The 218,814-nt window shown below is 42.1% G+C and overlaps 4 protein-coding genes and 1 long non-coding RNA gene across 14 annotated transcripts in view; 2 read left to right on the top strand and 3 right to left on the bottom strand.

Annotated features, from left to right (window-relative positions):
• Positions 1-1,513: 1,513 nt before the first annotated feature.
• On the top strand, positions 1,514-5,734 carry LOC122465306. Its single transcript, XR_006290049.1, has 3 exons — positions 1,514-1,745; positions 2,313-2,432; positions 4,186-5,734. It is a non-coding gene; the product is annotated as an uncharacterized LOC122465306 (long non-coding RNA).
• A 20,458-nt stretch (positions 5,735-26,192) lies between these two features.
• SLC22A2 (solute carrier family 22 member 2) lies at positions 26,193-54,185 on the top strand. 2 transcript variants are annotated; one of them, XM_037895101.2, is made up of 11 exons: positions 26,193-26,685; positions 33,692-33,795; positions 35,976-36,130; positions 37,704-37,872; positions 41,284-41,398; positions 41,962-42,068; positions 42,246-42,460; positions 43,486-43,594; positions 45,098-45,210; positions 47,077-47,176; positions 54,085-54,185. In XM_037895101.2, the coding sequence occupies exons 1-11, from the start codon at positions 26,269-26,271 to the stop codon at positions 54,134-54,136; spliced, it is 1,656 nt and encodes a 551-aa protein (XP_037751029.1). In that variant the 5' UTR covers positions 26,193-26,268; the 3' UTR covers positions 54,137-54,185. The 2 variants fall into 2 exon arrangements, with proteins under 2 accessions (XP_037751029.1, XP_007065754.2); XM_007065692.4 differs by lacking the exon at positions 54,085-54,185 and adding an exon at positions 51,404-51,522.
• On the bottom strand, positions 52,045-84,954 carry LOC102936907 (solute carrier family 22 member 2). Of its 5 annotated transcripts, XR_006290048.1 has the most exons (13): positions 84,364-84,954; positions 76,245-76,348; positions 74,027-74,181; positions 71,242-71,410; positions 69,004-69,118; positions 68,255-68,361; positions 62,701-62,915; positions 62,118-62,226; positions 60,123-60,235; positions 58,830-58,929; positions 56,804-56,868; positions 53,336-53,536; positions 52,045-52,836 (listed from the first exon to the last, which is right to left on the bottom strand). XR_006290048.1 is itself a non-coding variant. In XM_037895102.2 (12 exons), exons 1-11 carry the CDS (start codon positions 84,778-84,780, stop codon positions 56,805-56,807), a joined length of 1,668 nt encoding a protein of 555 aa, XP_037751030.1. In that variant the 5' UTR covers positions 84,781-84,954; the 3' UTR covers positions 52,045-53,536; position 56,804. The 5 variants fall into 5 exon arrangements, 4 of the variants coding, with proteins under 4 accessions (XP_037751030.1, XP_043400227.1, XP_043400226.1 ...); XM_037895102.2 differs by having other exon boundaries at positions 52,045-53,536; XM_043544292.1 differs by lacking the exon at positions 56,804-56,868 and having other exon boundaries at positions 52,045-53,536.
• A 3,989-nt stretch (positions 84,955-88,943) lies between these two features.
• Positions 88,944-175,752, bottom strand: IGF2R (insulin like growth factor 2 receptor). 2 transcript variants are annotated; one of them, XM_037895100.2, is made up of 48 exons: positions 175,530-175,750; positions 160,980-161,113; positions 155,942-156,066; positions 153,592-153,690; positions 152,887-153,013; positions 150,262-150,382; positions 146,169-146,283; positions 143,641-143,803; positions 143,242-143,422; positions 141,802-141,905; positions 141,103-141,267; positions 140,581-140,721; positions 139,982-140,128; positions 138,591-138,725; positions 137,863-138,013; positions 136,897-137,074; positions 136,035-136,150; positions 134,880-135,042; positions 132,370-132,549; positions 130,507-130,608; positions 129,452-129,553; positions 128,674-128,848; positions 126,782-126,949; positions 123,975-124,115; positions 123,310-123,488; positions 122,759-122,846; positions 120,969-121,181; positions 119,964-120,094; positions 118,369-118,466; positions 117,035-117,171; positions 116,029-116,219; positions 115,125-115,251; positions 114,446-114,571; positions 111,048-111,310; positions 109,720-109,929; positions 108,492-108,641; positions 104,753-104,914; positions 103,884-104,088; positions 103,256-103,402; positions 102,461-102,695; positions 101,133-101,269; positions 100,026-100,140; positions 97,842-97,988; positions 95,744-95,928; positions 92,328-92,514; positions 90,875-91,021; positions 90,030-90,099; positions 88,944-89,502 (listed from the first exon to the last, which is right to left on the bottom strand). In XM_037895100.2, the coding sequence occupies exons 1-48, from the start codon at positions 175,658-175,660 to the stop codon at positions 89,086-89,088; spliced, it is 7,431 nt and encodes a 2,476-aa protein (XP_037751028.1). In that variant the 5' UTR covers positions 175,661-175,750; the 3' UTR covers positions 88,944-89,085. The 2 variants fall into 2 exon arrangements, with proteins under 2 accessions (XP_037751028.1, XP_043400225.1); XM_043544290.1 differs by lacking the exons at positions 88,944-89,502; positions 90,030-90,099 and having other exon boundaries at positions 90,896-91,263; positions 175,530-175,752.
• Positions 175,753-198,865: 23,113 nt separating this feature from the next.
• PNLDC1 (PARN like ribonuclease domain containing exonuclease 1) overlaps positions 198,866-218,814 on the bottom strand; it is a 23,192-nt gene continuing 3,243 nt past the window's right edge. For 2 of the 4 annotated variants that reach the window (XM_043544287.1, XM_043544288.1), the window contains exons 3-20: positions 218,717-218,790; positions 216,315-216,348; positions 216,036-216,159; positions 214,893-214,976; positions 214,207-214,295; positions 213,823-213,923; positions 213,134-213,213; positions 211,949-212,086; positions 210,826-210,895; positions 210,409-210,494; positions 208,971-209,026; positions 202,882-202,946; positions 202,368-202,421; positions 202,114-202,147; positions 201,223-201,322; positions 200,113-200,288; positions 199,838-199,936; positions 198,866-199,302 (exon numbers count right to left, since the gene is read on the bottom strand). In XM_043544287.1, the coding sequence (XP_043400222.1) occupies positions 199,230-199,302; positions 199,838-199,936; positions 200,113-200,288; positions 201,223-201,322; positions 202,114-202,147; positions 202,368-202,421; positions 202,882-202,946; positions 208,971-209,026; positions 210,409-210,494; positions 210,826-210,895; positions 211,949-212,086; positions 213,134-213,213; positions 213,823-213,923; positions 214,207-214,295; positions 214,893-214,976; positions 216,036-216,159; positions 216,315-216,348; positions 218,717-218,790 (1,537 nt within the window). In that variant the 3' untranslated portion in view covers positions 198,866-199,229. The remainder of the gene's footprint in view (positions 199,303-199,837; positions 199,937-200,112; positions 200,289-201,222; positions 201,323-202,113; positions 202,148-202,367; positions 202,422-202,881; positions 202,947-208,970; positions 209,027-210,408; positions 210,495-210,825; positions 210,896-211,948; positions 212,087-213,133; positions 213,214-213,822; positions 213,924-214,206; positions 214,296-214,892; positions 214,977-216,035; positions 216,160-216,314; positions 216,349-218,716; positions 218,791-218,814) is intronic. The other 2 variants (XM_043544289.1, XM_037895093.2) reach the window with 2 other exon arrangements.

The raw sequence follows: 218,814 nt of genomic DNA, 5'->3' as shown, positions 1-218,814 counted from the left end.
GAATGCACTGCCATGAACTGTTGGGTAAGAACCTGGAGGACACTATGTCTGAAAAGGTTTAGTGCTAGTGAGGACACAGGGCAAACTTGCAGGTATTCTTCACGTTTCAGTGAGGATGCGCTGAACCATTTGTTCTCTATCTGGTTAAATATAATCGGTTCAATACTCTAGCGTAGATGAGGCCCAAGTGATCACAGTTCCTTAATATCTCTCTAGATGTCCATTTAGCCATCTAAAAATGGTGTATTAATACTTGCTTACACCACTGGGTGTTGTGAGATTTAGTGTTGATAAAGGAATTTAAAATAATCAAATTACAGACGCAGGCAGTGTGCATTAGTAGTGTTCTAGAACAAGCGATTCTTAGATTACCTCAGGTTTTCCTGGAACTCCAACGTTAATTTGGATATCCAAGTTTCAAACTGATATTTGATTTCTGGGAGATTGTTTTGGAAGAATTTATTGGCTAGTAATGCTGGTGCTGAGGAGTGCATTTGCTGCTGGAACATTCATCACTGTATAAAGCTGATCTAACTGGTCCAGAGAAAGAGGGAAATCCTTGCTGTGCCAAGTAAAGGAAGGGGATAGGGATGCAGTCAGAGGGGAAAATAAGGCCACCCGAACTAGCTTAATTTTGTAATGGAGACACATGTAGTCAAAGAGCCCCTCTCCAAAATCACACCTAACAGGTAAATATAAGGTCTGTGTCCCTCTTTCAGTGGCTTAAGGACAGGACGGGGAATCAGGCTCACTAACTTTTATTCCTAGCTCTACCACTGACTGACTAATTCAAACAGCTCAATCCAGGTGTGCCATGGTTTCCTTTCCCATAAAATAAAGTAGAGAGATGCTCAGCTGCAAAGTTCATACCTAGATGCAAAGTTTGGGAGGTGTATGGACCCAGGGTTTTGGTTTGGGCCACTTTCTAAAACCTGGGATAATAATCCTTCCCTACCCCTGGTGCTCAGAACTTCTAAAAAAGGGGTGAAGAAATGAAGCTCTGAAATAGCATTTACAGCTCTGAACAGCTCCAATTTAAAACCAGAAACGTATACGTTATTTTTGTTTAGGTGAAAGTAGGGGAAGAAAAGCACTGACTCGAATGAATCAAAGGCTACAGCTACATTTGGAGCTAGGGACGTGAGTCCCAGCTTGTGTGGATATACTCATACTAGGTCTCCTAGAGCTAGTGCAGAGGTGGATTTACTATGAAACATACAGTGCCCTGGCACAGGGCCCCCCCAACTACAGGGGGCCCCAGGGCCAGGCAGCCCAGCAGCATCCAACACTGCTGCCGTGGGGGGACCGCTGCGGGGGCCGAACCTGCGGGAGAGCAGGGAGGGAGCCGTTTAAGAGCCGTGCTGGAGGTGTGGCATGCGGTGTGCTCTCCCAGCCGGTAAGCCGGGCTCCTGCTGGCTCCCAGGCCTCCTGCTGCAGTCACAGCAGGCAGCCAGGTGAGACAGGCAGGTGAGGGGCTGGCTGGGGGCATGCTGCAGGGGAGGCGTGCGTGCTCCTCTGGTGGGGCATCCGTCTGCGCCTGTCCTGCTGCCCTGCTTCTCTGGAAGCCGGGAAGCACAGGTGCAGTCCCTGGTGTGCCCTGCTGCTGGTGGCCCCTGGAAAAAAAGCCAGGGGAAGGGAGTGGCAGGCCACGGGGTCTCAGCTCTCATATGCTGCTGCCACCACAACTCCCTTTGGGAGCGAACAGGAGCAGCGGCGGGGCAAGGATGCACCCACCAGACAGCCAGGTAAGGTAACCCAGGGGCCGTGACTGGGACTGTCCCAGCCCCGAGCTCCCCACACACTGCCACCTACGCACACACACCCCCCTGAACAGGAGCGGCTCAGGGCAGGGGGCTGGGGTGGCCCTCACATACCCGGCCCACCCTCCACACCGCCAGCCCTCACTCCTGCACCCCCTCACACACACCCCTAGCCCCCTAACCTCCCTGATTCCTGCACACCCCCCACACACCCAACCCCCCCACACACCCTCTGCCCTGACTCCTGCACACCCCCATCCCCAAACCCGCCCTGAGCACCAAACGGGAGCTCCTGCACCCCCCCCCCATCCCCACCTGCACCCCTTGCACCAAACAGAAGCAGCCCCAGGTAAGAGCTCTGCACCCCAACCCTCTGCCCCAGCCCCTGAGCCCCCTCCCACACCCGAACTCCTGGCCAGACCCCACACCCCAACCCGCTCCTGCACCCTAATTCCCTCCCAGACCCCACACCCGAGCCTCCTCCCACATCCTAACTCCTGGCCAGACCCCGCACCCCAATGTGTTTTTTTACTTTTTTTTTTTTAAATAAAGCGCTCTAATCCAAAGCACTTCACAAATGGTACAAACAATATTTGGGAAGATCATTAAATGGTCTGCCGAGATTTTCATGTGGTCTGTGAAAATAAACGTTAGACTCCAAAAACAATCAAGGTACCTCACTTTATTTTCATTTACTTCCTATCACTTATAATATGAAGAAAAAAAGAATGAAAAACAGGGATGGGGGAGATAAGAGAGACTGGGTCCCGAGGGGACGGGGGGGGGGGGGGGGGGCAAAAATGAAGCTGAGCACAGGGCTCCACTAACTCTAAATCCGCCACTGAGCTAGTGCACTGAAAACAATAGCATCGCTGCAGTGGAGTAGGCAGTGTCAGCAGCTAACTGCCCCATGTATGTGCCCTTGGGCTGCAGGCAGGTTGTACTCGGGGCAGCTACTCCATGATGCTGCTTGCTGCTGCCCATGCTGCCCTGGCTACACACTGATGTTTTGAGAGCGCCAGTTCGGGTGCATATGTCTACGTGAGCTGGGCATCACCCCCCGCCCCCAGCTCCAAGTGTAGAGGTAGCCATAGCAATGGCAGGCACTGGGCAAGCTCCCTGGCACAGCTCTGCCTTTCCAGGTGAACACTGAACCCACCCCTTCTAATTCAGGTCTGGGATGCTGTCGTGGAGTGCTTGTGAGACCTCAAAACTCATTTTCATTTGGGATTTGTTCGGGGTTTTCAACTGTATCCAGAACTGGAAGGCTAATTCAGGCTACACGTAGTGTCCCCTGGAAAACTTCTTTGCCGGATACGCATGAATGGAAACGCTGCTCAGAACCAAAAAATCCTGGGCATTTATAGTGACCTTACGTCTTCCAGTTCTCTGAAATGGTCTTAGGGCTGGTGCTGGTCCCGAGTCAAACCAGTATTTCAGAACATTAATCGCACGCCCACAGCACAAACTTATGCTCTTTGATATCTGGAAGGAAGTAGCCAAGGTGGGGGCGAGATAGAGAGATAAAAAATGGGCTGAGGGGTAAACAAAGGGGGAGGGGAAGGGACGGCATGGGCCAGGGAAAAGCAAAGGGGGAGGGGAAGGGACGGCATGGGCCAGGGAAAAGCAAAGGGGGAGGAGAAGGAGAGGTGTGGCAGCCGTAGAAGGGGAGGAACAGTGACAGCAGCAGTGATGAAAGGGGGCATATTCAGAATCACGAATTGCAGACATGAGTATTGCAGTGTTTGCAACTCCCTTTAGGAACCCAAATGTCACAGCCAGTTAAGAGGCAGGAGGAAAACTATATTGTTCCAGCAAACTGTCTGTGGGAGCATTTCATGCACAGATCAAACACACTGTGTGCCATCTAATACCATTGTGCAGCTGATAGCACAGATGATCGATTTAGATTTACAACCATTCTTCTTGTATCCTGAAATATTTTCACCCCATTGCTACATCCCAGCAAGATAACAATTGCCTGTACAGTGCAGCCTAGCACGGGGATGAGGGAGGGTTGCATTGTTCAGTTCCCAGAAGCCTAAGGGCATCACCCAATCTGCATAATCATTTATATTGTGAAACTATCTGGCCTGAATAAATAAAATTGTTATTTAGATTGTAAATTCCTCCTGACCAAAAACTATAGGCCTGAGGCTCCATTGCTCTGTACTCTGGGTTGCTATTTACACCTCTGCCAGAGATCTACTACTGATATAAACAAATGGAGAATTCTGACTTGCCGGCACTTTGCACATGTTTAAATGATAAGACAAGTTTCAGGCCCCTTGTTTCCTATAGGCCTGTTAAGCACTGAACTCACTTTCAACTCTATATAACCAGTAATAATACTACTAGTCCACATTTTCTGCATTAAAATTGTCATGTTAAAGTATAATTTATGATTATTTGGTTCTCCTTTCAGTTTCTCTTGCTGCCACCAAAATATTTTTAAAAGCACAGGAACATGACTGCAGCATGTTGCACCCACCTTGATGCTGATCCTAGGGACACTAGACATTTACCAAGCTAATGAGAGTATGCGGAGTTATGATTGTTAATGTCAACAAACCAGTTTTGAAGAGATATAAAACCTCATGCACCAGCGTTAAACCAGTATCTAACTATTAGGGGTGAGGATGAGGTGTACGGATCCAGATTATCCCACATCTACCTATTGCAGGATTTCTTACGCCTTCCCTTGAAGTACCTGGTCTGGCCAGTCTCAGAGATAGGATAATGGCTTCGATGGGCTTCCATCTGACCCAGCCTGGCAAGTCCCATGTTCTGTCTCTTGCTTTCTCTACATTTTTGTTCATTTGTCTTCTTCCTTCCATCTTCGGCTTTCATTTTTGACTTTGATCTTGCTCCATTTTTCTTCCTGCCTTTTTCTCTCTTTTCCAAAAGGTGGCAACACCACTCAATGGAATGGCACATTTCCCATGCCTCAGGGTCAATCTAACAAATCGTAGCTAACTCTGAGACACGGGAAATGTTCCTTCCCATCCACGGGGTTTCCACCTTTTGGTCACAAGAAAAAGCACTACACTGCACTATATTTTCCTCTATAACTTTTCCATGGCCATTAGGCTATTTTTATCCCCATGTTTCCAAATACAGACATAAATAAATGTGAATACTAGGAACCTCTGAGGACAAGAATCAGGGGGATCTGTGCTCATTACTAGGACGGCAGCTGAAAACAGGAGAGGAACATTTAGGGAAGTGGGAGAGAAAAGCCAAAAGAGGAAGGGGAAAGCAGGAGTGGAACAGCAGAGAGGAAAAAGAAAAACAGAAGGGAGTAAAGAAGCAGAACCTAGAGGAGGGAAAAAGAAGAGAACAGTAACCATGTCCTTTAGGATGAAATTTGCTTCCCCTGCATAAAACCCTATAACCTGGGCTTGATGCAGGTGAAATGCATGAGGTATGGGGTGGAATCCATCTCCATCTCGGGGCTAGGGTTGGGATACAGCAAGGCCCTGCCCCCATGGCTGCTCCTCCAGCTAATTTATTGCCCGTGGCCGCTGGGTAGTCATAGGCACAGACTGCCACTTGCCTCCTGCTCCCACTGTCATTTTTACTTCACTCAGTTGGTGTAGAACTTTGCTTATCCCACAGTCTTAGGGATACCTGAAAGCTATGGCTAATCAGGGTTTTGGTTAAACATGGGAGCCAGCTAGCTGACACAGGAACAGGAATTGCCAGAGCTTGCTACCTTCCCAAGGCCAGTGACAGAAGAGGAGCAGGAAGGGGAGAAGAGGAGAGCTCTTTTGAGCTCCTCTCTTAAATCTTGCCTGTAACCTATCAGCTTTGAGAAAACCAAAGGAGAGGCAGCCCTACTCCCTACCTTCCTCTTCAGACAGCTGTGCAGCAAACCGAGGGCACCTGACTTGGGTGTTGGCTAACCAGGAGTTTTGGTCATCTGGAGTTGGGATAATCAAGATTCAACTGGATATTCTAGAACATTGCATATAATGCAGTTACTAGAATCATAGAATATCTAGCCCAACCCCCTGCTCAAAGCAGGACCAATCCCTCACTAAATCATCCCAGCCAGGGCTTTGTCAAGCCTGACCTTAAAAACGTCTAAAGGAAGGAGATTCCACCACCTCCCTAGGTAACACATTCCAGTGTTTCACCACCCTCCTAGTGAAAAAGTTTTTCCTAATATCCAACCTAAACCTCCCCCACTGCAACTTGAAACCATTACTCCTTGTTCTGTCATCAGCTACCACTGAGAACAGTCTAGATCCATCCTCTTTCGAACCTCCTTTCAGGTAGTTGAAAGCAGCTATCAAATCCCCCCTCATTCTTCTCTTCTGCAGACTAAACAATCCCAGTTCCCTCAGCCTTTCCTCATAAGTTATGTGTTCCAGTCCCCTAATCATTTTTGTTGCCCTCCACTGGATGCTTTCCAATTTTTCCACATCCTTCTTGTAGTGTGGGGCCCAAAACTGGACACAGTACTCCAGATGAGGCCTCACGAATGTCAAATAGAGGGGAACGATCACGTCCCTCAATCTGCTGGCAATGCCCCTACTTATACATCCCAAAATGCCATTAGCCTTCTTGGCAACAACGGCACACTGCTGACTCATATCCAGCTTCTCGTCCACTGTAACCCCTAGGTCCTTTTCTGCAGAACTGCTGCCGAGCCATTCGGTCCCTAGTCTGTAGCGGTGCATTAGATTCTTCTGTCCTAAGTGCAGGACTCTGCACTTGTCCTTCTTGAACCTCATCAGATTTCTTTTGGCCCAATCCTCTAATTTGTCTAGGTCCCTCTGTATCATATCCCTACCCTCCAGTGTATCTACCTCTCCTCCCAGTTTGGTGTCATCTGCAAACTTGCTGAGGGTGCAATCCACACCATTCTCCAGACCATTTATGAAGATATTTGAACAAAACCAGCCTGAGGACCGACCCTTGGGGCACTCCACTTGATACCGGCTGCCAACTAGACATGGATCCATTGATCACTACCCGTTGAGCCCGACTATCTAGCCAACTTTCTATCCACCTTATATTCCAGTCATCCAGCCCATACTTCTTTAACTTGCTCACAAGAATCCTGTGGGAGACCGTGTTAAAAGCTTTTCCAAATTCAAGGAACAACACGTCCACTGCTTTCCCCTCATCCACAGAGTCAGTTATCTCATCATAGAAGGCAATTAGATTAGTCAGGCATGACTTGCCCTTGGTGAATCCATGCTGACTGTTCCTGATCACTTTCCTCTCCTCTAAGTGCTTCAGAATTGATTCCTTGAGGACCTGCTCCATGATTTTTCCAGGGTCTGAGGTGAGGCTGGCTGTCCTGTAGTTCCCAGGATCCTCCTTCTTCCCTTTTTTAAAGATGGGCACTACATTAGACTAGGGTTGTTTCTAGGGAGAGGTGAACCAGTTTCCATAAAACAAGTATGGTAACTTCCTCAGCCAGATGTGAATCAACTTTGCCCCCACCACGAGGCTTGAAAAGTTTGGTTAGCATTTTCGTTCATTGATTTTTCCATTTCTGCACTTGTACTTGCATGTCTCAATTCCATTGGATTGGATTGGAAGCAAAAGTGTCAAAGTACCATGGGAGAGGGTGTGGTTGAAAGATTCCAGCCCAATGTTGCAAGCACAAAATATATGTACAATAAAGGAATATCTAAACCATATCAGAGTGGAAACTTTTGAAGCTTACTCATGAGTAGTTGTTTGTTTCCCTAACTATTTAGAGCTTAACACATTGTAAACATATTTGTAGACTGTCTAGTATGTCTTTTCTATTTAATACTGTACCATTTTATTGCTTATGTGGTGCCTGTTGAGCTATTGAATATTCCCATCAAGCCTCCTCTATGGGCTCTCTCTAGAGTATTACCTGATTTCTAGTTCTGAGACACCTTGAAATTTCTGGAGATTACAATAATTAATGGAACAAAAATGGCAAAATCACATGATTTCATACAGATAACAATATGATTCACAAGTATCACCACTGTCCTGCTAACATCAAATAGCTTCCTTCTGTGCTAAAGATCGGAGCTAAAGGAAGGAAGGAGGATGTTTCAATAAATAAAATCTGGTGTCTAAAATAGCCTTAAGAATCCTGATGTAATGAGACCTAGCCAATCAATTTCAAACTGGGGGAAATGCCACACTCTATATATGCAGCTTCCTAACATGGTGGATCCTGATAATCAGTGGAGAAGGAAACCACTTGACGCCTGGAATCAAAAAGCACCACGTCAAGGGATTGCCCTTCCATGCACTGTTAGGCAGACATCACTTCCCCTGGCAGCATGGGACTAGGAGGAGTTGTGGAGTCACTGGCTAAGTCTTTGCAGCTGTGCAGTAACATCCATGGCAGAGGCTCTGTGGGAATTAATGCTGCCTGATCCATGTGGATTATGGGGTCAGATAGGGATTGGTGCCATGGAGAATGGCTGATCCCACTAATCCCTGTGGAGCCCAATCTCTGCAATGCTGGGGCATTTCTGCAAGGTCATGAGAAGCTTGGGACAATGCCTCAGAGATGGCACTTCACTTTCTGTGCCCTTCCCACCAGTCCACCAACTTGTCATTCCATCCACCCCCCGGAAGGGAAGAACTGGCCCCACACATCTTTTATTTTAAGGTCCACATATTTAAATCCCCAAGCTTAGATTTAGAGATGGAGTGGACCACTCTCTGTGAACAAGTAGATACTAGACTCACAGTCATCCTCCTGGAAGAATGAGCCATCTCCCTTTCTCAAAGATGATGACTATTAAAGGGGTATTTGGGGGATTAGTTCATGCTTTATTTTAATTAAAGGATGATTGAAGAAAAACACATTCATTTTGGCTTATTTAATAAATGACAACATACCGTAGTTACTGTATAACTTCAGCCTGAGCACTAGCACCACACATTAATGTTGGCACCAGTCTAACCCTTCAAATATCTATCCCCATAGCTTTTCCTATTATGGGCCAGATTGCGACTGGTCCCAAGTGGGTACACAAAAAGGTAGATGGAACAAAGAATTTCCCCTTCTTTGTGCCCCTGTACCAGGGCTAGGCACAATCAACACTACTGTGCTCTGTATATTCGAGGACTGCTGGAGTGCAGGGCTACTGGCCTTGCCACACTTCTCAAAGGGGTTTGTGGTCAAGGCTATGCTGGCCTGCCCAGCCCCAGCAGTGGGGATGCTCAAGTGTAAGAGCTCTTGGTGTGTGCTCCCAAGTTCCCCACCAAAGGAATTCTGTCTGTCAGGCTCCCACTGCTGCACATCTGTTGCTCATCATTGCATGCTAATCCTCTCCCCAAGATAGACCATAGCTTAAAGATACAATGTAACCCTGTAAATCCAATACCTCTTTACAGATTTTTATTTCATTTATTTATTTATTGAAGACGTAACTTAGAAAATATTGCTGGTAACCCACATTCTGAGGAGTCAGGGAAGAAACAGCCCACAACAAATCTGAATGGTGCAGAGGACAGAATTGTTCTCTTTCTTTAAACTCTAATGTTAAAATGAGCAATTGTTCCAAAACAGTCACTACACCACATTACCTTTTCTCTGGTGGAAGGCACCAAATCACTATGCATTTGCATTGTGATACTGGGATATTAATATTTAATTCATTAAATATTTCGTTTACTCTTCTTAAAGCCTGTAAACTTCCCAGTTGACCCTCTTCTGTATACTTCTATATCAGAGGAGGTTTGTTCCTTTATTTCCCCCTACCCCACAAGGCCCATCACACCATGACACATTCTCAATTTACCCTGGTCTGCCCTAATTTGTCTCTTCTGAGGATGACCCTTTCAATCCACGTTCTGCTGGAAAGATCCAAACATTCAAAAAATATTATGCACAATATTGAGAAATTCTTCCTCTATTACTCCCCTAGTCCAAAAAGTCATCCATCCAGGGAGGACTGACCTTGTGATCTACATAATGAGGCCAAGAAATTAATAGGCAGCAGGTTTAAAACAAACAAAGGGAAGTCAACCTGTGGAACTACTTGCCAGAGGCTGTTGTGAAGGCCAAGACTATAACAGGATTCAAAAAAGAGCTCATGGAGGATAGGTCCATCAATGGCTACTAGCCAAGATGGGCAGGGATGGTGTTTCTAGCCTTTGTTTGACAGAAGCTGGGAATGGGCAACAGAGGATGAATTACTTGATGATTACCTGTTCTATTCATTCCCTCTGGGGCACCTGGCACTGGCCACGGTCGGAAGACAGGATACTGAGCTAGATGGACCTTTGATCTGACCCAGTATGGCCATTCTTATGTCTGTGTTTCTCCAACAGTACAACCCCCAACATTCATTTAGTTTCATTTAGTTTATCAATTTGTTCCAAAACCTCCTCTAATGACACTTCAATCTGGGACAGTTCCTCAGATTTGTCACCTAAAAAGAATGGCTCAGGTGTGGGAATCTCCCTCACATCCTCAATCATGAAGATTGATGCAAAGAATTCACTTAGTTTCCTTGAGTGCTCCTTTAGCATCTTGATCATCCCATGGCACCACTGATTGTTTAGCAGGCTTCCTGCTTCTGATGTACTTAAAAAAAATTTTGCTATTACTTTTTGAGTCTTTGATTAGCTGTTCTTCATATTCTTTTTTGGTCTTACTAATTATGTTTTTACACTTCATTTGCCAGAGTTTATGCTCCTTTCTATTTTCCTCATTAGGATTTAACTTCCACTTTTTAAAGGATGCCTTTTTGCCAGTCACTGCTGCTTTTACTTTGTCGTCTAGCCACTGTGGCTCTTTTTTGGTTTTCTTACTATGTTTTTTAATTTGGGGTATACATTTAAGTTGAGCCTCTGTTACGGTGTCTTTAAAAAGTTTCCATACAGCTTGCAGGGATTTTACTTTTGGTGCTGTACCTTTTAATTTCTGCATCACTAACCTCCTCATTTTTGTGTAGTTCCCCTTTCTGAAATCTGTGGTGTTTTCCCTGCCGCAGGGATGTTAAATTTAATTATATTATGGTCCCTATTACCAAGCAGACCAGCTATATTCACCTCTTGGACCTGATCCTGTGCTCCACTTAGGACTAAATCAAGAATTGCCTCTCCTCTTGTGGGTTTCAGGACTCAATGCTCCAAGAAGCAGTCATGTAAGGTGTCAAGAAACTTTATCTCTGCATCCTGTCCTAAGGTGACATGTACCCAGTCAATATGGGGATAGTTGAAATCCCCCATTATTATTGAGTTTTTTATTTTAATAGCCACTCTAATCTCCCTGAGCATTTCACAGTCAATATTAACATCCTGGTCAGGTGGTTTGTAATATATTCCTACTGCTATATTCTTATTATTAGAGCATGGAATTACTATCCCTAGAGATTCTATGGTACAGTTCGGTTCATTTAAGATTTTTACTTCATTTGATTCTACACTTTCTTTCACATATAATGCCACTCCCCCACCAAGAGGACCTGTTCTGTCCTTCCAATATATTTTGTACTCTGGTATTACTGTGTCCCATTGATTATCCTCATTCCACCAAGTTTCCATGATGCCTATTATATAAGTATCCTCATTTAATATGAGGAACTCTAATTCACCCATCTTATTATTTAGACTTCTAGCATTGGTATATAAGCACTTTAAAAACTTGTCACTTTTTAGCTGTCTGCCATTACATGATGTAATTGAATGGGATGTTTTTTCTTTTGACTGTTTCTCATCAGATCCTACCTGTATTTTATCATCTTCTATCCTCTCCTCATTAGGACATAGGGAATCTCCATTTATAGATCCTCCCCAAGGGATGTCCAAACCACATGCTCTTCTGCACCTGTCGGCTTTCCCCTAGCCCTTAGTTTAAAAACTGCTCTACGACCTTTTTAATTTTAAGCACCAGCAATCTGGTTCCATTTTGGTTTAGGTGGATCCCATCCTTCCTGTATAGGCTCCCCCTTTCCCAAAAGTTTCCCCAGTTCCTAATAAATCTAAACCCCCCTCCCTACACCATTGTCTCATCCTGTAGCATTTAGGCTCTGATTGCTGGAATCCTAGAAGGTCCACCTGGCTTTCCATATGTCCCTTCTGAAATCTTACATGGAGAATCCCTTTTCTGGTCACTCTGCTCCATTACCACCTCCACTCGATATCCAGAGGCAAGAAGAGTATGAAGTCAGGAACATCCTGGACTCCAAGTGAGTTTAAGACAAACTCTATTATCTGGTGGGCTGGGAGGACTATGGACTGGAAGAGTGATCATGAGAGCTGGTAGAAAACTTCCATGCTCTAGAACTCATATACTTTCCATCAGAAATACTCCCTGAAACCTGGTCACATGGCCCCTAGGAGGCACCTTTGAAAAGTGAGGAGGGGAGTGCAGACTACCATCAGGTATCTAGCCTGAAGCAGAGCCGGTCCCCTGGCAACCTAATGAACAATGGCCCTGATAGAAGCTGTCTGAATGAGCCACTGATTGGCTGAAGGAGACAGCAGGCTATACTTACATTCAGCAGCAGCAGTCCAGGGGCTGCTCATGCTCAGCGTATTCCTACAGCACAGCTGTGCTCGGTCCTCTCCCTGCCTCCGCTGTGTCTAGCTTTCTCCAGCCCCAGCCTGTACCTACTCCCACTCCAGCCCCCAGCTTCGTCCTGACTTCTGACTCCTGGCTCAGACCCTCTGTGTTGGATCATATTAAAGAAGTTCTGTATTAAAATCACAAATAAGTTTGATTCCTCATAGTTTAAATTCCAGGGTATTACTAATTAAGAGGTCTCTTGGTTTTTGGTCTCTTGTTTTCACTGTTTCTCTCCCTCTCTGTGTGAAACTTGCAAGCTGCTAATTGTGTTAGTACATCCTAAAGCAGAGTCTGTTCTCAAAGCAATACTTTGTAACAACAACTACTCACACAGAGAGAGACTCAAAGCGATACTTTGTAACAACAGAAACAGCACACAGAGACTTCCCACCCTTTTGTTGTATTTATCTCGCTTTGTTAACAATTGTGATTAAAATAGAGATAGAAGATGTATGTGATGGATGCTTGGCGTGGATAATAAATGAATGACCAGGGAGGTGCCAGCCTAAGAATCCAGTGTCAATCGGCCGAAGAAGGCGTCAAGTGGAAACAACCAGAGGACCCCTGGAGGGCAAACTGGAATCCACCCAACAGCCTCAAGGATGGGCGAACCGAAGAACAAGATAACATCTGGCAGCATGGAGCCGTCAGGAACGTGCCATCTGCTGATTGATTCAGCAACAGCATGATGAAGCAATTCCCATAGACTGGCATAGGAAGAAATTCCTATAAAAATGGACTCTAGAAACTGAGAACTTTGGGGTCTGATTCTGCAAACCAACTTCCAGGAGCATCAGATGTGCATCTAACAAGGCCCTGCTCCCTCCTCGTGTCCAGGCCACCTGGCCAGTGGCTTGGCACAAGCAACTCTCCGGCTGGCAACTATGATAACAACCTTGCAGAACCTGGGGGTGTGTGTGTATGAATGAATGTGTGAATAAACATGAAATTGAATGGAATATTATAGCTATAACTAACTGCTTACTATGATTCTTTCTGTATTCACAATACATGTGGCATTTTGCCTTATTCTCTTTAATAAGATCCTGCTGGTTTTTATTTTATTGGTATAACATCTGACTGTGTCTCTGGTTAAGCCTTCAGCTCAGGTTTTAGTTTATGACTCTCTGCTACACCTTCCGACTGCCACTCCAGTTAACCCTTCAGCTCTGGCTTTGGTTTCTGACACCTGGCTACAACCCTTGGCTTCACTCCAGGACCTCCTTGTCTGAATTCAACTCTAACTTGTAGGCTGGACTCTTGCTCCAACCACTAGGTCAGGCTGCCCACGACTCGGTTGCCAACAGAGACAACATTAATGCATTCACAAATTGTCCATCATGTTCATGTACAGATTATGGGATTCTGTGAATTAGCACTGATACCGGTTTACTAGTGCAGAGGGCAATAAAATAGTTTTAAAGTTACTGACTGCTCAGACTTGAACAGGAATCGGCAAGCATTTTAATTATCTAGATAGCTTCATTTCCCCTTCCAGCTTCTATTCAGATCAGGTCCCCAACTGTACATTTAGCTTCCAGAGTTACTGCCTAGTGTCCACAGAACCTTCTATTTCAGTCCAACATGGTTAAGAGTAATCTCTCAATATTTAGCTCAATAGGGACCCTTTTCAACAATAGAAGCTATGTGGCTAATGGAATTTCTGTCTCTCCGGAACAGTTACAGAGACTAACAGAAGGCCTGGAACAGGAAATTTTCCCTCTTCTACAACCTTTTTAAACAGCTTTTTACTTCAACATCTGTGAGCATGTTTGTTTTCCTATGTGCCTGGTTTATTGGGTAGATTTTGGGTCATTATTTATTTCCCCCTCTTCTTTGAAGGAAATAGCTGATCAGATAGTTCTTTGCTGTACCTGAAAACCAAAAGCAAATCAAAGAAAAGAGGGAAGTTTAAAAGAAATGTTATTTTGCCGACTATCTGACAAGATTTCTTTGCACTTTATATCAGCGCCTAAGAATGGTCTATTTAAATTTATCTTCTTAATTTGTATCCCCTGGAATTATCTGGGAACACACACAATTGTTAACTTTACATTCTTGATAAGATCAGAGCTTAGGGTTCTGGGAAAGAATAATATTGTCTCTGCATTGTACGTGACAGATTTGTTTAGATTTGCACATAGCATTATTGTCAAATTGTTCAGTTGGACCGCACACTTGTATCTGAAAAATAAAGTAGATCTGACTAGACAATGATGCAGGGAGGGGACCCTGGCTGGACTCTTACATGTATCTAGCTGTATCGACCCTGTCCAAACTCAGTGCAACAGATGTTTTCTCCCACTTGATATTACTCTTACCAGATGTTTCCTCTCTTTGTTATTCCTCCTTTGTGTCTAGATTCCAATAAAGTTTGGTTCTCATGGAACCAGGCTTAAAATACAGTTATTATAGTAAAAACAACAGGACTTATACAAATGCTTGTTCTAACAAACTTTGTAGGTTATAAACACAAAAATACATTAAAATAGCATTAAGGTTATGACTCAAATCAACAAGTCAAGAGATTCAAAATTATGGCTTGAGAAACTATGAAGATGCATGGACACAAACATTCCAGACACCACACTCAGCAGCTAAACTGCATATAGAAGATGTATTATCACGATTAGAGCTCATGATTTGGTACTCCAAAATATAAGCCTTTGCTGTCAGAGAACCTCCATCAGCTACCAGTAGCTGTAAATGTTAGAGAAGGAGCCATTAGAATTTCAGTATTCGCCAACTAGATCTCTCCAATTCTAAGCATGGGGGGAAATACTCTCATACTGTCTGGTAAGTGTTGACAAATAGTGAGTTGTTAATGATGATCGGTCTCAGCATTCCTGGTGCCACCTCCTTCCCTGTTCTGAAAGCCCCTGAGCCCAGCTAAAGTATTCAAAGACACTGGTCCACTCCCATCATGAGAATCATTTCCTTAATATCGGTTGAAATTGATTCTCTATTGACTTGAACCCTTAGGCTTGGGGGAAGGAGGTTCTACAGCCACCAGTCTCTGGCAAAATACACATCCCTGCAAAGCAGGGCATGGTTGATGGCAGCTGAAGGGAGCAGCAGGTTTTCTCAGTACCTAGTCCCACTCAGTAAACCAGGGTCTTTCCACATAGGCCTGGCAGCCTCTGGTTCTGACCATCGCCAATTACAGGTGGTCCCGATACCCTGGCCTGCAAGAGAACTTGCTCATTGTCCTTAATCTCTCCTGTGTGTTATGTGTACTAGGAGAATCAGAGCAGCCATTTCTGAAGTGGGCCCTGTCTATAATGCACACTTACACTGTATCTGTAAAAAAAAATCCTCTGTCACCAGTTCTGCAACTTTGGCCCCAGTCTGCTGTAGTTAGGCTCAAAGGGTCACAAGCTACTTGCACCAGATATAGGCATAGGCAGGGCCAGCGCTAGACGTTTTGTCACCCAGATCAGAAAATGTTTTTACCGCCCCCCCCCCCATCAACAGCAGAGAAAAGAAAGAGTCGATTTGTCACCCCCAGAAAGTGGCACCCACTCACCCACCCCGATCGCCCACCCCTGTACATGCACTACTTGGGCACAAGGTAGGTAGCTATTCATTCAACTTGAAGGCTGTGCAGTAGAATAGGTAGCCCCCACACTGAGTCATCTACTGCTGGGCTTCATATTTAAACTGGTCTTTTCCCTTGTGACTGGGTACTCACCTGTGCTAGGTTTTATTTTGATCTGTAACTTAAGAACTAAGCTGTTTTAGTCGTTTATTCATTTAGTTATTTAATTTCACGAACTGCCCTTACTTTAGTCCATGAAGTACTAACTGCCTATGCCTCACAGCCCAGACTCCCTTCTGTTCACTCTCACCTTGAGAATGGACTCTCACTAGCCAGCTCTGTATTGGTATCTCACCAGTACAAAGCACAAAGGCCGCATTCCTCCCACTCATGCTCTTACAATCAGCCAGGCTCACCTCGGACTCTTCCATTTTGAAAACTCAGACTTCAAAAGAGGTAAAAAAAGCTCTACAGCAAGACCCTGGGGACACTACGTTCTCTCCTTTTACACTTCCTGGAATTTCTTCTCGCCAGTTCTGAAATAAAATAAGTCACAATGGGTCATATAACATAGGATGTCCCAGACAGAAAATGTTTGACACTATCTTTTGGGTCATATGCCACCCCTGATATGTCTGCCTTCCGTGCAGCAGAAACTGATTATTAAGGAGTTTCCATGCATACTCGTCCATGGGTTTTTGTAAGAGAAAAATCTTTGACTCTCCATGCCTTTTAAACATGGGGTGGGGAGGGAATGTACAATGTATCAGAACAAAATCTAATCGATTCACTTTATCCACATTCTCAGAATTGTTCTCATTAGCTTTGAAAATTAAAGGCAGAATCCTGAAAACTATTACTCACTTGAGTAGTCCCATTGAAGTCAATGGGATTAAAGGGAGTAAGGACTATATGTGTATGTGAGTAAGGGGTTCGCAGGATCTGGACCAAAATTACCACGGCAATAGTATTTTTGTTTAAAAATGTACAGCCCATCTTTTCCCTCTTGTTTCGTCATTCCCTAAACTACAGCCATCAAAAATTCGGGTACCGGTCACTTGATATTTAAGTTCCCGTGGCATCTCTTATAAGAGCTGGGGTGTTAACCCAAGGTCTTTGCTGAGATTACATCCTCAATTTCTCTCTCCCCTTGTAGTTTCAGTTGGCTTTATGACATAATCTTTCAGTGATGACAGACATGAATACAGGATTATAGCCCCAGACCTACAAACCCTATCCCAGGTGAGTATTCCTTAGTCACCCAAGTAGTTCCATTAGGGTTAGTGGATACTTCTCATAGGAATCCAGGTTTGTAGGCTCCGACTCTATGGTTTCACTATAGGCTGTGAAGAAAGCCCCCCTTACAGCACAGATATCTGGTATAATAATAGTAAAGAGAATGCTGAAAAACACTGACAAAATACAGCTTCTTTTTCATTTCAAGGTCGCTCCAATATGCAAGTCCCCCTTTAAAGAGCAAATTTCACCACTCACATGGTTATGCAGAGTAAATACGTTATTTTTAAGCAACATTAAAATGTATTTTATTAACACAAACCCTCACACTTTGGCATTACACTTCTTGTATTGGCAGTGCTACCCACACAAGCTGCTAAGGGTAAATAAAGGTTGGAAGACAGTTGAGTGGGGAAAACACATAACAAATCATTGAAAAGAAAAGATAATGCTATGAAGGAGCAAACAAAACCAAGTACAGAGAGATGTTCAAAGGTAACATTGAAAGTTTGTTCCTTCCCATAGGCCTGATATTTATTATCTTTTCAAAACAAACCCTCAACTGAAAGCAAAACATTTGGCCTGCTGCTAGCTTTCCAATTAAGCTAATTGCAGAGGGAAATTCTAATTGGAGTTAGGTACCAGCAAACAATTCATCTTGGCAAGCGTCTACAGAATCTGAGCTGCGAGGGCAAAACTACACAAAAAGTTCACAGATGTTTTTGCTTAGTGTGTTGCAAGGGGCTTCACCATACTACCCTTGAAGTCACTGGGAAAACTCCCATTGACCTCAACAGGAATCAGAGCAGACCCTAAGGCCCAGCAGACTGCTGTGTACTTCACTGAGCGTCAAGGACCAAGGACAAAGTTACTGAGACAACAAAAAGAAATAGGGCCTGACCCAAATCCCTTTGAAATCTATGCAAGTCTTCCATGGACTTTAATGAGAGTTGGACCAGGTGTATAAAAGGCAGTTCAATCATGAGAGCTCAGGTCCGTCCCCGACCCCTTCACAGATCATTTTTGCCAAAAATCCTTGAATGTCAATTTACTAAAGGCGGGTCATCTGATTGCTTCTCTGCTGCAGCCTTGCAGTGCAATGATCCTTTGTAACGGGAGCCCGAGTCACAGTCAAACAAAAGCCAGCATCCTCACAGGTGCACTATTGCTACTAACTTGCCCAACAATAAAAAAAATGAATGGAACATACTCAATCAGTTTCTTCAAATTCTTTTGAGTTCAAAAAAAATCATACCAGAAACTTGAAGGGAGGACAGATTTTCTCTGAATTTGCTGCAGGGATTCATTACTAGTTACTGCTCACAAGGCCAAATTTTACCTGCTTCACAATGGCTTTTATTTAAAAAAAAAGAAAAAAGAAAAAAAAAAGACGGCTACTGATTATAAGCCAGCTAAACAAAGCTATCCCCCCTGCCAAATAAAAAAAAAATTAAGATTTGTGAACAAATAAAAATAATTGGGTGCTTTACTGTTTCTGCAGAAGTGCAAAAATTATTCTTACCCTAGAAGCCAAAAGAACTTGTATGAATCATCTGAGTAAAGACATTAAAAGGTGAATTCTCTCATGTTATCATCAAGTGCCATAATGTTAAATAACCTTTTATATGACTCTGGGGAATCTACACTTGCCCCTAACATCTCTGACAGAGACCCTGATTCAAAGTGCTTAAACACGTGATTAACTTTAAGCATGTGATTAAATCCCACTGACTTTAATATAATTTATGCACATGCTCAATGTTAAGCATGTTGTACAGAATATAGCCTTGTGTTCACACCCTGCACACTAACGTAATAATGTTTGTACAAGGTATGCCTTGTGAGGTATCACTTAAAAACCCATAATTTGTTGATCAATAACAGCATGGCAAAATGCACATAACAGTGTTATATGTGAAGTTATAAACCTAATGAGATCATGACTAAAAGTATGTTTTCCAGATAAATCTGGGGAATGGCCAAACCAGTTCCTCAGAGACAAAGGGCAAGCTGATGCCTCAGCCAGGTGTAAACACAGCTGATGGACCATTACTTGCTAAGTGGACATTCTTTGGCAGGAAAGGGGGCAAGGGAAAAAAATCTACATCTATGCAAAGAGCATGGAGTTTCCTTCCACACAGTCTGTTTGTTTCCTTGCTCCCAGCTGGAAATGCTTCTCAAAGGTGGGACAGGACCATAAAAAGAAGGGGCAGACACCCCAAAACATCCTCATCTCTCTCCCTCCCCATTGCATTCTCTGCACTTGAAAAGATAAAGGACACAGCTGTTGGACTTTGGGGCCAGGGACCTGACCTAAAGTTTGGTCACTATGACTGCTGAAAGCATACAGTGAGAAAACTTTGCTCTGAATCTAATACAGTTCATTAAATTAGGCACCAGTAGTGTTTTATGTTTATTTTTCTTGTAATCATTTTTAAATTTTATGCCTCAGTACTTATACTCACTTAAAACCTCTTTGTAGTTAATAAACTTGTTTTACTGCTTTATCTAATCCAATGTATTAGAATCAGAATGTCTGGATTCTCTATTTAAAATAATAAGATGGCATATTATTCCCTTAAAGGAATAATGGATTTAATATATTTGTACTGTCCAGGAAAAGGCTGGGCAGTACAGAACATACAGTTCTGAGGGATGATCCAGGACTGGAGGTGTGTTGGGGTCACCCTGCAGTATAACCGAGGCTGGCAAAAGCCAAGGTGCGGCTGTGTGGCTGAAGCACACACAGACATACCTGGGAGTTACTTAAGTGCCGGAGACTGTTTGTGAGCAGTCCATGTTGGAGACTATAGCAGCAAGGCATTGTTAAGGGCACCCCCAGTTTACAGGGCAGGGGTGACACAGCCCCAACTAGTCTGGTTTGTGCCCCTGGTATGTCACAATGTGCTTACCAGTGCTGCTGAAAAGGGATAGACTTAAGCAGCACTTGCTTAAGTGCTTTGCTGAATCAGGGCCAGAGTGTCTTTTTGCATTCCCCTCATCAGTCCTCTGTGCTGTACCAGTAATGCCAGCCTTGATATCCCTTGTGGCTTTTCTTCTCATTAATATTTCTGTGCCTTCTTCCATGTGGCCCCTTGTTCTTAGTCTACCTGGAATCTGTTTAACAAGCCTCTACCCTCTTCTCTTTCAAAACATACATAAATGCCCTGCGTCTGCAGCATCACCTATGCAAAAAGAGCATCTTTACCCTTATGTCAAAAATAAATAGGTACATTTGAACCATCAAGGTGTAGATTTGCCTAAAATGAGGACCCATGTAACATAGCTTCACCCCACTGCCTACCTTGTCCCTCAATGTCCTGCTATTCATTATATTCTCACTTGCCTATCAAATCAATCTTTTAGGTCCCAGTCCTGTAACTACTCCTGGGTGGGTGATCTGCTGTTCCCACGCAGATTCCCATTGAAGTTAATGGGCCTCAGAACAGGTATAGTAGTCTGCCCCTGCAAATGAAGTTGCAGAATTGAGGTCTTAGACTGTATATACTTTTAGTCTAGGACATATCTTCTGTGTATTTTCTGTGAAGCACCTAAGACACTGTTGGCACTATAAAATAACAGTTCATTATAGCTGATCTCTTTTTCCCCACAACAACTACTTATCAACACTCCTTGATAATAACTGATATACAAACACTTGGATGTTACCAATCCTCCTTCAGACCAGATCTAATTTCCCTTCCTTCTAATATCAGATTTTGTTTTTTTCCGTTACAATATCACACATATAATTACAGTACATATTCATAAATATACAGCTAAAGGTACATTGAAATGTTTATTACTCAATCATAAAGCTATATTTTTCTAACATCCCAATTATTCCCTCCTCTGGGCTTCCCAGTATATTGCAGGCAACTATGTCTGTCATGTTTTAACCGTAAGCTCTTCATAGCAGGGACTGTGTACTGTGACTTTTACAGTACTGGAGAACTTGTTATAATTATGCATTGTGATTCTTGGACTGCACAAAGCCATAGTGTATTTATTATTTAATACCAAGATGAGTTCAAGCTGCACAGATCCAGGGTTTTTGGTTCAGCTGCATCTTCAGCTTAAAATAACTTTTATTTTTATTTTGCAAGGGGAAAAAAGAGTTACTGTTTACTCTTATGAAAATTAATTAATAGAATGTGACCTAACTGCAAAACTTACTCTTTTTTCTGCTATAAAATGCTGTAAATAAATATTGTGTGGACAGTAAAAGAACAAATTTATAAAAAGGCAACTTCTGAGCCTGAACAACATGTTCACAGATCGGCGAATGGAAAACTCTGCATATTGTTATTCTTTGAAGGCTGTGTTCACCTTCAGGCATGCTAAAACCGAATGGGGATTTAAGTGGAATTGTACAAGTGGGATGAGGTCTTAACCAGCCATCCTGTGCTCAGAACTCTCAGTGACTGATATCAGCAGTAGCGTTATTCTTGCAAGCATGACGATAAAGTAGGGCTTATACATATGGAACAGTGTAAGACCAAAATAATTACTAACCTATCTGATTGAAGAACTACGTTACTAGGGGAACCAAAGCGTTATGGTGTCTATCAAGTGAGTTCTGGCATGGGACTCAATATGAGGAGACCAAGGGCTCGATTCACAAAGAAACTTAGGTGTCACAACTCTGAGCACCCCTACACCTCACTTTTAGGCTTGTAGAAAAATCACTGGGATTCACAAAGGCTGAACTCGGTTCCTAGGCAATGAATGGGGAGCGATCGGAGCCTGCAAATGGGATCCACAAAAGCCAGCACACGAGGTGGGGAGATACCAAGCAAAGGGGTGTGTGCTAAATTCTGCCCCTTTCTCAGAGCTACTGTCTATGTCCAGGCTGCAGGGAGGTGCCCATCTCTGTTTGGGATCCTTATCTGCAAACCCGCTCTAAGTGTTAGGCATCTATGCTGTTTTAGCAAGTAGCCCAGGGGGCAAGAGAACAATAATGACACCCTCCCTTCTAGTTCTTAGCCCAGTGGTCAGGGTACTCACCTGAGATGTGGGAGACATCTGGCTCAATTCCCCTCTTCACCTGAGGGGGAGAAGGGAGTTGAACAGGGCTCTGCCACCTCCCAGGTGAGGACACTAGTCACTGGGCTACAGGATATTCTGACGTGGGGCTCCCTCATTCTGTCTTGCTGAAGCTGCTCCACTGTGGATAAATAATTTAAAAAGTCATTGGAACCAGGGGACTGGCCCCTGGGTCTCCCACGGGAGTGTGCTAACCACCAGGCTACAGTGCCAGCCTCACGCTCACTTGCTTGCTCTCTGGCTCAATGACTTTTTCAGTTAGTCACAGTGGAACAGCTTTGACTGGAGAGACTGAGAGAGCCCCCCAGATCAGAATATGCCATAGCCCAGTGGTTAGTGCAGTCATGTGAGAGGTGAGAGATCCTGGTTCAGATCCCTTCCTCTCCCTCCCGGCAATGTGGAATGGAGACTTGAGCAAGGGATCTCCTACATCCCAGGTGAGTGCCTTAATAACTACTGGCCTAAAAGTTATAAGGGAGGTCCTTCTCCCCACCTCACCTGGCCATTTTGTGTCAGCTTGTTTAGAGGGGCCCGATTCAGTAGGTGAGCTCTCAGCATGCTTACCAGATCAGGCCCCCTAAGCGAGTTCGGCAGAGGAATGCCTATCTGCCCCCCATTCGTGCCTTGTCCTGGGGCGGTTAGGTGGGTAAGTCCTTTTGTCAATCTAGCCCCTGGTTTGTATTCCTATCTGTGACACTGGGCAAGTCACTTAAGCTCTTTTTTACTCAGCTCCCATGAGGAGCACTATACTCACCCACTTTTAGAAAATGCTTTGAGATCTATGGATAAAAAGTGCCACTGTTTAACTACAAAACATTATTTTATTATTATTGGCTTCGATCTGTATTGTGAACTACAATCAATTTTCCAGAGCGGGTTGTTAGCTTTAACTTTGTTTATGTATTAAATGAAGATCCCTTAAAAAGACTATAAATGTGTATCAGAGGCTCCAGGAGCTCAGTGTACAGGAACACTTAACTCAGCTTTTGGAGCGTTGACATATGTCATAGCAGGCGTGATAATACATTACTTTCTATAAACTAAAGAGATTACTGATTATACACAGTAACAGTGTCTCAATAGACAACTGCTTTAATTAACCTACTGCAGCAGGGCAATATAGCCTTCTGGAAACAGATATAGTAACTCTCCATTCAAATGGGTGTTCCTGATTCTTTCACCTTTGCCTTATATCCCCTCAGTAAGCACCAGAGGGAACCCAGATCTTGATCTGCACTAGGGGGAGGACAGGCCAGAGCAGTGGATCCCAAACTTGTTCCTCTGCTTGTGCGGGGAAAACCCCTGGTGGGCCGGGCCGGCTTGTTTACCTGCCGCAGCCGCAGGTTCGGCCGATCACGGCTCCCAGTGGCCGCGGTTCGCTGCTCCAGGCCAATGGGGGCTGCGGGAAGCGGCGCAGGCTGAGGGACATACTGGCAAAGAAACCGGCCCGGCCCGCCAGGGGCTTTCCCTGCACAAGCGGCGGAACAAGTTTGGGAACCACTGGGGAGAGCTGTGGGTCAATGACTGAACTGAAAAAACCCAGCTGAAGTACAAGTTACGCCACAAGGAGACAGAACAGAGCTGGCGGATGGGAGCCTGATCAGACTGGGCCAGAACACACAGCGGGGACAGCCAGACCAGACACACAGAAGGGCTTTGTAACAGACTAGTCCCAGGTGTGAATGGGAACCATGGCTTACAGGAAAACTAAGGGCTAACGCAATGCAGCTGTATAATGATGGAAGTGACAGCATTTTCCACCTCCAGCACATGCTTTTGAGTCTATGGGTTAGATGTTCAACAAATAGCTGACCTTCAGGTGACTCCAAATCTGCCTGTTTAATCTTTTAGGCCCAGATTCTGGGCTTCCCTGTGGACCAGTCTTCCAGCATATAGGGACCACAAATCCTGCTGATCTACCCCCAGGGGATACGCCGGGCATAGGGAGGATTCTCCTGTGGCATAGGGGCAGTGGAACAACCCTGTATTGCTCCCCCACTTGCAGTTCCCGGCATGGAGTCATGCTGGGACATACCCAGGAGAGAGAAGGAGGACAGGGTGTATTTCTAAGACACATTCATGCACCTGCCCTTATATTTATTTTGGTTTGGTTTAGTATTATCTTTAAATATAAATAAGTCTGTAACCGGTGTAAATTTAAAGGATGTTTGCTGGTGGATACAGTTACTGAAAAGTGCATGCGTATAGCACTTAAGGTCATCTCTCACTCTCTTACAGGTGGCATCACTCATCTCCTGCCTTTGACATGCAATAGTCTGGGCTATAAATAGTTTAAAAGCTCCCTGTGAATAGGAAAAAAAATCTGATATTTTATTATGCCATATAGAAATTGTTAATTTCAAAATAGTGCCCATATTTGTGACTCTTCGGGTAGTGTCCATGGATGGCAAATGATTACAGGATTAGAAAACATGGCTTATAGTGATAGTCTCAAGAAGCTCAATCTATTTAGCTTAACAAAGAGAAGGTTAAGGGGTGACTTGATTACAATTCTAAGTACCTACAAGGGGAACAAATATTTAACAGACTCTTCAATCTAGCTGAGAAAGGTATAAGATGACCTAATGGATGGAATCTGAACCTAAACAAATTCAGACTTGAAATAAGGGATACATTTTTAACAAAGAGAGTAATTAATGATTGGAACAATTTACCAAGGATTGTGGTGGATTCTCCAACACTGGCAATTTTTAAATCAAGACTGGATGTTTTTCTCTGGGAACTATTTTGGGGAAGTACCATGGCCTGTACTATTTAGAGGTCAGAAGATGATCACAATGGTCCCTTCTGGCCTTAGAATCTCAGCATAGTACAGGAGCACAACATGTACGCTCTCAAAAGACAGAAGAGAGTGAAGGGAACACTGAGATTTCTTTATAGCTGTAGCATAAGCCCAAATGTTAGCATTGTATAATCACGTTACATGACATAAATGGAACGTATACACGAGTCTCTGAGCTAAGCCTCCCAGGAGGTGCAGGAAACAAAGCACAGCCCAGAAGGAAGGGGAGGCAAAGGAGGTTTTAAGGCCAACATTGCATGCCCCAAATTCTGTTCGCTCTGGAGATTAGTGCAGCCCCCAGCATAAGTTAGAACAGCTATAGGTGTTGCTCTAATTTATGGACCTGTAGCCCCTGTGGGCTGCTCTGCAGTCCAGAATGGCTACTTTATGCTGTGGCCCTTCCCCTGCCATCTCTCCCACCGTCAGCACACCCTGTACTGGAGGCTCTGAGGAAGTTTGGGCCAGATTTGTGAAGATATTTAGCCACGTAAAGATGCAGATAGGTGCCTAGTGGGATTTTCCAAAGCACTTAGGCACCACACTCCCAATGGTTAGGCACCTAGGTGCTTTGGAAAACGCTACTTGGCATCTACATGCATCGTTAGCTGGCTAAATACTTTTAAAAATCTGGAAATGTGGTCCATATACACTGCCAGCGCAGCATATAGGGGCTAGAATCTGTTATACTTGAGGGTATAAAAATTTCAGGACCCTATGAACAATGAAGAACACAATAAGAAAAGGAATACTTGTGGCACCTTAGAGACTAACAAATTTATTTGAGCATAAGCTTTCGTGAGCTACAGCCCACTTCATTGGATGCATTCTGAATGCATCTGATGAAGTGAGCTGTAGCTCACGAAAGCTTATGCTCAAATAAATTTGTTAGTCTCTAAGGTGCCACAAGTACTCCTTTTCTTTTTGCATTTACAGACTAACACGGCTGCTACTCTGAAGAATACAATGTGCATTTATAATGCTTATAGACTCAGATAATAGAAAAGTGTTTTACAGTGTTTAAAAGTGTTTAATTGTCAAGCCTATATCATATGCTAACAAATCAACAGATGCTATGTAAAACACCAAGTGTAATCTTCCAAGCCATAACACACAAAACAAGCTAACCACCAACAGCAGAGTTTGCATCACATAAGAATCAAAGCTTGATTTGAAACAACGCTTGAGAAATAAAGGTTGCAACGCATGGTTTGTCAATTTACAAGGTAAATTAACTATTTGACTTTTGGTCAAGCATCCTGCAGTTATTTAAACAGCTCTGCTACCAACTAAATACAGAGCAATGCTGTGAAGAGCAGCCCGGTTACTTATTTTAATTGAGTTGCCATATGCAAAAATGCCAACCTTAGATGACATTCTAGAGCATATTGGGGAATTTGACTTGTTCCAGAAGCGAGCCTTCTTTGTCTTATGCCTGTTGTCTGCCTCCTTCACCCCTATTTATGTGGGTGTCGTCTTCCTCGGGTTCAGTCCAGAACACCGCTGTCTCAGCCCTGGAGTTGCTGAGTTGAGCAGCAGATGTGGCTGGAGTCTAGAAGAGGAGCTGAATTACACCGTTCCAGAGCAGGGGAGACATGGGGAGTCTTTCTCTAGTCAGTGCAGGAGATACAACGTGGACTGGAACACAACCGGCCTCAGCTGCACAAACCCCTTAGAAAACTTCACTGGTTACGGCAACAGGAGCAGTATCCCGCTCACCCCTTGTCAAGATGGCTGGGTTTACGATTCTTCAGGATCATCCATCGTGACTCAGGTAAGACTAACAAACAAGCAGCAACAGCCCATGGTTACTCAGCTATTTGCAAACTGAAAAAATCCCAGATAATAATTTTCTGAAGGAGGACACACTTATGCCAGCTAATAGTCTCATCTCAGCGCGTGCATAGATGGAGTATAACTCCCAGTAACAATGGTAACACTAGACCTGGTTGAAGGGTACAAACAGTGATCTGTGAATATATTTGTGGGGGAAAATGGTAAGTACACTGTGCTGTTATTTGCAGAGTCATATTACTAGTTTTTCAGGAGTAGTCAGAAGACGAAGTTTATTCATAAAATGTCCACAAATCCTGAAAGTTTCATTAATTTCCATACAAATGATTATGCACATTTCATCATTTGCTATTCTCTTGTTTAAATGTTTCGGTCATCTGTGCACGGTTCAGCTTTACAGATAGCATGAAAAGTTAGCAGCATTTAAAGCAAATACAAGTTAGTGAACTACTTTTCATGCTAAAATAGATGAAAACAAAAATCTGTGCCCGACTACATTTCAGAACAAAAATGGGTTTTTAATGTTGTTTTTAATAAACAGGGGGAAAGAGTGATATTTACCCCCAATATTTACTCAGAAAACTGCAAAGCTAATTTTTTGCACCAATTTTCACCCATTTTTTCGACACTGATAAGTTCCAAGGACATTTTAAACAAAATAAAAGCTTTACACATGACCTAGCTGACTGATCTTGCACATGAATAATAAATAATGTCAAAGACACAGTGAAGACAAAATTGGAAATTTTTTACATTGGAAAATATTTACATATAACAAATACAGTAATAGATAATAGGGATAAGTTAAAAAAGAGCTGCAAACAGAGAAAAAGGCTACATTTGTCACATAACTAATTTGCAATAGATAATTCAACTGGCTCTAGTTAACATAGATGCCTCCCCTGCTCCATTCTTCAAGATGAGAATACAACCTGTAAGTGATCATCTGTCTTGAGCAGTTTCCAAAGTGAGCAAGTTGTAAGGGGGAAGGCGCCATGAAGACCTTTTAAGGTGAATTCCCCTCACAATTCCTCAGTTTCCCCAGCTGTAAGACGGAGGATAAATACTTTATCTCCTATGTAAAGCACTTTGAGATCTACTGATGAAAAATGCTACATAAGAGCCTGATATTGTCACTATTAATGTAGACAAATACGTTGAAGCAATATGCTGAGAGTTGAATTTGTGCTGTGAACTCCAGAAAGCCAATCAGACATCAAGTACTATAAAGAAGGAGACTAAGAATAGTCCACACACTATCATAATGCCAGTATACACAGTGAGATAAAGCTTAATCTGCATCGATGCTGCATTCCCTGTAGGCAATCTTCCCTTGAAAGAGGCAAAGATCCAGAGAAATGATTGGGAGCATGTTGGGAGGGTGTATGTCACAGGGCGAGAGGCTAAAGAGATTACAATGATTTAATTTGGAAGGGAGATGAGAAAAAGCAGATGTGATGGATACTATAAAGCAGTGGGGAATGGTAAGAAGTCTTGGTGCATGCTTTATCCCTTCTCTTAAATGAGAATGTGAGAAAATACTGTTGAATTAAACACCAACACACATAAATAAAAGGGCGTGAGTTAAACATTGGGTAAAGTGGAATCTGTGGAACTCATGGCTGTAGGATGTTATTGAGGCAAAGAGCATAAGAATTTAAGAAAAGGTTACACATGGGCAAGAACAATATCTGCTCTTACATTAGCTAGGATAAAATTATATGGACGAAGTGTTCTAAGGATGGGGAGCAGAAAATAAGGACATCCCCCACCTAATACCTGGTCCTTTTCCTGTTTTGCCATTGACTTCAATGAGAGTAAAACTGTGCCTGAAATACAGTATTAAACATTCAAGGTTTTCACTTTCCTTTGAAGCTTCTGGCATTGGCCAAGGCTGGAGACAGCCCCTCAACCTGGAGAGATCATTGATGAGAGACCAGCCTGAGCCGCAATTTAAAAGCTCTGTCTACAAACAACTATTTTTAGAGCATGAGCATGACCCCCACTAGCCCAAGTCTATTGACCCGGTCTGGGAGGCTGTGGGCTGTGTAGACATACCCTATGTTTCTGTTGCTCAGTGAGTCGCAGCAAAGTTACAGAGTACATGCTTGCCGTGAGTAAAAGTGAAGTAGACTCTGCCACTGGGCTTTGTGCCCATACTAATTAAGAGTTTGAGAGCAGGTTGCTCAGCTTCACTCTGGCAGGGCCTGTTGTATCACACCTAAAGACTCTATTAAGCAACAAATATGAACCCACAGCCAGTAGCCCATGGATGATCCCACAACCATTACTGTCTTCACAGCTGCCGGGTTAAAGCTCAGTTCAGGAGCTCAGAGTTTGAAAATATCTTTACCTGCTGCTGAAAACTGCAGTGGACAAGCCTCCTAGTGTCCAGCAGCAGTGCAAACCCCCATGGTGCTGCCTAGCCCTATAAGCCAATCTAAAACTAATGAAAGGCATCAGGGTGATACCACAGAACAGCCCGAAAATGTAATGTACTCCTAAATCAAAGCCATAAATGCTTAACTCCAAGGCAGAACTGATGGACACTTCCTCCATACAGAGTCACTACATATAGATGAGAATGAAGCCGAGTAACACCTCCGCAGCATCACACCATTTCAGTTGCTAGATAATCTGCAGTGAACAAACCACCAAGTCTACAGGTTTGACAAGATAAACCGATAGAGATTCAGACATTTTTCCAAATTTATCCAAAATTACAGGCAGATTAATTTTCTTAAGATTCCCTCCTCTTTCCCCCTACACCCTCACCCTGAGAAGTAATTATGCTATTCAGAGAAATAATAGAAATCATAGAAATTTAGGGCTGGAAGGGACCTTGAGAAGTCATCAAGTCCAGCCCACTGTGCTAAGGCAGGACCAAGTGAACCTAGACCACTCCTGACAGATGTTTGTCTAATCTGTTCTTAAAAACCTTCAATGATGGGAATTCTACAATCTCCTTTGGAAGCTTATTGTAGATCTTAACTACACTTATAGTTAGAAAGTTTTTCCTAATATCTAACCTAAATCTCCCTCGCTGCAGATTAAGTGCATTAACTTCCTGTCCTACCTTCAGTGGACACAGAACAGTTGAGACAGTCTTCTTTTTATAGCCGCCAGTAACAAATTTGAAGACTTGTGTCCTTCCGCCTCAGTTTTCTTTTCTCAAGACTAAACATGACCAATTTTTTTAACCTTTTCCTCATAGGTCAGGTTTTCTAAACCTTTTATCATTTTTGTAGCTCTCCTCTGGACTCTCTCCAATTTATCCACATCTTTCCTAAAGTGTGACACCCAGAACTGGACACAGTACTCCAGCTGAGGCCTCACCAGTGCCAAGTAGAGCAGGACAATTACCTCTGATGTCTAACATGAAACACTCCTCTTAATACACCCCTGAAACGTATTAGCCTTTTTCACAACTGCATCACATTGTTGACTCATATTCAATTTGTGATCCACTATAACCCACAGATCCTTTTCTGCAGTATTACTCCCTAGCCAGTTATTCCCTACTTTGTTGTTGTGCACTTGAGTTTTCCTTCTTAAGTGAAGTACACTGCATTTTCTTTATTGAATTTCATCTTTTTGATTTCTGACCAATTCTATAATTTGTCAAGGCTGTTTTGAATTCTAATCCTGTCCTCCAAATTACTTGCTACTTCTCGCAACTTGATGTCATCTGCAAATATAATAAGTGCACTCTTCCATTATCTAGTCATTAATGAAAATATTGAATAGTACTGGATCCAGGACTGACCCCCCTATGCTGGACCCCACTAGGTACACTTTCCCAGTTTGACAGCAAACCATTGACAACTACTCTTTAAATATGGTCTTTCAACCAGTTGTGCACTGACCTTACAATAATTCCATTGAGGCCACATTTCCCTAGTTTGCTTATGAGAATGTCATGTGGGGTTGCCAAAAGCCTTACTAAAATCAAGATACATCACATCTACTGCTTCCCCCCATCCATTAAGCTAGTAACTCTGTCAAGGAAAGAAATTAGGTTGGTTTGACATGATTTGTTCTGAACAAACCCATTTTGACTATTCCTTATAACTCTATTATCCTCTCAGCGCTTACAAATTGATGGTTTAATAATTTGTTCTGGTATCTTTCCAGGTACCAAAATTCGGATGACTGATCTATTATTCCCCAGGTCCTCTTTGTTCCCCTTTTTAAAGGTAGATACAATGTTTGTCCTTCTCCAGTTCTCTGGGACCTCACCCATCCTCCTGGAGTTCTCAAAGATCATTGCTAACAGTTCCAAGATTGCTTCAAAAAAAGGAGGATTTGTGGCACCTTAGCGACTAACAAATTTATTTGAGCATAAGCTTTCGTGAGCTACAGCTCACTTCATCGGATGCATTCAGTGGAAAATACACAGCTGCTACTCTGAAACCTGAAGATTGCTTCAGCTAGTTCCGGAAGTACCCTTGGATGAATTTCCATCAGGCCATGCTGACTTGAATGTATCTAACTTATCTAAATACTCTTCAACCTGTTCTTTCCCTGTTTTGGCTTGCATTCCTTTCCCACATAATGAATATTAATTGTGCTGAGTATCTGGTCATCATTAGCCTTTTTTAGTGAAGACTGAAGCAAAATAGGCAGTAAACACCTCAGCTTTCTTGATGTCATCAGTTGTTAGCTCTCCTTTCCCACTAAGTAGAGCATCTACACTTTCCTTTGCCTTTCTCTTACTCATAATGTATTTAAAGAACCTCTTTCTTATTGCCTTTTATCTCCCTTGTTAGGTGTAATTCATTTTTTGCTTTAGCCTTTTCTGACTTTGTCTCAACACATTTGTGCTGTTCTTTTGTACTTCTCCTTAGAAATTCATCCATGTTTCCACTTTTTGTAAGATTCCTTTTTGATTTTCAGGTCACTAAAAAGTTCCTGCTGGAGCCATATTAACCTCTTACTATTATTCCAATCTTTCCTTTCCATCAGGATAGCAAGTGTGCCTTTGATATCATCTCCTTGAGAAACTGCCAGCTCTCCTGAATGACTTTATCCCTTAGATTTTCTTTCCATGGGATCTGACCTACCAGTTCTCTGAGTTTGTTAGACTCTGCTGCTCTCACTCCTTCCTTTCTTAGAATCCTGAAATCTATAATTTCACAGTCACCTTCCACCTTCAGATTTCCACCAATTCCTCCCAGGTAGTCAGAATCAAATCTAAAATGGCTGTCCCACTGGTTACCTCCTCAGCTTTCTGAAACAGAAAATTTCCCCCAGTACATTTAAAGAACTTATTAGAAATTTTGCTATATTACTTTTCCAACAGATATCTGCGTAGTTAAAGTCCCCCATTACTACCATATCTTCTGGTTTGGATATTTCTGTTTGTTCTAGAAATGTTGCATCCACCTCCTTTCCCTGATATGGTGGTCTGTAGTAGACCCCTACCATGACATCACCCCTATTTTTTCTCTTTTTATCCCTACCCAGAGATTTTCAATTGGTTTGGCTTTCACCTCCTTCTGGGCCTCAGAACAAGTGTATATATTCTTGATGTATAATGCAACACCTCCACCCTTTTTTCCTTCCAGAACAAGCTATATCACTCTACAAGACCAATATTCCAGTCACAAGGTTTATCCCACCAAGCCTCTGTGATGTCAGTTGTCATAATTTAATTTATGTACTAATATTTCCAGTTCATCCTATGTATTCCCCATGTTCCTTGCATTTGTGTATAGATATCGAAGATGTCGAGCAGATTTTCCCCATTGATTTCTTTCTTGTTGCTCTTCTGACCCTTGTGAAGCTTCCTTCCCCACTCTGAACTCTAGGGTACAGATGTGGGGACCTGCACGAAAGACCCCCTAAGCTTATTCTTACGAACTTAGGTTAAACGCTGCCACCACCAAAGTGTTACACAAAGAACAGGGGAAGTGCCCACTTGGAAACGTCTCCCCCCCAAAAAATATCCCCCCAAGCACTACACCCCCTTTCCTGGGGAAGGCTTGATAAAAATCCTCATCAATTTGCATAGGTGAACACAGACCCAAACGCTTGGATCTTAAGAACAATGAAAAAGCAATCAGGTTCTTAAAAGAGAATTTTAATTAAAGAAAAAGTAAAAGAATCACCACATAGAGAATCCCTCTAGGCAAAACCTTAAGTTACAAAAAGACACAAACGTTCCATTCAGCACAACCTATTTTATCAGCCATTTAAACAAAACAGAATCTAACTAGATTGCTTACTGACTTTTTACAGGAGTTCTGACCTGCATTCCTGCTCTGGTCCCGGCAAAAGCATCACACAGACAGAGAGAACCCTTTGTTCTCCCCCCCCCGCAGCTTTGAAAGTATCTTGTCTCCTCATTGGTCATTTTGGTTAGGTGCCAGTGAGGTTGTCTTAGCTTCTTAACCCTTTACAGGTGAAAGGGTTTTTCCTCTGGCCAGGAGGGATTTAAAGGTGTTTACCCTTCCCTTTATATTTATGACAACCCTATACTAACTTTGTCCTCCCAAACCGCTAGCCCTCTGTTAAGGTCACATTTTTTTATGCTTACCTGTAGACCTTTGTCACCTACCCCCTTTGAACCCTAGTTTAAAGCTCTCCTCACCAGGTTGGCGACACAGTGTGAGGTGGAGTCCATCTCTCCCCAGCACACCTCCTTCCTGGAACAGCCTCCCAAGGGTGCAGGGTGCCAAGCCCTCCGGTCTGTGCAGCCATGCATTCATCTCCAGTATGCACGTGTCCCTGCCTGGGCCCTCACCCTTAACAAGGGCAGTATTTTTCTGGAAATTGATACAAATTGGACAAAATGTATTTCAGCTATGATGGTTAAAAGTATTGGGTCATTTCATTTCTGGACAATTTTCCTAGTTTTGTTTTTGTGTGTGTGTGTGTGTGTGTGTGTGTGTGTGGTGGGTTCATCATATCTCAAAATGTCTGGGCCATGTCTAATGTTAGGGAGTGTCTGTCCTCCCTATTCTAACGCTGATGTGCCTCTGCAGTTTAACCTGGTGTGTGAGGACTCCTGGAAGCTGGATCTCTTTCAGTCTTGCGTGAACATTGGATTTTTTATTGGCTCCCTAAGCATCGGCTACATAGCAGACAGGTACGTGTGGGATGAAACATTCACTTTGGGTATTTAACATTCATATTTTTAAACAGTTATGATTGAAGGGGAAAACGAACGCACTGAAAAACTAATTCAAAAGATCACTCAGTCCCTTAGAATGGAGTCATTTTTGGCAGCTAAAATATTTTATTTCCTAAAATATATGGTTCTGATCAGTGGATCTATATAAATGTCATTTCCCAGAAGCCAGGAGCGGAAGAGAGGGTGGATCACTGCAACTGCCATTTAGAAGCTTCAGTTAATGCAAAATAAGACTTCTTAGAGGTGTTAGTTCAAAGGAGTATATTAGACCTATTCATAGACTCAGCTGGTTTCTGGGCAAAATCCAAGGTGCTCATTTTGATCTATAAAGTTTTGTGTGTTTTGTACCCTGGTTACCATGAAGACCACCTCTCCTCTTATGCAATGTTTGAGATCAGCTATAGTACTCCTCACTTGCCCCTGCAGTTCAGATCTGGAACACTGAAGGCCCCTAGGGCATTCTTAGGAGATGGACCTTGAGTCTGGAATTTCCTGTTGGTCTTGCAAAGCCCTGTTGGCTGACCCTTAGGACATAGTTCAAAATGACCTGCTTACGCAGGATTTGATGGAAGGGGGCATCTGAGTGACTTGAGCTGCTGATGTTATTGAGGGGAAAAGAAATTTACTTTGGCTGTCATTTGTCACTCTGCTGTTTTTGTTAGTGTACATTTATTGGATTGGGATGCGGAGTTTTGACTGATGGTACATTTTTATAAATCAAATAACTAAATAAAGAGTTCTCCATTAAACCAAACCAAAATGTCTTTCCAGCATTGTAATAAGCCTGTTTCTTTTGGAAACATTTGCTTTTGAATATCAGTGGAGCCATTAGGATACCAATGGAGAGACAGCTGCAGGCCCAATATGAAATTTCTGAGCACTATATCTGGGGAAGGATGATCAGAATGAGGCAAAAATTAGCGTCACTGAATAGGTCAATGGAGAAACTACTGTAGCATAGAAGAACTATTACCGATCAATGTAGCGTAAGCCACCACAGGATGTTTCCAGAGCCCATTAGCCCGGTCAGTAAGTGTTTATGGTAAGAAAATGTGCAAACACATGGGTGAAAGCAGTTTGGAAGAACTCACCAAGATCATTGTAAAGGGAAAATCTTGGTGGAGGGGAACCACAAAGCAATTCCTGCCTTCATTAAAAGCAGCGGGGAAATCATGTGGGTAAAAGGAGATATAAGGACAGAGACTCTAGCTGTCGCCTCTCCACAGGCAAAAAAGAGGGCCGAAACTGGCCAGAATTTGCCAGGTGGGGAATCCCCAGCAGGCACAGAGCTGGAATAGATGGCTCCTTTGTGAAACTTCCCCTGCTGCAGCTCTCAGTGTAGAGGGCAAGTGGTGGGCGAGGGGAAGCATGGACGGGGCATTCTGTGCTCTGGCTATGCCCAATTGACAACAGGACTGTTGAAGGCCATAGCCAGCCAGTGTAAACTAGAACAGCCCCCGCCCCAGCAGACAAACCAGCCCCAGGATTAGGTTGTCACAACTGGCTGCCTGGCATTTGCTCACCCAGCTGAGGCCAGCGGAGTTAAACAATGATTGCAGCACATATTTTCCTCCTTTTAAAATCCCCAATTCAGGATTGTACCCCAGAAAAGAGCATCACTTCTGCAAAATTCTTGCTTCCTCTGTGCAACCCAGGGAACTATAGCTGCTGTCTGCTATGTGTCACACAACTTGGACTTTGAGAATATCTAAAAAGGCACAAGAGTGGCTTGGCTTTCTCCCCTCTCGATTATTATGCACATATATGGGCACAGGAGAGGGTACCCTAGAAAATGAGTGGGAAATTAACCACAATGGTTGTGGGTGCTACAGAAACAGGCCAGACAAGCATTTCTCAGTATTCTTTCCCTAGCAAAATGAATGGATGATTCTATCCGCAATTTTCTCTTTAGATGAGGACTCCAGGTGTTACAGTACAACATTAAACCATATGTACCTGAGAAGCTGCTCTGAACAAAACTTGGTAGAAGAAAATAACAGCTCTTTCAATAGAATGAATTCAAAAAGTATTGCTTTGCAACAAGCATGACTCAGCCACGTGAAAGTTTGCTCTTCAGTTGTATTTTGCATGATGTAATGCATATAACGATCACAGATACATTTGTTTCTCCGCAGGTTTGGTCGTAAATTATGCCTTTTAATTACAATCCTTGTCAATTCCATTTCTGGAGTTCTCATGGCCTTTGCACCAAGCTACATGTGGATGCTGATCTATCGTTTCATACAAGGACTGGTCAGCAAGGGAGGCTGGTTAACAGGCTACGTACTGAGTAAGACGGATTGCAATTACCACTTCTGGGAATAAAGCCCCGGGTGTAGAAGTAGGGCTGCACAGATTTGTTCTAACACAGCTGAATGAAAGGAATTATTAGCTCACTGGGTAATACATAGAAAAATTAAGCTCATTTTATTCATTGAAAAACTGCAGTTCTATGCTCAAAACCAAGATTTATGTCAAAAATCACATTTTCTTTTCAGAGGTCACAATAGCAGGGTTTTCAGATCTAAAAACCTGGCATTCTTCCTTAAGCCTTTGAGAAGCCTACGCATATTGGAATAAGACAGTTTTGGAAAATACTGTGCCTTCCCACATTAACAAGCATATGTTCAAATAAATACCCATATAGGGACATGGATTAATTGGAAATGCTGTCAAAGGCAGGTTACATTTTAAGGGTGTGCCTACAGCTGGAAGCAAGGCCAGGAAGACCCAGGGCTAGCCACCTCAGTATGGACTGAAGGGGCTGGGTGGGCGGGCTTCTATTTAGGTGCCTTGCCTGCGTCACTGGCCATGTCATAACGTCCACACTGCTATTTTTAGCACGCTAGCTCAAGCACATCTGTCTACCCAGGCTAGGAGACCTGCTCCCAGCTGCAGCGTACACATAGCCGTACAGGCCGAGCGGGGCTGGCCTCAAAAGGTAGTGAGTAATGTAGTGTCCAAATTGAATTCTTTGTTCACCAGACTTTTTGGGGTTCCATGACTTGAGACCGTATAAAAAACCGTATTTCCAGACAAGGTAAGGTTACTACATGACAATATTGTGCTTCCTCTTTACATTTAGAAAACCAAAGCACTTAAATGCTTTGTCCACATAACATGTTAATGGGTGAAATCCTGGCCCTACTGATGTCAACGGCAAAACCCCCCTTCACTTCAGTGAGGATGGGATTTCACCTGTTGTGCACATCAAGTACAAAGAAACGCAGATTTCGTCACAACCCAACACCCTTAACTCTGACACACAATAAATACTCTTCTTTCATCTGTAATCTCAAAATGAGAACATATCACCAAGCCCTTTCTGAAAAAAAGAAACCTAAAAATTAAATATGCACACAGTAATGATACTAAACAGCTTCTAATACAAGTCCACATAACCATACATCGACATCTATTAAACTACATACACAACATTCTCAAGAAACATCAATTACAAGCTGTCTACCTCCTCCCCTGGCCCCCCTCACCTCTAAATCTACTGCCATTTTCCACTTAGCGGTATTCATTTAAAAAGGTAAATATTTAGATACCAAAATCACGGTTAGAAATTGACTGTGGTTTAGTAACATCCAAATTTTTCAAAGAGTCTATGTAACTGAAGTTCATGAAACATGACCAGTTTGTAGAATTTGATTTTTAAATAGTTATTATACATTATTGAAGAGAACTCAGTTTAAAGTGCTGTTAAGGCTTCTAGATAGGACAGAAATTTTACAACGTCATAAATTCTAGAATCTATTAAATTTTAAATGGTTTTAAATTAGGGGATCTAGGTTCTCCAATCTCTAAATTGATTTATCACTGATTATTTTCTACCTTGATTTGTGTTATCTTTTTAGTCACAGAATTTGTTGGCTTAAGCTATAGAAGGACAGTAGGAATTGTTTACCAAGTAGCCTTTTCTGTCGGACTCCTCGTACTCTCTGCTATTGCTTATATGATTCCTCACTGGAGATGGCTGCAGCTCACTGTTACTCTGCCAAACTTCTTCTTCTTGCTCTATTACTGGTAAGCACATTTATATTTCACCCAAGAGCAAAAATACAAAATGGAGATTTTAGTTTACAGTTTAAGCTCCTTTTGACAACCTTAGTTTATTGTTAGGGCTAGTCAAAAAGGTTCAGCTGTAACATTTTACCATTGAAAAATGGGTTTTCACCAGGATTCAAATTTTTCACAGGAAAGGATCAATTTCTACAGAACTTTCCATTAGAAAAATCTAAATGAAACCTTCTTTTTCATGTCAGGTCGACATTAACTTGTGTGTCTACCAAAGCCACGGTGTTGACTCATGGTATTTGTAGTTTCAGGTCTCTCATTCCCTGGTTCTCCCATGGGCCATTCTTCTCCAACTGGACTACATCTCCCATGATGCATGGCAGTCTTTCTCTGCAGCTGAGCCATTGCAGTATATCATGGGAGTCCCATAAGAATCAATCACAGGAAAAGACCATCTTGCATCATAACAGATGTAGTTCAACCAGGGTGCATGGCCTATAGGAGATAATGAGGGCATGAAGAACCCAGAACAACTCACATAAGGCATCACAGTGGCTAAGGCAGACACATACACACTAATGTCAACCTGAGCCAAAACAAAATGTTTCAACTTTTTTGAATTGAAATTGTTTGGAACCTGTTCTTCAAAAAGTTTTGATATTTTGACTTTTCTTCCTGATTCAGGATGAAAAGAAATGTTGAGATATTGGAGGTTCCCAGGGGATGGAAATTCCATTTTTCCATGAGATCTACTTCTCACCTGATTAGACAGCTAATCTGAAATTTTAGAATATTCCGCACAAAAAATCTACCATATCATGAATGCAGTGTTATGGTCAATCTAGCACTCAATGTAGTTAATGAGTAAAGAGGTTGTTACCTAACAGTGTAAGACACTCTCTTCCATTCTATCATCCATAGCAAGGGTGCTGCATCTCCAGCACCTTCTCCGTACATTCAGCCTCAGAATGGCAATAATAAAACATTAGCTACTAGGTCACTATTCTAGGCTTATTTAGAGATGGGGGCCGGGATTCAAATCCAGGTCTGAATTTTGCATGTCATCCCACTCCTTCCAAACTTGGGGTTTTTTTAATCTGGAGGCCTCCGTTTGATCCATTAGAGAGCTATGGGCCAGCTGCAAAATTCAATAGCACATTTGGGCTTGAACTCCCCACCACCCACTGTTACCCGATGCACAGAGTTCCAGGGTGTTTCTCTAGACCCATCTCTAGCTGTGATGTTTAACATTTGAAACATGGGTGTCTTTAAGCAGTGGGAAAGGTGAGAAAGGGGATTTGTAACTTTTCAAAAGTTACTCATTTAGTTTAAGAGCATATTTTTAGTACTCTTAAATACTAGTACTATTCAATATTTTCATTAATGACTTGGATAATGGAGTGGAGAGTATACTTATAAAATTGGCAGATGACATCAAGCTGGGAGGGGTTGCTATCATTTTGAAGGACAGGATTAGAATTCAAGACAACCTTAATAAATTGGAGCATTTGTCTGAAATCAACAAGACGAAATTCAGTAAAGACAAGTGCAAAGTACTCCACTTAGGAAGGGAAAGTCAAGTGCACAAATGCAAAATGGGGAATCACTGGCTATGCAGTAATAGTACTGAAAAGGATCTGTGGGTTATAGTGAATCACAAATTGAATATATGTCAACAATGTGATGCAGATGAGAAAAAGGCAAATACAATTTTGGGGAGTTACTAACTGGAGTGTCATATATAAGACATAAGAGGTAGTTGTCTCACTTTATTCAGCACTGGTGAGGCCTCAGCTGGAGTACTGTGTCCAGTTTGGGGCCAAACTTTAGGGAAGATGTGGATAAACTGGAGAGTCCAGAGTAGAGCTACAAAAATGAGAAAAAGGTTTAGAAAATCTGAACTATGAGAAAAGATTAAAAAACTGGTCATGTTTAGTCTTGAGAAAAGAAGAGTGACAGGGAAAGGGAGTGGAACCTGATAGCATCCTTCAAACCTAATCATAGAAATGTAGGGCTGGAAGGGATCCCTAGAGTTCATCAAGTCCAGCCCCTTGTGCTGGGGTAGGATCAAGTAAACCTAGACCATCCCTGACTTGTGTTTGTCCAACCAGTTCTTAAACAAATATGTTAGAAGGAGGACGGTGATCAGCTGTTGTCCATGTCCACTAAAGGTAGGGCAAGAAGTAATGGGTTTAATCTGCAGCAAGGGAAATTTAGGTCAGATATTAGGAAAAGCTTCCTAACTATAATGGTAGTTAAGCATTGGAAGAGGCTTCCAAGGGAGGTTGTTGAATCCTCATCACTGGAGGCTTTTATGAACAGGTTAGACATAGACCTGTCCAGGACGGTGTAGGTACACTTGGTCCTGCCTCAGTTCAGGGTTTCATTAGATGACCTGCCGAGGTCCTTTCCAGCCCAACATTTTTATGATTCTGTTGGTTTAAAATGGCAGACAATAAATAAATAAAATAAATAAATAAATGGAACAAATCTGCAAACATTTTGTTGACTATTTCATCAGAATTTCAGCAAAAAAGTTTCATCACAATTTCACAATTTAGAAAAATGGCAACCCCTTATCGTATTTCTGGACAGCATTTTCTTACATTATTTCAAAATATAGCAAATGATTTTTTTCTAAAAGCCAGATGATGTCATCATAAACAGGAGACTCAAGTTAGAATAGAAAGTTTATTTTACCTCCATATTTGGCCTTCGTCTGACCACTGATGGAATATGTGTCTAGTTCTGACGTCCACAATTCAGGAAGAATGTTGATAAATTGGAGAGGGTTCAGAGAAGAGTCACAAGAATGATTAAAGATTTAGAAAACCTGCCTTATATTGACTGAGCTTCTTGAGTCAGTTTAACTTAGCCTTCTCTTTGTTAAGGGGTGACTTGATCACAGTTTATAAGTACCTACATGGGGAACAAATATTTAACAATGGGCTCTTCAATCTATACAGATCCAATGGCTGGAAGTTAAAACTAGACAAATTCAGACTGGAAAAGAGATGCGATTTTTTTTTTTTTTAACAGTGAGATAATTAATCACTGGAACAATTTACCAAGGGTTGTGGGGTATTCTCCATCACTAGCAATTTTTAAATCAAAATTGAACATTTTTATAAAAGATGTGCTCTAGGAATTATTTTGGGGGAGTTCTCTGGCCTATGTTATACAAGAGGACAGAGTAGATGATCACAGTGGCCCCTTGTGACCTTGGAAACAATGAAATGATGAACCTGAGAGTAGCTAAGCATCCTCAACCCCCTTCCCCCCATGGCTTCAGCTGGAGTTATGGGTGTTCTGTACCCCTTAATGTCCTATCAACAGAAACTCAATTTAGTCTGAATACACAGTGTTACAGTGACATATATTTTGTTTCCACGTACCTGTGCCTGGTTGCTTGTGTTGCAGGTGTCTGCCAGAGTCACCCAGGTGGCTGATAGCTCAACAGAGAAATGACAAAGCCATGAAAATTATTAACCGTATTGCCAAGGGAAATGGGAAAAAGGTGCCTCCCTCTTTACAGGTGATCATGTATTTTTTTCCTGGGTGTGTAATTACAAGCAAACAATGCTATATATTTAGGATTGCTCTGAATCCAGACCAGGGAGCAAAATGACAAGCCAAAGTGCTGCAACTCTGCAAAGAGGAGTTGAGTGGTTGTCTTTTTGTGAAAGCCTCGGATATTAAAAGAACATACTCACATGAATGGAGACTCCTATAACTATTCCAATAGCCAAAATGAGTTCTTCCTCTTATAAAGTATCAAGCAGCATTCAACCAACCAGATCACATCTGACTGAACATTCCAAAGTATCTTTTATTCATTTATCATTTTTAAAAATAAATGTTACTTCATTTAATGAGGTGGCTTTGGTACAGACAGACAGCTGGGGGAAAGGGTGGGCTGTTTAAGTGTTCACAATTCCCCTCGGTTTTTGGTTACTTTGCAGACAGACTCTTAATTGGTAGATTTAAAATTCCAGAAACAATGATGTTTATGTTGATTCAATGAAAATAAACAAGGCCAAACTCCCCAGACTCTCACCCCCTAACCTCTTCCTTAATGTCTCTCTGGTTCTTTCCTAGAGTCTCAACCCTGAAGAGGAAGATGGGGAAAAGCTGAGCCCTTCATTTCTAGACCTGGTCAGAACACCTCAGATAAGGAAACATACACTCATTTTGATGTACACTTGGTAAGGGAGGGTAACGCAGTTTTCATTTCAAAGCATTAGACCACCCCCAACCCCTCCCACACATAGTTACTTTGGCTGTTTTCCCCATATGGCCCTTGACTGGCAATGCATCTTAATTCTTTGAATAATCTATCCCTTTGCAAACTTGACTTCAGTTAGGCTCTGCTCTCTGCCTAGGTTCACAAGCTCTGTTCTGTACCAGGGGCTCATCATGCACATGGGGATTGCTGGTGGGAACATTTATCTGGATTTCTTCTATTCTGCACTGGTTGAATTCCCAGCTGCCCTCATACTCATACTCACAGTTGATCGCATTGGCCGTCGCTATCCCTGGGCTGCAGCAAATCTGGTGGCAGGGGCTGCTTGCCTTCTTACAGCTTTCATCCCAGACAGTGAGTTACTCAAGTTTTTGTTAGTCTGTGTCATTCTTACCCCTGAGAGAGAGAGAGAGAGAGAGAGAGAGAGAGAGTGTGTGTGTGTGTTCGTTCTTGTTCTGGAGAACTGAAAAGACCACTTTTGCTACTGTAGTCCACATCAGTGTTGCAATTCAGTGGAAACAAATTATAGGTATTTTCCTCACAAACATCGGTGAAGATAAAAATTACCAATCATTTTTCCCCTCTCTAATTGCTTTTTAATAACGCAACTGCTGAAAAACGGGGCACGTAATGGGCTAAATTTCCCAAATGGCATCAACTCAGCCTGTAAGTTTGCACATGCAAGTTCACAAGCACACTGTTTTGGGCAGCCATGTCTTTGCACACCCCAAAGTTTGGATCTGCACACACACAAAGAACTTGTACAGACCTAATCTGATGGACAAGCCCAGTGAGAGACACCAGGCTCTTACAAGATTTAATATACTCTTTTATATGTATAGTCTCAGGTCTACTAGTCACTTAAGACATAATACATCCTCCCTGAAGTTTTACATACAGCCCAAAAACTGAGCTCAGCTGACAGAACAAACTCATTTTAAAACAGTGATCGGACACTTCATGGTTTATACGAGGAGGGGATGTAGGCTAATCAATTACATTTGTGGCTAGAGCTAGGACATCCTGAGTTCTAATCCTAGGTCCATGTGTGTGACCCTTGGAGAAGTGACTATCTTTGCTGCTTTCATTTTACAAATAGGGAAACTAAGAGATCACTACTTATCCTACCTCCCAGGAGTGTTGTGGGGGTCAGTTACTTTATGATTATACAGCACACTGACAAATCTAAAATGCTTAAGATGCTCTGAAGTACTAGTATTGTAAACTGATATGGGGTGAAAGGAGAACCCATTCATAGCTGCCCCTGTGGGGTTCCTGTGCTGTATGGTTTTCACTAAATGCAATCTTTCATACTCTTTTATGACACGATCAGAAAAAAACAACCACCACTGTAATGCTAACATGTGACTTCCTTCCAGATATCTATTGGCTAAAAATTACTACAGCCTGCTTGGGCAGAATGGGAATTACCATGTGCTATGAAATGGTTTGCCTAGTAAATGCAGAACTGTACCCAACATTTCTCAGGTGGGTGCACCGTCTTCTATGAATCCAGCATACAAGGTGATGGCTAAGAGTGCAAAGTGTCTCTCTTTACTGATTCAAGGGTATCACAGAAACATGTTAGAGCCACAGACTGCACAGCAGAAAAAATAGAATAGTGTGTCTATCAAATGACAGAAGTTTCATTCAAAATTAAACAGTATAGCGGGCCACCTTAACCTATCCAAATACATTGCAAGGCCCGATGGAGCAGAGCTCCATGTAGAACATTCACTGCAAAAGTTGTTTCAAATACCACAAAACACAGGATTGGATTTGAGAATAAACACTCTATAGATGGATATTTAGCATCTAGGCCAGGGACGTGAAACACTTTTGGCACTGGCTGATTTTAAGACTGATTCAGGACTGTAGCTGTGGTGATGCCGAAAGGCTGCCCCCAGAAGATGGCGAAAAAGGAGCCAATGAAGAATGAAAAAGCTGCAGCATCAGAGATCTAGTGGAAGCAAGCCAGGAGAGAATGATTGGGGCCTGAGGATTGCCAATGGAGGCTGGCTGGAGGCTATTGCTACAGGAGGGGAAGCTGCTGGCCATGTAGTGCCCAAACAAAGTGATTTTGTATTTACAAAATACACCAAAAAAAAAATTTCAAACAATGTGAACAGCAGCCCGATAACCAGCAACTAGCACGCCATGGTGCCATAAGACACCCAGGTTCTGTTCTCTGCCCTTGCCTCCTCCTCCCTCAGTTCACACTACTTGGAGGACAGTGCCACAGACTAAAGGTGGCAGGTTTCTGAAGTGTATGTCACAAATCATTTCAACGCCTCCTCTGGCCTCATCGTTTTCCCCTCCCCTCCAAAAAAACCTGATTAAATGAAGGTATTATACAAGGAAGAACAGAAAACCTACAGGACATTTGTCCATCTCTTAGAGTGTTTTTTGTAATGCTTTATCCAGTCTAGATTTATATCTCCACAACCACGGGGCTTCCACTGCACCACCTAAGGAACACTTGCATTTCCTAGTACATCTCACTGGAAGATTTGCCTGACATTTCACCCTTTTTTTTTATTAACTGCATCCTATTACTCTTGGCTATTATTAGCCCAATCAGAGGTGAACTTTTTAAAGTTCCTTTTTATTATTTTATTTCCTCACCAATCTTTGCAACTCTTCCCAATTTATATCCTCTGTGAATTTCATTAAGATATTTATCCCCTCTGCCCAGATCATTAATGAAGATGTTAAATAAGATCAGGTCTCAGACCAATGCCTAGTGCACAAACCGATTCCTAAGTTCTTCTGGACAGCCCACTAGTGCCTACTATGTTCTCATTATATCCCGGTGGGGACATTACCATTGCAATATGCAACAGATTAGGCACATCCCTCCTAGTATTGTTAACAGGAATGGCTTGCCTACTCTTCTGTATGCATTGCTAAAAATGTTTAAGTGAATAGCTGCAGAACGCTTTTTAAACAAATTAATAATGGGGGAACATTTCATGTACATATATTTTCTAGGAACCTGGGAGTACTTGTCTGCTCTTCCATGTGTGATATTGGTGGGATCATAACTCCATTCATTGTCTACAGACTGGCAGAGATCTGGCATGAGCTGCCACTTGTAGTTTTTGGTAAGAGTTCTGTATTGTAGAGTGACTGTATTTACTATATGCAGTGTTGTTGGAGCCGTGTTGGTCCCAGCATATTAAAGAGACAAGGTGGGTGAGATAATATCTTTTATTGGACCAACTTCAGTTTGTGAGAGAGACAAGCTTTCAAGCTTACACAGAGCTCTTCTTCAGGTCTGGGAAAAGTACTCAGAGAGTTACAGCTGCACAATCTGTTCAACCTTTTATATAGCAGTGACACCGAGTTAGTTTCCCAGACCTGAAGAAGAGCTCTGTGTAAGCTTGAAAGCTTGTCTCTCTCACAAACTGAAGTTGGTCCAATAAAAGATATTATCTCACCCACCTTGTTTCTGTATTTACTATGTCCTAGGTAAATTATTCCCATGGTTAGTTGCCCTCAACATAAAAAAAATTGTATCTTATTTCTAGCTGAATTTGTCTAGCTTCAGCTTCCATCCATTGGATCATGGAATGCTTTTGACCGATAAAGAGCACAGTACCATCAGAAATCTCTTCCCCATGTAGGTACTTAGAGACCATGAACCAGTGAGTCGCCTCTTAACCTTTTCCATTAGGCTAAAAGGAGCTGAATTTATTCAGTGTATCTCAGCAGGACAGATTTTTCCAGACCTCAAATCACTCTCGTAGCACTTTTTAGAAGCCGCTCCAATTTATCAACATCCTTTTTAAAGCATGGACAGAAGGGGACACTTCCCCAAGTGATTTACGCAAGGTAGAAAGTCTGTGGCAGAGCAGGGAATTGAATCTTGGTCTCCTAAGTCAGCATCCTAACCATTCGACCATGCTTCCTTACCTCTTGGCCTACTGGGCTGTCCATGAATACTGGCCAGTTGCTTCAATGAGTCCTTAGGTGAGGGAAACAACCAATTCACCCCAGCCTGCTCCCCACAGCAGCCAGTGATGATTCTCCAAAGGACTCCAAGCCCTAGATAAGGCTAAGGAAAGCACTATAGTTCCCTAGCACCCAAGCAACAATGTTGGAGGTGTATCCAGCTCATGAAACCTTTAACAGACAGCGTGTGCAGCAGCAGACGAGACTCTGCAACACTTCATGGAAAGTGGGTGGTCTGAAGGATTTAGGGTGGGTGGTTGTGGGAGGGAAGGAACAGATTGCCTAGGCAAAGGGATGGAGTCGGAGTGAGGTCTCCTCATTCACTAATAGTGTAAGAGAACTTTCCTAGTAGACAATATTGTGCACTAGGAGATATAGTGTATTTTTCCCTATTGTTCTCATGACAGAAAGATTCACTAAATGTCATGGCTTAGAAATGCCCTGATGCACTTAATTTTCTTTCACTGTGGGCTCAGTGTTGGAGTTTTATTTGAGATGATTGCAATATGTTAGATACACCAGCTAAATTAGGTTAGGCCTTCACCACTGGCACATGGTCCCGAAGGGGTCAGACCCCAGTGGAGGACTGATGTAGCAGAGTGCCACCCCTTCCCTTTCCGAGTTCACCTCCTCTGCCAACAAGTGGGGAAGAGGCAGCTGGTGGCACAGGAGCGTCCCCTCACCAGAGGGATTCTCAGCTGGCCTGCTGGAGCCAGAATCTGGCTCCTTTGTGCCCTCTGAGGGGTGCAGGGGCTAAGCCACATCTGAGATAGTGGCCCAGCCTCTCTTTTCTCATCTCAGAAGGGCCTTGGTAATAAGAGCAGTGCCTACTGAAAAAATGGAACTTGGATAAAAACCAGAAGCCATTTGCTTTTCTTTAAAGCCTTCTTACTCATTCAGCAGAGGCAGCTTTGACTCAAATTCATAATCATTGCTACAAATGAATATTAAACCATGTAATGCTCACTTTGTATTTTGTATCAAATTTAATCCTTTTGCATGATCTTTGTTCCAAGCTGTGGTTGGTTTAATCGATGGTGGACTAGTGCTGCTCCTACCTGAGACCAAAGGGAAAACTTTGCCTGAAACCATAGAAGATGCTGAAAACATGCACAGGTACAGTACCATCCAGCCTGAGAGAAATTTGTATCAAACCTTCTTAACAAAATCTGCCTCAAAACAACATTTCATTGTACATCCCTGGAAGGATCTGTTGTTGGTCTTCTTTGCAGCCCCAGAAATGCAGAAGACTGCAGGCACAGTGTAATACCTGAAAAGACTACGCAAAGTTTTTCCACTCGGTTGGCAGGATAGCAGATTTTAAATTATACCATTTTATTTAATCCAGGCTCCCAATGTCATTGCTATTCTTAGGCTTGTTTTAACAAAATGTGGAGAGGGTGGAATCCTTATTCCTAGGTATTCCGATAAATTTGTAGTGGTTTGGCTAGTTTGTGTGTTAAATGTAACATGTCGTACCACACCCACATCAGGAGTCACAGTGATACAGTATTTCACAACTACAAAATATTGGCATCTGTTTTTGTTTTTCCCAATGGTCCACTTTATGGTTCAGATCATTTTGAGTTGCCATCCCCTTCTCTCTACCAAACATTTTGTTATTTTCAGATTGTTTGTTGCTGCAATCGCAAAGCACTACAGTACTTCCTGCCTACCAGGATTCCAAGAACAAATAATAGAGGTCATTAGCTGGCCTTTGGATAGCAGTATCAGGGCTACACTGCATGATCTACTCGAGCTGTACACAAGTATATATCTGAAAGGAAATTTGTTTTACGTGGAATTTGAAACGCTGTGACCTTGACGTTGGCTGTTCAATACAGTGACGTGCGTTACATACTGAGAGGCAGCAAACTTTTGTCTGTAGGCATGTGGAATGAAGTCTTTGCTGTCACAGCAATAGCAGCGGTCATGGATAAAAGGGAACAGTGAAGAGCTAGAGGTGACTTTTGAACCCAGGGCTTAATTCAGTGCCGTGTCTTTGTAGTAGGAAAGGGCCTTGGCAGTGAGTTTTGGCAGCCGATTCACCTTTTCTACCACCAGGAAAAAAGTTACATAAAAGACGCAAAGGCAGCATTCCTAGGGAAAAGCTGGACTAGCGTAAGGTACATTGGCTGTGTTCAGAGTTCACATCTCATTTTGTTCAGTGACAGGGAAACCACACGCAAGCCGAGGTCATAGCTGTGCAAGGTAAAGTCAGGTTCTTGTTTGGCTTATTTAATTGCCCTTATGCAGGGCAAGGAGTTTGGGGGAAACAGTCCCTAATTACATTTGATATAGTTTAGACACTGCTTGACACATCCTTTCCACTCAGAATACTAATGGATGCCAACTTAAAATGTGCCATAAGTGTAGTAGGGCCGGTTTACCATGTGTTTTCCACTTTTTATATGCATTTGTGCAAACAAAATAGTTGCTCAAATGCTCACGGACAGCTCCCATTAAAAAAGAACAAGCAGGGCTGAAGCCAATGTGTTCAAATACTCCTGGAAAACACAGCGTGGTATTCACCCAGCCCATGTTCATACACTCTCTCTTTCTCCCCTACGGGCCAGTTTCTCAGCTGCTGTAAACTGGCATAGCTCCATTGACATCAGCTGAGAATGTGGTGCTATTCACTTTCATTTACGCCCGGCTGTGGCTGATGGGGAAAGAAGAGAATAAGGAGAAGGAACAAGCGGATAGTGGTGAATTTGACCCTCCAAGAAGCTATTCATATGCCATGATGATTAAATGGCAACGTCGGCATATCTCTGAAATAGGAAGCTGGGACTGGCAGGCTGCCTATGATTGGGGTTTCCTGACTCTTTGCACTATAAGACCCTGGTTTTAGTTGTTTGTAACTTGGCCAAATTTCGGGGAGAAATGATTCAGCCATTTCCAAGAATGAAGCTAGTGGGAAACATTTTGCCCATGTTAAAAAATTCTTGTACCCTCTCTTTACAAAGCTCTATCATCCCCATGCTTTGGGGCAAGGAATTTGGTAGTGGTGGCCTTTGTGTCAGGGACAGGCCTTGTGCTGTTCTGAGGAAAATCTGCCCAAATGCGGCCAAATTATAAATCTTTGAAAAACTGCAGTTTGTACATGCTCTGTTGAGACTCTCAAGTAAATTCCCCAAAGATTCGGTTTGCACTGGGCATGCTCCAGCCTGGGGCCAAGCAGGACTTTTGCTGCACTTGCAGCTCTGAGCTGCTGTGGGGCTGGGCCAGGCCCCAGCACCTGAACTGAGAGTAAGGACCCTGACTTTCTGCACTCTCAGTGACCCACTGCTCAAGAAGGTGTTTGATTCAAATGCAACGGGGACAAAAGCCAGACAAAAAAACAGATTCGGAGGGAACAAAAGCAATGGCTGTAGATTAGGACAAGGAACCCTGGCTAGGGAGACTGTCTGAGCAAGAAGACGGGGCTGGAAGTGGGGTCTAGGGGGACTGGGAGCCAGTAGATGGTGGAAGACGGATTGTCTGGGCAGGGCAACTGGGCCTGAGAAACAGTCAGGGTGAAGAGAAGGTGGTGAGGAGAGAGATCTGATGAGTAGCCAGAGGAAAACTGGGACTGGCTGGGCAAAGAGACTGGGACAAGGAAACAAGGGAAGGACTCAGAGATTAGACAAGGAGCCCAAGAGTAGGGAAACAGGGAGTGGGAGTCAGTGTGGATGGGGAATATGTGGAGGCAATTGGAGCTAATATGGGGTAGAGAGGCATATTGGTTTAGAAGTTGGGCGAGGAGACTGGGATTGGCTGGGCAAGGGTGGGGTCAGGAGAGGTGAAACTAGGATATACTGGACACATAGACTGGAACTAGGATGAGAAGCCTAAAGAATGTAAACTCAGATTAGCTAGGTAAGGAGAACGGAACTGGTGCAAGGAGTCGAGGGTGGGAAATATATAGGACTGGCATGGGGCAGGCTGGAGCATGTGAGGCTGAAGGGATCACATGGGGGGTGGGGAAGGGGGTAGAGGGGGAATTGGCAGAAAAGTCTGTGCCCTCTAGAGCCTGGAATGGAACCCAAGATTCCCAAGTCTCACCATTTCTTTGCTCTCAGCAAATACTGTGAAACCCCCTGGCAAAGTGTGTGACTCAATCACCTTCCAGTGATTGTCCACAAAGGATAACTTCTCTAAACAAATTAATATGTGATCATGTAATTAAAGACAGACAATCTCATAATGCATAGGCACAAGGGGCCAAATTAAGGTTCCACAGGCAAATTTCCTAAATTTTGCATGGTTAACTTTGCAACCTGAATGCTCTTTTAACTTTGTGTGTGTGTGTTTGTGTGTATAATATAGCTATATATGTGAAAACAAGTTAGTAGTTTCTCAGTAGCTGGAGCTACTTTTTATCACGTATACATTTTCATAAATTAAGATAAGAAGGGACCATTAGATCATCAAGTCTGAGGCCCTGTGTATCAGAGGCGATGGAATCTCATCCAATTACTTCTGTACTGAGCCCAGTAACTTGTGTTTGGTTAAAGCAGATCTTTCGGAAAGGCATCTAGTCTTGAAGACCTCAAGAGATGGAGAATCCGCCACAACCTTTGGCAGCTTGTTCCAATGTTAAATCACCTTGTTAAAACTTGATGCCATATAATAGACAAAAAAAACCCCAAAAAACCCCAACCTTTCTACTTGCATATATTTTTGCTCAGACAAAACTCTAGATAAAAATCTATGCTTTATAAAACATCCCAGGGAATTATTTCTCTCAGCAACACAAAACACTGCTTAAATTAAACAGTAACACCAGCAAAATGGTTTGGTGGTAACACCAGCAAAATGGAGGAAAAATCAGAAAGTAAAGGCTAACACACTATTGATAGCTCTAGCATTTGTGCTGAATGTCAGTCCTCGGTTGGCATTTCCTGCATTTTGTTAGCTTGATCACAAATCACTGTTAAAACAGTTTTCTCCACCAATCCATATTTAATTGCATACAATGTGTACTCCAAAGCAGTCAGAGGGGAGTGTGAGAAAAGGTGTGTAGCCTAGCTGGGAAGTTTGAATACATTCTTTACGACTTGGTGCAAACTTACGGTCCTTTAAATGAAAAGCACCTGGTTGTTTCTTATAAAGGCCTATATTTTGCTATGAAATAGACAATGCAAGGGGACCTTAGAACAATCTGATTCCTTTGCAGGTTAGTTCCTCTGTTTGTGTCTGGAAAAGAATTCAGAGATTCAGTTTTTTTATTTGCCAACCACAAACTAGTTTTTCGTTTAATTTAATCAGAGTAGAAGATACGCTTCTTTTTGTTCCTTGGGGGAGCACCTGTTCTTTTCCTTATTCCTCCCAATTGCCTTTTCTGTTTTGTTTCCACAGACAAAGAAAGCGCAAAAAAGAAGTGATTTACTTGCATGTTTCAACAACAGAAGTTGCACCTAATTAAATTAAAGAGCTGCTTCTCCCAGGGCCAGCCTTTGATGACACATTAATAGACTGAAAACAGAACATTTATATGACACACACCATCTACTGTCATAATTTCTTTATCTGCTCTAATACTTGCTACACATCCTTAAGACAACAGACCGCTGGTTATCGTCCACAGAGCTGCATCTGTGACGCACATCTGTCTTCCACCACTGATCATTGCTACTATCTGTAGCTCAGTCCAGGACGCTTAGACCATGTCTACACTATCACTTACATTGGCAAAATTTATGTTGCTCAGATGTGTGAAAAAACACACACCCCTCCCCCAAGCAACATACATTTCACCAGCATAAGCGGCAGCGTGAAATCTGCCGCTGCCCTAGCTACTGCTGCCCGTAGGGGTGGTTGTATTATGTCGACAGGAGAGCTCTCTCCCATCGGCATAGAGCGGCTACATGAGTGATCTTACAGCAGCGAAGCTGCATCGGTACTGCTGTAAGCTCCCTAGTGTAGACATGGCCTTACGGTTTCCAGGGGTTATTTGTAGGCCAACTATTTCAAAAATAAACAGTTCTCTGAGTCCTGTATGGTATCTTCAAGGCTTTATTGATAGAAATTCCACCAGAATCAACTATGCAGAGAATACAAAATTTGGAGGGCAAACAAGGAATACACAGAGCCAAAGTGTAAAGTGGAGAGAACAGAGCAGAGAAGGGGCTGCAGTACACCTGGTGAGTCATTACTGACCTTTGTAAAGGCGTTCAGTTCAGGAGAGGAGACAGACACCAAATGGATGTGGGCGGATGGTACCAAGAAGCTGCTCCCATTGCATTAAAGAAAGTTCATGCTCATCTAGCCTCATTACTTTCCTAATATTACTGTTTCACATAATCCTGCTCTATAAGTAACACAGGGGAGCTGTGAGATCAGGACTAGGAGAGAGATGGGCCACAAAAGATCTCCAGGTTTTTGAAATATTGAGAAGTTGGGGAATCATGGCAGTAGGGCTTCTGTGACTGAAGGATCCCCCATACACCGTGGTACTGTAAAGCCAAGCGTAGCTCTCCTCCTGTACATGGTTCTGATCACATCCATCATCTCACATGTGATTTAATCTGTGGCTTTGTGTTTACCTTCTGATCGCTCCCAACTCCGAGCCACAATTCAGGCCCGAAGGAAGAGATGTGTAGAATGGTCTGACGACGCCTCAGACCAAATAAATAAATAAATAAAAATCAGCATTGTTCTTCACCCACACTGTGTGCGGGAACTTATTGTTCTTCAGGAAAAGAGCTATTAGAGAAATATCTCATCAAAAAAGTTTGATCAAGCGAGGCCCCTGCCCAGCACATCCATGTTAAAAGGATTTAAAACATCCCCTGTAGAAAACAAATAGAAAGTTTAAACAAATGCAAGGCCAGTCTTTAGAAGCCGTCTAACGTTGGCTTAGGACTGGAATAGACATGCTGCTAGCGTTCACTTAGTAATTAACTGCCTCTAGACCTGAAGATTCCCCAAGCTGTGACAGAGCGTCCCTGTCTGCATGGGAGATAACTGTTTTTAAGACTATCATCCGTGCCACACCCACCAGTCAAACCCCACTTCTCCTGCCACAGTGAGTTCATATCCACATACAACATCACTAGACAAATGCCTCCAGCATTTAGCTCCAGGATAATCATTAGCTCTCGGATCTGTAGAATTGTTGGATTCTTTGTAGGGGCTGGCCCACAGATGCAATCATACAGCCTTACAGCCACGCTGCATTACACCAGGATTTCACAATCAGGTTTATTTTGTTTCCAGGATTTCCCTGCAGCGCAGCAGAGGTGGGCAAGGTTTGCTTGCCTTCCCTTATGTGCTGAAATGGTCCATTACCTTGGAGCTGAGGGCCTCATCAAGAGAATCCCAACTCCCAAATCTGCAGTGAATTAAGTCTGAACTTCTCCCTGGCTTTCGGTCAGGAGAGGGAATCCAGATGAGTCTAGAATTGGCTTATTCCCTGCTTCTAGAAGAGACCCAAAGAAGGTGCCTAGCACTTCTTCATTCCCCATGTCACCCACAGGGCAGCATCAAAACCTAGAGAACAGAGACAAATTGGAACAAGGAGTACTTGTGGCACCTTAGAGACTAACACATTTATTTGAGCTTAAGCTTTTGTGGGCTAAAGCCCACTTCATCAGATGCATGCAGTGGAAAATCAGTAGGAAGAGATTACACACACACACGCGCACAGAGAGAGAGAGAGCGCATGCGCATGAAAAAAATGGGTGTTGCCATACCAACTAACGAGACTAATCGATTAAGGGGGGCTATTATCAGCAGGAGAAAAAAAACTTTTGTAGTGATAATCAGGAAGGCCCATTTCAAACAGTTGACAAGAAGGTGTGAATAACAGTAGGGGGAAAATTAGCATGGGGGAATAGTTTTTAGTTAGTGTAATGACTCATCCACTCCTAGTCTTTATTCAAGCCTAATTTAATGGTGTCCAGTTCTGCAAATTAATTCCAGTTCTGCAGTTTCTCGTTGAAGTCTGTTTTTGAAGTTTTTTTTTTTTGAATAATTCTGACTTTTAGGTCTGTAATTGAGTGTCCAGGGAGGACAAATTGTTCTGCCTTCTTCTTTAGGAGGGAAACTGAAGAAGCCTGGCCTCTGCTGCCTCCTAGTGCTAGGAGATGACCCAGAGAAGACTTCACACCAGAGCCAGCGCCTGGGGAGGAGATTACAGAGATTCAAACGTCCTCCTTCTTGCTCCTGCACCCAGTTTCCCCAAATCCTGGGATTGGCTATGATAAAAGTCCAGGATTCTGATATGGGGGTGGGGGGAGGGAATACCTGGATTTTAGCCATTGCCTTCCTTTAGCCTAGCTGAAGGGCTGCTTCAACTCAATATGCAGCATGAAGAGATTTACCAGTTCAGATTCAAATGCTTCCTAGGTGCATCTAGTTTTCAGTTAGTCTAGCTGAACAAAAAATAAAAGGGGGCTTATAACTGGAGGTTGGAAGCAGTGAATGAAGCAGCACACATTTATTCTGCTCTCTTCTTTACCCATCTCCATGCCTCTGACCTTCTGCCATCTCCACTTTCCTCCACCCAGCTCTACCCACATTCACTGTGGGTCTCTCCAATATTATCCTACTCCACATTACTTTCTTCTGCAGTTTAGGGCTTTTGATTACCCCCATTCCTTCTCACATTCCAGGCCTATCTCCCAGCCCTTTGAACACACTCCTTTCAAAAGATTATAAACATGTTGGAGGCAAGAGGCTTTAAATGGATTATTAAACTCTTATGTTTAGCAAAACAGTCTGATCAAGTGCAATTAGAAGAGCAGTTATTGAACACTGTTAAACTCCCTCTCTACAAATGTAATCTCTCATCCAAAAAGGGTCATCAAAATTCCTTTTCCTGACTGAAAAACATCTGACACCTTGTATATAAACTAAGGGGCATGCAATATATGAAATAGTCACTCCAATTATTAAACTACTTCTATAGACAGGAATTGCCAGATTGGATCAGGCGGTGATCCATCTAGTCCAATATCCTCTCTTTAACATTGGCTGGCACCAGATGTTGCAGAGGGAAGTGGGAGAAACCTTGCAGCAACAATTATGGAATAACTGGCCTACAGAAGCAGTTTCTTCCTAACTCCCATTTATTAGAGGCTATTTATGCCAGGAACCATGAGAACTTTTATCTCCCTCTCAGACACTGTCTTTATGTTGTGGTTTTGACTAGATAGGGGACTATGAAAAGTTTCTCTTCATTTCCATGAACTGCTGATAACTTGAAGACACCAGTAATTACTAGATGTCTTCCTGCTGACTTTAGCCAGTGGATTGGCTGTGATACCTTGACATGGAGAGACAAGGTGGGTGAGGTAATATCTTTGTTGGTGAGAGAGACAAGCTTTCAAGCTTACACAGAGCTCTTCTTCAGGTCTCTCAGAAACCACCACCACCAATCAGGTTTGCTCCAAGGTGGCAGGTACTAAAGATAATCCTGAGGTAACTGCTGGCTTTGAGAGAATGGAGGTTTCTAACTGCACTGAGGCCATTGACTAACCACTATCCAAGGCCAACACCAGACTGGTTGGCAACAGACTGAAGCAGTCTGGGGTAGCCAACTTCCAGATGATTATAGCAACCTGCTCCTGGACCAACAAGGGTGCCATCATCTACACTGGAGGGTAGGAGTAAGCCAGACCCACTGCTGGTCATTCCAGGTCCCCATAAAGATGTGATCCCACTAGGCTGTATTTGTGGCCCTGTCTCAAAAGCACTAGTATATGTAGGGGGCGTCAACAGCTATGCTGATTGTACTGAGGAGCATTTGCCACTGCAGGTCTGCCAAGCCAGGGTACTCTTCTTCCTCTGCCTGCTCCTGCTCCATCATGAAATCCATCAGGTACCTTTGGTGCGTCAGAAAACACCACTGAAATATCCACCAGCACCTCAGGGAATCTCTGCCCGTTTCTTGACACAGGAACGAAGGCAAAAGGAGAAGCTTGTCAAAAGCCACCTCCTCCATCTTGCTGACTCCAGTAGCTGGGAGCACAAAGATCAAAATGACTGCTGGGCTGGCTGCGTTGATGAGCCGTTTAAACTTTCTGTAGCATGCAGAGTAGGCAGTAAAGTTTGCCCACAGTGCATCATAGGCAAAGGACGAGAGTGGCCACATTTCAGGAGGGCACTAGGGACTTTGGGATATGGTGGTTTGACTTGGGTCAGCATGCTGCAGTGTTCATGCCAGAGCCCAGGTTCAACCCCAGAAAAATCTTAATGTAGGATTAATAATCAACCAGTGTTGACATTCAAGCCCAGAGTTCTCTAACATGGGTCAGCTGATTCAAGTTCTACTAACCCTGGGGTTTCATTGCAGTATAGAGATACCCTAAAGTAATCTCTGTATTAATAAGTACTCAGATACTACAGGGATGATGGCAGTGCAAGTATCTGAATAGATATGTGTGTAGTCTATGTGATTAGCAACCAAGTTTCAAAACTACTGTCCTAAAATGTAAATACACCATAATATGGTAAGAGGGAAGAAGGTACTTGGTAGCTTGCTGTGCCTTTTGGACAATGAAGCAGAAGAAAATCTTAAGCATGTGGAACCAGGGATTAGAGGTGCATAAAAGGAAGCAAGGTTCTACAGTGTGTGTTATTTACAAACTCTTTTTGTATTATTGTGCCAAAGACAGATCACATTTGGAGTGTGCAATAGGGTGACCAGATGTCCCGATTTTATAGGGACAGTCCCGGTTTTTGGGTCTTTTTCTTATATAGGCTCCTATTACCCCCCACCCCCGTGCCGATTTTTCACATTTGCTGTCTAGTCACCCTAGTGTGCAACTTCCTGTGTTTGCACGTGGAGGTAGATAATTTTCTCCCGAGGATTTTCTTGCCTACAAAGATGAAGCAAAAACAAAAAGGGAATCAGAACAATGATGAAGTGAGAAAAGAGCATGCAATATCCAGAAACAAAGAATAACCAGGAACACAGAACACTAGTGATCAGCTAAATAAAATGGTAACATTTTCAGAATGTCTTCATCCCATTTTCAAAAGTGATTTAGGCACTTTGGAGTAACACTAATTGGAATTAGGCTCTTAAGTGCCTACGTCACTTTTGAAAAAATGGGTCTTATGCTCCTAAATCGCTTAGACACTTGAAAATTTTACCCAACAGCCAATATGCTAATTCAACTTCAACATCAGTTTGTAATTCACTTAGGATGAGTATCCTGCAATTTTTTTGTTCTTGTTATTATATGATCAAGCACATACTACCAACTGTCGACTTAATGCTTTGTCTAAAGGTACACAAGCATAAGCTTAACTTTTAGCCTGTGTGTAGCCCCATCCATTGCAATGTGACTACTCATGTACTTAACATTAGGCATGTGCTTAGGTAATTTGGTAAGGTACTTTGCCTATCTGAAGAGACATATTCAGCAATAACATAGCGCATTGAATAGCTTATAGGCTAAACTGCAGATATTAGTTTTACCACATACTATTTGTTACTTCATATAGGTGTCATATATAATCAATTTAATTGGATTCTTAAGATGTCATCATGGATTTAAAGGTCGTCTAACCTCATATGCACTTCTGGTCACTGACTTCTGATGTTGTGAAAATGAGCTGTCTATTCCCAAAGACCTGATGTTTGCTTTCCCTCTCAACAAACATTGCTGCCTCACATCACTGCACTCAGTGGCTGATAACAAGGACTCATCTTTTTTTATTCTATAGGGGGGGAAACCAAAAACCTCCCCGCACCCGCCCAAACAGCGTTTGGTCAGTCAGTCATACAATGAGTCTGAGAGGCTGATGTTGCTATCCAAAGTCCAACTAATGGCCTACGTTTGTTCTTCTCAGTTTCCGGGCAAGTAGTTTTCCCAGTGCAACAAACTGAAGCCGGAAGGTTCCTAAATTAACAAGCTGTGCTCTGAAGGCAGAGAAGGTAGCCAGCCAGCCCAAAAATAGCTCTGGGCAGAAAAGGTTTTGAGTAAAACTATCAGAGTCACAATCTGCCTACCCATTTCCCCCTACTATACCCTGTGCCAGACCCATACCTGACACAACATCCTTCCCCTAGCATGTCAGCATAACTACGCTAGTCAGCAAATTCAAGGGCTAGAGTCATGGCTCCCACTCCCTACTCCATCCTGTCCACTTGCACCAGGTTGGGATGCAACATCCCCATGGAGGCTGCTTTCCTTCCTGTTCTGCTACCCACGATCAGGGTAGCCACTGCAAGGCAGTGAGAGGGTACATAATGCAAATTCCAGGTCACAATCTTGCCATCAGTCATATGTAGATAGATCACACTATTTTAATATTTACAGTATTTATAAACATCAAATATGGGTAGAACTATTATATAAATTCTTATATTTAATAAAAAATTATCAGAAGCAGCATGGAGTTTTCTTTTGGAGAACACAATGTCCATCTACCTGTTTTTCTTCTCAGTCCTAAGAAAAATCACCATTGGAATAAAAGTGCAAAATAATAATTTCATGGGATTTTGTGGTGTGTTGGGAGGAGGGACAGGATCTATGCACCTGCTGGAGATGTCAAAATTGAACATTTTTCATAAGGCCATTAAACACCAGGGATCCAGTGGTCACCATTACACACTACAGTTACCTTCTGAATGCAAAATGAGCTTTGCCATTGTCTACATAGCATTCGTATCCCTAGAACTCAGAAGTATACTGCAGTAACTATGCCACGATACCATGATGATTTCAATGACAACCACTGGATGTACATTTACATTGTAGCTTTTTCTGTTAGTCTTTTCTTTTTCAAAACATGAACAGCTCAAACAATCTGAATGTGCCACCTGACTCACCTATGCAAGTTTTCTACATCTTCAATAGTCTCAGGTAATATTTTCCCTTTGGTTTCAGGCAGCAACACCACCAATCCACCAGCAATTAAACCAACCACAGCTTCAAATTAAACACACACAAGAAGACCAAGTTAGAACCCAACTCACATCATAGGATACATTTGATGCCATCTGGCTGCAATAATAATTGCTGAATTTAATTAAAACAACAAAGTTGGTAGAAGAGATTTTGTTTTTTAACATACAAAAATAAAGGGCCAAATTTTGCTCTATAGCGAGTGTGCGTGCATGTGTATATATATGAGTATATAGAATTTTTTTTTAATCACAAGGGAGGTTCACAGCTTTTCAGGGGTCTCATTGCGGCATTACTGAGATAATTATAGACAGTAAAGTTTAATTGTAAGCTACGTACTGTAATGGTATATTTCAAGTTGGAAAGGCATGTTTGAGGAATGATAGTCGGTATATTTGTACGACATGAAATGTACTGGATTTCTCTGTCACCATGAGAACAAGATTTTAAAAATTACAGTTAATCTCTCACTCACTAAATTGCTGGTTACCAACTTTAATAATACATACATTTTAGAATGGGGCTTATGAAGTACCTTGTAAATAATATAAATATGCTCTTTATTTAAAATAATGTATTGCCTTCAAAGACAGACTTCTAGCGATAATGCACTAGTCCAAAGACTTTGAGATTTTGCCGTACCTGGCCTGAAGTTTAGATTGACTAATCTCCAGGAAATTTCAGCCTGTTTTGAAGAAGGCTGCTTACTAGTCTATAGCCTTTTTTAAAAGATGATTACATGGTTGTCCAATCAAAAAAGAGAATATTGACAAGACTGAAGTATGCAACATCCTTAATAATCCATAAAATATACCCAACAGGCACCATTTGAAATGACAACATCTTGTCTCAACACAGAGACCAAACCACAGAAGTGAGAAAATTACTCGAATGAATACGGTCAACAAATTGACATGTGATCTGAATTTTGGTAAATTTCACAATCCTCTTCGACTTGTCAAAGCAACATTTGTTAGTTTGCAGCTTTTTTTAAAAAAAAAGCACATAAGAAACCATAAATATATATGGAAGCGGACTCTGACTACATACACAACTCAGAAGTGAACTATTAGTTTATTATGATTTGAAGGTTTTGTGAAGGGAAAAATATTCTCTCCTAGATTTGGAATCAGTTTCTCAGATTTGTTGGTCATGATAACTGAGGCATGGTTAATATACCTGAGGAACACTCCACAAGAAGGTAAGAAAATACTTACCAAAAACTATAAGTGGCAGCTCGTGCCAGATCTCTGCCAGCCTGTAGACAATGAATGGGGCTAGTATCCCACCAACATCACACAAGGAAGAGCAGACCATTACACCAAGGTTCCTGATGGAACAGCAAAACAGTCATTGCATTATATTGGTCTGAAAAAGTTCTGTAGCTGGAACAGAATACTTTCTGCCATAAAATTGTGATGATTAACTATTTGCATTACTGCAGTGACTCAAAGCCCAGGCATGAACCTGGACTCCATTACACTAGACACTGTGCAAACAGAACAAACGTCCCTGTCCCAAAGAGCTTACAATCTAAGCAGGAGACAACAGATGGGAAGTACAAGGAAACAATGAGACTATTGGTCAGTATGATAGGCCATGGTCTCAGCAGCCTAACCATAATAAAATACCAAAATAGAATCGTAAGTCCTGATTCTCTCCTGCCTTGCTCCTCATGAAGTCATTCACACTTGTGTAGCATAAGACTATAACCCTACCAAATAGCCATGGGAAGGTTTACACCTCTTTTGCATAAGTGTGAGTAAGTGATTCCCTGAGATTCAGAGAACTTTCTACAGTTTCGTGTGGGCTCTCTCTGCCTTGTGCTGATTGGCTGGCTACACCAACCCTCCTCATCCCTCACTGTCTGTCTCAGTTTCACCCCACACCTGCCCCTCTTTACTCTCTTCCAATCTGTTCTGCCCTCCCTTCCCCACTTCCCTTCCCATTTAGCTGATCCCCCCCCCCCAAATAAAAATATCATGAAGTTACCCCTCCCACCCACCATTTCTATCCTCTCTGTTTAGATGGTAAACTTTTCAGGGCAGGGACCATCTACTACTCTGTTTGTACAGTGCCTAGCACACTGGGGCCCTACTCTTCACTGGCCCTTAAACACTACTGTAATAAACATGATTAATAATAAACTTCAAGGTAGTAGAGAATCAGGCTAGAGTGTCCGATTAGAACCTGCCACCAGATAGAACAGAACTTTGAAAATATTAGCTACATTATTTTAAATGACTGTCAATGTAGGGAGATGTTCAAAGGTCTGCCTAATGTACATGTCCATAAAAAACAAACCAAAGAAAGCCTTCAGTAGCTTCCTAACTAGAGCTTATAGGCAGAATGATCTTTATACAGGTTTCAAATGAGCGTATGGGAATCTAGCAGTTTCTACATAATATGGGCTAAATTTAGATTCTTTCAGGTTTTTGGGGGGGGGGTTGTTTTTGTTTTAAAAAGGTGATGAATGCATGTACCTAAAATCCTCTTATAAAACTGCTATCCAAAGCCAGCTTTCATGGTAGATTAAGTTTCATAGAGTTTAAGGCCAGATGGGATCATTAGATCATCTATTCTGTATATCATTGGCTCTTAAATTTCATCCAGTTACCCCTGTACTGAGCCAAGTAACTTGTGTTTGGCTAAAGAATATCTCCAGAAACGCATCCAGTCTTGACTTAGAATAGAATTGAAGACTTCAAGGGATGGAAAATTCATCACTTCCCTTTAAGACCAAAAGGTGCCCCAATTCACCAACACATTGGGGCTTCCAAAATTTCAACCAGCCCAGATTCTTCCCAGTCCTCCTTAATTCTGCTCCCCCTTCTCAAATAAACTTTTATTCTACTTCCATCTTCCTGCTCTCCCAGACCCCTGACAGACTCTCCATTTCTCACCCATTCATTATTGTCTCTAGCCCCTTTTGACCTCTGGATTTGAAGGACAAGAATCTTGCTTTAATCCAGCTCTGCATGTTCCATTTGCAGCACAATGTATAGGGAGAAGTTGCATGTTCTGTTCCTGCATTAACTTGCCCTTTATTCAACTTTCTACGTGATCCATTTGCATAATGTTCTTTAGACATCAATACATCTATAATTCTGGAGCATTTGTGTACTAATTGTTAAGTCAATATAAAATACAACATATCTGTCAGTTTCAACAGCTGCCTTTCACATCATGCCGTCCCCAGACAATGCACTCACCTCAAAAACGTTGGGTACAGTTCAGTGTTTACAAAGCAAACCATTGCAAAAGACACTGTAATTCCCATTCTCCCAATGCAACCTACAGTCACTTTTAGCCAGTGAATATCTGCAAAGGAAACAGTTATTTCACTTACAATGTTTTCTGGAGGCTTTTTGGGCCAAAGGTGATTGGGTGGGATGGGGTTATCTAATGAAACAATGTTATTTTTAGTAGAATCCAATAATCCTGTATTACTTTAATTTTATTAGTTCGAAAGAACTGCTATTAATTGTATAAAGCAGCATATTAAAACAATCAGCACCACGTGAGTTATTGTTAAATGTGATTTGCAAAGTTATGTACGGTACCCTATTTCCCCAAGATATTTCCTATTAATTCTGATGTCTGCAAAAATGTAGACTTTCATTTACTCCATCTCACTTCTGGGGTGTGGGGGGCTCCAGCACCTGTCAGGAACACAGCTACAATCCCAGACATGCTTTTGTAAACTTTCAAACCTAGACTATAGTGAGACAGATTAATGAGGTCCCAAAGAGGTAACACTGAGAAGGTAAACTACTGAAACCTCTGACAACTCACCTTCGGGGATTAAAGCCATAATGAGACAGGCAGCGCCTGCCACCAAAGTTGCCACAGCCCAAGGATAGCGACGACCAATGCGATTGATTGTGAGAATGATAATGAAGGCAGCTGGAAATTCAACAAGGGCAGAATAGAAGAAATCCAGATACATGTCCCCACCAGCCATTGCCATGTGCATGATGAGCCCCTGGTACAGAAGAGCACTGGTCAACCTAGGCAGAGAACAGAGCCCAAGCTTCTTAAAAGATTTAGTCAAAGAACAGAAAGAAAAGGAGTACTAGTGGCACCTTAGAGACTAACCAATTTATTTGAGCATAAGCTTTCGTGAGCTGCAGCTCACTTCATCAGATGTATAAAAGTGGAAAATGCAGTGAGGATGTTTTTATACATACAGACCATGAAAAAATGGGTGTTTATCACTCCAAAAGGTTTTCTCTCCCCACTCCACTCTCCTGCTGGTAATAGCTTATCTAAAGTGATCACTCTCCTTACAATGTGTATGATAATCAAGGTGGGCCATTTCCAGCACAAATCCAGGGTTTAACAAGAATGTCTGAGGAATGGGGGAGGGGGGTAGGAAAAAACAAGGGGAAATAGGTTACCTTGCATAATGACTTAGCCATTCCCAGTCTCTATTCAGTCTCTTAACCCACCCAGCAATATTGTTAATCTACCCAACTATACTCTTATAGCTGTCCTATCTCGGGGCCTCTCCTTCTGCCCCTCCACCCCCACAAACATGATACAGTTCTGTGGTGACCTAGAATCCTATCTTCGACGTCTCCGACTCAAGGAATATTTCCAGCACTCCTTTGAACAACATACTAATCCACAGAGACCTTCCTACCAACACTACAAAAAGAAGGATTCTAGGTGGACTCCTCCTGAAGGTTGAGACAGCAGACTGGACTTCTACATAGAGTGCTTCCGCCGACGTGCACGGACTGAAATTGTGGAAAAGCAGCATCACTTGCCCCAAAACCTCAGCCGTGCAGAACACAATGCCATCCACAGCCTCAGAAACAACTCTGACATCATAATCAAAAAGGCTGACAAAGGAGGTGCTGTTATCATCATGAATAGGTCGAAATATGAACAAGAGGCTGCTCAGCAGCTCTCCAACACCACTTTCTACAAGCCATTACCCTCTGATCCCACTGAGGGTTACTAAAAGAAACTACAGAATTTGTTCAAGAAACTCCCTGAAAAAGCACAAGATCAAATCCGCACAGACACACCCCTGGAATCCCGACCTGGGATATTCTATCTACTACCCAAGATCCATAAACCTGGAAATCCTGGGCGCCCCATCATCTCAGACATTGGCACCCTGACAGCAGGATTGTCTGGCTATGTAGACTCCCTCCTCAGGCCCTACGCTACCAGCACTCCCAGCTATCTTCGAGACACCAGTGACTTCCTAAGGAAACTACAATCCATCGGTGATCTTCCTGAAAATACCATCCTGGCCACTATGGATGTAGAAGCCCTCTACACCAACATTCCACACAAAGATGGACTACAAGCCATCAGGAATAGTATCCCCGATAATGTCATAGCAAACCTGGTGGCTGAACTTTGTGACTTTGTCCTCATCCATAACTATTTCACATTTGGGGACAATATATACCTTCAAATCAGCGGCATTGCTATGGGTACCCGCAATGCCCCACAGTATGCCAACATTTTTATGGCTGACTTAGAACAACGCTTCCTCGGCTCTCGTCCCCTAACGCCCCTACTCTACTTGCGCTATATTGATGACATCTTCATCATCTGGACCCATGGAAGAGAAGCCCTTGAGGAATTCCACCATGATTTCAACAATTTCCATCCCACCATCAACCTCAGCCTTGTTCAGTCCACACAAGAGATCCACTACCTGGACACTACGGTGCTAATAAGAGATGGTCACATAAACACCACCCTATACCGGAAACCTGACCGACCGCTATTCCTACCTACATGTCTCCAGCTTTCACCCAGACCACACCACACGGTCCACTGTCTACAGCCAAGCTCTACAATACAACCGCATTTGTTCCAACCCCTCAGACAGAGACAAACACCTACAAGATCTCTATCAAGCAGTCTTACAACTACAATACCCACCTGCGGAAGTGAAGAAACAGATTGATAGAGCCAGAAGAGTACCCAGAAGTCACCGACTACAGGACAGGCCCAACAAAGAAAATAACAGAACGCCACTAGCCATCACCTTCAGCCCCCAACTAAAACCTCTCCAACGCATTATCAAGGATCTACAACCTATCCTGAAGGATGACCCATCACTCTCACAGATCTTGGGAGACAGGCCAGTCCTTGCTTACAGACAGCCCCCCAACCTGAAGCAAATACTCACCAGCAACTACATACCACACAACAGAACCACTAACCCAGAAACCTATCCTTGCAACAAAGCCCGTTGCCAACTGTGTCCACATATTTATTCAGGGGACACCATCATAGGGCCTAATCACATCAGCCCCACTATCAGAGGCTCGTTCACCTGTACATCTACCAATGTGATATATGCCATCATGTGCCAGCAATGCCCCTCTGCCATGTACATTGGTCAAACTGGACAGTCTCTACGTAAAAGAATAAATGGACACAACTCAGATGTCAAGAATTATAACATTCATAAACCAGTCGGAGAACACTTCAATCTCTCTGGTCACGCGATTATAGACATGAAAGTTGCGATATTACAACAGAAAAACTTCAAAACCAGAGTCCAGAGAGAAACTGCTGAATTGGAATTCATTTGCAAATTAGATACAATTAACTTAGGCTTGAATAGAGACTGGGAATGGCTAAGTCATTATGCAAGGTAACCTATTTCCCCTTGTTTTTTCCTACCCCCCCCCCCGATTCCTCAGACATTCTTGTTAAACCCTGGATTTGTGCTGGAAATGGCCCACCTTGATTATCATACACATTGTAAGGACAGTGATCACTTAGATAAGCTATTACCAGCAGGAGAGTGGAGTGGGGAGAGAAAACCTTTTGAAGTGATAAACACCCATTTTTTCATGGTCTGTACGTATAAAAACATCCTCACTGCATTTTCCACTTTTATACATCTGATGAAGTGAGCTGTAGCTCACGAAAGCTTATGCTCAAATTGGTTAGTCTCTACGGTGCCACTAGTACTCCTTTTCTTTTTGTGAATACAGACTAACACGGCTGCTACTCTGAAACCTGTCAAAGAACAGAGACCCGTTTCCTCTTGGAGTGCACATAAACAAACCTTCTGAACCACAATTAGGTCAACAAAACCAACTTCAGCTCTAATTTACTCAACAGTGTAGATGAAAGCCTGAGAGAAGAACAGTAGAGATTAATGCTGGAAAGCAGAAACTAGAGGTAGAGTTTACAGCCCATAAAATAATACGGTAGTTCAGGAACTGAGCGTTGAATATAAAATTGGGTAGGAAATATCAACAGTATCATAGACTCAGGCTAAAAAAGCTTTCAGCCTACTCATACTTCTAGCTCTGAGTTACAATTATGGGCTTATGACCACTGAAGGAATCGTCCTTTGTGAAGTGCCCATTCTGCCCTCTGCATCCTCACCATCAGACATAATGGAGACTCAGATGGGCAGTTGGACAAGCAATGCGTTTTCTAAATAACTCCTCTTAACAGCTCAGATGGTTGAAAAAAGAGCTCTTCGTTAAGAGCAAATTGACCATGCAACTGGGGAGCGAGTTCAGAAGGTAGGCAAATTCCCCTAGTCAAATGCTTGTATTAACATTCTCATTTTGCCTCAAGAAATAAATTTACCTGTAATTGTTTCATATAAGGATGACGCTAAGAGCTTGTCCACATGGCAAGTTACTGGATGGAGACCAAGGTGTGACTCTACAGCACAATAGCTTGCCATGCAGTAACATCCCACGGGGAACTACTACAGTGCACTGAAAGGCCGGGAGCGTGGCTTAGTGCAAGTCTTTCACTGCGCTGTAGCTGCGTCCACGTGACAAGTTACTGCATGGAAAGCTGGTACACTGCACGGTTGGGCCGTAGTAGTGGCTTGCTGCACAGTAGCGCACCACATTAACAAGCTCTAAGACTAGGAAATTCTGTCATGGCAACACGGATTTGTTGTAATCATCCGTGGTGGCATATGGTTATTATTTGTGACGTGGCAACATTGAGGTTGGTGCTGTCTTAGACACAGAATACACACAGTTCTTGCCCAGAGGAACTTGCAATCTAAGCAAATGACAAACACTCTGGTCCAGTTCTAGGGGTTAGATATGTGGTGCTATAACTTACACACTGTTAGTTTGGCAGAAGAGTCTACAAAAGGAGAGAGTAAAAAAGGTGCAAACAAAAAGATGGCCTCTTCTACCCAGTTTTACACTTCTTCCTCCCCTTTGGTTGCTTTTGCTAATATAAACCCTGCCCACTCAATCACTGGTTGAACAAACTGGGTATAAGAACTAATGGCTCTATCACAGAGTGATTTCTTTACTGTACACAAGGCCAAAACGACTCCCCGTAGGCCCTGTCCAACCTCATTAATAGCACAGATCTCTGTTAGTGCTATTGGTACAAATTTCTGCTTGCTCTTTTCTATGCTTAGGGGTCAGCACCAGCAGATCTACCGAGATTCCTAGAAGCTAATTGGTGACTATGAGCTATTCCTGAGGGCAGGCAAAGCCGACGGAGTCACTTTGGCTTTGTCTATACTAGAGAAATCAGTATTGCAAATAGATTGCTTTACATCAATAGTTCCACCATCAATTGAATGTGTCCACACCACGGCTGCTTTACGTTGATTCAAGTGAAATGGCTCCTTCAGCCAGTGAATCTCAGTCCTCAGATGAGGGACCCCTCCCGCACGGTATTCCTCAGTTACCTCCCACTTCACAGCAACCCCCTCCATCACACTGTCCCCAATATCTCCCTATTCCCTGGCTAAAGTCAAGCCTGGGATAGGGAGACATTTCTGGGTACGGCAGATACTGTGGGGGGGTCACACTGAGGATGGGGGTGCAACTATCAGACCCGATATTGAGCCCGTTGTGCCAGTGCCTTGCAGCCAACAGTTACTCAACTGATTGAGCCTGCACCAATTTAGGCTACCCCAGTTCTTACCCCTATCAAATTTTGGGGTAACTGATACCAGTTTTTGTCTCCTTACAATTGACTGAAGCACTTGTCTACATAGATGTAACGTGCTCTTAAACTGATGGAGTGGGGAACAAGTTTAACTTCTCTATGTGTAGAGAAGTCCTCATGTGGCCCCATAATTCATCCATTGGTGACCAGACACATGAGGTCATCATGGCAATGGAGTGAAACTAAAACCACAGTTAAGAACTCTAGCTCATACTATTCCAACGATCTCCCCTGACAGGACTGAGAGTAACCGAGAAACCTCCCCAGCAGTACAACGAGGAAGAAAGTCTGGAGCATGAAAAAACTGAGTTCTGAGTACAGGAAACGGGGGTAAGACAAAACTGGAACTTTAATGCTTTGTAATAAAAAGTCTTAAGATGACTTTAATTTTTTTTTTTTATCTTTCTGTTTTTTTTACCAGTTGTACATCAAAATGAATGTGTGTTTCCGCATCTGAGGTGTCCTGACAAGGTCCATGAATGAAGGACTCAGCTTTTCCCCACCTTCCTCTTCAAGGTTAATATTCTACAGAAGAACCAGTGAATTGTTAATTAAGGGCTAAACCAGGTGACAGAAATTTATCATGTTAAACAGGAAGGGAGGTGATATATTGTAATATATATTAGACATGTTACTTAATACAATACATAAGAGCTTCCTGAGAAATGCACCACTCCATTGTAATTATTGCATGGAATATGGAGGAGAAGGATCACAATGATAATGAGGGAATTCTTTAACTTCACTTCAACAGTTTTAGTCATTCCTTATCTTTTTGATCTGGCGTTTCCTAAGTAATTTCTCCAGGATCTCAAGCGTAATTCTAAATAATTTCCTTTTTCTTTAGTCTTAGCTGAACAGGGTCATGAGTCAGCAGCATTGCAATGCAAAATGTTTCGGCTCTGGAATAAATAAGAACCTTGGCACAGCACTGACACCTGGGGTCTATTACTGGCCTTGTTTCAAACCTCCTGCATGACCTGGGGCAAGTGTCTGAATCTCTCCTTGCACCAGCTTTCTCCTATGTACAATGGGGGATAATAGTTATCCAGCTGGGACTGTGCGGTTAACTTTGATATTTACCAGCATGTAGAATTCCTCAGGTGGAAAGCATTATAGAAAGAACTTTTATGTTATTCACCTACAAGCATAAAACCTCAAGCCCACCTGAAAATGGGCAGGCAGCTTTTTCCCATTCTTTTTGGCAATATAGTTCACAATCTTCATGGCCTTGTCATTCTGCTTCTGAGATATCAGCCACCTTGGAGACTCAGGCAGACACCTGTAACACAAGCAAGCAGACGCTGCCATACAGAAAACAAAATGGTGCATCCACACTGAGCCAAGGCTGTGAAGACAGTACTTCAGTTGAACACAGTGACACTACTTCCTGCTTTTCAAGAAAAGAACAGTTTGCCATGCTGCAAGATGAAGTTGGAGGAGCAGCCTTGGCAGTAGCTTGATTTTACTGGAGATGAACACACTCATGATAAAACAATAAATAATATGAAAACCTTGCAATAAGAACATGTGTACCGCTTGCCCAGTCAATGTACTCCTCATGAGGAGCAATTTTTCAGCTACAGTAACTCCTTGCTTAACGTTGTAGTTATGTTACTGAAAAATGCTACTTTAAGGGAAATGATGTTAAGTGAATCCAATTTCACCATAAGAATTAATGCAAATAGGGAAGGTTAGGTTCCAGGAAAAAAAAATTTTCCTGGAACCTAGCCTCCCCTATTTACATTAATGTGTGTATACACACACACACACACACACAGTACAAGTTTTAAATGAAAAATTTAGTACTGGACACAGCAATGATAATTGTGAAGCTTGGCTGAGGGTGAAGTCAGAGGGTGGGATATTTCCCAGGGGATGCCTTACTGCTAAACGATGGACTAGCACTCGGCTGAACCCTCAAGCGTTAACACATTGTTGTTAATGTAGCCTCACACTCTACAAGGCAGCATGAGTGGAGGGAAGAGAGACACAGAATGGCAGAGAGAGAGAGACAGACACACAGCGTGTGTGCGAGAGAGAGAGACAGACACACACCGTGTGTGAGAGACACACATTGCGTCTTTAAATACGCTGACCCCACTCTAAGTACACTGCCTTTTTAAGTAGATCAGCAAGTTGAGACAGCAGCTGCTGCCAGCAAACTCCCTCCCTCCTGAGCGCTGTGGTGTTCCCCCCCAAGTTCTGTGGAAATGAGGTACAGGAGTGGGGGGGGTACACCCTGACATCATCGCCCCTCTTTCCCCTCCCCCACAGCAAGCAAGAGGCTCCCAGGAGCAGCTCCAAGGCAGAGGGCAGGAGCAGCACACGGCAGTGGGGGGAGGGACACCTGAACTGCCCGGCAATTGATAGCCTGCTGGGCGGCTGCCGCACAGGGAACTTAGGGGAGCTGATGGGGGGCTGCTGTCCCACCCAGGTTCCAAGCCCCCACTAGCTGGCTCCAATGGGCTGCTCTCCCTGAAAGCAGTGGACAAAGCAGGTGGCTGCCAAACAACGTTATAAGGGAGCATTGTGCAACTTTAAACAAGCATGTTCTCCCATTGATCAGCAGCATAACAACGAAACAACGTTAACCGGGATGATGTTAAGTGAGGAGTTGCTGTACACCATCACCACCCTCCACACACACCCCGCTAAAAGCACTGGAACTCTCACTCCATTTACTCACGTCAAATAAAATTCACAAAAATAGACAAAGGAAGAAAACAAAAAACTCTATCCCCCTAATCCCCACTCCGGGCAGACAACTCTTCATGACCCAAGTGCTCATACAAAGAAAAGAGTGAAACCAAAAAGATACAAGTTAATTATTTTAAACAATAAATCAAAATGATCTACTAAAAAGGAACCTATATTACTTTTGGTTGTGCCACAAAATATAGTGTCATTTTAAAAAAAATTATGTGCAACAAACCACTTTAAATAAAAATACTTCACCATTGGACAATGACCACTAATTAGCCACTATTTCAAGGTGATGTCAGTCAAATTATGGCCCTAAATTATGTAATAATTTCCCTTTAAACAAATGTTCAATTGATGCATATATAAAATTCAGTTCTATGTGCCAAATTATTTTACATCCAATTTAAAAAAAAAAATCCATTAACAGCATAACGCAACAGAAGTTTGATTCCTAAGAATAATTAGATAAGATGTGCATGCTCTGATAAACCAAGGATTGAACATTAAAGGAGCCTATTCCCATTCTTTATTGGTGTAGATCTGCTATTAACCAGAGTAATGTGCATGCAGATCTGCAGTTAACCAGAGTAATGTGCATGCAAGCAGTATACGACATTCTCCTACAGCTCTTTTGCATCTCTCTTGGATGAAGGGAAATTGCATTTTAAATCTTCTGCTGAGGTATATGAAAGTCCTTACCAGTAACAGAACAAGAGGAGGAAGCACGGTAGAGTAACAGCAAGCTGCAGCCATCTCCAGTGAGGAATAGCATAAGCAACACCATCGAGGAGGAGGAGTCCAACTGTAAAGGCTACTTGATAGAGAATTCCCACAGTCTTCCTATGGCTTGGGCCAACAACTTCTGTGACTGAAATGTATATGATATAAGTGACTGCTCAAAAACAGAAGGAAAACTGATGGATCATTTTAGAGATGGAAAAGCCAAGAAACCCTACTCCACAAACAAGGGGTTTCAAGCATTTTGGGAGGTGTAGGTTTCTTTTCAGGGATTCTGGAGGCAAACACCAATTCCCTGAAGAATGTTCCTTAAAAATTCTAGATTTTTGCATAAAATCTATCACAAATCCTTTGGTACTAGCAGACCAAGCTTAATTTGCTTATGAAAATTTATTTTTATTAGATCATTGAGGTCAGTACTTATGTTCTTATTCCAGATTGTACTGTGCTTAAATCCTATTCTCGGTTATGGCATTCCATGCTTAAGTGAAACACTATCACCAAAATTTACATATGGGATATTTTACTGTACAATACAACACTATCCTAAATAAAGTTCCAATAATGTATAACTGAAGGATCATATTGTGCCAGGAGGTAATTATCCTTTGTTGTAGGACTGATGTGAAGTGGAGGGGGCAGCTGTTCCACTAGTGGATGTAATACTCAAATCACGTGTGTGTGTGTGTGTGTGTGTGTATATAGATATATGTATGGGGGTGGGGGGGGCACAGAATGGACTGGTTGTTACATTAGGTTTTCTGCATCTCAAACTTCTGGATAGCTACATTAGCTAGATGTTTCTGCTACAATGTTTAGCAGTATAATCGTTTAAAATGTTGGCATTTCAGTTTTGTCACCTTCAGAGTTAACACTCCACTGAGGTGAATGAGGCAGTTCACACCACTCAGAGCTATTGTTTAAAAACTGTCCACTTTACAGATTCAGGAAGACATGCAATGCTAAGCCATGTAGCATTTGAAAGATTTTCTTTGCAACTGTAAAGGAGAAACACTTATATTTTAAGAACAAAAACTAAATTCTGCAACACCTAAGGGATCCCTAATGGCACCTTTGGCAACAGTGAACTATATTTAACCGACCATAAAAACAAAAAACAAAACAAAACAAAACTAATGCTGGATCAGTGTAGAGTGACATAATCAGAGTGACACTCTCACTATTTGAGCAGTGCTGGATTAACACATAGGCAAATGAGGCATATGCCCAGAGCCCAGATTGGGCAGGAGGTGATGGGTTTTTTTAACCAATGCAGATTTTCGCACAAACTGAAAAAAACTTCACTGGGCATGTCTACACTACCACTAAAGGTTTCAGAGTAGCAGCCGTGTTAGTCTATATCCACAAAAAGGAAAAGGAGGACTTGTGGCACCTTAGACTAACAAATGTATTTGAGCATAAGCTTTCGTGAGCTACAGCTCACTTCATTGGATGCATGCACTGGAAAATACAGTGGGGAGATTTATATACACAGAGAACATGAAACCATGGGTGTTACCATACAGACTGTAACAACAATGATCAGGAAAGGTGAGCTATTACCAGGAGGAGAGCGGGGGGACGGGGGGGGGGGGGGGACGGGACAGGACGGACGACCGCTAAAGTCAATCTAACTTACGTCACTCAGGAGTGTGAAAAAGATACCCCCCTGAGCAACGCAAGTTATATCGACCTAAGCGCTGTCTACACTGGTGCTATGTTGGCAGGAGACGCTCTCCCACTGACATAGCTTCCGCCTCTCACAGAGGTGGAGTAATTATGCTGCCAGAAGAACGCTCTCCTGTTGGAATACAGCATCTTCCCCAGATGCACTACTGCTACACTGATGCAGCTGCACTGATGTAGCTCTTCTAGCGTCGACCTGCCCACTCATTTGAGTGGGTGGCATTGCAACCTGGTGCATGGGATTGCAGCACTGCTCAGGTTTGACCCATCCACCCCCGTCCTGGTGACTATTGCCACAAGCAGCAGCAGAACAAGCAGCCAGTCCAGCAGATCCACAGCCTGGCCATGGTGAGCGTACCTTACGACTGTTTGCTGTGATTCACATTAGAAGTTGGGGCCCAGGAAGCGTACGTTTGCCTAGGACCCAGAGATGGGTTAATCTGGCTCTGCATGTGATCTCTTTATTGCCTTCCCACCCTCATCCTTCAAATAAGCATGTAATATCAAAGAGCACCAAAACAACTTCTGCCTTTTTCTTGGTAGGTATCTACTGTATTTGAGTTATTGTTTAAGATGTAAAGCCTGGCTTTGCCGTTTACTGCTCCCTTATGTATAAAGATTCCTCAAAGTTGTTTGTTTTCTCTGTTTGTTTCCTTACAGTCCTCCCTCATCACCTCCTCCCTTCCATCTGTTTAAGAGCACAGGAGCCTAAATAGTGATGTCACACCAAGCTGCTGCACCCTTCCCTCTTTTGCATACGGGGGAATGGGAGGCTGAGCTCTGGGGTAAGTGGGACTGCATCTCAGGTAACAGCCTCATTTGACATCACTACTCTGATCTTCCAAAGACATCGGAATCTGAGGGAAGAAAAACTGATCTCTCTAAAGTACACTGATAAGCAGGGGGAAAAACAATCTCTGAGCAAGTCATATATATTCACTTTCAAAAAGCAGCAAAGGGCCCTTTTCTGCTTTCCAGTTCGCATTTAGTCCAATGAATTGCCAGTTTTCCCTTCATGTCCCGTTACCAATATTACTCCCAGGGAAAGCACCAGTCTTACTCAGGATGTAGCCTGCTGTCCAGCTGCCCTTGCTGACCAGTCCTTGTAGGAAGCGAAAGATCACCATCCAAAGGTAGCTTGGGGCAAAGGCCAGAAGAACTCCAGAGATGGCACTTACAAGGATTGTCACTACAAGGCAAAGTTTACGGCCAAATCTGCATGGGAAAAGAATTACATTTATGAGATCAAAATTCAGACACACACTGAAGTAAACTGTTAAAAACTTCATGTAGCATTTAGAAAATCCAAACATTTGTCTATTGGAGGGATAGGCCCACATTAATATTATAAAACTACATTTTTCTGGTGTTAATGGGGGCCTAGTGCTCACCTACCATTTGGGTTAACTTTTCCATCGCTTTGTAATTCCATAAAAGCTTTTGAGCAGTTTGGATGAAACCAAGTATCCCAAATGATAGGTGAGCAACAGGCCCACATTAATATGAACAGACAATAAAGGTATCCCTTCCTGTCTATTTTTGGAATTACAGTCTGTGTTGTTAAGTATGGAGGAAAGATACCTGCGAATGAATATAATTACTCTGCAGTTTCTTTTGAAGTACCTATGTAATGTGAGGATTAGGAGTAACTAATTTACATACAAAGGGCCTGTCATAAATATAAAGGGAAGGGAAACCACCTTTCTGTATACAGTGCTATAAAATCCCTCCTGGCCAGAGGTAAAACCCTTTCACCTGTAAAGGGTTAAGAAGCTAAAGGTAACCTCGCTGGCACCTGACCCAAAATGACCAATGAGGGGACAAGATACTTTCAATTCTGGAGGGGGGTGGGGAAACAAAGGGTCTGTCTGTGTGATGCTTTTGCCAGGAACAGATCAGAAATGCAAGCCTTCCAACTCCTGTTAAGTTAGTAAGTAATCTAGCTAGAAAATGTGTTAGATTTTCTTTTGTTTAATGGCTGGTAAAATAAGCTGTGCTGGAGGGAATGTATATTCCTGTTTTTGTGCCTTTTTGTAACTTAAGGTTTTGCCTTGAGGGATTCTCTATGTTTTGAATCTGATTACCCTGTAAGGTATTTACCATCCTGATTTTACAGAGGTGATTCTTTTACCTTTTCTTCAATTAAAATTCTTCTTTTAAGAGCCTGATTGATTTTTCACTGTTCTTAAGATCCAAGGCTTTGGGTCTGTGTTCACCTGTACCAATTGGTGAGGATTTTTATCAAGCCTTTCCTGGGGAAGGGGGTGTAGGGCTTGGGGGGATATTTTGGAGGAAGATGTCTCCAAGTGGTCTCTTTCCCTGGTCTTTGTTTAAAATGCTTGGTGGTGGCAGCATACTGTTCAAGGACAAGGCAAAGTTTGTACCCTGGGGAAGTTTTTAACCTAAGCTGGTAAAAATAAGCTTAGGGGTCTTTCATGCAGGTCCCCACATCTGTACCCTAGAGTTCAGAGTGGAGAAGGCCTTGACAGGGCCCGATCCTGCAAACCATCCATGGTTAGATCTTCCATTGACATGAAGTGAAGTTTCACACGTAGAGAGAACTTACACGATGAGGCCTGTAGAGCTTGCAATGCAAAGCAATTTGGAGGGGGAGCGGAGGGGAATACGTTATTAGGAACGTGGACAACTTTTCCAGTGACTGGAAAAATGGTTCTAATGGTTTATAACACAACGTGCGCTTCCCTGTGCCCGGAGCCAGTGGTATACCCTTAATCTCAATGGGAGTCTACAATGATTTCATACCCTAGTTCTGAACATGGTGCTGCGGTTACGTAAATCACTTGTGTCTCATATTTGCATTGATATTGTATCTATTTGGCAATCTCCAACTATGATTTCTTGATAAGCAAACCTTTGTCAAAAGGGAACAGGATGTTTTCATATCAAAATTGCAGTTCGTACCCCAGAAAGACAGAATGACAGCTCCAGCTCAGTTTCCTGGCTTTTGTTAACAATCAATATGTTCATATAGGGTGTCTGGGTTTTTTGCACGTATCACCATAAAATATACTGAAGAGCACATGAGCACTGCCGGGAGGAAGCTTGTGGGATCAGGAAAGATCTGCAGCTACAAGTAAGCATAGACATCTCAGAGTCTTTGACATGTTTTTCTAAGACGGAGAGACTTAGAAGTGTTCATTCACTGAAAGGCGCATGAGCACGCTATTAGTCAGATGGATTTGCTTCTACATTTGTTTATTTTTAACTGCTAAACATTGATTAGGGATATCAGCTATGTTTTAATATCCCACACATACCTGTCTGCTATGTAGCCGATGTATACCGATCCCAAAAAAAAGCCAGCATTCACACAGGACTGAAAGAGATCCACCTTCCAGGAGTCCTCACACACCAGGTTAAACTGAAGAGGCACATCACAGTTAGAAGGGAAACTCAGTGAATATATCCACTCCTTAAAACTAGAAGCTGGTTGATACCAACAACCACTTTAGCCTTGCCTTATTAAAACAGCATTCTGTTCCAGGGTTGATCCTGCATTTTAAGAGTACCACCCAAAAGCCCCAACCAGGATTAGGACTCCTTTGTGCTAGGCACTGTATAATCATAGTTCATCACTATGGACTTGAACATCCTTGGACATAGACATGCAGGCAACTCTGGTCCCTTTGGCAGCTTCCACTGGGGGCTGGCAGCTATGGTCCCAGCCGCGATTCCTGCTTCTTCTCCAACTATAAATCAGCAGCCCTGGCTGCTCTAATAGGGGTCTCAAATTTTCTTTGCAATGAAGATTCTAGATGCCTATAACAAACAGCAAACACCATGTGACCTCCACTGGGCCACAGTCCGAGTGCAGCTGCCTTGAAATACTGTGCACTCTGAGCAGGAAGAGTTTGAATTTGCCGTAAGAAGCCCAAGAAGAGAGGTCCTCAGAGCTTGCTGGGCCTGAACACAAGGTCTTCAAGACACTGGGGGGGGGGGCTTTGGAGAGCCAAAGCAGGATTGTCCCTATCCAAGTGTTATCCAGAATCAACCCTGTTAGATATTGGCTACTCATCCTTGGGTTTTGTGCATAGTTTTAGAAAATGTTTCGTAAAGAAATATTCGGGGGGGGGCGTGAATGGGAGGTGTTAAAGGATGTAAACCTGTCTGTATATCCCTTTCCTTCCTGCTGGTGTTAGGTTAATTAAAGCTATGTATTTGTAATCCACACACCAAGATGCGTTTACTCCTGTGCTGGTGTACTTCTGGTTATAGGGGTTACCACAGGACAAAGGCTGGTGCTTCCCCTGTGTTACCTTTACATTCTGTGATTTTTTTCCCGTGTCCATTGCTGGACAGCCAAGTAAGGGCTGAAAGGAAGGAGCTAGGGCCTTTGTTGGAGGCCCACAGTTGCAACCACGCTGGAAGTTGTGGGCAGTGATGGGGATCCTTATCCAAACCCTTTAAACAAAACTTCAGACTTGATCAAAAGATGTCTGCTCAACTGAGGTGCCCATTCTGACTCCACAGCAGGTAGGCTCCCCCAGTGTGGTTGGCAGCAGGCCAGTTACCGAGAACCTACTGTTCTTTTCAAAGATATTTAAATAGAAGAATGTTTAAGGTGAAGAAAGTTACGATTAGCAAAAAAGTAGGTTTTTAAACAAAATTTTTGTCTGTTTCTCCATCTGTGAACAAGTGTTTGACTCAGCGCTGCAGGAGGCAATTAATCTAGTTCTTGCCAGTAGAGGCCATTCCAATGGAATAAAGCAAATATTGACAGTGCATCTTCCCCGGGGACCTCACTTCGCTTTAAAATTGACAGCAGAACTCATATGTGATGCAAGAGAGCTGACTCTGCAATAACATTGAGGCACCTGACTGCTCCAAATACCTAACAGATACATAGGTAATCTGGGACGAAGTCTAACAGACCTATAATAATGATTGACAAGGAGCACAGGATTTTTAACTGAATTTTTGTTTACTTTAAAAAAAAAAAAAAAAAGCCTAGAAGTAAGAACTATAGTTCTATCTGTGGAAATCTTTTATAATGCAGATTTACACAGTTATAGAAATGTTTTGGCAGGCTCCCAAAAGCTATTCAATGCAAGATCTTTAACAAATTTAACGAAAGTAGAAGAGTGTTCCTCGGTCAAGATTTCCAAAAGCGATTGATTGTGGCATCTCAGTTTGAGTCCCATCTTGAAATGCCTCAGAAGAGCCCAATTTTCAAACAGTTGTGAGCACCCACTTTGAAAATGAGACACCTTTTAAGGTACCATTGAGACACCCAGGATCAACAGTGACTTTTGTAAACCTTGGCTCACTGGACTTACATTTTTCCTTTGTCCTTCAGCTGCTGCTATATAGACAATACAAATAATTACAAGTTAACAAAAGGTCTGTTGCAGATGATAGCAAATATGAAGCTAAAATGCTCAGAAATTATTATTCATAAGAAAACGAAGGCAGAGAGAACCTGTCTGTGTGTACAGAGCTCTTCAACACAAGGGACATTTGGGCCAAAATGTTCAGAATTGACTGTTGAACGTCACACACCCAAATCCACGTTTAGACACCTAAATAAGTGGTCTGATTTTCAGAAAACCCAATCACCTGCAATGCCCATTGTCTCCAAACTAGGCATGCTAAGAGGCTTAACATGGGTCATTCCCTCACCAACATTACCTCCTGTCATTTGGATACTCGCTTCCATCTCAATACAAAGATTTATCCTTAGAGCCACTTCATAGGCAATTTCACCTTCAGGTTCTCATGTGCTAAGCCAATGCTGCAATGTTTGGGTTACAAACGCTACAAGGGAACTGCTTTTTAATTATTTTTTTTTAAATAAAATAATGGAAAGCTTTTATTTTAGATGCTTTAAAAAAAGATATTTTGGGCTAAATTTGATCTGACAAGGTCCCTTAAGACAATTTTCTTACTCACTAAAAATTAACAATGAGGCTTCATGTTGAAACATTTATCACTTAGCGTACACCTGTGAATAGGGTATTTTCACAAAACACATAATATTGCCCAATATGCACCTGTTATTTCGAAGACTGTCAAGCAATTAAAAAAATGAATGGCGATTAATTGCGTGATTAAAAAAAATTGTGATTAATCGCACTGTTAAACAATAGAATACCATTTATTTAAATATTTTGGATGTCTTCTACATTTTCAAATATATTGATTTCAATTACAACACAATACAAAGTGTACAGTGTTCACTTTATTTTTGATTACAAGTATTTGCACTCAAAAAAATAGCATTTTTTAATTCACCTAATACAAGTACTGTAGTGCAGTCTCTTTATCATGAAAGTTGAACTTACAAATGTAGAATTATGTACCAAAAAAACTGCATTCAAAAGTAAAACAATAAAATTTTAGAGCCTGCAAGTCCACTCAGTCCTACTTCTTGTTCAGCCAAATCACTCAGACAAACAAGGTTGGTTACATTTGCAGGAGATAATGCTGCCTGCTTCTTGTTTACAATGTCACCTAAAAGTGAGAACAGGCATTCACATGGCACTGTTGTAGCCAGTGTCACAAGATATTTACATGCCACATGTGGTAAAGATTCATATGTTCCTTCATGCTTCAACCACCATTCCAGAAGACATGCTGATGATGGGTTCTGCTTGATAACAATCCAAAGCAGTGCGGACTGATGCATCTTAAATTTTCATCATCTGAGTCAGATCCCACCAGCAGAAGGTTGATTTTCTTTTTTGGTGTTTCAGGTTCTGTAGTTTCCACATCAGAGTGTTGCTCTTTTAAGACTTCTGAAAGCATGCTCCATACCTCATCCCTCTGAGATTTTGGAAGGCACTTCAGATTCTTAAACCCTGGGTCGAGTGCTTTAGCTATCTTTAGAAATCTCACATTGGTACCTTCTTTGTGTTTTGTGAAATCTGCAGTGAATGTGTTCTTAAAATGAATATGTGCTGGGTCATCATCTGAGACTGCTATGACATGAAATATATGGCAGAATGTGGGTAAAACAGAGCAGGGGACATACAATTCTCCCCGAAGGAGTACAGTGGGAAGTCTCAGAGCTCAGGCTGAAGCCTGAGCACAGAGGTCTACGCTGCCATTAAACAGCCTAGCAGCCTGAGCCCTGGGAGCCTGAATCAGCTGGCATGGGACAGCTGCAGGTTTTTATTTGCAGTGTAGACATACCCTGTGTGGTTGGTCAGACCAGCCCCCACATGGTGCTGCTGTGTCTATAGATTCTCTAGGTGCTCAATCTCCTGCAGAGGCACTAGGGGAAAGCTAACCAGGTTTTCCCAGAATGCACCAACGTGAACACGGTTAGACAGTGTGGATACATTACCTTGTTTGGCATGTGGTTATGTTGTGCCAAGAGTTTGTGTGGATACAACTCAGCCATGTTTGTCGTCTGATGAGAATGGCACAAACTGGTTTCTAAAACAGGGTTGCATCTATGTGTGCAGGGCCTTAAATAAAGGATCCTCTCTAGGAACTGCTTCTATATAGGCCCTTGAGTTTGCTAATAGGAATGTGGAGAACCACCAGGGCAGCATGGCCTGACGTGGGTCCCTGGGCCTGGCACCCAGTCAATGGGAATGTACAACAGCACTATCGCTCACTAAAGTCAGTGGCAGTAATTGGGCTGGTTGGTGCCTGCTCCAGAGGAGGAGCGTACAGATGGTGACTTCTGAGGGAAGCATCGTGGAAAAAGACAGCATGAGGAGCCCTGCGCAGCCCTAGCCACACTGAACCCCTGAATCCAAAAATGAGGGGAGCAGCAAAAGCAGGAAGCAGAGAGAAAGGGAGGTGGAAAGGAAAACAGGACGGCACCAGGATGCTAGTGAGAAAGATAAGGGAAGGAGAGGGTCAGAGACTACAAGAAGTGCTGGATTTTGGGTGAAATGTGAAGATGAGGTTGATTCTGCCTGTCCTTGGTGCAAGGGGTGAATGTCTCATAGGCAACAGCGACCTGGATCAACACGCTAGTTTTTGTCAAATTAAAAGCAGTTCCAATGTCCAAGCTGAACTGACGTATTGTACAGCAGTTAAAGTTTCTCTTGGTTGTAATAAGTGACTAGAGTTGTTCTTACAGGCATCTGCCACGAACCAAAACCTTTAATGAACAAGGTTTTAGAACAATTTTACAAGTAGAAAATGGAAATGATGTTTTCTTCAGTAAATTTACAAAATTGTTGTCAATGAAGTGGAATCTGAAGAAAACTTTACACAAAAGTGTGTGTATTCATATGAAGATAATTCCTGTAAGCACAGGAAAATTAGTGTCAGAAATCAAAAAGTATTCACAATTAAGATGTGGAGATTTTCTGAAAATCTAAAGGGAAGGAAGTTTCCAATAAAAAAACAAAGAAACAAAAAAGCCCCACAATGACAACTTTGTTTTCCCCCCTTATGGTTCATATGTTTTGTTGCTACAAAAATTGTATTTTTAAAACATTTTATCCCACTAAATCCAATTCCTCAAGTAGCTCAATCATTAGTCTAATCTAGGCAGTAAATCCTTTTATTTTTTAGTTCGTTCATTCTTATCAATTGCACTTCAACAAGTGACGTTTTTCTTTGTAGCATTGTGCCCGCATCCCACCATCTGATCCCTGCACAGAGTCCCACTGCAGTCATAGGCACGGGAGCCCACTCACAAAGATCAGATTGCCATACTGGGATCAGAGTGAAGGAGGACATATTGGCTGCAGTTACAAGGACTCTAAAGCACCACCTCTTCAATTTCAGCAAAGTAGGACATTTCCCTAACAGCAGTGACGACATGTTCACCTGCCTACCTGATGTAATGGGAATAGATGGCACAGCATTACAATAGCTTCAATTATTCCCCTCTAGCACCACTCAGAGAGGGGTGCTGGGTAACTATTCCTCTTCCCCAAGGGCCCTTACCCATGGGACTCCACAATTCCCCCTTCTACATGAGACCACTTGGAGAGATGGCCATGGAGCCCTAACAATATCCCGATAACTCATTTTCCACTGACACGAACAGTACCACACTACCAAGAGGTCAAAATGCCTATGGAGATCAGTTCCTGGGATGAAGGGCAGCTGCCTCAAACTCAGCCTGGGCAAAAGCAAAGTGTTGCTACTTGGAATGATGAAATGCCCAGAAGAACCATCCAAGGCCTTGTCTCTGACCCACCCAATGGTCAAAGTGGCACAAAGCCTTGGGGTTCCATTTGGCTTATCAATGTGTGGATATGACCAAATAGCATCAGTGACAGAAGAAGCCTTCTTCCACTTCCAGCTCACAAGGACACTCCACCCTCTTTCTCCTGGACAAGGACCTGGCCACAATGATCCATCCATTTGTCACCTGTAAGCGCCATCACTGTATATGATGCTGAATGGGGAAACAATGCACAGGCCAAATTCAGCTGCTTGCCTCCTCCACAGTTTAATGTACTCCAGTCCCTCCACTGACTCTGTCAAGGCTGATCTCCCACTCTGGCACTTCGAGTGCAGAAGGTGCGGGCGCGCAAGGATTCTAAAAATTAATACTGGCCACTCCAGGCTTGTATTAAACTCCCAAGGTTACAGCTTTTTCTGACCTTGGATGGGTAGATGCTGCCACCACCCAAGTGCAAAAACCCCTTTGAGAACCCAGGAAGGCGCACTTGGGAATTCTTTCCTGTGAGATATCCTCAAGCCCTTTCACGACTCCCCTCCAGAGAAGAGCTGAGAAAGAAAAAGGAAATCAGCTGTTGCCACCAGCTAATTAAACAAGATGTGCACAAACCTCTTAGGACACAAAATCCAATCCTGTTCTTAAAAAAGGTAAAATTTTATTAAAACAAAAAAAATACATTTAAAAACTCAGGTTTTGTTAGATTTAAGAAACTCTTATAAAAATTAAACATCAAGAATAACCTTCTTGAGGTCCAGCTTAAATGTTATAAGCAAAACAAAAGTATTTGGGATTAGCTCAGGAGTCCACAAGCCATAAAGAAATAAACAGAGATAAACCTAAACATGTCTTCCTAGACATTTCCTGATCTACTTACATATCTGGGGTTTTAGCTGAGTAGTTTCTAGGTATGATTTGATGATTTTTCATACCTGGTCCAAGCTCTTACAGCATAGCTGATCTGTCCCTTCTCTCCCAGAGAACCACCACAGACCAACAATGTGGAAGTTTTTTCCCCCAATTTTAAAAAGTTCTAGCCTTTTCATTGGCTCTTTTGGCCAGGTGCCCACTCCCTTCTTTTTAACCTATGCAGGAAGACTTTTTAACCCTTTACAGGTAAAGCAAGTAGAGAACAACTACTAAGAGGGATTTTATAGCTAATTGGCTGGCTGGGTGTCCATAAAAGAGAGCTACCCCACCCCTTTCATTTATCACAGACTCCCAAACTGCTTCTGCTGCCAATTTAAAGCCTTGGCCCTGATCTGAAAAGCCACAAACAGATTAGATCCCAATTACATTAGAGACCGCATCTCCATCTAAGAAGTGCCTATGTGTGTTTTTAGGAGAGATCAATTATCCTGTAATTTTTCTTACATCGCCCTTCATGAGGGGGGTGTAAATCTAGTTTCAACAATCTTGAGCTTTTATGATTTTTGTCAAATACTTGTATTGGTTCTTGCAATTGTACAAAATATTTTAGCTTAGTTTCGTCAAACTTAGTTTAATCCTGTTTATACAGGTTTTTCCTACCACTACTGTGAAGTTAGGTTTAAGAGCTGGGATATTACAAGTGGTGTTCAATTTTTTAAATATCCCTTGGAAGTAATGGTTATTTTCCAATATTTGCCTACATTTTAAGCACATTGGAAATCCATGGATTCTTTTCTGTGATTTATTTCCAAATTTGGTTGACTAATAAATGGGGTCTCTTTTAGTAGGATTGTGCATTATCTTTTTCCTATATGTAGCCATTTAATCTCATCATCTTTGATCCAACCTAATGAATTTAAAAGGTGTTTCACATTTGTCAAGGCTAAACCTTAAATTTTTTTTCCCCTCAAAAGCTATAAGATGTAGGCCACGATCCTACAGTGAGCAACATGTGGGTGTAGGAATCCACTTGTGTGGAACTCACTGCACATGTCACATCTTATGTGTTACTCTTGGTTTCCATATCAAGTTTGAGATGCACGTACACACTCTTCCATGGGAGTGCTCATGCAATTAAAGCTTTGCATAAGATTGTGCTCAATTTACACAAGGAACCATTTACCCTGGTTGAATGCAAGAGCCCGTCAACAGTGCAAACAATTCTGTACAGCACTTCAGAACAGAAAATGAAATGCATGTTATGCAATCAAACAGGCCGTAGTAGTCAATATATTTCATTATGAGGAGTCTCCTCTTTAATGAAAGCACTTCTGTTAAATTTAACCTTTGTCTGCCCTCAACTAGTTGATAACCCAGGGGATGGGGAGGAAGAGGAAAATATTCATTTGTACCTCAGTCACAATGGATGATCCTGAAGAACTGTAAACCCAGCCATCTTGACAGGGGGTGAGCGGGATACTGCTCCTGTTGCCATAAACAGTGAAGTTTTCTAAGGGGTTTATGCAGCCGAGGCCAGTTGTGTTCCAGTCCACGTTGTATCTCCTGCACTGACTAGAGAAAGACTCCCCATGTCTCCCCTGCTCTGGAACGGTGTAATTCAGCTCCTCTTCTAAACTCCAGCCACATCGGCTGCTCAACTCAGCAACTCCAGGGCTGAGACAGCGGTGTTTGGGAGTGAACCCCAGGAAAACGACACCCACGTAAATAGGGGTGAAGGCTGCAGACACGAAGCATAAGACAAAAAAGACTTGTTTCTGGAACAAGTCAAATTCCCCAATATGCTCTAGAATATCATCTAAGTTTGGCATTTTTAAATATGGCAACTCACTTACAGTAACTAACCTGGTTTCTCTTCCCAACACTGCTATATATTTTGTTGACAGCGAAGCTGCTTAAGTAGCAATAAAACATTTGACCAAAAGTCAAAGAGCTACTTTATAAATTATTAAGCCGTGTATTGGCAGCTTTATTTTTTAAGTTAAATTTGACATCAAGCCTAGGCTCACCTGTGAACCATGGGGAATTGCTATTTGACCCCCATCAGCTCCCCTAGAATATTCTTCTTCGGATGGGCAGGAAGTGGGGGTAGAGGGGCATGTTGTTTGCCCACAAACAAAGTTAACAGGGCTAATAAAAAGTCACTTACTTGTCATTAATTACCCAAAACCTTAGTAAGGTACTTTGAGAGGTATCCTCCCCTAGCTGGTGCCTTATTACCTTGATTTAGGTAGGGTACTCAACAATATTTCTAGCTAAATACATTTATTAGCATGAGTGTGAGAATGAAAAGTTTAGGGTTGCCATTGCTAGGCAACAAATTCTTTAGTGCCCATCATGAACAGGCTTCGCAGGGGGTATTTAAAATGCAGTTCAATAGAGAGGTGCTTTCAAGAAAAAAACAGCTCCCACCTTTGAAGCTGAGCTTTGTAGTGGGGAAGAAATATATGTTCTAAAAAGCTTTGCAGCCAGATGCCTGTTTGTGTATTTACCCTCATCAGGGGTTTCCCCATTCCTCTCTCACCACTTCCTCACAGGACAGGTGCAGTGGGATTGCTGTCACAGGTGAGGATTTAGAAGGCAGGTATTTGCCTGTGGGCTTGTCCTCCAGCACCTGCACAGGGTGGATCTGGATTGTGGATAGAACTTCTTTGCACAAGGCTTTAAAGATTTCAGGAAAAACCTTTGAAGCATTTTTCCCCCCATGTCCTTCTCAAACCCTAAAGCTGAGAGCTCCCCTTCCTCAGTAGAATAGTTGTTTGAGTCAGAAGACAAAGATCTTAGGTTATTTGTCCCTATTCTCCACCTCTCCCCCCCCCCCGCCCCCCGCTCTAGCTTTTCTCTTTTCGGGGGTTTGGCCTACTTCACAGGCATTGCTGCCCAGCTGTTGTCAGGAGTGGTCTTTTGCAGCTTGCTTTATGCAGAGCCTTGAGCCCTCTGGATAGGTCTCCCTCAGGTCCCACTCCCCCTGCCCCAGGATCATTGCTGGAACTCCTTGATTCAAACCAGGAAGGAGAGCTTGATATGAGCCCTGCCTCTCTCCCCAGGGAACTGGGGACCCATTTTAGGCCTTTGAGGCCCTGAGATGCCACAGGGATATGGTCTTCCTAATCCTGTTCTGTCCTGGGACTAACCCCTGGGGTTGGATGAAGTTCTCTATTTGTGGAGTCTCTCCCCAATCTGCTTTGGGATCTCTTGATCAGGCTTTTCTGTGTTGGAGTCACGACTTCTTGGGGGCAACGGGACACTGAACATGCCTGTCCAACTCAGAGCCCCATGCCCTAGCAGTGCAAGGGTTGGCAGACGGAGAATGAGCAGGGCACACTCAGCCTCTGAAGAGCCCATAAAAGCTGCCTCACAGACAGAACACTGCTTGGATTTAGCTCAGTATTTGTGAAGTTGCTCTGCCATGTCTGCAGGGGTCAGTGGAGTCTCACAGGGAGTAGCTGCAGCATTGGCTCCAGATAGCGGAGACCACTCCACTGCTCTTTACCAGATCTAGGAGAGGGAGAGGAGGAAGAAAGGAAAGCTGCTTGCTACTGCCAAAACCACACAAAAATAAAGGCTGGCAAAGAGGAGTCAGGAGCAAAGTGAACCGTGCTTGACTGTTGCTGTGGACACATACGATCTGGCAGCAAGCTGAACAAGAGAGTGTGGCTAGCACAGGCTGTGCGAGAGCTTTCAGCTGCCTCCAAAAACTGCAGAGAGGAGGGGAACAGACCACATCGATCAGAATTGTGGAAAACGCTGAGCTGCAGAACAGTTGGTTTTTTTAAGTCTACTCTTCTATAAAAAACAAAAACAAAAACAAACACAATATACCTATCCCAGCTAGAGAGTTTTCACCCCCAAAAGGGAGAAGACACTGCACGAAGTGCACTATGCGTTTTACATGGAAGGCGCCCCAACTAAAGTTACAGGCATCAGTGTAAAATCCTAAAACAGAAATGCTCAATCCAGACCCCCCCCCCACCCAAAAAAAAAAAAAAAAAAAAAAAGGCACTCTCTAACTCCACTTCTCCAAGAGGTGGTTTTTGAAGCGATGCACAAGATGGAAGACCAATTCACTGCAGGAACTGTGCAGGGAGGGGCAGCAGCTTCTGGATTCATCATTAACCCAAACCCGTAACTCTTCTTTAGCTATGTGTTTAACAGTGTATTTCTAGAATTGACAGCTTAGAGTCTGAGGGCCTAGTTATTTATGCAGCTTTAAATAGGACTCACTTAATATTCACAGGTAAACTCTGATTAGTAGATTCAGTCAGGTGGGATCATTAAAATGATTTAGTCTGACTTCCTGCATAACAGGCCATCCAGTAATTCATGCAGTCCAGCCCAACAACATGTGGTGGAACTAGAGAATACTTCTTTTAGAAATATCCAGTCTTGAAGACTGAATAATGGAAAATCCACCATATCCCTTGGTAAAATGTTCCAGCAGACTAACTACCTTGGCTGTTGGAAATGTGCATCTTATTTCCAGAATCTATTTCCTCCCAAGAATTGGCCTTACACCAATTTTATTTCTAGATATAAAAGTGTTGTTCAAGTTTGGAATGCTGACACTTTCTTATATTTAACACGGCTTGACAGAATACACCTATGTTATGGTTTTATTTGTTACTCATAGTTCTCCATACAGAATCTAGGGGGAAAACCAAGTCTGAAAAAGAAAATCCATTATTTGAAATTTGCTTATAAATTCAGATGTCTGTGGTGAGACATCTTAAGTTTCATCTTTAGCTTTGCAATCAGAAATGTTAACAGTTTCAAGCAGGAAATTTGGAAAGTGACTTTCAGGTTGTCAAACTACAATTTTTTTAAAAAGTATAAGCAAGAAAAATTTCAGCTCTTATTTTAATACATATGGGAATCATTTGAAACATCCATTTCATTTATTTTATTGAAATTGCTGAATAGTTTATATTACACTAAATTTGATTCAAAATGGAAAACGTTTTATAAAATGAAGAAACCAGTGTTGAAACCAAATAAGCGAACCAAAAAGGTACAAGGAAGAGTTTCAAAAATTCTGACCAACACACACCTGTACATGTATATGAAACCATATTATCGCCCATAAGATAATTCAGAAAACACTGAGAGGAGTAGACTGCTACAGGAAGATTGACACCACCTCCATTAAGTTCTGGCAACACTGTAATTCAGTGACCACTGGCCCACCATATTTTATGCAGTTAGTACCAAAAACGATACCTGTTTTGCGAATTAAGGCTTCTCTAGGTCTTGGGCTTTTTAAGATGACAGGGCTGTGAATATGGCATTCTAGGAATTCTGCACCCATGACCTTGAACAATCCAGTTATATCTGGGCATGCACAAATTCTAGTCCCATCTGCACTCAAGGGAAATATTTGGGTGCTTGTCAGCTGTTTAAGTAAATACCGATGAAATATGTCATGTGACCAGTACCAAAAATATCATGCAAAGAACAACCACCATTTCAGACTAAAGCTAACAGAGTTGTACCTCTCAGTAAATGGTTTTCAATCAATCAAGTGTTTAAATTAGAATGGAATATTCAAATTTACAGGATAAATTAGACCAGTTCCAACATTTACATCAAACCACCCCAAACAAAAAGTTTTTTATTTTCCTTCTCATATGATGGGTGAATCTATAGAATAATACCCTGCCGGCAGGAAGAACACGTTGCTATTATTCAGCAAACCTGAGTAGTGAGAGTCAATAAATACAAGGAGAGAATTAAAATGCTAGCAGTCAAATATCTTGAATCTCAAGTGACGGGAAAAATTCAGATTTAATCCTGTACTTTGAAACAATTTTGTAACATGTCGTGCCTGTACTGAAGGTTTAAAAAGAGAAGATCCTGGGGAGAGGGGGAAAAAGAAGAGAGAGAAAACGAACACCAACATAACTCAGCCAACTGGATGCTGGAAGTCCAGTCATTACTGAACAGATCATTGTAAACAACCAGGATTGATCTTTTTTTCCCCTTCCCTTTTGAATGTTTTCTTGTCAAAGGCAAAATTCAGAAGAAATCTCAGGCTAAAGTCTTCATATTTGGTTGGAAGTGTTTTGTTGTCCCACTATATATATATCTATATTTATTTAATTAGGCACAAGAGGGGCTATTTAAACATTCAACAAGTCCTCATCGCTATCATCGTGGAACGATAGGGTATTCGTAGAATTCTGTGTCTTCTGTTGGCCTGGGTTAGGTTTTGCCTTCCTTTCCTTCACTCCATTCAGCAAGTTGGTCTTGGCATCACTTCCAAGGCTAAATGGCTTCTTTTGCTGGTGTCTGTTCTGGTCTGAGCCTCTGGATTGCACCCCTCTAGTTGACTGAATCTTCACATCTGGAATAGTTAGAACTTCATCCTCACTGTCCAGGTCATCCACGTGGAGAGATGTCAAGGCTTCTGATTTAACAGATGTGGTAGTGATGTGACCATTTTCTTGTCCTCCTTTTCCTGGTCTCTGATTTGGTGCTGCGATTTCCTCCATAAGCCACTCCGTTTCATTCTCGTTAGCTTCTTCTTCAGTGTTTATCTAGCGTATGAAGACGGTAAAGTTACTAAATAATATTCAATAGGCTCTCAAGCACCCTTTATGGTCTCCCGAAATCCATCACCTGAGAACCACCAACAGCCCCATCCTGCACTTTGATTTACCATCTTCCACTGATAAGCAAATAGCACAAAATACAGTGTTAGTGCACTAATACTACTTTGATCTCTCTATGCTGCCTTTTACATTCTGAGCGCACTTCCATTTTAGTCTCATCTTCTCTGGCTCTGTGCTTTCCCAGTCTGCCTTTTATTTGTTGATCACTCCTCAGTATTTCCCTTAAACCTCCTCCTCTCCCCCGATTTGTGGGGACTGAAACTGTTCTGTTCTTTCCCTCCATCTACTTCCAGATTTAGTCTCAGCCAGCCAACTAGCTCACCTATAGTCACAGAGTTAGTTTAAATTCATTTAAAGTAATTGTAAGTAGAAGCAGCTACATATTACTGGTCTGGAAAATCATTTAAAAAACAGAACCTCAGAGTCATCACAACTGTAAGTAGTACAATTACCTTTGTATATTTATAGGAAACGTTTGATGTTCTTCTGCAGCAGTTGGTTATCTTGTGTATCACAGTTTCTCTAAAACAAAAAATGAAAAAAAAGTTTCTTACAGTATTAGATCCCTTTTTATCCTTCTGGAGAAAAACCAGTGATCAGCAATACCAAAACCCTTAATTTTCACTCTCTTCTGCCAGTCTTGGGAAATCTGCTCAGTTTCCAGTCAAGACAAGAGATCTAATACTCTTCTCACATACACCTTTCCAAGTCCATTAATTGAATGGGGTACACTAGTTAATCAGAGAAAGATTTGGTCCAAGACTATTCTAATTGCTAGCACCAAAGACTCAATTCTAGTATCTGTAGTCAATCACACCACTCCCTCTCTACATCTTGTCACCAATAAATGCTCTGGAACTCCTCTGCCTTCTCAAATCTGTAACAAAATTGCTGAACATTCACCTGGGGAAGAGCAAACTACATTTACTGTGCAGTGCTGAACATCATGTTAATCATGATAGCATTAACTTATGTATTTGTTCTCTGCTGTATCTATTGGGTCAAGCTGAACCAGGGGAAACGCTTGAGTTTACGCTTAGACACCATGAACTTCAAAAAAAGTCAATTGCCCGAGTCTTCCATTACCCCATTATTGTTACGTGTAACACTTAAGAGTACAATAACTGAACAGATCAGTCAGCCAATTTCTCCCATTTGTGTGGGTCTTTCATACCTGTAAGTACTTTTAATGCATTCTGAGAAACTGATTAGATTTCAAGTGGATGCCATTCCTTTAACTGAAATCACCTTACATAACACAAGGAAACAATTTTCCCATTAGCCTCCCTTATCTTACCTCCTCTCTTTTTTGTAAAGCAACAAGATCAACAGACACGCTGTGAGAACCACCAGGAGGACACTCAGCACAGCCCCAACAGCTTGGCTTCTTCCCGAAAGGCCTTTGAAAATTTGCACTCCCTGGCCCTCTTGGCTCTCAGAACTTCTGTAGGCAGAATAGGAGACATGGTTAAGAGGACACTGCCTGGTTGTGTATAACAGTCTGAGGAAATGTTGATTAGAAACAGTGGATCAAACAAATTCAGTACAAGATATAACGCCAGCTCTTGTTGGACTCTTATATAGAAGCTGCTTCAAAGGGAGAAGGTTTAGTGCATTTCTGTTTAATACACAAGTGATCTAGTTTATTCTAAACCAAAGAAATAGGAAGAAGAAGGTCACTTGGGTCTGCAACCAAATACAGAATTATTGTTTAAAAGGACAGTTCTGTAAACATTACACATTCGCATGTAGTTATTAACAAGTAGAATTCTCGGTAACAGTTTTAAATATTTAAGGAACAAAAAAGCTGAACCCAAAACCAACGTAGGATCTAGCTATGAATCCACAGCACCCCAATCCTGAGGAACCCCGGAAATTCTACAGAATTGAGCCTGCACCATAGCAAGTTATAAACATAATAATGTGTCTTACAACAAGCTGTAACATAGCACCCAGATGCAGCTACACATCTTACCTTTGAGACCACGACCTATTGTGCCAATCAGTATTGTTTTATTGTTACCTTGTGCTCTCCCATCTGTCTGTATCCACTTGTTGGATCTTGTCTTATACTTAGGTTGTAAGCTCTTTGAGGCATAGACCATCTTTTTGTTGTGTTTGTACAATATCCAGCATAACTAGGCCCTGGTCTGTGACTGGGATTCCTAGGCACTACCGCAATACAAATAAAAGTTGTCCACTCCAGCAGAGAAAGTTCTGGCATAAAGTGGGCAGGTAAAGGTGACAACCATTTGCAGTGTGGAAGAAACCTAGCTATTCATTTGCACATACTGAATAAACGACTATGGAGGAGCTCTCCCCCCCCCCCCGCCCCCCACCTTTTTTTTTTTTTTTTTTAAAGTTAAGACAGTTTCTTAATAGGAGATATGCCTTAGGCTACTCCTCTCAGTAACCAGAAAACAAACTGAGTGAATGGGGAGAAGTACATTTTAATTGAGGTCTCTTCTTTTCAATTTGTTTCACTGCAAATATTAAACAATCTAGACCGAAAATAATCTTAGTACAAGATAAACATTTAGCTGGCAAGTGGAATCAGTGTTCCTCCATTAAGCCTTGAAATTGCATCCACTCACTCCTCTCAAAAGCATTAGATGCTCCTTTTACTAGATTCTTAGCTGTCTCTTCCTTGCCACAACTATTGTGGATAATGCTGGAAGGCAAAAGAACCTTCTAGTAGATAAACTGCTAACAAGAACTGCATGTTACTTTGGGAGAATGAGGTTACTTACCCTAATGGACAGATTGCAGACGTGTACCAGGTAAACAAGTATTGGCAGTCCGCGGTCTCATGAAGGAATTCTGGGATGCCTTCCTTTGCCTGTAAACTGCAGTGGAATAAAATCGTTGAGGAGGCAAACTTTGATTTATCTTTACCACAGGCTGAACCAGATGAAAACACAACATCCAAGTCATCATCTACAAAGAAGAAAAGTGAAAAGATTTTATAAAATACTGCACAGGTACTAGGTCTTTACAAATGGTCTATTAAATGTGCTACATTTTTACTGAGGAGAGAGCAAGAGAAAATGTATTCCTTCAGAATGTCTGTCTAAATTTACCTCTGCAATGTTTAGGTTATGATTACTCATAGCATCCCTTTGAGAAAAAAAGTGTTACACTCAGGCTATCAGGCAGGAATATATATTAGAGAACCCTTCTAGAATTACTAATATTTTGCCTACTTTTTCCCCAAAAACTCCTAACTGGGAGTTAGAAGTTCATTTAGTGTTATACTCCTTATGTTCATCCAACAAATATTAAATCCACTATGCAATTTGATAACGTTTTTCTGAATTCTGGAGAACATGAAACAATTTGCACCAATGACATCCACTGAGTGCTATCTGCTATTAGAGGTTTTGGGAAAGCATGGATGTAAATCTCTGTTGGAATGGAAGGAGGGTTTTTAGTTAGAGGGGGGAGGAGCAAGAGGCAGCGGAGGATCAGCAAATCAGGCCTTATTTTCATGCAGTGATGCACAAGGCCCAATGCTTACTTCAGCAAGCATTTCTTGCTTGTGTGAGCACAAAATCAGGATTTAGGCATGCACATCTAGAGGCACCCAATACTCAAGTATTCTATGGGTATGTCTACACTACAAAATTAGGTCGAATTTATAGAAGTTGGTTTTTTAGAAATCGGTTTTCTATATTCGAGTGTGTGTGTCCCCACAGAAAATGCTCTAAGTGCATTAACTTGGCGGAGTGCTTCCACAGTACCAAGGCTAGAGTCGACTTCTGGAGCATTGCATTGTGGGTAGCTATCCCACAGTTCCCGCAGTCTCCGCTGCCCATTGAAATTCTGGGTTGAGATCCCAATGCCTGATGGGGCTAAAACATTGTCGCAGGTGGTTCTGGGTACATATCGTCAGGCCCCCGTTCCCTCCCTCCCTCCGTGAAAGCAAGGGCAGACAATCGTTTCGCGCCTTTTTTCCTGAGTTACCTGTGCAGACGCCATACCACGGCAAGCATGGAGCCCGCTCAGCTCACTGTCACCGTATGTCTCCTGGGTGCTGGCAGACACGGTACTGCATTGCTACACAGCAGCAGCAACCCATTGCCTTGTGGCAGCAGATGGTGCAATAGGACTGGTAGCCGTCATCGTCATGTCAGAGGTGCTCCTGGTCGCCTGTGTGAGGTCGATCAGGAGCGCCTGGGCAGACATGGGCGCAGGGAATAAATTTGGAGTGACTTGATCAAGTCATTCTCTTTAGTCCTGCAGTCAGTCCTATTGAACCATCTTATGGTGAGCAGGCAGGCGATACGGATTGCTAGCAGTCCTATTGCATCATCTTCTGCCAGGCAGGCAAGAGATGAGGATGGCTAGCAGTCCTATTGTACCATCTTCTGCCGAGCAGCCATGAGATGTGGATGGCATGCAGTCCTTCTGCATCGTCTGCTGCCAGCCAAAGATGTAAAAGATAGATGGGGTGTATCAAAACAAGAAATAGACCAGATTTGTTTTATACTCATTTGCAAACCCCCCCCCCCCCCAGCCCCCCGTCTAGGGGACTCATTCCTCTAGTTCACACTGCAGTCACTCACAGAGAAGGTGCAGCAAGGTAAATCTAGCCATGTATCAGAGGCCAGACGAACCTCCTTGTTCCAATAAGAACAATAACTTAGGTGCACCATTTCTTATTGGAACCCTCCATGAAGTCCTGCCTGAAATACTCCTTGATGTAAAGCCACTCCCTTTGTTGATTTTAGCTCCCTGTAAGCAAACCCTGTAAGCCGTGTCATCAGTCGCCCCTCCCTGCGTCAGAGCAACGGCAAACAATCGTGCATCTGAGTTGAGAGTGCTGTCCAGAGCAGTCACAATGGAGCACTCTGGGATAGCTCCCGGAGGCCAATACCGTCGAACTGTGTCCACAGTACCCCAAATTCGACCCGGCAAGGCCAATTTAAGCGCTAATCCACTTGTCAGGGGTGGAGTAAGGAAATCGATTTTAAGAGCCCTTTAAGTCGAAATAAAGGGCTTCATCGTGTGGACGGGTGCAGGTTTACATTGATTTAAAGCTACTAAATTTGACCTAAAGTCCTAGTGTAGACCAGGGGTGGCGGGGGGGGAAAAAGATCAAGCCCTCAATATCTGTTGTTGTATTCCTTGAATTCCGGTCAGCAAAAGCACTACAGAAAAAAAATGTTGCATAACACTAGGTGTAAAGATGAAGGCCAAGAATTTTTTTAGAGCCAGTTATGATTTTTGGGTGCTCAACTTGACATCTTGAAGGGGAAGGTGATTTTCGTAAAATACTGAGCACATGCCCTCTGAAAAGTCAAGCTCCGTAAAGGTCTTGACCAAAGTATGGGTCACTTTTGAAAATTTTGATCAAAGGCTCTGCTCCCAGTTTCAAACTCCAACGTAAATCCTGAGACTGAGATACTGCAAGGCAACTCCAGCAAGATCTTGAACACCCCTCATGTGTTAAAGATGGATGGATCATTATTCTGTCACCCCTAGTATTCTAAAGCGGAAGTACAGGTTCTCTCTTTTGCGCAGTGTAAGTGGTGGTGCACTCTTGACTGCCAGCAATACACAATGTAAAGAGAGATTTAGTAAGCAGTGATACTAATAACTGTCTCTATGAAAACAGAGAGTCTTTGTATTGGTATTGTGTCCAGCGTGTCATGGCCTGTTTGGCAGTATTGACTAATAGAGGTGGTCTTGTAGCCAGGAGAGAGACATTCACTGGAATACTATTTCAGGCAAGTTTTGTATCTACAGGGGATGTGAAGGGTCCTGCCATAACGAACACTAAGTTTTATATGCAATGCTTTATGCTGCAGAGCTCACTTGAGCTGTATTAAACCCTTTTCTGGGCTCACAGACAGTACAATCTATTGCTTATAGAGCATACATGCAAATGGGGATGGGGAGGAGAAGAGAAGCGTCTTGTTTTCCCCATCACTCCACCAATATTTTTTTCCTATAAGGAAAGTCACTCATTTCTGCCTCCGTTATGCCACTCCTGCACTTAAATTGACGAACAAAAGATGGAAAGATTGAAGCCAGGAAGATAAATTCCAGCAGCCTTAACAGAAATATACTAGTACAAATGATAGTTAAAGCAGAAGTCTCACATTCTAGGAAGTGTCTACACTTGAACCTTTCTGTGAGTTAATTCTAGTCAGTGAGGACTTACCTTGAACATAATATTTAGCTTTAGCAGAAGAGCCAACTTTCCTAACATAGGTACTTGTAGTTTTAATCTGGCATACGTTGGCTCCAGAGCACTGTGGGTGTGCAGAGTCTGTTATACCAGAAAGTTGGATTTTATACACGTATTTGTCACCATTTGTCCGTATATCACCAGATGCGGTGTATAATCTGAAAGCAAAAGCAACTTTACTACGAAGTCCAAATTTCTCAATTATGGGCAAGAACAAATATTGCAACATCAGCAGCAACCGGATTTTAACAGATTTCCAAGCACATTTCTTATATTCTACAGTCAGAAAGGACAGATATTGGAAAGAATGTTCAACCCTTGGTACTTACAAGTTCGCTCCCAAATCCATATGTAGGCACCAAAAGGTAAATAGCCTGATTTTCAAAAGATACTGAACACCTGCAGCTGCCATTGGCTTCAGTGGGATTTATGGGTGATCAGACCACTTATTTTGAGGCCTAACTATGGACTTAGGAGCATAAGTGGGCTGGGCTGAAGTGTTGGTCATAAAATCCTGCATTCTGCCTGATCAGTAACTGGGGCAATATCCTCGCACTACTGACACCAATCCAGCATGTCCAAGAGTAATGGCTACCAACCACTTGTAATACATAAATTTTATAGTTTTATCTACTGACATTACTGGAGAGTGTCCAAGTTTTGAGGTTTTTTAAAAAGGTGTTTGTTCCAGTACTCCTCTCCATTCTCAAGATTGATTTTTGAACAAGCCCACGCCCAGTTACCTTTCCAAGTCTGCTTTGGAATAAAGAACTATTTCCTACCTATCTGTTCCCCGCCCCGCCTTACTCAATGACATTAGGCAGTAGAAAGCACTGAACATGGCAGGGCTGCCATGTGAATAGCTATACCAGTGCTTTTGCATGGCTATACCACTCCTACTCTCTTTAGTGCGTGTTGGTGGTCTGTGACTCGGAGAAACAATGCTTCTTCAACTGCCTTGCTTTCCCAACACACCCTCGAATTATGAGGATATATATCTATATATCCATGCCACACACCCTGCATTGTTTACTTCATTGCCTTTTTTGAGCATGTTGTAAATCTGCTCTAAGCAGTTGCTTCTGTAGTTCTATTTTTTTTTTTTTTTTTTAAGATATATATTGGGGGGAAGGGATAGCTCAGTGGTTTGAGCATTGGCCTGCTAAACCCAGGGTTGTGAGTTCAATCCTTGAGGGGGCCATTTAGGGATCTGGGGCAAAAATTGGGGATTGGTCCTGCTTTGAGCAAGGGGTTGGACTAGATGACCTCCTGAGGTCCCTTCCAACCCTGATATTCTATGACACACACACTCTAGAGTCAGTCTTGGAGGTCTAACATTCCTCCCTTCCCTGAGCCTCCTGTTGCTTTTAAGGTTTCCCATTTCAACCAATGACTCAATATTATACCTCTCCATGGTTAAAGCTTTGCACTATGGCCACCAAACTTCCTGCCTCAGCACTTGCAAGCAATTCTCCCTTACTGGCAATTTTAAAATCAAGTTTGGATGTCTTTCTAAAAAATCCACTGTAGGAATTATTTTGGGGAAATTCTACGGCCTGTGTTCTGCAGGAGGTCAGACCACCATCAGCACAATGGTCTTTTCTGGCCTGGGAAGCTGTGAATGTATCATTACTGGAGTACAAAAGAGGTGCTACATAAAAACCAAAGTCACCATAATGGTTGAGTAAGAGTCTGACACAGTGGCTGAAGAAATAAACACTGGGCAAGATCAGGGGGTTGTCGTCTCTATCTTCTTGAGAGAGAGTTCTGCACACACTAGATGAACTCTTGATATCCGGTTTTAAAAAGGGCCTGACCCTGAGGGGTACTGAACACCTTGAGATGCACAGAACACCCTCAACCCTCATTGACTTCAGCAGAAAGAGAAAGCACTCAGCACGTTCCAGGGTCAGGCCCCGAGTCAGTAGTTCGCGCACAACTGGTGAGTTACAGAAAGTTCATTAGCATGTGTGCTCCAAAGCCAGGTACATCTAAGACAGCCCATAGCAGTCAAAGTGGTGTGGTTTCAGTAGCCAAATTCAGTACACTATAGGAACATGCTTTTACTTACGTGTAATAAAGGTCACCCAGGCTGAAATTGTTCCCCGTTGTAGGATTAATAACCATCCCATTCACTATCTCCACTTCTTGCTGCTTCACAGCACAAGCTGCTCGAGTTCCCCATGTGATGTAGTATGTACAGTTTTCTTCATCAATCCTATCAAACACATAGGAAAGTAGAAACAAGTCATATTTGAGTGATGTGCTTGCTAGTCCGAAAACAATATAACTCACAGGGGGAAAGAAGGAGGAGGGGAAGATACTCATGACTTCCAACATTGTGTAGCCTATTGGTTCAGCAGGTAGAAACTTAATATCTGTGCTTATTTCTTGCATAAACTGATGACCAAGATCAAGATCACTGTTCTACCAGCTTTACTGAACTGCTTCCTAAGTCAATGGATTCAGAAGTCCAACAACAGGTAATTACAGATTTTAAAAAGTGTAAAAAAAATAAATAAAATAAATAAAAATCAGAAAAACAGTTGCGTAAAGTTCCCAATGGCACATGCTGCATTTGAGATTTAAAGAAAAGAACACGTAAAACTAATCAATAGCCTGGTTTGCTTTGGAAGGTTCACATTTTGCATATCACTGATCTTGGACAACAAACATGGCTGGTCAAGTTCCAGTCCCTAGCACCTGTGCTCAGTTTTCCTATCGCTACAGGGGAACATTTAATTCCCAGACAGAGCTGGGCCGTAAAGTTTGGCTCCAAACAAAGTCAGTGCTCAGCGGAGGTGTTCAGAGATTATGGCTCTCACTAAATGAGAGCTTTTATACATAGAGTTTTGTCAGCTTTTACCATTGCACACACAACACACATTTTAAAGTTAAAGTAACAGATTAAAATCATTTAAGAAACCTGCAGTTAGGCAACACTCTCTCCAAAACCTCTTTGGTAACATCAATAGCTAAAAATACTTGAGACGGATATAATTTGAAAAATCTAGAGAAAAAAAACATTGAACAGATAATGGATATATTGTAGCCACACCCACCTCAACAACGGATTCTCTCCTGTTATGCTATCACATCTTTATTAGTTTGAAGGGAATGCCAAGATTTTAGCCCACACAAGCTAAAATAAATACTGAATAGAATTGCTGTTTATGAAAATGAACAAGTGGAAAGAGTCCAAAAGCCTCCAATCTTGTGTAAACAGATTGAGAAGGTGTTCTGCGCAATTACACACATTGAAGTCTGTCCGATTCTTAAATGGCTTTCTAGAGACTAAGGGGAAAAAAAATCAGGCTATACATTTGCTATTCCGGGGCAACCATCCAGTTCCTTTACTTGGAATTTACGGATCGCTGACCAGAAGCACAAAGTCCACGTTTATTAAGAACTTTCTGCATTTACTTTTAAGAACATGTGAGCACAGCAGGCAGCTGTTTGTCCCATTGCTAGCAATTTTTCTGCTAGCACCCTCACATGTGTCACCATTGTTTTTGCTCTCCACAAGGTGTTAATGCCAGAGAACAAATGCGGAGGATCAAGACAATAAGAGGGATGCCAGCTAAGCTTTTCAAGCAGAATAGAAAATGTATAGTTACAGATTGGGAGAGAGGTTTAGTAATTGGGCTGAAAATTGATTTAACTGGCAAAATTTCTAAAACTTGGCACCTAAATCCTTATTTAGGCAAAAAAGTTTGGAAGTCTATTTTGTTCAATTTTTTTTTTTATTTGAGAGTAACTGACACTATTTTGAGGTCTGAACAGAAACTGCAAGTTAGAACCTATGGCTCAGATTCCCAGCACGACCATTGACTCACAGTATTACCTTGGTCAAATAACCTATGCCGAGATTTTTGAAGGTGTGTAGGCACTGTTCCACCTCAATTATACATTGCCAACACTAAGTCACTTTTGAAAATGAGACTTAGGCATTGAAACACTGAGTGAAGTAACACCTGTAAAAATCTGGGTCTTAACCCCTCCATAAAATGGGCACAGTACCAACCTCACTAAAGTGAGGGAGACTATGTTCCTAAAGCACTTTGAGATTCTTGGATGAAAGGTGCTATAGGACAGCAAAGTTAACATTCTAAGTTCTTATGCCAAGAATTTGGTTTTTGTGCATTTAGTATTGCATCCTTACAGCACAACGAAGCTGTTCCCACTACCTCTCTATCCTTCTGATAGACTGAAACAAGGAGGTCTAGTTAATATAATCAGAAGTCTCATTACTCACCTATGTAGCATGGGCTCACCAACTGTTTTTGCACATTTCAGTTCTATAATAGTTGTTGCTTTCTTGTTTTTTCTACATTCATGTCCACCTGAGTAACTAACAAGGACTTTACCATCTGAAAAAACAATCATTGAGACACTCAGTTCTTTGTGTTCTGTAATCCCTTAAATAAAACTTTGCTTGTGACTGTGGTTATAAAAGACTACTGCTATTTTAGGATTACAATCTAAATACCTAATCCCAGTGTTTTGATGGGCCCAGAGGTCAAATTACATCTTGTTACATCAGTACAAAAGCTAAAATTTAAAATCCTTCCAACCGTCCTTACCAAACAGTTTCCACCACACTCCCTCAAAAGAAACACTTCAGGTACAAGTTTGTTCTGTCCTTTAAGGTTACTGATAATTTGCCTAGATAGTTCCATTTTACAATTTTAATATATCCCACATTCTCAAATAACAAATGAAAAACCCACGTTTGCAAGTAAGGCAAAGAGTATACATGCATGAATTTTTCCCCCCTATTGGTTAGATTTCTTCCCAATCTTTAAAAAAATACAAGAGATTTAAAAGTTAGCTGCAGATGCACTTTTGGAAGACAAGAGGAAAGATTCTTCTTTAAACCAAAGCATTGCAGCAGAGTAATTTTTCTTGCATTTTCTAAAACTGTCACTATCTCGTTTCCTTTAACTAGGATTTTAAACAAGAATCCTTGTTTAACAGAATGTATGTAGATGTTGCTTTTTTAAAGTGAGCAAAGCACTTGGACATGTCCCACTGCTGGATTCTTGATAGCAAAGTTGGGATTTCTCCTAAATAAAAAATGGCCTCAGAGAACCTCAGCTATAACTAATTTTACTTCCTTTGGCCACTATCATAGCCTACATGTTACTCTGTTTTCGATGGAATTCTGGAAGAGTTTTTAAAAGCATATGTCATTAATAAACTATTACTGCCATTTAAGATAAAAAGCTTAATTAACATGCAACAGATGTATTTACTGAAGCCTTTATGCAAGAGAGTTTCAGCATCACCACTAGATCCTCCCTATAAAAATACTGATTTTGCAGCTGTCTATTGAAATAAGGATTCAAAAGGATTATTGAACCTGTCACATCCAGCTTCTGCGTATGTACAACTCCCAGAACCCGAACATCTCCATTTCGACTTTTACTGCAAATAGCAGCTCTTTCAGGGCAGCCTGTGGGTCCATTGTTTACTCTCTGACACAGATTCATGTAATACCTATCATATGAGAAAAGAAAAAATATATATTTATGCTGAATGAACAGGCACAAGGAAAGGATAAAGCATCATGAAATATTCTGTATTCAGAAATGTTGATTGTTGCTTAGTTTACATGAGAACTCAGTGGTTATTTTTACACGCTTCATTACCATAAAAGCTATCTGAATCCATTCGGGCAAACACAGAATGAGCCCCAAATGGCAGATTTTTTGCTTGCATTTCCAAATCAACTGATCTGATTCTTATTTTAAGATTTGTGTGCGCATCATTCACCGTTCTCTAATATTAATTTACTAGATCAATTTTTTACTCATGTCAAGCTATATTTAGAAGAAAATTGGAGTTCCATTAAACACACAGAGAGCATTATGAAATTGTTAGTTTAACAGTACCTTAAAAGTGCTGGATTCATAAAGTCACACGTTTATAAAAAAAGTGTTTTGCATTAAAATTGATTAAACAAAAAGTATTAATTGTAGTTAATTGAAAAGATGGTTTCTGGTAATGTTTTTCAACTTTTTAGAACTAGTATATCTCATCCTCTCCACTTTTACTTTATTCATAGAATGGAAAAGCAAAACAAAGTTCCAGCTTTCTCAGCTCAAGCTGGAAAAGTAAACACCAGCATTGACTCCACTGTCAAGACAAAGTAGCAGATGTATGGCCTGCCCTAAATAGATCATATTTATAAAACTTGATTTGATCTCAAAAAGCTAAACAGATTAAGAAAAAAGATATTCCCTTTAACTCATTAAAGGGAGTATTCACCGATGCTATTTTTTATTATTTTAAATATTTTTTAAAATCTGATGTTTATTTTAAAATGCCATCACTTTTAATCCACCCTGTGCAAAGATACCCATTTGCGAAGAATGACTTTTCCCAGTTAGTTGGATGAGCAGCACCTTTCATTACAGTTTTCAATTTCCCAAATGCTAAAATGCACAGGATTACAGCCTTCAGTGAAGTCACAAGTTCCACTAAAAAAATTCATGAAAGGCTGTGATTTGGAAAAAAGCTCTAAGTCAAACCAACTACCAAATGTAGACTATCAAATACTGAAAAACCAACACACACCTCTCCATACAACTCAATCTCAATCCATTGATGCATAAACTGCTGTGTAAAAAGCATCAAAATCATCTGAGAAAAAAAACAAAGAAAAACAAAAAAACAACCATCACTCACGCGATCCCGTTGGAATTAAAGAGCCATGATCCTGTCAGTGAGGAGAGCACTCTTAAATCGTAGGTTTTGTGCTTTTGGATGAACTTGCACTCCATCTTCTTTGGAGGACAAAGAAACTTTGTTTTCCATTCAAAGGTCACAGCACAGCCAAGTGTCTCGCTCAGGAGCTGAGGGTTCCCATTCCCAGCATTGTCATCGCACTTGAAAATAATAGTAGCTTCTCGATTCCCAGTTGCTATGTGGAGATACATTAATGGAGAGAAAAAACTCTTAAGGGGTTGTAACGTATGTGTGGACTGTGCAGTGTAATAATTATGACTCTAGACAGTAGTGGAGAACTGTTCTAAATCAAGCATAGCTTCTCATTAAAGAAATATGAGCTTTTGTTTCCACCCCACCTATGTTAAATTCACATAATAGGCAGAACACAATCACTTTGATGTACCATTACTTTAGTTCATTAGGCTGATTAAAAAAAAAAAAAATAGTGTTTACTTTATCTCCAGCTTAATGGGAAAATCAACTATTAGGTAAAATAGTTTTCACCATTTTTTGACATTAGGGTTTTTGTTTTTTTAAATTGCACACTGTTCTCTCATGTTACAGTTTCTCATCATAAAGGACTTTTACCCACACAGCAAAAGTACTGGAGAGGAGGGAGGGAAAACAACACACACACAAAATGATCCTTGTACTGCAAGAGCCATGTAAAAAGAGCCTTGGTTTAAACTGAGAATCAGGCTCAATAGACACACCCATCATTTCATATCTCCGGTAAATGAAGTTCTTACTAACCATTTCCACAAAATCCCCCTTTTCCATCTTTGTCATAGTCCTTAGTTGTGGCACACCATCGCTGTTTTTCTTCATCCACAATACAGTCCTCATAGCTCTGGCCTTTGTATTTGAAGGGGAATACGCAAAGCTCACCTTTTTCAGTCACTGTAAATGGAGGTGACACCCCTTGAGACATATGCTCTGTAGTTACCATGTGTAATGCCAGGCAATAAATCAACAGCAGTTTATAATTCGACATTTTGTACTCGGTTCTGTTTTAAAAATCCATCAGCCCAGCATTCAGGCACAAATACAGAAACATCAAGTCTAAATGCAATCAAAGATGACCTTGCAAAGAGATACACAGTTTAACTTTCTGGGCAAACAGCTAGGGCCTTCATTGAGCCATTTCAAACTGACATATGTAGCAAAGGCTGTATTGAACATAGGTAAATAACTTCATTGCAGAGGTCAGTAATAGAGCATAATGTTTTATGTTTTTAAGGTAATTAATTATACAAGAGCCAGGATTACATCTTCCTATTGCTAAACTGTTTTTTCCTGGCAGTTTTTCGGCTGCTCCGTGTCCTAATGGGACCAGACCGTTTTTTATGTAAATTACCTACAGCCAGTTACAGGATCTCACCTGGAGGGCACCGATCACCCCCGGTATACTGCAGAATGACCGTTTCATCCTGATGCCTGTAATCCATTTTCATTTCCTTTAGGGTTCCAAATGAAGTGACACTATTTTCAGAGACCAGGCACACTGCCCCATCTCTGCATTTTCCCCGGGGCACATCTGCTTCAGCACACACCCCAACATGGTAACTGTTGGATCCAGAAGATACCTGTAGAGGCATCCACAAGAGAATCGTATGTCACTAAGATAAAACACTCTAGAGCCCAACAGTCAATACTCTGAGAATTACCCACGTCCTTTATATACCTGAAGTCTTTAAAAAATTTAGACGACAGGGATTGGACATTATTTTACAGAAAATCGTTTTAAGACCATAGGGAAGAAATACACCCTACAGTTTAAAGTTTTATTGTACTGAGCCACATTAATAGGTCAGCCTTGCAAAACTCAATAATATTACTGTAGCACCCAGGAGGTTTTATGAAAATTGATTGGCCTGTGCACAAACATCCATTTTTTAAAATTACAATGCCTAATAACGGAAAAGTTAACGATGCTTCCTCACTGGGGGCGGAAAAATACCCCAGACAAGTAGAATTTTGCACATCTAGTAATAAGCATTTTATGAGAGAAGGACTAGAGCTACTAGTACGTAGTTTTGTCTCCATCATAGGGCTGCCGTCTGGAACAGCACCATAACTTAACGCTAGTGGCTCTTGGAGATGGCACAAAAAAGTAATGCACATGCCTCTTCATCTCAATTTCCTCAGTTCACATGACTTATTCAAATGAATATTACTGCTTTGATTTCAACGCAGGCTATTCCCCCACTTCCGATAACAACAATAGCCCCAACACTGTGTCAATGTTACCTTATATGAGCGTCCAGAAAGGCTGGACAAGTTAAAAGTGTAGTTTAACTGCTCATCAGTCACAGAGCAGCCCAGCATGTCCACTTTATCCGGACACACTAGAGGAGTATCCCACTCGAACACGAAACTGCAGTCAGATTTTCGTATCATTTTTGGCTTGCCCTGTTACAAAACACAGCAAAAGCATTACAATGAACTCTGTGTGGGTTTAATTATTTCTAGTTATCTTTTGGGGGGAGGGAGGGGAGCAGGAGGAGAGAAGACTCCTGATGGCAGGGCTGTTTTTATTAACTCCTTGGCTCAGGAGTTAGTACCATCGGTACAAAATGGTAAGATGTCACAGTCACCAGCAACAAATTATTCCATCATATCACCCATTTTCATGCCTTTCTAGAGCTGTGTGGAAGACAGAAATGCTGTTTTGCGAAGTATTTTGAGATTCCAAATTTTAGCTTTGTTTCATATCAGAACAAAAACTGGAAGTTTGAAAATTCTCCAAAGGAAAATTCAGGGTGTTTTTTTAAAGTTTTGTTTAGAGTTTGACTTTTGTTTTATATTCTTCTTCGATTCCTGTCACTTCAATAGCAACAATAGGGCTGAATGAAGTCTTTCCACCACTTTCTGTCGTGTACTAGCTTCACAACTTTGTTCAGAACCTCTGTTCTACATCATTCTTCACCATATCTATCCAGCGCCTTCTTGGTTCCTTGCACTCTGGGGTGGATAGCCATGCATTGCATCCTTTCCGGGTCTATCCTTAACTTGCGTCCAAATCATTATAGTTGTTTTTCTTGACTCGTCTGTAACAGCGTTATTTCTTGCCCTAATCATTTTCTCATATTCTTATCTTCTTGGCCTAATCATTTTTTTTGTTTGTTTGTTTTCCACTGCCTTGAACCTCTCAGTATTTCCCTCAGCCAGTTCATTTCTATAGTCAAAATCTTTCATTCATCAGCCTTCCTCATACTCCAGCATTTCAACCTGTACAGCAGTATCGGCATGATAGTGGTCTCATGTACATGGATTTTTGTATTTATTGAAACGTCTTTAGCCTTCCAGATCTTGCAGAGAGTTTTCTGAATTCTGTAGCAGCAAGTCTGATTCTTCATTTTATGGCATCTTCACAATTCCCATTTTTCAGTACTAGTCCAAGGCACACACATGTTCCCACTTGTTCCAGTTCTGTGTCTCTGAGTTTGATCTTTACCGCTTCCTCTTGTCTTCTAATTGCCATAACTTTATTTATTATATATAATGTATTAGAATTATAAAACAAGAGTTTAAGAGAAAGTAGTTCCAAAAAAAAAAAAAATTAAAAAAAAAAATTGAAATGTTCTGATAATGCTGAAATGTCCCATTTTGACATTTTTGGAACTTTTCACTTTTGGTCCTAAACAAAATTTTGGAGAAAGACAGTTACAAAAAAGCATTTTCACAGAAAAATATCTCCACCAATGTTTTTCTGACCAGCTTTAGTCTTTATTAGGGCTGTGAAGCGATTAAAAAATTAATTGCGATTAATCGCGCTGTTAAACAATAGAATACCATTTATTTTAAATTTTTGGATGTTTACTACATTTTCAAATATATTAATTTCAATTACACAGAATACAAAGTGTACAGTGCTCACTTTATATTTGTTTTTTATTACAAATATTGTACTGTAAAAATAGAATTTCAATTCACCTCATACGAGTACTGCAGTGAAATCTCTATCATGAAAGTGGAACTTACAAATGTAGAATTATGTACAAAAAACCCTGCATTCAAAAATAAAACAATGTAAAACTTTAGAGCCTACAAGTCCACTCAGTCCTACTTCTTGGTCAGCCAATCACTCAGACAAACAAGGTTGGTTACAATTTGCAGGAGTTAATGCTGCCTGCTTCTTGTTTACAGTGTCACCTGAAAGTGAGAACAGGATTTGGATGGCACTGCTGTAGCTGGGGTCGCAAGATATTTTTGTGCCAGATGCACTAAAAATTCATATCTCCCTTCATGCTTCAACCACCATTCCAGAGGACATGCTTCCATGCTGATGATGGGTTCTGTTTGATAACAATCCAAAGCAGTGCAGAGACCTGATGCATGATCATTTTCATCACCTAAGTCAGATGCCACAAGCAGAAGGTTATTTTCTTTTTGGTGGTTTGGGTTCTGTAGTTTCCGCATCAGGGTGTTGCTCTTTTAAGACTTCTGAAAGTATGCTCCACACCTCATCCCTCTCGGATTTTGGGTGGCAGTTCAGATTCTTAAATCTTGGGTCGAGCGCTGTAGCTATTTTTAGAAATTCACATCAGTACCTTTTGCATTTTGTCAAATCTGCTGTGAAAGCGTTCTTAAAAAACAAACGTGCTGGGTCATCATCCGAGACTGCTATAACATGAGATATATGCAGAATGAGGGTAAAACAGAGCAGGAGACGTACAATTCTCCCCCAAAGAGTACAGTCACAAATTTAATTGACGCATTACTTTTTTTTTTTTTAAACAAGCATCATCAGCATGTCCTCTGGAATGGTGGCCAAAGCATAGACGGGGCATACGAATGTTTAGCATAAAACACCTTGCAATGCTGGCTACAAAAGTGCCATGCGAACGCCTGTTCTCACTTTCAGGTGATATTGTAAATAAGAAGCAGGCAGCAGTATCGCTGATCAATGCAAACAAAACTTGTTTGTCTTAACAATTGGCAGAATAAGAAGTAGGACTGAGTGACTTGTAGGCTCTGAAATTTTACACTTTTGTTTTTGAGGGCAGTTATGTGGCCAAAAAAATCCACATTTGTAAGTTACTTTCATAATAAAGAGATTGCACTTCAGAACTTGTATGAGGTGAATTGAAAAATACTGTCTTTTGTTTATCATTTTTACAGTGCATATATTTGTAAACAAAAAATAATATAAAGTAAGCACTGTGCACTTTGTATTCTGTGTTGTAGTTGAAATCAATATTGAAAAAGGAGAAAAACATCCAAAAATATTTAATAAATTTCAATTGGTATTCTATTGTTATAAATGTGATTAATCGCAATTAATTTTTTTTTAGTTAATCGCATGAGTTAACTATGATTGACAGCCCTAGTATTAATATAAAATGTGTATTTTTAAATGTAACCGAACACCTATATTAGAAGAACATTTAAGATGTATTACATTTCCTGTCCTGAGTGCCTAACCAGGCAGCTTTAACATTTCATAACAAGGTATCTTTGGTCTGTAAATCGGGGAAAATGGCACACAGGGTACAAAGGAAACATTCAAATAAATTCTAACGTTTTCCTCCAAGAGGCAAAAAATTCCACTCCTTCCTTTTGGTACAGGGCTAAGGCTGATCAGAGACAGTATTAAGAAGAAGTTTAATGTTAACAATAAGCTACCACTAAACTAATTAACTCAGCAAAGTCTCAGATAGCTTGCAACTTGTGTAACTTGCCGCCTGCCTAAAAATATGTATCTTAAAATAACTGAACAAAGGACTAATTTTCTTTCAGGCCATAAAATGCGAGCTACCTTCTGAAGCAAAACATGCTTGCTGTCTTTTCATGAAGTACTTTTTTCCCCTCCCCCTCCCCTTCTTACTAGTTTTGGTTGGAGTTTAAAATAGAAATTCACTACGGAAGAGCCAAGTTTACACTATCTCATTGGTTACTTCCCATTTTGCAATACACTTCATATTGTTCCTTTTCCTACACTAAACAAATATGTATTTTCACTGTAAAATATAAAAAAGTTTCTTACCAGATTTGTTCCTCTTTTACAGTGGAATACAATAAGAGAGTCGTAGTTGAACATTTTGTTTTCTTCACAAGGAGTTGTGCTGTTAAAAGTGATATAAACTTCATTTACAGCGGGATTTATTTTTGGAGGTTCAGTGATGCGACCAATATCCTAAATGGGAAAAAACATTGATTAATGACAGCATATTAAATACTACAGCCCTAGCTTTCAGATGAGCCAAGTAGCTGCATCTTCCATTGACTTAAGTGAGAACAGAGGTACTGAGCACCTCTGAAAATCATGCCCTATAACAATTGCTCTCCTTGGATGTACTCTGATTAGATCTTAAAACAGAAGATGACCACTCACTATGATAAATGGGTAAGCTTGAAAAAAAATAGCACAAACAAAATTTCACATCTTGTGTGCAAGATGTGTTGTTACGCCAAGAAAGAGTGCTGTTTTCAAAGTAACAAATGGGTTTCTTATAAGCCATCATGGAAGCATCCAAAGTCTCAAGTAAAGAAATTTTGTCATTTAAAATACTAGCTTCATTTGCTCACAGCCTTTACAAAAATGTGCATCAAGAGTCAGTAAGTTAATCTTCACTAAGATTCAGCAAGAGAAAACTTCAACGTCCCTAGCAACCTTCCTTATGGTGGGGCGTTACCATCACCTTCAAATCCGATTTCACCTTCAACTGTTGCTTTGCAAACCATGATATCTGGTAGTCAAGCGTTCACAAGGTTTTGAAGGTAATTCACCTGTAGTTACATTTCACTACACGCTGGGACACACACCACTTCATATTTAGGACACACTATTAATTTAATGGCTAGCATCTTTTCTCCACCATATGCAGGCGGTTACTTAAAAGCTTTCTGCTCACCAATCCAAACACTTAGTAGGTACTGCTAAATATAAACCACGAATGAGACATGTTTGGCTAACATTTTGGGTCTATCCCAGTGTGAGCTGTCGGTATATATCACAGGAGACAGAAGTCTGCAATGCCAGTGGATCTTTCCAACTCAGAGGATAGCCATGGGGACATAAGACATGGACACAGCTTGGGGAGAAGTGACAAATGATGTGATGGGTCAGGATTTTGCGGATGTAGTTTTAATCAACCTTTCCCCCAAAACTCATAATCAGACCAGTTTCACTGGGGTAAGAGGTGTTCTTCAAAGGAGTTTTCAGAGTTACAGGATCTCAAAATATTTCAGTGTGATAGTTACACCGTACTTACTATGGGGGGTCCAGTAACAGGAACCATGCAGACAGCCGCTCCAGGTGGGCAGTTGACATCTGCGATTGGATTCAGAGGCTCACAGATGTTAATATAGAAATCTGGAGTGAGGTCAGTTAAATCATCATCAAATGCCTCATAATAACCAGTTCGATGAATCAGAGGGGAGAGGTCAATAACTGAGCTGCCATTCATCACGGAGCATTTCACCTGTTAGAAAACAAATGTGATGCCTTTATGGGAACTGTTTATTATGCAATGATACTTCCTTTTCTCCCTCTGGCCAGAGTTAATTTCAAGTGGGATTAAATTTCAAATTCAATTTGGAGAGCCTCTGAGTAAAACTGCATTTGTTGCTTTTTGCTTAGCTACTGACAGTAATCTACATAATTTATATTTGTTAGAGGAAATGGGATTTTATTACTTAATGTTTATGACTTAGGGCCCAGGTTTGCCACTAAGAAAAAGAGAAATGAAGCATTGGTGTGTAATTTCTTAGTGAAGATAGCCATAAAAATGTCTCAAAGGGTCAGCAAACTCAGCAGCAATCTCGAAATCAGTCCTGGAAGTACACTTCAAGTACAGTATTTAAGCCATTTAATTCCAATCCAGTAATTTTTTCTTCATTGTACAATCGAGTACACTTGTTCTCGTCGTGTTTATACTTTCTGGCACCAAGAGAATCAGAGTTTCTACGTTTCTCAAATCATATGAACGTTTTGGGGTTTTGAATGGTAGCTAGGAAAAAAGCAACAACTGCAAAATGTGTCAGATTCATGGACTTCTAAGGCCAGAAGGGACCATTATGATCATCTAACCTGATCTGTGTAACAAGCCACAGAGCCTCACCGTGAAATTCCTGCAACAGGCCCATAACTTCTATTTCAGCTATGGCATATCTTTCAAGACAAAGATACTCAATAGTGAAATGAGTTAGCTTACAAGCTATCAAAGTGTGTCACATTAACTCAGAGGTTAACATCTGAAAATGCCTTTTCTGTTCTTGTTAAGAGTACTCTCAGATTGGTCAATAAGCACCAAAACTAGAAATCCTTTGCTTACAAGTACTACCTGGTAGCAGACTTGTACCTTTTACTGTAAACACAAATTATACTCTCTGCACTTATTGCTAAAAAGACACTTCTGCTATGAACTTCTTTATAAGTTAGGGTACTACACAAGAGGAGACCTTTCCCTTGAAATGTAGAATTTTAACCACCACCACTTTTGCCACAGCAGGACAATGCTAACAAGAAGCAAAATGTTTTCCACTGTACTGTGTCTGTGGTTTCTGTATCAAAAAGAGAGATGTTTGTTGCTTCTCTTACCTCCGCCTCACAAGCTAAAGAAGTATGCCAAGAAAAGTAATGGGTGCATGTCCTCTCATCAAAGGACAAAAGCACAGGTTGGCTACCAGCCCCAGCATCAGACTTGCACACAAAGCTAAAATAGCTTGTGTGTTTCAATTCAGAGTTTGCAGGACAGGGATCTCCCCCAGAGTAGACAAGTTTCAACAGCTGATCCTCATAAATCAACATTTTGCTCAGTCTTCCAGCATTAATTGGCTTCTGATCACCAATGATGCAGGCACCTAAATTAAGTAAAATGGGGACAAAAGTTATTGGCTAGGAAAGAAAATGAATAATCTGATCGTACCATGTATTGGTATGGTAAATTACAATTGTTCCTTAAATCTTACAGTGGTCTTAAACTAGGACTAAAAGTTTTGAATTACTACTTTTTTTCCTAAACGAGGCTTACCACTTTTAAATTTTTCCAATTTAAAAAACCCCCCTCTCAATATGGTATCAACTACTTGCACCACTATGTTTAAAAATCGTATCTAAAAATGGAGTGGTGGCTGCAGAACAGGCAAAAGTTTTAGTATAGCTACTCCTAGTGCTCACCACCCACTCCTCATCTCCCCACAAACATTCACAACTAGCCATGTGCCTCTTTTAAACTATAAGGGTGCAAAGAACATTAGCCACTGAAAACCTGGAAACGGACTTTTTGTCTAAGATGAAATAAGGTAGGTTACTTGTCCATTTGATGGGTGTTAAACCCTTCGGGTATTAGTATCTCTTTATATTACAGAGATCACTATAAATTACTCAAAGCAGTTACAGACAGACAACATTTGAAATGATGGTGTAACTGTCCTCCTTTGTGGAATTACACATTTATCTGGCAGACTGCAAGAGCTCTGACGGGGTACTACTGTAGCCACTATGGGTCAGAATATGGAGCCACACAGAGTAGCAGAGGCCATCATACCAGACACGCTCTGATACTTAGCCATAAATGGATCTGTGAAGTGTGGACCATCAGTGTTGGTTCCCTTTTCAATTCTAGGAGAGCGGTTTGTCTCATCGACTAAAGATTGTTTGGGAGAGGAGAGCTTTACCTCCCCGCCCCCCCCCCATAAGAATCCCACAGTTTTCTCTCCTTTTGAAAAGAAACACCCATTTTTTCATGGTCTGTGTGTATAAAACATCCTCACTGCATTTTCCACTTTATGCATCCGATGAAGTGAGCTGTAGCTCACAAAAGCTTATGCTCAAATAAATTTGTCAGTCTCCAAGGTGCCACAAGTACTCCTTTTCTTTTTGCGAATACAGACTAACACGGCTGCTACTCTGAAACGTACATGGTAGATAATTCCTTACCTACTACTGTAGGTGACACTTAATAGGAGAGAAGAACACTGTGTCAGTCTTCTAGACCAGATTAATCTGCTACATAAAGAGTTAAACATCCTCTTATTAGGTCACCACTGGAGGTTTGATTTAGGGATGGGATTAATACCTAGTGTGGATTACATTTATACTAAATGCACTAAATTAGTCCTGGGGGAATTCTGTGTTACTGTGTGCGTGCATATTTAACGCACCCTGCAGATTTCTATTTTTTCATGCAGAAAAAAAGCTTCTGCCAAAATGTTGCTGCAGTTCTGCCTTTTTCCCATCAGAGGGCGCTGTGGCGATAAAACAAAGTTGCTGCTTCCTGCAGCAAGGGAAAAGAGCTGCATTCGCAGTGCTTGTCAGGGCCGGTCAGGAGATGGGGCTATGGCGTGCTGGGGGAGGGGGTCAGACAGGGGCTCATAAGGGCGGAGGGGGGGGGGGGTGCACAGACACATGGGGAAGGGGGGAGGGCACAGAGAACAAGGGGACAGAGGCAGATGTGCCTGACTGAATGGGAGAGGCTAGGTGTCAGCCAGGGTCTGCATGGGGGAAGCTCCCTAACAATCCCTCCCTGCACCTTCCAAAAAACCTGTTCCATACTTTCCCCACCCATACCCAACAGTCCTCCAAGTTCACACCCAGGCTCCTTCCCAGCAATTACTTCCCTCTTCCTCAGCTCCTCTGTTTCCCCCGACTCCCCCAAGCCTTTGCACTGCTTTGGAGGGGTGCGGGAAATACAGTTCTGTATTGCCGTTTAAATCAATTATTACTCAGAGTTCCGTATTAATATGCCTAGTAAGGAATCTATTTGTCAAAAAACGTTTCCCGAATCTTTTTTGTGGTCTGTATTGTTACAGACATACTTGCTGACAGCTATTTTGAAATAAACGACCAAAAATAATTGAAACTGGTATGATTATATTGTGTTATTCTGACAAAATATGCAGAATTTGAAAATATTGTGCGCATATTTTTTAGGCACAGAATTCCCCCAGGTGTAACTAAATGCACCAGCAGAAGTGCTCTTCAATCTAATGATAGCCAATATGCCTTGTAACTGGTTTCCTAACATACAGGAATGTGCATTTATTTCCTTAAATTTGAGTGCAGTTTGAGGTTGTTGGAAGAAGGGTCACAATATATATCTAAGGGGTCTCTTTCTTACAGTTTGGCAGCACTTGTATAACTTGCATGTCAATAAAGTCTCACTGAATTGAAATGAAGGAGTCACAGCTGCTTCTTTAATAGTTTGGCTGAATAAATGTAAATGGATTATATTGGTGACTGTTGCATGTCGCTCCACAACTTAGAACAGTTTAATGGAGTTTCTGCTGTTTATTTTTTGCAGTGTTTCTGGTCAGTTTTGCAATCAGCTGTTTATAAGTGATAGGAAGAGGGGGGAAGGTTTAATTTTCGTAAAGAGAAGCGGATTTCCATCTTCTGGGAACCAAACCATATATTTTGTTCCAAGTGCCAAGTGTTTTGTTTTTTGTTCTTTTAAGACAGAGTGCTCAATGTCAATTCCCAAGTCTTGCCACAAGCAGAGACCCATAGTGTGCTGCCTGCACATGCCCAGAGGCTGAGAACTCTGGAGAATTCCACAAAGGACTGGCCCTATTCCCTGCTTGCAGCCAGATCTACGGGTCTGTCTCCGTGGTCCAGAGAGAAGGGCTTCTGTTCAGATAGGGACTGGGGGATAACCCTCACTTCTCCAAGACAAATGTTGTCCATTTCTAACTCCATTCCTAATGTGTTACATTTCTTAGGATTGTCAAGATTTTTTTTTTTAAACCAGTGAGTCCCAGCCAGGCTACCTCTATCGCCCCCATGTATTAATGCATTATATTCCACTATCTCCTGCCACTTGTATGTTTTGGTGTTTAATACTGTGAGGAAAAATAGGTTTTTCTTTAGGCAGAGAGTTTCACTGACTGATCTATTGTTAGTGATGTGGCATACTATATTCAAGCACAGAAGGCAAATTCAGAAAAAAAGCACAGAAGGCAAATTCAGAAAAAAAGCAAACAAAACAAAAAACTTACCAACCCCACTACCACATGGGCTTTTAGCTTCGTTACAAACACTTAACTTAAGTGTTCTACTTCTCTTGCTGTCATAGATAGTGTAGCCAGACTCTCTCTTTAAAGAATTTAGGTCAAAGAGATGGCCTGCAGGGAGAACAAGGAAGAATTTACTCCTTTTGCAGAAACAAAAATAAATAAAATTGAGTCAAACAAACAATGGCTTTTTAAAGAGATGCTTAAGAATGATAGCGCAGCACTCCCCCAACTCCACAGGATGCCTACCAGTTTTGACAATTATTTGCCTTTTAAGCTACTTAAGAGGAATCCAATACTGGGATTTTCTGAGGCAACAATCTGTTCAGGGTCTGTCAGTAGCATTCATGATCGACCAAGCATCTCCAAGAGGCTGAGATGGTAGTTCCTTTACACAATATTTCTCCCACTCACCTCAAAACAGTTCCCCTTTAGAGAAGGTGAGGGGAAACAACCCTCATCTCCCAGCACTTGAGAGTTCTCATGCCACATCTGGCAGAACGAGGGCAAGCTGACCAGGGTTCAGGGACCTCCCATTCTCCTCATTCGTTGTTACTGGCAATGACAGCTAACAGAGAGTACAAATGCAATACAGTTTCCAGCGGCTCTAACACATCTGGAACACATTGATGCCATGAGCATAAAGTGGTCATGTGTCCCTTACCTGTAGCAGGGTTGGTTACTCTGCAGTCATTTTGCATATTTCTTTTCAGAGGACATGCAGCAGCAGTGAACCATAAGAAAGTATATTCACATTCTTCAATAGCAGTTACTAATTCTGGTTTAGACTCCTGAAACACAGAAGATTTGAAAGAGAAAAAAAATCAAAGTATCTTCACACAGGCACGTCAAACATTTAAATGTGACAGACTATCCTTATAGCATTTACCACTTAGGCCAAATCTGTCTAGTCCCACTCTGGTGGGAAAGCACCTGGACTCCTATATTATGTTCTGGTCATTTCATACTGACAAGGCAGAAGAAGTTCAGAGTAACAGTGACAGAAGTGATGATGGGCAAGAGGAATGGCATGAGGAGATTTAAAGAACACAGCTTGGGGGAGTGGGCTGTGATGACTTAAAGAGGTGGGAGCCAGGTAACAATCTGTAAATACTTTCAGGGTGTGAACACAGAGGGTGGCATATATATATTTGTGCAACAAGATAAATTAAAAAGGAACATTTAGCCCATATATCGGGGCAGGAGGAAAGGGATTCTTCAAGAAGAAAGGTTATTTCAGCTGTGTAATACTTTCCCACAGCAAGTAATGGAAACTCCACTGCTGAATATGTTTGAAAGCTAGAGAAAATTTTGGACTATGTACTACAGAGAATAACTCTGCACTAGCAGGCATATTAGACATGAAAAAGACCTTTCTGGTCAGTCACTCAAATCTTAGGAGTCTCAGATCAGGAGCTCAACTCCTTACTTAGCTCCCACAGCCAGTTCCAATCCAATTGCACAAAAGAGTTTTTGCCCCACCCCCAAAGAGTGGAGAATATTTTTCCTTCTCAGAAAAGTGGATGCATCACAGCAAGATAAAACCCTACTGGTAGTACCATACTTACAACTCTGTTTTCATCACACTTGAGGCGTAATATTGTTGTCCTCTTGCGAATTTTGTCTGGACATGGCTCCCCATTTATGTACTTTAGAACAGAAATGCCATTTTCCCATTGTGGTCCATCAGCAACCTCACCTAGATTTATATATTTGGAACCATCCACTAAGCAGGCAGCCGCATCTGACGGACAAGACCCTAGACATGAGATAAACGCAGAAAAATGACGTTTGCTCTCTGTAACTCCATCACCAGCTGTCCCAACAGTTTAGGATGCATGTTTACGAAACAAGGGATTCTTCCAGCAAATATACCAGCAACTATAGCAGCGAAGTGCTAGGTTACTCACCAACATCACTTTAAAAGAAATGCTTAGCTTGACTGTCACTTTAAATGGCTGACCTCAGTCTCGAAAAGAACTGATTATGTTGCTTTTCAACACTTAGTCACTTCCACTCATCGCCCAGGGCTCTTTGCTTCCTTTATACAGCTTCACCACCCACTCACAGGGTCATGCAGCGGCAAGACGGGCCAGCCACAGCTGTAGCTGCTAGAAGGGAGGTCTGCTACTGCACAGATCAGCTACCAGAATACCTGCCCCTAGACACCCGGCCAAGAATCTAGGATCAGCTTGGTAGGGCTAGATAGAAGCAACCTCCTCAAAAGATCACCCTCCTCCAGTGATGCTCTTCTATGTTATCTTGCCCACCCCCAAGATCTATGGTGGGCTTGGAATAAAAGGGGGAAGAGCTAGATAGTAGTGAAGCAAGACTGAGGCTGTGGAGGGGTGAGGGTAAAGAAGAGAGCTGCTGGAGAACTCCACCACTGGTTAGAAAGAAACTGACCCTCCCCCTGCTGCCCACAAGCCACAGCTGTGCCTGTGTCTACTCTGCACCTGGTGATCTTTTGCTTTGCTGTTGGACCAGTGGGGACAGGAGACAGGGCTGTCTCTCCTCCTGTTTTCATCCCATAACTACCAATGGCATTTAAATATAGATTTCTCTTGCTCTTACCTGCACCTGCATGTAGCACTAAGGACTGGCAGACATTAATATAGTATTTTTGTGTTGAGCCAGACATTGGAATAGCTTCCCAGTTTTCTCTACGCCGTGTCAGAGGTGAAAGATCAAATGAGTTTCCTTTGTTGTCTCTGCATTAAACAAACAGTTTTACATTTAGATGAATCAACGCCACCTCCAAAAGCGGACCACCACGCTAGATCAACAATTCTGCACGGATTCAGGGGAAAATGCCACATGCAGTAAGCATCTGGAACTCCTGCACCAATAGTAGGTTTCTATTAGCAGCATCCCAACTAGGTCTCACACCTCGTAGGTTTGCCAAGAGCAGCCATTAGATAGGGTGGACCAGTGCTACGAGATGTTACGGAGAATCCTCTATCTAGGTCCCTAGCTGGTGTGTCTTACTCACAGTCACAGCGATTGCCAGATTTGGGGTCAGGAAGGAGTTATCCCTGCCCAGGTCAGATGGGCTGGGGCACTGGGGATTTTTTTCCTCCCTTCCTCTGAAGCATGGGGTGCGGTTCACGTGCTAGGACCATCTGGGTTTCTCTCATCTAATCAATTCCCTGCAACTGCAGAGGCCTCTGGCACAGGGGCACCACAGTCTCCCCTGTTCCCTGCCTGTGGCACACAGTTCAGTCTTCTGAGGATTAAATGCTTTAGTCTAACTAAAGTCTCTGGGCTTACTCTAGGTGTGTCTGGGTAGAACTTCATGAATCCTGATATACATTAATTAGATCCTCTAGTCTGAATTCTGGGCTCTTCTGGCCTTAATCTCCATGAAACTATGACCTAGAGAACTATTCAAAAATGTTTTACTGGGAAAGCCTCACGAGTCATCTTGCTTCTAGGAGGGTCAGAGAGCACAAGCTGGTGGTCAGCTATAGTTCAGTACACAGACAGCAAACTCAAACATTAGGTTCCAGTTTCCATCATATGTACCCCTCCTTTTCAATAGCTCAAAAACCCAACACCAACAGCTTCATATTATCTCTGGCCTCTCTTTCTGCTCCTTCCCCCGCCCAGTCTAACATCCATCTTGCCACTAAACTGTTAAACCCTCCCTACTTCCCAAAAGCAGTCTATCCTATATACAAAATTAGTTCATAAGCTTAAGTTTGTTTTCCCCCATCCCAGAGAACTACATTTGCACTTGGGCATTGCTGATATGTGTGACAATTTAACCCATCGCTAATTCACACTGGATCACATTAGAGAGAAATAGTGATTATAGCCACTCATGCTGAATACAATGTCTCCTGAATGGGCACATGTCACCACAAGCACATCACCACCAGTTTAGGTCAGAGGGAAGCACAGCTTACTTGTAGGAGCATTCTATAGATCGGAAGGGTGGACAGGCATATGGGGTGTGCCATTCAAACAGGTAGGTGCAATCGGGAGTTTCTTTTAGAAACACTGGCTGAGAAAAACAGAACCAGAGAAGTTTATATTTCACATATCTAAATACAGCGGTGAACAAAATTTCCCCTACTTCCTTATTTGGCTTTCAAACATTAGTGCAGTTGGACAAGACACCAGAGATCTAACGTTACACAGCTGAATGCAGAGGATACCTTCACACGTTACTAGTCCTAAAGTTGCGTACACGACTGGAGCTCAGAAAAAAGCCATTCGTCAAGGGCATGTAAAAATGTTACCCAAAGGAGAGGATCAAGAACGACTGGCTCTTCTAGAGGATTGTGGGGAGGGAGGAGTAGCAGAGCAGCATAAGGGCCACTGTTTCTTTAACCAGGAAGGAAAAGGAAAATGAGGGATCAGAGTGGACAGAACTGCTAGCTTCTGCCCAGTTCCCTCCAAAATGGGAGTGGGTAAGCAGAGCAACCCCAGAGCCACTGTCCTTTCCGAGTATGGGCTAGGGAAAAAGGAGCAGAGGGATCAGGAGGAGGGCCACCTGCACCTTCACGGTGATACTGAGGGCTACAGAGACAGCCCTGTGAAGATGTAAATTAATTTTATTTACAAGGCAACAGATTTGGTTCATTGGGGATGGCAGAACTGGAAGTGCCGACATGGCCATAAAAAATAAAGCAGGCCTTAGCTTTGGAAAGTTGGGGCTTTTAGGAACAATGCAGTGCAGCAATATATTTCTTCCAGACTAAGAGGCTTAATCCTCAGGCAAATACTGTACATTCCAGGAAGTTATTCACGCTTTGCAATGCAACTCTTCTGGATGCATTTGTTTCCAATTGGTTTCAAGCACACTCTTCACAAACATCGGGCAGCCTTAGAAATGTGGAGTCGACCACAGTCAGTTGGGGCAAGATTAGCATGATCAAGAGGAACATATTTCCCAGAATTCTGTACCTTCTAATAATTCACTTACAAGGTATGTTTGTTATAAAACAAATACTCTCTGTCACCGTGTAACAAAAGAATAATAGAAAGAAAGCCCTGTTCTTCTGTAGGACAAGCTACTCATCCTTACGCCATGCGTTTTACACTTTAAAAGTCAAATTATTCCCTTATAAAAGGAAAGATCCTTTCCCAGTCTCCCTTAAAAGCTAGTTCAGGGCTCATGATTCAGCTATTGTAGTCACGGTAATTCTCTGGAAAGAGGAATGGTGCTAGAGATTTCCCTGGGGTCCCCACATCATGCCAGGCAGACATCCAGATGCCACATCAGGGTGCCCTTCATTTAGCTGCTGATGCGTTTTCTAGCTAGCCACATTATCCCACAACTCAGGAGGAGAACAAAACAATTTAACTCAGTCGGGGGGGGATCGGAGGTGTTGTTGTTAATGGAGGACTACACTTTTCTTGAAACAAGATACATAGCTTCCCTTACACTTGTCTCCCCAACCCTCTGAGTCTGGTAACTCATGAGGATAATTTCAGAAACTATTATTTTTTCTGAAGCTCCTGAAGACTTGTCTCAGTGTACAAAAGATATACTAACCTCCAGAGCGTTGTGATCACAATAAAAAAATATGGCAGTTGAGCGTTCATATATTTTGTGGCATTTCTCTCCACTGGTATAGTTGATTTTTATTAATCCATTTTCAAAAGTCAGCTTCTCAGTATACAAACCTTTTAAATTAGATAGAAGCAAATTACTACTTGAATCCAACTACAGAAAGTTAATCCAGTACATTTGCATAGTTATAGTCAATATTTCTGCCAGCAGGGCCACAAGGATTAAGTAAGCGATAGTAATTTAAAAAATTATACATTTCTGCCAATACTGTCTCAAATCACGACAGACAAGTTACAGGTTTCTGGTGATATTAAATTTTTTAGCTACATCGAATAATTCAGTCTTCGCTTTGAAAGAAAGAATTTCTATATAGCAAGATTGCCATAGTCGGAGGCCTTATGTGCTCTTCTGCAATGTCTTTACCATCATTGCCAGTTAGATGACAGAATGTGCCCAGGTTCTTCTTTCTACTCTGAAATCATCCTGACATTTTTCACTGAAGCCACACTCCTCCATTTGCTAGCCCATGTAGCCACCTCATCTGCCCCTTGTTCATTAGCTAATGAAGACTCATAGAAAGCCGCTCCAGCAAATGCGGTGCTCTCAGTCCCTCCGAGCTCAAAGGGAGGTCTGAACTCCCAACTCGAGCTACTGATTCACTGTGGTCTGTACCCTACAGTTTTGTGGCAGTACAGGACTTATTCAAAGCTGACAACTGGATTTGGAGAATCATTGACTAGAGTCAGAAGAAGAGACGGTAAGGACTGCTTCTAGTTATACAGAAGCCATTTTAGGGAACACGGAAGTAGATGTTGCTCTTTAAATGATGTTTTACTATTTTATATTAGGATCTGCTTGGCAGTGGTTCTTTACCTCCAGGGGATTCATAGTAAAGCATGATGCCACTGAAAAGCTGCACTCACATTTCCAGAGTGATGTAGCAACCCCCTCCCAACTCCTTTTCACTAAATCCAACAACTACTATACCTGCTACTTTTCTAAGAGACGGGTCTTGCTTCTTTACTTGGCATGACGACACATTGTTCTGATGATTCGCCTGAGGGCATGCTTCCGTTATTCTCTCACAGACTCTGAAATAGTAGTCATATTCATCTGTACTCACTTTCTTCTCCTTCCCAGAAAGAGGCCTCAGATCATACACAAAGCTGTACCTTGGATCTTTAACTTGACAGTTATCTCCTTTAAATCAAAGTTAACAGAAGGCTTAAACTGCAAATAAATTAACACAGCTAAACACAAGTTATGTAAGATACGCTCAGAGACAGTCATACATACCCACAGCTGCAGAGTCAAACCTGCACAAAGGACAGTCCTTATTAGGCAGCCTCCTGCCCATCACTCCTAAGAGCCCTAGAGTAAATTTTGCTCCAAACTTTATTGGAAGGCCACTTCAATTAAAGCAACTCATTTCTGTTGATCACGTGAGAAGCCACTTAAGAGTTTTACTCTTATTTAGCTTTTAGTGACAATTTATTAAGAGAAAAGCTCAACAATTCTTAACCCCTTAAACTTGTTAAATAAAAACTTATAATATTCACTGTTTTAAAGCAATATTCAAAAATAGACTCATGAGGCAAAATATGGATCAAAAACGGTCTAGGAAGCAGGACAGAGTAGGATTAAATAGTCAACTTTCATCATGCCAAAAGGTTAAAAGCGGAGTGCTGCCAGGTCCAGGACCTTTACTTATTAATGATCTGCAAATGGAGAGTGAGTAGTGAGGTAGCAAGGAGGAGAGCAGTTTTGGATGGGCAGGCAGCTTATCCCATTTCTGTCTAGTGTAGACCTCTTAAACCTTTCTCTAAGCATCAGATGGCAATACTGGACTAAGACTACCTCAGGTCTGATCTGCAGTGGCAATTCCTGTGTTCAGCTGCCATAATGTACATTTACATATTTTATTTGTCTATCACAACTTTACTTAAATGGAAGACCTAGAGAGTAGTTGTGGGTTAAACTGTAACCTGAAGAGCCAAACCCTCAGCTGGTGTAAGTCAGTATATCTTCACTGCCTTCAATGGATGGAACTACACTGATTTACACCAGCTAAGGTTCTGGTGCCACATTTTAAACAGATTTTAATCAAACCAAGACACCTGTGTGTTGAGAATCACCACTGTGTATTTTGAGCTATTCCCTCCACAGGCCACCAAGCTTACTAGGTCCCAAATAAAGGTAATTCTAATGGGATTGGCCTTTGCAGCAGTACTGATCCTACAGCATTATCAAGAGTAACAATGGCTCAGAGTACTTTCATAACAAAAGTTCTGAATTTTGCTGATACATCATTGACAATTTAAACAGAGAAAAAACTAAGAATTCAGGATCACAATGGCACACAGAAGTTACCAGAAAGCTTCTATGGAAGGCTGGGCATTTAACATTAGACCTTGAAATAAAAAAAAAAAAAAAAATGTACCCAACCGCTACCAGCATGAGGGCTAAGTTTAGGAGTCTGGGTCAGACACCTGTGCTGCCACACCCTACCCTAGGATTACACTTTGTAACTTTCATGAAACACAGTGTACGATAAAAGTACACAACTTGTTTGTCACCATCACAGGTCAGTGGATTTTTCAGATACTAAAAGCTCTCTCTTCATAACCAAGATGAGCCTTTCGTGCTCCGAGATTTTGTTTATGAAGGAGCAATTACACAAGTATGTTCACAAAAGCATTGTGTACAAAAAACTGTTGTAATATTAAAGAATAAGATCACATTTCATATTTAATTCCAGTTTAGAGACTTTTTTTTACCTTCTGCTTTGTGGACAGGACAGGCTGCCAGCGTTCTCCATATAAACACAAATTCACAATCCTCCTCATGCTGAAACACAGGTGACCCCTACAATACAAACACATGGGGAATAATCACCAGTTCTAATATTTAAGGTTTCTCTTTCTAGGTAAGCAGTGAGAGGGGAGAAGATAATGCATTTTATAAACAAACAAACAAACAAACTCAAAGTGTATTTCTAAGTCATGGAGATTGAATTCAAGCAGACTTGCATCTAATGCCAGTACTTTTAACCCTATGAATCAGGTTTCTGAACAAAGCCACTGTTATTGAGTAATAATGGGGAGTCTAGTATTGCACAGCATAAAACTTTATTCAGTAAAGGCCGATGAAAATGATTTTCCCTTTTCTGGCTATTAGAATACATTGAAAAACATTGCTAAGCAAAATTTAGAGGCCTCCAATTCTGTTTTTTTCTGGAATGGAGAAATAAAATACATTTCGTTACGTGCCATAAGACGGAACTATTACCAGGATTTGACTTTTATATAAAATCACCACACACACTTACTAGGGTTTGATCACACTCAAAGAGGATACGTGTAGAATAGCGCTGTTTATCTTTGCATGTGTCACCATTCAAGTAAGTAATACTAAGAGACCCATCGGTAGCAGCTTGAGGACTTATCTGAATAACACCAAGGTTCTGGCCTTTATCAGCAGATTTCACACAAGATCCTATTGCACCACCTGCAGGAATAGGAAATTTTATGTCATGCTGCATTTTCATTACAGAAAAATCCACTTACGGAGACATAATTTAAAAAAAGCAGAGTGGATCAAAAAATGCAGTAGCTCATATCAAAGAGTGAACTTGGATCACTATATAAAAAAGTGTCACCAGTTCATCTGAAACTGACAGCACATTTTATTCAGAACTTTATTTTGTTTTGTTAGACAGACTGAAAATGCACCTTGCTAATCTTATGTATTCATGTTAGTGGTTCCAACAAGTTGTCTTACCAGATTAAGATAAACAGAAGGGGCATTTTTTTTTTAAATGTATTTATGGCTACCACCTTTGCTATAGCCTGTACTAATAACAAACTGGTTCAATCCTAAATTAAACATAACACAGAAAGAGATAAATATCAATTCTTTACTTTATAAAAATTACTCAAGTCATAAAACCACAAGCTAGGAAGAGAGCATTTTAATGCACCACTGTCAGCTTACCAGGGCATCCGGGCACATAAGGAAGAGGCTTGCAAACATTCAAATAGAAAGTTCTTTTTGCATCTTTTGAAGTATCTACAGCAATCCAGGGCTCTCCCTCCTTGCTCAAGTCACTTAGATCATACTCATTGCCAGCTGAGTCTGAAATGTATTTGGGATGTACAATAAATTGAGGGGACATTAAATTGAGGACAATAAATACAAAAACTGACCTTCGTCATGTTCTTGTTACAAGGTTAGATGGCTCCTCGATACATACCGAAGTCTCATTACCAATATGAATTTATTAAGGCAACAGTTCCCAAACTAATCCATAGGACCCCTACCGAAGGTCCATGAAAAGCTAGCTGGCCAGCCAAAAATACTGGCTCTGTTATATCAAACTGCATGCAGTGTTGCTGTAGCCATGTTGGTCCCAAGATATGAGAGAAAGTGGGTGAGCTAATATCTTTTAGTGGACCAACTTCTGTTGGTGAGAGAGACAGGCTTTCCAGCTTACACAGAGCTCTTCTTCAGGTCATCTTTGTGTAAGCTAGAAAGCTTGTCTCTCACCAACAGAAGTTGGTCCAATAGATTATCTCACCCACTTCATCTCTCTAATACCACAGTATGGACAGCTAGAAAATGTATTATATTCCCTTAATTTTCCATGCAAGCATTGAGGTAGTTGTCACAGGAATGTTATGAAATGAACTTCTGGACCTTTCCTCTCCCATTTGTTGTTAATGTGGTACACTATGGAAAGAGACAAGAATCCACTCCCAAATTAAGTACACTTGGTAGAGCATGTTTTTAGCTATCTATACTGAGGTGGCACCCAAATAGGATCAGGGTCTCATTGGGCTCAATGTCATACATACAGTTCTCAATTAAATTGATTTTTTTTCCAAGCAAATTTTTTTCCCTTGGCATAGTCTTCCAAATGAGCAGTACATAGACCTAATACTGCCGCATGTGGTCGCTTTTATCACTGAATCTGGAAGCAACATTGATTTGTTTGTAGACAGATTCTAAAGGCATAATGCTACTGTTCTCACAGCTCTATGGGTATAAGGATATAATGGTCTGTGGGCGTGAAACATGGACCTATTATGAACAGCACATTAAAAATCTTGACAGTTTCTATTTAGAGCTGGACATCAAATGGCAGGTCCAGGTGTCCAACATGGAAGTTTTGTCAAAAGCTGGTTCAGTTGGTATCAAGGGTTATTTGCTTTGCATCCAACTGATATGGACACACTCATGGACTGGTCATGTAAGTTGTATGCCCGAGACCAATCAAAACTAACTCTGTATTCTGAATTAAGCTCTGGTAACTAAGCGTGGAGGGTAGATGAAATGCTTCAAAAGAAACTGAAACAGGGTCTGCACAAAGTGACTATTTCAGACAGACAACCTTTGAGCGACTGGCAACTGACCACATTGCATGGCGCCAAGCCATAAGGGTGGGGTCTACAACTTTGAGAAGAACCACGTTGTGTAGTGGGAAGCAGATCACCAGCTACAGCAATAATGTGCAGCTCAACCAGCACAACCAGGCAAATGGCCCTGTGGTTAGTGTTATTCTTCTCCAACTGGTCTTTGGAGCCATGCTATGACCCATCAGTACAAACTGAGATTGTCGACATCCTCTAATTCAGGGCGACTATTATAATAATAAATAATAAAATAATAATAAATAATAATAATACAGACCTAGCTGCATGACATACAGACACATGCAAATGACCACACAGCTGACTCTTTCTAGTGCAGACTAAAGAATAGAGTGGTTGTCAAAAGTCAGCTATCAAGCTTGGTAGGGTCAAAATTTCATATATATCTATTTGCAAAGTCAATTAGTTCCTAGCTTTCTCCTAAAACTAAGGCTTTAAAAGTCTCGTACCCTAGGAACATGAGATACTATTGGCATGCAACAGATTTTCCGGATTCTAATGGGGTTAACAGTCATGAAGAGAGCTGCTTCCTTTTAGGTACTACTCAGCTACATAAATGAAGTATTTTAGTCAAACTCCTTTTTGAGGACAATCCCAGCTTAGGACACCAAAAACCAAAAAGCTACCACTTGGTTTCCAAGTCCTTCATAATCATAAATCAGGAAACATTTGTAGCTTCACCATACTGAGATAAGGAACAAGTTGTTTTACTTATCTAAATAAGCAGCATCACCAATGTGAGTACTCTGGGCACTTCTAACAAATACTTAAAAATACAAACAGCAACCCCATAATATACCAGATAAAGCACCCCTTGAAGCCCAAATTCTCCACTTTCACTAATAATCATCACAATCAATATTTGCTTCTTTAGCAGCCTCCTAACAAGATGTGCTGCAGGTGCAAAGAAGTTATCAGTAGGGTTTACATGTGAGAAAACAGAGTGGTAAAGAGCCAAGCCACTAGGGAAAACAGTAACATGTGACTCAGATGTGGATTACTGATCAAATATACAACTAATGTTTAAAAACATTAGAAAAAAAGAGTGCTACATTAGCAAACAATTAATATGCACCATTAAATAACTGCAGTTTAGCCCTCCATGAGTCATCTACCCACGTTTTTACATGCTTATTTATAAACTGTAATTACGTTTTTGAGCTCATTTTTATAAAAGAATCAAAACTAGTGCTAGCAAACAAGGGTTAGAAAAGTTCATCTAGACTCTTACCTGAAGATGAGTTTTTAAACATTTCTGATCCTACCTCAAACTTTCACTCGTCTCCATAGAAAGCTTTACCTTTCGTTCAATTACCCTCACCTCCATGATATGTATTTCATGGAACACCCCCACAGTCAAAACGTACTTACCAGTAACCTGGCAGTCTACTGGAGCAGGGGCACAGGCTAAGGCTGTATGAAACTCAAAGAACGTATTATGAATTCCCAGTGCACTGTTTATTTCTTCCTCCACAAATTTAAGTTCTCCAGGGTATGAGTCATTACAGATGAAAGTCACTGTAAAAGTGTCTGATGCTCCTGTGTGAAGATACAGCAAATGATCTACTGTTGCATGCAACTGAGATTTGTTTTCTAATCTCAGATTAAAGAAAAGTGAGCACTCTAAGAATAACAGTCACTCTCCTAACTCAGCATATCCATTTGTTGCTTTAAATCAAACTGTAAACCTTAATATCGGTCAGAAAAATTCGACCTTGTTGTCTGCAGTGTTTCGAACTACAAAACAAAAAACTCCCAAACAGGGAGACTTTAGAGGATCTGGGCCAGAATTATTCAATTGCCAATTAGAGTAAAAAAAAAAAAAAAAAAAAAAAAAACACAAACACACCCCAGTTTAAACAGACTTGTCATTGGAAGCATATCAAATCATGGGCCGCTGAGGCTGATTTCAGAAACAAGTATGCCCAATGAGAACTGTGCTCCTTGAACCCTTGACCACAAAAAAAAGCAGCCCATACAGATACACACCCCCTCACTATTCAGGCATCAGATACTGTTGCCATGGTTGCTGACAAGTTATCCATGACAAAGTGAGCTCTGATTTCTAGGCAAAGTCCAGGATCTTGGCTCAGACATTAAGGAAACAATTACAGCAGCAGAAACTGCAGCACTCTTTTGGCCTATTCCAATGGAATAGCTTCCAAGCAAAAACAGAACAAATGGAGTCTCAAGACCGGCATTGCTGAGTGCAGTAGGTTGGGCATGAAGGGAGAACAGAAGACACCCTAAATCAAACAAATAGAGAGGACTTAAGTTACATAGGGCTTCAAGAAGTAGTGCCAAGAAGCTTGAGCTTTACCTAGTATTTCTGACATTATGATGTTTGATATCAACTTTCCAGTTAGTCTTCATAATTGTAGGTTATCCATTTTATATGGCACCCAGCAACAATAATATGTTTGGTGCCAACTGTTATGGTGACAGATCTTCACCAATCTATGGATATCATTTAAAAATTAAGCATAATGCTTAAGATGGTACATCGACCCTTCCTGCCCAGTGCTCCTTTCTCAAATGGCCACATTCCTTTCCCAATAAACGCCATGTCTCCCAGCTGGGAACCCAGAAACGGAGTACGTTCAGACATACAAGTGAACAGTTTCCTTAGCATGTTTCAGCTTCAGAAAGTCAGTCATATAAGTTAGTCATATAAGAAATAGGAGCAATCATTCAAGGCAGTATGCCACCTAGAGCTAATTAAAAGTTACTGACCAAAGTGTTTGAAAAGGTATTTGTCAAATTGAAAACTTGTGGATAATTCAATTCAGCCACAGTTTTGCCAAAAAAGCCCAAAGTGATCATAAAAATGAAATAGTTTCAATTTGAAACTAAAATCAAGTTGGTTTTCCCCATCCCCCTTCCCACTCTTCTGGGGGGTGGGGGTGGGGGGGCAGAGGGGAGGGGATGTTTCTTCAGATTTTTATTAAGTTAAAAAACAACAGAGAAAAAGAAACTAAACTGAAACCCAAAACATTTTGTTTAACAAAAACTATGAAAATGTTGACATGTGTTTCATAGAAAAATTGAGAGTTTTTACTCAGCTTTTCTGCAGAATGAAAAATTCTCATTTCCTTTGAAGTTTTTGTAGAAATTAATTTGGGTTTTTCCACACAGCTTTAAAACACTGAATTTATCAGATAGATTTTGTTGCACAAAGAACAGGGCCTGGGAATGAAAACACCACCACAGATCTAAAGCAAATGCCAATTCATTGAAACCATAGCACGGGATTTTGAACTCACCTGATTTTACCTCAAAATTGCCTCTGTAGGTAAGAGTTAGAAATCCTTCTGGGGACAGAGAGAGGGTTTTGTCCAATTCCACTATCCTCACCGATTTCAGATCTTCTACTTCACATCCACCAGCTGGTTTTCCGTGAATAGTACCACAATCCGGTGCTGGTCCACAAATATTTAGCTAAAAAAAAATTAAAGTGTGAATAATGTTAACTTGCCTGAAGAATTAACATTGAGAATCATTCCCACATAAAAGCAACATCAGAACATAGCCTCTGCTGTTTCTGGCCCACAGGAGGGCTGTCTATACAGGATAATTAAATCCCGCATTTCTGCACTCACCCTGGTTCTTGCTTACTTCCTTTTTTATGTATGTCGACATCAGTACAGAGAGGGTAGTTGATCTGTTTATGACCCTCCACCACCATCCAAAAGAAAAGGGAGCACACAATGTAGTAAAACCAGAAACACAGCAAAAACCACACCAGTTTTATCATTTTGTCAGCATCAGGAAGATGGCTTTCAAGTTACTTTCGAGGTGTACCAAGTGTCAGTTTGACTTTTTCCTCAAATTTCTTCTCACCAGCCACTGAAAAAAAACTACTTAACTGCCTTCCACTCCTCTCCCGAAGTAAGGCATTGCCTGGCTGACTCATAAGGATACTGGCACAAAGGATAGGATCAGCTGTCAAACTTCCCACTTTACCAACTAAGACCAGAAGGCATGAACCAGCTGCAGTCTGTACATTTAAAAAAATAAAATAAAAATAAAATTAAAAAGTACCATAAATGTCTTCCCAATTCCACTGGTTATATAGCCTTTTTCTGAAGCTAGCGGTTGCACGTTGAACAAAAAGCCACTGTTTGGATCTCTCACAGAGCAGGACTGAAAAAAAAATGGAGGTGGGGTTGAGAGGTGGAGGAAGAGGGTTAGTTATTTTAAGAAGGGACCTGCAGATAAACTTGGAAATTATTATTTGTAAAAAGGAGACGCTATATACATAGCTTTAAAAAACTGCACCTTTACAAATATGCATAATGACCAGGAGGGTCACAATGTAATTTGGGCAAGGGCTAACTGAGATTTAATTTAGACTGACTACTAACAGTAACACCACATTTGTATTCTTTAGTGCAGTGCAAGGACAGCTGCCCATTTACTGTCTGTGAAGTTACCCAAGAAAGCATGCACCACTGGCATACCGGTACAACTGAACATAATCCTCTGTAAAGCAAGTCTGAAAAGTCAAATAAAGAGAACTAAATGAGGGAGAAGAGGACGCATCAATGAAATTATAAAAGGACATGCAGATATTTTGCAACACGGTCACTAGTTTAGAGCCAATCCAGGATGTGCATAAAAATCTGAGGGTTATTCAATTGCCAGTGTGAAATTAGTCTGATCTCCCTACAGATCTTTACAAATTCAGATGCAGCTGTGATGAGCTGAGCATAAATCCCTGGACAGATATAATACAGTTGGTAGTTTGTTGGTAGTCTCAGTAGGGGAGCAAAACAATTCAATGATCATACCAAGTAAGTGACCCTATCTCCAGAAGTGGTTTTTCTAGGTCAACATTCTAATATATTAGTAGAGCCATTTGGGAAAATTGCCTTATTGCTTCTCATGACATACCTGCTCTATTGATCACTTAACAGAGGACTTCACTCTTGAGTATTCTAAGTCTGGCCCCTTTCAGTAGCTCTGGATTAACTTTAAAAACTACTTTGGTAAAACTAGCTTTGCAGGAGACAATAACGTGAGGAAAAAGGGACAACTGGCAGCAGAGCATGAAGAACAATTTTTAATGGCTACAAAATAGCCCTCCCCACTCTCACCTGAGTTTCATCTTTTGTTGTTGTGACTGGACAAGCAGCTTCCGTTTCCCACAGAAAGGTGACAACACATTCTCGATTATCAATAAACCTGGGGCTGCTACTCTGAAAATTCAAATTGCAAAGAGAACACAAAATTAAAAAAAAGACTCATTTAAAGTGCATCTGTTTCATCTGATGTCAAAACTACTATTTCTTGGAAATTTGCTATTTTAATAAGAGTTTAGGGGCAAATTCTCAGTTGATTGAGAATCTGGCTCAAATTAAAAAAACAAAAACAAAACAAAAAAACCTCATTACTGCACATGCACTTTGTGGTACCTTTTCCCCAGCCAAGAGTTCAAGACTTTCAGTATGTAGAGTGCCTACAATAACCAAACAGCTTAGACTAAATAGCTAATTGTATTAAAGACCTGCATTAACAAAACAAAAAAGTTCTACTTATACACTTATCTAATCCAATTAAATATTGGATTTTTCATAAATTTCAGGGCTTGGCACATAGTCCATTATGATAAGCAAGCAATTACTGTTAGGAAATATTGAGTAAACAGGGCCATGAAGCACTAGAAGGTTAGTTTAACTATTTCAAATAAGAAATATTCAGAAGTTTACTGTGATCGAGTGTTATAGGTCCAAACTTACTCTGCACTGCTTTGCTTTTGCAGGTAAGTACTAAAATCCACATACATATATCCTATGTCCCTTGTACTAAGATTCTGAGCATAATAACGTTATGCACTGATCTCAGAGTCATGCAATATTTAGAACACCTAGGATGCAGCAAGAACAAACCTAGAACAAGTATTATTCCAGGCTTTCTACCTTAAATCTGAATTCCCTTGCTTATGTGGAGTTAAGTAATTGTAGTTTTGATATAAACAAAATGGGAAACAGTTATACATTCATGACAAAACAGAGACAGTGAAACTGTTAAGTCTGGTTGCCTTATAAAGTACATAGGTTTCCTCATTTTGGATCTATCCTCTCCCTATGGTCACATTAGAAAACTTACACATTCATATTGTAATTTAAGACTCAGAGTTACGTGTGTAAATCCTCATGCATATCAAGGTCATATGAGAGCCAGCCTCTGGTCACTCAATAACAGACCTAAAAGTGGCAATTCTTCAACAAAAAACCCTTCAAAAACCACACTCCAACGTGAAGGTGCAGAACTGGAATTAATTTGCAAACTGGACATCATCAGATTAGGCCTGAACAGAGACTGGGAGTGGTTGGGTCATTACAAAACCTAAACTTAAATTTCCCCCAATACTAATTTCTCCCTACGGTTACTCTAACCTTCTGGTCAACTGTCTAATGGGCCACTCTCTTACCACTTCAAAAGTTATTTTTTCTCCCTGGGTATCCTGCTGTTAATTGATTTAACTCATTAGACTGACCTCACACTTGGTAAAGCAACCCCCCATCCTTTCTTGTATTTATACCTGCTCCTGTATTTTCACTCCATGCATCCGATGAAGTGGGTTCTAGCCCACGAAAGCTTATGCCCAAATAAATGTTAGTCTAAGGTGCCACAAGGACTCCTCGTTGTTTTTGCCGATACAGACTAACACAGCTACCACTCTGAAACCAATCTTAAATATGGCCTCCAGATCAGACCATTAACTTCTCAATTGCTACAGTCTTGTTGGTCTTTCTTTAAAATTTGGCTAACAATGTAAGTCAACTCTAGATACATCGCTGAAGCACCAGAGTGATGGGGGGGGGGGGGGGGGGCGCGGAGGAAAAAGCACTATTCAGTATTCATCATGTCTCCAGTATGACACTGTTTCTGCACCTCATACAGAGCCTCAGAGAACATTAGTACAATGAGGAGACTAAAAGCATTTCCATCCTTACAAGAGTGCCTTTGGAGCACGTAAAATGAATTATGGTTGTATAGGAGGTCCTCTTCCCATCAGCACTGATGCACACAGAACCATTTGTGTAGGTTAGGAGGACTCGACCATGTCCTTCAATTACTAGGCCTTTGCTAGCAACCCCCAGGTTACTAATGGAAGTGGTTTCAGAAAAGGAATCCTAGAATGAAGAAAAAAGGATGACAATGAAACAGCGCTTGCTTCGCAAAAGTAAAACTAAAATCAAGCTTCCCTCTTTTCAGCTATACCCAGAGTTCTTTGCTGTGCCAAAGCAACATTCCGTAATATCCTTTTTTAAAAGATGCAGGTAATTGTGAAACAGCAACTGAGAGGTTAAGAAATCTACCTTTCCCCTCTCCCTCAAATTATCTTGACATTTAACAGTCCCATCTATCTACAAGTATTGGTTTATAGGAAGGTGTTCAAGAGGCTACCCAAAACCTTTAGAGGCAACAGTCCCTGTCTGTCAGCTAACTACAGCTCAGCAAAAGAATTTAGAGCAGGGGGGTTACCAAACTGTGGTACATGTACCACTTGTCATTTGTGACCTTGATGTGGTAAAGTAAATAGACTGAACAAGCTTTTAAGAAGGTGGTACGTGACTCAGAATTTGGGTGCCACTGATTTAGAGAGAGAGTTTGTAAGTTTTCATCTCACATTTGATGCTTCTGCAGTTTGTACTGCTCTTCTGAGAGACCAAGCAGTCATGGGCATTAGGGCATTTCCAACAAGTGACACATTAGGTTCCCATAGGATAGAGCCAAAGTAGATTTTCGGGTATGCAATGTGTCATCAGGGCCAACAAGAATCCTCTACGGTTCTGATGTCCAGGGAAGTGAATGGCTGATGACAATGGACTATTATGCAGGTTTCCTTACTGTATCTCCATCTTGACACAAAACAGCAAGAGTGTTTCTACTAACCGACTCTCACTGTCTAGAGATTGCCAGTTGTGTATGACAACTGATGGGAACAAACATCCACCAACCAGGGGACAGTAACTACCAAACTCATTTCCATTTGCAAACCAAGGCAAATCCAAATTTGAGGCTCTGGGAATCGATAGATTACTGATTTAGCTGACAGTGTCTATTTCTTACTCTTAGAACTGCAGAGAACTAATGCAGTTCTTGTGAGAAAGTAGTTTTTAAGTCATGAGCTCACAAAAGGAATTCCATCTGTCTCCATCAGTCATAGACAGTGTCTTGCAGAGAAACACTGCTGAAACATTTTTTCCAGATGTACAGCTACACAAAATCTTTCCCCACTCAATCTGGGTACTTATATTGCACCTCACAATCAGTCATGGATTTTATTGTCTGCACCCCTGTGACTTATGAAGTTCTCCCCTTCCCAGGTGGGGAACTGAGACAGACGCTAAGGGTATGTCTACCCAGGAAAAAGCTAACAAACAAAAGACAGCAGTATCAGAGCCCAGGTTGTCGGGAAACAGCTCAGAAGGAGAGGCTGAGGTTTGCTTTTACTCTCACGCCCTTCTCTACCACAGTTCACTCTAATGTACAAAATAAGACAAAACAGAGGATGTTGATGAGCGAATAGCACGTTAAAGTATTTTAATAGGCTCTCAGTTTGTGTAGGATCCGGCCTGAGAACTTGCACCAGAGTGGGTACAAGCTCTGTGGCATGTTAATTGCTTCACAATGCAGAGGTGAAGCAGAAATCTGTTAAATTTGACAGTTTAACAGGAAGCAGGAGGGTGATTGACAAATTTGTGGATGGGGACCTCCCCTCGCTCTTCCTGGTATGTTCCTGCTGTTGCTGTTCATTCCTGCAGTGGATTGCAGGTACACATGCTCAGGAGACTCTTCTGTGACACTGGCTGCACAGTCTCCACACCAACACCAGGCTCCCCATCCTATTTTTTTTAAATTTTTTGGTTAAATAAATTGAAGAGTTTAAAGAGTGGACCAAAATCTCAGAGGCTCCTACTTACAAAAGCTTGTAAGATTTAGATTATGGGGGGGAATTTTGAGATTCTGCCCCCAGGGAAGAGGAAGAAAGAGGCCAGAGTTTCTTGACCGACTGTTCATGCTCTTTAAGGCATATGGCTATCCACCCCCATAATATGCATTGTAGATTTTGGCTGCAAAATCATTACAGTGCACAAGGAAAGAAAAAAGTGACTGAGGAGTGTCATGAATGGGAGACTGACGGTTATAGTATGCTGGCCCTCAGATGACTGTATGGTTTAAAGGAGGGTAGAATTTTGCTCTTAAGTACATTTGGTATTACTCGAGATTTACAGCCTTCTAAGGGTAAGTCTGACCCTTAACTACCAGCGCTATTAAACTACAAATCACGGTCCTACTGAAAGACCTGCTATTCTGCTAGTGATTGTGCCAATGCTTATGGTCCCACAGGTCATTATTTTTACCCTCCTGAAGTCAGAAGACACTTAAAATGGATCTTTGATGTATACATAACAGTTGATGGACTAACTTTTGGTGCTGGGGTGGAAGTGATACTCACATGATCTTTTTCATACTTCATCTGACAGCCTGAGGCATATCGATCACACCCGGGAACAGGAACCAGAGGGCGGCAGACATTTATGTAATACTTCTTGCGCTCATTTGGTTCAGAGTTGTCCATGGCATACCAGTTTTCACCTCGGTCTTCGGATTTTGATAAACTGAATTGCCAAAGTGAAATATTTATATTCTTAAATTATAATACACATTCCTCTTAGAAATGGAGAGGACTGGAGACACTATAATTTGTGAAGTGGCAAGAGGCAAGCAAAATCCATTCTTCAAAAACCTATGCAACAACTATTTCAGAAGCAGCAAATACAGAGTCTCCCTTATTGGATATTATCATTGCAACACTCCGAAGTAAATAAGGGACTAAAGTTTTAAATGTTTGACTGCAGAATGTTTCTTAAAAACACAGCACAGAAAGTGCAGTTGTTTGCAGACTACAAAAAGAGACAACCGTTTTTGCTATCAAAGCCAGCCAAACAACACACAATGCAGGACATTAATCAATTTACTACTATGACAGGCACAGCAATGTGCCCCCTAAAAAATGGGGATATGCTTTTTCCCTCGTTTTTGCTTGTCCTTTACAATTCAAGATTGTCAAGAATCATCATGGGTTTCTGACGCTGTCTACGCAGCAGACACCAAATTTGGAGGGGGGTGAGAGAACCTGGATTTGTGCAGGAAATGGCCCACCTTGATTATCATACACATTGTGAACAGAGTGGTCACTTTGGATGGGCTATTACCAGCAGGAGAGTGAGTTTGTGTGTGGGGGGGTGGAGGGTGAGAAAACCTGGATTTGTGCTGGAAATGGCCCAACTTGATGATCACTTTAGATAAGCTATTACCAGCAGGAGAGTGGGGTGGGAGGAGGTATTGTTTCATGGTCTGTGTATATAATGTCTTCTGCAATTTCCACAGTATGCATCCGATGAAGTGAGCTGTAGCTCACGAAAGCTCATGCTCAAATAAATTGGTTAGTCTCTAAGGTGCCACAAGTACTCCTTTTCTTTTTGCGAATACAGACTAATACGGCTGTTACTCTGAAACCAAATTTACAGTGAGACTTCACTAGATAGGACATTTGTTTTTACATGTGGATTTTGTCCTTCAATTACGAGTCTATTTACTTCTCTCTTACCTTGATAAATCATACTGTTCCATGGTGTTGGGATCAGTCACAACACATTCCAATGGCATCTCTGGACAGGCATATTTAGTGTACCATTTAAAGTTGTATGTGTAATTGTCTTCTACCTAAGTTACCAGAATCATAGGAACACAGTCACAAACAGACTGCAGAATAAATAGGTCACAACAGTATGGCTTCTAAGAATATCAAACTGATAAACCTTTTAACTTGGGTAAAATGGGTCTGTTCCCTTATACATGGGTAATAACCAACCTATGCTCTCTCTTAGGATGCAAAAAACTCAGGATCCACAGCTCGCTGATTTCTGTAGCTCTCCAGTCTGTATTTTTCCCCAGTTCAGTTATCACCAAAACTTAATTTCTTCATTCATTTAGAATTTTTCATGCCATAGGATTGCACAGCACTTTAACAAGTTACTCCTGCATGTAGCTTCAGTCACTGGGATGTAGCCTCAGTTGGCTCCTCAACAGCCAACTATACTTTTATCCAAATGAAACTACAGAAGAATATAAGGCATGGGCATGGCTCCAATAACCACAGTTGTTTGGTGCAGAAACAGAACGTAATTATTCAAGCTGGAAATTAACCAGATCAGGGCAAACACCCTGCTGTTGCTCAGAATGCCAGACAAAACTTTGCAGCTCTCAAGGTTATGACTGTAACCAGAGGCAGATGCTCTGCAATAATAATTCAAAATGCCTTTTATCAGAATCCTCACTGCAGCTGTTGGAAGTTTGGCTCTCCTTGCTTTTACACAGATTTCACACAGACACAATGCAGCTGAGAATCAGAGATCCTTGAAAAGTAGAGGTTTCCGCCCATGCCCTCTTGGTCATTTGGAAGTTCTTACCTGGTATTCAGGCTGACCTATTCCAGCTTCATAATCACAAAGGAAAGTTATAAGGGTAGATCGCTGTGTTTTCTTCTCATTGTTGTAGGCTGTACCATTTTTGTAGGTCAACTGAATCATTCCATCGTAATAGGAAAGTTTGGAACTGGGTTCTCCTAGACTCCAGGTATGTTCCTTGCTAAAAAGGCAAACACACACATAGCTTGAAAAGAATGTATTTAAATCAAATGCTAACTGAACTCATAAGACACCACTTAAAAGCTAGGATGTGTGCACCCGCACACAGTAAATAACCGATGTAAATTTAACAAGCCTTGGAGGGAAACCAAAGTTTTCAAAATGCTAGTTCGGAGCCACATTAGCATTAGTATATCCTTTGAAGTGGAGCTCTTCTTTGAAAGTGACTATATATGGCATGAGGGGAGGGGATCCAGGTTTATTTTATCTTAATGGCTTCCAGAGCAACTCCTCTCCATTTACAAGTAGAGGGGATGATTTTATCCAACTTTTAGCCCTGCAAACTGAACCTGGGGTCTAGCAGCATAACTGGGCTCTCACAAAGACATACATAACTACTCTGCAAGCCAAATTCTGGCTTCAGTCACACCTATTCAACCTAGCCATTTTCAGTGAGGACAGAATTTGGTCCATTGAAACAGTTATTGAATAATAATGCTATTTTTACAATCACCTTTCAGAACAGAACTGCTCTTTAAGTGAAATTTAAAGTATAACTCTCATAACTAAAGTCTCCAAGAGTTCCCCCATCAAGTGGGAGCTGTGAAGTGAGATGTTTTTACATATTGCTTAGAGCTCCTTTACCAGTAAGTTTGAAAGAATTGCAGGACTTCATAACTAACTTCAGCAAGCTAGTTACTAGATGTGGTCATGCAGAGACAGGCACCTAATGCACTATGTACAACAACTGACCAAGTACTAGAGATTACGGAGACTGAAGATACTTGCTTTTTTGATACTTGACATGCTGCTGCTGATTTTGGCTGACAAAGTTCCTCTGACACACTGCCACAAATATTTATGTAGAAATCATAATCGGCTGTGTTAACGATATAGCTGCCACTTTTCTTGGTTAAAGGTGACAAGTCAAAAGAAAACTCTAGCGAGAAGCAAATAAAAAAAAAAGAAGTTCAGTATATTCAGATTTGTTTTCAGTTTTTTTCCTTTTCTCATCTTTCTGAAAGCTCTTGGCCTATAGTCAAGACAACTATACTTTATTTTCTAAACCAAGTAGATAAATACAAGTATATTTGACTAAAGCAGGTGCTCTTTTACATTTTACATGTCTTTTCATCTAATCTGAATACGCTGTTAAGAACTCGTTATTTCTTTTGCACAACTGTCAAGAACATTCTACTACCTTCAAGAATGAATAGGGTTTGATTTTCAAAGTCAGATGCCTGGCTAAATTAAATGTATGATTGCAAAAGCAAGTGGAGTACAGTATTTGCAAATGCATATAGCTAGTCACGCACCTAACAGCCATTTCCACATGCCTAGTTTCATAGATCAAGCTTCAAATGCAAGAGTGACTATAAAACCTCAGAATCATTTTATGTATTTTAAAAGTGCGATTAAGTGTAGAATAGGTTGTCAAATATGAAAGTCCACGTAGCTTGAGATTGCTCCATTAACAAAACCCTCAAATCCAGCCTCTGTGGGAGTTGGGTACATACCTGCCTGAGCATCCGAGACTCTGCAGTTGTCTCCTTCAGTTTTAGACAGGACACAGGCAGCAGCTGTATACCACTCAAACACATACAAACACTCGTCGCTCTCCAAGTTAAAGACAGGAGCACTTTCTAGGTCACCTGGCATAAAAACAAAAAAGAGGGACAGTATGGGGCTGAATTGTCACATGGATTGCCATTTGTTTTCAAGCCCCTTCTGCCAACCTTAGTAGCAAATAGCCTGAAACAGACAAAGCTTTCAGATGGCTGAGCTATCAGTTCCCTTTTCCCATTGAATGCAGAAGCTGGTAAATTAAAAAGGGTACTTTTTTTTTTTGGACAATATATCCCCGACTTACAACACCTCTTCAAAAAACACTGGATTATAAATTCTCCCCCACATAACTGGTTTTAAGTAGTAATGTTATTTCTCCTTTGCTAAAGCTAGGGTACATGGACGTGATACAGGTCTGTTATAGGGAAAAGTAGTAAGAGTCAAAGCTGTGTGTATAAAGGGTGCCCACATTGCAGGGAGTGGGACATTCGCTCTGCAACCCCTCTGCCTGGAGCTTGGAACTTCTGGGGCCAGGAGGATCCCCTCCCACTCCAGACCCTGCTCAGCCTCCATCTCTCCTTTGATTCTCACTAGGCACCTTCCAGCCAGCCTGAGCCCGTCACACCAGGGTCCCCTCCAGAAACAGAAAACCCCTGAGCGGGGAGGGTAAAGGCTGCACTGCACAGCCCATCCTGGACAAATACCCCGCAGCCAACCTCTCGAAGGCTGGCTGCCAAGAGCAGCCCAGCGCTGCCTCTCCACCAGAAGAGCCACTCAGATCCCTCTGAGGGAGCGGGGACCCTCCAGTCAACCTGCACAGAGCCCACTTGCCTGCTGTCCGGGCTCCTTCCACTGCTCCTCCTCCTGCTGACTACAACTCCCTGAGCCCTCTCACCACCAGTTACAGAGCCACCTATTCTTCCCTGACAACCAATATCCCCCTGCCCTCAGTCCCAGTCTCCACCATGGCCCTAGCCCCAATATCCCTCTGCTCTGATCCCCGAAGTCTCCCCTACTCTCCCCCTACCCCAACGCCCATTTGTTCTCTCCCTTGCCCTCCTCCCTGTTTAACCCCAGTCCCTCTTGGCATCTATCTTACTCTCACAGTTAATCGTATTCCTTCCCCACCCCTGCAGCTCTCACCTCCTCACGTCTGTCTTCCATCCAGTGTTGCCAACTTGGCAGTTCTGTCACTAGATCTAGCGAAAGTCGCCAGATTTCATTAAAAGCTGCGTTTTAGCAAAGGTTTTGCCAAAGCGCTTTAATGGTTAAAAAAAAACATTTCTGCTTTTATCTTTCATTATAAAAAGCTTAGAAAACAAATGGGTGTCAACGTTCTCACCTGGCTTGCACACAAGGGTTATGACAGTTTTGATCATCTTGTTTTTCCCACAGCTGTCTCCCTTCGAATAAGTAAGCTGAATCCTCTCTCCAACTTTTTTGGGAGAAGACATGAACGTTCCTAGATTTTTAGGCTTGTTATTTTTATCTGGGGGTAGAAGGAGGGAGAGAAGAGGAAAAAAAAGTAAGCTTACTTTAAGTAGTGACTATTTTGTGATTTCCCTGAGTTGGAAAAAAGCTGAAGCCAGTATCTAAATATTAGGGGGTGGAGGAAGAGAGTAAAAACAGCGCTAAGAAATTTCTGTTTTGCATGATTATTTTATGGCAATTTTTCTGTTTTACACCTTAAAAGCATTGTCAAGGCCTGGAAACAAAGTGAAATGTAAAATTTCTCTTTGATTTCTAGTTAAAGTATGTTTATACTGTTTTTCCTAAGCCTTTTTCTGGCCACAGGGCATCACTTTATCCCCATTCTCTCCTCCAGCCCCATGCACACCCATCCTTTGTGCCCCTCTGAATTATTACAAAACCAGTCACGAAGTGCTGTCTATCTTTATAAGCAATATTCCACACAAACTTGTTTCAAAATTGTGCACTCACCAACAGAGCAAACAGCTGCATCATCTGGGCAGACAACAGCTGCTCCTTTCTGAAGTACTTTATGACAGACATTGATGAAAAAGTGTTTCTTGTCTGCTTCGACGGGACTGCTGTCCACAGCTTCCCAATTCTGCGCTGACTCTGGGAACCAGAGATTATTTTAGATATAACAAACAATCTTGTCTAAGATTAAGTTTGCTTAATATCCCAAACACATCCACAATATGACGAGCGGTTTAAAAACCACAGCTGCAAATAAAGGGACCTTGAGTGGAGACTGATAAAGAATTGAATTCCTTCTAAAAGGTGCAGCCTTTATTAGAGGTTTTTGCATAAAAAGGAAATTGAACGTTAATATCACACACACTCAAAAAGAGAAGATTAAGAACCTATGCAAAAGCTAAAGATGAGGCTAAGAATAGGCTCACAATGGAGAAGTGGCAATTAAGAAAATAGCACATGGTTTCATGATAAATTGAAAATAATAGTCCGTAGAACAGTAGTTTATTTCTGCTGCTGTACCTGAAGTGCGAATCAGAGGTGACAAATCATATAGTTTCTTCTTATCAGCAACTCTGCAAAGGAGGTCTTCCTTTTCCTGAACACAGGCGTATTTAGTATCCCAGGTGAAGAAATATGTGCAGTCCACCTCCCCAGTGAACACTGGGGCCCCTTTTCCTTCGTTACCTTATAGGGTTAGAAAGCCAGGAAGACTATTAGGTTTCAAGTTAAGGGGTATAGGGGAAGTCTGGGAATGGCATTTATGCCTTTCACATCCACATCACAGCAGAAACATTACAAAGCTGTAATTCCAGGGCAGTGAAGTACTGCAGCATCAGTCACAGAATTAACTGCAGACCATGAAAACAACAACAACAACAACAACAACGAAACAACGCACCCTTTGGTGGCTGAACATTAAAAATAAAGTTAGTGCTTTAAAACTAAAGATAAGTGTTCTCTAGCTGGTTGAAAATTTCTTTAGCAGCTACCATAGTAGTCAGGAATGACAGTGCAATTAGTCTCAACCGAAGATAGTTTATGATGCCAAAGTACTTAAACTAGAGAATTACCCCAAACCAACAGATAAGAAACTAGATACAACCATGCTGGCTTATAACCACTTGGCTCTTGGACACGAGGAGTTCCTCTAGTTCAATAGCAAAAGCATACACAGAGGCTACAAAAGCCCTGTAAAGTAATTGTAACCTATATTCTCACCTGCAGTCTCATTGCACTCAAAGTTTATGACAGTCATTCGCTGAAAGCCAGAGCTGCATGCATCTCCATCTGGATATGTTAGAGTGAGATCCCCATCAGAGTACCTAATAAAAAAATCCCAATGCTTTAAGTTAAGCTATGAAAAACATTACCACCAGGTATCACCATGTTATTTGTCCCACCTAATGGAGGCCCAATTCATGCAACTGATTACTGCTTCACTCCTTCCAGGGGAAGAAATTGTTACTCAGCATAGCAACTGAGTTTTCCATCAAATTGAGAATATTCCAATTGCTTTTCCCCTGAGATTTGTAAACCATAATTGAGAAATTCTGTTGTATACACCTTCACAATTAACACTAAGGCCCAATTCGCCACCTTGTGCTTTGCACCTTGTGTGTTTACACCTTTCTGATTTGTAGTGTTTTACAACCAGTTTGCACAGGTATAAATGACCACATGAAGCGCAGATAAGTGGAGACTCAGGCCCTAACTTTTCTCTCCACCAATCTACATGGCATGGGATTTCATTTTGCATCAATTATACATTTTCTGAACAAAATCTGAATGTTTTTCTTGGATGTTTCTGCTAGAAACTAAATTTTTCTATGGTTTTCATTTAGGATCTCCTCTGTGTCCAATACTCCATTTATTGGAAGAATATAACTTTTGCATGAAAATATTTTCATGCCAGCTAGATTAAAAAGTGAAGCTAATTTACATTTCTGTTTTTGAATGGAGAGAAAGTCATTCCTCAGAGCGTCCCACCAGAAAAAAGTCAAGAAGCTATGAGGGTATGTTCTGAACAACAAGGTTAAGAGGCACCCCCTGTGTATCAAATCTAAAGAGTGCCGTTTTGCAAATACTAGCATCCAGACTAGCTTAGAGGTGCCTCAGTAAGGAATATACGGACGTAGAGATCTTGCTTCATTGCATGGGTTTGCAGTTCTAAACAATACAAATTGTACATCACAGAAGTATAAGATATGTTCAACATGGCAAAAGCATGCAATATAGTAAGAAACCCTAGCAGGTTCATTACTCTATATAGCCTGGCTCCAACAGGATTCTGATGTAATGTTGCCAGCAAAACTCAGTGAGGCAACTCAAGAGCAGCAGCTAGAAAGTCTAGACATCAACGGGACAGAAGTACTTTTTAGCACTCCCGCCTCTTGTGGGCCACCTTAGCTCCTCTGGTGCTGCACAGCTGCCATGGTGCTTGCAAGCATGGCTCTGCCGAGGCATTACCATGATTTTTAACTCAAACTCCAAATGGACTTGTTAGAGATTGCTTTAATTATTCATCCTCCTACTGTATTCTGTACCTTTTACAAAACAAAACAGTTTCTATATACAAGTCTCAGAGTTTCTATCAAATGTTTACCCCCTTCCCTCTTTCAGTGACCTATCTGAAGGCGCGGCTCAGATGACTTTACAAACCTGAGGGTTTGGTTCTTAAATTTTCCTGCCACTTTTTGCTGGTTACTCTGAGACTTTACTTGGCAAGATGAAACATATCCAGTGGCATCCTTGCAGTTGCCTGCAGTGGTTTTCTCACAAATATTTAAGTAATAGTAATACTCTTCTTTTTCATCTTTAGCCATATACGGTGTGACGTAGCCTAAGGAAACGGGGAAAGAAAGTGATTAAGGTGGCAGCCTTTTTCTTTAAAAGGGTTCAAAGAAAAGCAACAACCCTGAACAGGTACTGGAATACAAGACTAGAAGCATGTGTCACCGAATTTCATTCCCAAACACTCTATACAGGATGCTATCCCAAGCTCCAGTTTTGGTCTATGGAATTCACTCCCTTCTCTGTTAAGGAAAAATAGGAACTTACTTTGTTGCTGAGTGAGTGGTGTCAAGTCAATGGAGATATCATGCTGTTCACTGGTCAGACTACAGTTCCTACTTTCCAGGTAGTCCCTGTGACAGGCATATTCAGTGACCCATTCAATTTCATACCGGCAGTTGAGCTTGGCAGTGAGTTTGGGACCCGTGCGCTGATGTGGAAGTGAACATGATTAAAGTTGTAAATAAGAACAAAGCGTTTTTTTTTTTTTTAAATTTTTTTTGACACAAGAACTCAGATGGAAGGTAGGTATACTAACACCCCTTCCTCCCATTCCACCCCAGCCCACTTAGGTGAAAGTCAAGTTTCCAGCAAAGTGAGACCATGCTTTTGGAAATTTAAGAGCAAAATTTTTTTTTAAAGGAAGGCTAATGAAGAAATTAAAGAATAAAGACTCCCACATATTACGCAAGTTTGTCATCTTGATTTGTATATTTTATCTATATAAAATGTGCGCAGTATCTTTGTTCTACACCAAAAAGAGTGACCAACCTTTTTGAATCTAGTGCTTACGATAGGCAACTAGATCCATATTTAGCCTATTTAGATGCCTAAAGATGATTCTTGGTATGTACCTTAAGCACTAGATTCCAGAAAGTTGGTCTTTTGTGTGTCTAAAACAAAGGTGGCGCACAAGACTAAATTCCTGAAAGGTTATCAATGGTATAGCAAATTTACAAGAAGAATAAATGATCACTATTAAGAGTTGACTTAATGCAGCTAACATTGGTAAAAGACTTTCTACAGCTTTAAGAACACTTCATTATAACAGTTTTCTTCAAAGAACTTTAGAAGCACAGATCACCACTCTTGAGAGACTGGTAAAACAATTCCAACTAATAGACTATAGCTTGCCCAACGTGAGATTGTATCAGAGCCAGGATTATAATTGCAAATCATATGCTCAGACTACTCTACTTATTAACGGGACAAGAGTTCAAATGAATAAAAGGATGGGGACACTTGTCTGAGTAAGACACTGAATTACACAGGATTCACCATCTCCTCTCCCCCCGACAACTTTCTCACCTACCCCCCCCCCAAAAAAAGTACTTCAGTAAATGGTTTTTACTGTAGAGTTCTCACCTCTTGCCTCCCTCCCACCAGCTTGCCATCTGGTTAAAACTTCTGGGAAACTTACTTATTGTATCAGAATATTCGTATCTCCTGACGAAGATGAAGTTAATTCAATAAGCGACAGATTAAATCCTTATAATGACTTAATAATCAGACGGAAAATGTGGTCACGAGAACAGACCACTTTAAATTTTGAATGTGCTTTAAGTGCAAAGAAAGCTTGTAAGAAATATTTTCCTTCATAAGTCTGCATTTAATATTTTTGCTTCCCAATTAATGTTCAAGTGTATAAACACACTGGCCAGGCATAGGAAAATTGGGAGGGCAAAGGCGGAATTAGTAAATCTGCCTGTAACATGGCTGTTATGTAAACCAGAGTATTTTAAAATGAACGGGAAAAAAATTCTTTATTCAATCAGTTTTAAAGAGTGATCTGGCTGAAGTGTAGACAGCCATCTAGGTCAGGAAAGGGACAATAGACTAGAACAAGGCCAATCCAAAATGTGCAAATGTGAGAGGTTACGCAGAGAAAGTGTTAGCAATGTTAATTTCAGCCTGGTTTTAAAAGAGTGTCTTGCTGCCAAGATCACATGCCATTACGTGAGCTGGAACAAATGGATGTTGCTAGATATGTTACAGTTATCAGTTCTTTCATAACATTCAGTTATGCTCAATAGGACATCTAACACACAAGGATGATTCTACTTTAAAAACTGATCAGAGATAATTTAAAGAAAGCACCTAACACTTATTTTGCAGACTAAAGGCATGGGTGCAATAGTAGATGTAAGACAAATGGTCAGATTTAAATGGAACCAAATTACACAGAACAAAGACTTGAAGCATGTCACACAAATCAGGTTGGACAACAGCACTTATTAGCAAGCAGAACATCTTGCCTAGGAATAACGCTCTAGAGAGGGATACTATTTCCACCTCAATGCTAGGTTCTAACGATCTCAACACAATTTGAAATTCAGACGAGAGCAGTTGTCACCCAAAGAAAGAAGAGAGATTCTTTAGGAGACAGCCTCAAGACATTTGTATTCCTATGATTGTTTACAGTGTTGTTGTAGCCATATTAGTCCCAAGATATAAGAGACAAGGAAGGCAAGGTTATAGATTTTATTGGTCCAACTTCTGTTGATGAGAGAGAGACAAGTTTTCAAGCTACACAGAGCTGGGAGCTCACCCACCTTTTCTCTAATTTGTATTCCTAGTTACAGCTGATTTATCTCTAAAAATATTTTTAGTCTAAAAAACCCACTAATACTGAAGTGAGTATTAATACTTTGCACCTGAGGATCTCAAACATTAATAAGCTTCATGACCCCCAACAGCAAAGCACATACTAGGTTTCTGCTCTCAGTAAAATAGAAGCTGAAGCAGAGAGGTTAACTGAGAACGATCATTAATGCAGTCTAAAGAAGTTTAATTACCTCTCCTCTTCTCTTTGATGGGCACACAAAAGTAATAGTCACTGCTGGATTATGGCCAAGACAGAAATTTGGCTTCTCTTCTTCACTGTATGTTTTCTCATAACTCAGTACAAGCCTAACAAAAACAAAAAAACACAAATGGGAAGCCACAAAAAAATTCCAACTATAAATAAATACAAAGTGTACTGCACAAGCTAGCAAATATCAAGGGTGGGATACTTGCAATTTACCCAGAGATCCTGGAAGAAGAGTTTTAAAACTATTAAATTCTATCTTTAAAGGGGGACTTACAAAGGGGGAGGGGAAAAGGGCTTCTGCCTTTTTTGCTTAGTTACAACAACAATCTTCAGCCTTATTTCCCCCCTTTTCCCAAAGCTATGAGAGGCAGAGCTGACAGCACTACTTATTCAAGTACCCTGGCACTTCCCATTGTAGACCCCATTTTCAGTTGCTTATAACTTGGAAACTTTCAGACCGAATTGTTAAAATTTGGCCATGTTGGGTACCTGCCTCAGGCTGATAACTTCTGGAAAGTTGCATCCAAAATAGTTCAGCCATTTCCAAGATCAAGATTAGGGAACGGTACATTGAACATGCAAGACAAAAAGTTCTTACAACTGTTTTGCTGAAAATCTTTAGCACAAACTTGAAGTTTGGCAGGGGTTAGCTTTTGTGGCAGGAGGAATGCGCCTTTTGCTGTTCCTGTGACAATCCACTCAAATTTGACCCAATTATAAGTCATGCTCAGTAGAGAACTGTTAGACCCTCCCCGCTGAATTCTCTAAAAAGTTTCCATCCTCTGGACTTGCTCCAATCTAGGATTTAATGGCACTTTCCTGCAACTACTATTCCTGACTGCTGTGGGCAAGGGACAGAACAGGCACCAGAACTGAGAGCAGAAGACTGTCACATGTTCCCAGTGACCCTGTGAGTGCCCAGGCAGCATGGAGGAGGAAGGTGCCACACTCAAATACAAAAAGGACAAGACCAGGGCACAGGGGAGGAGACTGTGCAAGGAGGGGCAAAACAGATTGGACAAAAAGTCCAGGGAGGGAGGGAGACTGGGAAGTAGTGGAGAGGGAAGGAAGACTGGGCGAGGAGTTGAGGGTAAGGAAGGCTGGGATCTGGATGGGGACACTAGGACTGGGATGAGAAGTCAGGGGTGGGGAAGACAGGACAGGGACAGAAGCGGTCTGTGCCCACTAGAGCTCACTTCCCTCCTGAGTCTGCTGGAATGGAACCCAACATTCCCTGGTCTCACCATTCTTCTGCTGTCAGTAAGCCTCCGAGAAAACCACTCAAAGTGTGGGTCTCATCCCCCTCTAGTGCTGGCACAATCTTAATTCATCTGTCCCCTTGTGTGTATGGATTATGATACCATCTTTAAAATCACACATTCACATACTTTTTTTCCCCACAGAACCCCTGCTTCATTCAGCGCACAGAATGAATGATAGGTGCTCACTTACTGAGGAGCTACTCTTTTTTCCCCCCTTCCTTGTCTGATGTGGTTATCTTATTTACTGCAGTGTTCAAATCATGCTCTGAATACAAAATTATTCATTTTCTCATGGGTTTTTCTAGGTGCTCATCACTACAGAACAACTGTTCCACAAATAATTTATCTTCAAAAAGCCCCTGTGAGGTGAGGGACTATTATCCCAAATTTACAGTTGAGTCATCGAGAAATTAAGGTAAAAAGAGTGTCCACTAATTTTAGGAGTCTCAAACCGGGCACCCAGGACCTGATTTTTCAGAGTACTTAGCATTATATAGTACTGTGCTCAAAGCATAGCCCAGCTGACTTTAGCTGCAGCTGTCTTCTGCAAATCAGACTTCAACGTCTCCAGCTGGGCCCCCAGAAAGTGTGCACCACACTATAAGTGACCACCTGCAAAAAGTCTGATTTAAGTGACTTGCCTAGCATCACATAGGAACTCTGTGGCAGAGGCAGGGACAGAATCCAGTTTTCCAGGGAAGCATTCCACTGCTTTAATCATCTTCTTGCAATCTCCTGCCTCATTTCACTACACACCTTCCATAGTCTGCAACAAAGGAAGCAGGGGTCCTACAGATGCTTCATTCATTGCACAACCCGGATTCACTTCCTGAGCAGATCCAGCCTATACACTGAATGAGGTAAGGGCCCTATGGAAAACAACAGGCCATGATCATGTTATTAAAGATGGTATGGTAAGGCATATCCATAAGGAGACTGAATTAAGGTTGCACAGGCAACCTTTTGAGTTCCTGACACTGCAACCTTAATATTTTTGTGATGTAGTTTGTGTTAAATATATATATAAGAAATGTAGATTCTCCCTAGCCTAGGGTATACTAAGAACTCAGGAAATGGTGAAATCACAAGAGCTAGGACAATGAAAGGGAATGGATGAAGGCAATGGATATTAGAGCAGATGAAGGGAATGGATTTTAGTCAGTTTAAGACTCTGTATTGTGTGTCTTTAAAGAAGTCATTGATGTTAATCAGATAATCTTTTGGAGGAAGGCTTCACTAAAAATTCAGCAGTCCTGTTCCCAGGCCCTTGATTTAAGGTGCAAGTGCCAATACACATCCCAAAGACTCAGCAAGTCCTCCAACAAAAGCAGGGAAAGCCACCTTTTAGGCATTCCGTATACATCACAAAGCATAAAGGGTCAGGACCTCAGTTGTAAAAAAAACAAAACCACCTTTTGTAGGTCACCATATTCTTTCAACTATGTGGATATATTTGTACTTGTAACACGCACAAGCTTACAAATCAGAAAGACGAGAATACTGTTTTATTTCCTGTATATCAATCTTGTGTCAGGAACTTTCCAGTTAACAGGAGAACTAGTACAGGCAGATGTTCTTAATTCTCCGTCTACGAGGCCCATGTTAGTATTTTTGGCAACATTTTGAATTGTCATCCTGTGCAGCAAAGCCAAAATGATTTTATTCAAGCTAGTCATTAAAGCCCATCAATTTCACTACCTGACTTATTTTAAGTGGCTTCCATATAATTGGAGTCCCAGCCCCTGGTCTGCTTCACAGTGACCTGGTTTGCTCTGCAGTTCCACTAGCAACATGCATTTGGCAGGGTATCAATCAAGGAGTGAGTGTTGTAAGAATGGATGGGTAAGCAGTGCTCCCCACAGGCAACAAGAGAAGAATAAGCTCAAAGGGGCCATAAAAGAAGCTAATGCTCAAAAAACGAAACGTCATCCATTGTGTTGCCACGAAAACCCAATACCAACCCCATCCAAATAAAAATCTATACACTCATCTGACTCTCCTCCCCACCAAAATTGGGCCATTTCAGACCAACCCAATTAATTCCAAAGTTGAGAGGCCCCCCTTAGAGAACATCCTCCTAGGACCTCTCTCTACTGAATACCAAGGAAGCTTAGAGCCTCTGATTCAGCTGTGGCAGTGTCACACAAGGAGAGACGGGGTCTCAGGGTGGCAGATACTAGACAACTTAGTGTCACAGCCAACACCTTCTACTATACCCAGAAGCCAAGAGGCAACTAATGCAAATGCATAAGGGCAGCATTCGACTCTAATCCTTGTAACATCTGTGTGAGATAAATTTTTGTTTTTAAACAGATAAGTAAAGTGAGAGAGGCCAAATGATTTTCCCAGGGGCATGCAGCAGGTCACTGGAACAGCTGGAATTAGAACTCAGTCCTTTGTTTGGGGCATCCTGTCCAATGACCATCCCATGCCACCAATAATTTCATCTTATTCTTTAAAGAAAAGAAAAGCTAGGTAGTTGCCTCATCCTCCAGAACTTTTTAATATGTAAAGCATGCCCATGGGGTTTAAAAAAAAAAAAAAAAAAAAAAAGACTAGAAGTTTACATTATGGCAATGATAATAGATTAAAAACCTAGTCTCCTCATGCCTGTCTACAAAAAAGATGCCACCTTCCAATTTTATCTTTCTCTTGGTAATTAAATATGTTGAAATACATACAATATTAGCATGAAATGCTAAGGAATATATATCAGCCAAATAATGAACAATGTTTTGTCCATAAACACAAAAGGGAGCCCTGATAAATATATACATGAGATTTTCAGACATTTAAAAGTACCACCAAAAGTACCTGTCTTTGTCACGCAGTTTCAGCTGTTCTTGAGGACGGCCAACATCAAAAGCATGGCCTCCACTTAACAAGCATGCAGCACTACCCACAGGACAACTTCTGGTTTCGCTGCTTGAGCTTCCTGTTAAGAGGATACCAGATATCACTCAAATGAGGTTTTTGTTGCAGCGCTAAGGAAGTATTTAGTTACATTAGACTAAAGCAGTATTCATTCTAAACCCCTTTACAGCTCATAAGTTTGAGGGGGGGTTTAAAAGCCTTGGACTAAAGTTTTCAAAAGTGCAGTTTGAACTCAAATGGTTTTTATTTTTGGCAAGCTAAAATTAAGGAAAAAAAGATTGCTGAAGGGTTTGAAGCCATGAAAGAGATAAAATGCACACTTCCACTACTTCTAGCTGAAAAGATGTCATCTAACTTCAAACAAAAAAACCTAACACACATTCTGAAGCTAGAAATTTCAAATTCTCATTGTAATAGCTTTTTCCTTCCACCACTGAGCAGTATTCTAGATGTGAAGAAAATCCAATTATGGAATTTTAATCAGTATGTTTGCCTAGTCTATTTTGTAGTTTACTTCAAAGCAAGTGGGGTTAGAATACTAGATGTAGTTCCAGTCAAGAATACCATGTTAAAGTGATTCTACTACTATAGTAATAGCTACAAGTAATATAAACTTCCATACATACAAAGATTTTCGCATACTGATGGAAACAAACTGGAATAATACAACCCTCAAACATTACATTAAAAACCCCCAAAGTTTACAAAGATTTGAAGACATCTATTGTACATGTCCAATTATATTGAATTTTGGAGAGGAGTTATTCTAGGTTTTTAAGGCTCTTCCTAGTATGTGTGCAATACTCAGTTATGGGTATTCACTTTACAAATCAGGGATAAAAAGAAATGGGGAATTTGACAATATGCAGGCATTAATCTCAGCTGAATGTTCTAGGTCAGTGTTCCTCAACCTTTTTGGTATCAGGGACCAGATTGCTGCCTTCCTAAACTGTGTCAGGGAGATCTTAGGGACCGGCGCCAGTCCACAGACTGGTCGTTGAGAAACATTGTTCTAGGGAGAACCACTCAGATACCAGGGTGATAAGAATACTGTATTAAAACAAATGCAAATCCTGAGATTTTTGGCTAGCAATATTTTATAGAAACCTGCGGACCATTTTCTTTTGAGGTCCTGTTGATATTAAATAAAGATGTAACTTCCAACACTAAGTTTCAGGCCAATAGGATTTGAAATAAAATCCTAGACTTAGTTTGTTCTGTGGGCAAAGTTCATACACGCTTCTTACTAACAAAACAAAGACCAGTGAATATATATATATGGTTAAAAATGCAAAAGCAATGCAGTGTAGAAAAACTAATTTGTTGTTAAAGTTATCTAATATGTATTAAATTCAGCCTGTGAAGAAATTTCTCTGCTGTTAGAACTGCTTATATTGTCTCCATTCTCCCCACTATTGGCCAAAATAAGTATCAAACCAGCGAATCACTTAAATATTTAAACTTCACGCCGGGGTGGGCAAACTTTTTGGCCCAAGGGCCACATCTGCATGGGGAAATTGCATTCAGGGCCATGAATGTAGAGCTGGGGCACAGGGTTGGGGGGGGGGCGGGGGGAGGGCAGGGAAGGGAGTGCATGGTGCAGCTCGGGCTCAGGGCAGGGGGCTGGGGTGCAGGAGGGGCGCGGGCTCCGGCCTGGCGCCACTTACCTGGAGTGGCTCCAGGGTGGCAGCGGCGCACACCAGTGCCAGGGCAGGCTCCCATGCCTCAACATGTTGCTCTCGCCTGTGGGTACCTCCCCCAAACCTCCCATTGGCCGCAGTTTCCCATTCCTGACCAATGGGAGCTGCAGGGGACGGTCCCTGCAGGTGAGGTCAGCACGTGGAGCACTTTGCTTCCCCCTCAGGGACGTGGTGCCGGCCGCTTCTGGGAGCCGCGCAGAGCCCGCAGTGCCACAGGGAAGGCAATCCTGTGGGCAGATCTAAAGACTTGAGGGGGCTGGATCCAGCCCATGGGCCGTAGTTTGCCCACCCGTGCTTTAGGCACATTATTTCAATAGGACTACTCATGCTTAAAGTTAAGTATAGAATCATAGAATCTTAGATTATCAGGGTTGGAAGGGACCTCAGGAGGTCATCTAGTCCAACCCCCTGCTCAAAGCAGGACCAATCCCCAACTAAATCATAATCAAGTGCTTGGCTGAATTGGAGCCCACATTGAGCTATAATCACTAGCTATCGCTCTGGCCTAAGAAACATGAAGCCACTGGACAGATGACAGCAACAAGAGAGCAACCATAACTGTTACCTTTGTTGCCAGTCTCAGCAGAGAAGCCTCAGATTGGATTGTACTGTTTTAAGACAACCCCTTTGCCATCCAAAAGGACACTGTTCTTCAAATAGCTCAACAATTCTGGAAGACTGCTCTAGGGAAGCTGCCTTCAAAGCCACATTTCAAATCAAAGATGGATTAAAACAATAGAGTTATAAACTCCTAAAAGCGGGGTTTAACAGGAAATAAAACCAAATAGTCTTTACTAGAGGCATTAGTAAGTACTGCCATAACTTATACAACTTAGACACATATACTATACACAGAGGTTCAGACCTATGTCTCTACAGACGTTTATATACAAGGAATCATCATCTGAGTCATCCACCAAGTAGCCTCCTGAAATCTTGATCAGTGGATTCAAGTCATGTTTCTTCAAATCATCAAAAACGTAGCATGGTACCTAGAAAGTTAAACATGTTAGTTAATTCCACGTAAAGTCCATACCACACTAGTTAGAGACATCATAGGACACGAAATACTTTTTCCAAAGACAACTGATTTTTATAAAATCTAGCAGTGGAAAGATTTGCCCAGAAGTCAAAATAATTCCATTAAAAACACCGGGCTCCCCACTAAAGGCAAAATGTTCACAATGTTAGCTACTGCACAAGCAACAGTGAAAACCCTTCACTCTCATTTTGCCGTGCAGAAAGCAAAAGTCACAGGCACAAGTACTGGAGAGTTACTTAAAATTCTCATCTTTGTTAACTAAAGCTATTAAAGAATTTGTTCTAACAGGATATTCATAATTTTTAAAAAGTGGATTTTCATTTCAAAAAAGTTGACAAAGCTTTTGTGAAGTTTTAATTGCTATTTGTGCCAAAGTTGTTATATATTAAGACTGAACAATGGGATTTCTAACTGAATGTATGCTGTAAAAAACCAAGAGTACTATTTGACCGACTATTCCATTCTTCTAACTGAAGACTGCAAAATTGGTGAAGTCACCTTATGCATTGCATGAGCTATGAATATTACCTCTTTCTTGGCTTTAAATGAGTCTTTCTTGCAAGCAATAAAAGTCCTCCATTCAAAATAGTGCACACACTCAGTTGCAGTAACAAGTTCTGGGGTTCCCTATTTTAAAAAGATCATGAAGTCAATAGTTAGCTTTCAGTTTATAACTATAAAATAAGAAATCAAAAATAAAAAGTTTAAGAAGTCAGTACCAACAAAAACAGAAGTTTTTTGTTGGGTTTTATTTATTTTATTTTTTTAAAAGACGCAATCATCTAAATTATTTCTTGACAATAAGAATGGCATGGATAGTAATCAGAAACGATGACATGACCCAGTAAATTAATGGCAAGTTTAGTCATTACTTAGGAAAGCTGTTAGAAAGCACAGGCAGAGGCATACTGCCAAAAAACACAGGAAAGTCCTAGCTGTCCCTTCAGATATGACGTATACCACACTGTGTACATAAGCCCTCAAAAGTAACCCCTCATTTCCAATGTGTACAATTTGTGCTACATTTTACAGGCCAAAATTAGGGACTTCATTTTCAGAAAGGCTGAGTGCCCACAACTTCAGCTGAAGTCAGTAGGGACAGCGGGCGCTCAGCAATTGTGAAAAGCAGGTCTCTGGTTGCCATGATTTATGTTTTAGCAAGACAATGCATTTTTAAATGTATCTCTCCCTACCTTAGCATCCATAGGTAGGTATTTTTTGCCTGCCATTTATTCCACAACCAATTACCAATTAAGGCCAGAGAAACTAATCTTCTCTCGAACCATATACCAGCAAGGGATCTCTTCTGGAAAGGAAAAACTAGTTTTGATAGGCCTGGTTCAGATTCAAGCTTTTCATGCCCAATCACACCATCAGTTTAATAGTGCAATAACCATAGCTTATTGTTAAGTCAGTCTAGTACTTTAAGGAGTGCTTAACATGGACAGGGCTGGACAGCCATGGAAACTAAGTTTATTTACCTATGAATATCCCAGGCAGAGCAAGCTTTCCATTTCCAGATGAAGGATGGAAAGGAGGTGGTAAAAGATCTCTATGGCCTGTCTACACTAGTTCATAGTCCCCACCACACTAGTACATACACACATCCTTGTCAAGAAGCTATTTTTAAAAAAAGTTGTGCCAGCCAATATCAATAGGAGATCGTTTTGTTAAAGATAAAGAAGAGTTTGTGGTGTCCTAATTTTGTGAAATCTCTAACTAGCTCTAGCAAAGTCACGCCCTGGCCACACTGGCTCTTACAGTTTACCAACAACAGACAATTTTCTTGTCACTGGAAAACTAATGTAGAAAGGGCAACAGGATCTCTGAGCTTCTGCCTCCACCCTCTCTCTTCAATTTGTCACATGTGGAGTGTGAAACTTTTTAAAAAAAAAACTTTGATATACTGACACTTCACATAACGGTCTAAGTTACCCTGCTTTCCAAAAAGGTGTGTAATAAAGTTATCATTGCCAACAGCATCACTTCCTGAAGTAAGTGTTTGGGTCCTAGTATAAGTGACTCCAAGCTCTGATCGCTTCAGCTAGTAAGAGTTTGGGAGGTGTGAGTCTGGAGACATCACGTATCAGAAAATAAAACCTTTTAAACTAGAATTTTACATCTGTACTAAAGTTTTTAAAACTTACATGAAGCTGTCCCAAAGAGGAATAAGTCAGAGGTCTGGGTTTGTTTTCTGACCAATGTAATATTTATTTCTGATTTCTAGCAATTATCAGAAGACATTAAAATAAAAGGACTTTACAAACCTAAAACACTGGTTCGAGAGCCATATATTAGCTCGTAAGAATGGAATTTGTCACATTCTTTGATACTGTTCTATTTCATCTATTTTAAGTTTGCAGTTTACTCAAGCTGACACAAGAGCTTTCAGGTGCTCTGTACACTGCTGACTTTAGTTTATTCTATTACATAGTTTGTGAAAATATTATACTGAAATCCATTTGAAAGCATTAAAGAACCAGAAGAGTGTCATTGACTAGACCTAGCAAAACACAATGAATCAAGATAGCTGTTCGTTTATCATCATCATCATCACGCATGGCTTGCCTGTCCACAATCTGAGATCAATACACATTCTTGGAGAGTATGGGCTGTCATGGGAGTTTCCAAGAACTGGTGTAATCACATCTGTAGCGTCACAAACTGAGGTATCATTTCAGATTTTTCCCAAAAAGAAAGTTTAGAAAAACCATGCTGACTAAATGGGAGTTAAACAGACTAGGTGGGTGAGGTAATATCTTTTACTAGACCAACTTCTGTGATGAGCAACATAAGCTTTTGAGTTTACACCGAGCTCTTCCAGTGACCTGAAGTTACTTGCACAAAGGACATAAGGAAACAAAAATGACAGACTCACCAGAGTCTTCCCACAAAGGAAGTTAATGTTGCTTTGAACAACATGTTGAGCGCCTTGCTGCGAACAGGGCGTTGTCGTGTTGAACTCAAGAAGTGATTGAGAACTTCTTTTCAAAGAGGAGTCACCTAAATGAAGAGATAAGAGCTGCAATAATACAGTACTTTATAAAAAGCAACACTACTTGGTACATCAAGAATATCTTATGTTGTTGTTAAGCTTAAGTACTACGCAAGACAACATACAAATCCATTTAAAGGCGACTTTAAAACAAAGAATCATAAATTAAGTCATTAAGACAGACCCAGGGTAAAAATTTTCAGAAGTGCTTAAGTGACTTACAAAACTTAAATCTTTTTCAAGAGTGACTTAGGCACTTCTGGAAGTTTTACCCTCACGCTTTTCAAACTAAAATTCATCCTCTTGTTTTTCCAGCTATAGCAATTGTGAGTAGTATTTATTAATGCAATATTGCTACAGTGTATTCAGTCTGTTTAAAGGCAGAACACATTTTGATTAGGAACGTTCTTTTGTTATACAGCTACAACCTTTCGGCTAAGAACTGTACTTACAGCCAGTCAGTGCTAAACCATCTTCTTTGTTACCCATCTTCCCTTCTCTCTATTGCCATCCCCTTGTTTGCGTTTTAGACCGTAGGCTCTTTGGGGGAAGAGACTGTTATTTACTCTGTATGTACGAGTGTCTAGCACAAGGGAGCCCTGGCTTACCTGAGACCTCTAGGCACTGCATCAGTATAACTTAACACCCCACTACAAGCCAAGGCCCAGATCCTCACAGGTATTTGGGAGTCAGGCACTTGAATACCTTTGAAGATCTGGGCTCAAGTGCCTACAATGAATGTGCATGGGGACAGGCCATAAGGGGGGGGGGGGGGGGCGGAAAAGAGAATTTATCAATCATCCAGTCCATCTATCCATGCAGCCTTGCTTAAGATGCTACTTTTAAAGCACCTCATGTGACTGAGCTTCCATCACACCTCTTGGGAGACTATTCCAGAGACTTCTCTCTCACTATCAGGAGCTACTTCCTGATATTAAGGTAAAAATAAGAGGGTGAGTTTAGACTTAACACCTCAAGTTATGCTTCTGTACCATAATAAATAATTCCTCTCCTCCTTTGATGTTTGCACCCCTCAAATATTTTAAGATTTACATTTCTCCTCCCCCTAAGCAGCTGCTTTTGAGAGAGCTTGGCTCATTCCCCATATCAATCTCTGCCCCACATGACCATGTTTGCAGTCCTTAAACCGCCCTCCAGCATATGGGAGCATGGCAATGCCATGCTCAGAACTGAACGTGATGCACCGCACCCACACAGAAAGGCCTCTCCCCAGTGGCTGCAAAAAGGGCCAATGCATACATGTCACACCGCAATCCTAGCTAACTGGTTGTCCACCTCAAGGTCTCTTTCTGTCTTACAGCCTCCAGAGTTTCTCCCATTCACTGAGTGTGGGCATCTTGGATTACTTTCCCCACAGAGTCTATTAACATGACTTTTCCTCCCTCAAGCTGCAACTCATTTTGTTATTTTCTGTCGACGTTTCTAATCTAAGTGTTTTTGTATTATTTCTCCAACCGAAGTACTGTTTCATACTGGGTTGAGTTGCAAACATTTATTCACTATGCTGTTTGCTCCCCTCTTCCAGATTAACGATGATATTAAGACCTGACCCAACACAGCTCCACACCATAGCCCACTAGACACCTCTTCACTAGCTGTCTACACAGTTGTTTATCATTACTCCTCAATTATCTTGGTGCCCATTTTCAGTCCACACGAACGTTCTGCTGCAGACCTATTTTAATATTTCTGTTAATTTTAAGAAAAGAATAAAATGTTACACTAAAATCCACATTACTACATTGACTCCATATCCTCCTGCTCCCCTCCACACACTGATTTTGTACAGCTAGGAAACACAGCCTGCCTGGCACAGTTTTATCACACTGGAGCAAGTGCTCTTTAAATGCCAGCATGATACATACTCCTCCCTTTCTATTTCCCTCTGCTTCCAGGCCCTGGCGCAACTTGGAAAACAAGTCATGTTTGAACGCATGCCAGTCAATGATTTTCCATCTCATATAGATGTAGTCTGACACCTTTAAAAACAGGCTACTTGGTTGTGGTTCAAGTTAGCTAGATTTCCCATAACACATTTCCCCTACTCCAGACCTACTTGTTAGCAAGCAACAGAGCTAAGTGAGGACACCCAAAAAGGAATGTGTTTTGGAAGCAAAAGGAACCTTCTGAATATTTGCAGAAGACTTGGACAAGATGGGGAAAGAGAAAAGAGGGTTAACATTGATAAAGGGAACAGTGACGCTGCAGGAACACCAGGCATCAGAATTTGAGACAGTGCCCACTGCCAATGCTCTCCCCCACTCTCCCACCCCCCCAGAAATCCTAGTGCCAGCAGGAAGGCATTACCACCAGGCTAGCTGAAACTCTGCCCTTTTGTCCAGGCCTGCAGATAAGCTGGGATGGGTGGAATTTGTGATGCAGATATCAGCAAGCTCTATCGTGGTGAGCTGTACAGCCCACTGACAACTCTGAAGAGGAAACCTACGTTGGTTACAAACCTTACAGATGGAAACGAAATGGGTGTGAATCACAATGGAAACTTACCCGCTAACACATTACATTCACTCTACTCTAGGGCCTCTCTTTTCCTTACTTCTATTACAAGAAGAGCTAAAAGTTTATGCTAATTTAGCTACAGGGATGCATTTTAGGACATTAACGCCCTAACAGCTATTGAGAAAATACACATACTGTGGTGAGGAGCAATGTGCAGGAGCATTCAATTAATTATCTGTAACCCACTGAAGGCAAGGTTACAATGCACAGTTAAACGCTGGCATGAGAGGAAAGCAAACAAAAATAAAATGACAGGATACACAGAGGATGCATGGTATAAGTGTCACTCCAGTTTAGAAGTAACTCTACTTTTACAACCATTTCTATTACTACTGCTGTAGTTTCCTCAGCTGACATATTGCATATACAGTCTGAATTCTCACAAAGAATGCCAGCTCTGGATGAATCAGTATGTGCTACACAATGAGGCAAGCATGGCAACACCCTTTTCATCAAGACAATATACAAGTTTTGTTTAAGGTGTTACAGATGTGCTGGAGAGCACTTGAAAACTTGTTGAGAATGCTCTGTGTTGAGAATGCTCGATTTTCTTCATAATAAAACCACATTTTTATTCAGTGCTTGAAAAAAAGCCTACTCACACATGCAGTAAGAAGCTTTCATGGGGTCACGTGCCTCCCCCTGATTTTTTGGTTGCACTCCCCCAGCTCAGACAGGATGGATAGCCTGCTGAGGTGAATCAGGAGGTGTAGGTGGCACTCCCTCCCTTGGGCCCTGCCACCCCAAGCCATCCCCGCAACTTTGCGCCCTGGGCAGCTACCCTGCTCGCCCTGCCCTGGTTACAGCCCTGCCCTGAGGTTGTTTCGGTCGGATCCTGCCAGGCACTCACCTCACAGTGGCAGCTCCTCTTTTGTGGGTCTCGCTGGGCTTGGCTCTCTGCTCGGGACATTGCAACCTCTGGGGTTGCAGCATCTGTCAGGTTTGGCCCCGTCCCCTGACTGGACCAAAATTGTGGGAGTGGAATTGTGACCTGGCTCATGAGGTTGCAGTGCCATTCACTCAAATTCGACCTACCCAGACTCCCGTCATCAAGACAGCTGGGCCAAACCTGAGTGGCGCTGGGACCCCAGAAGTTACAGTGCCTGGAGCAGGGAGCCCAACCAGCCCTGTGGGAAAGGAGCTGCCACACAACCCTTAAAACTTTCTGCTGCTTAAAGTTAGGCACATGGCTTAAGCACCTTGGTGAATCAAACTTTTACTTAAGCCCTGTTTAACCCACCTAGGAGTGGGGTTCAGACAACCAATGAAACAAAATCTGTATTTTGTTTCTAAACACTTTTTGGCACCATCTCTTTTTAACAAATCATATTAGAGGCAAAATAAGAAAAAATGTCAAGCTAACACACTGTTAAAGAGAGTCACAAGTAGTCAGGAAATTCAAAAGTTCGAGTTCCTTTACTCAACCACATTGCACATCCTCTGTCTTATTGCATGCCTTTGACAACTATCTTAAGCCACACAATGAAAGAGGAATAAGAGTATTAGCCATGTGGAATCAAAACCACCATCCATCCAGCGTTCTGTCATCCTCAACAATTTTAAAAAGGGACAAACATACTGAACCAAACAGATCTGTCAGTTTCCCCAAGATCAAATCAAATGCACAGTGATGACAAACGTAAGTGAGAAATAATCGAATCACGTGATCTCCAGAGTCACCTTCACTACCCAATGTGTAACAAATAACCAAATAAGAGGAGGGTCACAAAAATACTCATCCAAGAAGCTTAAAATTCTGTGGGATTACTTCTTCACAGTAAATAATTTTCAGCAACAGAAGTAGTGAGGAGACACCATGTTTGCATGGGACATGGGTAACTATGGGTCTATAATGAGGGACATTTCTCCAGTGAGGTACTGTTGATAGATCTAATCCAAGCATTGGTTTTCTACATAAAAACCGTACTTCAACCAACAAGCACGTATGCAGTGTACGTTGTGCTAGAAGTAGATATACTAATATAATTACAGTGAAATACATACTGTTGCTATTCCTGTTTAGAGGAGAATTTTATTTTAAAAAATTATTAGATATGCTCTAGTTCAAAAAGAATTTTAGAAAAGTTCTAGGACCTGTATCATACAGGAAGTCAGACTAGATGATGACTGATCCTTTCTGACCTTGGAAGCTATGAATAGCTGCTATAAAACTCTTGTAAACTGGGAAAAAGTTAACCAGCATAAGAAAGAGGACTTAGTATGCAGTGGTAGAAATCTTAGATTAAAATTTTATTCTGTAATTTAAGAAATATTGTTATGGCTAACATACATTAGAAAACCTGGAGAGAAGCTACAGTAAACATGTCAACATTCCAAAATATAGAGAACTTCTGGCATCGTAAGAAACAAAACATTAACTTACCTACTGACAGATAGACCTTTTTATTCAGGTAATATGCACAGACTGCACTTGATCCACTACAGTCTTCAATGCCACCACAGGGATTTATTTTATAACGCACATGTTTATCTATATCAATTGCTTCCCATGTATAACTGAAAGAAAAACAAGAAAATAGCCTGTCAGTTAATACATATTTGCAACCATTTACTCAAACCCAAAAACCCATCCATGAAATATCAGATCTAACCAAAGAATGCCACAATCTCCATAACACTGGAATCTCAATTCTGAAGTTTGTATATGATGTAGTATAAGAAGTCCTTCATGTTACTTATGTGTATGGTCCCAGGGAAAAAACAAAAACACCACACACAGGAAGAAATTTAGCCACTTTACCACTGACTGAAAATGTTTCCAACTCAGCAGCTGTCTTCGTGATAATAGATACCCACCTCTACAGAGCTCTTGTGAATAATCCTTTAAAAATCTGGCCACTCAATACTATGGAGGTGTTGACAAAGAATTCAGATGTGAGCCAGAAAAATTACAGGTGCTTGAGAGAAATGCTTCTGAAGGAAAGACTGAGTACTAATATGTATGTCTAGACCAAAAGAACAACTGAAGGAGGCACAAAGTTTCATACTCATTTTTAAAGTATGTAAATAGCTAAATTGCTCTCCATTCACTGTAAGTACAATGGAGTGACACTATGAAAACATGAAGTAAAATTAAGGGGACAATTGGTAGAGGAAGTAGAAGTGGGTGGCAACCTAGGCAAGAGTGACCATGACATGGTTGAGTTCAGGATCCTCACAAGAGGAAGAAAGGAAAGGAGAGTAGCAAAATACGGACCCTGAACTCCAGAAAAGCAAACTTAGACTCCCTTAGAGAACTGATGGGTAGGATCCCCAGGGAGGCTAATATGAGGGGGCAAGGAGTCCAGGACAGCTGGCTGTATTTCAAAGAAGCCTTATTGAGGGTGCAGGAACAAACCATCCTGATGTGCAGAAAGAATAGTAAATATGGCAGGCAACCAGCTTCGCTTAACAGTGAACTCTTCGGTGAGCTTAAACTCAAAAAAGGAAGCTTATAAGAAGTGGAAATTTGGACAAATAACTAGAGAGGAGTATAAAAATATTGCTAGAGCATGCAGGGGCATAATCAGAAAGGCCAAGGCAAAACTGGAGTTGCAGCTAGCAAGAGATGTGAAGGGTAACAAGAAGGGTTTCTACAGGTATATTAGCAACAAGAAGGTGGTCAGGAAAAGTGTGGGACCTTTACTAAACGAGGGAGGCAACACAGTGACAGATGTGGAAAAAGCTGAAGTAGTCAATGCTTTTTTTGCCTCGGTCTTCACAGACAAGGTCAGCTCCCAGACTGCTGCACTGGGCAACACAATATGGGGAGGTGCTGAGCAGCCCGCAGTGGTGAAAGAACAGTTTAAGGACTATTTAGAAAAGCTGGACATGCACAAGTCCATGGGTCCAGATCTAATGCATCCAAGGGTGCTGAGGGAGTTGGCTGATGTAATTGCAGAGCCATTGGCCATTATCTTTGAAAACTGATGGCGATTGAGGGAGGTCCCGGACGATTGGAAAAAGGCAAATAAATATAGTGCCCATATTTTAAAAAAGGAAAGAAAGAGAACCCGAGAAACTACAGACTGGTCAGCTTCACTTCAGTCCCCAGCAAAATCATGGAGCAGGTCCTCAAGGAATCCATTCTGAAGAACCTGGAGAAGAGGAAGGTTATCAGGAACTGTCAACATGGATTCACCAAGGGCAAGTCATACCTGACCAACCTGATTGCCTTCTATGATGAAATAACTGGCTCTGTGAATATGGGGAAAGCTGTGGATGTGATATATCTTGACTTTAGCAAAGCTTTTAATGCTGTCTCCCACAGTATTCTTGCCAGCAAGTTAAAGTATAGATTGAATGAATGGACTATAAGGTGGATAGAAAGCTGGCTAGATTGCCGGGCTCAACGGGGAATGATCAACGGCTCGATGTCTAGTTGGCAATCGGTATCAAGCACAGTGCCTCAGGGGTCGGTCCTGGGGCCAGTTTTGTTCAACATCTTTATTAATGATCTGGATGATGGGATTAATTGCACCCTCAGCAAGTTCACAGACGACACTAAGATGGGGGAGAGGTAGATACGCTGGAGGGTAGGGATAAGGTCCAGAGTGACCTAGACAAACTGGAGGATTGGGCCAAAAGAAATCTGAGGCTCAACAAGGACAAGTGCAGAGTCCTGCACTTACGACGGAAGAATCCCATGCACAACTACAGGCTAGGGATCGAATGGCTAAGCAGCAGTTCTGCAGAAGAGGACCTAGGGGTGACAGTGGACATGAGTCAACAGTGTGCCCTTGTTGCCAAGAAGGCCAACAGCATATTGGGCTGTATTAGTAGGAGCACTGCCAGCAGATTGAGGGAAGTGATTATTCCCCTCTATTTGGCACTGCTGAGGCCACATCTGGATTATTCCATCCAGTTTTGGTCCCCCCACTACAGAAGGGATGTGGGCAAATTGGAGAGAGTCCAGTGGAAGGCAACAAAAATTATTAGGGCTCTGGGGCACATGATTTATGAGGAGAGGTCGAGGGAACTGGGATTATTTAGTCTGCAGAAGAGAGGAGTGAGGGGGGATTTGATAGCAGCCTTCAACTACCTGAACGGGGGTGCCAAAGAGCGTGGAGCTTGGCTGTTCTCAGTGGTGGCAGATGACAGAACAAGAAGCAATGGCCTCAAGTTGCAGTGTAGTGGTCTAGGTGATATTAGGAAACACTACTTCACTAGGAGGATGGTGAAGCACTGGAATGGGTTACCTAGGGAGGTGGTAGAATCTCCATCCTTAGAGGTTTTTTAAGGCCAGGCTTGACAAAGTCCTGGCTGGGATGATTTAGTTGGTGTTGGTCCTGCTTTGAGCAGGGGATTGGACTAGATAACCTCCTGAGGTCCCTTCCAACCCTGATATTCTATGATTCTGTGACAAAGTAAGCAGAATGAGAAAAAAATTCCCCAGAGATGTTAGTTTGTGGCACCATCTCCCAGGAAAAATGGAGGCACCATCTTTATTTGGAGCTTTTAAATTTAGACTGGACAAAGCACTAGAACAAACATTCAGAAGAATGGCCAGCACTCAAAGATTGATCTATCACAGATATTTCTAATGCATGATCACAGTGGTATTAGAGCACTTGTGTGACCTATTAGCTCTTCCCCATGCCTATCCCCTTTCCAGTTTCTACAGTTTTACAATTCCAGTGCGGTTTGAGACATTTATCAGCTGCCAGCTCTACCAAAGAAGCCCAGCAACCTGGTCCAGCTACTGGGATTTTACCAGGGTGCAATCCATGGACTCTGCTTGAGGGCCTCATCTTCTGTACCAATCTCTAGCTGGCAGGAGTTTTGATCATTTGAAGCCATCATTCCCCAAACAGCCAGAACACAAAGATGCTCTCTTGTTCCACACTGAAGGCTGACTACTAGGACCAGGAAGAAAGGAAAAGAGGAGTTACTCTGTCCCACTCTCAGGCTGGTTTTTGAGTCATCTTTGTCTATGAAGACCTCCAGTGCCTGGTTGCATTACTTGTTTTTGTTTGTTTTTTTAAAAACAGCAGGTCAAAGTTTACTAGGGAATTTTCAGTGCACCACAGGAGGATCCACGAAGCCTGTTTGGACATGGCATGGAGAAGCATTGTAGATTTACATCTAGCTTGCAGTGCACTAACTCGCTATATAGACAGGCCCAGAGTTCTCGCTTTACCGAGAGACAGCAACACAAAGAAACTTGATAAGCAGTGTGTCGATTTCACCGTTGCCCAAAGGGTCTGTACAGCAGCAAGGGAAGTTGACCAGTTTTCTTAATTTCACTCTGCTGCTGCTTGGGAAAAAAAGTTATAAGTTGGTGTAGAGGCATCAGAACTATCTGCAAATTCAAAGAGGATTCTGTGCTAGACAACTTTCCAAACATGACCTGTTTTCTTCCCTCCAAACTTTACAGTGGATCACCTCTTAGTTACTACTCAATACCAGGTAAGAAAAGTTGGTGTCATTAGCAAACCAATGGAAGATGGGTAAAAGGAATTCAATGTCTACTCAATAGGCATTTCCCCTTTCTTGTAAACAACCTAATCTTTAGCCCCATATGTGCAGGTACATTTCACAAATTAGATATCACTGAGGTAGAGAAAGAGCTCCAAGCAAAAGCAGCAAAGAACAGAAGTTATAATGTAAAAATTACAAGAAATGGAGGAAGGGAAAGGAGTTAGACAATGCCAGAGCAAAACTAAGTAAAAAAGTGAAGTGGTAGTTAAAAAAAAAAAAAAAAAAAAAAAAACACACACACCCTGAAGAAATTGACTTAACCCTCAGGTAACATGGGGGCAGGAAAAGAAAAGACTACAGCTGGTTGGAAAAACAGAATAGTTTTCCATCAAAAATGCAGTTTCATTGAAATCAAAAATGCTTTTACAAAATTGTGTCAGTCTCACCTAGTGTGGATAAAAATCATTGATTTTTTTTCTAAAAAGGTTATTTAACTCAGATTTCTAAGTTAAATTTTATACAGATTTAAAAAAAAAAAAAAGACCCATGCACACCCAATTTCAAGTTACATTTGAAACTGACATCCTAAGCCAAGACTTAACTTATTGGTCTATTAAAATCATTCCATGTTTCAAGATTTTCATACAGCAAGTAACATGCATTGACAGAAAGTCACTAATCCTGAATGAAGTAGGAAGACAGTGCACTTTTTATAGGTCAGGTCTACACTACAAACTTATATTGGTTTATCTATGCCACTCAGGGATGTGAAAAACCCACACCCCTGAGCGATGTAGTTATACCAACCTAACCCCTCGTATAGACAGTGCCATGTCAATGGGTGGGCCAGTGGGGTTACAAGGTGAAAGTCAGTGCAGTCTCAAGTTAGGCTGTAAGCCATCTAATAATAAAGCCTGAAAATACCAGTCACTAGTTCTAGTAAAGCAGAAGAAACCTGGTTGGTTAATATTCTGTGTGAATTTGCTCTGAACAACATGACCTACTGGTTCTCTACAGCTCAGTGGTAACAGATGACTACTGGAAAGTCTGACACACATCTACTCCCATGTAATCGTAAAGGCCCATCACAAGTGGTATTCATTGCTTTGCGAGCTACCAAACCACACCAGGGTTAGTCTGTATTCGTAAAAAGAAAAGGAGTACTTGTGGCACCTTAGAGACTAACCAGTTTAGCTCACGAAAGCTCATGCTCAAATAAACTGGTTAGTCTCTAAGGTGCCACAAGTACTCCTTTTCTTTTTACAAACCACACCAGCCTCTCCTTTTTGAAGTGGTCATGAGGCTCTTTTCTCTATGTGCTCAAAATTCTGCAAGAGTTCCACATCAGTAAGCTTTAAAAAGAATGTTAAAGTTAATCCACAAGTGTCTATATAGTCAACAGCAAAGGTCATAGGACTGAACTTTTGTTTTCATGGTTTGTGAAGAACCCATTCAGTTAAAACATGTTTTACAAGAATCAGGGTTTTTTTAAAAAGTGGTCTTTAAATTGAAAAAACTCACCCCAGCCAGGGCTTTGTCAAGCCTGACCTTAAAAACTTCCAAGGAAGGGGATTCCACCACCTCCCTAGGTAATGCATTCCAGTGTTTCACCACCCTCCTAGTGAAAAAGTTTTTCCTAATATCCAACCTAAATCTCCCCCACTGCAACTTGAGACCATTACTCCTTGTCCTGTCACCTGCTATCACTGAGAATAGTCTAGATCCATCCTCTTTGGATCCACCTTTCAGGTAGTTAAAAGCAGCTATCAAATCCCCCCTCATTCTTCTCTTCCGTAGACTAAACAATCCCAGTTCCCTCAGCCTCTCCTCATAAGTCATGTGTTCCAGACCCCTAATCATTTTTGTTGCCCTTCGCTGGACTCTCTCCAATTTCTGCACATCCTTCTTATAGCGTGGGGCCCAAAACTGGACACAGTACTCCAGATGAGGCCTCACCAATGTCGAATAAAGGGGAATGATCACGTCCCTCGATCTGCTGGCAATGCCCCTACATATACATCCCAAAATGCCATTGGCCTTCTTGGCAACAAGGGCACACTGCTGACTCATATCCAGCTTCTCGTCCACTGTCACCCCTAGGTCCTTCTCTGCAGAACTGCTGCCTAGCCATTCGATCCCTAGTCTGTAGCGGTGCATTGGATTCTTCCGTCGTAAGTGCAGGACTGTGCACTTGTCCTTGTTGAGCCTCAGATTTCTTTTGGCCCAATCCTCCAATTTCTCTAGGTCACTCTGGACCTTATCCCTATCCTCCAGCGTATCTACCTCTCCCCCATCTTAGTGTCGTCTGTGAACTTGCTGAGGGTGCAATTAATCCCATCATCCAGATCATTAATAAAGATGTTGAACAAAACTGGCCCCAGGACCGACCCCTGAGGCACTGTGCTTGATACCGATTGCCAACTAGACATCGAGCCGTTGATCATTCCCCGCTGAGCCCGACAATCTAGCCAGCTTTCTATCCACCTTATAGTCCATTCATTCAATCTATACTTTAACTTGCTGGCAAGAATACTGTGGGAGACAGCATTAAAAGCTTTGCTAAAGTCAAGGAATAACATGTCCACTGCTTTCCCTTCATCCAGAGAGCCAGTTATTTCATCATAGAAGGCAATCAGGTTGGTCAGGCATGACTTGCCCTTAGTGAATCCATGCTGACTGTTCCTGATCACTTTTCTCTTCTCTAAGTGCTTCAGAATTGATTCCTTGAGGACATGCTCCACGATTTTTCCAGGGACTGAGGTGAGGCTGACTGGCCTGTAGTTCCCAGGATCCTCCTTCTTCCCTTTTTTAAAGATTGGCACTACATTAGCCTTTTTCCAATCTTCCGGGACTTCCCCTGATCGCCATCAGTTTTCAAAGATAACGGCCAATGGCTCTGCAATCACATCCGCCAATTCCTTTGGCGCTCTCGGATGCAACGCATCCAGCCCCATGGACTTGTGCACGTCCAGTTTTTCTAAATAGTCCCGAACCACTTCTTCCTTCACGAGGGCTGGCCACCTCCTCCCCATGCTGTGCTGCTCAGTGCAGTAGTCTGGGAGCTGACCTTCTTCGTGAAGACAGAGGCAAAGAAAGCATTGAGTACATTCGCTTTTTCCACATCCTCTGTCACTAGGTTGCCTCCCTCAGTCAGTAAGGGGCCCACACTTTCCTTGGCTTTCTTCTTATTGCCAACATACCTGAAGAAACCCTTCCTGTTACTCTTAACATCCCTCGCTAGCTGCAACTCCAGGTGTGATTTAGCCTTCCTGATTTCATTCCTACATGCCCGAGCAATATTTATATACTCATCCCTGGTCATTTGTCCAATCTTCCACTTCTTGTAAGCCTCTTTTTCGTGTTTAAGATCAGCAAGGATTTCACTGTTAAGCCAAGCTGGTCACCTGCCATATTTACTATTCTTTCTACACATCGGGATGGTTTGTCCCTGTAACCTCAATAAGCGTTCTTTAAAATACAGCCAGCTCTCCTGGACTCCTTTCCCTCTCATGTTGTTCTCACAGGGGATCTTGCCCAATCAATCTTACCCTCTGCTCTTGTATGCCTGTTACTTTGTTCAACAAACATTGATGGTAAGGAAGTATGTCCTTATGACAAATCCTGTAGCTATGTCATATGTCAAACCTATATAACTTACTGATTTGGCCAGGAAATCTTAACCCTCATCCCTATGCTTTGACATTTCACTTGGGGGCTACATAAGTCTTACGATACATCCACTGGCTTACGGAGCAGGACACATGCAAGCCAATTACAAGGATAAACCAATTTTAAAGTGCCTGCAGCTGAATGGAGCTCAATCACTGCAAACAGAAAAGGGTTAAAGCAACCATAAAAAAGGATCAGATGTGAAGGAAGCATGTTATTAAGAAAGTGAGATGGGATTTGGATCGGTTTGGTTTGCATATGTAGAATGATATCTTGCATTCATGTGGCACCTCCTACTTAAATATTTCAGCATGCTTTAGAAGCCAGCTAATTTATCTGAATTTGCCCAAGGTCACACAGTGCGGCTGTGACAGAGCCAGGAATAGATCATCAGGTTTCCCCATTCCCAGCGTGAAACTCCTCAAAAAGAGGGTGAACTGGAGGCTGTTCTCTGGTTCTGTCAGCGGCACACGTGTTGGGAGTGGACCTGACACGCATTCTTATGTCAATTATGGTACAGTGTACTGTGATTAAGAGGCTGAAAGAATAATAGTATATAGTTATGCCTGGAAGAGCATGGGGGATGAGATCATGAGGAGAGAGTTAAGGTCGTTGGATTTAAGCTGCAGCAATTTTGAATTTCCTAACTTTAAAACAAAACTACAAGTATTTGAAACACTGCAACATTCTATTAACATTCTACTATTTTTTCCCCTAAACTAGTGACACTGCAATGGGTTTATAACTTTTGTTCTATCTTACTGAATCTTTGCCTGAGGTTTATTTTAAATATACACAAGAGCAGGAGCTCAGTAACACCGCTCTGCACGTTACCACAATACTGGTTGAGCTAGCATATGAAAAAAAACAAACAAAAAAAAAAAACCACCACACTTTCTCTTCATCAAGCCACACTTGTTTTGTCTAGGCAGGGTCCATCAGAAAGGAGGAAGGCAGAGGGGAAATATGAAGTTGGAAAGGGGCTAGAACATATAGCAGTGTAGAAGCAAAGTTAAAAAACTCCAATGGGGGGGGGGGAAGAGGAGGAGAGGGGAAAGAGAAGAGAGAGTTTTCCTTTAAGATTGCCCAGACAGTGTTTGTTGTATAGAAACATTTTGAAATTCTACTTCTAAGTCATGTCTGCAAAATTATTGTTTTCAATACTAAATCTGTCCCCCATTTTTTTTTTTTTGTGACTTCACAAATAAATTTTCCTTAAAAAGGATTTCTCTCCTCTGTTGCTCTGAGATGCAAACAAACTGGGGAAGAATTTGAACTGTGTCCAGAGTGCAGTCAGATAGACAAGATAAACTGAAGATATGGAGAGACTTTTTCCCTCTACTTATTTGCATTGTAGTAGCCTTAACTGTCACAAGACTTACCAGTTGAAAAACAAATCATGCAGATTTAAGTTGACTGGCTTAACGGGACACTGCCTGAAAGCAAGATTTTTACCTAGCACAGTTATGGCTAAACATGTGAAGAAAAAACAGCTGGAGGAAGCTATGAAATTAGTTTTACAAAGCCAGAGAACATGATTTAGAAAGGAAGACTCTCTATAAGAAGCTTCCCTTTACTCCTAGATTCCACAAGCCAACTAACCAACAAAGCACTAGGAACAAGCAACTCAGACCACTACAGCTGAACTGCACAGAACCTCACACTGTGTTTGTGGTGCCTGTGAAGACTTGGAAGCAGGCTGTCCTATACACCACTTCTCTACCTTGAAAATTTTCCTTCTGGTTTGTCCAGCTTTGAACACTGAGCAGGGTGTGATAGGACCAGTGAGAAGGAGACATGGTTCCACTGTTCCAGCAAAACAGACAGGCCAAAAGTTAAAGTGACTGAGAGACCTGTTCTACCCAGGTCCTTATCATGGGATCAGTTAGCAGTCAAGAAACGTATAAGTTATGTTTGTAGCTTTAGTATTGTACTAGGCAAGGAAGGGAAGAGCATGTCAATGGCTGAGGCCACTGTAGAATGATAGTGATCCACCAGGTCCTCCACTCCTCATCCTCCAGGTGGGGTGCTGATGTCCTTTAGCAGGCTTTGTAATTCATTGGAGTCCATGAGTCTTCATAGGGGAATCCGGATTGTTGTTTTTTCTTGTTGCCTGAGTGCTGGAAGGTTTCTGACCACTGTCTTAATGAGGCGATTACCCACCCAAGACTGTGGCTGGGTCGTAACATCCTCAAACTTGATATCTTGGCCAAAGATCAGGTTCAATGTATGTCCGGCTGTGTGAGTTGGACCAAAGATGACTTATGAAAGTCCTAGGGAGGCAAGTGAGGAGATTGTTTTGAGGTTTTTAAATCTTGTCAACAGGTACTGAAGTTTCCCTGTGTGACAATTCTGGGGTATCTCACCACCGCCAACAAGGTGTCAGGGAGCTCCTTTACAAATCTTTTTGTCTGTGACGGTTGGTAAATTAGCATAAAATTTACATAGCTTTGGTTCTGGTTTCTACTGTCATATGAATGAATTCAAATAAAGTTGTCTTATCAGTGGTACCGCTCTTACATCTGATGTTTGCAGAGAAGATGAAAGCCGCGGCACCTGCCTTCTTGACCTGCCTAGGTCTGTGGTGTACTAAGTATCCTGGGGGGGACAAGGTGACCTACCACATGGCTTGCAGTGTCATCCAGCCACTCTCAATGCTGCAGGCTCTCTCATGTGATGCCTCACTGATGATGTCATATATAGTTAGCATCAATTTTAATTCATGCTACTTTGTGTTGTCCCTTTCTGACCCATGCCTCAGTAATAGACCTGTGTAGTATTTAGGGGTCAGATGTCTAGAATTTGATTTCTTATTTCTGCTTCTGTTTCCTTGGACAGCTCCTCCCAATTCAAACTGTGATAGGAGAAGTAGTAGATGTTGCCATGGGATGTGCCAAGTGGAGGAATGGTAGTCTGATTTCCCAGATGTCATGGGAAAGGCAGGTTTGTTGAATATCTTTTGGAGCTCTAACCTGGCTGAGTCCTGGAAATGGGCAGAGCTGGAGCAGTGTGTTCTTGGAATAGTGGTGGGTGCTCTGGAAGCATTATGGCATAACAGCAATGGAAATAGTAATAAATGACAACAATAAGGGCTGAGCCCAGTAAGAGGAAGTGTCAGTGGCATCATACATCAGTTTCCTTTAAATAATCTGTCTGTTGTCATGACACCCCTGTTGCCGTTACCTGATTTGGGAAGGAGGTGGAGAAGAGTGAGGAAGAGACTAGTACTTACGTAGACAAGACTAAAAAGTAAGAGCTGAAATGTGGCTTCCTCACCAGCAGATGGCAGAGTAGCCTGGAGGAGCAGGGCTGGGGCCCGGGGCTCCTTTCTTATAGAAGAACAGAGCCCAGTGGTGGCCTTGTTCCTAGTGGTGGTTATTGACTTAGAATCTTAGAATATCAGGGTTGGAAGGGACCTCAGGAGGTCATCTAGTCCATCCCCCTGCTCAAAGCAGGGCTCATCCCCAATTAAATCATCCCAGCCAGGGCTTTGTCAAGCCTGACCTTAAAAACTTCTAAGGAAGGAGATTCCACCACCTCCCTAGGTAATGCATTCCAGTGTTTCACCACCCTCCTAGTGAAAAAGTTTTTCCTAATATCCAACCTAAATCTCCCCCACTGCAACTTGAGACCATTACTCCTTCTTCTGTCATCTGCTACCACTGAGAACGGTCTAGAGCCATCCTCTTTGGAACCCCCTTTCAGGTAGTTGAAAGCAGCTATCAAATCCCCCCTCATTCTTCTCTTCCATAGACTAAACATCCTCACGGCCTCACTTTCACCTTTTAAAAATTGAAAGAAGTTATCTGAAAAATGAAAAGCGACCAAAAGTCCCACTGGGGGGAGGCAGGAGAGTAGCTGGAGCAGCAGAGCCCCAGACCCTTTAAAGGCTGTTAGGATCCCCTGCTGTTTCCACTGGTGCCAGGTGCATGTGGGGCCAGCTGGACCCCGCTCCTGCTGCTAGAGCTGCATCCCCAAAGGGTGGGGGAGGAGACAGGAGCACTGGATAATCCCTCCAATGCTGAAGAAAATATTTAGCTTTTACTGGGTATCTTACACAAATGAAGATGTGCATGTGTGCTTTGAGAGAATGATGTGTATTCACTGTTCTGAATGTTCTGTTTTGTGAGTGATGGTAGTTGAATTATTCAGAGCTGAAATAACATGAAAACCAAGCAATCCTGGACTATATTCCTCCTAGAAATATAGCTTTGAAAAGGTACATTTGTAGTTTGACTGTAAGATCTTTGGAGCAGGGTTTGTCTGGTTATGTGTTTGTACAGTACCTAGTGTGACTCAAACTCCTGTTATGATTGAGACCCCTAGGCACTACTGTAATGCAAGAAAATAATCTAATAAGATGTATTATTGACTAGAGCAGAAGCAAGGCCTACAGCACTTCTGAACAGATATAATTATCACTTGAGAAGGAGAAATCCATTGTATACATGCCTATAGTAGGTAACCTTGTGCAGAATTGGTGTACTTGCTGACCATCTTAGAAGGCTCATATCTACAACATATTTTAATTCATTCCTACAATTATTTTTTAGTGTAACTCTTATATTAAGCCATAGAATTAATCAGTACTAAAATAGTTAAATGTCAACAATATTTATCAACTGGATAACGCCTTAAAGTGTGATTCTACTCTAAAAAGACTTACTCCAGAAGCAGCTTCAGTAGTGGGTTCCATGTTTATTAGGTCTCAATACCAGAACAAATATGCTCAGTTTACAAGTAAGAAGAATTTTTTCTGCCTACCAACTCTGCAAAAATCAATTGAACTGTCACATGGATTTTTCTTCCCTTTTCACACGAGCATCAACAGTAAAGTCTCTGCAGCCCATTTTACGTCCTCACTGACACCTGTCCACCCCAATAGCCTTGAATGGGTTTGCACTGGTGTATATGTTAACCCACTTATATAGATTATGCACAAGGAGGAGGCAGATACAGCTTCCTCCTAGCTGTCTTTGCACTGTAGGATTTACAGGAATAAAATAAAGGAGTAAGCTTGTTTGCCTCACTAAAATAAAATATGACAGCACACAACAGAAACAGGCTTAAGAGTAAGAAGGTGCCATTTTTACAGTGTTGATTTTCAGAGTAGAACTATACTTTAACTCACTCCTCCTTCACACCTAAAATTACTTTGATTTCTAAGTGTATTTGTTTAAAAAGAAAAAGCTATATATAAAATCTGGCTTTTTCTGAAATATCTGAGGCCAACTGTTTTATGATAGATATGTTAACCAACAAACCTTCAAAACTTCTAGCTGAGAAGCGGATTCATCACAAATATAGTTTCAAAGAACAATGTAAGTAAAGTACACAGAAGAGAGGACCAACATACTAATATGATACTACTGTACACTCTGGGTTAGCATGAGTCTTTACATTCATCCTTGTGTAACGAAAAATGTATAGCTGCATTGTTCCTCCACCCCCACCCAGAGCACCAGAACAATGTTTGTAGTGGGGATGCTGAAAGACCCTAAACAAAACCGTACACCCTGTATATGATGGAAGTCTACTTCAAACCAGAGTACTGCCATATTCCCAGTGCTCCTAGTTCCAGCATCCCTAGCACCAGGAAAGCATTTCTGTCACCTATAAATTTCAACTTCTGAATCTCTAACCCAGAGGGGGAAAAAGCTAGCTCACAAGCTGCTAAACACTAAGCTGTGGCCAGCATCAGTTTTATTTTTTCTCAGCACTGTTTAGCCTGACACCCACTGAAATTGGCAACTGGAACAACTTGCTTGAGTTGACTGAGAGAGAGAGATTATGCATGCACAAGTCATACATTATGTTTACACAGTTCCTTTGATCCCAAATGTTCCAAGCACACTTAATGAATTTAGATATATTTGACACTAGTAGAAAGCAGTCACCTCCAGGGAGGAGGGCAGCAGCCAGGCCATGGCCCAGGCATTGGTCAACAGAGGCATAGGGAGGAGGAAAACTAATCAAATATACCAGTACAAAACCAAACCTTTTAATAAGCATAATGGGATCACCGACACAAAAGCAGAGCTAAAACAGCACAGAGTCCTTGTGGCACCTTAGTCTCCACAAGGACTCCTCGCTGTTTTTGCTGATGCAGACTAACATGGCTACAGCTCTAAAAGCGGATCTACCTATTCATGTTTAAGTTTCTCCTCTGAAAAGCCACAAACCCTAAAAATTTGTGTGAAATTTTCAAAAGCATTCAAGTACCTTTTGAAAATGAAACTTAGGAGCCAGTGACTTTTGGGCATTCCTCCCCCTCCCCTTTACCTGAGGGCATGTGACACAAACAAAAGGTAATAAAAGGAGACCAAGCACCTTGCAGCCTCAAACATTACCCACTCTTTCTCCACAGGTATATACCACAGCGGCAGGCTCCTTAGACACCAGTTAGGGAGGATCCCAAAGCACTCTACTAGCAGAGTCACAAACGGCACACAAGTGTCAAGCCCCCACATCCTGCAGCCACCTGAGCGGAAACGCTCAGCCGTTTAATGGCACAACACAAGGCAGATGGTGAAGGCAAATAAAGGCCGTGCCCCTGCGGACTGGGCCGAAGGAAGCAAAGGGCGATTGTACAAGAAAGAGCTTAGCCGCAACACCACACATGGGGGGGGAGGGACACACAAATAACCAAGCACGAGAGGCAAGACGCTCCGGGCACCCGTTCGCCCCCCAGTTCGCTGCCACATTGATTTAGAGGCGTTGCCAGCTCAGTGAGCGATGGGGGGCGGGGAGCTCTTCACAGACTGTCCCTTTCACGCCATGGGCCCTGCAGGGAGCTCCAGCAGCAGCCGCCCCCAGCGCCCTGCCCGCAGCGGCGGGTCCCCACCTGCACAGCGGCTGGTAGTCCAGGCTCTGGGCCTCGCCGCCTGCCCGCAGCCCCGGAAGCAGGAGCAGGAGCAGCCAGGCCGGGAGGCGGGGCGCGGGGAGCCATCGCGGGGCAGGCCGCGGGCAGCGCATCTCATGGGTGCAGCGCGGGGGCCTCAGAACGGAGCCGGAACTGACGGGCGCCCCTGCGCCTGGGACCTGATAGAGAGGAACGGAGGGGTCATGTGATCCCCACCCCCAGCCCGCTCATGTGACTCCCGGGTCATGTGACCAGTCATGTGCGTGACAGGCTCGGCGGGGGGGGATTGTGTGTGACCCGCCCCCGGGCACCAGCTACCCCCACAGCCCCGAGACCTCTCACAGCCCCCTACGGCGCCGGGCTAGCCGGGCCTGTTCCCCCAGTGATACCTCCCACTCCGGGCACCCACCCCCCCGCACCCCACAGATCCCTCCCCCGGGCACTCACCCCCCCCCGCACCCACTGACCCCTCCCCCGGGCACTCACCCCCCCCCGCACCCCACAGATCCCTCCCCCGGGCTCTCATCCCTCTCCGCACCCCCTGACCCCTCTCCCGGGTACTCACCCCCCCCCCGCACCCACTGACCCCTCCCCCGGGCACTCATCCCCCCCGCACCCCACTGACCTCTCCCCCGGGCACTCACCCCACCCCCCCGCACCCCACTGACCTCTCCTCTGGCACTCACTCACCCCCCCCCCGCACCCACTGACCTCTCCTCGGCACTCACTCACCCCCCCCGCACCCCACTGACCTCTCCTCTGGCACTCACTCACCCCCCCCGCACTCCACTGACCTCTCCTCTGGCACTCACTCACCCCCCCCGCACCCCACTGACCCCGCCCCCGGGCACTCACCCCCCCCCCGCACCCACTGATCTCTCCTCTGGGCACTCACCCCCCCCGCACCCACTGACCTCTCCCCCGGGCACTCACCCCACCCCCCCGCACCTCACTGACCTCTCCTCTGGCACTCACTCACACCCCCCCGCACCCACTGACCCCTCCCCCTGGCACTCACCGCCCCGCACCTCTCTGACACTTCACCCGAGCACTCACTCCACCCACACACCCCACTGATACCTCTACATTGATACTGTGCAGTCAGCCCCCCATGCACTTCAGTGACACCTCACCCAGGCACTCAGCCCCCATGCATCCCCATGAGACCTCACCTGGGCACTCAGTCCCTCCCACACACCCCAGTGACACCTCACCTGGGCACTGAGCCCCCCATGCAGCCCAGTGACACCACACCCCCCCATACACCCCACTGACACTTCACCAGGGCACTCAGGCCCCATGTACCCCACTAAAGCAACAAGGAGTCCGGTGGCACCTTAAAGACTAACAGATTTATTTGGGCATAAGCTTTCGTGGGTAAAAAAACACTTCTTCAGATGCAAGTGGTTTTTTACCCACAGAAGCTTATGCCCAAATAAATCTGTTTTTGTGGATACAGACTAATACGGCTATCCCCTGATACATGTACCCCCACTGACACTTCATCTCCCCAAACACCCCAGTGACACCTCACATGAGCATTCAGCCCCCAAACACCCTAATAACACCTCACACTCAGCTCCCACACCTCAGTAACACAGTCAGCTTCTACGCTGCCCCACGTGCCCCCAATCACATGCCCTCAGTCGCCATACATACACGTCTCAACAACACACACCCAGCATCTCCCAATCCTGCACATACACCCACCTATTGTGCCACCACGGGGCTACTCATACACCCCAAGAGCCCCTCACATACATACTCAGTCCCTCACACACATGCACACACCATAACACCCTTGCCTTTACTCACACTCTGTTCTTTAATCATCCCACATACTCATCTGCTACTTACAACAAGCCAACAACCAACTACACATATAAACTCATCCCACAATCCCCCAACACCTCCCCTCACAAACATCCCCAACATACCCACATCATATCTATACACAAACACACATGTGCATTCCCTCATATACACAACCCAAAGAGTATGCATACACATACCAAACACATTGAGATCAACTATGAGAAGTTGAATGATGGAAATTTTTAAAAAATGTTAAGTGAGATTTTTAATGAATCATTTATTCCTGTATAATGTTTCTCTAAACAAAAGCTCACTGTTGTCATGATTATCATTTTGTCTTTTATATTTAAGTGGCAACGGTTTGCAAACCTGTTAAAACTTCCTAAATAAATAAATAAATAAATAAAAAGATTAAAAACAATTCACACACACATAGCAAAATTCTTCAGCACTGGAAGAGACTGAAAGCTAATCCCATATGGGTGAGACCTGCCAGCAAGTCTGTGGTTAAATGGCAGATGGAACGATTATTACTACAGCAGGAAAGCCAAGATGGTGTAGAAACAATACCTTGTTTCAAACTGTGGGAAGGAGTGGAGGCTTGCACACGGCAGCATTTTTCTCATAGGGAAGTAGAAGAGACATCCCCTATTGCCACGTCCACTCAGTTTATCTCAGCAGAGCCAGTAGACTCTGAACTTGCACAATCGGTTATTACCAGACATATGTTAGAAATGGAAACACACACACAGAAATTGGGACATACCTTATAACTCTATTGAAGTACAGTTTAGATGGAGAGCATTCTGGAGCGACAGCCAGAAAATGGAAACAAACATTTAAAGACTTATCTCTCTCAAATAGTGACAGCTGTCATTTATGGAAAGAAGTTCTGCCCAGTAGTTATCAGCACTCTCCAGTAGGAATTTAGACAAACAGAAATATAAAATGTATCAGACACATTGCTGAAAATGTTTTCTCTTTTTCTCCCACCCCCCTTCTTAGCATCCTGCATCCTTTTGACCAGTGGGACTCCAAACAAGGGGCAAGATTATAATAACCTAGCTCACATTGAATAATCCATTACTCCACAAGCAGTCCTACCGGGACTACTCATGGCATAAAGCACTATTCAACATGAGTAAGAATACCACAATCTAGCCCAAGAGCAGAGTCCTAAACTGATGAAGACAGGATTGGGAGATTAAAGGCACCCACCTCTGGTCCCACTACTGAGGGGAGAAACTGAGGCATGAAACAGCATTCCATGTATATCTGGTCAGGATCTGTGATAAAATTAAAGGGGCATACTAAAAGCAGTCAGACTTTAAATGTTATCTTCTTTGACAGTTTTCTCTTATTATAAGATTCAGTGTTGCCAACTCTCATGATTTTATTGTGAGTCTTGTGATTTTGGGTGTTTTTGTTAAAGCCCCAGGTTCTGGCGTTTTGTGATTATGTGGGAATCTCAGCTGGTTGGTTGGGTTTGTGTGTTTGATTGCTTTAAAAAAAAAACAAACAAGTTTGCAGCCAGCGTGGTTGTGGAGAAAAGGTAGAAAACATGAACCCAAAGGCTCAGAAGACAAATTAAAAAAATCCAGAACCTTTTATTTTTAAGCCGATCTCATAGGGGCGGGGAGGTTCTGACTCATGATTTTTGAATGATCAGGTAATACTGAGTTTTACTTTAAGATTTTCGGCAAAGTTATGCATCTGCTATGTTGAATTCACCACAACATTAAATAAATAAATAAAATTAAATTAAAAAACCACTCTTCCTACTGCATCTCGCACTCTAAACAAAGCAGTGCAGACTTGTTATCACCTATCAATACATTCTGCGTTTATTTACCAAAACGAATAGTCATGCCAGAATTAATAGCTGTGCAGACAGACATACTGTAACTTCTAATTTGAATGATCAGATTAACGACTGTATTTAAATTATAAAGTTGACTAGGGCCTTGAACCTGAAAAGACTTATGCATGTGCTTAACTGGCTTCAGTGGAGCTAGTCACGTGCTTAACATTGAAATCAATGTGACTATTCACTTGGTTAACTTTTAAGCACATGTGTAAATCTTTAGAGGCTCAGGGTCTAGGAATTTATCACAATTCAGTTAGGTTATGTTATCTGAAAAGGACAAACCCAAAGCTGTTTTCCGATAAATTAAGGGAGTTCCCAATCCTGCCAGCTGTTTCACATACACCAACCCCTGCACTTGCACAAAGCCCTTATGACTTCAGTGGGGCTCCTGGCAGATACAGAATTCCATGAAGAACAGCTTGCAAGATCTGGCCCTTCCTAGAAAAACAAAAAAATTGTGCCTGTACGTGCAGTGCAGTCATCTGCATCATCAGCCTACCAGCAAATCAAGGTTAAAATATAGCAAGGTAGTTATAAAATTACATGAGTATTTAAATATACATTGAAATTGCTGATACCTTCAAAATCAAATTAAAAGGTATAACTGACTTCAGCTGGCTGGAATCCTATGGATGAAGGCTCTGAGCCTGCAAACAAATACACGTATGCTTAATTTTAAGCACATGGATCATTCAATATTCCCATTGAAATCTCTCTATTTTAAATCATTTTGGGGCACCCAATTAAATGGAATAATTAATTATAAATACATTTGTATAAATAATAATTAAAGCATTTACCTCTCATGAAATTGGCACTTCAGCTGTCTCTCAGGAAATCAGAAACTATAGAAATGGTAACACATTAAAAATATTCCATAAACTTAATCTAATAGTCGCTTTTTCCTCTTCAGCAGCTGAGACATGGCACGAATGGGTTAAGTTTGGTTTTAGTCTGTCTCTAGCATCTTAGGCTCAGGTTGAAAACCTCAGGTTGTAGCTGATTCCTAGAAGACAGGATATCATAGATTATGGATGGACAAGTCCTTTGGGGTCCTTCCTCAGGTCTGGTCTGGTCTCAGATGTTATGGCCCATATCAGGCTCATCGTGCTTCATAGGTGCTGGTGTGAAGGCGCTCTCAGTCATAGTTTGCTTTGTGTTTTCTTCCAAAGTGATGTCTCAGTTCCCTGTGATGGTTACATCTGGTCTGTGGCTTTTCAAAAATCAGGAAACAAAACCCCTCTCTGTCTCAAGGGGCATTTTTACTGTAAATCCTCCATGGCTCAGGAAAGTTTCTTCTCAGGTGAGGTTAGGACACTTAGTCACTAATTTTCTCAACACTTTACAATAGTAAAATAATTATTTCCAGCCTTTCTAGGGCACAGAACTGTTCATAGGATTCCTCTCTGGCCAGTCCTAGTCTCTAAAAATCACATATGCCATTGTTCACTGTCACCGTTCACCGAATCTCACCCTCTCTACCTACCTAATCGTGACACTGTTAGTCTCTCTCACTTTCTTTTGCTCACTCACTCTCTCCTTTCTCTCTCTCCCTTCTCTAGTCTCTTTCTCCCTTTAGTCTTATCTTACTTTTACTTTCCCCTTGACTTTGCTTCTCCTTCTTTGCTTTTCTATTGCTCCTGGTAATGGTATTTTTCAAAGGCAAAACCTCTGATACGGGTACCTTCCCAGTCATGCCCACTTAGCCTACTTTATACTAGTTTAAAAGAAGATTATTACAAGAATGCCAACAGGGTCTGATGACCTTATTTCACAAGCCTTGGTTTAGGCTTCTCAGTGCCTTTACAAGGATAGCATGACGTTTCCAAATCCAGCTGGTATTGCTCAATGAAACTCTAATGTAAAATCAACTTTTTCTAAATATTTGCTGAATTTAACCCCATGCCCTGATGCAGGACAAATTCTTACATACTGCACTTTGTGTACATTGCTGACAAGGGTGCTGTTTTGCACTCTGTGCCAGGAGATGGCACTAGGTATTACTGATGTCCTAAAGCCCAGTCTCTAAGCCTTTGGGTCATAATAGAAATGCTTCTTCTTGACATCCACCAAAGCCAAAAGAGCCTCCAAGTTCTTTGTGCCAGCTGTTGCAGGAATCCCTCCTCTTTCCTCTGCATGAGTTGTCAGAAATTAGCTCTCCAGGCATCTCTTCAAGACTACCTGCCATAGTGTATCCAGCTTTTCAACACAGTGAGTTGGGTATATCTGGGCCACAAAATAAGAAAAGTGTGGAGACCAAAAGGAGTCTCTATATAATAAGATTATTATCGTCATTTGTCTGTGGGTCAACCCTAAGCCATGGAAACAACTAAAGGTATGGCTGGGAGCTCTTTTTGTTCAGAATATGATCACGATCAATCATCACTGGGACTCATGATCTGTTACTATCCAGTTTTTAAGAGCTCAGACGTTTTGACTCTATGCATTACACCCATGTGATCTATTTATGCCATGCCAACATTCCTAGACCATTGTGATAGTGGAATTAACCCAACCAATCACCATCCTTACTCTGCAGCTACTTTGCATTCCTTTGGTTGTATGAGGGAGACGACACAGATGGTGGATTACCTGGCCAACTGCCATATCCGTGAGACAGCGTGGGCTCTCAGCTATGAATACAGCATTACTGGGTGAAATCTTGGACCCGTTGAGGTCAATGGAAGTTTTTTGGCCGGTGTCGTGGGGCAGTGCCCCACCCCTAGGCCAGATTGGGCTACAGCAGGCCAAAGCGACTGCGCAGACAGGCAGCCAATCAGAGAGGGCCTTTGGGGAGCCAATTAGGGCTGAGCAAGAGGAAGCCAATCAGGGACAGGCTAGGCCCTATATAAAGGCTGCCCAGGTAAGAGGCAGATAGTATCTCTTGGGCATTCAGAGGGTGAAGGTCTGTCTTCTGTGTGAGGAGACTAGCACCAGGGGCAGGGTCGGGTTGGGTTGGGGGGAGAAGAAGGGAACTCCAGCCCAGTACTTGCCAGGCTGCAGGCCCTGAGGAAAGGGCCTACCTGGTGCAGAGGGGAAGCAGCCCAGGGAGAGAGAGATGGATAAAGGGAGAGAAGGAGGGCAGGCAGGAAGGCTGCCACCAAAGGGTCCCTGGGTTGGGACCCAGAGTAGAGGGTGGACCTGGGTCCCCTGCTTCCACTTACACCTGGCCATTAGGAGTGGCCATCACAGACTGCACCAGATCCCTGCCAAAAGGGATTAGACTTTGGGGTGTGGTCGCCCATTGTGGCTGGGGCAAAGAGAAGAACTGCTGATAACACCCACCACCACCCCAGAAGGCTGTGAGGGTGGACTAGGGGGCACGGCCGGAGGGCAGTGTCCTGAAGAGGACGCTGTTGAGCAAGGAGCAACGCGGGTCCAGATGCCAATAGAGGGTGAGAGACGGATGGGACACCACTAGCAGAGGGCGCTCCACATGGACTGAGCTAATTCCCAGAGGTACCAAAAGGAGGTGCTGTGGTGGTGAGTCCCAACCCCAACACAGGGGGTTTTCACCTTTCACCCCATTCTATGTGTTCCTTTTTGCCACTGAATCCCATAGAATGAATAATGCTAGGGTTTGAGGGAAAAGGTTCACTTCTAATTTTTCATTTGTTTTAACTACTGGGTAACTTTTCAAAATGCTCTGGGCTTTGGAAAAAATGAAGAAGACTTTTTTCCAAACATGTTGATGTGAAAAGTTACCACATGGCAGAGTTAAAGTGTGCTTTTTCCATTTGCCACTCAGTAACCGGTCTAAACTTGGAGATGTTCTGAAGGGTGCCAAAGGGGGGAAAAAATTTTTAAATGAATAAGACAAAAACCTGACCATCATTCATTTTATTGCACTCAGCAGGAAAAGGGGGGGGGAAGGAGGGAGAAAGGGGTGAAAGAGGGACAAGTGAAAACATAAAATTCAAAAACTTGAGGGGAAAATATTTAACAAAAATGTTTAAAAATTAATTTTTTCTATTTTGAACCTTGCAAAACAGAAACAACTTCAAAATTTCTACTTTTTTGCAACAGTTTTTCCACTTTTCATTCAGTTCTAATTATCTCCAACATTCTTCATCTTCTGAATTTGTGACAACTGCTTATATCGCAGAGCCTGGCTGCACAAGGATCCTGAGAATTAATGCCATGTTAGCCCCTACACTGTCCACCTCCTAAGGCAGGTGATAGAGATCAGAATTATTCATCCTATCTGAAAGATTGATATCCCTTTCTGAATCCTCTCCTCAATTTGACTGGATAGATAAGACATATTCTCAGGACTCCTTCCCCAAAGCAACCAGCACCTGCTACAGTTAAGAGTCAAAGGTATAAATCAAAGCCTTCTAGCTTCCTGTATACCAGCATGGACCCAGCCAAACCTTACTGGACCCAGCAAGATCAATCCAGATTGGTTTTTTTTGTTACAGTTACTCAGAAAATTGTTTTCCTGGTGACCAAGTACAAATAAAAGAAACCAAAATAACACAATGTAACAGAAACAACCAAACAAAAAACGAACCCCGAAGCAATTGGGTGCATCTGTGGTCCGTAACTTGTTCTGTGACTCATCATTTAAGACTGCCTAGCTCTTCTCAGAGACCAAGGGCTCTTTGTGGAGTACCCTATAAGCCAGGGTTTCTCACACTTAACTGCACCGCCACCCTTTCTGACAACAAAAATTGCTACACGACCCTGGGAGTGGGGACCAAAGCCCAAGGGCTTAAACCCCAGGTGACTGTAACCTGAACCCCACCCGCCACCCAGGGCTTCAGCCCCGGGCTGTGGGGCTCGGGCGACCCCATTAAAACGGGGTCACAAACCACTTTGAGGTCATGACTCACAGTTTGAGAACCGCTGCTATGAGCAAAGCTATATAGACATAGCAAACAATCTGATATTGTGGTATTGCCACAAGGTGGCAGTATTACATCAGATCTATGAAGGTAGTATGTTTTATTTTTCTGATTCTCCCCTGCATACTGTATGCCAGAAATAAAGGGAAAGTATATTTTGCCTGCAATTAGTATTCCATTGTTCACTAGTCTCTTGAGCCAGCTGAAGACAAAATGGAGAGGCTTCCAGGGCCTTTTATATTCCCCCTCTTGTGGGCGGAAACTCCTTTGTTCTTCTGTGCAAAGTCACAGCAACAAGATGGAGTTTGTAGCCACCTGGGTAAGTCATATGTCCATGGATGATTCCACTTTTTGCAGGCCAACGCCATTGTTTACATGTTAGTTTGACCGTTCCCAGGAAAGCTCAGATGTGGATTGGCATCTCCCAAAGTCCATTGTTAAGTGTTTCTTGATTCGGCATATACTGAGAATAGTCCTTTCTCAAGAAGCTGACCAAATGCTTCACTGAGGATACTTAGAATCAAACCTATTGAGATACCAGTACATAGCCAATATTCATAACTTCAAATACAAAAATGATACACTCCTACAGACAGCATAATCATAACCAGCAAACTACAACCTTTCCATAGACACCCCACTTGACCTCCTCGGTACAAGACCTGGTGCAACCATAGGACCCCAATTGCAACAATGATCTATATGGTCACAGTTCACGTCAATAACGTCACACTAGTAGGTGGATGAAGTGCAACCATGGGATGGTTGATCAAAGTACCTAAGTGGTAAACAGTGAAAAGGTGCTATTTAGGAAATTTTATGGCAGTTAAATACTTTTAATCTTCAGGAAATATTTTACTTTGAGTGTGTTATAGTGATTCGACTGTCCTGATGCTACTTGGACTCTGATTCACTTTCCTGATCAAGCTGTTTATTTTTTCCTCATGTTCAGTGCTTCCATCGTCTGCCTATAGGGGACCAATGGTTCAGTGGGCACAGCCTGTCACAGCTTGAGCATAAATGTCTAGTTGAATGTGTTTTAGACTTACACTTAGAAGAAGATAGGTTAAAATTACTTCCATTTGCAGATCATTAAACACATTGGTTTGGTAGCAAAGTTCTCTCTGAAGAACCCAGATAACAGAAAAGAAGTTGGTGCATAGACACTGATTAAGGCAGTTGAAGAGGAAACAACTAAAGTTCCAAATCTTTTTTATTAATTTCACTTCCTCTCCCAATACCAGAACTTCAGACCAACTCCTCCTGCATGCACTGTCACCACACACACACACACACACAGAGCCAGTCCAAGGCCCCTTTAACTCCCCAGCGCTGTTGAGTTATTATTCAACATCATTAACAGCTGCACAAACCCCTTTGTTTACTTGTGTCCCAGGGCCCAAAAGAGGCAGAGGTTCAGGGAGTCAATCTCGGTGGTGCTTCAGAAAGCCTTAAAGCATAGGACAGAAATGATAGCATGAGGACAATCACAGAACCAAGGCTCCACCTGAGCAATCTTGGGTTTCAGCCTCCAAGGATAAAGTATTAGACACCCGTGGGAATGTAGAGAAACAGTGTTATCAACTCTACACACAAAGTGTGTGTGTATAAGTTTTGTATATGCTGTGCAGAACTATAACTGAATAGTATGGCAGTGTGAAAGCAGCAATTCCTGACTGGATGGTCTCTGTTAGTCACTAAACTGTATCCAATGCAAAAATTCCTAGCACATTTTTTTTCGTGAAAATACGGACTGGAAAGTTTCTGGCTAATTTGCTAGTGCCATCAGTTTGTGAAAATTAGCCCAGAAAATGCTTGTTAATAGCAGAAAACAAGGGAAGGTGTTGGTTCTTCTCACTGGTTTGAGTTAAAGTAATTTTGAATGTGATTATACTGTAGGTCTTAAAGCTAGTCACCAACTCCTGTAAAGCACAGGAAGAAAATAGGGGTGTAAATGTGATGACACCAAACGTTGATTTCTAAGGCAGGGTCAAATTCTGCTCTCCGCTATAGCAGTGTAAATCTGGAGTAACTCCATTAATGTCAGCAAATGGAGAATGGATCCAGGCTGTTTGTGCAGAAGAGCATTTAGAACTAGTTTGGGTGTTTGTCAATTTGGGGCACTGCAGGCTTTTTTGCTGAACTGAATATTTGTTTTCTGGAATTTTAAAAATAAAAACCTTTTAAAAAGTCTTGCCTGAGGGGATTTCTCTAGAATCCTTTGAGTGTCATTCAGCTCTTCTGGGGTAAAACACACACTGTGCTTAGGTGCATTCAGGCAAGAAGTACAGCCAGCTGCTTTTTACTGAAAAATACACACTCTGGAATGTGGTGTTGCCATGAGAAAGTGCTTATTAATGTTTTAAGAATGAATAACTCTTATGAACCAATTTCACTGAAGAATCACGGCCATTCTGATTATCACTAACTTTATTTACTCTTTTCTTTAAGCCTTTTCCGTTTGAAGCGCCTACATCTAAACCACACCTGTTGAAAAAATGTCTGGAATCCCCATTGCAAAGGGAAGGAGAAACTCGCTGCCCATGGGGCAAAAGAAGTGCAAGTAGTGGTATTGGCAGAACTTCCACACTCAGATAAGACTCCAGGGAGTAACAGAAGTCCTGGATAGGGTTAGGGGTAAAGACCAACAGGTGAATCAGTCGGGTGGAGTAGGGAGAGGAAGGAAGAAGAACTGACTAGGAAAGAAGAGGAAAAATGAGGATCAACCATGACCAGCAGGTTGGGGGAAGGTCACAAAGGGAGAAGAATGTGTGGGACAGAGGCCTGCTTTCTGCTTCTCTACATCAGACTGTGACATGACTTTTTCTTTCATGGTATGTCTACATTGCAGCTGGGAATGAGCCTCCCAGCCCAGACGGACTTAGAATCATAGAATATCAAGGTTGGAAGGGACCTCAGGAGGTCATCTAGTCCAATCCCCTGCTCAAAGCAGGACCAATCCCCAATTTTTGTCCCAGGTCCTTAAACGGCCCCCTCAAGGATTGAACTCTCAACCCTGGATTTAGCAGACCAATGCTCAAACCACTGAGCTAACCCTTCCCCCCCGGGTTTCTGTTAGCAGAGCTCATACTAGTGCACTAAAAATAGCTATGTGGTCAATGCAGCTTGGACTGGCCACCCAAACTCGGACCTAGAGTGGGCTTGAGCTTGGTGTGCTGGCCTGCACCTTGGTGCCACAACAATCATCCCCCTATTTTTAGCACACTAGTATGAGCCTGGCCTGAGTTCCACATTTGTCTATTTTTGTTTTGCTTTACACCACTGACAGGGGATGCCACAAGAGGGCAGTAGACGCATCTTCTGGCATATGCATCTTGTGGATTCAGAGCTAAATACAGCTTCCTGTATCACTAGTGGTTGCCTTAGCCACACATTAACATCTAATTTGTGTGTTGGCTCATAGATCACCACCAAAATTCCAGCGAGATTCCATCACCCTTAAAATTGCATGGGGGACTATGACAGATGAAAACAGCCTGCTGCATACAAGGCTGACAATGGTTCCAACAGGTGCCAACAAGCAGTGCACACTTCCCACAAGATCTGCCTGCCTCCAGAAGAAACCACCCAAAGCTGCAGTTTCTGCTGACTTGCCTTGACTGACTTTGTGACACCCTGTTGTCGTGGCTGTTCATGCACTCATGCCCAATGCTGCCAGCCCAGTGCCAGCCTCAGATGAACAATGGCATATCAGGGCCAACAGCTATGTCCTCACAGAGCAGCAACAACTCTAGGACAGAGAGACAGGCATGCTGATGAACTTCAGGAGCCATAACTTACAACCACCTGATTGCAACCTGGGATGCAGATCCTGGATGAGGCTTAACAGGCTGCTGACTGGAACAGCCAGAGTGGGCACCATAATGCAGAAATTTGGCTTAGTGCAGTCCTCGTAGTGTGACTGTGGGGCAGCAATGCAGATGGTGGAGGAGCGCACAATTAGACTGGAGAGTGGATGGCAATAGCTAGCTACCCTCCGTGATGCAGCATGTAGGTGGCTGAACAATTTAGACAGCCACCTGTGATGCACCTAAAAGAAGAAGCATGAGCCCCACTGGTGGAAGTGACTCTCCAGGCAGGGAGAGGCACTTCCAGCTGCAGTGTAGACATACCCTTTGGGCTTCAGTTCAGCTGACCTGGTACATAGTGTCAAGTACTTTAAGAATCCGCACCAGAAACAACAGAACCCCATAGGAAATCATCTGAAAGGAGGAATTTCTATCTCCTTTCCCATTTCCTTGAGACACACCACTCTAGCTGACGTTACAGCACAAAACCACAATGGCCAGAAACGGCTGTGAACTCCCGCTCCTGTCTTACCCTGCTATAACAACTGCTGTTGACCTGGGTTGGATTCAGATCAGTGTCACGGAGGTGAAAGTTTCAGGGCAGGGCTCTGTACAGGATCCAAGAATGGGGAAGCCAAAACCAAACTCACAACAACGACAACAGCCCCTCTTAAGAGTCTCCAAACTGATCATGGCCAGCAGAGTTCCTAATTCTCTTATTCTAGCAGGCTGGCTTTCTCCTTCTCCATGAGGTGTCAGGTCAGGGGAGAAGCCACTTAACACAGTTCATAAGGCCCTTACCTCTGAGCCTTGAGTCAGAGCAACCAAACTTCCAGACAGAAAAACAAAGACTCTAGAGCCGTGCCAGATTCGTGACCCTTAGCAGCCATCAACATTTTTTATTCCCTCGCCTTTTCCTGTTGTATATAGCTCTGCCCCCAGCCTGGGGCACGTCTTGGATTGCACTCAGGCTCTCTTGGTTGTTAGCTCCAGTGGTTAGTTCCATAAAGGAGACACCCTGCCACAGGCTTCCTGGTCTCGGAGCCATTCACCTTGGCATAACACGAAACATTTAGGACTGGGATTTTCAAAGGAGACCAGGGGAGTGAGGCACCCAGCTCCCACTGACAATCAATGAGAGTTGAGTGCCTAACCCTGTTATGCCCTTTGAAAACCTCAGCCCAGTGGTTGTTCCTGAAATGTGCTGAGCACCCTTTTACCCACCCCCCCCCCACCTTGGCTTCAATAAGAGTTGAGGGTGCTCAGCTCCCTGGAGAAGGCACACAGCACTGTACAGGATTGGGTTCTTTTATTGTGGGTGAAACCAGGCTTTGTTCAGAGGGCTAGCACAAGATCTTTGCTGCACACAGCTTCCAGTTAAGCCATGAAAATAGGGTTTAAGTGGGACTGACACACTTCATGGGCCTTGTTCTGTCCCTCCAAATAAGGGTGAACGTCATCCCATATGAACATTTATGCTCAGTTAAGAATGCAATTCCTGATACTGGAGCAAATTAGACTGAAAAGTAAAGGGTGCAGGGACCCATGAGCACTCTTTGATTTGTATTTTTGCCTTTTAGCTGACAGAAGCTCAGAACAAACTCTTTGTCTTATGAGTTCATTTCTACAACAAGAAGATAGCAAGATTTCAGTTAGATGTATCTAGGGAGACCAGACAGCAAGTGTGAATAATTGGGATGGGGTGGGGAGTAACAGGAGCCTATATAAGAAAAAGCCCCAAATATCTGGACATCTGGTCACCCTCGATGTATCAGTAGCATGTAACCAGTATTAGGAAATTGTCCTGCGCTGCTACGTGTGAGTATATTTGACTGGTGCCTATAAAGGGTATTTAGCAGTTAATTGAGCCCGTATTATTATGGTCCAGACAACTCTGCCAAAGCTTCTGCACTTTCTCAGACTCCTTACAAGGGAGAGAGCAACCCTCATTGCTGTGAGACTCTTGACTCTGAACACTGGCCCATAGGGAGTAGGTCGGTACATTCAGAACTCACTCTCATCTCTTCCTAGTTATTTATTATGGACATAAAGTGAATGTATTTAATAGAAATACATGTCAGGGGTTCAGTAACAATTGTTTTGATGTTTCTGCTGGTTCTTTGAATTCAACTCCCTAAGCCTGGTTGTAGGAGTTTTCTCAGGGCTGGTCTACACTGGGAACTTACATCAGTGAAGCTATATCTCAGGGGTGTGAAAAATCCATACCCCTGAAGAAGTAGCAATACCGACCTAACCCTCAGTGTAGACAGTGCTAGGTTGGTGGAAGAATTCTTGGGGCAGTTGATTGCCTATGCCGACAGGAGCAGCTGTGCCACTATAGCATTTCAGGTGTAGATAAACCCACGCACTGGTTATTTATTCTATAATCCCCCCATTTCACTGATTTTTCCCCTTTTCTAGTTGACTTATCTTGTTTTCTTTAAGTGACATCACAGGAGTTCTCAGACAGCCCAGAGATGGAGTGTGTAAAGCGAGCCAGGTGTCTTGATCTCTCATAGCATTTTGAGAGATGCATGTGCTTCCCTCTCCAGAAAAAGAGGAAGCATGGTCATACTGTGGTGGCATTTTGAAAGGAGGAGAAGGGATCTTTGCCTTTGTTCAATGGTGCATATTTCTTTTAGGGCCTGATCCTGAGAAGTTCTATGCACCTTGAACTCTCATCTCTTCGGATCAGTTACAAGATCACATTTTGGTACAGGAAAGAGAGGTACACACAAAAGTGGCAGAGAAACTCTGTGGGTGACGTTTCAATCTCTGCTGGCATGAGGCACTAGGCAGACCACAATTTTCAATACAAAAAGTGCAGTAAATAAGGCCTGGGCCTACATATTGAACAAGGATGATAAAATAAAATATTAAATAGCTGCTCATTTAGTGAGCACTTTCCATCCTGTGCTGAATGAAGATGGGTTTCTATAGAAAAAGGTAGAGTGATCAGATAACTAAAAACTGTATCATAATGCGTACGCACATGGGGACTGAATTATGGTTGCACAGAGAATCTTAATTTTGGCATTTCCTAATTTTGGAGTGCTCAATTTTACCACCTTAATAATTGCCTTTTAACATAGTTTTTGTGTGTGTGTAATTAATACTTCTGTTACAGTAACACCGAGAGGCCCCAATCACAACTAAGGCTAGACTCTGTGCAAATGCATAGGAAAACACACTCTCTACTCTGAAGAATGTATACCCTGAGGCGATATCAGGATGGGACAATGGACTGTAGTCAAATATAATTCTGTAGGAAACCAACACATCAGGCACCCTTAATCCAACAAATATATGATAGAGGTAAGACTAACTAGATGATCATTCTTCACTTATTAGGATTTATTGGGTTCATAATGTTTAAGGAGGTAAATTTAGGGATATTATCTATTTAATATAGGATCAAACTATAAAAACAATTTAAATTGAATATAATAGCAGAGAGTAGCAAACATGAAAAGTGAACAGAGACAACTGGATGAATTATTAGCACTATACAATATCAGTAAAGCACAAGTTAAATGGATTCAGAACTAGCTGAATGGCAAATCTCAAAAAATTACTGTCAATGAGGAATCAGATCGAATGGGGGGGGGGGTGTTTCTAGTGGGGTTCTGCAGGGATTGGAACTTATTAGGCCTGATGCTATTAAACATTTTCATTAATGATCTGGGACTAAATATAAAAATAACTGCTGATAAAATTTTTCAGATGACACAAAAATTGACAAAGAGATAAATAATGTTGAGGACAGAGGAATCATACAGAGCGATCTGGATCACTTGGTAAGCTGGGTTCTTTCAAACAAAATGTGCTTTAATACAGCTAAAGTTATACATCTAGGAACAAACCTACAGACCACACCTACAGAATGGGGGACTGTATCCTAAAAAGCAGTGACTCTAAAAAGGCTTTAGGGATCATAGTGAGCAAGCAACTGAATATGAGCTCTCAGTGAGATGCTGTGGCAAAAAGGGCTAATGTGATTCTTGGATGTATAAACCGGAGTAGTGAGTAGGCAAAGGGAGCTGATTTTATCTGTGAATACCACAATGGTGAGACTGACACTGGAATATTGTCTCCAGTTCTGGCACTTGCCTTTTAAAAAGAATGTTTGAATAACTGGAGAGGGTGCAGACAAAAACCACCAAAATGATTCAAAGGGCTGGAGAAAATGCCTTACAGAAAGATCAAAGAAAGACCAAGAAGTGAGTTGATTACAGTATATAAGTACTGTCACAGGGAGAAAATACTTAGTATTAAACGGCTCTTAATCAAGCAGAGAAAGACATAACAAGAACCAGTGGCTGGAAGCTGAAACCAGACCAAGTAAAATTACAAATTAGGCACAAATTTTTAACAGTGACGGTGATTGGAACAAACTACCAAGGGAAGTGGAGGAGTCTCTATCTCAAGTCTTCATATGAAGACTGGATGCCTTTCTGGAAGATGCGCCTTAGCCAAACACAAATTATTGGGCTCACTACAGGGGTAACTGGATGAAATGTAATGGCCTGTATTATACAGGATGTCAGTCTGGGTGATCTAATGGTCTTTTCTGGACTTAAAGTCTAGAAATCTATTAATTGTTTTCCTACCCAGTCTATCAATAAGCCAACAATAAATAGCCATAAAAACCTAAGGAAATACATAGTAAAAATATACAGTAACTGGTGGAGTTTTCAGTTGCATATGTCTTGGCCAATTGCTGAAAGAGCTCGCTATTCCTGAGATGGAGCATTATTCAAACCTCAACTACCTTACCGCATGTACCACATTCATATGCTGGCTGAACTCCCCTAATTAAGAACTATTGTCATTTTTTGTCCATCTAAACTATTCTCAGGTCCTATTTAATAAAATAGGCAAAGAGTAATCAGTACACAGAATATATGTAAGATGGATGTTTGTCCAAAATTAAATCCCCCTCTGCCGAATTGCAACTACTCATAGCAATAAATTCACCAAATAAGGTATTCCTGTGGCAATGCCTTGCACATAAGGAAACTCAGGCCAAGTAATTTGGAGGATACAGTTTTTGAAAAGATTCCAGAAACTTGGATCATTGGCCCAAATTCAAATCTGGTGCAGAATGGGCACAATTCCCAGTGGGAGTTGAATTTACTTATGCCAGGGTTGAAGGATACAGTTGTTAACTCCTAATCAGAAAACATTTGCACATTATCATCTAGTTGGTTTTAGAGGGCCAGTTTTTAGCCACTATCCAAATGTTTCTTTGAGGTCTGGGAATTGGAATACTTACTTTCATTACTTAAAACATCAGAGGTGATCCTCAAAGGTGCTTTAAATTTTAAAATAAATTCTTAAGAGATTGTAAGAGAATGCTATTCCAGTATTGAACTTATATTTGAGTTTTAATCTTTGCTTTCAAAATGCAGAGACAGAGAGAATAAATCTCACCCTGATGCAGTGGATCAAGCCCTGACCTACCTACCACTAAAATCTCACTTGAACTCTCAATACAGGACTCTAGGCAGCCTAGTCGTTGTGCTGACTCGCTGCACAGGGATGAATTTCATCCCAAGAGAGAGGGAAAAAGTAAACTTGCCATGTAGAGGACAGCTATTTGACAAGAGGACAATAGTTTTTTTTTTTTGTTTTGGTCTTTTTTTCCATTTAATCCTCTTGTGATCCCTAGGGTACAACCTGGAACTGCGCTACCTCTGTGCCCCCTTAACTCTTCAGCCTGGGCTGTCTCTCACAATGCTTTGCTAGTGACACAAAGGCACCAGCCAGTTCCCCCCAGAGCTGTACCATCTTGCCCTGCTCAGAAGCCTGAGGAGTGTAAAGTTATTACCCAGTCCGCCCCTCCCTCAATGTGGAGAGGACATACGCTAGCCTTTGGAAAGTGAGCTGAGATTTCCCAAGCACTTCAAGCAAAATACGCTTTTTTAGTTAAGGTATAAAACAGATTTATTAACTACAGAAAGATACTTTTTAAGTGATTATAAGTGGAAGGCCTAAAAGGGTCAGCAATGGTTACCAAAGAAAATAAAAGATAAGCACACAATCTACATCTTAAACCTTATTAAACGAGGCAGTATTTAAATCAAACAATTTTCTCAACCCACTGGATATTACAGTTCATAGTACACAGGTTTCTCCCTTAAACCTGGACCAGTCTCCTCAGTTGAAGTCTTCTGTCTTTCTGTGTTCTTCTTGCTTCCAGGGTAGGTGGGGGAGGAGAAAGGCAAAAGCATGATCTCACTGTCTCCTATTTTATATCCTCAGTCCATGTGGCTGGAAGACAGTAGCCCAGGCATCCCTGGTGGGTTTTGCTGAGTCACAGGGTTGAGCAACCCTTCTGGTGGTCTTGTGCAACTGAGCCATAGAATTGAGCAATCTCCATTGTGTGGTGCTTGCGGGACTGTCACCTGAATTGTAAATCCCTTGATTACAACTCCCCTGCTGATTAATGGTTATTTAACACCCTCCTGGGAGAGATTAGCAGTAGTGACTCAAACTTACAACATATTTCAGTAACTATACAGCAAAATCTCAAAACTTTATAAACACTAATGATATACATATTTGAACAAAACAATGGGTTTCAGCAGATCATGACCTTTCATAAAATATCTTTCATGGCATGCTTTGTATGAAATATCACAACCATATTTGAATGATGAATATGGGAGTTACAGGGTGCAATTTTGAGGTACAGTGTGTCACACCTCTTTTTTTTACTTAACAATTGAAAAAGAGACACTGAGCCAAACACACATGCATATCTTTGCTTGCATTAGGACTTCCAAGTGTCGTGGTAAAATAGCTCCCAACCCAATCTAGTGGAAGAAATGTTTTTATTTTCTTCACCCTCTTTAAATGTTTGTGAAAGTTTAACGCTGAAAGGTACTTCCTCTGTTCACAAAGCATGTAAGCATGGAAAAGCTTCCTATCCTCCTCACATGCTGCATCCACACCTGGAGAGGAGATTTAGAACCTCTAACACACTCAGCAACTTTCCTGATCTTCTTTGCTCATACAGATAAACAGCCAGCCAACAACAACAAAAAAAGAGAAATGTATGAGCGCTGATAATTGGCATGTAGGAGGCAGGTGTCATCTTTCTGTGTCATGTAAATTTTCTCTAATTGTTTTACAAGGACAGATGAGAGATTGGTTTCAAGGATAAGAATGAGCACCCCATTGTAGCTGAGCTGTTTAGTGGCTGGTGATTCATTTGATGTTTGGTAATTCAGCTTCCACAGAACTGGCATAAGGGCGCTGCGCCAGCTCCCAACACGGGGAGGGAGGAGGCATTCCAGGAAATGGGGAGGGAGTGGCAGCCCCAACACAACTTAGTGCAGCCCTCTGGCTGTTCTAACTTACACTTAGAGTGAGGTAGGTACCTACAGGGCCCCACAGTAGGAGGAACCCAAAAATGGCATAAAGGCACCTTTTCCCCAGCTCACTCTGTTCCCACACTAGGCATAGAAATGGAGCAACTGAGAATCAGGGGCCCATTTGCTCCAAGGTAGTTGAATATTCCTGCAGGTTACAGAGTAACTACCCTTGGTAGATGTAATTGGCTTCTAACTTGGGTTTTTAAAAGAAGTAACCTGACTGTAGCGACCTTTTCATGTTAGTTATTACATAGTTAAGTCTGCCATGGTGTGATGCTTAGGTGTTACTAATCCCAAGAATTCAAGCATAAGACTATGCCAGCAAATAACCTTCAGGAGCACAACTATTTAGAATGATGCACTAAGGGCTCAGCAGCATGACCCTCCTTAAATAGAGTAGAGCCACCTGCATCTATTGATGTTACTGACTATACATGTGGCTAACAGCATATGCACCTTACTCTTCATCACTCTAGAGCCAGCCAAATACAATGATGGCATGGTTTCATTAGGGTTTGTTTTTCTATTCCCAGGTCTGCTTGTAAAGCAACTAAGTTCTTAGAAGGATGCAATGCCTCCTATCACTGAAACACAGAGAGATTATTCAGATTACTGGACATTGGTGAGCATCTCCATGGTGGAGGCATCTGCACCTACACCCTTCTGGCTTTGGCTTATTCTCATCTGCTCCATCTTGGATGCTGTTGCAAGTGGAATTGCCCTCTGGTTCTTCTGCCTTCATGCTCAACTGGACCCCCTGAGCATTCACATACTGAACCTGGCTGTTGCACATCTCCTGCGTTCTGTTGGTGACGCACTCCTGACTCTTCTGTCAAACATGCCTTTTAATGAATTGGGTGGCAGTCATAGTAAGTGTGACCTACAGCTTAGAAAACAATGCCAGCCTCTTTTTCATGCCAGCTATTAATCGGGAGAGGGCCACGTCACTGCTTTTCCAAGCACAGTTTAGGCACCTCCACCCAAAACAGTTCATCTTTTGTGCTTTGATGTGGGTCCTGTCCTCTTTGCTGACAGGAACAGAACATGCATTCTGCTGTGAAGGTGACGCTGAGGAAGTGGGGGTAGGGGCGCAGGAGTTTACAGAGGGCTGAGACACAATGTCAAAGAGTGGTCATCTTTATGAACATCCTATACCTGGTGGATTTTGTTATATTTATGGCCATGTAATTTGATGCTGTGTAGGCAGATCCAGCAAAGCATATGTATACCTCACTCAAAGCTCTATGCAGCCCTCACAGCTGCGATGGTATTTGCTTTAGGCATTTCCCTCTGGGCGCTGGATTATGAGTTTGAACTCTTAGAATTTCCATATTTATCTTTTATGAGAGCAGCCACAGATAGCAGATGTTCAAGCAGCATCTCCCTGCTCTCATGTCACAAGTCAGAAGCAAAACAGCAAGGGGGAGATGGGAGTATCTCCAGTTTTATAACTGCCAGAGTTGAGAACAGACAGTGAATAGCCAGAGTCTGCTGGAAGGTAACAAAAGGTCTAGACCTGACTATCACCCAGAGAGTTTGCTTATGAGATCTGTGCTTCTTATTGACAGGAAGAGGCCCAGTTAAGCTGTTCATTTACTTAGAATGATGCATAGTGGCATAGAAAAAACCCAAACTGGAATTTTTGCCCATGTGGTCTCTTGTGTATAGAAGTAGCCAGTTCAAGCCAATCTGGCCCCAGATTGAACATTTATAAGAAAACAAGTTCTCAAGCCAATAAAGAGTCAGCTGACATAACTGACAAAAGGAGAAACATGATTAATGAAGCTGTAACTATAAAAGCTCTAAAACTGAGGAAACGTTTACAAAAATAGCAGCAGCTTAATTACTTCACTGCTGCCTAAAGTACCACTCATATGTGACTAAAAACATCTTCAATGCACCCCTGTGTTCTTGGTACAGCCCTACAAATAATTGTGAACTTTCTTGGGTGGACTGTCTTAGTGTTTTGTACAGCACCAAGCACAATGGGCTCCACTGTGACAAAAATAATAAATAGTGATTTACCAGCAGTGGCACATAAAGAACCACCACAGTCAACCTCAGCAGCTAAGATGTCACAAAAAGCAAATTAACGTTCTGATGAGTGCACTAACCTATGAAATAAGAAAAGACTGCCAGCAGTATATTGTACAGAGCTTAAAAACCACATCTGAAAATACAGTACGTCTCTTCACAACACCAATAGTAAAAGGGCTGAAAACCCATGCAATTTGGCTTGCAAGCAAACAGCACTTGATATGTATGCCCCTGAAACGTGAACATTGTTATGCATCTGTTTTTAAACCCTGTTCTAATATAAACTGCTCTTATTATGGAACCAGTTCTTCTCAATGGCTTCCTTGGACCACTTAAGTGTTAGTCATAGCATACTTTATAGGGCCTGTATTTACAGCATAACTGCTGAGCAGCCCTGGAACTGATGAAGGCAATCATGGTTTGACTATACAGATTTATAGGTTTGTTCTGGACATGAAGAAGGTTCTAAGAACGAGAAGGTCTGCACTAAATAGAAGGGGGTAGTGTACTTTTCTGTTATCACTTCAGCACACAGACACGACGGACAGCGTAATCCTCCACAAATACCCCACCCGTATATCTTCAGGCACTGGAGCCTGGTGTGTTTTTATGTAGTTGACGGATTTGAATATTTTCACCCATAAGATAATAAACCATTCAAACAGTGTCTTCCAAAGACCCCCATAAGCTAACATACTTTCCACTTTTATCTTTGCCTTTAGAGTTTGTTCTTACACTCGAATTGGAAGGTCTGAGCCTGGCTTGGTGCTTGGGTTGTTGAAGAATTCTCCCCTCCAGGCCAGCTGCAGAACTTCTCCCAAGAGCCTACTGCAGCAGACCACAGAGTGCTCTTCTGACCCTGCAGAGGGGAGGCATGGATGGAAGAATCTAGGCAAGGGATACCCAACCCCCAGTGCTCCTGTATCCCACCCTCCTTACGGTGGAGGGAGCTGAGTCCCTCCCCTATTCAGCTTCAACTTTCCACAGCAGAAACAAATTCTTCCTAGTATCTGAAGACCTTCCACACCTTAGAATTCCCAATCAATTTTAGGTTGGGTTTTGTGCTAAGGGACGAGGAAATCCTGAAACTGATCCCTCTGAGATTAACAGTGTCCCTAGACCCTGAGAAATGCTCATTATGACACACAGGCACCAAGGCCAGAAGTAAAAGCTGTTTTCCTTCGAAAGACTTACACGATCGTTGGGCTTACCAAATTTCAGAGCAGAGGACAGCAGTCCTTGGCCTGAAGCCCACTCACTCATCCATATCAGAAAAACTGATCAACATAGCACATGTTACTGTCAGGCACTCTCCTGCCAACGTGTGCTTAAAAATACACACAGAGAAGTCACCTGACTTATTTTGTTGTCTTTGAAAACTTTTCAGGAGCCTGCAGAATTATTTCTCCATCAGTTTTGTCCTTTTCCATCTGGCAAACAGCAATAACCCCCCTTTCCCTCAGTTGAAATGGAATTAAAGTTAAAGTAGCTCTTCTATTTAACAATTTCCAAAAAACACAACATGAACCTGTGTACACCAGCCTTTTTAACAGCAACACAACACTTGGAATAGAACTGGTTTATTAATGTTGTTGAAGAATAAACGGGGAACAAGATAAAAGTCCCATCAAAACAGTGGATTCTCTGTTCCGCTTGCACCTGAAGAAGAGGTAGTACTTCTTTAATAAATATATTTAAAAAAAAAAAAAAAGAGGATTTTCCCCTTCAGATTTGATTCCTAAAACCTAACAGTCTCCTTAAACACAGATTTTTTTTGTGATTGAAGGCAAACAAAAAAACATTGTTAAATGCCTTTTACTGACCATCACTATATTAGCAATGTAAGGAAAAAAAAACACAACAGGCATCCTGGTGTAGAGCACAAAGATAGGAAAGATGTCCTTGAGATTTTTCCAGAAGATAATCTTTTACATGGCATACCATTGAGATCCTCCAAACACGAAGGCCAAAAGAGACCATGATGCCACAATCCCACAAATTCTGCAAGGGGAAGAAAGTTAAAATGTCATTAGGCTATTTCATAATCACACAACTAATCCCAAATGTAAAGTGAGACTACTCCCTGAGCTGGGTCAGAGCTAATATTCTCCCTCCATCTGCACCACTATATCACTGGATTAACAAAGCATAGGAATTTTAATCTGTAATTGCCCCTGATATTCCAGAATTGAACTTTCAACACAGCTTTACCCTTCCCCACACTTGGTATTCCAGTACTGGGCTTCAGAGATCAGCATCTGTCAATTATGGTTTGGTGATGGCCACAAGGAAACGTTTCCTTGGTGATCCAAGTCAAGATTGGAATCCAGAGGCGGAAGATCATTTACACAGTGACCATTCTAAACCACCGCATAAAGCCTGCTTCTGAATGACATGTTTTCATGATGGATCTACAGTGTAACGTTACTTAAAAGTAATTAACTGTTTCTCATACAAAGATGCAGGGCAAGCTAGTTCAGGGGGGAATATTATTCTTGACTCACAGCAGAAAGCACATGAGAGCATCGTCACTTACTGTAGCAAGCAGTTCACTTGTGGTGAGTGTCTCCAGTGGTGATAGAGTGAAATCCGCAGATTGGGGTGAGCTTTATAATCTCGCAGAACAACCCTGACACTAAGAAATAAATCATAATTACATTAGATACATCTTGCATGCGGCTCTTATTGCATTCTGAGGCTTGGGACATGAATCCCCTTAACTAAAAGTCAGCAGGACTGGAGTAAGAGGGCAAATAGGGGCAGCAGGGGGAGAGGATGAGAGGGTAAAGAATTAGAATTTTGATCACTTACTCCTTAAACTTATTGGAGAGCAACAGAAATTGGTTTTCGGTCAGTCGTCTGACATCAAACTTGCACAGAGCTTTTAATATTTGATAGATCTGTTCTTCATCCACCCCAGGCCACCCCCGAACACTGGCAATCAGAAGAGGTGGACGCTGGCTAGGGACATCTGTGCCAGAGAAATTCTGGAAAATGATGAAGTGAAATTAAGCCAGAGACTCTCAAATTTAATCCACATCTGACTGTGGAAATACTAAAAGTGTTATTTAAGATCATTAAACACAACAGGCAAAAAGTGACATAGTGACTAAGCAATACCCACCTGTACAATACAAGGAAGTATTTTTTCATCTTCGGGCTCTTGTGGGCATGAACCATGAGAGCAAAACTTAAGTCACCAGAATGCATGTGAAAACAAAAATTCAAGGCAACAACCTATCCTCTAACAAACTGTAGGAATCAGAAGCCTGGAAGTAGGGATATCTTAATACAGACGAGTACCTTTGCGTGCTTCCTGTATTTCCATCTCATTATAGGTGCTGAAATGGGGGAAAAGGCATCTTGGCTGCAGTTAAAAAGACTATGGGCTTGTCTTCATTATGGCACTAAATTGGTGACATGCAGTCAATGCCATGGCGTCAATTTAGCAGGTCTGGTGAAGATGCAGTAAGTCGATGGGAGAGCGGTCTCCCGTCAACATAATTAATCCACCTCAACGAGAGGCAGAAGCGACATCAACAGCACAGCATTTCCTGCTGACATAGCACGGTGTAGATACCGCGTTAAGTCGATGTAAATTACATCACTCAGGGGGTGGGGGGCAGTTTGTTTGTTTTTTTTACACCCAGAGCAATGTAACTTACTTCGACTTACGCAGTGGTGTAGACAAGGCCCCAGGCCATTTGTAACTGGTGACAAAATGAATATAAATAACAGGGTTAAAATTCAGCACAGCTGTTTTTTTTTTAAATGCTATTTGGACTGACACTGAGAAGTCACCCGCAGATGAAGATCCAGACACCAGCTGGCATTTTCTTTGCTGAGTGAGCAGATAGCCTACTACTATACACCTGGGGATTCAGATACAATGAGAGTAAACATGATGCACTTTAAACTCACGATTTTTGAAACGCCAGCTCGGATCAGATTCACTTGGTTCAGGTACTTGGTTAATGCACTGAGATATTGAGAGAAAGAGGGACCATTCTCCAGCGTGTCACTATGTAGGAAAACAAAATAAAAAAAATAATTCAGTTATCTATACTATAGGGAAACGGCACAGTACTACAGCTTTAAGGAACTCCTAGCTACAGCAGACCTTTAAGGGAACAGGAGCAGGGGAAGTATGAAGGATTTATTTATTTAAAATATGAATATAGTGCTGGTAAAAGGAAACAGATTAACAGTCTTGCAGTATGAACTCCTCTGTGTACAGAACAGATACAGCACATACAAGGCAAATCAAGCTTCCCCAGAACCCCCCTGCCAGTGTACCTCAATCATAACAGAGGGAAAGACCACATCTACTGGTGCAAGGATAGTGCTGTTTCAACACCCATTTAACACCCTTGTTATTCTCAACAGAAGCCAACAAGTGTACCAAACAGTGGAAAGGGGACAAACATTCACTAGGAACTTGACTGAAGCCATCAGTTCATTTCCCCACAACTGTCAGATGGTAAGACCATTTGGTCACAACCAGACTGAGCTGGATTTGAAACAATGACCAAAAGAAGGAATGATGCACAATTTCATTACCAGCCTCCCAGGCCATCAAACCCCGCAAGATTATTTTTTTAAACAAGGTTTCAGCCTTGAGACAAAAACTCTAACTTGCAGCTTTATAAAACAACAAGCTAATTACTTGGAGTAGTAGCATTTTGAATAATGTTTTATTCAAAAACCGGACAAAGTTGTTGAACAGAAAATAACAAGCTGACAGCTATTTTCTAAAAGAGCTATGACTGCAAGGTAATTCCCAAGGCAAAGAAGTTCATAAACACCACTCACCTGCCTAGGAGCAAGTGGGCTAATTTCAAAAGAACTAAAAGGAGGAACAATGAAGAGGTGACATTACAAGAGTGCAGAAGCAAAAGCTAAGCAAATGTTCAATTTTAAAGAACTATATATATGAATAATTTGGCAGTTTATCGTTAAGTAACGAGTACCTGTATTACCTACTATTGAATGAAAATGGTTACAGTGGAAGGAAAGCAATTCTTGAATTCTAAACAGTTACACCTTTAAGAAATGTCAGGTTTTACCTGATCCACAAAGAAATGCATCATAGGCCGCCTCATGGGGAGATTTCTTGTCAGCTAAGAGACAAAAAATGGAAAATAAATTAAAGCATCTCTAGAACACTGTGCAAACTACTTTGGGTCAAAATAATCCTTTTCTCACTAAGCATCAGATTACCCACAGTTTTCCTCTCTCATCTTTACACTTCTTACTATTTCTAACCCTCCCCCCTCACAGAATCCCTATACCCCTGCAGTCTCTGCTGCTCCTCAGGAGCTTTCAAAATGACACTACCAAGGAGGCAACAGTTAGACGAGTGGCTGAAGAAAAGATGGCATCACATTTAAAGGTTTATTAGAGCAAACTTCATTTATAAAAGGTCAGGACTGGAGTTAAAGGTGTGAATGGACAGGTTCCCCAGCACATGTTCATTTTGCCACTAACAGCTTCATTTCTGCCTTGCATTTGGATTCCCATGGAATAAAACAAAGACTCTTTATACAGAAATGAAAATTTGCTTCATTGCACAGAACATACCATATTTTGAACAGTCACTTGCATGGGCAATCACCGGACATGTGGGGTTGGTGGGATTTAGGTCACTGTTGAAGAAAATTTGAAGTGTAAATTTTCATTCTTCCCCTATGCCTGAGGGTGGGAGAAATTTTTCAGCAAACACTCTTGCCCTGTCAGAGTAATCCCTATGGCTTTCCATTTTTAACACAAATGCTAAAGAGATTTCTTAAAAGAAGTTTCTCTACCATTAAGGAATAAAATCATACCATTACAAAAGCGGTGCAAGCAACAATTTAACTGTTTAATTTTCACCACCAACAAAGGAAGTCATATGGCTCAAATCTCTGCAGGCTACTTTGAAAATTTATCCCAGAAGTTTCAAATCTTAGCTCTTGACTGATATTTGGGAGAAAAGAAACGTGGGGGGGGGGGGAAGAGCACATGGAATAGTCCAAAAGTACCAATTTGTGTCAGAGGGATCTGCATAAATCCACACACAGAGATTAGGAGCCAGGCAAGTTTGTGGCATGGAAACAAAGTATATGGAGTTCACAAATGTAGGAACCTTCTACCCTGCACAATACACCCGAAGCAGATTTGTGCTTGTGGCTGCCTCTTCTAGATTCAAGTATCCTAAAGGGTTTCTGCACATCTCCCCACTTTACCAATTTACAGATTCTTGTCCCTGGCCAAAGATTACAATAAAAATCAGAAGGGATTATAACCTCTTAACTAAAACTACTGCTGCTTCAGACCTTGAAGGCTGGTTCTTTTCCCTGCCCATTTGGCTGTGTGTATGTCCTCACTCCACACACTGGTCCAACAAGACAAGACTTCCACTGAGATCTAAAAGCAGGCTAGTTCAAAGTTCCCTCCCTCACTCCATGCTCCCAATACTGCAACTTGTATTTGGTAAAGACGGTTATATGCAGGGGAGACATCAGAAGGCAGCATAGAGAATCCTATTCCAGTTGTGAAAAAGATCCTTTAACATCTGACTGTGCAAGGAGAACATGAGTTTGGGCAGCAGGATTCTCCTAATCTGTTTTGAACTATAAAAAAAAAATAGCAGTCCCTACCCAAAGCCAATCACATTGCCTTTAATGGCTTCCCTTACATCAGTGACTGCAGAGACAAATAGGGACCCATGCAGCTGCATACGCGTGAATGCTCTCCTTACTGGAAACTAATTCCCACATGCTGCACTCTGTGTGTATCTGCTGATATTGTATACCCTACACAGAATGTGTTCAAGTGCAGCAGAATGTTTTACTTGCATACAAAAGTGTGAATAAGGATCAGTAAAAACAGACTAGTCCAAGGAGAGGTGCTGACTGACTGGCTCTGGAGGGAAGGCTGTTTTGATGTAGGGCTTTTGGAGAAGGCAATAAAGAGGGTAAAAATTAGGATTCTTGAAGTCACCCAGAACAAGAGTTCCCAACTTCCCAACAATTCTGGGCATCCACAGTTTGAAAAGACTACGAAAAAGCAGAACGTCTTAGGAAGAGAAGTTAGTGAGGTTAGTGTAATAAAAGGTGCCTGCCTGAGAGCACTCATATTCTCCATTTATCCACATAGCAGATCCAGTACAAACAGTAGCAACACAAGGCTCTCACCATATCTCCTGGCATGGTGTTTTGTCTGTGGAAGGAACACATCTATAGAAAAGGAGAATTATAGTGTCCAGTCCTTACACTCTACCCATTCTTCTAACAAGAGTGCCATTTGTAATGTGGACACCTGTCTGCTAAGAGCCAAACTGAGGGCTTGTCTCCACTTACTGGTGGATCGATGCTGCGGCGATCAATCCACCAGGGGTCGATTTAACACGTCTAGTGAAGACCCGCTAAATCGACTGCAGATCGCTCTCCTGTCGATTCCGGTACTCCATTGGAACGAGAAGAGTAAGGTGAGTTGATGGGAGAGCATCTCCAGTCAACATAGCATGGTGTGGACCCCACGGTAAGTAATCTAAGCTACATCGACTTCAGTTACACTACAAACGTAACTCAAATTACATAGCTTAGGTCAGCTTTCCCCCGTAGTGTAGACCTGTCCTGAGATTACAAATTTATTCCAGTTAAGACCCTGTGCAGCAGTGAGATAGTATTAAGTTACTGCCAATCCCAGCCCTAACCCAAATTCAAGATCAGGGAAATAATGGTAGAAAGCTTCAGAGCCCATTATCAATCCTCTAAACAATCCTATCCTCTAGAATTCAGCATACGACCTAGTTTGCCATATATGTTTCTACATCAGAATCTGAGCCAGTTTCCATCCTAATTTAATACTGGCTCAATAATTCAAACGGAGGCATTTTAAACAATTTACTGACTATTAACTTGATAGGTTTATAGGTAGTACTTCTTCCTCTGATATTAAAGCCAGGTTAGAAAGGAGGGAAACTGGTTGAACAATCTCAACCCAAGTGCAGCAGAAAAAAAAAAGTATAAAAATATTGCACGACTGACTTTTGAAATGTCCAAGATGAAAAGGAGTACTTGTGGCACTTTAGAGACTAACAAATTTATTTGAGCATAAGCTTTCGTGAGCTACAGCTCACTTCATCGGATGCATTCAGTGGAAAATACAGGTGGGAGATTTATATACATAGAGAACATGAAACAATGGGTGTTATCATACACGCTGTAACGAGAGTGATCACTTAAGGTGAGCTATTACCAGCAGGAGAGCGGGGGGGAAGGGGAACCTTTTCTAGTGATAATCAAGGTGGGCCATTTCCAGCAGTTGACAAGAACGTCTGAGGAACAGTGGGGGGTAGGGGGCAGAATAAACAAGGGGAAATAGTTTTACTTTGTGTAATGACCCATCTACTCCCAGTCTCTATTCAAGCCTCAGTTAATTCTATCCAGTTTGCAAATTAATTCCAATTCAGCAGTCTCTCGTTGGAGTCTGTTTTTGAAGTTTTTTTGTTGAAGAATTGCAACTTTTAGGTCTGTAATCGAGTGACCAAAGAGATTGAAGTATTCTCAGACTGGTTTTTGAATGTTATAATTCTTGACGTCTGATTTGTGTCCATTTATTCTTTTACGGAGAGACTGTCCAGTTTGACCAATGTACATAGCAGAGGGGCATTGCTGGCACATGATGACATATATCACATTGGTAGATGTGCAGGTGAACGAACCTCTGATAGTGTGGCTGATGTGATTAGGCCCTATGATGGTGTCCCCTGAATGGATATGTGGACACAGTTGGCAATGGGCTTTGTTGCAAGGATAGGTTCCTGGGTTAGTGGTTCTGTTGTGTGGTGTGTGGTTGCTGGTGAGTATTTGCTTCAGGTTGGGGGGCTGTCTGTAAGCAAGGACTGGCTTGTCTCCCAAGATCTGTGAGAGTGATGGGTCGTCTTTCAGGATAGGTTGTAGATCCTTGATGATGCGTTGGAGAGGTTTTAGTTGGGGGCTGAAGGTGATGGCTAGTGGCGTTGTGTTATTTTCTTTGTTGGGCCTGTCCTGTAGTAGGTGACTTCTGGGTACTCTTCTGGCTCTGTCAATCTATTTCTTCACTTCAGCAGGTGAGTATTGTAGTTGTAAGAATGCTTGATAGAGATCTTGTAGGTGTTTCTCTCTGTCTGAGGGGTTGGAGCAAATGTGGTTGTATCGTAGAGCTTGGCTGTAGACAATGGATTGTGTGGTGTGGTCTGGATGAAAGCTGGAGGCATGTAGGTAGGAATAGCAGTCAGTAGGTTTCCAGAACAGGGTGGTGTTTATGTGACCATTGCTTATTAGCACCGTAATGTCCAGGAAGTGGATCTCTTGTGTGGACTGGTCCAGGCTGAGGTTGATGGTGGGATGGAAATTGTTGAAATCACGGTGGAATTCCTCAAGGGCTTCTTTTCCATGGGTCCAGATGATGAAGATGTCATCAGTGTAGCGCAAGCAGAGTAGGGGCATTAGGGGACGAGAGCTGAGGAAGCGTTGTTCTAAGTCAGCCATAAAAATGTTGGCATACTGTGGGGCATTGCGGGTACCCATAGCAGTGCCGCTGATTTGAAGGTATACATTGTCCCCAAACGTGAAATAGTTATGGGTGAGGACAAAGTCACAAAGTTCAGCCACCAGGTTTGCCGTCACATTATCGGGGATACTGTTCCTGACGGCTTGTAGTCCATCTTTGTGTGGAATGTTGGTGTGGAGGGCTTCTACATCCATAGTGGCCAGGATGGTGTTTTCAGGAAGATCACCGATGGATTGTAGTTTCCTCAGGAAGTCAGTGGTGTCTCGAAGATAGCTGGGAGTGCTGGTAGCGTAGGGCCTGAGGAGGGAGTCTACATAGCCAGACAATCCTGCTGTCAGGGTGTCAATGCCTGAGATGATGGGGCGTCCAGGATTTCCAGATTTATGGATCTTGGATAGCAGACAGAATACCCCAGGTTGGGTTTCCAGGGGTGTGTCTGTGCGGATTTGTTCTTGTGCTTTTTCAGGGAGTTTCTTGAGCAAATGCTGTAGTTTCTTTTGGTAACCCTCAGTGGGATCAGAGGGTAATGGCTTGTAGAAAGTGGTGTTGGAGAGCTGCCTAGCAGCCTCTTGTTCATATTCCGACCTATTCATGATGACGACAGCACCTCCTTTGTCAGCCTTTTTGATTATGATGTCAGAGTTGTTTCTGAGGCTGTGGATGGCACTGTGTTCTGCACGGCTGAGGTTATGGGGCAAGTGATGCTGCTTTTCCACAATTTCAGCCTGTGCACGTCGGCAGAAGCACTCTATGTAGAAGTCCAGTCTGTTATTTTGACCTTCAGGAGCAGTCCACCCAGAATCCTATACCGGAAACCTACTGACCGCTATTCCTACCTACATGCCTCCAGCTTTCATCCAGACCACACCACACCACACGATCCATTGTCTACAGCCAAGCTCTATGATACAAGCGCATTTGCTCCAACCCCTCAGACAGAGAGAAACACCTACAAGATCTCTATCAAGCATTCTTACAACTACAATACCCACCTGCTGACGTGAAGAAACAGATTGACAGAGCCAGAAGAGTACCCAGAAGTCACCTACTACAGGACATGCCCAACAAAGAAAATAACACAACACCACTAGCCATCACCTTCAGCCCCCAACTAAAACCTCTCCAACACATCATCAAGGATCTACAACCTATCCTGAAGGACGACCCATCACTCTCACAGATCTTGGGAGACAGGCCAGTCCTTGCTTACAGACAGCCCCCCAACCTGAAGCAAATACTCACCAGCAACCACACAACAGAACCACTAACCCAGGAACCTATCCTTGCAACAAAGCCCGTTGCCAACTGTGTCCACATATCTATTCAGGGGACACCATCATAGGGCCTAATCACATCAGCCACACTATCAGAGGCTCGTTCACCTGTACATCTACCAATGTGATATATGCCATCATGTGCCAGCAATGCCCCTCTGCTATGTACATTGGTCAAACTGGACAGTCTCTCCGTAAAAGAATAAATGGACACAAATCAGACGTCAAGAATTATAACATTCAAAAACCAGTCTGAGAATACTTCAATCTCTTTGGTCACTCGATTACAGACCTAAAAGTTGCAATTCTTCAACAAAAAAACTTCAAAAACAGACTCCAACGAGAGACTGCTGAATTGGAACTAATTTGCAAACTGGATAGAATTAACTGAGGCTTGAATAGAGACTGGGAGTAGATGGGTCATTACACAAAGTAAAACTATTTCCCCTTGTTTATTCTGCCCCCTACCCCCCACTGTTCCTCAGACGTTCTTGTCAACTGCTGGAAATGGCCCACCTTGATTATCACTAGAAAAGGTTCCCCTTCCCCCCCGCTCTCCTGCTGGTAATAGCTCACCTTAAGTGATCACTCTCGTTACAGCGTGTATGATAACACCTATTGTTTCATGTTCTCTATGTATATAAATCTCCCACCTGTATTTTCCACTGAATGCATCCGATGAAGTGAGCTGTAGCTCACGAAAGCTTATGCTCAAATAAATTTGTTAGTCTCTAAGGTGCCACAAGTACTCCTTTTCTTTTTGCGAATACAGATTAACACGGCTGCTATTCTGAAACCTTCCCAAGATGATTCATGGACCAGCTGGTAGGGCTCAAATTCCCAGAATTCAATGCTCACCTGCACAGGATTTCATAAATTTCTAGGAGGTTAGATGCTCGTGGAAACTGAAATTCCTGTAAGAAAACAAGGCAAGATATTTCTGATGTGCTGTGATGTTTTGGAAGAAAGGAACCACAGGATCAGAAAACAAAGCAAAACAGTCAGACCATATAAAAAGTGCTGTGCAAGCTTCCTATCCGCACTGTTTTTCCCATAGTGCCCTTCAATGGGCAACTAACAACAGCAGGATTCAAGTCCTGGGATCCCACAGAACCAGGGTCTCAACGTCCTGTTCCACGGGCCATCTGCGGCCCAAGGACCTCCCCACTGCAGCCCGCGGAGGAGAGATGCAGGCAGACATGCTGCCGGCAGTACGCCGCCCACCGCAGCTCCCATTGGCTGGGGGAGAGGGACAGAGACACCATCATTAGTTGACCGGCAGAGCCAGCCATGAAGGCAGCATCACTTTTTTCCCCCACAATGTATATAAACAATTCAAAATACCGAACACAACTATCTGATGCATGTCTTGCTGCAATCCTGAAGGTTTCAACTGCTCAGTCCCTGAGGCCAAACATAAACAAACTGACAGAACTGAAGCGTTGCCTGGTGTCTGACAAACACTAAAAACTCTGGCAGGTGAAGAATTGTATAATGTTGTATGACAGTTTTATTATTTTTAAGAAATTCTAAATAAACAAATAAAATATAAAACATTTTCTTTTCTGAACACCATCTTCAGTGACATTATTGGCCCGCTGGGAGGATTTGAGGACTGGCACTGGCCCTAAGGTAAATTGAATCTGAGACCCCTGCCATAGAGTTTCTTCAGAAGAAGTAAACTCACTGCAGTACTCTTCACAATGTTAATTTAAAGATTAAGTTATGATGCTGTGATAGTCAACATCTGGAATATCAGTCCCTGGATGCCATCTTGCTTCCCTGATGGAAGGACTGGAAATTATCCTACCTGTTCAGTACTACCTTTAAATCCTCTTTCCCCTGGAGCTGTACTACCTCTTCTGCCGAGAAGGTGTTCTAAGCTCCAAGTGACAGCTGAGTTATGAAGTGTTACAACAGCAATTCCTAAAATCAATATTAATAGATACTGCACTCTCAACTCCTCCACCCTCAAACTCAGGAACCATATTCTGGCAATGGAACACAAGTCGTCTGGAAGTCAGTCAACTTCAGAGGGGTCACTCAGTGACAGGGCATATTCTATCCAGTGCCCCCAGCTTTTTATCCGTACTCAACTCCTGCAGAGTGACAACCAGGATCAGCATTCAAACCCCAAGTCCAAGCACTTGTACAACACACTACTGGTTTGGGTACCACCGCTTTAGTGCAACATTTAAAACTGGTCCCTGCTCTATAACCAGAGAGTGATCAGGACCTTCTTTCCATCTAAGTGTGAGGCAAGTTTTATTTCCCAAAACAAAATTCCATATCTTACCTTCCAGATGGATTTTGTTACATTCTTGGTGTCTATGAGGACAGGAAACAGGCTGTGAATGTTCCTTTTAAACTCCTCATAGCTTTCTGAAAGAAAAATAATAAAGAAGCAAACATTCAGAAAAAAATATTACAGAACTGAGAAAAAAGAAACTCAGCACTCTATGCAGTAAACAAAGTTTAAGTATCTTTCTGGTCTTTTGCCCCATGGGAGAACCACACTGGGAGCATTCCGGAGGGACCAGGTCCTGCCCTAGAGGTGGGGGAGCCAGTGCAGTTATCTAGCATCAACCCGGTCACACTATGCGGAGTAAATGATGATCACTGAACATTCATGCTGCATTTCTGCCCAACGATTGAAAAAGCTGCTTTGAGGAGAGATGCACCAGCATTTGAATGATGCTAAAGATTACGCTACCTGGGAGGGGCTTGTAAAACTTGTCATGAAGATGCAGAAGGTCCATGAGCATGTTGTGTCCCACCACTGGCTACGGGAAAAGACATAAAACAGTATCAGCATGTTCCTACAGAAGGTAGGTCAAGTAACCAACTTCAGACCTGTTCAATAGCCCAACTTCTTTACTACAGGGGTAACACCCATACAAGCCTCTTCACAAGCTACAAGGCCTAGAACAGCATCACAGTGAGGCCAATGCCATCCCCAGCTGGGTTTGCCCTCTAGTCTAAACCTTAGGGTGAGGGGGACATTTATTGGTAACATTTTGTTTAAAAGAGGTCTGAGGAACTAGGAAGGGGAGACAATAGCCTTTAAAAATCTTTCTGGGCCAGCTGGCCCAGAAAGATTATTTTGGTTGTCAGATCTACAAACTTATTCTGGGATCTGAGCACCCAGGTGGGGTCTTTCTGCCCTATACATCACCAAGGATAAAGTTTCTGAAATTGGATCTTATTCAACAATGCTGCTCGGAACACAGGAATTCCAATACTTGATCAGGCCATTGGTCCAAGTGGTGCAGTGTGCTGGCTCTCACAGTGGCCAGCACCAGATGTTTGAGAAAAATCTGCAAATGCACAATTATGTCAGAATGGAATAACCTACCTGCAGGAATGTATCTGACTAACTCCCAGATGGTGGCTTATGCCTTGAAATGTGACAGGTTTTATTACTTCTGAACTTTTGGATTTTTTTACAGATTGTTTGAAATGTACTAGTCAGAACAGAGCCTAGATTGCTCTCCCGCAGGCATGCTTGCTCTGCAGGGTATCAGGAATGCAACGCAGTAAAGTATGATTTTTAGATCAATAAAGTAAGAATATTTTAACAGAATACACTTACAAAGCACACCTGCTTACTTAACAGATCCGCTATGTTTAATAGCCATTTTTCTAGCCAAAATTACACTAAGTTGTTTTACTGACAGCTATGAAGGGGTTAACGAAGCCAGCCTGTGCAGCCACTCACTGCTTTGAATCTGTTTACTTAGCTCCATACAAAACATCTTGCATATTCCATCACCACCCTGCTACCATGGTAACAATCCAAGAATTCCAAAGGTGGGAATAGGGATGGTGAGTGTCACCTTCTTGGCTTCAACAAGGGTCTGGAAGAGGTTGGTGAAACCCCGGGCAGAGAGAAGAATGAGCTCCTTTCGGCAGCAGTCGTAAGAAGAGTTCTCCAGACACCAGCGATGCCGTGGACTCACCTTTTTCACCATCACCTGCAAGAAAAGAGTTACTACAACTCTGGAGAAATAACCTTGCACACATGCACACACACAATCAATATAAGCAGCTTGTCTGGTAGCCTGGTGTTAACGCTGAAAACAGGTTCAATTTTCAGACTCCCAAGGCTGTGGAGATAGCACTTCAATACAGAAGGTGAAGATGGTCTCTCTTCCGTCACTGAATGGCGATCAGCACCCAGTTGATAAATTAAAATAACTCTGAAGGGAGTTACTTCCAGGCCTCCTTGGCTAGAAGGATGGTGGCGATAAAATAGGTTGCCTGTTTCAGGATGCGAGTGGGTGGCTATGGAATTTAAGTGCTCTTAGCGCTAGTAATATATATTCGCCACACCAAAGTGCATCAATGCTGACTCTGAGGGCCCACACTTAGGTGTGAAATGGGAGCTCAGGAAATTTGTCCCATCTATAGCCTCTGTTTGAGAATAAGGGTGCTAGTTGCAATATTGATTTTTGTGGTACTTTTAAGCTTCTCCCTGGCATTTGGACTGAGACCACTTGTTTCCTGAATAGGCCATCCAATAGCCCTCATTTTTTATTCAGTAAAGAGCGTGCCAGATTCAAGCTGATGACCTAGATGCGAGAGGCTGTGTAACATTACTGTTATAACAAACCAGCAACAGAATGAGTGAAAGTCTCCAAAGCTAATACAAGGGACAGTTTAACAATGAAAAAGCAACTACCGAAGACCAAATGTTCGCTTTTGTGGATACATGAGGGACTGGATTTGAGAAGCCTGGAAATTCTGAGAGTCAATTCAGTCTTTGCCGAAGAGTGACCCTTCTGGAAGAGGAGGCTTTGGGATTGTGGGAGAAACAAAGGCCAAAGCTTCCCAACCCATGGGATCCCAGAAAAAGGAACCTGGTTCAGCCCCTTAGCACGGTTCCTTTGCAAGCTCCCTCCTCCTCCAGGAACCTTTCCATTAAAGCACAACCAAGATTTCAGAGTCCCAGCAGGAAGGACAGGCGCACACATATCTAAAACAGAAGTCCTACCCTCCAAAGGGCTTCATTTCCAACTTACCTTCTGATCTCCAAAAGGCTCTGTCCAAACATCTGGAATTGCCTGTCTCAGAATCAGCTGTATCTCAAATAGCTGAAAACCTGAGACCAGAAACCGAGAGAAAGATTTAAAGGTGGGGAAGAGTTTGCTTGGTAGAACAAGAATGTTTTTCAATGGAAGAATAAAATATCAGTGTGGAAACCAAGATAAAAATTAAATATTTAGGGCATACAACAATCCAGAAAAGAGGGCTGATGATCTGAGTCATCCCTATTTCAAATTATTTTAAAAATACCTTTGAATATATATCTTAGAACATTTCCATGCAAAGGGCACAAAATCGAGCCAGAAAACCTTACAACGAGGAAAGCTGTCAGACTTACTACTCCCAGCCCTGGAAAATCCACCTCAGTTCCAGAAACAGCCACTGATACCAACCTACCTCCAGAAAAAAAGCCCTTCCACAATAGAGCTCATCATAATGACAAAAGAGGAGCAACAGAGCAGAGAGATGAAAACACGATAGGAACCAGAAGACCTGGCAGCAGCAATGGTGGGCTGGGTATGTTTTTTTTAAAAGTGAAAAAGGAAGAGTGTTACAAGACAGGCAGCTATGTAAGTGGGCTGAACAAGCAGCAATCCCCATATATTCAGAAAAGGTACTGCAGCCACTGAGAAATCACAAATGAGGAAGGAATCCTATTTCATACCACTAATATTATGTAGAACCATAGAGTCTCCCTCTTCTGCTGATGGCACCCAGCATGTCACATCATCAATCACCTTTTTCACTTTATCCTTGTCCAAAGTGCTGAAATGAAAAGAAAAAAAGTGAGAAAGCTGCAAAAGCAGTGCCAAGCAAGACTCCACTTTAAAGAGGTGGCCCCCTTCCCTCCTGCTGTAGTCATTCTGTGGAGCAACCGACAGCACCATCCTGTGACCGTTCACCGGACTCTATATATTCCCCAAGGGAACAGAAATGGCAATGAGACATTCTCTGTTTCAGTATCCTACAAAATGTAAACTGAGTGAAAAGTGAAGGTGAAATACTAACAGAAGTCACTGGAGGAGCAATGGCTTTGGAAGAGCTTTACCTGCGAACTTTCCAGTTTCCAGCTAAGAGCCCTTGCTGAAGTTTCTTCTCCTGAACCTGATTCATATATGGGATTCCATCTTTCAGAAACTGAACAGAGGGGGAAAAGGGTTTATTTATCATAGGATTTTCTGGTGTTAAATTAGAAAAATAGTATAAAGTATTTATTTGTGAAATCTGTCATTTCTAATATGATGGCCTCCCCCCATTCCTTTCTCAAAATGCTTCCAAAATTTTCTAAAAAAGTCCAAAGTTCACCAGTAATCCAACTTGTATGCATATGCAGAGGTAGGGAAAGGTTTTATTTTAGGATTCCAAAGGGTTCACAGGTACAGAGAGGGAAAAACTGAATTATGAAAGACTGTGCATGAAAGATAAAATTGAAGTCCTGACCATTTGTGATTATTTAAGAGCCGACAGAAAAAGTACTCAGTGTCAGGATTCTAATCTAGGTTTTCAGGACAAATTCCAGCTCTTTAATTACATTCAATTTAATTAAATTCTCCAGCCATTTCAACTGCGTACTATTTTCTTCACTCCCTGCCACGAACTGTTGGATAGCGCTGCTGTATACTTATGGCACTACCTTCCACCTTGGAGATGGTGGAACATCACAGACAGGTAAAGTTATATTTAGCTAAGAGTTCAAGTTTCTTTGAGATTATCATATGATAATAAATTCAGTACCCATTTTCTTATCTGCGTACCCAAGCTTCCCACTCCTACACAGGGTCTTACGTCTTCTGTGCAACTGAGTATGCTGGACCACATCTAATAGCCAACGAAATGACACTTAAGACACAAAAACTCTACTTCAGTGTATGAGGCCTGGAGATATTCACCCATCATGCAGACCCCACCTGGATAGCGTGGTTTGCAGACTCAGTGAGAAATGGGAGAGTAGCATAGGCGTCGACTTCTGCTGGCACCGGTGGGTGCTCGACCCCAATCTGCCCCTTCCTGCCCTGCCCTGTCCCCATTCCAACCCCTTCCCCATAGTCCACGCTCCAACTTCGCCCCCTCCCTGTCCCTATTCCAACCCGTTCCCCAAATCCCCGCCCTGCCCCGTCTCTTCCCCTGAGCGTGCCACGTTCCCATTCCTCCCCCTCTCTCCTGGAGCTTGTTATGCAGCGAAACAGCTATTTTGCAGCGGCAAGCACTGGGAGGTAGCCGAAGAAACAGGGACATGGTGCACTCAGGGGAGAAGGCGGAGGTGAAGTGGGGCGGGGAGTGGGGAGTTGAGCTTGGCTGCCGGTGGGTGCAGAGCACCCACTAATTTTTCCCTATGGGTGCTCCAGCCCTGGAGCATCCACGGAGTCGGTGCCTATGGAGAGTAGGGAGGAAAGGAAGCACATGACCTACCATGTGCTTTATTTATTCAAAGGCTGGCTGTGCCGGGATACCAGTAAAGACAGGCATTTACCTCTCTGCTGATGAGGAGACAGGAAGTACATGGAGATGCCCTGTGGCCAGTGGCAGCTAAGGTTGGTGTCACAGGGCAGTAAGGAGGTGCCCAGTGACCAACTGCAACAATGTGAAGCAGCAGTACAGGGTCCACAGGGTTAGTTAGGGGTTCAATTTAGTAACCATTGCCAAAGATGTGGTTATTGCCCCCTGGTCATGGAACAGCTCAGTGTCCAAAGCCCTGTATTGCTACTGACACACAACAGAACAAACCCAACCCAAGTGTTCAAAGCAGCCATTGTACTGAAAAAGTAGCAAGCTGCTGCTTACACAAGGAATGCAGAGTTTTGGGGATATTTTTCCTTAATACTTCCCCATAACTACATAAGCCTCCTCTGCTCTAGTCACTTACAACAGAGAACATACCTTATTATAGTCAAAACCGTAATGCGTCAGGAACTGAATGCTAGATGCCTGGAAAGAGAATTCAGAGTCCATGACTCCAAATGTTGTGGGGAAGAGGAAGAAGTTATAGCAGCGTGCAACATACCTACAACGAAAAATAAAGATGCCTAAAACAGGATCACAAGGAACCATTGCACAGAGGAGCCTGAGAACCTCCAGCATGGAATCTCAACTGCATTATCTCTATTATAAGAGACAGCTATGAACTTATTTAGAAAGAATACTTTTTTTTTTACTTACTTGTTTGATTTTTCATTTGAAAATATAGACAACCCTGAAAGAAACAAACACAAACTGAAGTCTTAGTACTGAGAGCTGGGTGTTACTCCTTGGTCTCCTGTATACTGATATTGTGAAAATTAAATAGCGGATGCAGGAGTTCTCCTTGCTATGCCATTTTAGTCATATACTAAAGCTGCTGCGCTAGAATTTTACTAACCTCCAGATCACTGCCAGGTTACAAAGGGGTGGCATGAACATGGGTCCCCAGATAGTTAAACAGAAATAAGATTTTAGGGCTCAATGGGAAGACAAGTTAATCTTCAGTAAGAAGCAGCCCTTACTGAAAAGGTACTAAGCAACGGAAGAGAAAAGGAAAATTATTGAGCTACAACCATGCTGTAGCTTTACAAGCCTTTCTACTCTACATGCAGTGTTGTAACGAAGTCCCCCAACACTAACTGATCTCCTCAGACCACAATAAATGCTCTGATAATCTAAGACTTTAAAGGTGACCTGCAAACCATTTTTAAAGATGGAGTTTGGAACTTTAATTAATTTCATTATGAAACATACTCCCCTTCCAACACCCTAAAAACGAAGCATCCTAACTCTATTGTTTTTAAACATTAGAAATATAAATTCTTGTTTTCCCTTGGTATTGACGAAGTATGCCTCCTCTAAGGCATCTAACATCTCACAGTGTGACTAGAAAAGGTGGCTGAATCTATAGTAAAGACATTCTTAATTCAAAATATTAGTCATTGAAGTTAAATAGGTGTTAACCAAAAAAAATTACACCATCTAACTAAATATCTTAGTACTTCTAATTTTCTCAGCGTTCAGTCTCTTGTAGTGTCAGAATTTCACTAGTTTTTGAGTCAGAGTGTCTTTAGGCACAGGCAATCTAGACAAGTCCTGAATTTCTAATGTAAAAAGTAAGCAGAAAAACATTAAAAAGAGAGCAAGAAAACAAACCTTAAGATTTCTGTGTGTCATAAAAGAAATAAGGCACACGTACATTTTCTCCATTGCAGGTCACCTTTAAATTGCTTCAGGTACAGACATACCTGGGTCAACGTATACGGATGTTTAAATGGATGAGGACAAAAATGAAGCTCCTTCCAGAACACCACTCTACCTTTTCAGCCAGAAGGAGCTTCAGCAGGGAAGGTTCAAATATCTCCTTGGCATCCCTACATTGGTTCAAAACTCTCTGCAGCCCAGGAAACAGATGCAGAGATCATAATCTAGCTGGCCTTTATTTAGAGACATTGTCAAAAAAGTTGATACGTCCTCGTTTCTGTCTCCCCCAAATCAAACTGTGCTTAAAGCCAGTACCTCAGTCCTCAAGAGAAGCCCCTACAATAGCAACCTAAAATGCCAGAGGACAAAATGAAGCTTTAGAAAGCAGCATATTTCATTGTCTAACCTTAGAAAATATTATTTTCTCTAGCACCTTCCATTTGAGAATCTGAGTTATTTATTAACATTAACCTCACAAAACCCCGGTGAGCTAGGATTACTCCCATTTTACAGGGGAGACTATTAAGGCACAGAAAGGTTATATTTCTTGCTTACAGTCACATTGCAAGTCAATGAGAGAGTCTGGAACAGAACCTAGAATGACTGATTTCCATTACATTTTTCTTTAAAGATGACAGATACCTTAAGTGTTTTTTAAAATAAATTTGCAGCAATATAAAGTAGACTGAAAATTCTTGCATAGCCAACCTGACTTTAAACTACTTAAGATGTATGTATGTTGACCATAGGCGCCGACTCCGCGGGGTGCTCTGGGGCTGGAGCACCTACAGGGAAAAATTAATGGGTGCTCTGCACCCACCGGCAGCCAAGCTCCTCTCTCCACCCCCCCCCCCCCAAGTGCACCACGTCCCTGCTCCTCCGCCTACCTTTGAGTGTTTCCCGCCCGGCCACCACCAAACAGCTGTTTGGCAGCGTTAGCATGCTTCCGGATGGGGGGGGCGGGCGGCGGGGGAGGAGTGGGAACGTGGCGCACTCAGGGGAGGAGGCAAGGAAGAGGCAGGAATGGGGCGGGGACTTTGGGGAAGGAGTTGGAATGGGGATGGGAAAGAGGTGGGGCCTAAAGGAAGGGGTGGAGTGGGGGCAGGGCCAGGGGCAGAGTTGCAGGGGGTCGAGCCCACGGGAAAAAGGGGAAGTCGGCACCTATGATGCTGATAACATTATTCCTTAATAAAAAGGGATCTAGCATGGTGGACAACCAGTGCAAACACAGCAGACAAGCAAAAACAGAATTGCAAACCTTTATCCCTCTCAGAAAGTCCCACAATCCTCTAGTAGTAATATGTTAGCCAAATTCAACTAGTTTGTGAAATGCTAGTAAATACTTAGCAAGAAGTGGGATTTTATCTTTTCAGACAACAATGAACAAAAGATCTCACCGAGCTGATTGACCGTGAACTTCTGAACACTCCGTCTGGCCTTCAGATACCACTCAGCAGGTGAATCGAAGAGACTATTAAACAATCAGAGGTGGGGG

Source organism: Chelonia mydas, chromosome 3 (assembly GCF_015237465.2).
Source record: "Chelonia mydas isolate rCheMyd1 chromosome 3, rCheMyd1.pri.v2, whole genome shotgun sequence".
In the NCBI taxonomy this organism is placed as follows: domain Eukaryota; kingdom Metazoa; phylum Chordata; order Testudines; family Cheloniidae; genus Chelonia; species Chelonia mydas.
Note: the sequence above shows the minus strand (reverse complement) of the source record. Positions and strands in the feature narration are given on the sequence as shown.

What these genes read in the sequence shown, in the direction of transcription:
- SLC22A2 (XM_007065692.4), top strand. Translation starts at nt 26,269, where the DNA reads ATGCCAACCTTAGATGACATTCTAGAGCATATTGGGGAATTTGACTTG. An exon ending in GTTAACAGGCTACGTACTGA is followed by an intron (nt 36,131 to 37,703) that starts GTAAGACGGATT and finishes TTATCTTTTTAG; the next exon opens with TCACAGAATTTGTTGGCTTA. An exon ending in TACAGCTTTCATCCCAGACA is followed by an intron (nt 42,461 to 43,485) that starts GTGAGTTACTCA and finishes ACTTCCTTCCAG; the next exon opens with ATATCTATTGGCTAAAAATT.
- LOC102936907 (XM_037895102.2), bottom strand. Translation starts at nt 84,780, where the DNA reads ATGCCAAACTTAGATGATATTCTAGAGCATATTGGGGAATTTGACTTG. An exon ending in AGCTGCCTGCCCATTTTCAG is followed by an intron (nt 68,362 to 69,003) that starts GTGGGCTTGAGG and finishes GTTCTTCTGTAG; the next exon opens with AATATTAACCTTGAAGAGGA. An exon ending in TTCATTTTGATGTACAACTG is followed by an intron (nt 62,916 to 68,254) that starts GTAAAAAAAACA and finishes TTCTCTGCCTAG; the next exon opens with GTTGACCAGTGCTCTTCTGT.
- IGF2R (XM_037895100.2), bottom strand. Translation starts at nt 175,660, where the DNA reads ATGCGCTGCCCGCGGCCTGCCCCGCGATGGCTCCCCGCGCCCCGCCTC. An exon ending in AACCCTTGTGTGCAAGCCAG is followed by an intron (nt 138,726 to 139,981) that starts GTGAGAACGTTG and finishes TTTTTATGCCAG; the next exon opens with GTGACCTAGAAAGTGCTCCT. An exon ending in CAACAAAAGATGAAACTCAG is followed by an intron (nt 129,554 to 130,506) that starts GTGAGAGTGGGG and finishes TTTTTTTTTCAG; the next exon opens with TCCTGCTCTGTGAGAGATCC.